This window comes from Schistocerca nitens, chromosome 4 (genome assembly GCF_023898315.1).
Source record: "Schistocerca nitens isolate TAMUIC-IGC-003100 chromosome 4, iqSchNite1.1, whole genome shotgun sequence".
NCBI lineage: Eukaryota > Metazoa > Arthropoda > Insecta > Orthoptera > Acrididae > Schistocerca > Schistocerca nitens.
Window position 1 is genome coordinate 957124339 of NC_064617.1, and position 288358 is coordinate 957412696.

At 43.8% G+C, this 288358-nt stretch overlaps 1 protein-coding gene and 1 pseudogene across 1 annotated transcript; both read right to left on the minus strand.

Moving 5' to 3' along the window:
- Positions 1-88841: 88841 nt before the first annotated feature.
- On the minus strand, positions 88842-193092 carry LOC126252718 (cytochrome P450 4V2-like). Its single transcript, XM_049953621.1, has 3 exons — positions 192670-193092; positions 149585-149785; positions 88842-89300 (listed from the first exon to the last, which is right to left on the minus strand). The coding sequence occupies exons 1-3, from the start codon at positions 193090-193092 to the stop codon at positions 88842-88844; spliced, it is 1083 nt and encodes a 360-aa protein (XP_049809578.1).
- An 18469-nt stretch (positions 193093-211561) lies between these two features.
- Positions 211562-211679, minus strand: LOC126253926 (5S ribosomal RNA; annotated as a pseudogene).
- Positions 211680-288358: the final 76679 nt, after the last annotated feature.

The window sequence follows — 288358 nt, forward strand, 5'->3', positions numbered from 1 at the left end:
TGATCGTCCACTCTTATTATTCCCTCTTGGTTGTTGTACATATTGTATATGACCCGTCTCTTCCTATAGCTTACCCCCACTTTTTTCAGAATCTCGAACAGCTTGCACCATTTTATATTGTCGAACGCTTTGTAAGTAGGCTGTTTAGGTTTTTTTATTGGTAACGCCACCTCTGTATGAAAATCACTGGCTGTGCTGTGTGCAGTCTGTGGCTGCTTTGCATTGTTGTAATACTCGCCATTGTAGTGTTAGGCAGCTGGCTGTGAACAGCGCGTAGTGTTGCGCAGTTGGAGGTGAGCCGCCAGCAGTGGTGGATGTGGGGAGAGAGATGGCGGAGTTTTGAAATTTGTCATGAACTGCTATATTTATATATGATGATATCAAGGTAAATACATTGTTTTTCTCTATTAATATCTTTCATTTGCTAACTATCCCTATCAGTAGTTAGTGCCTTCCATAGTTTGAATCTTTTATTTAGCTGGCAGTAGTGGCGCTTGCTGTATTGCAGTAGTGGGAGTAACGAAGATTTTTGTGATGTAAGTGATTTAGTGATTTGTGAAAGGTATAGTTTAATGTTAGTCAGGGCCATTCTTTTGTAGGGAATTCTGAAAGTCAGATTGCGTTGCGCTAACAAAATATTGTGTGTCAGGTTAAGCACAGTCCTGTATAATTGTTCAAATGGGACGTTTCATATGCCGACCCTTAGCCTAGGATACCTCACTGGAATCTTCTGATTTTTTCTTGTAGTTTGTGTAATTAGTGTAGATTTTGTTTATTGCTAGCGCATAATTGTAGATAGAATCTCCATTGTAGTTGCAGTCTTTCATTGTTGTACAGTAAAACAGGTGTGGCACGCATGTAGATTTGCACCAAGTATTTCTCAGCTGCAATTAACTAGATATTATTTTCAGTGTTATGTTAATGTATTCTCTTAATTTTGCTCTTCAAATTGTGCTTTTCTGTGTTGTCATGTGAAATATTGTGACAATAATAGCGTGTGAAAAACGTAATACTAGACTCCAAAGTAAACTGAGAAATGACAGTGAAGACGAAAGCAGTGTGTTAGCGCAGCAGAGTAATGAATTAACTAATGTTCAAAGTAGTAATTTGGTAATTGTGCATAGGGAAATGGAGCGGGCGGCAAACAATGGCGTGGACAGTGAAACAATTAGTGAAGAGGGAAGCATTATCGATCGATCGGTCGGCAACAGCTCGCCTCAGGAATCGGGAATGATAGAACACAATATTGCAAATACTGTAGACTCAGGTTTTGGGTTCTCACCGTTATCTCAAATGAGTCAAGACACATTTTCCACTTGTCAAAATGTGAATGTTGCCGGTGCAAATTCACTGCCGAAAAGCACTGAGGAACATGTTTCAGACACCAGTGCATTGTTATTACAATTAATGCAACAAATGGGACAAAAGCTTGAAAAATTAGACACAATGGAACAAAATCTGAGACAAACACAGCAACAGTTAGACACAATGGAAGAAAATCAGAGACAAACACAGCAACAGTTAGACACAATGGAACAAAATCAGAGACAAACACAGCAAAAGCTTCAAAAGTTAGACACAATGGAACTAAATCAGAGACAAACACAGCAACAGCTTCAAAAGTTAGACTCATTGGAGCAAACTCTTGAACAAACACGTGAGGATTTAACTACTGAGTTACATCACATTGAATCGAAATGTCAAAAAGTCTGTAATGACGTAAAAACACAAATTTGTGAGCATTTCCAAACTATTTTTTCGCGTCATGAAAATGCACTACAGAATCACGAAGCAGCCATAAAAGAACTGTAAACTATTGTTCATGAAAATCATGAGACCTTGCAAGCTAAATTTGACTCAGTTGCATCTACCGATTCGGTTACGCAACTTGCAAAAACTCAGGAAAACTTAAAGGACACAGTAGATACTCTGAAACTTGGTTCAGAAAAACACACTGAGGAAATAAGTACACTATCGGATAAAGTAGCCGAACTTTCAGATCAGTTCACTAACTTATCTACAAAGGTAGATGATGATCTGAATGACACAACACCTGTAGCCTTCACTGACACTGAAGAGTATGAAGAAATTAGAAAATTCAAACAAAATCAAAATCAAATCAATACACAGTACAAAAGAGAAATCCGCGAAGTACAAGATCAGCTGACACAGGTAATACAAGAATTACGTATTTCAGAGGACACTCGCGCCCCAATACGGGAAGAGGGACATAGAAATACGGAACAACCACAAAATAATAACACAGGACACTTCGGAAATTATGAAAGAAATTGGCAAGGCACACCGAATTTTGAGATGGAACCGCCGACACGACATAACAATGACCGATATGCTACTCGCCGACATGATGATTTTGACTATAAGCTGTTCATTACTACACGTAAATTCAAAACATTTAAGAATTCTGGCAACGACATTCATCCACAAGCATGGCTCCATCAATTCTCTCATTGTTTTCCTCCCAACTGGTCGTTAGAACACAGATTAGAATTTATGTGTGGCTACTTGCAGAATGAACCAGCTGTAAGAATGCGATCGGTCATTCACGATTGTCACAGTGAAGGAGAATTTTATCATGCATTCCTTTCAGCGTATTGGTCTCAAGCTACACAAGACCGAGTAAAACATAGCATCATAATGATGAAACGTTTCGAACAATCTGAATTTTCCAGCCTTGTGAAATATTTTGAAGACATGTTGCACAAGAATCAGTACCTGTCAAACCCATACAGCCCCTCAGAAATCATCCGCATTTGCTTAATCAAATTACCTGAACATTTACGACATATTATTTTGGCAGGACGTTGCAAAGACGACATTGAAGCTTTTCAGGGACTGTTACAAGAACTGGAAATTGACACTGACAATCGCGGAACTCGAGAACAGGAGCACAACAATTACAGGTCACATCTGTCACAATTCCGCGATGACAGAAATAATACACGACAAGGCTATTCTTATAACGTAAATCGTGACCAAAACAGACACCACCCGTATGACAACCGTTGGCAGAGTAGTAATAATTACAGGGAAAGATCACCTCTCCGCGGTAATGTCTATTACAGAGACAAACAGAGAAACAGACAATTTGGGAACCAAAACAATTATTATTACGGGAGACAGAATAACTTTAGATGCAACGGTCCAGCGCGCAGTTACGATTCAGGGAGAAATTCTCCACCACTTAACCGACAAGAAAGAAACCACAGGAACTACCGACATGACGATAGACGATATGATCGTTAACGACAGACCTGAATTGCATCAGAACTGGCGGGATTTAAACAGGGCAGGGCCCTCTCGACAGAGCGAATTTGTAGAAGTTCGGTCTCCTAATCCCAATAACGGCGTGCGCCAACAAAGAGACAGACAATGACTCGCACAGCAGGCAGCCGCGTGCGCCCGCTGGCTCCGAGAAAAATAACATAAGACGCTAACCTTGAGAAAAATTCCAGTATTCTTTACCGACGTATACCACATGATAATTGCGTTGAAGTTGAAACTCTGCGTACTAGTGAGAGCAAAGGTTTACACCACATTTCACATGTAAAACCGTTTATTGAAAGATAATCTGTTTTTAAACTTTGTCTTTGCCATAAAACTTTTCACTTCACATTTCTAGTATGCTTTGTCAGACTTAAGAAACTGTTAACAGGCAACAATGTTTGAAGTTAAACATCCAGTCTAGAACCTAGGGAACATTTTAAACAGAAATTACGAATGTATTGTTATAGTGAACAGACGACACAGTGTTGTATTAGTACATTCTTGCTTGTTAGCTGCACGATTACGTAACGACTATCAGGCTTACATACTTAGAACTTGTACTGCTAATGAGATTTTAATGCAACATTTTGGTTTACTTGAAAATACATTCTGGATTTAAAGTACTTTCAGTGAGATACCAGATGACACAGTGGTTAGTTATGTGACAGCTACACGATTTTATCACGACACTACTAATGAGTGACAATCTACAATGTTGCTTTTGCGGTGTATCTGTTTTATATCTGCACAGTTTTTCTGAATTCTTCTGGAAAGTAAAACAGGTTTTAGTAGTAACTTAGGTTTTAGTAGTAACTTTTGTGGTATAGCTACAATGAGACTGCCTTTTCCGTAGCACAACAATACGTTACAGCACAGTACTTTCCTCATCACGGCAATAAGCGTAATAACTAAGATATCTATACGCAAAGCATTTCACTTTTGTGTATCATGAGGTAAGTACATTGACTTCTGCAGAACTTAGCTTTCGGAGGACGATAACTACGACACTTCCACAGAATTATCTTACAGCAAGACGCACATTTAGCGCTACAGGACACGCATTTGAGAGATTAATTTTGTACTTAAGACATTTATTTTTCAAGATTTTTGAATTGCAAAGAATGTTTTCCGTGATACATTTCATTCCATTGCTGTAATCTGTAACACCTAAGGGTATAATTACATTAATCCTCAGGGGGGTACACGCTTACTTTGTGTACCATGTGTGTGGCAAGCACAAGGAGCCCTAGCTAATATGGTATTTGCTTATACAACTTTACACATCGGTACCATATTTCTCTAACACAGAATTACACAGCTATCTGATTATTTACCTGAGAGAGAAACATTTATTTTACTACATCAGTGACAGACGTTTACGTAATTACACCGTTGGATAACTTCACACTTACGAAATTGTATGTTGTCTGTACTTTGTGAACTGTTCATATTTTTTCAGAACCACTGTGATACTATGAGAGCTTTGAATGATGTATTTGGTATGGGATCATGATTTTTAAGTACGTTTGAGGTAGATGACACTATTAAAATGAGCAGAGAATTTTTTTTTAGGTTTTGAAATTATTGGTGGAAGCTACGACGATTTTGAGAATTGACTGAGATGTTATGATATTATTACGACGACGATGTGTACTATGCTTTTGAGATATGTTTATGATCAATAAGATGATGCTACCGTATATGAGGAATAAGAAGTATGTTGGAAACCAAGAATCGTACTTTAAGAGTTATGAAATGTGTGTAAATGCGTGACTGTATCACAATGCTGACGAATATTTTTTTTGGTCACTTATATTTATAGGATTTTGTTTCTACACATTTGCAACACAAATTCTCGACCTCTGCAATTTTTTATATGTGACTGCCACTGTAGCGGAAACTGCTGTCGTAAATATTTCCGTGCGAAAGTTAAGTGACCACCTGCACGTAATGCGTCACGGGCACCCAGCTGTGTCAGACGCCTGGAGAAAAAGTCATTAGCGTGTGCCCATTTCAGAGGCACAGGTAAAAAAAAAAGGGGGAGGCCATTATCCTCGCTATTGACATTCCTTTGTAGAAAGCATCGCAAATACGACACGCTAATAATAACTTGGAAACATTCTTACATCTGCACACCTGATTAGGACAAGTGTCTATCTACGAGAATTGAGAGAATTTCTACTAACTTATGAAATGCCTCATGACTACTGAATGATTATTTTATGCTTTACTTTGTACATAGTTGCTTATTTCATTTTATATCTGGTTTCTAGCTGCACTGCAGCACTGGTTAAAATAAAATTTAGTAGATGTACTAATATAAATATTTTATGCCTACAGATCCAGTAAATAATTTTATGATCTATTAAAAAAACGAAGGAGCATAAAAAGACATTTCCCTTCACAGGAATTGCATACGGAATTTTCTTTTCAACTACTTGGTAATTTTTTTGGTAGAATAACTTCTTGTGGTGCACCACTTTAATTACATAGACATTAAGATGTGAACAGACATTTCCCTTATCTGCATTGTTGTCTTTAGTGTACTATTTTTTTCTGCTTGAGCTTTGTCATGTTTAGATGCTGCTGCTGTTTGCCAGACATAGTGCTACTGAATTTTAATTTGTGTTACTCTTCTAAGTCAGTTTACTACTGATTTATTTTTCTTGTTTGCTGCACATTGCCTTATATTAGTTGTAATATTGCAATTGCTTTGCTAATTTCTATAATGTTGCTTGCTTCGCAAATCTGCATTTTTTTTTCATTGCTGTTTGCGTTAATTGTTTTGTGCTGCTGCATTGCCTCGTCCCTTAGTTTAGCATCTGAGCTCAGTAGATTTAAGTTAGCTTAAGAGGGGTAGACTATATAAGAAACTAACTATGATGAAAGGGAAAGAATACATTGAAAGTTATATGAAAACGATTTGGGCCAAAATGAGTATTGTACAATGAGCCATAATTATTTTGAAAGAAATATGAATAGAATACAGGAAGGAGGTATAGATAGGACTTTTTGGGAATAATGATGAATGAAGGGAGATCTCCAAGAAGTAAAGAAGTTTTGTTTGCAAAATACTGCAGTAAAACAAACCCTGTCCTTTCCCCCTGTGTTATTCTGGTATGTGTTTGTGTACTCTTGTATATTTGTGTTTTTCCTGTCTTTATGTGTTTAGCTAATAAGATTTATGTTGAAGAATTTTTCTAATAATATGTTATTTTCTTTGTAAAGATGTTTAAACATTATTTGTTCTGTTTTGTTTTAATGCTCATGTGTGAAGTTGATATTCCGAAAGTTATCCTGATCTTTTATCTATGTACTCGTGTCATAATTCCTGTAACACTGGCGTATATGTTTATTTCTATTCTTTTATAAAGCCCCTATTCCTACAAATGTTATCTGTATTATTATGTCTTTAATAATGTATTTTGTATCTTTGTAATTGTATTCTCATGTTATAAAATTGTAATTGAGACCAGTTCATCAAATTAAGTAACTTGTAAGTTCCATTTCACTGCACACGTTTCTGTTGGTCATAGTATATGGACAATATGTGAGAAGTAGGGACTGTTAGTGTTTGCACGTGTGTTAATAATTCAGCAAGGGACTGGATAACAGCATTGCTGCTTCTAAGGACAATTCCAAAAACTTTGTGAGTGCACAAGTGGTGGTTATGGACTTGCTATATTAGCCACAAGACTCTTCAATGGTGATTGTGCACCTGCACAGTCACAACAGATTCTCTACAAGGACTACAGTGGGTCTGCGTCTTTGCTGACTCACCAGTACCATTATTTCTGCAAGGACTGCAGTGGGTCTGCGCCTCTGGTGGCCCACCAATACCGTAATCTCTACCAGGACTGCAGTGGGTCTGCTCTGTGATGACCTACCAAAAGATATTCTTCAAAACTTCGACTGACTCCGCTGTGGGTTTGCTCAGTTGTGGCCCATTACCTGTCTGCATGTCAAGAGTCAGCATTGTCTTTTCGTTGGAAGGACAACACTACTTCTTCAAGACTGCATGGAAATCCACCACTTCCGTGTGCATTTTTTTTTTACTGCTCAGAATTTGAGAAAAACACATATTTTACCTTGATGAACGATTAGGACTGTCTTTATGGACTGTGAGAAAGTTTAGCTTTTGACCAACATTGTATCAATAAGTGTGTGCATTTGATTTCTTTGTTATTGTAATTATGAAAAATTTTTTCAAATCTGTATTGGCCACTTCCCCAAACCAATTTGTAAAATTTGTTGTGGGGAGCATGGGGGCTATGTAAGTAGGTTGTTTAGGTTTTTTTATTGGTAACGCCACCTCTGTATGAAAATCACTGGCTGTGCTGTGTGCAGTCTGTGGCTGCTTTGCATTGTTGTAATACTCGCCATTGTAGTGTTAGGCAGCTGGCTGTGAACAGCGCGTAGTGTTGCGCAGTTGTAGGTGAGCCGCCAGCAGTGATGGATGTGGGGAGAGAGATGGCGGAGTTTTGAAATTTGTCATGAACTGCTATATTTATATATGATGATATCAAGGTAAATACATTGTTTTTCTCTATTAATATCTTTCATTTGCTAACTATCCCTATCAGTAGTTAGTGCCTTCCATAGTTTGAATCTTTTATTTAGCTGGCAGTAGTGGCGCTTGCTGTATTGCAGTAGTGGGAGTAACGTAGATTTTTGTGATGTAAGTGATTTAGTGATTTGTGAAAGGTATAGTTTAATGTTAGTCAGGGCCATTCTTTTGTAGGGAATTCTGAAAGTCAGATTGCGTTGCGCTAACAAAATAATGTATGTCAGGTTAAGCACAGTCCTGTATAATTGTTCAAATGGGACGTTTCAGCTTTTTCCAGGTCGACAGATCCAATGAAAGTGTCTTGATTTTTCTTTAGCCTTGCTTCCATTATTAGCCGTAACGTCAGAATTGCCTCTCTCGTCCCTTTACTTTTCCTAAAGGCAAACTGATCCTCACCTAGCGCATTCTCAATTTTCTTTTCCATTCTTCTGTATATTATTCTTGTAAGCAGCTTCGATGCATGAGCTGTTAAGCTGATTGTGCGATAATTCTCGCACTTGTCAGCTCTCGCCGTCTTCGGAATTGTGTGGATGATGCTTTTCCGAAAGTCAGATGGTATATCGCCAGACTCATATATTCTACACACCAACTTGAATAGTCGTTTTGTTGCCACTTCCCCCAATGATTTTAGAAATTCTGATGGAATGTTATGTATCCCTTCTGCCTTATTTGACCGTAAGTCCTCCAAAGCTCTTTTAAATTCCGATTCTAATACTGGATCCCCTATCTCTTCTAAATCGACTCCTGTTTCTTCTTCTATCACGTCAAATCTTCACCCTCATAGAGGCTTTCAATGTATTCTTTCCACCTATCTGCTCTCTCCTCTGCATTTAACACTGGAATTCCCGTTGCACTCTTAATGTTACCACTGTTGCTTTTAATGTCACCAAAGGTTGTTTTGACTTTCCTGTATGCTGAGTCTGTCCTTCCGACAATCATATCTTTTTCGATGTCTTCACATTTTTCCTGCAGCCATTTCGTCTTAGCTTCCCTGCACTTCCTATTTATTTCATTCCTCAGCGACTTGTATTTCTTTATTCCTGATTTTCCCGGAACATCTTTGTACTTTCTCCTTTCATCAATCAACTGAAGTATTTCTTCTGTTACCCATGGTTTCTTCGCAGCTACCTTCTTTGTATCTATGTTTTCCTTCCCAACTTCTGTTGATGGCCCTTTTTAGAGATGTCCATTCCTCTTCAACTGTACTTCCTACTGCGCTATTCCTTATTGCTGTATCTATAGCGTTAGAGAACTTCAAACGTATCTCATCATTCCTTAGTAGCTCCGTATCCCACTTCCTTGCGTATTGATTCTTCCTGACTAATGTCTTGAACTTCAGCCTACTCTTCATCACTACTATATTGTGATCTGAGTCTATATCTGCTCCTGGGTACGCCTTACAATCCAGTATCTGATTGACTTATCGCGGGGAAATCGCCCATGATTGCCAGCGTCTCTGATGCCGCGCTCGTTCCAACTGCCCCCCCTCCCCCTCCCCCTCCCCCTCCCCCTCCCCCTTGTGGCATTCGAAGAAAGAAAGCGATCATTTATGTCGCCAAACGCACTCATCTGCCCAGGGGCCGCATATGAGGCGTTGTTCATCGTTGTCCAGAGTGAATCGCATGGAGTCTGGATGGGGTGACATTTTTACCACTAACTGCTAGGTATCACATTGCACGTGTCTCTGTATCTAAGGAAACGTGCTGTATCGATCGCCATACTACTTTCCAACTGATATGTGGATGCTTCCTTTTAATTGGATTGCTGTGTCGTCCGGTCGTTAGTATCCGATAGATGTCACGCGCGTTTGCAGGTCTGGTTTCCAGCATAGCTGTCTGAACGTAACTGTACTCTATTAAAAAAAAGTGCGTATGTGGTGGAGTGACTGGGAAATGGACTGGGTCTCAACTGGTGTCATTCGACAAACTGGTGCTAGTTCTTCTATTAAGATACGTGTCCGACAAGTCTGATGTCGTCTCCACAGTTTTAACATTGTACTACCGCTCGGTTATGAACATGCGCAACACCAAGTCCAACCCTGCTGAGAGGGAGGGTAAGGGCGTCGTGTCTTACTTCAATCAGTAGACCTGCACTCACGAAGGAACCGAACGAAATTGCCTCTGAGCACTATGGGACTTAACATCTATGGTCATCAGTCCCCTAAAACTTAGAACTACTTAATCCTAACTAACCTAAGGACATCACACAACACCCCGTCATCACGAGGCAAAGGAACCAAACGCAGACAGTATTTGTCGTGTTGTTATTGCCGGCATTGGGAGTACTTGAGGATACTGCGGAATTCGTGACGCTAGGTAGTTTTTAACATACGTGACCCGCTGATTCATGTCTAACGCCAGTGTGATGTTCCCTTTGACGCCAGTCCGGACTAACTGTAGTAGTCTCTTATAGTGTTACGATGCTGTGCGACATATGTCATGGGTGAAAACAATATCTAGGCGTTTCAAGATATCCACGAGCCGTAAGGGAGCTACACATTCTTCCGTTAGTCCAACACCAATATTCATCGCTACAGACTTGTCCACATTTATAGTGCTGTTTCATATTTGCGTATCCAATCTAAAGTCACATTCATATCGTTTTCATTCTGTACTATCAGCACCAGGTCATCCGCATATGACTTGCACGTCAAAGTGTATCATCGGAAAGTCAGTCCGGTCAAGCGGTGCTATAGGCTACAAAGTAATGGATCGAGAGCCAGTGCGTATAACGTCGTAGATAAGTGACATCCTTGTCGGACCGATCTCGCTACGACGAGAGATTTGGTCGTACGTCCATTGACGAGCACTTTGGAGGAGGCATTGCTGAGTAGCTGCATCACGACAGTGATAAATGGTCGTGGAAATCGCATGTGTGCAGGACGTCCGCAAGATAGGTACGACTTACTCTATCAAACGCTTGATCAAAATATATTGCTGCAAAAAAATATAGTGCTGCACAGAGTCGGCACGTCATTGCTAGGGCGATCAAGTCGCGATATTCAACAACAGCTGTCTGAATGTTGTTATTTCCGCCAAACGAAGTTTGATCGAGGCTTGCCGCTAATATTCTGGTGAATATTTTAAAGTCGCAGTTGAGGAGCGTCAGTGGTCGGTAGTCCCGTATCCGCGTACCACACTAGGGTTTGTGTTCAAATGTTCAAATGTGTGTGAAATCTTATGGGACTTAATTGCTAAGGTCATCAGTCCCTAAGCTTACACATTACTTAACCTAAATTATCCTAAGGACAAACGCACACACATCCATGCCCGAGGGAGGACTTGAACCTCCGCCGGGACCAGCCGCACAGTCCATGACTAGCGCCCAAGACCGCTCGGCTAATCCCGCGCGGCTAGTGCTTGTGTACCGGGATAATCAGCCCCTCCACAAAAGGCCGGCGGTAAGGGCACGTCAGAGCACATTAATTCGTGGCAGATCGTACTCCACCGTGGTGCTATCACGTAGCTAAGGGTACTGTAGAATTCCAGAGGGAGGCCATCTGTTACTATGCAGGTGCGTTAACCCCAGCGCCATCCGAGACGCAGCGTTATCGCAACTGCGCGGACTATCTTGGTACTTCTCACGGCCAACCTACATTCCCACCGAGCGCCACGAATTCGCAGTCCCTGTCAATTTACTCACTCTTCTCTGCACTGAAAGAACAGACACCACGCATTCATACGAAGTATAGCTATCTACGTGCGTATATCTGCATTGTTATTCGTACATCGTAGCGAGTTGTCACAAATGTGATTCACAATACAAGCAAATAACTAACAAAGTCCTTAAATGCGTAAAACTACACTCCTGGAAACTGAAATAAGAACACCGTGAATTCATTGTCCCAGGAAGGGGAAACTTTATTGACACATTCCTGGGGTCAGATACATCACATGATCACACTGACAGAACCACAGGCACATAGACACAGGCAACAGAGCATGCACAATGTCGGCACTAGTACAGTGTATATCCACCTTTCCCAGCAATGCAGGCTGCTATTCTCCCATGGAGACGATCGTAGAGATGCTGGATGTAGTCCTGTGGAACGGCTTGCCATGCCATTTCCACCTGGCGCCTCAGTTGGACCAGCGTTCGTGCTGGACGTGCAGACCGCGTGAGACGACGCTTCATCCAGTCCCAAACATGCTCAATGGGGGACAGATCCGGAGATCTTGCTGGCCAGGGTAGTTGACTTACACATTCTAGAGCACGTTGGGTGGCACGGGATACATGCGGACGTGCATTGTCATGTTGGAACAGCAAGTTCCCTTGCCGGTCTAGGAATGGTAGAACGATGGGTTCGATGACGGTTTGGATGTACCGTGCACTATTCAGTGTCCCCTCGACGATCACCAGTGGTGTACGGCCAGTGTAGGAGATCGCTCCCCACACCATGATGCCGGGTGTTGGCCCTGTGTGCCTCGGTCGTATGCAGTCCTGATTGTGGCGCTCACCTGCACGGCGCCAAACACGCATACGACCATCATTGGCACCAAGGCAGAAGCGACTCTCATCGCTGAAGACGACACGTCTCCATTCGTCCCTCCATTCACGCCTGTCGCGACACCACTGGAGGCGGGCTGCACGATGTTGGGGCGTGAGCGGAAGACGGCCTAACGGTGTGCGGGACCGTAGCCCAGCTTCATGGAGACGGTTGCGAATGGTCCTCGCCGATACCCCAGGAGCAACAGTGTCCCTAATTTGCTGGGAAGTGGCGGTGCGGTCCCCTACGGCACTGCGTAGGATCCTACGGTCTTGGCGTGCATCCGTGCGTCGCTGCGGTCCGGTCCCAGGTCGACGGGCACGTGCACCTTCCGCCGACCACTGGCGACAACATCGATGTACTGTGGAGACCTCACGCCCCACGTGTTGAGCAATTCGGCGGTACGTCCACCCGGCCTCCCGCATGGCCACTATACGCCCTCGCTCAAAGTCCGTCAACTGCACATACGGTTCACGTCCACGCTGTCGCGGCATGCTACCAGTGTTAAAGACTGCGATGGAGCTCCGTATGCCACGGCAAACAGGCTGACACTGACGGCGGCGGTGCACAAATGCTGCGCAGCTAGCGCCATTCGACGGCCAACACCGCGGTTCCTGGTGTGTCCGCTGTGCCGTGCGTGTGATCATTGCTTGTACAGCCCTCTCGCAGTGTCCGAAGCAAGTATGGTGGGTCTGACACACCGGTGTCAATGTGTTCTTTTTTCCATTTCCAGGAGTGTATTTACATGCGTGAAAAACACACAACACCTCATTCCAACGTATCCCTTTCATTGTTATTCGACGCGGATACTCTATTAAGTTACGACTAAGTTCATTTTTTAAGTTAATCCTGGAGATACCAATTGCCGTTTTGCTATATCAACCATTCAGCGCCAGTTCTTCGAAATAGATAAGGGTCCTTCTAAATACTCTCTTGGCGCAAAACGTTTGGTTGCACACTATTCAGACTGTCTGTGAACGACATGAGGATGAACGCGTTACCATCGCAGTCATAGTTGGAACTGCTTTCAACCCTCAGTAGCCTACCATGATATGGCGCATCTCCATCGCCATTCGACATCTTTATTAATGCCCAACTGTTTGTCACTATGCCCACCCACATCTTACCGCCGACAACGCAGTTTCCTGAAATGTTCATTCGATGTAAATGGACGCACAGTAGAAAATTAAGTGCAGAAGGAGGGGCGCGCAAGGCTGCTACGCCATGGTGTCGTAACTGAATGTCAGCGTGGGAGGCCTGAAGTACAAAGAAGCTGGGAGCTCGTTTCATCATAGTATGAGAGAGGGAAGCCAAGAACAACCGAATCAGCAATTTGACAACAGTGCAAAGCAGAACACAATGATCTACCGTAATGAGACTAAATGTAGTAACTTCACTCAGTATGTAACCGTTTTGAAACCCGGAAGTTAAACATTGGAGCATCCTGGAGCATCCGAGAGCGCTGACGCGTTCAGAAAACGAGAGTACATGCGGTTGCCAGTGTGATGGGGGAGGGGGAATTGCCATCATCATCTGCTACTAACGCTGCAACCTCTTCCAGCTCATTCTTAGAGTTAGACCATTCCATCTGCTTTACGGATACAAATAGAGGACCAGCTGTATAGAGTTGCTGGGTATTCTGGTTAATTCAACATCTGTCTACAAGCTACAGCCAAATTGCAGTCCACTGACGGAAACTTATAGCTGTCCAGCCGAGGAGGGGAGTTCTGATCTGCAAGCCACAGTCTCCTTCATCTTCTGAGGATGGGGCCCAAACCCATCTTTCGTGGCCAGCCGGTGTGGTCGAGCGGTTCTAGGCACTACTGTGTGGAACCGCGCGACTGCTACGGTCGCAGGTTCGAATCCTGCCTCGGGCATGAATGAGTCTGATGTCCTTAGGTTAGTTAGTTTAAGTAGTTCTAAATTCTAGGGGACTGATGACCTCAGAAGTTAAGTCCCATAGTGCTCAGAGCCATTTGCACCATTTTTTTCGATCTTTCGGGGATGAAGAACCGATCTGCCCTCCTTTTTGGGTGCATAGATCCTGAGAAATCAGTACCCATAACAACCACCACTGGCCGCAATAATGGCCTGGATAAGCCTGGGCATCGAGTCAAACAGAGCTTGGATGACGTGTACAGGTACACCTGGCCATGCAGTTTCAACACGATACCACAGTTCATGAAGAGTAGTGACTGGCGTATTGTGACGAGCCAGTTGCTTGGCCACCATTGACCCGGCGTTTTCAATTGATGAGAGATCTTGAGAATGTGCTGGCCAGGGCAGCAGTCGAACATTTTCTGTATCCAGAAAGGCCCGTACATGACCTGCAAAATGCAGTCGTGCATTATCCTGCTGAAATTTAGGGTTTCGCAGGGATCGAATGAAAGGTAGAGCCACGGGTCGTAACACATCTGAAATGTAACTTTCACTGTTTAAAGTGCCGTCAATGTGAACAAGAGGTGACCGAGACGTGTAACCAATGGCAAACCATACCATCACTCCGGGTGATACGCCAGTATGGCGATGACGAATACACGCTTCCAATATGCGTTCACCGCGATGTCGCCAAACACGGATGCGACCATCATGGTGCTGTAAGTAGAACCTGGATTCATCCGAAAAAAATGACTTTTGCCATTCGTGAACCCAGATTCGTCGTTGAGTACACCAACGCAGGCGCTCCTGTCTGTGATGCAGCGTCAAGGGTAACTTAAGCCATGGTCCCCGAGCTGATAGTCCATGCTGCTGCAAACGTCGTCGAACTGTTCGTGCAGTTGGTTGTTGTCTTGAAAACGTCCCCATCTGTTGACTCAGGGATTGAGACGTGGCTGCACGATCCGTTACAGCCGTGCGGATAAGATGTCTGTCATCTCGACTGCTAGTGATACGAGGCCGTTGGGATCCAGCACGGCGTTCCGTATTGCCCTCCTGAAGCCACCGATTCCATTTTCTGCTAACAGTCATTCGATCTCGACCAACGCGAGCAGCAATGTCACGATGCGATAAACCGCAATCGCGATAGGCTACAATCCGACCTCTATCAAAGTTGTAAACGTGATGGTACGCATTTCTCCTTCTTACACGAGGCATCACAACAACGTTTCACCAGGCAGCGCCGGTCAACTCCTGTTCGTGTATGAGAAATCGGTTGGAAACTTTCCTCATGTCTGCACGTTGTAGGTGTCGCCACCGGCGCCAACTTTGTGTGGATGCTCTGAAAAGCTAATCATTTGCATATCACAGCATCTTCTTCCTGTCGGTTAAATTTCGCGTCTGTAGCACGTCATCTTCGTGGTGTAGCAATTTTAATGGCCAGTAGTGTATGTGCTGGGGCTTCCACTCTCATTCGTGTTACTTCTGGCCGCTCCGCCTACCAACTACCGACAACAGGGGCATGCAGTTCGCTGGAGCCAATCCTAATTGCACCTTCATTCATTGAGAGCGCTGAGGCTACCTGACAGCGTCAACAGCCACGCCAGTCTGTGGGGACACGCGGCCGCCGCATCCCCCTGCGACGAGGTGGTAGCTGTGACCGCAGGCAACGCAGGACCTGTGCTCAGCAAGTTCCCTGCCTAGCATTACCGTGCCACCTCGCGTCGAGCAGCGCGGACTCCGCACTCTCGCTGCTAGGCAGCGCCGGCAAGAAGACGGAGTGATTGCGAAACTTCCCCGCGCGACCGCTACGGTCGCTGGTTCGAATCCTGCCTCGGGCATGAATGAGTGTGATGTCCTTAGGTTAGTTAGGTTTAAGTAGTTCTAAGTTCTAGGGGGCTGATGACCTCAGCTGTTAAGTACCATAGTGCTCAGAGCCATTTGAACCATTTTTTGCAACACTTCCGCCAGTAAATTTATTTTTGATGAATAATGTTTCATTAACTCCCCGAGGCCCCGGAGGATTTCTCATCCCCGTTCTTCGCTCGACCTCGTCATAACAACAGGATCCCAGCTGGAGGCGTAAGAGGCCTGTGGAAGAGCTAGTTTGTGTATGGTACATTCTTGAACTACGTACATATATTGAAAGGGTACAGTACCGCCCAACATTGAAAATAGGTACGAAATTCTTGTCAGAACAACACATTTTTGTGTAGAAGTAACTCAATTTCAATTAATACAGCGAAGCCGGATACCAGTGTGGGAAAGAATGACAATTTATTTATTTAATTGATCACATGTGCACTCCCTCAAAATAAATCCCTACATCCAGTTTGGTGAGATCTGTGAAATGAATGAATGTATGGTCGTCTGCTAACCACAGATAGTGAATCGGAATATATGATCATCTTTGAGTCGATCCTTTGGCTACCTTTGGTGAGACCAAAGAGATGGAAGTTACCAGAGCTTTGAGCGTCTGAAAGGTGGCTGACCAATAAGGTAGCAAGGTGCTTCTCCCACTTCGACAGAGGTGCGAGAGAACCGGAATACGGCCATGTTTCGGCTCTCTGGCGCTGAACCTTCTGCTGTAAAGACCTGTTTTTTTGTTGTGCTCCGTAATGAAAGTGTGGAGGCATGGTATGGATGTGGAATATTTAAGAGTAGTTAGAACTAATCATTTCTCTTTCCCAGGAACTTTTGTGGGGAAAATTACAAAGTGAGGCAGGTAATTTTAAGGGGATTGTAGTAAACCAACGGTCACAATGAGCCCACGTGTAGTTATAAGTTGAGATACTAGCGTGTGTACAATAAGCTGAAATATTTAAGAATTAATAGCGTGTGTACAATAAGCTGAAATATTTAAGAAATAGCGTGTGTATCATAAGTTGAAGTATTTAAGAAATATCATTCCGTGTGACGCTAAATTTAAACTCTGAGAGAGAATCAAGGTGAGTCGGCCGTTTTTCCAGCAACGCCACTTGGCTTGCATTGCACAGGAAGACGTGCGTTTATCTCCAGAGTTCACAGTAGGAAAGTAGAATTACAAAGTGGGGCAGTGTCGTGTGAAACTGGGATAGATATTGATTGAAGTGGGAAAGCGGAAAGTGATGATGTTGTAACAGTTCTTTGTGTTGTATTTCATATTGTTGTGTTGTATATGTCATGTAATTTGGGTATGTGTGTTTTGCATGGGGGTAGCAAGGTAGTTTCGAAAGATTTGTGGGTATGCCTGTTCCTTCTGTATCGCTCGATCTGGAGGAAAGTTTCGTGAGGATGATTGTGAGAGGCGGAGTGTGAGGTATAATAAAAGATCCACCATCCGATCCAGGGAGTGCACTGTTGCGGTAAATAGATTACGAGACCATAGTATAGAGATTCACTAACGTAAAGCCATGCCCACTGGGCGGAATTTCTCATGTGATTTTGTTGTAGGTTGTAGAATTTGTGTGTTTAGGAATAAATCAGATAGTGAATAGAAAGAGATTGGTGGCCTTTTTCATTAAATTGTATGTTGTCATAATGTCCCGAATTTATATAAAAGCCGTTAAATCAAAGACAAAAAGTAAATGTGGTATTGCCAGTGCGTAGTGTGCAGTCAGAGTTCTATAAATCACTGATAGTCAGATGCGTGTTTCCGTTGCGTATTATTCATGCAGGAGGATAATTTGTAACTAAATAGTAAGATACGAGAATTCATGTTGCTCGATAAATTAAGGAAGAATCCACTCGCTTGGCAAACCACTCATCTTGCAGGCCTGACTGCTTGATGCCACAGTATGAGAAAGGCAAGTGGGTGCCTCTCAATATGCAAATAGAAACATGCTTGTAGTAGAGTTTCTGTTTTGATGAGGAATAAAAATTTGCCATCCCAATGTGAAGGAAGAAGCCAGGTAGGTTAGAATTTAACTTCGTTTGGACATCAGATTATTAACCCATTAGCTAGTACTAGTTAAGGCGGGGACAGAAAATGGTCCGTAGTGTGATTTAACCACGGAGCCGCCGGCGGCCACGTTAGTGCCTTACGCCAGATGCCCTGTGCCTGCTGACGACTACAGCCATCACCACCTAGAAGGCTTTGGTACAGTAGCCTGACCTGGTTGTGGACCATACCACAGCATGCGTGCGGCGGTCAACGTGTCAGCGATTCCACCCGTCTGGTAAGAATAGCGTTTCACAGCCCGCCGCCGATGAGGTCATTGAGGACGGAGTAAAAACTCCGGCTGGCGAAGATTTGGAAATACATGTCCCTCAAAAGAACCACCGTAGCATTTGCCTTAACTGTTTTAGAGTAACCATGGAACTCCTAATTATTAATGGCTGTACGGGAATCTGAACCGTCGTCCTCTCGATTCTATCCCGGTTTGCGTCACCTCTCAGAATCAAGAGAAACCGATAACCACGAGTAGCCTATACGGGCATAACGGAATAGGATATGAATCACACTCCCCTCGAATACTATTCTTTTGTCCGTTACACTGTGTCACCTCGGACGATACTTTTTAATAAATACCTACCTTATGAAGTACATTTCTTTCTGTATTGAGGTCATTATATGGGTAAATTGTAATCGATACCGCCGGCCGTGATGGCCGAGCGGTTCTAGGCACTACAGTCTGGAACTGCGGGACCGCTACGGTCGCAGGTTCGAATCCTGCCTCGGGCATGGATGTGTGTGATGTCCTTAGTTTAGTTATGTTTAAGTAGTTCTAAGTCCAATAGTGCTCAGAGCCATTTTATTGTGATCGATACCAGTTTCCTTAGAACAAGATGTACTGAGATTAAACTAGTGTATCGCGACGACTAAGTAAGTCATAAGTCTGGGAGTTGACGCCGAAGCTCCACGGTGAACATGTAATAAAATGGAGAATGCTCTGCATTATTGTAACAGTTCTTTCAATTTTCAGGATGAGCACTACTGCAATGGGCATTTAATTCTAAAGCATTATGTCAGGATGCAAATACTAAATAAATTATTTTTTCTCTCTTAACAACAGGTGGGCAGGGTGGGGTCTTCCTTGGCTCGGGTATGAGGTAGAATGAAACAGCATTTTTACATAAGATAAGTTTTATTGAAGATTTGTACAACTGTTTCCTTACTCGATATTCTGACTCGGAGAGCGGCAGCTGTGTCGTTTGCGAAGCCTGCTGCTGCGGCAGCGGCGGCGTCTGATTACGCGTGGCAGTGTGTATCCCGTGTCGCCGTCTCGCCCAGTTGACTGGAGACGCACAGCGCGAGGTGGCCCGTTTAATTACTGCGAGCGAAGTCGTGCATCGGATGGTGATACCTTGGATGTGGCGTCCCAGTGTTTCTCTTCTCTAAGCAGCCGCGTGTGTTGTGCGTCGGACAGCTGAGTGGCGCGGCGCGGGAAGGCCAGTGTCCCTGACTCGAACAACGGACTCCCGCTTGCCAGTCTTCGGCTGTCAGATCTTCATCCCAGCTCACAGGTGACTGCTGATGTGAGGCCGTCTCCTTCCCGTCCTCACGAGTCACCCGGGTACGTAAAAATCAGACTTCAAATACCTTTTAACTTCTGTCTTCTGGCGCCGAGGCTGCTGCTCGCTATTCCATTACAGCGGCGGACTTGGTACGTCTGTGTATGATGCAGTCTCTTCTTGCATGACGGTCTTCAGCACCGAAACTGACTGAAAACTACTGCTACTCTCTTCTCTTTTCTTCGTCTCTCGGGCCCACTGCGTCTCGCGTATTTATTCACTTCAGTTTACTGGAGGTGAACGACTTCACGGTCATTACCTCTTCTGTCACGTTGAAAAGCTTCTCGAAGAATCTTATTAACGTCGGTCATTGGCTCTTGGAATGTAGGCGAGGGCCTTTGATCACATGTGACGACTGAGAAACACGTGAGCCGGTCATTGCATTTTTTGTCACGTTGAAAAGCTTCTCGAAGAATCTTCTTAACGTCGGTCATTGGCTCTTGGAATGAAGCGAGGGCCTTTGCTCACATGCGACAACTCAGAAACACGTGAGCCGGTCGGGCGATGCCCTGACGGCTGAATCGACAGCGTCCGCTTATGTGGAACTTGCTGGCTTCATGGTCATTGTCTCTTCTGCTCGCTGTTTGCCAGTGTGTAAATCTTCTAAACTAAACTTTTTCATTTATTTTCTAATTTCTACTTCACTTTGATTTCACTAATTTATTTACATAAGTACCACTCAACATTATCTACAACTGTATCTCACTGCGTGTAAGAAAATGTAGAAAAGTAATCGTTTTAGAAAATCTGTCTACAACAGATTACAGAGATCAAGGTGAAATTCTTTTTTAATCATATATGATATGAGATAAGGCACAGTGCACTGACTACAGCTCAAGATAAGAAAAACTCGATAGGAATAGGAGCCAACGGGTCTATCGTTTGACTTTGAAACGGCCGAACACGATACCACTGCATGTCAGAAGTAGTTTCATACTGTAAATAGATCTCAAAAAGTTTACAGTTCATCTTTAAAGTAGAGTCAGATATTGTTCATTTGATCTGCATTTACGATTAGTAACAGAGACTGCTATAGGCTCTTAGTGTGTGTTACATTCATTACTGATCAGAGCCGTTCAAAGCCGATCGTCCATAACGGAACAAGAAAAAAAAGATGAGCGTGTGGCATCGCTGGCCGGGAGGCCCCATCCGGGGAAGCTCGGCCGCCAAGTGGAAGTCGTATTTCAGTAGATGCCACATTGGGCGACTTGCGGGCAAGGGATGAGGAGGAAATGATCATGAGAACAAGAGGACAACACAACACCTAGACCGCGAGCGAGTAAATCTCCGACCCGGCCAGGAATCGACCCAGGGCCCGCTTCCATGGGAGACTAGCACGTTACCACCCGGCTAAACAGGCAGACAAGGTACGAGAAAGTTGTTGAAACCAGTAGTGTGCATATAATCTTAAGTGGACAGATGCAAACAACCAATTTTCTTTTGTTCTGAGAGCAATCACAATCCACTTCTGTCAGTTATTTACTCACAACCGTTGCGTGATCCAGTCGCTCGGTATCTTTCTTTTGCTTGCACTTCTTATTTCAGTCACAAAATGATATGCTTCCTTATCATTAATTTAATAACATTAGTATGATTAACATGTTATAATATGGCTCTCCAGCCTGTACGAGTTGTATAAACGATGTGTTCGTCTTATGACTGTGAGCGTTTTTATTCTGTTTTTGGAATTCCAGTTTTACACCACTCTGAAGCTTGCTTAGCTTATATCCGTACTGTGACATGGCATGGAATATTTATTTCCGATAATTACATAACGCAGAAATTGTAATAGCATAAGAAGCAACTTACAGCTACAAGCGGAAAATGACATGATTTATGTCATTACGATTGTTTCATTTCTGTTCTTGTACTACTATGCCACTTACTGCCATATACTACGTTCCTACATATGATAATGATTTTTAGTAATCAAAGTATGAAACAAAAATATGTTTCTCTACATAGCGGTTACTTTCGAAAGTTCTTCGAGTCTTCTGTCAAGCTATTTATCTTCTTCGAGGGAGGAATTTGGCATCCTTTCCTGTGAAAAGCTGGAGACAGATCTTTCTCCAGCAATTGTTAGTGACACGTTTTCTCTTTCTTTACGTACCTTAGATACTCGCTTTCTCGTGTGATACTTTAAAGAGTACCTTCCATAAGTGAATACCGCTTTCCATTGTGTTCATGGCATTAAAACATGTTGCAAAGCAACTTTCTCTTCTAGAAACGTTACACCTTCGTCGAGGACTTACTAAGTACGGAGAGACAGTTTTTTGTTGATTCCAAGTTAGTACATCGCTCATAACAATTTCGTTAGAGGGAAACATAAAGAAAAGTCGTGTAGCGATGTAGCTTTAAAGAAACCTAACCCTCATTGTCTTCACTGTGCAAGAAAGAATATTGGCCTCACTTCCATTTTTTCTGAGTCGATGACAACGACGAATAACAAAAGCAGTTACTCTTTGCGTTGGTATTGCAGATGAAATGGAAAGGAGGCAGTCAAATCCGACGATGTCTCGCAGCACAAATGATTTCCGTTCCATTGTCCAGGCGAGTACTGAGACGAGTCTTGGAAAGATGTTACATCTAAATTCCTTCATAATTATTCTCCAACTGAGCAATTGATCCACCTCAAATAAACATTTCATCGAGAGACTTGAGTGAAATCTCCGAATAACTGGGTGGAGACTGTAGTATTTGGAGATTCTATAAGAGGAACATATCTTCTTTAATGTCATGCCTTTTCGACACATAACATTCCCCAATGGTTTGGAGGTCTCTCTTTATTCGTTTCAGAGGTACACAAAAATGAACACATATACAGTATATACAAAGAGAACTATACAGTATTCACTCAGAATTGGGCAACTTTGATTGCATTGCGTGTTGCAGACATTAAATCCTTCATGCTACAGCTGGTTGAGCATGAGTTACATTTGAATAGATGCCGGGTTGTCTGCAATTCATCACATTCGCACAGTGTTGTGTTGGCATTTGGCAGTTGGAAGTTCCATTTAAGGAGATTGTCCCTCGATCTTGCGACTTCAGTCCATAGTCTGTTCAAGGACTTCCTGATGACCCGCTTCTCCGTGTGTTCAGGCGGCAGGGATTCTTGTGGTGTCATCCAGTTTGACAGGTGTTTTCATCCTTCTTTCCGCTTGGCGAGTCGGGTAGCCACAGCTGATCCTTCTAAGGGCTGTGAAGTTGTTAGGAAACTCTTCCTGGACTTCAGTCTTGGCTTGGCAGGTTGATGTCCAAAGAGTGGATGGGAGGTCATTGTATTTGATTTATGCCTCTCTTCTGATGTCACATGGAGAAATCCCTGCGAGACACTGAACTTTGTCCATGGGGGTTGGCCTTAGGCAGCCTGTAACAATCCTACAGCTGTCATTTAAGGCTACATCAACCTGCTTTTCATGTACTGAATTGTACCACACTAGGCTAGCAAACTCTCCTGCAGAATAGCATAAGGCAAGAGCTGTTGTTCTTAATGTTTGTGGATGTTTACCCCAGTTCGATCCCGCCAGTTTCCGGAGAAGGCAGTTTCTGGAGGATACTTTCTGCTTCAGCTTCAGACAATGCTCCTTGTAGGTCAGTGTACGGTCGAGAGTGAAACCCAAATATCTGGGGTGGGAACAAAATTCTAGTGCAACTCCATTCCAGAATATCTCAAGTTTCCTGTCAGCTTGTTTATGTATCAGATGGAATGAACACACTTGCGTTTTCTTAGTATTGAGCGCGAGTTGATTGTTTTCATAGTAAGTACCAAGCTGTTGTAGACCGTGTGCAAGCATTATCTCTAAATCTTCAAACCGGTTGCCCTGGGCAGCAAGAGCAAGTTCGTCAGCTTGTATGAAACCTTTGCATCCTTGAGACTGTGGTTGATCGTTAGTGTACACATTAAATAAAATAGGTGACAGTACACTTCCTTGAGGAGACCGTACTTTTGAGTTCTCCATCGGCTGTGTTTTCCTTGGAAGTCCACAAAAAAACGTCGACCCTGTAGGAGTGTTGAAATTATCCTCTTCAGCGCGTAGCCTTTAGTCAGGTTGTAGATTTTGTGCAGTAACACTCTGTGGTTTATGGTATCAAAGGTTTGGAGGTAAGCCCATGTTGTTTATGTATAGTTATCTGGTAGGTAATTTTACACAGCTAGATCAACTTCTCTTCTACAACCGACAAAAATCAGGATGATGGGCTTTCCATTTATCCACATGACTTCGAACTGTCTACCTTCGAGTCACCACACTTTAGCGACCACGACATTGCAGGCATGTTTGACAACAGGGACGTTTGGATAGGAGGCGTTTCGCGAGGCGGGCCAGTAGCAAGTTTTGTCAATAATAAGCATCGAACTAACCAGCTCGACAAGCCATTCACTAGAGACCGTCCACTGTGTTTTTCTCTTACATTGGCGTCATTTGGCTGCGGTATGGAGGTGTATGGGGTGGTCATCCTACTTTCTTTTGCTTTTGAGTAATCAGTCTTGTGTGTGATGCCGCCCGCCACGAGTTCCTCTCCGGTACCTTTTCATTTCAGATTAGGTCTTGCACCATACGTCCTGAATTATATGTTGAATATATTCCAATATTAGTCGAGCGCTACACTTTTAACTTCTACAATTCCCTATAGTACCATGGAGATTTTCCCTGATGCCTTTAACCTATCAACCTGTTCCTTCTCCTTCTCAGTCTTTTTCCGTAAGTCTCTTCTTCAACAACTCATCCCTTATCTTACCAGTCCACCTGTTGCCCAACATTCTTCAGTGGCACCATATCTCAAACTCTTCGATTCTCTTCCGTTTCTGTTTTCCCATGGTCCAAGCTTCACCACCATACAATTCTGTGTTCCTAACGTACATTCTCATAAATTTATTCGTCAAATTAAGGCCTATGTTTGATACCAGTAGACTTTTCTTGCCCACGATTTCCTTCTCTATTTGTGATATCCACTTTTACGCCCTCCTTCCTTCATCCGTCATGGGTTATTTTGCTTAAAAGGCAGCAAAATTTCATAACTTCGTGTACATCGTGATCAGAAACGACGTTAATTTTCCCGCTATTCCTACTTCCGCCACTTCTCATTACTTTGTCGTTATTCATGGTTCAAAACAGGCTCTGAGCACTATGGGACTTAACACCTGAGGTCATCAGTCCCCTAGAACTTAGAACTACATAAACCTAACTAACCTAAGGACATCACACACATCCATGCCCGAGGCAGGATTCGTACCTGCGACCGTAGCGGTCGCGCGGTTCCACACTGTAGTGCCTGGAATCGCTCGGCCACTCCGGCCGGCATTTCCTGTTTCCTTAAAGAACGTAACTATCCGGCGAACGGTCCGGATATTTGGATGATACCGTCCAGGATACCAAGCAGCGTACATAGCTAACTCCCATTGGGCATTTTGATCACAATAGCCATACATCAACACGATATCGACTTTTTCTACAATTGGTAAACGGTCTATTTTAACACGGGTAATGAATCACGAAGCAAATACCGTCCGCACTGGCGGAATGTTACGTTATACGACGTACTTATACCACGAACTTATACGCTATTACAGCGCCATTTGTCACAAAGCGAAAAAAGTGGTCCAACTAAAATATTCATATTTCTTTACGTACTTCACGAATATGTAATAAAAAATGGGGTTTCCTATTTAAAAAAACGGTCTTGATATCCGTTTGACCTATGGCAGCGCCGTCTAACGGGCCAACCATAGCGCCATCTGGTTTCCCCCTTCAAGCTAGACAAGTTTCGTTCTTTGTAGTTTTATCGTTTGATGGTTATTTCGTGAGATATTTGGCCCGGTCACTATCAATGGACCACCCTGTAGATTCCGATACAATGAAGACCCAATACTCACACCTCGCGAGGAAAGGGGCGCGCGCGGGAAAAGATATTCCTTTCCGATTAGGCTGCTGAACCTAGCTACTGGTCCCCCTCCCCCCCCCCCCCCCCTCCCCTGGGCTAACAGTCTCACACGATGCCTTCTTTCTTTGCATATTTACTTAATAAAACCCTTTTGTCCGTGAATAATAATAATGCTCCTGAAGCGGAACGAACAGTGTGATAGAAACATGAATTAATCAACAATCAACAAAATGTATACCCAGACCATATTTCTGCGTCCCCTTTCGGGTTGAAAGAGCAAAGTTACGCTACCGAGCTGTCTGACGCGTAGCTCGCGTAGACGTGCAATACTAAAAATAAATTCTTAAATTATCTGGTTGTCAACTCATATAAAGTCAGCTTTCACGATGTGTGAACTCTTCCACTCGTTTTATGTTCCAGAAGTAATTCGAGAGACCAGTCTTGCATATAACGAACACATTGGAGAACTACTGTGGTTGAAGGAGAGGTACCAGGACGCTCTGCATTTCTGTACGGACCGCCAGAAGAGATGAGTGGGTGGACCGCCTGCTGGCAGGGCCTCGGCCTCGTGGTGGGAGCTCTGCTGGCCGTCTTCAGCTGGCTCTGGATCACTCGGCCACGCACCAACGCGCCCGGGCCCACTCCGGTGCCGCTGCTGGGAAATCTTCCACATTTCTGGCGAAAGCTGCCCATTGTCGTGAACGAGTTCAGGAAGATGCAACGCCAATATGGCGACGTCTTCAGGTATTTAAGCTCTTAAGTGTCAGACTGCTACCGTGTAATACCTTGCCGGTGCTATAGGATTATTTGACTAACTGTACTCCGAATGTACTACAGAAACGAAAGTAATATCGGATGTGCCCCCGAGGAAGACCAATACGGTATGTAACGTTTTCAGTATACAGGAGTTGACCAAACATATGGAAACACCGCGAAAAATACCTGCTTCAACATAAATCCAGATTGTGTAAATTGGAAGACTGGAAGAAAGAAAAGGGAAGGAAATCAATTTGTGATATCAGCTACATCGGAAATTTATGCGAGTGAAAATGTGTGTCGGGGCGGAACTCGAACTCGGGATCTCTTGATTACCAGGCAGTTGAGTTAACCACTTTGCCATCCACACATGGTGTTTATCACAAACGCATAGTCTCACATAGCGCCACCTATTCGCATATCCCTTCCATGTCCTTCATGTTCACTAATTTTAGGTTCCCTGAGGACGACGAACGATTTTATGCACTGCACCATGCCCGAAAGACAGGACACCGGCCAATAATAAACTCCTGGAAATTGAAATAAGAACACCGTGAATTCATTGTCCCATGAAGGGGAAACTTTATTGACACATTCCTGGGGTCAGATACATCACATGATCACACTGACAGAACCACAGGCACATAGACACAGGCAACAGAGCATGCACAATGTCGGCACTAGCACAGTGTATATCCACCTTTCGCAGCAATGCAGGCTGCTATTCTCCCATGGAGACGATCGTAGAGATGCTGGATGTAGTCCTGTGGAACGGCTTACCATGCCATTTCCACCTGGCGCCTCAGTTGGACCAGCGTTCGTGCTGGACGTGCAGACCGCGTGAGACGACGCTTCATCCAGTCCCAAACATGCTCAATGGGGGACAGATCCGGAGATCTTGCTGGCCATGGTAGTTGACTTACACCTTCTAGAGCACGTTGGGTGCCACGGGATACATGCGGACGTGCATTGTCCTGTTGGAACAGCAAGTTCCCTTGCCAGTCTAGGAATGGTAGAACGATGGGTTCGATGACGGTTTGGATGTACCGTGCACTATTCAGTGTCCCCTCGACGATCACCAGTGGTGTACGGCCAGTGTAGGAGATCGCTCCCCACACCATGATGCCGGGTGTTGGCCCTGTGTGCCTCGGTCGTATGCAGTCCTGATTGTGGCGCTCACCTGCACGGCGCCAAAGCCGCATACGACCATCATTGGCACCAAGGCAGAAGCGACTCTCATCGCTGAAGACGACACGTCTCCATTCGTCCCTCCATTCACGCCTGTCGCGACACCACTGGAGGCGGGCTGCACGATGTTGGGGCGTGAGCGGAAGACGGCCTAACGGTGTGCGGGACCGTAGCCCAGCTTCATGGAGACGGTTGCGAATGGTCCTCGCCGATACCCCAGGAGCAACAGTGTCCCTAATTTGCTGGGAAGTGGCGGTGCGGTCCCCTACGGCACTGCGTAGGATCCTACGGTCTTGGCGTGCATCCGTGCGTCGCTGCGGTCCGGTCCCAGGTCGACGGGCACGTGCACCTTCCGCCGACCACTGGCGACAACATCGATGTACTGTGGAGACCTCACGCCCCACGTGTTGAGCAATTCGGCGGTACGTCCACCCGGCCTCCCGCATGCCCACTATACGCCCCCGCTCAAAGTCCGTCAACTGCACATACGGTTCACGTCCACGCTGTCGCGGCATGCTACCAGTGTTAAAGACTGCGATGGAGCTCCGTATGCCACGGCAAACTGGCTGACACTGACGGCGGCGGTGCACAAATGCTGTGCAGCTAGCGCCATTCGACGGCCAACACCGCGGTTCCTGGTGTGTCCGCTGTGCCGTGCGTGTGATCATTGCTTGTACAGCCCTCTCGCAGTGTCCGGAGCAAGTATGGTGGGTCTGACACACCGGTGTCAATGTGTTCTTTTTTCCATTTCCAGGAGTGTATAATTGATTCATCTCGATGGACAATGAATCCACAATCTTCAATGTTGATGAACAATATCGTTCGACCTCCTGCGTGAATCTACACTACTGGCCATTAACATTGCTACACCAAGAAGAAATGCAGATGACAAACGGGTATTCATTCGACAAATGTATTATACTAGAACTGACATGTGATTACATTTTCACGAAATTTGGGTGCATAGATCCTGAGAAATCAGTACACAGAACAACCACCTCTGGCTGTAATAACGGCCTTTATACGCCTGGGTATTGAGTCATACATAGCTTGGATGGCGTGTACAGATACAGCTGCCCATGCAGCTTCAACACGATACCGAGTTCATCAAGAGTAGTGACAGTCGTATTGTGACGCGCCAGTTGCTCAGCCACCATTGACCAGACGTTTTCAGTTGGTGAGACATCTGGAGAATGTGCTGGCCAGGGCAGCAGTCGAACATTTTCTGTATCCAGAAAGGCCCGTACAGGACCTGCAACATGCTGTCGTGCATTATCCTGTTGAAATGTTGGATTTCGCAGAGATCGAATGGAGGGTAGAGCCACGGATCGTAACACATCCGAAATGTAACGTCCACTGTTCAAAATGCCGTCAACGCGAACAAGAGGTGACCGAGACGGGTAACCAATGGCAAGCCATACCGTCACGCCGGGTGATACGCCAGTATGGCGATGACGAATACACGCTTCCAATGTGCGTTCACCGAGATGTCGCCAAACAAGGATGCAACCATCATGATGCTGTAAATAGAGCCTGGATTCTTCCGAAAAAATGACGTTTTGTCATTCGTGCACCCAGGTTCGTCGCTGAGTACACCATCGCAGTCGCTCCTGTCTGTGATGCAGCGTCAAGGGTAACCGCAGCCATGGTCTCCTAGCTGATAGCCCATGCTGCAGCAAACGTCGTCGAACTATTCGTGCAGATGGTTGTTGTCTTGCAAACGTCTCCATCTGTAGACTCAGGGATCCAGACGTGGCTGCACGATCTGTTACAGCCATGCGGATAAGATGCCTGTCATCTCGACTGCTAGTGATACGAGGCCGTTGGGATCCAGCACCGCGTTCCGTATTGCTCTCCCAAATCCACTGATTCCATATTCTGCTAACAGTCATTCGATCTCGACCAACGCGAGCAGCATTGTGCGATACGATAAACCGCAATCGCGATAGACTACAATCCGACTTTTATCAAAGTCGTAAACTTGATGGTACGCATTTCTGCTCCTTACACGAGTCATCACAACAACGTTTCGCCAGGCAACGCCGGTCAACTGCTGTTTGTGTATGAGAAATCGGTTGGAAACTTTCCTCATGTCTGCACGTTGTAGGTGTCACCACCGGCGCCAACCTTGTGTGAAAGCTCTGAAAAGCTAATCATTTGCATATCACAGCATCTTCTTCCTGTCGGTTAAATTTAGCTTCTGTAGCACGTCATCTTCGTGGTGTAACGATTTTAATGGCCAGTATTGTGAAATCAGCAAGCGTGAGGATACAGATGCGCATTGCGGATAGGTCGCGCTAGGTGGGAATGTGAGTTGGACGGGGAGGGAGCCGAGATGGTCCACTTGGCGATAAGCAGTGTATTCGAATGGCGCAATGGTTAGTGCAACCACCAAGTTAGCAGGTGATCCCAGATTCGAGCCCCAGTCCGATACACATTTTCACTCCTCGCCGCCAACTGCACATCGCCAATTCCTTCCTTTTCTTCCCCTTCAGTTTGCATAACATATATCACAGCAGCGGATTCCACGTGGTTTCTTTTGGGACACATCCGTGCAGACACAGAGCGATACGGCGCTGTGGTTAGCACACTGGACTCGCATTCGGGAGGTCGATCGTTCAAACTCGGGTTCGGCTATCCCGGTTTACGTTTGCCGCGATTTCCCTAATTTCTTCAGGTAAATGTCGGCGTGGTTCCTTTGCAAGGACATGGCCTGTTTCCTTCCCATTCTTCCCTACCCCGCACTTGTGCTCCGTCTATAGTGACCTCGTTGTCGACGTGACGTTAAACATTTATCTCCTGCCCCTCCTCTGAAGGGACAGACACCTCCCATTCATATACTAAATCCAGGTTCTAGAGAAGCGTGAAAGTTTTACTGTTGTATTTGACAACGAACGTGACCTGTGCAATGTCATCATTACCATGCAAGTGTCAGTCGTCGTCAGAGCAGTGTTCTGTGTGCTCGTGAATGCATCACGCCGCAGTTAAGTGAAGCCGAGTGTGGGCAAGTTGCTGGTGTTCAGACGGTGGGTGCTTCCGTAACCAAGGTAGCCAAATTGTATTGCAGAGGGTCAAAAATATCGTATCGAAGATTTATACCATATACAGAGCAAGCAGAAAAACATCATCCGCTAAAGTCATAACGTGTGTGTTGAGTGATCATGACGGACAATCAGTGAAGAGGACTGTGACGAGAAATGAGAGGACGGCAGCTGCGAAAGTCGCTGCAGAACACAACGCCGCACCCACGAACCATGTCAGCATCAAAACAATACGAAGGGAGCTCCATAAGCAGGGAATTACAGGGCGAGCTGAAATTCAAAAACCAAGCAGCAGTAATGCAAATTCCGGTAACAGTAGGGCGTGGTGCCGAAATTATAAAACCAGGACAATGGAGCAATTGAAGAATGTCATTGAAGAATGTCATTTGGTTGGACGTGTCTTGTTGCACACTGCAAGTTCTGGCAGAGTTTGCCTCCGAAGAGTGAAACATAGCAGGGGTTCGGCGATGATTTCGGCAGCCATATCGTGGTTACACTGTAGAGTCGCATCACTGACCACGACTATATGACTATTTTGGCTTATCACGTCCAACCCACGTTTCAACCTCTGTTCTGCAACGGGGGTGTGTTGCAAGGAGACAAGGCACCTGTTCACAAAGCTCGCATCGTGCAATTCCTATTTTGTGAGCGCGGTGATGAATTATTGAGTTTCCCCTAGCTACTACGACCAGATCTCAGTATTATTGAGCCATATCTGTATGGTGCGAAAATTGGCGAATGACCCTAAAGAACGAAAAGTGTGATGTCATCCACATGAGTGCTAAAAGTAATCCGTTGAACTTCGGTTATACCATGAATGAGTGAAATCTAAAGGCCGTAAATTCAACTAAACTCTCAGGAATTACAATTACGAACAACTTAAATTGGAAGAAACACACAGCAAATGATGTGCGGAATGCTAAGGCAAACCGAAGATTGCGTTTAATTGGCAGCACACTTAGAAAATGTAACAGATCTACTAAGGAGACTACCTACAGTACGCTTGTCCGTCCTGTTTTAGAATACTGCTGCACGGTGTGGGATCCCTATCGGATAGTATTGACAGAGTACATCGAGGAAGTTCAGAGAAGGGAGTACGTTTTGTATTATCGCGAAATAGAGAGTGTCACTAAAATGAAACAGGATTTGAGGTGGACATCATTAAAACAAAGACTTTTTCGTTGCGGCGGAATCTTCTTACGAAATTTCAATCTCCAACTTTCTCCTCCGTATGCGAAAATATTTAGTAGACGCCGACGTACATAGGGAGAAACGATCACCACAATAAAATAAGGGAAATCAGAGCTCGCACCGAAAGATATAGGTGTTTGTTTTTATCGCGCGCTGTAAGAGACTGGAATAATAGAGAATCATTGTGAAGATGGTTCGATGATTCCTGTGCCAGACACTTTAATGTGATTTGCAGAGTATCCATATAGATGTAGATGTAGAAAGAATATCACAAATATTCTACTTAGGCCAGCATATGAGAAATCTCACTTTAAAGATGGACGACGTTTCCATGCGAAAAAGTGAAACATGCAAATGTTGGAATGTCATTTTTGACAAAATACTTAATTTCTTAGCTAATATTACGGATATTAGTCAGCGAACAAAGATAGTGCAGAAGAATGTGGCACTACTTACAAACTGATACTGGCTACCAGTCTCTGCATTTAAAGCTTATCACGATGCATTTTGACAGCAGTGGCCACAACTGTATGACTCTCAAAATTTAAGTGAACATGTCGCAGCCAAGCTGTATCTCATCCAGAGAAGAGTATTTTCTCAGGCTGACGATCGCTTTTAGTACAACGCCTCTCGAAGCACTTAACATCTTGTCTGGAATTTGCTCCGTAGGCGTAGAAGTACAATATCTAGGAACTTGTCACCGATTGCGCGGAGGTAATCTAGCAAAAGTACAAGACTATACTGGCCGGAACAGCACTGATAGGAAACAGTTAAACAAATGGAAACGTGAGTGGGACACAAGCAGTAGAGCAGGACATGTGCATGGCTTTTTCGCAAGCATCCTTGAAATTATGTAATCTCCTCCAAAGGGATTATACATTTTTGAGAAGACATGGCTCTTGTCCTGTGTATTAACACAGAATTAACAAGATAAAGGAACAGAAGTACCGCTGTGGCCTGGAACTTGTACATGAAAATACATGCTTCAATAATGTAATGAATATATGAAACTGAGAAAGGGAGTGGACAGACAACCTGATCGTGTGTATGTCATAGTCCGTAATGAAGAAAAGTGACAGCTGTTTGTTGCTCTAGAAAATAAAATATGTAAAGCAAAACTAGAAGAATTTAAAGATACGAAGGGACTCGAGTAAGAAAGAGTAGTCAATAGCAGACGAAACAGCTCTTAAGGAATTACAGACCAACAAATTCTAAGGACCACATTACTGTGAGCTATGACAAGATCAAAACTTGCCCTATTCCTATGACGTTAGTATTCACTAACCTGCGGAAGATCAATGACCAAAGAACTATTACCAGAAAACTATTTTTGAGTGTATATCCGATGGCGAAGGGGTGGGGGGCTGCGGCGGACGCCCAGTGACTTGTTCTCCTGGGACACTGCAAGAGATGTGGCTATTGATGATTCCAATGGGATGCTGTGTTGGATGGCGGCACATTGAGGGTGCAGAGCCACCGATGTGATACCAGGAAAACTTTCTTGATGACACGGTGTCATCTCACGTTCAGAAAAAGGAAACAACGTCGCGTCGGAAAGACTTCCAGTGGACGTGATCTTGTAGCACTGGGCTGTATAATTAATTAGTACTATGATTGTAGTAATAAAATGTGCAGCTATACTTAGTTTTTCTTGAATTGTTAAGCACAGATTTTGGGTGCTGGAGAACCAGTTTCTCCAGTTTTCTTACCATGACCTGTGCCCGCAACGCCACCAGGCAACATTTAATCTCATAGAGGGCATTGGCGTTGCGGGCACAGAGTATGGTAAGGAAACTGGAGCAACTGGTGCTCCGGCACTCAGAATCTGCGCTGGTGTCAAAATGTAAGGGCCAAAGTACCTTTTGCATGCCGTCACTGCCAAATCAAACAGCTCGATGACACTTGGCCCATACATAGAAAGAAATGTTACAAAATACATGGTCCAGCTGTATTAACGTGATCACCGCTTATGTTCAACGTCAGCGTGAAATAACCACTGACATACTGTAGGTGGCAGTGGAGGGTACATAAAGCGTGTCGGAGGGTCGCGAAGAACACTGCAGCAGTTGTCGTAATGTGGAAACAGAGCTATGTATCTGACGTCCAAAAAGGCATGATCATTGGCTTTAGGAGCAAGGGTAGAAGCATTTCCGAAAAGAATAAGTTTGTAAACCGTTCGCATGCCACCGTGGATTAAGTATACCGTATATGGCGAAATGGCGGCATCCAAAACCGGCGCCGAGGCAACTGTGGTGCACCATGGGCCTTAGATGACAGTGTTGATCGGCAGCTACGAAGATGTGTGCTGTCGAATAAACCTTCAATAGTTGAGCAGCCATCCGCACAAATCAACCAAACTGCTACCAAGAGTGTCTCCTCAACGAACGTTGGTGTTTATGGGCTCCTGGAGCACACACCTAGTTCACGCACCCACGCTGAATGTTGTTCATCGGCAACGGGTGGTAGGGACAGAGCATCGAGTGACATTATACTGAGTGCACTATCCGAAAATTACCTCGAGCAATTAAACAGAGAACCGACTCGTGGAGATAACATCTTGGACCTACTGATAACAAACAGACCCGAACTTTTTGACTCTGTAAGTGCAGAACAGGGAATCAGTGATCACAAGGCCGTTGTAGCATCCCTGAATATGGAAGTTAATAGGAATATAAAAAAAGGGAGGAAGGTTTATCTGTTTAGCAAGAGTAATAGAAGGCAGATTTCAGACCACCTAACAGATCAAAACGAAAATTTCTGTTCCGACACTGACAATGTTGAGTGTTTATGGAAAAAGTTCAAGGCAATCGTAAAATGCGTTTTAGACAGGTACGTGCCGAGTAAAACTGTGAGGGATGGGAAAAACCCACCGTGGTACAACAACAAAGTTAGGAAACTACTACGAAAGCAAAGAGAGCTTCACTCCAAGTTTAAATGCAGCCAAAACCTCTCAGACAAACAGAAGCTAAGCGATGTCAAAGTTAGCGTAAGGAGGGCTATGCGAGAAGCGTTCAGTGAATTCGAAAGTAAAATTCTATGTACAGACTTGACAGAAAATCCTAGGAAGTTCTGGTCTTACGTTAAATCAGTAAGTGGCTCGAAACAGCATATCCAGACACTCCGGGATGATGATGGCATTGAAACAGAGGATGACACGCGTAAAGCTGAAATACTAAACACCTTTTTCCAAAGCTGTTTCACAGAGGAAGACCGCACTGCAGTTCCTTCTCTAAATCCTCGCACAAACGGAAAAATGGCTGACATCGAAATAAGTGTCCAAGGAATAGAAAAGCAACTGGAATCACTCAACAGAGGAAAGTCCACTGGACCTGACGGGATACCAGTTCGATTCTACACAGAGTACGCGAAAGAACTTGCCCCCCTTCTAACAGCCGTGTACCGCAAGTCTCTAGAGGAACAGAGGGTTCCAAATGATTGGAAAAGAGCACAGGTAGTCCCAGTCTTCAAGAAGGGTCGTCGAGCAGATGCGCAAAACTATAGACCTATATCTCTGACGTCGATCTGTTGTAGAATTTTAGAACATGTTTTTTGCTCGAGTATCATTTCGTTTTTGGAAACCCAGAATCTACTATGTAGGAATCAACATGGATTTCGGAAACAGCGATCGTGTGAGACCCAACTCGCGTTATTTGTTCATGAGACCCAGAAAATATTAGATACGGGCTCCCAGGTAGATGCTATTTTTCTTGACTTCCGGAAGGCGTTCGATACAGTTCCGCACTGTCGCCTGATAAACAAAGTAAGAGCCTACGGAATATCAGACCAGCTGTGTGGCTGGATTGAAGATTTTTTAGCAAACAGAACACAGCATGTTGTTATCAATGGAGAGACGTCTACAGACGTTAAAGTAACCTCTGGCGTGCCACAGGGGAGTGTTATGGGACCATTGCTTTTCACAATATATATAAATGACCTAGTAGATAGTGTCGGAAGTTCCATGCGGCTTTTCGCGGATGATGCTGTAGTATACAGAGAAGTTGCAGCATTAGAAAATTGTAGCGAAATGCAGGAAGATCTGCAGCGGATAGGCACTTGGTGCAGGGAGTGGCAACTGTCCCTTAACATAGACAAATGTAATGTATTGCGAATACATAGAAAGAAGGATCCTTTATTGTATGATTATATGATAGCGGAACAAACACTGGTAGCAGTTACTTCTGTAAAATATCTGGGAGTATGCGTGCGGAACGATTTGAAGTGGAATGATCATATAAAATTAATTGTTGGTAAGGCGGGTACCAGGTTGAGATTCATTGGGAGAGTGCTTAGAAAATGTAGTCCAGCAACAAAGGAGGTGGCTTACAAAACACTCGTTCGACCTATACTTGAGTATTGCTCATCAGTGTGGGATCCGTACCAGATCGGGTTGACGGAGGAGATAGAGAAGATCCAAAGAAGAGCGGCGCGTTTCGTCACAGGGTTATTTGGTAACCGTGATAGCGTTACGGAGATGTTTAATAAACTCAAGTGGCAGACTCTGCAAGAGAGGCGCTCTGCATCGCGGTGTAGCTTGCTCGCCAGGTTTCGAGAGGGTGCGTTTCTGGATGAGGTATCGAGTATATTGCTTCCCCCTACTTATACCTCCCGAGGAGATCACGAATGTAAAATTAGAGAGATTAGAGCGCGCACGGAGGCTTTCAGACAGTCGTTCTTCCCGCGAACCATACGCGACTGGAACAGGAAAGGGAGGTAATGACAGTGGCACGTAAAGTGCCCTCCGCCACACACCGTTGGGTGGCTTGCGGAGTATGAATGTAGATGTAGATGTAGAACGGTGGGTGAAATCTCACTTCAGCACTGCACTGGGTGTCCGACGGGCAACAGGTGGCCTCTTCTGATGATTCAGGTTTTACGCTCCATTGAGCAGAGAGTCGTTGGCGTGCACGGCCGTGCAACAATCGTCGGAAGCGTCCAGGGCGGAGGAGGCAGTGTTACAGTCTGCGTCATGTTTTCGTAGCGTTCCCTGGGTGATCTCGTCATTCTGTAAGGCGCAGTGTATCGAAACAAGTATGCATCTATTCTTGGGGACCGTGTCCACCCCTACGGGAAGTTCGTTTTTCTCTCAACACGATAGCATTTACCGGCAGAACAATGTAAAGTGTCATACAGCTCGCAGTGTGTATGCGTGGTTCAGAGAGCGCCAGGCTGAATTTACCCTACTCCTCTGACCACCCGATTTAAAGCCAGTCGAGAATCTGTCGGACTACCTTGATCGGACTGTTCAAACCATAGTTCCTTAACTGAGAAACCTCCTACTGCATGCCACGTTACTAGAAACGGCATTAATTCATGTCTATGTCGACATCTTCCAGAACCTCACTCTCATTTTACGCGTCTGCACTGCAGAAGGTGGTTATTCAGGTATTGGACACGTGGACACATTAATGTGAGTGGACTGTACAGTACAGAAAGTATCTGGAGGGATCACACCATGAGACGAACAGAAATGGCACTTTTATTCAAAGACAATAATCCAACTGAAGGCACAGCGATTCATTACGGTCTCCTGGATATTACGAAAGGCTGCACACGGTTAACAGGGTGCACGATCACCACGAATGGCAACACTTTCCCTGCAATTTGCTCCCAAGTCGGTCCCATGACTGGTATAGAGTTTGACTGCAAAGCAGTTCTTCGTTGTTCCGGATGCCAATGAACGACCGCATCGAGCAGCGTCGGTGGAGAAGCTCTCGGATGATGTTCGGCGAATGTACTGGACTGCTTGTTACTCAGACTTAAAACCTATCGAACACGTGCCGGACGAGTTGGAGAGGCGTATTATGGAACGTTCATATGCACAAATTATAGTCCAGCAGTTATCAATCACACTGACGGACGAACGGAACGCCCTATCACAAGAATTCCTTATCAACCTTCTGGCCATCATTGGTGCACACTGTGGTCCGCCATGACCACACTCCGTTTTAAGAACCTTGTCCCGCTTTATATAATGTCCAGCAGATCAGCATCTATCGCGGTGACTTCACTGTTATTATTGTATCATTGCGTGCTTCTTTCAGCTGCTTTATGTGCTATGCTGTAACAGTTCTTTCTATCTATGGTCCAGGTACCTGGCAGTGATACACAATACGAAAGTTACTTTCGTCTTTATCTTCTGCAAACCAGTGAACAAGCATAGTCGATTCTTTGTTTCCTCATTGATGTGTACAGCTCCTATGGCAATTGCTGCGCAGGTTCTACATAGGGCCTAAACTGATCTTCATAGCAACGCAACCCGACGATGCAAAGAGACTGCTGGTGGGCTGCAAGATGCGGGAACGTTACGACTACACCACACGTGCCCTCATTCCCTTCTCAGGATATGGGCTCGTCGTTAATAAGGGTGAACTCTGGAAAACACACAGAAAGCTAATAGAACCTACATTCCATGCAGAGGTATGTACATCATCCATAACACTTTCGTGTTAAGTGAAAAGCGGAGTGGAACACCTGAGAGAGGCTATTTGAATAACACGGCTGCTTTTGGTTTAACTCCACTAGACAAAAATATCTGGATATAAAGGAGCAGATAATGTAGGATTAATAATCTATGCATATTTGAACTAATAAAGAAAATATGACATGTTACAATATTACTGTAACTGAAGTTATTCTTTTTTTTATTTCAAATTAACGTATGATACGAAATAACTTTAGCGTAATTGAATCGTTGAAGTTACAAAAATTATGACAAACAGTAGCAGTAAAAAAGGGAACATCGATTTGTCCTTCAAATATATATCGATTTTAATGAAAATATGAGTCACCTAACTAGAGTACACAGAAAAAAATTCCTGCTCCAATTCGGAGGATTTCAGCGAAAAGCAGTCAGACGATAACCTACAGGGAACTAGTTTGTTGTACGGTATGACTCACCTTTCTTTAAGGCATGTGCTTCGTAACATATTTACTTTGTCTATTCTTCGCTGTTTCTTACCCTTTACCTAATCTTTGACACGTAAAAAATTTACAAATGAAGACATTAGTGATAGAGTGCCATTACGCCATTACGGAGCATAACAACAAGTCAGCCGGGAGTAGTCGAAATGTTACTGCCGTAACAATGGGTCCACAAAATCTTGTTAGTGTTGCTGCAACAGAAAGCGAAATAAGACAACGAAGTGTTTTGCGTATTGTTTCCATATCTCACTACACTGAGTCGAGAAGCGCTGGTTTCAAACAGTGTTTGTACTGTCAATAGATTCTCGAAAACGCTAATTACATTACCGGCCATTAAAATTACTACACCAAGAAGAAATGCAGATGATAAATGGGTATTCATTGGACAGATATATTATACTAGAACTGACATATGATTACATTTTCACAAAATTTGGGTGCATAGATCCTGAGAAATCAGTACCCAGAACAACAGCCTCTGGCCGTAATAATGGCCTTGATACATCTGGGCATTGCGTCAAACAGAGCTTGGATGGCGTGTACAGGTACAGCTGCCCATGCAGCTTCAAGACGATACCACATTTCATCAAGAGTAGTAACTGGCGTATTGTGACGAGCCAGTTGCTCGGCGACCATTGACCACACGTTTTCAGTTGGTGAGAGATCTGGAGGATATGCTGGCCAGGGCAGCAGTCGAACATTTTCTGTATCCAGAAAGGCCCGTACAGGACCTGCAACATGCAGTCGTGCATTATCCTGCTGAAATGTAGGGTTTCGCAGGGATCGAATGAAGGGTAGAGCCACTGATCGTAACACATCTGAAATGTAACGTCCACTGTGCAAAGTGCCGTCAATGCGAACAAGAGGTGACCGAGACGAGTAACCAATGGCACCCCATGCCATCACGCCGGGTGATACGCCAATATGACGATGACGAATACACGCTTCCAATGTGCGTTCACCGCGATGTCGCCAAACACGGATGAGACCATCATGATGCTGTAAACAGAACCTGGATTCATCCGAAAAAATGACGTTTAGCCATTCGTGCACCCAGGTTCGTCGTTGAGTACAGCATCGCAGGCGCACCTGTCTGTGATGCAGCGTCAAGGGTAACCGCAACCATGGTCTCCTAGCTGATAGTCCATGCTGCTGCAAACGTCGTCGAACTGTTCGTGCAGATGGTTGTTGTCTTACAAACGTCCCCATCTGTTGACTCAGGGATCCAGACGTGGCTGCACGGTCCGTTACAGCCATTCGGGTAAGATGTCGACTGCTAGTGATACGAGGCCGTTGGGATCCAGCACGGCGTTCCGTATTATGCTCCTGAACCCACCGATTCCATATTCTGCTAACAGTCATTCGATCTCGACCAACGCGAGCAGCAATGTCGCGATACGATAAACCGCAATCGCGATAGGCTACAATCCGACATTTATCAAAGTCGGAAACGTGATGGTACGCATTTCTCCTCCTTACACGAGGCATCACAACAACGTTTCGCCAGGCAATGCCGGTCTACTGCTGTTTCTGTATGAGAAATTGGTTGGAAACTTTCCTCGTGTCATTACGTTGTAGGTGTCACCACCAGCGCCAACCTTGTGTGAAAGCTCTGAAATGCTAATCATTTGCATACCACAGCATTTTCTTCCTGTCGGTTAAATTTCGTGTCTGTAGCACGTCATCTTCGTGGTGTAGCAATTTTAGTGGCCAGTAGTGTATTTTGTCGAGAAGATATCTAAATCCCAGAATAATAAGGACTAGAAAACTAGAAAAAAGGCGACTAATTAGGTAAGCAGAATTATAGTCAGAATTTATTTAAGAATGTGGAAATACAGAGAATAAAATAGAGTTACTTTTTCAACAATTAAGGAAAATAATATTATGCAGAGATATACTACAGGGACAATTATATCACAATTGTACTTACATCAGCAGCAAAGAGACAACGAGGCGCCAAAACTTGCCGGATACCTCTTAACGTGTGGGGCCTCCTTTTGCCCTGTGTAGTGCAGGTCCAACGTGGCATGAACTCAACAAGTCGTTGGAAGTCCTCTGAAGAAATAATGAACGCTGCCTATACATGCATCTATAATTGCGAAAGTGCTGCCTGTGTACAATTTTGTGGCCGAACTAACCACTCCATTCTGTCCCACATATTTTCGATGGGATTCATGTCGAGCGATCTGAGTGGCCAAAGCATTCGCTCGAATTGTCAAGAATTTTTATTTTGAAAAAAAAAAAGAATTAGCGAACCATTCTTGTGTGATGAGACGACATCGTTTTTTAGGAACATGACGTCCAGGAATGGCTGTAAATGGTCTCCAAGTAGCCGAATATACACTCCTGGAAATTGAAATAAGAACACCGTGAATTCATTGTCCCAGGAAGGGGAAACTTTATTGACACATTCCTGGGGTCAGATACATCACATGATCACACTGACAGAACCACAGGCACATAGACACAGGCAACAGAGCATGCACAATGTCGGCACTAGTACAGTGTATATCCACCTTTCGCAGCAATGCAGGCTGCTATTCTCCCATGGAGACGATCGTAGAGATGCTGGATGTAGTCCTGTGGAACGGCTTGCCATGCCATTTCCACCTGGCGCCTCAGTTGGACCAGCGTTCGTGCTGGACGTGCAGACCGCGTGAGACGACGCTTCATCCAGTCCCAAACATGCTCAATGGGGGACAGATCCGGAGATCTTGCTGGCCAGGGTAGTTGACTTACACCTTCTAGAGCACGTAGGGTGGCACGGGACACATGCGGACGTGCATTGTCCTGTTGGAACAGCAAGTTCCCTTGCCGGTCTAGGAATGGTAGAACGATGGGTTCGATGACGGTTTGGATGTACCGTGCACTATTCAGTGTCCCCTCGACGATCACCAGTGGTGTACGGCCAGTGTAGGAGATCGCTCCCCACACCATGATGCCGGGTGTTGGCCCTGTGTGCCTCGGTCGTATGCAGTCCTGATTGTGGCGCTCACCTGCACGGCGCCAAACACGCATACGACCATCATTGGCACCAAGGCAGAAGCGACTCTCATCGCTGAAGACGACACGTCTCCATTCGTCCCTCCATTCACGCCTGTCGCGACACCACTGGAGGCGGGCTGCACGATGTTGGGGCGTGAGCGGAAGACGGCCTAATGGTGTGCGGGACCGTAGCCCAGCTTCATGGAGACGGTTGCGAATGGTCCTCGCCGATACCCCAAGAGCAACAGTGTCCCTAATGTGCTGGGAAGTGGCGGTGCGGTCCCCTACGGCACTGCGTAGGATCCTACGGTCTTGGCGTGCATCCGTGCGTCGCTGCGGTCCGGTCACAGGTCGACGGGCACGTGCACCTTCCGCCGACCACTGGCGACAACATCGATGTACTGTGGAGACCTCACGCCCCACGTGTTGAGCAATTCGGCGGTACGTCCACCCAGCCTCCCGCATGCCCACTATACGCCCTCGCTCAAAGTCCGTCAACTGCACATACGGTTCACGTCCACGCTGTCGCGGCATGCTACCAGTGTTAAAGACTGCGATGGAGCTCCGTATGCCACGGCAAACTGGCTGACACTGACGGCGGCGGTGCACAAATGCTGCGCAGCTAGCGCCATTCGACGGCCAACACCGCGGTTCCTGGTGTGTCCGCTGTGCCGTGCGTGTGATCATTGCTTGTACAGCCCTCTCGCAGTGTCCGGAGCAAGTATGGTGGGTCTGACACACCGGTGTCAATGTGTTCTTTTTTCCATTTCCAGGAGTGTAAGTTTACCGTCAATGATCGGTTCAGTTGGACCAGATGACCCTGTCCATTTGATATAAACGCAGCCAACGCCATTACGGAGCCACCATCAGCCGCACAGTGCCATGTGACAACTTGGGTCCACGGCATCTTGGGGTCTGCACCACAATCCAACCCTACAGTCAGCTCTTAGAAACTTATATCTGGAATTATATGACCAGGCTACGGGTTTTCAGCGTCTAGGGTCCAACCAGTATACTCACGAGCCCAGGAGAGGCACTACAAGCCATGCCGTGCTGTTAGCACTGGCACTAGCGTCGACCGTCTGTTGCCGTAGCCCATTAACGCCACACTTCGTCTCATTGTCCTAATGGACACATTCGTCGTACGTCCCACATTCATTTCTGTCGCTTTTTCACGCGGTGTTACTTGTCTGTTAGCACTGACATCTCTACACAAACGCCGCTGCTTCTAGATCGTTAGCCGAAGGCCGTCGGCCACTGTGTTGTACGTGGTGAGAGATAACGGCTGAAATTTGGTATTCTCGGCACAGTCTTAATACTGTGAGTCTCGAAATATTGAATAACCTAACGATTTCTAAATGTCCCATACGTCTAGCTCCAACTACCGATCCGCGTTCAAAGTCTGGTAAATCCCGTTGCGCTGCGATAACCACGTCGGAAACTTTTTCATGTGTATCACCTGAGTACATTGTCACATCAGCGCAAATCTCAGATGGTGCAGTCATTAAAGTGCAGGCGAAGCAAAAGATAATAGGAATTAGGTACAGTATGCTACATTTCAAGACCATATAGGAAATATTCTAGCTTTTAGTTATTTAATGAGTTCCTTACATGTTCAATAGACCATTTGAATGATTCTTATGGTGATATGATGCGGAACGAGTAATTTTACAGATAATGTATACATGATTAGTGGTAACACTAATGAACACGTTATTATTTTATTCCTGCTCATGTAGATAAACTTAAAGACAAGTGTTTTTCTTTTCTGTGCACTAGTTTACAAGTAGAAATTCTTGAATGGACTGGAAGAAGTTGTCCAGGGTTGGATTTAAAACTTGCTTGGCTACCTGTCAGACATTTTACGTTGTTGGGAAAATGATAAAAAATGTTTAATGCTGCATGTTGGACTCCTCTCTGAGCCACCGAGGGTCTTAACGGATGGTAATAAATTCATATTTCCCTCTGGTGTTGTATATATGTTCTTGTCAAATTATGACAAAGCACATTACCGAAAATGTGTTTTGCGACGGTGCAGTTAAAATGCCTACCTCCTTGAAAAGATACCTACATGACGTACGTTTGTGAACACCGTATATTAATCTATATAGACAGAATAATGGCAAAATGCGAATAATGTTTGGAAAGTGATATAACTGAAAAAGCAAGATTGTAAAGAAAAGACTAACAACTTCACATTTCATCAGTTAAGAAGGTAGACGATTCTGTAATTAAAAGTAAAGAGAAAATTGTACAAATATTCGTAAATTTCTAGGTACAAAAGATACAGTGTGAATAGCGAAAATACTGATATTCGAGATGAAATGACAAATGGAGTGTATAAAGTCGTTTCACGTCTGAAGAAACTAAATGTCCTTCGAAATGACGTTTCAATTGATGTACTGAAAGGTGGCTACACTGAGCCACAGCGCCAGAGATCGCGCTAGAGAGTATTGTTCCGCCGCCTCCACTGGCAGTGATTGTTGAGATGTCGTAGTGGGCAGTGCCTGTCGAGGACTCGTAGTAGTCAGTGTGTTGAGATGTGCTAGTGGGCAGTGTTTGTCGAGATGTTGTTCCATGTTTTATGCAGTTGTTTGATGGGCTAGACAGCAGATGGTTCGAATGGAAATACTATAATGATCAGAGTGCTTTTCGTCAATATATATGAAGGTAAAATATTCCGTGTTTTTTTTTTTCATTATTTCAGTGTCTTAAATAATGCGTCATTACAGGTTCAGTCAACAAAGCATCTGGCTTGTGTTCTTGGATTAGAGTGTAATTCTGGTTCTCTTGAGTAATTATGGTATTTTTATTTTCTTTAATTAATTCAGTATAAATGACATTTAAAATTTCTTGTGTTATTGAAGAAGAACCGTGCCAGATGTGTACGTTGAGTCATACTTCCACACACAGAACAGTTACACTTGTGCTTTGGTTTCGTAGGTTTTATAGTTGCTGGGGACTTAATTAATTAATTGTGTTAATGAAAATTTTCATTTCAGTCTTTGTTGTTGTTCTAAGCAGTCAGATTGCGTAATAATACTAGTCAGGGCCAACCGTTTACGAGACTTCGTAATCGGACAGACAGCTACTAAAACAAAAAATTAAAATTATTTGCATTCATTATAATTAAGCCCCCATGCACGTGGCGACCGCTGCTTCGGATCGTCCCTTGGAATCTTCTGATTGTAAAAATAGTAGACAGTAGTATTGTTTTAGTAATTTGTAGTTAGTAATTGTAGTCTATATTGCATGTGTAGATTTGGTAATCGTCATTCTTCTAATGGTATTTTTTTTTTTTTTGCAGAATTTAATTTTGTTATCTTGTATACGGTTTGACAATTTTGTGCAGTTAGGAAGATATCAATTGTTCGTTAATCGTGTTTGAGGGAAACATTTCGTGTGAATGGTATTGTTGGAAATAAGGAGGCATTGTGTGTAATTTTCGTACAGTGACGAGTTTTGTATGTTTTGTAAATGATTACGCGGTCAATGAAACAGGCCAAAATTATGAATAGTCAGAATAACGAAATTGTTGACATGGCGAACTCGCCAACACAGGACAACAGTATGATGAATAATGGTGTTGAAAACAATTTAATAAGTCGGGAAAATAGTTCGGAAACAGTTCAAAATTTTTCACAATCGAAAAATTCTCAGATTGCGCGGTTAACGACAGAAGAAATGCAGCAGTTGATGAGTGCAATATTAAATTTGAGATCTGAAGTAAGAGCAATGATAACACGATTAGCCTCACGAATAGAGACAGGTTTCAAAAACATGGAAGATGAATCAAAGAAAGAAATTAGAGAAGAAGTACAACCGATTTTGAATGCTCACAATAATAGTTTAATTTCAACAGAAATCAGACAAGAGGAACAGGACAGAGAACAGGAAGAAAAAGATCGCGTGATAGTACAAAAATTTTCAGAATTAAATTTACAACGTGCACACGATAAGGAAGAAATAATTGAAAGAATCGAGGAATCCGTACCAAATGACAGAATAAATAACTTAACGCAGCAGTGTGAACAGTTAACTACTAAATGTGACAATACCGAAATCCGAGTCGCGACACTTACGGAAAACGTAAATAAACAGAAAGAACAATTAGGTGACTCATCGGAAAGAGTTGAGGAGATTTCAGATAAACTGACAAGTCTTAGTTTAAATGGGGACAGAGATTCGGATGATACAGTTCCATTACCATTTGCAGAAACCGAAGAGTACCAGAACATTAATAAGCATGTTGAAAATCAGGGAAAATTTAATGAACGCGTGAAAAGGGAATTTGAGGCATTACAAAAGCAAGACAAATATATTAAAAGCGAAATCGTAGGAAAAGACAGCAGACGAATTTTAGTATCACAGATAGCACAGGGCTTTGAAGAAAGTAATTTGTTTCATTTACGGGATGCAACAAGAGAGCGAAAGGCGCGTGAACTTGACAATAATCGACATTGTGACTGGGACAGACACGGTAGGTCTTTGTCGCCACGAGGCGAAAACTTTAACTATAAACACTTTTTGACTGTTCGGAAATTTAAGATATTTCGTAATTCTAAGAATGAGATACATCCATGTTCATGGTTAGATCAATTTACGTACGCACTTCCGCCAGATGTGCCACTAAGTCACAAACTGAATTTTATGTGCAGCTATTAAGTCCTCAGGGGATTCACTATACTAAGTGAATATGTGCCGTAGCGTTCACAGGGCCCCGAGCTGTAGTGGTGCTATTTCCCTTTTACACTCCTGGAAATTGAAATAAGAACACCGCGAATTCATTGTCCCAGGAAGGGGAAACTTTATTGACACATTCCTGGGGTCAGATACATAACATGATCACACTGACAGAACCACAGGCACATAGACACAGGCAACAGAGCATGCACAATGTCGGCACTAGTACAGTGTATATCCACCTTTCGCAGCAATGCAGGCTGCTATTCTCCCATGGAGACGATCGTAGAGATGCTGGATGTAGTCTTGTGGAACGGCCTGCCATGCCATTTCCACCTGGCGCCTCAGTTGGACCAGCGTTCGTGCTGGACGTGCAGACCGCGTGAGACGACGCTTCATCCAGTCCCAAACATGCTCAATGGGGGACAGATCCGGAGATCTTGCTGGCCAGGGTAGTTGACTTACACCTTCTAGAGCACGTTGGGTGGCACGGGATACATGCGGACGTGCATTGTCCTGTTGGAACAGCAAGTTCCCTTGCCGGTCTAGGAATGGTAGAACGATGGGTTCGATGACGGTTTGGATGTACCGTGCACTATTCAGTGTCCCCTCGACGATCACCAGTGGTGTACGGCCAGTGTAGGAGATCGCTCCCCACACCATGATGCCGGGTGTTGGCCCTGTGTGCCTCGGTCGTATGCAGTCCTGATTGTGGCGCTCACCTGCACGGCGCCAAACACGCATACGACCATCATTGGCACCAAGGCAGAAGCGACTCTCATCGCTGAAGACGACACGTCTCCATTCGTCCCTCCATTCACGCCTGTCGCGACACTACTGGAGGCGGGCTGCACGATGTTGGGTCGTGAGCGAAAGACGGCCTAACGGTGTGCGGGACTGTAGCCCAGCTTCATGGAGACGGTTGCGAATGGTCCTCGCCGATACCCCAGGAGCAACAGTGTCCCTAATTTGCTGGAAAGTGGCGGTGCGGTCCCCTACGGCACTGCGTAGGATCCTACGGTCTTGGCGTGCATCCGTGCGTCGCTGCGGTCCGGTCCCAGGTCGACGGGCACGTGCACCTTCCGCCGACCACTGGCGACAACATCGATGTACTGTGGAGACCTCACGCCCCACGTGTTGAGCAATTCGGCGGTACGTCCACCTGGCCTCCCGCATGCCCACTATACGCCCTCGCTCAAAGTCCGTCAACTGCACATACGGTTCACGTCCACGCTGTCGCGGCATGCTACCAGTTAAAGACTGCGATGGAGCTCCGTATGCCACGGCAAACTGGCTGACACTGACGGCGGCGGTGCACAAATGCTGCGCAGCTAGCGCCATTCGACGGCCAACACCGCGGTTCCTGGTGTGTCCGCTGTGCGGTGCGTGTGATCATTGCTTGTACAGCCCTCTCGCAGTGTCCGGAGCAAGTATGGTGGGTCTGACACACCGGTGTCAATGTGTTCTTTTATCCATTTCCAGGAGTGTAGTTTTCTGCACCGCTGCCTACTCTTTCACTATTCTTTGCATCTATAAAAAACAATTCTTCTACTATCCATCTATCTAGACAGTAGGTAAAGATTAACCGGATTTGACTGTTTTACCCAAAAGTGACTTTGGAAATTACCGTTTGGACTTACTATATCTTCAGCAGCATTCATTCATAGTTTAAACGAAATTTTACCTGTTTATCTTCGTGTCAATATTACTTCATATGTTGACGACATTCTTATTGCTAAACGTTCTTGGAGTGAGCACAACAAAATTTTGGATTCATTATTACGTATTTTTGCAAGAGTTGGCAGTACAGTGAACTTGGAAAAATCTGAATTTGGTCGTTCACAGGTGAAATTTCTCGGTCACATTATTTCTACAGAAGGTATTCTTCCTGATCCAGAGAAACTAGACGCTATTCGTAATTATGCTGTTCCTACCACAAAACGTGATGTTCATAGTTTCATTGGTGTCTGTAATTTTCTTAGACGCTTTGTTAGATTGGATGATTTGGCCACACCTCGTTTAAACATTTCAGTTATGCGCACTTTGGTCCTAGAAAATGCTTTCATAAATTACGAGAAAATTGTTACTTCAGTAATATGGAAAAATGTATTCGATCTGTTCTTGCCAAATGCAAATTATGTCAAAAGGCTAAGCCGCCAACTGTTTCTCACAGAGCACCGTTGTTTCCTATCAATCCAGCGAAATTAAAGGACATGGCTGCAGTCGATTTGTTCGGTCCAGTGGTTCGTTCTACTAATGGTTTTGCGTACATTTTCGTAGCAGTGGAATTGACATCAAAATATGTGTGTTTTACACCTTTACGCAAAGCAGCAGCTCGTTCAGTATCTAATGCTTTCATCAAACATTTTCTTAAAGAAGTTGGTCATGTTGATAAGGTTATATCAGATAATGGATCACAGTTTCGTTCTAAAATTTGGCTTCGTACTCTACGGCATCGTAAGATTAAAACCAATTTTCATTTCACTTTTTCACCCTCAATCTAATGCTTCAGAGAGATGGATGAAGGAAATCAATAAATTGTGCCGACTTTATTGTCATCAGAATCACAGAACTTGGGATCAGTATCTTCATATTTTTCAAAACATTCTGAATGAACTTCCTAATGACTCAACTTCTTTACCGCCTCTATTGATATTAAAAAATAAAGTACCAACAAATCGCATTTCTGAAATTGTTCCTTTTCCGCCTTCACGGAAACTGCGGCATTCTGAAGTTGTCAACCTGGCTCTACGAAATATTGCGTCTGCGGCTGCAAGAAGAGAGAAATCAGCTAAACGTCCTGGTCGTTTAAAAATCTTGTCAGTTGGTCAAAAGGTTTTAATTAAGTCTCATCGTTTGTCTCATAAAGGAAAAGGCTTATGTCGCAAATTTTTTCTGCTTTATAACGGTCCATATAGAATTCGCAAAATTATTCATGATAACACTGTTGAAGTAGAAACTCTTAAATCTCGACGCTCTAAGGGAATACATCACATATCGAACGTAAAAATTTTTGTGAAATGACATACTTTTGAGAAACCAACAGTTATACGTAAACATGCGGAGAGTACAAGGATACCGCGCCGTGTTCCGGCGGCGGCAGATACTCAAAGCAACAGTGAAGTCTGCGCGCCGCACAAGGCAGTCGTTGACCGCAAACAATCACTTCCTACGTCACGCGCCTACAGCTGATCGAGCGCTCAGTGCGAATGCACTGACAGACGTAAACAAATACACAGTCTAATTTCTCCGACTACATTCTGTATAAAGCTATGGTGACTTCATAAATTATGTTATTAACGTTCAGTATTTTTCAGGATACGGTTGTATAAAATATTTAAGAACTTCAGGTAAATTCTGTGCGTGTCCGACGTTAAGACGACTTGCTATGGAGAAAATTTCAGGAAGAATGTAATTTCGAAGAAAAAAGTAATAAACTAAATAGGGTAACTATTAATTGAGTTTATTTTTCAGGTAACATAATTCCACTTAGGTACGTATTTTAGATGTAATTTGCTGCTTGTGATTACGTGACTCATACTTTGTGCTAATTTCATGTTCTATGAATTTACTTGTGAAGCGACGTGCTTGTGTACATTTACTGATTTTGACAATGTTTTATTAATGAACAGTGTTACATAAACCTCAGCACCAATATCATTTCACTTCCATAACAAATCTTTCCTCCAGTCAGTCTCCTCGAACAAGTACAGACAAAATCCTAGTGCAAACTTCAATTCGGCATCCCATACAATCCGAAGACACAGTGTCCACACACAACCTCTGTGTAATCCATCTGACCCAAATTTTCTACTCATGACCTCTAACAGACTTTAGTTCGAATAACTCTCAGTAATTAAGTACGATTACTGAGTGTGAATGATCATAATATTTCACAGTGTGTACACCACTTCAAGAATCATGGCAGAAACAAACATGTGGAGTATTTTTTGTGTCGAGTGTCACTTCCTATTTCAATTGCTCACGAAGAATGCAGTGTAATAACTGTCAATGGTCTAACCTAGTGTTGGTATGTCATGTCGTTAGCTTCCTTCCTATTAGCATAAATTTATACAGCTTCCATAAAACCTCCAGCTCATGTGACTTCTTTGAAGTTTCTTGTACTAATGTCGTACGTAGAATTACAGCAGTTCATTTTCTTATCTTAAAAATATAAGGCACTGAGCGTAAGCAAAACATGCAATAGCGAGTAAATATACCAGTAGAGAACAGAATGTCAACAAGTGGATGCAACACAATTCCTACAACAAGGCTCTGCCAAGCGAACAATCTATAATTAATACCATAGTGTGACCTAAACTCCATGTTCGCACACAGTATATCAGCATTTCTATACACCAAATTAAAGAGTACTTATGACAACAAAAGGAAATGTGTTAATATGCAATCCATACGCAAAGCAGCAAATATGTATCTTACATAATAAACAGGCCATTATCATCATATCAGCATAAGCAAATAAATGTTCATATGTAACCTTAATAAGTAAACATGAAGGCGCAAGCAGATAAATCACAAAGTATAAGTTACATACATAACCACAGTCACCACAATTAATCAGTTGACAATTACAATTTAAATAAATAAGCACAGCAGGCACATAATAAAAAAATATGACATCAGTGAAAAAGTATACCAGCCAAGCGATGCATAATATACGCAAGTAATAACACTGTTCATTAATAAAACATTGTCAAAATCAGTAAATGTACACAAGCACGTCGCTTCACAAGTAAATTCATAGAACATGAAATTATCACAAAGTATGAGTCACGTAATCACAAGCAGCAAATTACATCTAAAATACGTACCTAAGTGGAATTATGTTACCTGAAAAATAAACTCAATTAATAGTTACCCTATTTAGTTTATTACTTTTTTCTTCGAAATTACATTCTTCCTGAAATTTTCTCCATAGCAAGTCGTCTTAACGTCGGACACGCACAGAATTTACCTGAAGTTCTTAAATATTTTATACAACCGTATCCTGAAAAATACTGAACGTTAATAACATAATTTATGAAGTCACCATAGCTTTATACAGAATGTAGTCGGAGAAATTAGACTGTGTATTTGTTTACGTCTGTCAGTGCATTCGCACTGAGCGCTCGATCAGCTGTAGGCGCGTGACGTAGGAAGTGATTGTTTGCGGTCAACGACTGCCTTGTGCGGCGCGCAGACTTCACTGTTGCTTTGAGTATCTGCCGCCGCCGGAACACGGCGCGGTATCCTTGTACTCTCCGCATGTTTACGTATAACTGTTGGTTTCTCAAAAGTATGTCATTTCACAAAAATTTTTACGTTCGATATGTGATGTATTCCCTTAGAGCGTCGAGATTTAAGAGTTTCTACTTCAACAGTGTTATCATGAATAATTTTGCGAATTCTATATGGACCGTTATAAAGCAGAAAAAATTTGCGACATAAGCCTTTTCCTTTATGAGACAAACGATGAGACTTAATTAACACCTTTTGACCAACTGACAAGATTTTTAAACGACCAGGACGTTTAGCTGATTTCTCTCTTCTTGCAGCCACAGACGCAATATTTCGTAGAGCCAGGTTGACAACTTCAGAATGCCGCAGTTTCCGTGAAGGCGGAAAAGGAACGATTTCAGAAATGCGATTTGTTGGTACTTTATTTTTTAATATCAATAGAGGCGGCAAAGAAGTTGAGTCATTAGGAAGTTCATTCAGAATGTTTTGAAAAATATGAAGATACTGATCCCAAGTTCTGTGATTCTGATGACAATAAAGTCGGCACAATTTATTGATTTCCTTCATCCATCTCTCTGAAGCATTAGATTGAGGGTGAAAAAGTGAAATGAAAATTGGTTTTAATCTTACGATGCCGTAGAGTACGAAGCCAAATTTTAGAGCGAAACTGTGATCCATTATCTGATATAACCTTATCAACATGACCAACTTCTTTAAGAAAATGTTTGATGAAAGCATTAGATACTGAACGAGCTGCTGCTTTGCGTAAAGGTGTAAAACACACATATTTTGATGTCAATTCCACTACTACGAAAATGTACGCAAAACCATTAGTAGAACGAACCACTGGACCGAACAAATCGACTGCAGCCATGTCCTTTAATTTCGCTGGAATGATAGGAAACAACGGTGCTCTGTGAGAAACAGTTGGCGGCTTAGCCTTTTGACATAATTTGCATTTGGCAAGAACAGATCGAATACATTTTTCCATATTACTGAAGTAACAATTTTCTCGTAATTTATGAAAGCATTTTCTAGGACCAAAGTGCGCATAACTGAAATGTTTAAACGAGGTGTGGCCAAATCATCCAATCTAACAAAGCGTCTAAGAAAATTACAGACACCAATGAAACTATGAACATCACGTTTTGTGGTAGGAACAGCATAATTACGAATAGCGTCTAGTTTCTCTGGATCAGGAAGAATACCTTCTGTAGAAATAATGTGACCGAGAAATTTCACCTGTGAACGACCAAATTCAGATTTTTCCAAGTTCACTGTACTGCCAACTCTTGCAAAAATACGTAATAATGAATCCAAAATTTTGTTGTGCTCACTCCAAGAACGTTTAGCAATAAGAATGTCGTCAACATATGAAGTAATATTGACACGAAGATAAACAGGTAAAATTTCGTTTAAACTACGAATGAATGCAGCTGAAGATATAGTAAGTCCAAACGGTAATTTCCAAAGTCACTTTTGGGTAAAACAGTCAAATCCGGTTAATCTTTACCTACTGTCTAGATAGATGGATAGTAGAAGAATTGTTTTTTATAGATGCAAAGAATAGTGAAAGAGTAGGCAGCGGTGCAGAAAACTACACTCCTGGAAATGGATAAAAGAACACATTGACACCGGTGTGTCAGACCCACCATACTTGCTCCGGACACTGCGAGAGGGCTGTACAAGCAATGATCACACGCACCGCACAGCGGACACACCAGGAACCGCGGTGTTGGCCGTCGAATGGCGCTAGCTGCGCAGCATTTGTGCACCGCCGCCGTCAGTGTCAGCCAGTTTGCCGTGGCATACGGAGCTCCATCGCAGTCTTTAACTGGTAGCATGCCGCGACAGCGTGGACGTGAACCGTATGTGCAGTTGACGGACTTTGAGCGAGGGCGTATAGTGGGCATGCGGGAGGCCGGGTGGACGTACCGCCGAATTGCTCAACACGTGGGGCGTGAGGTCTCCACAGTACATCGATGTTGTCGCCAGTGGTCGGCGGAAGGTGCACGTGCCCGTCGACCTGGGACCGGACCGCAGCGACGCACGGATGCACGCCAAGACCGTAGGATCCTACGCAGTGCCGTAGGGGACCGCACCGCCACTTTCCAGCAAATTAGGGACACTGTTGCTCCTGGGGTATCGGCGAGGACCATTCGCAACCGTCTCCATGAAGCTGGGCTACAGTCCCGCACACCGTTAGGCCGTCTTTCGCTCACGACCCAACATCGTGCAGCCCGCCTCCAGTAGTGTCGCGACAGGCGTGAATGGAGGGACGAATGGAGACGTGTCGTCTTCAGCGATGAGAGTCGCTTCTGCCTTGGTGCCAATGATGGTCGTATGCGTGTTTGGCGCCGTGCAGGTGAGCGCCACAATCAGGACTGCATACGACCGAGGCACACAGGGCCAACACCCGGCATCATGGTGTGGGGAGCGATCTCCTACACTGGCCGTACACCACTGGTGATCGTCGAGGGGACACTGAATAGTGCACGGTACATCCAAACCGTCATCGAACCCATCGTTCTACCATTCCTAGACCGGCAAGGGAACTTGCTGTTCCAACAGGACAATGCACGTCCGCATGTATCCCGTGCCACCCAACGTGCTCTAGAAGGTGTAAGTCAACTACCCTGGCCAGCAAGATCTCCGGATCTGTCCCCCATTGAGCATGTTTGGGACTGGATGAAGCGTCGTCTCACGCGGTCTGCACGTCCAGCACGAACGCTGGTCCAACTGAGGCGCCAGGTGGAAATGGCATGGCAGGCCGTTCCACAAGACTACATCCAGCATCTCTACGATCGTCTCCATGGGAGAATAGCAGCCTGCATTGCTGCGAAAGGTGGATATACACTGTACTAGTGCCGACATTGTGCATGCTCTGTTGCCTGTGTCTATGTGCCTGTGGTTCTGTCAGTGTGATCATGTTATGTATCTGACCCCAGGAATGTGTCAATAAAGTTTCCCCTTCCTGGGACAATGAATTCACGGTGTTCTTATTTCAATTTCCAGGAGTGTAAAAGGGAAATAGCACCACTACAGCTCGGGGCCCTGTGAACGCTACGGCACATATTCACTTAGTATAGTGAATCCCCTGAGGACTTAATAGCTGCACATAAAATTCAGTTTGTGACTTAGTGGCACATCTGGCGGAAGTGCGTACGTAAATTGATCTAACCATGAACATGGATGTATCTCATTCTTAGAATTACGAAATATCTTAAATTTCCGAACAGTCAAAAAGTGTTTATAGTTAAAGTTTTCGCCTCGTGGCGACAAAGACCTACCGTGTCTGTCCCAGTCACAATGTCGATTATTGTCAAGTTCACGCGCCTTTCGCTCTCTTGTTGCATCCCGTAAATGAAACAAATTACTTTCTTCAAAGCCCTGTGCTATCTGTGATACTAAAATTCGTCTGCTGTCTTTTCCTACGATTTCGCTTTTAATATATTTGTCTTGCTTTTGTAATGCCTCAAATTCCCTTTTCACGTGTTCATTAAATTTTCCCTGATTTTCAACATGCTTATTAATGTTCTGGTACTCTTCGGTTTCTGCAAATGGTAATGGAACTGTATCATCCGAATCTCTGTCCCCATTTAAACTAAGACTTGTCAGTTTATCTGAAATCTCCTCAACTCTTTCCGATGAGTCACCTAATTGTTCTTTCTGTTTATTTACGTTTTCCGTAAGTGTCGCGACTCGGATTTCGGTATTGTCACATTTAGTAGTTAACTGTTCACACTGTTGCGTTAAGTTATTTATTCTGTCATTTGGTACGGATTCCTCGATTCTTTCAATTATTTCTTCCTTATCGTGTGCACGTTGTAAATTTAATTCTGAAATGTTTACTGACCTCAGAAGTATAGGAATAGAGAAAATGGTGGTAACATTAATGCGCATGTTTGCCAAAAAAATTTAACATATCAAGTTGTAAATATAGGCCGTACTAACCGAATCGGAACTTAATGGAAAACTGTCATCTATTGTGTAATGGAAGCCATTGTGTCGCCATTACACTGAAGCCGACGAAACGCTGTCAATCAGCTTCTGTAAAGTGCAAAGTTAGAGCGACGAGCATATATTACAGGAATACATCGGTATGATGGGTGAAGGTGCCAGCACTGCTGTCTCTCGCCGAACCTTTCCTTATCCTTCATTAATACCATATTGTGTTCTTTATACCGCTCTGTGCCCTTCCCCCGACGAAAGGCGAAACACCCAACAAAACTTCTGCAAGCTACACACTTTATGTCGACTGCACTAACATCACAAATGTTGCCGATCTCAGCGATGTAGCAGATGTAGCACTGCTGTAGAGTGACGGACCTTTTGTTTTGTACTGAGTGTTAACCCAACTGAGAAAAAACATAATAAGTGAAGAAGCCACTCTTAGTCTCTTCAACGCACTTTCAATCTTGTCGTTCCCGTGTGCTGTTTATACCATATTTACAGCAGTTCATCAGTAAGCATGCAAACCTAAGGTAGCAGCATTGCATGGCAGACTAGTAAACATTTATCCTCTTGCATCCCTATTCCTTATGGTGAACTTCCTCTTCTTCTTCTTCTTCTTCTTCTTCTTCCTCTTCCTGCTTTCCCCGTGCTTCTAAGACGCTGAAGCTCAACGTAACATCGATAAGTAATATATTGGCCCATTTTTATGAGAATTATTTTTTGTATATATGAAAGTAATTTTTCACATAACAAGACGTTGAAAAAAGGAAATTTTTTGACAATATTGTGCAAAATTTCGGCCACAGTGTCAGGGTACTTTAACATAACATTTTTTTTCAGGTCATCAATCGAATGTTACTAGAATAAAATATTCGTGATAAGACAATAGTAATGGTTACAGACAACGCTGAATTTGTGGAAAAGCTTCCTAAATCTTAAGGGTTCGACGTTCATTCTGTTTTGCCTGCTTCATCAACTTGACAGTACAAGATTGTTTTAAAGGAGAAATATTTTCTGGAATTTTATTGAAAACAAAGGCTATTATGACTTTCTTTCATAACTCTACACTAGGCAGTGGTAAACTTCGCAATGTTAAAAAAGAGAAAACAAAAAAGAACTGAGACTGATTCAAGAAGTGCCGACTCGATGGAACAGCTCATGCCACACGCTCAAAAGTATTTTGGAAGTACGAAGTGAGCTTGAGATTGTGATCAATGAAAGTTCAAAAGCACTGCCTACGCTCACAGTAGAAAATTACTTAGCTTTACAAGAAATAATAAATCTTCTTGAACCTTTTGAAGTAGCAACAACAACAGTGTCAGGGGAATCATACCTTACTGCTTCCTTAATTATACCTCTAATGCGAGGTATTGTTGGAAAGTTTTCAGATTTGGAAGGCACCTTAACAACTAATGAAGGACGAAGTGTTCTGAATTCCTTGATTAAGTCAGTCAATGAAAGAGTGAAACCATTTAATACATTGCCTGTTAATATGCTTGTGACATTATTAGACGCTAGGTTTAAAAAAATTCTTTCAGGACATTTCAAGAGGCAAAGAAAGCCGCACGAGTGCTACAGAAAGAGTATGCTGCTATCATCGCATCTACTACAAGACTAATACCTGAAACAGAAGCATCTACGAGCAGTGCTAATGCGTCTATTTCTAGGCACTTCAGTCCGGAACCGCGTGACTGCTACGGTCGCAGGTTCGAATCCTGCCTCGGGCATGGATGTGTGTGATGTCCTTAGGTTAGTTAGGTTTAAGTAGTTCTAAGTTCTAGGGGACTGATGACCACAGTAGTTAAGTCCCATAGTGCTCAGAGCCATTTGAACCATTTGAATGCGTCTATTGATACGTCTAAGAGTTTCAAATCAGATGACCAAATTTTTTTTGTCCAATTAGCAACAGCGTCACGTCGATGTCGTTACACGAGTCAGTCATTCCATAAATAACCTTCATCAGTATTTTGAAAAACTTATAATAGACAAACAGGCTTGTGTGTTAGAATATTATTATAAATCTAATAGTATGTTGCGTATAATGGCTACAAAATGTTTGTGGTGTCCAGCGATTTCAGTATCTGCAGAGAGCGTTTTCTCCAAGGCTGGCTAAATAATTACTGAAAAACGCAGCGGACTAAAGGAGAAGAATTTAAACACTTTATTTATATCTTTTAATGTTGTATTTTAAACAACAGACTAAAAGACAAGGATTTAAATACCTTACTTTTTATAAAACAAACTCTGCATGTCCTGTATTAAACAATAAAAATTCTTAGAAAGCTATTTTTCATTTGATATAACTGCACAAAACAATCTATAGTTAATCGATACATCTATAGTTTTTAAAAATACTATCGGATGTATAAACTATCGATGTTTAAGTAACGCTATCGGCTCTCTGAGTAAAAACCGGCATGAAACACTGTCGGCATAAATTATTTGCACTTAATGCAATGCAGTACATTCGCATTGCTTATCTATTAGCCACCGCTGTTAGCATAGCGCGATGAACCGCAAATTTGCTCACATCAGTGAATCTGCTTGTCATTTCTGCCTTAATTAAGTATTTAAAAATGCAAAGTGGCGATTGATGTGGGCCTTTCACTTCCAGTTCACGGCCAATATAGGCTGCACCCTTGCAAAATGACTGATTATGTTTATTACTTTAGGGTAACCTTGTCAGTACCAGTTGTGGGACAGTTAGGTTTGGAAATGCAAAGGTCTGCATTTAACGCTATTGATATATTGATTCAAAGATCGACATGAACACAGTGAAAATGATTGAAAGTGAAAGAACATTAATTCTCGTAAAATGTACAGGAAAGTGTGGCACACTAGAAGCTCAAATGCATAGTGGATGTACCGCTAACACTTCGGAGAACATCCCATAACTAATGGGAAGGGTACTTGGAAAATGCTGTATGTTCTACTAATCTGTGCAACTCGCAGTTGCCAAGTAAACAGATTCAAGGTAAATGAAACAATACAATCAATGAGGTAATTCAAGTGATGTAGCCGATGACGCAAATATCGAGCTACTCAGAAATCGGATAGCGCAGATGCAAATAGTGAAACTTACTCGAAAATTCAGAAAGTGAAACTGGACAGAAACTGAACCCATCTGTCTTTCCCTGTCTGGGAATCTGCTCTCAAATCTTCAGTCCTCTACTCTCTCAAAAAGAGCACAGAGAATTTCGCTAAATTCGCATTAATACAGGGGAACTCTACCGAAATTTCCCATTCATAGCTTATACAACCTGTTGTAAAATGGAGAAAGTGACTTAAAATGCAAGAGGTTGGTTATAACTGGTAGCAATATCCCACTCATTTCTCGTGACCTTCGCATCATTGTCTGGAATGAAAAACACCTAATTCTCTAACTGTGCACGGGATAGCTGTGCCAGCACTTTCTTGCATGTGGCTACAGGAAGGGGCTTCATTCATGCTCAGTGATTCTCTAGGGACCCGCAGTGGCTTAGTACAGTCTATAAAAGCGAACGCAGACTGTGCTGACAAAAGCACGCAGCTGGCCTGGCCTCGCCGACTTCCGCAAACCGCAGTCCCTTGGGAAGCTAGTTCCCATACAAAGAGACTCTGCAACTATCCACCAAGAGCAGAAATGCATGCTTGCATTTGCTCTTCTCCATCAGTACTGTCTGGAGCTTTATTCCTGAGCTAATACGCCACAAACTCTCCTCCAGCATAATTAAGAAAAATAAGGAGACGGAAAATGATCAAACATCCCATAGCGATATGTGACTGTAACGTCGCAGCATCCCCCATTCGCTTTCTTTTTGAAAAGAATAAAGCAATCTTCAGCAGTTATTGAAAAAAAAACTTCAAACAAGAACTAGAAATAGAAGAACGAACTTTCTAACAGTCTTCCATCATACGAAACGGAAATAGCAAGGCGTCACAGACTGTAAGCTCTACTAATCTGTGCAGCTTGCAGTTGCCAAGTGAACAGATTCAAGGTCCATGAAACAATACGATCAATGAGGTAACTCAAGTGTTGTAGCCAACGACGCAAATTGCGAACTGCTCAGAAACCGGTTTGTCCAAATGCACGTAGTGAAACGCACTCGGAAATTCACAAAGTGAAACTGGACCAGATATCTGTCTTTCCTTGTATGGGAATCTACTATCAAATCTTCAGTCTTCTCCTCTCTCCCGAGAGAATCCTTGAGCATGACTAAAGTCTCTCCCTCGTAGCCAGATGTAAGAAAGTGCTGCCACAGCTATCCCGTACTCATAGAATTAGATGTCTTTCATTCCAGACTGTTTGATTTAAATGTTTGAGTAAAAAAAAAAAAAAAAAGGCCGACATCTACTAGCGTGTTTGTAATTTCTTTTTTTTTTTTTTTTTTTTTTTTTTTTTGGTCATCAGTCTACTGACTGGTTTGATGCGGCCCGCCACGAATTCCTTTCCTGTGCTAACATCTTCATCTCAGAGTAGCACTTGCAACCTACGTCCTCAATTATTTGCTTGACGTATTCCAATCTCTGTCTTCCTCTACAGTTTTTGCCCTCTACAGCTCCCTCTAGTACCATGGAAGTCATTCCCTCATGTCTTAGCAGATGTCCTATCAACCTGTCCCTTCTCCTTATCAGTGTTTTCCACATATTCCTTTCCTCTCCGATTCTGCGTAGAACCTCCTCATTCCTTACCTTATCAGTCCACCTAATTTTCAACATTCGTCTATAGCACCACATCTCAAATGCTTCGATTCTCTTCTGTTCCGGTTTTCCCACAGTCCATGTTTCACTACCATACAATGCTGTACTCCAGACGTACATCCTCAGAAATTTCTTCCTCAAATTAAGGCCGGTATTTGATATTAGTAGACTTCTCTTGGCCAGAAATGCCTTTTTTGCCATAGCGAGTCTGCTTTTGATGTCCTCCTTGCTCCGTCCATCATTGGTTATTTTACTGCCTAGGTAGCAGAATTCCTTAACTTCATTGACTTCGTGACCATCAATCCTGATGTTAAGTTTCTCGCTGTTCTCATTTCTACTACTTCTCATTACCTTCGTCTTTCTCCGATTTACTCTCAAACCATACTGTGTACTCATTAGACTGTTCATTCCGTTCAGCATATCATTTAATTCTTCTTCACTTTCACTCAGGATAGCAATGTCATCAGCGAATCGTATCATTAATATCCTTTCACCTTGTATTTTAATTCCACTTCTGAACCTTTCTTTTATTTCCATCATTGCTTCCTCGATGTACAGATTGAAGAGTAGGGGCGAAAGGCTACAGCCTTGTCTTACACCCTTCTTAATACGAGCACTTCGTTCTTGATCGTCCACTCTTATTATTCCCTCTTGGTTGTTGTACATATTGTATATGACCCGTCTCTCCCTATAGCTTACCCCTACTTTTTTCAGAACCTCGAACAGCTTGCACCATTTTATATTGTCGAACGCTTTTTCCAGGTCGACAAATCCTATGAAAGTGTCTTGATTTTTCTTTAGCCTTGCTTCCATTATTAGCCGTAACGTCAGAATTGCCTCTCTCGTCTCATTACTTTTCCTAAAGCCAAACTGATCGTCACCTAGCACATTCTCAATTTTTTTTCCATTCTTCTGTAATTATTCTTGTAAGCAGCTTCGACGCATGAGCTGTTAAGCTGATTGTGCGATAATTCTCGCACTTGTCCGCTCTTGCCGTCTTCGGAATTGTGTGGATGATGCTTTTCCGAAAGTCAGATGGTATATCGCCAGACTCATATATTCTACACACCAACGTGAATAGTCGTTTTGTTGCCACTTCCCCCAATGATTTTAGAAATTCTGATGGAATGTTATCAATCCCTTCTGCCTTATTTGACCGTAAGTCCTCCAAAGCTCTTTTAAATTCCGATTCTAATACTGGATCCCCTATCTCTTCTAAATCGACTCCTGTTTCTTCTTCTATCACATCAGACAAATCTTCGCCCTCATAGAGGCTCTGCTCTCTCCTCTGCATTTAACAGTGGAATTCCCGTTGCACTCTTAATGTTACCACCGTTGCTTTTAATGTCACCAAAGGTTGTTTTTACTTTCCTGTATGCTGAGTCTGTCCTTCCGACAATCATATCTTTTTCGATGTCTTCACATTTTTCCTGCAGCCATTTCGTCTTAGCTTCCCTGCACTTCCTATTTATTTCATTCCTCAGCGACTTGTATTTCTGTATTCCTGTTTTTCCCGGAACATGTTTGTACTTCCTCCTTTCATCAATCAACTAAAGTATTTCTTCTGTTGCCCATGGTTTCTTCGCAGCTACCTTCTTTGTACCTATGTTTTCCTTCGCAACTTCTGTGGTGGCCCTTTTTAGAGATGTCCATTCCTCTTCAACTGTACTGCCTACTGCGCTATTCCTTATTGCTGTATCTATAGCGTTAGAGAACTTCAAACGTATCTCGTCATTCCTTAGTACTTCGGTATCCCACTTCTTTGCGTATTGATTCTTCCTGACTAATGTCTTGAACTTCAGCCTACTCTTCATCACTACTATATTGTGATCTGAGTCTATATCGGCTCCTGGGTACGCCTTACAATCCAGTATCTGATTTCGGAATCTCTGTCTGACCATTATGTAATCTAATTGAAATCTTCCCGTATCTCCCGGCCTTTTCCAAGTATACCTCCTCCTCTTGTGATTCTTGAACAGGGTATTCGCTATTACTAGCTGAAACTTGTTACAGAACTCAATTAGTCTTTCTCCTCTTTCATTCCTAGTCCCAAGCCCATATTCTCCTGTAACCTTTTCTTCTACTCCTTCCCCTACAACTGCATTCCAGTCGCCCATGACTATTAGATTTTCGTCCCCCTTTACATACTGCATTACCCTTTCAATATCCTCATATACTTTCTCTATCTGTTCATCTTCAGCTTGCGACGTCGGCATGTATACCTGAACTATCGTTGTCGGTGTTGGTCTGCTGTCGATTCTGATTAGAACAACCCGGTCACTGAACTGTTCACAGTAACACACCCTCTGGCCTACCTTCCTATTCATAACGAATCCTACACCTGTTATACCATTTTCTGCTGCTGTTGATATTACCCGATACTCATCTGACCAGAAATCCTTGTCTTCCTTCCACTTCATTTCACTGACCCCTACTATATCTAGATTGAGCCTTTGCATTTCCCTTTTCAGATTTTCTAGTTTCCCTACCACGTTCAAGCTTCTGACGTTCCACGCCCCGACTCGTAGAACGTTATCCTTTCGTTGATTATTCAATCTTTTTCTCATGGTAACCTCCCCCTTGGCAGTCCCCTCCCGGAGATCCGAATGGGGGACTATTCCGGAATCTTTTGGCAATGGAGAGATCATCATGACACTTCTTTAATTGCAGGCCACATGTCCTGTGGATACACGTTACGTGTCTTTAATGCAGTGGTTTCCATTGCCTTCTGCATCCTCATGTCGTTGATCATTGCTGATTCTTCCGCCTTTAGGGGGCAATTTCCCACCCCTAGGACAAGAGAGTGCCCTGAACCTCTATCCGCTCCTCCGCCCTCTTTGACAAGGCCGTTGGCAGAATGAGGCTGACTTCTTATGCCGGAAGTCTTCGGCCACCAATGCTGATTATTTATCAAAATTTAGGCAGTGGCGGGGATCGAACCCGGGACCGAAGACGTTTTGATTATGAATCAAAGACGCTACCCCTAGACCACGGACCACCACCTAACACAACATAAAAAAAACTTATATAGTATTTTAACCAAACTGCAAGTGCGAAATGCAAAAAAATATTGACTTATAAACTGCCATTCTTTCATAAGAATAGAATATTGCAATTATTGTCCCTCACTGGATATTACATATGATGAAACATTTACAATAATGTGTCAGATGTCCCCAACGATAAGGGAGCATGCCTATTTCTCCACAAAATATTAATTAATACACCAGTGTCACTATGTCTTGATAGTGTGCAAAAAATGAAATAAAGTAATTTAACAGAAGAAATTACAAAACAATTACTATAAGCCAAAAAACGACGCAGAATGAAGGAATTATCCAAATGAGGTGGAAATCTGTAGATGAGGTCTACAGGTACAAACAACCAAATGATTACAGTGTCAAAAAAGTGGCTGATTTATTCAAGAGAAATAGCTTTACAAATTGAGCAAGTGAACAATGCGTTGTTATACTTCGGCCCGTATACTCGCAGTTATATGGCTTGGCATTGATTGATAGAGTTGTGGGAGATATCACGCCATTTATGTCCAAATCGCACGCTACGCCGTCAAAGTCCGAGCTCCACTGGGGAAAAATCCGACGTCAACGCTGGCCACCACGTGCTCTTCATGGCACGCAGAAGTACCCTTTCCACATCTGGAGTGACTCTTCCCGATATACAGACAAAGTGCACACTGGATTTCTTACCCTTCTTGGCAACCACATCCTTAAACGCTCCATTACGCGCATAACGTTGGAGCTACTAGCCCCCAGCAATCCCACCCTGTGCGAATGCCCAGACTTTGCTGGCCAAGGGGTTTCTTGTGGGACAGGACGAGTGGCTTCATCTGGCTCAGGGCCTTCCTCAGAGACAGATGGCGCCAGAAACCTGTTCGTCGAATGAACCCTGATGTCCCTGTGTTAGCCCCACTGGTAACCCTTTTGCTGCTTGCCTCTCCTCAGATGTGAGGGGTAAACTTCACTGTGGCAGTCCCTGGGGGGGGGGGGGGGGGCCTTCCTTGTGGCATCTCGTCCTTGAAATACCTCTTTTTCGGACTGTGTCAACGTTTTTTCGGATTTTGGCTCCGGCTGCTGTTACCACTTCCTGCTACATTTCCAATCGCACGTCCATGATTCAATGAGCTTCCGCATTGTTTTCCTTCGAACACGACACCACAACCTCCTCTTCTCACTTTAATCCAGATCGATTAAAATTAATGGGACTGCCTTTAAGTCATTAATCTCAAAATAAATGAGGAATCTCTTACTCTCTGTCACCATAGTATTGATGAACCACTGGAGGAGATCGCCTCTGTTAGGCTATATGGACAATCAAGGTGTTGACTGCGCTTCGGAATTTTATCGGAGCGCATCGCTTGTGATTGAAATGGTATTGCTGCAAGTGACGGAGCCTTTATCGTGCCCAGGTGCACTCTGTTTCGCACAGAAAGAGACCAATATAATTTCATGATATCGGATTTAAAGCTTACGCAGTTTCTCATTATTGACAATAGCTCTGCAATAACTTCACTTCTCATGTGGCTACTAATTAGTTCTAAATTTCTCCCGATTGTTTATGAATTCGGTAGGCTATCTCTGTATTGGGGTATCCATTTTTCACGTTTATAGCCCCACTTACCGTACAAGTCAGGAATTTTCTCAGAGAGAAAAATTGGTTATCTTCAAATGTTCTATCATTTCCGAACACAGACGCCAATGTTGCACTCGTTCTACTTTCGGATACTGGCAATAGCTGTTTGAGCGTGACGATCTCTTCAGTTTCTGCAGATTGTGCAGGTTCAGTCGTATCAGATACTGGTCGTTCCTGCAGATTCTGTAACCTTGGAAAGAGTGATAGATTAATACCTGCAACTGTTTTCACATTTTTTGAAGAACAGGTACTAATTTCCTCGACCTTCTCCCATCTAGATCCCGTCTGTATCATTCAGATTTTCACACAGTTTTCAGGACTTCCTCTACTTTCTCGTCAGCTGACTTAATTTTCGAGTAAATTTTGCTTTCTAGCTCTGTCATTTAATTCCAGACTAGCTATTTCTTTCCTCCCACTTCTTTTCTGCCTTCTGCTTTCGCATCTTTTTCCTGAAAGTCTCTCCCATCTTGTTCAACTTTTATTCTATCTGCTTCAGGTGTTTTGTCTCTTTCCTGTGCTTCCACAAACATTTGTTTGAGTCACAGTGGAACGCCCCTCATAAGTTGTAGACTTGAACAGCTCTGCGTGTCATTTATTTCTCTTTCGCAAGCAATGCCATTTCCTCTCTGCTCGGTTATCTGTGCATTTTCCTGTGTCTCAGGCAAAGTAACTGCCGCCTCTCCTTCGGAAACTTTGCAATGAACTTCTCTGAATCTACTGAATTATCGTCTCTAGGCGACCTTTCTAGCTTCTCTAGAATGCACTCAACTACCTCTCTCCATTTTAATCAATCCGAATCGAGAACCTACTGCTCAGCAAACATTTGCAAATACAAAATAAATTCATGCAAATAAATACCGTAAACTCACAAAAAATTACACGGTAAATAGTGACATAAAGACACTTGCGCTGGCATGGCTGCAGTTGCTGAACAATGCGCAAGCAAGCAATACTGGACCGCAAATGGTCGCTGCCACAGATTTTGCAACTTGTAGATCACGATGTCGTTATAACTGCGGAATGTCAGAGAAGTAACAATAAGTATCGTGGATAAGAGTGCCAGTGATATGTTTGTACTTTGTGTCATGCTGTGATTCGCCATTTATACGCTGTCTGCTTACTACACTAACGAAATCAACACTGTGATGCTATATGAGCAAGTGCAATGCTTGTTAGACACCAAATAAACAAATTAATAAGAACAACTACAGATAAATCTGTTAACGAACTCAACACTGAGGTGCTGCATGAGTGAGTGAAATGATCTTTAGACATTAATCAAACAAATTAATTTTAATCTCTGTTAGTAAATCTTAATGTTCCGAAGTGGGGACACCTGGTTTGCAATGGAAACACCCTAACTGTAAGGCAACAAATGAGGTGTGCAAATGACTGACTTTACAGGTATTTATTACTTAATGGTCACCTAATCAGAATGAGTCGTTAGACAATTAGGTATAAAAATTAAAAGAAACTCTATGTTAAAGAACATTACTTTATTGGTTAAAATATCGTCTTGAAGCATGATGAAGATGCCTGGTAACCAGTTATTATTGAAACGAACTGCGACTGCAATAAGGGCGTGTACCACGTTAGAGGACACAGTCAGTTCCTGGAGGAGGGTCTGGGGAAAACTACTGAACATCATTCGTCATTAAGTAGGCCTTCCAAAAATTTATTAACCAACAAGAATGTAAAACGAGAGTTTGAGTATCATATAAAATTTTCCACTTTTTCCGCTAAAGAGCAATATATACTACTAGATACAAGAACTCAGTCACTGCCATTGATTAAAAGGGGATCCTCTTTCTTAAGTACAACACAGACGCAAGATGAACCCTAAACTTAAAACTGAGCACAGGCTGCAAGGCCTCAAAATCAAAATCACAAGAAAACAACAGTTTGAACTTTTACTTAAATCGGGTGCACGAAATTTTTAAAACGAATATACTCTAAACAGATAACCCAATTTCCATATGGAGAGAGTTGAGCACATGCCAGCGGCTTCTTCAAATGATCACGAATTAAATCCAAAATACGGCAGGCAGCACAACTGAAGTTGAAAACCAGGGGGAGGCAAGTGCCAAGCTGCTACAATAAAAAAAAATAATAAAAATAAAAATAAAAAAAATAAAAAAAACTGCAGGCAACGTAGACAAGTTTCTGGCGAACATTAGAAATGACACTCACCCACAAGTAGGAGGAGGCAGGTCGTGGCTCTGCCCTAGAGCGGAAAACCCAAATATGTGTTGACCAGGTGTTCGGAAAAATTCCACGACGAAGGCGTTCAGAGGGACTAATGTAGCCCGGAGCATTTTCTGTAAGTTTTTCTAAATCGCACTGACTCCTGTAGAAGGAAGCTTGAAACCACGTGAAGTACCACAGCCAGGGCAGGGGCAGCCTCGCCAAACACTTCACATCAAAACTGCACCGTCCCTTGCAGTGAACACCAGCTCACGACGCAAGCACCAGAAAATACGTGCGCCAGCAATGCTGCTCCCCAAGAAGTACGACTGCTCCGTCGGACACCACTACCATCCACTACTTGCATCGACGACCTCCTCCGCACCTGCGCTTCCACTCTTTTCTTCCTATGACAGATAGAGAGAGAGACCAAAGACATTCGAACGGGAAGAGAAAGTGCTCAACCAGCCGGGAGCGAGCTATCGACTTCACAGCACGGCTCACGAACATGAATTCTCGTGCAATTTACAGCGAAGTTGACTGTCACAAGCTTTAGAACAGACCTAGATGGTCATAGAAACATCATTGTTGCCATCATTTACTTTGAGTCGCTAATACAAATACATATTACATCAAATGTTGCATTTTGTCTCAGTTCACCCCATCGTATCACTGCACCCCGGATTACGGCACTGTACATTGCTCTTTCTGCTGTTCCACATTTTCTACCACATAACTCAAAAAACGCAATGTTACACCACAACAAACTACGAATGAGGAGTGGCAGTGACATGCAACACCAATTTAAGAACACCTTTATGCAATTCTTTCTTCGTAACGAACAAACGCGCTGATTTCCGAGTGCGAGAGAGAAGCTATTCCCTTTGGGGGGCGCAAAGCTTCTCTCTGGATTTTGCTAATTAACAATTAACAAGCAATGTAAAGAACACTGGTGCAAGAACTTCGGTCGAGTTGACATATTACTGAATTATTGTCTGAGGTTAAATTGCCTCATTGCTACAGTCAGCCATATAGATAAGCCTTGATTTCAGGAAGTTTAATACAAGAAGAACATACGAAAATACAGCATTCCTTAGTTGTGAGTGGCTAAATTTGGTTTCCATTCTAAGTGGTACCGCATATAAGAATCACAAGGTGTTGCTTGATGGAATAGACTTTCGAAGCCGGCCGCTGAAGCCGAGCGGTTCTAGGGCCTAGGCGATTCAGCCTGGAACCGCGCTGTTGCTACGGTCGCAGGTTCGAATCCTGCCTCGGGCATGGAGTGTGTGATGTCCTTAGGTTAGTTAGGTTTAAGTAGTTGTAATTCTAGGGGACTGATGACCTCAGATGTTAAGTCCCATAGTGCTTAGAGCCATATGAACGAAGACTTTCGTAAGGGTGGTATTTGGTAGCAACCCAAGAGCATGCTTATAGTCATAACTTTTCCGGGAGAACTTCATTCACTGTGAAAGTGTTTTCCTCCTTTTTAAGTTTTTTCTAGGCCAGAAAGTCACTGCATGGACAAATTCTGTATGGTGTACCACGAGCTTTCTAATACTTCTAAGGTGCAGTCTACGATGAACTGACTAGCGAGACGTCGGGCAGCTGAAGACTATTTTTGCCGAGCTACAGGATTCTTGATAGCAACTTTGAACACCAGACAAGAGTGCCACTTCACAAGCGTTGTACATCATACAATAATTTAGCACAAATGCCTTTCTGATTGCTCAATGAGTAGTTAAAACATTATCAGAATAATTCACCAGATATCTGATTCTTTAATAATTCAGCACATCAGTCACATTCAGGTTTCACAATAAAAAGTAAAGAGTAAAGTACATTTCATTTTCAGTCAGAACTATTTACAATATACAGAGTCAGAGCTATTCACAATACACAGAGATTACCTATGATATTTCAAGATCAGCAGTTCATTTAACTTAGAAATCACGACAATTATTTTTGTACAAACTGTTCAACACGTCTACATGTCCTCCATTGAATCCGTCTGGAAAACTGAGTAAGCATCACCCCTGATGAGTGAGATGTTCAGCCCAGGAGAAGAACACATTACCGTGATGAACTGTAGATCTTAGCACTTTTACTTGTAAAAGAATTACATTGTGATCGTGTACTATGTGACAAGGTACTGCAGTTGTTCCACTTCGTTTTTAAAGCCTAAGCTGCCTTTAATTGTGTACTATGCATTACTTGTATGTTTCAGCTGCCTTTTCAAACACACACTCTTTCTTCTCCTTGGGCAATACGTTACACAATTTTTATTTTCTAATAGGAAATCTGTTTTGAATGTTTTGTTTGTTTTCGGTAAATGCAAGCTCAAACTGGCTCTTTCTTCTTGATTACATATGGAAGTATATATTCAAAATCCAAGGCATGTTCAGCAAAAAACTGATGGAAACATGCCAGGAATTAATAGAGAAGGTAAGAAAACAAACAAATGGATTTGCGAACAGAAAGGAGGGAAAGGAGTGACAATGTATTTAATAAATGTTGAAGTTCATTTTTAAGAAATAGGAGAATATTCATAAAACGAATTAATGCGAGGTGGACAGACGGGATTATAGATCTAGCAGAAGCGACATGGCTGCATATACCTACCTACAGACCAGTGGTTCCCAACCTGGGGGTAATTGCCACCTGAGGGGCAAAATGAAATTTTCTGATGGGTAAAAAATATGCTGTTCGATTATTAACTATTTTCAAAAGATCATTCTATTATTACAATTTTGTAATATTCTAATAATGATTACATAAGTTATTAATAAGTACTTTTTGTCAGCTAGTAGCGTCAATAGAATAGAGGTTGCAGGTTCCTCACATAGTCCAGCCACTACACACATATCTCGTGCTTTCTCCCGTTTGTCGTTCCTGATAAAAGTGAGACATATATGTATCAAATGCTAAATATCTGAAGAAAACGTCTTCTCCAAGTTGCAGATAGTACCTGCAGTAGTCAAGAAATTCCTTCATTGCTCGCTTCCAAACAGACAATGAATTAATCGAAACCACACCCCACCAGTAACTACATAAGGGCCACTATTTTGTTGTATATAGTATTATTGTTAGAGTGTTTGGACACAAACCATTAACAGCGTGAAGTCGTCCAATTTCTGCCAGTTCAGAACAGTGCACCAATCAAGTGATTTACAAACAGTCAGTATAGTGCACACAACTGAACTTGTTTGACTTTAAATGGGGTTACAGTGTGCACGTCAAGCAAGTGCCGACGTCAAGAGGAGTAGTAAAGGATAGGCATGTTTTGTAAAAAGTGTCTACCCTCATTGTGCAAAACTGACTTTCTTATCTGAGAGGCAATTGTGGGTAGCACTTGCAATGCACCGAGAATTCTTTCATTCTAACACACCCGCCCACCCCCACCCCCCCCCACCCCCCACCCCCACACACACACATATACACTCCTGGAAATTGAAATAAGAACACCGTGAATTCATTGTCCCAGGAAGGGGAAACTTTATTGACACATTCCTGGGGTCAGATACATCACATGATCACACTGACAGAACCACAGGCACATAGACACAGGCAACAGAGCATGCACAATGTCGGCACTAGTACAGTGTATATCCACCTTTCGCAGCAATGCAGGCTGCTATTCTCCCATGGAGACGATCGTAGAGATGCTGGATGTAGTCCTGTGGAACGGCTTACCATGCCATTTCCACCTGGCGCCTCAGTTGGACCAGCGTTCGTGCTGGACGTGCAGACCGCGTGAGACGACGCTTCATCCAGTCCCAAACATGCTACATGGGGGACAGATCCGGAGATCTTGCTGGCCAGGGTAGTTGACTTACACCTTCTAGAGCACGTTGGGTGGCACGGGATACATGCGGACGTGCATTGTCCTGTTGGAACAGCAAGTTCCCTTGCCGGTCTAGGAATGGTAGAACGATGGGTACGATGACGGTTTGGATGTACCGTGCACTATTCAGTGTCCCCTCGACGATCACCAGTGGTGTACGGCCAGTGTAGGAGATCGCTCCCCACACCATGATGCCGGGTGTTGGCCCTGTGTGCCTCGGTCGTATGCAGTCCTGATTGTGGCGCTCACCTGCACGGCGCCAAACACGCATACGACCATCATTGGCACCAAGGCAGAAGCGACTCTCATCGCTGAAGACGACACGTCTCCATTCGTCCCTCCATTCACGCCTGTCGCGACACCACTGGAGGCGGGCTGCACGATGTTGGGGCGTGAGCGGAAGACGGCCTAACGGTGTGCGGGACCGTAGCTCAGCTTCATGGAGACGGTTGCGAATGGTCCTCGCCGATACCCCAGGAGCAACAGTGTCCCTAATTTGCTGGGAAGTGGCGGTGCGGTCCCCTACGGCACTGCGTAGGATCCTACGGTCTTGGCGTGCATCCGTGCGTCGCTGCGGTCCGGTCCCAGGTCGACGGGCACGTGCACCTTCTGCCGACCACTGGCGACAACATCGATGTACTGTGGAGACCTCACGCCCCACGTGTTGAGCAATTCGGCGGTACGTCCACCCGGCCTCCCGCATGCCCACTATACGCCCTCGCTCAAAGTCCGTCAACTGCACATACGGTTCACGTCCACGCTGTCGCGGCGTGCTACCAGTGTTAAAGACTGCGATGGAGCTCCGTATGCCACGGCAAACTGGCTGACACTGACGGCGGCGGTGCACAAATGCTGCGCAGCTAGCGCCATTCGACGGCCAACACCGTGGTTCCTGGTGTGTCCGCTGTGCCGTGCGTGTGATCGTTGCTTGTACAGCCCTCTCGCAGTGTCCGGAGCAAGTATGGTGGGTCTGACACACCGGTGTCAATGTGTGGTTTTTTCCATTTCCAGGAGTGTATATATATACAACACAAACTAAATATCATTCTCCTCTCATCATTTAAAAACATAAGTGTTCCAATAAAAGTCTTTGATTCTGTAGTTAGGTGCTAAAGCTTCTAATAATGTGTAGAAGGTGTTGCAACAGACGGTTGAGGAAGGATGCATGGGGCTACTAGCACTCAGGGGTAATGGTGTAAGAAAAGTTGGGAACCACTGCTGCATAGTGTAATCCATAGAAAAATCTAGAACAATTATATCCAGACGTAAATGTTAAATGTGTGATGATGAGGATGTTATTGGTTATAGTGAACATATCACTTTACTGTACATGTGTAGGGGAGACTGCGGCAGGTTGGACCACTTGATTTTTGTAGTTTGTATTTTAAGTATTTCCATTGGTCATATTATGTGGAAACATTGGTGCACTGCTTCAGCCATTTACAACTAAGTAATTAAGGTTCGTCACTGTATGTCTTTTCACAAAAAAATATTTGCTACCGTAATTCCATGTGGACCAACATATCTCACACATGGGGCGAGTTGGCCCTGCAGTTTGGGACAGTTGGTCTGTATGATTTTATCATTTAATTTAGTTAGGACATGGGTATTTAATTGAAAATATATCGACTATAACATTCACAGTTTATTGCAATAGAAGTTCCTTTTACTTTATGAAAGAAACTACAATGTTCAATTTGATTATCATTATTGTAATAACAGTTTGACAGAAAAGCATGTTCAGGATTTCTATCAGTCTTCGTCTGAATGGCCGATAGTATCTTCACAATTCATCCATAAAAAGGTTCTTTCACGTCATTTTTAACACATAAGAGATTTGCCCACCGCGTACTTGTGTATTGAATCCATTCATCACCTGGTCACAGGAAATACCCAAACTTATCATCTCCACAGTGAAGAGTCTTCCTCCAAATGTCTACTTTTCTTCTGCGCGTTATCTGAGGAGTTTTATTGTGTAATTTAGCGTGACCACGGACACTTCTCTTTAGGAAAAAAAAAATTTTTATGCGGATCATTCATAGTTTTCTTTAAAATGTTTTTGTTCTCTGCCTGTGGAGGCTTCTTGTTTACATTATACCACTGCTGATCTCATAGTTGTTTCAGGAACGTTGCCTCATTCACTTTTCTTGTTATAATTTCGAACCATTTGCAAAAGATAAAAGGTAGAATGGTATGTGTATGTTGGTTTTCCCGGTGTATACTACTGATGAAATCTTCTCGGGCTTCCATCTGGGTAGCTGCGTAAAAAATCCGCGATGTTTCGATGAGTTTCATTCTCTTCATCTTCGCTAGAAAATGATGAGAATGACAATCATCGAAACGTCGCGGATTTTCGACGCAGCTGCCCGGATGGAAGCCCGAGAAGACTTCATCAGGTAGAATGGTGATTTGTAAAAATATGACTACATCCGAGGAGTTTAACGTCCCGCCATCAACGGGGTCGTTACAGTATTACATTCAAAGATTCCCGTATATTTTATAACTGAAAATGTATTTCCTTCAGTGCCCCGTCAGTAATGATTTCAAATCTATATTACAATCGTTTAAGTTGAATATGTGAACACAAGTTTCGGATTTTAGGAGAAAAAGGAAATAAAAATCACATAGATGTTACCGTTTTAAAATCTATGTAGGGCACAATTTTCCTGTGTAAAAATTGCGTTGGATATGATACAGACTTCAACTACATTCTACACATTAAAGTTAATGAGATTACATGATCACAAAAAGGCAGCGGAGCCGTTTGCCTATGTGGGCCAACGTTCCCCTATTTGTTTGGGTCATTATACCATACCGCCATATTGGAAATATTGTAGTTCTTATACGAAAACATTTCGAACATTCATCACCTTATGCAGTGTTAAAATATTCCGTAGTCTACGGACTTCAACATTTGAACTTACTTGTTTAGTAAGAGTCTTGGAGTACACAACAAAATATCTTCAACAAACAAAAAAAACATGAAATGCTTGTACTCTTCTGACGTCATCAGCGTGAGAGTGACAGGTATTGTATTGAGTACTGAATAAATGTTCAAATGCCAAGATCGCAAAAATCTTTTGTTCATATACACTCCTGGAAATGGAAAACAGAACACATTGACACCGGTGTGTCAGACCCACCATACTTGCTCCGGACACTGCGAGAGGGCTGTACAAGCAATGATCACACGCACGGCACAGCGGACACACCAGGAACCGCGGTGTTGGCCGTCGAATGGCGCTAGCTGCGCAGCATTTGTGCACCGCCGCCGTCAGTGTCAGCCAGTTTGCCGTGGCATACGGAGCTCCATCGCAGTCTTTAACACTGGTAGCATGCCGCGACAGCGTGGACGTGAACCGTATGTGCAGTTGACGGACTTTGAGCGAGGGCGTATAGTGGGCATGCGGGAGGCCGGGTGGACGTACCGCCGAATTGCTCAACACGTGGGGCGTGAGGTCTCCACAGTACATCGATGTTGTCGCCAGTGGTCGGCGGAAGGTGCACGTGCCCGTCGACCTGGGACCGGACCGCAGCGACGCACGGATGCACGCCAAGACCGTAGGATCCTACGCAGTGCCGTAGGGGACCGCACCGCCACTTCCCAGCAAATTAGGGACACTGTTGCTCCTGGGGTATCGGCGAGGACCATTCGCAACCGTCTCCATGAAGCTGGGCTACGGTCCCGCACACCGTTAGACCGTCTTCCGCTCACGCCCCAACATCGTGCAGAACCGCCTCCAGTGGTGTCGCGACAGGCGTGAATGGAGGGACGAATGGAGACGTGTCGTCTTCAGCGATGAGAGTCGCTTCTGCCTTGGTGCCAATGATGATCGTATGCGTGTTTGGCGCCGTGCAGGTGAGCGCCACAATCAGGACTGCATACGACCGAGGCACACAGGGCCAACACCCGGCATCATGGTGAGGGGAGCGATCTCCTACACTGGCCGTACACCACTGGTGATCGTCGAGGGTACACTGAATAGTGCACGGTACATCCAAACCGTCATCGAACCCATCGTTCTACCATTCCTAGACCGGCAAGGGAACTTGCTGTTCCAACAGGACAGTGCACGTCCGCATGTATCCCGTGCCACCCAACGTGCTCTAGAAGGTGTAAGTCAACTACCCTGGCCAGCAAGATCTCCGGATCTGTCCCCCATTGAGCATGTTTGGGACTGGATGAAGCGTCGTCTCACGCGGTCTGCACGTCCAGCACGAACGCTGGTCCAACTGAGGCGCCAGGTGGAAATGGCATAGCAAGCCGTTCCACAGGACTACATCCAGCATCTCTACGATCGTCTCCATGGGAGAATAGCAGCCTGCATTGCTGCGAAAGGTGGATATACACTGTACTAGTGCCGACATTGTGCATGCTCTGTTGCCTGTGTCTATGTGCCTGTGGTTCTGTCAGTGTGATCATGTGACGTATCTGACCCCAGGAATGTGTCAATAAAGTTTCCCCTTCCTGGGACAATGAATTCACGGTGTTCTTATTTCAATTTCCAGGAGTGTAGATGACCAGTTTCGGCAATTCTCTATGTTTACATTATTAAATAGATCCGCAGATGGCAACAAAGAATTGTCAAAACTGGTCGTCTGTATGAATAAATGATTTCAGTGATCTTGCCACTGAAAATTTATTCAGTATTCACAAACATACAATGCGCGTCCCTCGTTATTCGACAATATAGGTGCACTGAAGCGTTTGTGAAATGACGATATTGTTGCCACCAGCCTCCATGGTGAATGGTGTATTCTAATAGCAGTTTAACGAATTATTGATACCAGTCGGCCATCGTGGCCCTACGGCCATTGAGCCTCGGTTCCCCTAAATAACGCCACTGTATACGTATTAACCGATGATATGCTATCACGTTTCGTAAATTATGTAAACATCCTTCGAAACTATTCACGATATTCAAGTTAAATATGAGCAGAAAATGAGGAAAATGTCGTATTTCTTTTACTTCACTTGGTGACAGAAACGATAACGACGGAGACTGCAAAAATAAATATTTCGTCTCTTTAGAGATCCCATAGTTGTCGAGCTCGAGATTGACCTTACGTGGTTACGCTTGTATCAAACTGCACATGCTTGTGCTGGCATTAAAGGAACAAACCTATAAATGATCAGCGCTCAAACACAGTGTTTGTGTGTTGCTGCAGCCACGTCGGCCCACATGGGCAATCTGCCCCGCCGCATTTTTGCGACCAAGTAACCTAATTAACTTTAATAGGTGCAACATAGTTAAAGTCTGTATCATATCCAGCCACATCCGCTTCATTCTGGCGACAGCTAAGTAGCTCTCCTTCGTGCATCTTGTTGACCCTCACATCGTAAGCAAGAAGTTGTACTAGGACTTTTACGTAATAGTGGGAGACACTGCTCACTAGAGTTCTATAGCCGTTGGCGGCCTTGCCTCGTCTGTTACTTTCTCTGCTGCACTTGTTTCGAAACCCGCTAACAGTACGAGTCTGATTTTCCCACCTAACAAATCTACCTGGTACGACACAGACTCTCGACAGCTGCTGTAATGAGCATGTATTACTCATCCGGAATATGAAACTGCCCCCTTTCATTCTTAAGCTGCTACTGCACCGCACTACTCAGTCACTGTAGAAGTATGAACAATACTAACGTTTTTGGAAACTGCAGTACGAAAAAGGATACGTGCGGCTGAGGTAGGATCGATAAACAGAATATACGTAAAGGAGGCAGGCACGTTTTGTCAAGAGTTAGTGCAATATGTGCGGAAGCATCAGGAAGGTATTCATCGAATTCCAAAGATAGACGCTGTTAGTTTTCCGACAGTGCACGTTCCTAGAAGATAACAGTAACAAATTGCTACCTTTTACATACATATCGAAAAAACACCAAGGAGGTACAGAATCAGAGAAATTTGACCTCATACGGTGGCTTACCAACAGTCGTCTTCCAGCGCATCATTCCCATGGTCGTTAGAGTTGTACGCGAACCAAGCTCCGGTACACACCTTGAAGTGACTTGCCAAATGCAGATATAGTTGTAAACTATGATGTCAAACTGCCAGTTTTAGAAAGTACACTGGTATTTGGCTGGGTGGCGTCGTCCTATTGTTGCGATATTTCGGAAAACTGACCTGTTGCCATCTTCAGGGCGTCCTGATGGTTGTCTTTCTCTGAGCGTTGTATTATAAATCCCCGTCGTTGGCGCATGGAATTGTCTGAATGGGACGGAAATCAGTAGATATGACTTATGCGCACATACAAACAAACGATTACAATTTCAAAAAAAAGTTGGCGTTGCCTGAATGTGACCTCCTCAGTGCCAACCAGCACGGATTTCGAAAACATCGATCATGTGAAATCCAACTCGGATTTTTCCCACATGACATACTGCAAGCTTTGCATCAAGGCAACCAGGTAGATGCAGTGTTTCTTGATTTCTGTAAAGCATTTGACTCAGTACCGCACCTATTCTTACCGTTAAAAGTACTATCATATGAGGTATCAAGTAAAATATGACTGGATTGAGGACTTTTTGATGGGGAGGACACAGCATGTTATCTTGGATAGAGAGTCATAGTCTGATGTAGAAGTAATATCGGCTGTGCCCCATGGAAGTGTGTTTGGACCTTTGGTGTTCATATTGTATGTCAATGACCTTGCAGACAATATTAATAGCAAAATCAGGCTATTCGCAGGTGATGCAGTTATCTATTAAGAAGTTTTATCTGAGAGAAGCTGCATAAATATTCAGTAAGATCTTGATAAGATTTCAACGTGGTGCAGAGGTTGGTAACTTCCTGTAAATGTTCAGAAGTGTAAAATTATACACTTCACAAAACGAAAAAACGTAGTATCCTATGACTATAATATAAAACAGTCACTGTTGGAATCTGCCATTTCGTACAGGCACCTGAGTATGACGCTATGTGGGGATATGAAATGGAATGATCACATAGGTTCAGTCGTAAGTAAAGCAAGTGGCAGACTTGGGTTTATTGGTAGAATACTAGGGAAGTACAATCGGTCTACAAAAGAGATTATTTACAAATCACTCGTGCGACCCATCCTAAAATATTGCTCAAGTGTGTGGGACCTGTACCTCATAGGACTAACAGGGGATATTGAACGTATGCAGTGAAGCACGACACCAATGGTCACAGGTTTATTTAATCCGTGGGAGAGTGTCACAGAGATACAAAGGAACTGAACTGGAAGACTCTTGCAAGCCAGATGTAAACTACCCCGAGAAAGTCTATTAACAAAGTTTCAAGAACCAGCTTTAAATGATTACTCTAGGGATAAAATACAACAAAAAATCCCTTTCATGGGGGTCCAAAATTACACATTACAAGACAGTGATTAAGCCAGAAGCACTGTATGCAGCAGAAACACTTAACATGAATTTCAAAGGCCAAATGGAGAAACTTGAGGTAAATGAAAGAAAAATTTTAAGAAAAATCATTGGGCCAAAATTTCAAGACAATAAGATTGTATACATCAAAAATGAAACTCTCTACAAGAAAATTGAAAAAGTTTCACATTCTATGCGAAAAAGGAGAATAAATTTTTATGGTCATCTTCTCAGATTAAGTAAACAAATCTTTGACTTCTTCCGTAACCGAAAAACGAAGCCCAACTGGTTTAAAGAAACTGAGAAAGACCTAGTGGAATTAAATATTTCAGAAAATTCACTTATTGATCGAACTGCTAAATTAATTACTAAAGATGAAAACATAAGGTTCCAAGACAAATCCACACAAAAATCCAAATCCTTCATCTCAGAAGAAGAGAGGAGAAGAAGATCAGAAAGAATGAAGAAATACTGGGCCCTAAGAAAAGAACAACGCACAAAGAAATGATTGATCCAGCGTACCCCAAAGAGGGTGAAACGAGAGAAGAAGAGAAAATACAACCGCACGCGTATCGCTCACTTAGGGATCGAAAGGACAAGACTGAGCCGTGTGTGGCTAGCGTTCTTGCCATTTGTTCTTTGGTATTTTGTCACATCGTGTGGCGTCTTGTTTCTTCCTTACTTACTGACGTAACGAAGTTGCTGGCTTGCCTCCTTGAATTGCAGCATCAGTGCTTGTCGATACTAGTAGTGTCGTACTATCTTTGGTGTGACTGCTAGTTTTTCAGGGTGATGGTGGTGTGTTTGGTAGTCGGTTGGGACAGAGCAGCGAGGAACTCTCCGCGACTCGAGGCCAGGATAGGACCGCTGGTGGCGCTAGCTGCGAGAGCGACAGAGTTTGTTGCCCACCGAACCTCGACGCTCAAGGTGAGTGATCAGTTAACCTGTTACGAAGCCTCAACTACTGTGACATCACTTCGTTCATTTGTGGGTTGTTGCTCCCTGGGCCGTTCGGGCTAGCAGCAGCATATGATGTGTTGGGGTCGGCGAAATATTGCAGAAGTCATCCTGTATGGTCTTTAACTATTAAATTGGTTGTTACTTACCAGTGAAGTGCACCAGCAGTATTTTCTCCCTTGTGGCCGTTAACGCCCCAGTTACCTGCCCTGGTCGTTAGCGTACTTTTCCGGCAGTGTGCCTTTTCTCGTCGTGTTGATGCTGTCCAGCAAGGCGTGTAGTTAGACAGCCTTTTAAGTTGTTCGGTTCATATTTGCTTAGAGTGGTTATTTTTCCCTTGGCTGTTTTTAAACGCCAATTTCTGAAGACGTATTGCTGTTCGTATCCTCGTCCTCTGCCGATATTTTCCATCTTTGTGCCGTTAGTCGGACGGAGAGGGACTGGTTAAATTGTTGGTCGGTCCTTGGGCCATCCCTAGTTTGGGTTGCCATCCGATTATTTAACTTCAGCTCTTGGCTGCCGGTCTCACCTCACCTTACGTTTGAGCTACCTTCTCAGGTCGAACATTGGAACCCTTGAACACCACTTGTTATGTTTGTTTTAGATTGCGATTTTCATTTTAGTTTGACGTAGTGTGCGAGGCCTTTAGCCATGTATTAATTCAGTCCCTTTTAAATTTTACATAAAGGTCTTCAGCCGTGTTAAATTAAAATTTTGCACATTGATCTGCTCTACGGTTACATACTTAAATAGGAAAGAGTGGATACTGTCTCTTAAGAAGATGTCAACTTAATTTTCGTCGGCTGTTTTGAATAAATGTATTTTGCGTTTGTTTTTGGTGGGTTCGGATGTTACAGTATTCACTATCGCTACAACAACCTTGTGGTCACTAATCCCTGTATCCGTCATGATGCTCCTTATCTGATCAGGATTTATTTGTTGCTAAGAGATCAAGTATGTTTTCGCAACCATTTACACTTCCAGTCAGCTCCTGAACTAAATGCTCTAAGTATTTTTGTGGGAAAGCATTGAGCACTATTTCGGACGACGATTCATGCCTACTACATCTATTTTCACCACTATATCGAAGGCAGATTGAAATCGACACCAAGTATAGTTGCATAAGTGGCGTACCTATTTGAAATGAGACTCAAGTTTTCTTTAAACTATTCAGCCACCGTATCGTCTGAGTCCAGGTGTGGGTAAAAGGAACCAATTACTAATTTATTCTGGTTGTTAAGTATAATCTCTACTCATATTAATTCACAGTAACTATCTACTTCACTTTCACTACAAGGTAAACCACTTCTGACAACAATAAACGCTCCAACGCCAACTGTATGTAACCTATTTCTGAACACGGTTAGGTCCTTTGTAAACATTCCGGCCGAACTTATTTCCGACCTTAGCCAACTTCCCGTACCTACAGGATTCGAGATTCAGTGCTCTCTAAGAGGGTAATCCCAAAAGTAAGGTCTCCTATTTCTTTAAAAGTATAGAACTCTGTTTGTGTGGCAGTTGGTCACACTGTTATGAAGAGTGCTTCACGCGCTGAGGCGCTCAGTCTTGGCTTGGCCGCCGTTGAGTATGGAGCTCCCGTTGGACGTTACCGCCAAGTGCGAATTGCGCGCAGTTATTCGGTTTTTGAACGCAAAGGGCACTGCGCCGATTGAAATCCATCGCCAATTGAAGGAAGTGTATGGTGAGTCGTGCATGGATGTCAAAAATGTTCGTAAGTGGTGTAGAGAGTTTGCAGCTGGTCGGACCGAAATTCACGACGAATTAAGGAGCGGGAGACGGTCAAGTTCTGAAGAGATAGTATTGAAGGTTGAGCAAAGCATGTGTGAAGATCGGCGGATGACACTGGATGATCTCTGCACGTTGGTTCCTGAGGTTTCCCGAAGGACCGCTCACAGAATTTTAACGGAAACATTGAACTATCGGAAGGTGTGCGCAAGATGGGTGTCATCCATGCTGACTGAGGACCACATGTGGCTTCCCGCGCATTTCTTCACCGCCTCGCAGCCGAACAGGACAACTTTCTGGACGAAACCTGGGTATACCACTTTACACCTGAGACCAAGCAACAATCATGCCAGTGGCGGCATCCTTATTCGCCAAAGCAGCGGAAATTCAAACAAACATAGTCTGGCGATAAAGTCATGACAACAGTTTTTTTTATCGGAAAGGGGTATTGTTGGTCGACTTTATGTCCACTGGGACCACAATTAACGCTGACAGGTACTGCTGTGAGACTCTGAAAAAACTCAAATGGGCAATTCAGAACCGGAGAAGACGAATGCTGAGCAAGGGCGTACACATTCTCCATGACAACGCTCGCCCACGCACCGCTCGGCAAACCGTTGCTCTCCTGCAACAGTTTCAGTGGAACATAATCACCCACCCACCCTATAGTCCTGACTTGGCTCCCAGTGACTATCACCTGTTCCCTAGGTTAAAAGAACATTTGGCCGGAAAGCTATTCAGCTCCAATGACGAGGTGAAAGAAGAGGTTAATAACTTCTCTGCACAACATGGCGGTGAGCTAGTAAGACATGGGCATACAAAAACTGTCAGTGTCTACAAAAACTCATCGACAGAAATGGTGATTATGTTGAAAAATAGCTAAATGTTCAAGCTGTGAACTGATATAAACCATTGTAGAAATAAACAGGTCTATGTACTTATAAAAAAATGGGAGACCTTACTTTTGGGATTACCCTCGTATTAGCGCTTGAAGCTCTGGTTCTTTCCCAACACAGCTATGGCAGTTTACAGTTACAATACTGATTGTTGCTATGCCTACTCTCTGCCTTTGTTAGTCCTGCAGTCCTTGAAACTGAAGGCCTTTCTGCAGGTCCCCGAGACCTTGTAACTAAAAAACCACCCAGTCCCCTCTATGCAGTCCCCGTTACCCATGTAGCTGCTTTCTGTTTGTAGTTGACCCCTGACTTATTTAGTGGAACCTTGAAACCCATCACCCTTTGGCGTAAGTAAAGAAATCTGCAACCTATATTGTTGCAGAACCATCTGAGCCTTTGATTCAGATTCTGCACTCGACTCTTTCCCAAAGGATCACAGTCCGTTCCGTCGACGATGCTACAGTTGGGAACTCCACCTTCACCTTCCAAGGAAGACCTGTAGTTTCTATCACTTCAGCTGGCCGCCTGAAACCAGAGAGAATCTCTTCATATCCAAAGCAACACAGACTGATAATACCAACATGGGCCACCACCTGCAGCTGACTGTACCCTGTGCTCTTCAAGGCATCCAGAATCATCTGTTTGACACATGGAAATATTTCTTCCAGTACGCACGTAGAGTACACACTGTATTCGTTCCCATCCTTCACAGCTACAGCCATAAGGGGCCCCATTATGTGCCTGACATTCCAGCTCCAGACTACCTGTAATTCCACCTTCTGTGAATGCCCAGGCCTTGCAGGTCAAGAAGCTTCCTCTGGAACAAGGCGAGCAACATCATCTGGCTCAAGGCCTTGGTCAGCCATAGATCCTAAAACCCATACATCATACGAAGCACGGAGGCCATCCCATCAGCCCCCCAGAAAGTCTTTCGCTACCACCACAGGTGAGGAGACAACCTCAGTATGGGCACGACCCGGGGCAGCTACAATGGTGGACCGATCAGGGGACATGTGGATCGTACTGGAGATCTCTCTGAACGCCCTGACCAGCCTCTCACAGTGACGCCCTTTGGAAAAAGCCTTAAACTGCATGACTGAAGCCTACACCAACTGGAGCTGTGACTGAAGGGTCAGCATCTGAACACAGCAATCACAGTTCCTATCCATACTAAAGACAACGTGATAAATACACAGGCATGCACGAAATATAGGAGTTGAAGCTAAAGAATACTGAGGAGATTTAGGAGAAGTCTCTTCTTATGAGCAGCTGTGTCAACTCTGCTGTTATAACGAGAGACACTACTTGACTGATAGCATAATTGTTAGGGGAGAGATCAAGCATGAAAGAATACACGTGGTCAGCAGTAATGTTAACCTAGTGAAAGGCTGTCGTAGTGTTTTCGATTACTACTACAGGTTCCATGGGTGTACAGGTAAATGTCTCCCAAAGCATAATTTAGTCTCCACTGACCTATGTCCATGGCGCGATGCATCTTTCGTCCTGCCTTTCTCCTGGATGACGGCGTTTCAGGAGACGATCATCAAACTCGTGAAAAAAGGAAAGTGATTCATATGACCAGGTGACACGGTTACATTCATTTACTGTGCAGGCTCGATGGTCTTCTGCGCACTGCAGTCTTTAATTGACGAATCAACTGGTCAACATGGGAATAAATCAGGCTCGGTGATCTAGTGCCCACTGCAGTCGTTAATTGACGATGTAGTCGGATCAACATGGGAATAAGCGGGGTTCGTCTCCCACGGAGTGCCAGTTTCAACAATGTCCGCTGAACAGTGGACTCCGGAACACTTATGCCTGCACCAGCATTGTTCTCTATCGTCAAATCTGCCACAGATCACCACCTATCCCGCTTTACACAGTGGACAAGCCTCCAACATCCACGTCCTCTGAAGAGACTGACCGTCCAACTCGCTGTCGCATTCTCTGGTTTCACCGACCTTCAACCACTGTCGAGAGATACTCCTGGCATTAACACCCGAACAGTCCATTAGTTTCGTCGTTTCCGAGATGCTCGTTCCGAGCTGCCGAGCCATAACAATGAGTCCTTCGTCAAACACGTTTACGCTATCAGATGTTCCCTATTGTAACCCATATTGTCGTTAGATTGCTTCCTCACGTGTCTCTGCTTCACTTATAAACTTTCCTTACCGCGACACATGCCCGGAACGCCACCACACATCATTTAATCTTGCGTTAGGTAGTGGTCATAATGTTTTGGTTCGTAAGGTAAGTGGTAGGCTCGTGTTCCTATACTGCTCAGCCCTCAAATTGCTGTCTATAGGAATGAGAGGCATCTGAAATCTGTACTTGATACTGCCCCCAAAGTATGAGTGATCCACTTCCTTCGTGATGTGGACATCCTGGAATCTCGAATAACATAAGACTGTATGGATGACGAGCTAACCAAGAAATGTATACCCGTATAACACAATATCCAATACCGTCGGAGACGAAGGACTATGTTCTTCGGTCACATCCGTAAAATGTATGAAAGGAGATTGGCACGTCTGATACTGCAGTTTCTTCTGAGGAAAAAACCCATTAATGCGAGGCCAGTGACTAACAAATTGATTTGGAAGAAAGAATCTACAGCAGACACACCCTTAGAACACGGAAACCTTAACATTTAAAATCGAGGGTGTCCCAGGTTCCCAGAATAGCAATGCACAAATTACGAATGCGTCATGGACAAAGGACTGAAGAAGGCCGCAACGTTTGACAGTGAAAGGATAAACACCGAAAGGAAAAAATGAAATGAAATGTCGTGTGGCTAGGGCCTCCCGTCGGGTAGACCGTTCGCCTGGTGCAGGTCTTTCGAGTTGACGCCACTTAGGCGACCTGCGCGTCGATGTGGATGAAATGATGATGATCAGGACAACACAACACCCAGTCCCTGAGCGGAGAAAATCTCCGACCCAGCCGGGAATCGAACCCGGGACCTCAGGATTGACATTCCGTTACGCTGACCACTCAGCTACCGGGGCCGGACACACAAACGATGATCCGTACTAACTTTGTCCACAGATATCCAACGTGAATAGTCTTTAATAATGACCGTGGATGAACTTGATTTATTCATTGGTGGTTTGAAATATGCAATTGTCCACTAAAAATAAAGATATTAAACATCCCTATAAGTTATCGGTGGCGCATCATCGACATTAAAATACAAAATTTATATCTCATGCGCCGTAATGTTGTATGACCACTATTGCTGGAGCTAATTGCTTTGTTTACATGACAGTATGTGATTTTAACATTTCAGGCATTGCATAAACAAACTAGTTATAAAATCTGATGTAAAAATCACTTTGCTTAGAAAACTTTACGATTGTTTCGTTAAACAGCCTTAGCCTCTAAAAGCTATAAAACCTTACTCCTTTAGGATTGCGTGTGTGTAAGGGATGAAAAATTAAGTAATCCCAGTGAAGCGGTCTTGTTATCAGTATTTAATTCATCTTAAGAAGTAAAAAGAAAATATGAAAACAGATACATGTATTGAAGCAAGCTGTCTAACATGTACAATGAAACAAATGACAGGAAATCACGAGCGGTGATAATGTTTTGTTGGTTATTTTCAATTAAAGTATCATTAAGTGCTGTATAGTTTTCTCATTCACTTTACCGTCTTCCGGGGGTGACATTTGTAATTTATTAACTGAAGAAAATGAAGAGAGAATTACCTAAAACTAGCACCGTAAATATTGCGGAAATGGAAAGTCCTACTGACGTACATATTTCAGAGAATGGTTTGGGAGTAAGGGGCTTTCATTGTCACAAAATCAAGATATTGTAATAACACTTAGAAAGTCTATTTTTGTGCAAACATACACTTTTCTAAATTGAACAAACCATTTTGACGTTGATAACCTAAAAGTAGGATAAATGAGAATATCAGCGGTGTTTGTTGAAGAATTCTAGTGCCAATCGTTTACAAGATATCATATTTTCAACAGTTTCCACATCAACACTCAGCTGCGCTAGCCACCTGTGTAGTTCCTAGGTACGATGTTATATTTGCTTACAGTGTACTTGTGCATTGCAGCTTGCTAATCAGTTAGTGTGTGATAGTCCAAGTCGTGAGTGGACGTTGGGATTTACCAACGCAAAAAACTCGACATGCTTATAGCGCACGGAGAGCGTAAGAAGAATGCAGTTCGTTCTTGTAAGTTGTAGGTGGCAAGATATTCCACTAGAAGACACCCATCTCGGAATTATTTAGCAACTTCTTCAACCAGTTATGTGAAAGTGGCAGTGTAACACCTAGACTACGTAATAGAAGGAAACAAGTGACAACAGAAGAAGGAGAAATGAATGTTATTGCTGCTGCTGCAGTTGATTAAAAGCTGCATGGGAACAGTTATGATAATCGTGTTAACTTCCGTACATGGGCATTAAGAGAGAATACTTCAGATGTGCCACATATCTTGTTTAGTGATAAAGCCACATTTTCCAATCATGGCCATGTAAACGGCCGAAACATACATTATTGGTCTGTTGACAATACGCATTGCCTTCGTCAGATGGAACATCAGTGCCCACAGAGTGTAAATGCATGTTGGGGAATAGTGGCCCATTAGCTAATATGCCCATTTTTCACGGACGGAGCACAGAAAGCGCACAGCTATCGCAGCCTCCTAACAGGCCGTCTTCCACAGATGCTAGAAAATGGATATTTGTGGTAAGGTCTTATGGGACCAAACGGCTGAGGTCATCGGTCCCTAAGCTTACACACTACTTAATTTAACTTAAACTAACTTACGCTAATGACGGCACACACACCCATGATGCCCGAGGAAGGATTGGAACCTCCGACGGGGGAAGCAGTGCGGAACGTGACAAGACGCCTTAGACCGCTCGGCTACCCAGCACGGCCTCGGATACTAGAACATGTTCCTTTTCGGACTAGGAGCTACTTCCGGTACCAACATTATACCTGCCCATCCATTAGTGCACGTGGTACTATAGCATGTCTTCACGAATTACTTCCAAATCGTTGTATTAGACGCAGAGAGCTAGTGCCTTAGCCAGCCCGATCTCGGGATCTGTGAAGAAAACTGAAAGTTGCAATCTATAAGAATGTACCAACCACACCCGATGATATGCAACGACCTATTACTACAACCTGCTCGGACATCTCTGTTGAAATGCTCGTGCAGCAGTCGTTCCATACTAAAGGGGAATCGTGTGTTGACACTGCCGGTGCTCATTGGTCATGATCAATTGTCTCGTTACTGATCAGAATTTTAGTGTGTGCTACCACAGCTATTGAACCAGAGTCAATGTGGGAACCTTCCAAATACGACATCTCGCAAACGATCCTGCAACAGACACCACCGACAGTCTGATTTGCCCTACTTTTAGTTTGTTTACTTTAATAGGCATTGTTCCGTCTAAACAAATATACATAGTTATTATAAGTACTATTAAAATCTGTTGACTGCCTAAAAATAAGAGCCTCTAACTACCAATCCATTCTATGAAAACCGCACATCAATAATACTTTCAATTCCCGCAATATTTATGAAGCAAGTTCCTGAAAGTGACTTATGTATAGGAATTTTTCTTAACAAGACATATTATATGTGCCCTGAATGTCATTACAGACGTATATGCTGTGTACAATGTTCGAAGAAGAATGACTAATGAATCAAGTATGAACTTAAGTAAAATAACTAAACATTTTCGAAACGATTTAAGGGTATAGTAGATACTATAGCCTTATTTAAATTAGGTAGCATCTGAAGCTGGCGGCAGGAAGTTAGAGTGCTATCGCGACAATTACTATCTGCCTACTGTCATCAGTGTTCTCCACTCTTTGCGCTGATCGAAAACTACTTTAAAATCTACTACAAAAATCGCGTCAAAAATTTTAAAATTCACCTATGGTTCTCCATAGTGCGTCTAACCATGTCATAAATTTGTGTTTAGTGTCGATTAGGAAAAGGGTAAATCACTTTTTTCGAAACGAATGAAATTTTACCGACCGGGAGACAATTTGAAACTTTCCAGGACGTACATGTAAAACTATTGAACTCACTGACTTACTTTGTTTTGATTGATTACAAACCTACCTCGTTCACCAACAGATTTTACGAAGTTGCGTAGCGTTTTCCATTTGCTATTTATAACATTCGTGAAACAGTATTTATTTTTGCGCTTCTGTCAACTCATGTTAGGTAGGAAGTCAAAGCCTCGATGTCTTACAAAAATTACGTAAAAAGTTGCATATGGTATAGATCGTTATAGTGCCTCTAGGTATGTCAAAATCTGTTCTTAAGTTACTTATGGCCGGAGCTACATTTTAAAAAAATTAGATGTTATTTTCGTTTCCCAAAACGTTTCCTGCTTCAGTACTGGAAGACACAAGTCTTTGCGCATTTGAAGTGGCTGTGTAGTAGGACCCTACCGTACCAACCTCGTATCGGTGTATTACTGGCGGTAATAAAATGGCTCTGAGCACTATGGGACTTAGCTTCTGAGGTCATCAGTCCCCTAGAAATCTAACTAACCTAAGGACATCACACACATCCATACGCGAGGCAGGATTCGAACCTGCGACCGTAGTAGTCGCGCGGTTCCAGACTGTAGCGCCTAGAACCGCTCGACGACCCCGGCCGGCGCTGGCGGTAACAGTCCAGTCCACGAGCTGTCAGATGCCGACTACTTTAAATCGGATTCCATAATGCAGTGTGACAGAATTAGCTCATATCCCCACATCATAATCATTGTTATTATGAAATCTTCTCCGGTGATCAGTCGAGCGGTGGCGTCGCCTTCTCGCAACTTTTCGATGTGTTTCGTACCTATCATCTTCAAGCAAAGACGGTTACGAAACTTAGCGAAACGTTGCGATAAGACGACTCCACCACTAGGATGATCACCCGAGAAGATTTCGCTGTTAGATTATGCCGAGAAAGCCAGATATCACTTGTAATTATTGTTACTGTACACAGCATTCTGTATGACACAATGTCATGTATTTACAGCGTGTGGAACAGAATTCGCTGGTTGGTCGCTCCGGGGGATGCAGATGATACGGAACCCAGTGACTGGCGACCCACTTACGGAGAGCTCCACCTGTTCCAGCTCCTCCCTGCTGGAACCGGGAAATACCCGGAACCGACGGAGGACGGCCGCGAGCACTGTCTTCATTTCCAGGAAGGCATAGCGGCCGCCAACGCACTTGCGGGAGCCGTCGCCGAACGGCAGGTAGCTGCCGGGTGGTAGCGAGCGAGCGCTGCCCCCTTCGAGGAAGCGGCCCGGATCGAACTTGTCAGGATCGGGGAAGTTGTCCGGCCGGCGGTGGAGCAGGATGAGGGACACGAGCACGAGGCTGTCACGTGGTATCACGTACCCAGTTCCTTCCAGCTGGATGTCTTCCTCGGTGCTCACCGGCGGATTTGGTATTGCAGGATACAGACGCAGCGTCTCCTGGAGCAAATATCACATTCCTTACTTTATTAAAAACTATTTGGGCTTCCCGCAGCGTCAGGTGGTTAAAATCGTACGAGCTTTAGACCGACCTCCCCTTGGCCATTGTATAGTGGTAAACGATTTTCGCGTCGCCGTAGCCTCGCCGATATACACTTGTCAAAATATTATGACCAACTGCTTAATAGCTTGTTTGTACGTCTTTGGAACGAAAGTCATCACTGATTCTACGTGTAGGGATACGACAGTTTGTTGGTAGGTTTGTGGAGATATGTGGCATTAGATGTCTACTCACAGGTCATGCAATTCGCATAAATAAGGGGTCACTGATTTGTGTATGCTATGATCGCGCCTGATAGCGCCCCAGATGGGTTTCATAGTATTTACGTCAGGCGAGTTTGGTCACCAAAACAGCAACGGGAGTTCAGTTTAATGCTCCTCCATTTACCGTAGCACGTTTCTGAGACACGGTCAATTATGCTGCTGAAAGATAACATCGCCCTCGAGGCAGACATCAAGCATGGAAGGATGCAGATGGTTCGCAGCTGTCGGCATATCTTCGATTACTACTACAGGTCACAAGCATGCTCATGAGAATGTCTCGCACAGTATAATATTTCTCCCAACAGCCTGCGTCAGTGGCGCGCTGAACATTTCGGGTCGCCCCGATGACGGCGTTTGTGACGACGACCAGCTACCTAGTGTAGCGAAAATGCAGTTCACCCGAAGAGACAACAAGTTTCCACTGATCAACGGTCGAATTCCGATGATTCCGTAGGCAGCACAATCGTGACTGACAAATTCGTTGGGTCAACATGTGAATACGTGTGGGTGGTCGGCTGCAGCGCTACATGTAAAACAATGTACGATGGACGGTGTGCTCTGAAACACTCATGCGTGTACGAGCATTGTGCTCTTTCGGCAGAGATGCCTCACATCACCATTTATCTTACTTTACAGAGCAGACAAGCCTCCGATAACACTTTCTTGGAGACCGTGGATGTCCAGCAATTTAGCACCTAATAGTAGGTCCACTGTCCTTCTACATCTATCCGTAGATGCTCATGACAGTAGCACCTGAACATTCGACCCGTTTTCGAGATACTTGTTCACAGGATCTACGTAACAGTAATCTTCCCTTTGTCAAAGTCTCTTATCTCAATGAATTTCCATATTTTCAGCCCATATCTACGCTAGGCTGATCCCCCGATCGTGTCTGCTCCGCTTATATACCTTCGTTATCGCATCACGTGCCCGCAGCGCAACCAGGCGTTGCGGTGGGCAGTGGTCATAATGTTTTGGCTGATCGGTGTATTGCCACGTTCGCTCACTGTAACGTTACTGTTGATCGCTTCTTCGACAAATATGGTAATGTTTTAGTTCCGCTTTCATCGTTCCCGCAGCAGCAATGACCAAAGAGAGCTCGGTCTGAAGCTCGTGGAATTTTAATCGCTGGAAGTCCAAGGAGATTTTTTAATACACATCGTTGCTCACATTTTACTATACATCTCGCTTCTCTTAACTACCAGGCTGCTTACATCATCAGTGTTCAATTTTAAATGAAAAATGTGGTCTTCTTGCTAGTGAAGTCTTATTTGTACAGATCGTAATAAACAGAATTATAGACGATTAGTTTCAGCAATTTAAATTGGCATCTTCAGATCATCTACGTACATCAACCACTGTGCCACTCCGTATAGTGTACTATCATCCAGTCATGAACATATGAGGCAGCCATTCATCGAAGAGGACGCACCAGTGTAACGTCATATACAATAAAACCAAACATTTGGTGAACAATAACAAAAGTTTCTGATGAAATACATTTCGAAACTTCGTGGCAGATTAGACCTATGTGCCTGACCGAGACTAGAACTCGGGACCTTTTGCCGGCAAGCGCTCTACCAACTGAGTCACCCAAGCACGACTCACTACCCGTCCTTACAGCTTTAATTCTGCTAGTACGACGTCTCCTACCTTCCAAACTTCACCGAAGCTCTTCTGATAACCTTCCAGAACTAGCACTCCTGGAAAAAAAGGATATTGCAGGGACATGGCTTAGCGTAGTGAAAATATCATTCTGGCTAAAATACATTTCGTTCTCAGCGTATGGATCGGTATTTCTGCACTGACAGCTGATGGCACACTCGGTGTGTGCGTCTGCGGCCTGCTTCATGCTTCTGTGAGGAGAGAGGGGGTCCAGTCTAGCAGAGGAAAGGCGATGAGGCGCCAACGCTGCCATCCCCTGAGGGTAATTGAGTGTCACAAAAAATGGTTCAAATGGCTCTAAGCACTTTGGGACTTAGCATCTGAGGTCATCAGTCTCCTAGAACTTAGAACTACTTAAACCTAACTAACCTGAGGACATCACACACCTCCATGCCCGAGGCAGGATTCTAAACTGCTACCATAGCAGCGAAGCGGTTCCGGACTGAAGCGCCTACAACCGCTCGGTCACAGTGGCCGGCTGAGTGTCACATTTCTGCCTTTCATGAAGGAACACCAAAGATAAAGATTAGTTTCAGTGTGAGACAGGTGGTTGCTTTTGCTCATTTTGGTCATCCAATTTAAATGTATCACTATCCTCTGTGCTTGGTGTGAAGAGGCCGATCAATCGCGCACACACTGATTTAGCATTGCGGTTACTAATGGAAGAGGATAACTAGATCCCCTTGTCCCATACTGTGAAGCTTCTGCACGAAAATCGCCCACCAAAGTCTATATGATAGTAATGACTTGTCATTCTCCTGAGTTGTATTTCATTCGTCATGGCAGGAGAGGTCAGTTTCTCAGACGGACTGAGGGGAGGTCATGAAGATGAGCAAAGCGAGTAGTGGCATGTTTATTGCCCTAGAATTACACTCCTGGAAATGGAAAAAAGAACACATTGACACCGGTGTGTCAGACCCACCATACTTGCTCCGGACACTGCGAGAGGGCTGTACAAGCAATGATCACACGCACGGCACAGCGGACACACCAGGAACCGCGGTGTTGGCCGTCGAATGGCGCTAGCTGCGCAGCATTTGTGCACCGCCGCCGTCAGTGTCAGCCAGTTTGCCGTGGCATACGGAGCTCCATCGCAGTCTTTAACACTGGTAGCATGCCGCGACAGCGTGGACGTGAACCGTATGTGCAGTTGACGGACTTTGAGCGAGGGCGTATAGTGGGCATGCGGGAGGCCGGGTGGACGTACCGCCGAATTGCTCAACACGTGGGGCGTGAGGTCTCCACAGTACATCGATGTTGTCGCCAGTGGTCGGCGGAAGGTGCACGTGCCCGTCGACCTGGGACCGGACCGCAGCGACGCACAGATGCACGCCAAGACCGTAGGATCCTACGCAGTGCCGTAGGGGACCGCACCGCCACTTCCCAGCAAATTAGGGACACTGTTGCTCCTGGGGTATCGGCGAGGACCATTCGCAACCGTCTCCATGAAGCTGGGCTACGGTCCCGCACACCGTTAGGCCGTCTTCCGCTCACGCCCCAACATCGTGCAGCCCGCCTCCAGTGGTGTCGCGACAGGCGTGAATGGAGGGACGAATGGAGACGTGTCGTCTTCAGCGATGAGAGTCGCTTCTGCCTTGGTGCCAATGATGGTCGTATGCGTGTTTGGCGCCGTGCAGGTGAGCGCCACAATCAGGACTGCATACGACCGAGGCACACAGGGCCAACACCCGGCATCATGGTGTGGGGAGCGATCTCCTACACTGGCCGTACACCACTGGTGATCGTCGACGGGACACTGAATAGTGCACGGTACATCCAAACCGTCATCGAACCCATCGTTCTACCATTCCTAGACCGGCAAGGGAACTTGCTGTTCCAACAGGACAATGCACGTCCGCATGTATCCCGTGCCACCCAACGTGCTCTAGAAGGTGTAAGTCAACTACCCTGGCCAGCAAGATCTCCGGATCTGTCCCCCATTGAGCATGTTTGGGACTGGATGAAGCGTCGTCTCACGCGGTCTGCACGTCCAGCACGAACGCTGGTCCAACTGAGGCGCCAGGTGGAAATGGCATGGCAAGCCGTTCCACAGGACTACATCCAGCATCTCTACGATCGTCTCCATGGGAGAATAGCAGCCTGCATTGCTGCGAAAGGTGGATATACACTGTACTAGTGCCGACATTGTGCATGCTCTGTTGCCTGTGTCTGTGTGCCTGTGGTTCTGTCAGTGTGATCATGTGATGTATCTGACCCCAGGAATGTGTCAATAAAGTTTCCCCTTCCTGGGACAATGAATTCACGGTGTTCTTATTTCAATTTCCAGGAGTGTATAAACCACTCTCGAAGAGCTAACCTGGCAAGAAGTCTACAACATTGACGCCTTCAACGACAATACTAACGCATTTATTCAAATGTTTATACAGGAATCTATCCCGTGACATATAATACACGATTGACTCTACCTAATGTATTTGCTGGTACATCATTAGTGGCTGTTTCCCATTACAAAACACAAGTACATATGCAGTACTGCCCGCATCTCGAGGTCGTGCGGTAGCGTTCTCGCTTCCCACGCTCGGGTTCCCGGGTTCGATTCCCGGCGGGGTCAGGGATTTTCTCTGCCTCGTGATGGCTGGGTGTTGTGTGCTGTCCTTAGGTTAGTTAGGTTTAAGTAGTTCTATGTTCTAGGGGACTGATGACCATAGATGTTAAGTCCCATAGTGCTCAGAGCCATTTGAACCATTTATGCAGTACTATTAAGCATATGTTTTGTATGACTAATGGCATTAGAATACGATGTAGGAGGGAACAGAAGTTCCATGACAATATAAAGGACAGACAGAATTCTACTACAGATATTATTGTAAATAAAAGTAATGTGTCATCAGACATACTAAACCAATACATCACACTAAGAGAACAGAAATTTCTCATACTAAAATTAAAACCTTATTGTAAGTTGTGAAAGGACTATCAGAGCAGAAAATAAGTGCCCTACATATTACAGCTCCGTTTTGTGAGAATGGGACTGTTAGTGGTCCACTAGAATTGTGCAAAATATTTAAGTCTCAGTTCCTGTCAATTGCCGACATGTTAAATCTCCAGAATGCTCATGTTACAGGATATCTACATCACATGCTGCTACAGAGCCGCAAAGATGAAACTGAATCAAGTATTACATCATTAAAAAGTAAAGAATATCATGAAATTTCAAATATGAGTATAATTTCAGTGCACCATACATTGTCCACCTTTGCTGTGAGTCTTTCACGTGCGATCAGTTTCCTGACAGACTGGAATACTACCTGTCACCGAAACGACTTTTCGAAATGTGTGGTTCAAATGGCTCTGAGCACTATGGGACTCAACTTCTGAGGTCATTAGTCCCCTAGAACTTAGAACTAGTTAAACCTAACTAACCTAAGGACATCACACACATCCATGCCCGAGGATTCGAACCTGCGACCGTAGTGGTCTCGCGGTTCCAGACTGCAGCGCCTAGAACCGCACGGCCACTTCGGCCGGCTCGAAATGTGTGGAACACAGTGTCGACACACTGCAACAGACTGTGAGGTTGCAAAAACAATTTTTGGAAATGTAGGGGCCCTTTGCATATTTTCACCACCTGTATTCGAAAATAATACTGAAACACATTTTATGCAAATCGCATATCTGCATTCATTGCCTGGATATACTTATACCACAGCGTCCACAGACACTAAATGCAGACGACAGTGAAGACAGAGATTCTCTGCATTACACAGATGACACTGATTTTGAAGTATGCACAGATGAGAACCTTCTTCTGTTCACTCAGCCATACCTAAATGATTTAGTCTGTGATCCAGGGTTGGCGAAGAATAAAGGCGAGCTGCTAGTGTTAAGACTGAATGAAAGACATTTTTGAGCAGCTGGTACGTTCGATGGAAATTAACAGAAAAAGAGACTTGATATTCAGACAATATTTTGCTCGAAACTACTTGTTAGTATACTCCAATGACGTACAACGTTTGATACGTGAGTTAAACATTCCGTATGTGCCATATGACAGGAGATTGTTTATAGAATCATCTAAGAGAATCCTGAAGGAAGATCTGCTGCACAGTGGTGACATGTATGCCTCAATAACTGCACATGAAGAAAACGTATGCCCACATGAAGGTGCTTCTTACTGATGTTCATTATGAGGATTACAACTGGTTGGTGCACGGTAATTTGGAGATGCTGGGTCTGTTTCTGCGACGTCAGGATATACCAAATTTCCCTACTTCATCTGGGACAGTCGGTCTCGTAAGAAAGAGTGGGAATAAAATCAATGCTTCATGCAGTGTCGCGGAATAGTAAAGAGTTGGAAACGTGGAATATTGTCAAAGTTTCGTTGCCTATGCCGAGAGCCAGAGGCAGTAGGTTAGCCAAGAGGTAAGAGGGTATTACATGTATCGGAATGTGTCGTCACGCAGGGGCAATGGATTGGTTACGCACAACAGGAGAGAGAGAATTGCTTAGCACGTGGGTTTGTGTTAGACGGAGACTTTCGTAGAGTGTAAGACATAGGTATAGCGTCAGCTGTACTGCATTTCACAACTTTGCGTAAGTTTGCCGTAACAGTACGTAACTCTGTCACAAGAATACCTAAGGGGCGAGTACGACAGATAAATCAGCAGTATAAGTGGAACGAATGCGTTCATTACAAACGAGCATGACGTCAGGACGTCGCTCGTGCTCCCTTTAAATATGCCAGCTTTGATATCAACAAGGCACTCGCAGTTAGACTTGCAGTTAGATGTGTACTGGGTCGCTGCGTAGCGCTCAGCTCGGTGATCGACATGTTAATCTTTACTAAGGAGATGTTGCAGTAAGGGTGGCCCATCCAGCAGCAGACGTGAGGGGACAGTACCAGCTCTGGTCCTCTCTACTGCCGCTGTCAATCATCAACCCGGGATTAGCAGACATCGCGGCAGACTCGCTCGCCGCCAATGCTGACCACATCAGTGAGCCGTCGTCGTGATCGTGCGGGGCCTAGCCCTTGTGCATCCGCCGTCGCAACCGGGTGAGCCGACGACGCTGTGGGACTGCAGCCCGTTCCGCCCGTCCACCGCAGACGAGCCACCAGGAGGAGCAGGGAAGAAGACGGGGTGGGATAGAGTACACTCCGCACTACGAGAACGCCTTTCGTGCTGACAGCGCCGGGACTCCAACCCGGAGCCTCCAAGCGCAGCGGCTTGCTGTACGCAGCCGAGCCGGGCGGCCAGCCAGACGCCGCCAGCCACGCACGGCCGAAGTAAGGGCATTCCACCGCTACATCATAGCACGCGGCGCTGCGCTAGCAAGACTGGTGCGGCCCGGAGCTGGTGTCATCGCTACGAGTCAGCGAGGACTCGGGGAAGGTCGTTGATATCTCCAAACTAAGCCAGCCTGTGTTACATGGGCCACATTGTACTCGGCAGGAATAAAGGTGTCATGGATTAATAATGTTTCTTTGGCTTTTCTGACGCGTCCACAGTCATTTCCTAGCATCCTGACAACTGGAGAGGTCACCACTCGGCTTCCAATTCATCGTAGGCGACCGGGACCACCGGGGCGCCTACAGATTTGGTGTCAAAAGTCCTCGAGCCCACCGCCTACGGATTTGGTATCAGTAGTGTTCGAACCGCCCACTTCAGCACTGGCCTGCAGATCTGGTATCTGGAGTCGTCGACACCGCCACTGCAGGACTGACACCACAGAGTTGTTGGGAGTGCACTTTGTGAGACCTGCGGACACAGCAGATTTATCTGATTATAAGGGAAACAGTTGGGAAACGTACTTGGTACCAGTCGGATGTACTGTGTGTAATATAACGGGAGAAGGGGAGCCATGCACGAAGGTTCTACCAGTAGAATGTTCAATTTGGAGACGGTATGGTCACGCAGAGCACAATTGTTCACTGGGCAATAACAAGGTGGAAGGATTAATTTTGTTTAGTTGTTCATTGTGAGTCTTGTTTGTCTTCTTGTATATGGTGCTCAACTGTGACAAAAGGGTTGAGTAGCTAGTGTAGTTACTGTTCTGAAGAGTAAATTCAGTATAGAGTAAGTTGTTGGTAATTTGCACAAATCATGCCGAAAACAAGATCCGTTAGTACTGAAGTGAGTATAGCTGCTCTGACGGATCAACTCTCAAAATTGTTAGAAAAGAATGAGCAACATAAGTTACGTCATGTAGAATTAATGACGCAAATGGAGACCTTGCGTTCGGCGCAAGAGTCGCAAACGGGTTCAAGTGAGTGCAAGTCAGTAGCAATGTCCAACCTTGCAATATATCCTTCAGTAGCTAACCTGATCACGCCTTCCTCGGGTAAAACAACAGAGGGTGTCACAGCGTTCATTAACGATGTTTCGGCAACAGCTGCAATGAGCAATTGGTCGGACGTAACTACGTTACGTATGGCAAATTTGCGACTTGCAGGGGAAGCCAAGAAGTTCGTGATGTACTATGAGACGCTTAGTAAGGCGAGCCCGTTTGAAGAATTGGTAGATGGGTTACGACAAAGATATCGTAAGCAGAATAGTGCAAGATTTTTTAGGGAGATGTTAGCTGATTTGACACAGAAGCTCAATGAGACAGAGGAGACTTTTTCAGATAGGATACGGAAAATTAATTCGCAGACCTATGAATTATCGGGTAATCCTGGTGCGGATCGTGTATTACTACGAGAAGCAGAAAACAGAGCCCTCGATGTATTCCTCAGGGGAATTCCTACAGAATTTTCTCGTAGGGTTAGGATGGAGAATCCTGGGGATTTACATTTACATCTACATCTACATCTATACTCCATAAGCTACCTGACGGTGTGTGGCGGAGGGTACCTTGAGTACCTCTATCGGTTCTCCCTTCTATTCCAGTCTCGTATTGTTCGTGGAAAGAAGGATTGTCGGTATGCCTCTGTGTGGGCTCTAATCTCTCTGATTTTATCCTCATGGTCTCTTCGCGAGATATACGTAGGAGGGAGCAATATACTGCTTGACTCCTCGGTGAAGGTATGTTCTCGAAACTTCAACAAAAGCCCGTACCGAGCTACTGAGCGTCTCTCCTGCAGAGTCTTCCACTGGGGTTTATCTATCATCTCCGTAACGCTTTCGCGATTACTAAATGATCCTGTAACGAAGCGCGCTTCTCTCCGTTGGATGTTCTCTATCTCTTCTATCGACCCTATCTGGTACGGATCCCACACTGCTGAGCAGTATTCAAGCAGTGGGCGATCAAGCGTACTGTAACCTACTTCCTTTGTTTTCGGACTGCATTTCCTTAGGATTCTTCCAATGAATCTCAGTCTGGCATCTGCTTTACCGACGATCAACTTTATGTGATCATTCCATTTTAAATCACTCCTAATGCGTACTCCCAGATAATTTATGGAATTAACTGCTTCCAGTTGCTGACCTGCTACATTGTAGCTAAATGATAAGGGATCTTTCTTTCTATGTATTCGCAGCACATTACACTTGTCTACATTGAGATTCAATTGCCATTCCCTGTACCACGTGTCAATTCGCTGCAGATCCTCCTGCATTTCAGTACAATTTTCCATTGTTACAACCTCTCGATATACCACAGCATCATCCGCAAAAAGCCTCAGTGAATTTCCGATGTCATCCACAAGGTCATTTATGTATATTGTGAAGAGCAACGGTCCTACGACACTCCCCTGTGGCACACCTGAAACCACTCTTACTTCGGAAGACTGCTCTCCATTGAGAATGACATGCTGCGTTCTGTTATCTAGGAACTCTTCAATCCAATCACACAATTGGTCTCATATTCCATATGCTCTTACTTTGTTCACGAAACGACTGTGGCAAACTGTATCGAACGCCTTGTGAAAGTCAAGAAACACGGCATCTGCCTGGGAACCCGTGTCTATGGGCGGCCATCTGAGTCTCGTGGACGAATAGCGCGAGCTGGGTTTCACACGATCGTCTTTTTCGAAACCCATGCTGATTCCTACAGAGTAGATTTCTAGTCTCCAGAAAAGTCATTATACTCGAACATAATACGTGTTCCAAAATTCTACAACTTATCGACGTTAGAGATACAGGTCTATAGTTCTGCAAATCTGTTCGACGTCCCTTATTGAAAACGGGGATGTCCTGTGCCCTTTTTCAATCCTTTGGAATGCTACGCTCTTCTAGAGACCTACGGTACACCGCTGCAAGAAGGGGGGCAAGTTCCTTCGCGTGCTCTGTGTAAAATCGAACTGGTATCCCATCAGGTCCAGTGGCCTTTCCTCTTTTGAGCGATTTTAATTGTTTCTCTATCCCTCTGTCGTCTACTTCGATATCTACCATTTTGTAATCTGTGCGACAATCTAGAGAAGGAACTACAGTGCAGTCTTCTTCTGTGAAACAGCTTTGGAAAAAGACATTTAGTATTTCGGCCTTTAGTCTGTCATCCTCTGTTTCAGTACCATTTTGGTCACAGAGTGTCTGGACATTTTGTTTTCATCCACCTACCGCTTTGACATAAGACCAAAATTTCATAGGATTTTCTGCCAAGTCAGTACATAGAACTTTACTTTCGAATTCATTAAACACCTCTCGCATAGCCCTCCTCACACTACATTTCGCTTCGCGTAATTTTTGTTTGTCTGCAAGGCTTTGGCTATGTTTATGTTTGCTGCGAAGTTCCCTTTGCTTCCGCAGCAGTTTTCTAACTCGGTTGTTGTACCACGGTGGCTCTTTTCCATCTCTTACGACCTTTCTTGGCACATACTCTTTTAACACATATTGTACGATTGTTTTGAACTTTGTCCACTGATCCTCAACACTATCTGTACTTGAGACAAAACTTTTGTGTTGAGCCATCAGGTACTCTGAAATCTTCTTTTTGTCACTTTTGCTAAACAGAAAAATCTTCCTACCTTTTTTAATATTTCTATTTACGGCTGAAATCATTGATGCAGTAAACACTGCGTATTGCAACGCATCTGCAGGAGATAGACATTGCAACAATGGTTGGAAATCATAAACGCATCTTTGCGTTGGAGAGGAATTGTTACCATTGTGGGAGGAAAGGTCACGTGAAGGCTCAATGCAGACAGCCGCAGTGCTATGCTTGTAAACGCTACGGTCACAAGGCGAATGAGTGTCGTAGTAAGCAGAATGGTAACGGGAATAAACAGGAAAAAGCGTTAAACAGGAACGGGAGTGTTTCGTCCGTCGGAAGACATTCCCGGTAAGCAGAAGTACGGTGAAAACTAGTACGGAGACGGATTGTTGCTTGATGGGTGTTGTAAGGAATAACAGAAGTAAGTTTTTGATTGGTACAGGGGCAGATGTATCTGTTGCTTGTCTAGACCTCGTGGGTAGGAGAAGACTAGGTACTCCTAGGTATAGATTACGTGGAGTAGGGAATAATGAGTTGCAATCATTGGGTACAATGCAGCTCGTTTTTAAGATTGGTACTGTAGGGTTCGGAGAGCAAATGGAAGTGTTGCCAACTGTGGGACAAGGGTATTCTGTGATTAACGGACTGGACTTCCTCGATAAACACCATGCCAAAATTAGTCTTTCACAGCGTACAGTTGAACTTAGTGGAAATTGTTTTCAATGGGTACAACAGCTGTAAATGTTTCTACGTCGCAAGGTGCATCCGTTGCTACGATGTCACCAACTGAAGCGCGTACAAGGGCATTAAAGATGATTACGCATGTCAAAGTGCCTTCGGGTACAGGGAAGTTAGTTTGGTTGTCAGTAGGTACCGATGTACCACAGCAGAGACTATGTATGGTAGAGCCAGCGCAGAGCAATGAAGCATTGGATGAAATGCATTGTTTTATTAGGAGGAGCGTTGCGCGCGTAACGGATATAAATGGGGAACTGATGATTCCGGTCAGTGTAGATAATTTTGGGGCAGATGAGGTGGATCTCCCAAAGGGGTTAGTGGTAGCAAGTTTGGAAATACTCAACTATGAGTATATAGGTGAATCCCAATCTGATTATAACGTCAGGCAAACCGTCAAGGCATCTGTACTACGTGATAAGATTCGTCATTTGGAGAATGGTGATCGGAAAGCTATGGAAGCTTTGTTATTATAGTATTTAGATTCGTTTAGTTTAGAAGGTCCATTACCAGCAACTCCTATTACACAGCACCGTATACCGACTGGTGATAGTCCGCCGGTCTATAGAAAACCATACAGGATAGCGAAACACCTACAACCACTAGTGGAATAATTTATTAATCAACAGCTAAGGGACGGTATTATAGAGAACAGTGAAAGCCCGTGGTCTGCCAACATAGTGGTAGTTCCTAAAAAGTCATTCGACGGTACTAAAAAGTATTAGGTTTTGTTGTGGCTATCGTTTCATGAACGCAGGAACTGTAACAGATGCGTATCCAATACCGAACATCACGGAAACATTGGACAACCTAGGACGGTGTCAATATTTTTCGGCACTAGATCCAAAGAGTGGGTACCATCAGATAGAAGTAAGTCCCGAGGATAGATCGAAGACGCCCTTTACAACAAGCCTTGGTCACTTTCAGTATCACAGAATGCCATTTGGGTTGAAAAACGCTCCTGCTACTTTCCGGCGTCTGTTAGATGGTGTGCTTCGGGGACTGAAACCGAAGATTGCTATGGTATACCTCGATGATATTGTTACTTTTTGCCGGCCGAAGTGGCCGTGCGGTTAAAGGCGCTGCAGTCTGGAACCGCAAGACCGCTACGGTCGCAGGTTCGAATCCTGCCTCGGGCATGGATGTTTGTGATGTCCTTAGGTTAGTTAGGTTTAACTAGTTCTAAGTTCTAGGGGACTAATGACCTCAGCAGTTGAGTCCCATAGTGCTCAGAGCCATTTTGTTACTTTTTCGCGTAATATAGAAGAGCATGTGGAACGACTGAACGAACTATTTAGTAGGCTAAGAGCGGCAAATCTTACGCTTCATGTCGAGAAATGTCAGTTTGCTCAGACGCAAGTGACTTATCTTGGGCATATTATCAGTCAGGATGGGGTAAGAACGGATCCTCGTCTAACTTCGGCTGTGCGTGGTTTTCTATTACCACCGACCACTAAACAAATTCAGCAATATGTCGGTTTATGTAATTACTACAGACGATATGTAAAGGTTTTTGCAAAAGCAGACATAATGTCTTATGGGATAACAGCAATCAGTGATTTTATAATGTTACTTAAAATCCGTCTTGATTGCATTTTTTTTTTTTTTTTATTATTCATATGACCGGTTTCGGTTCATTCAGAACCATCTTCAGATCTGTAAAAATAATTATACTAATTTACTATTTCACGGAAGCAAATCTTTTTCATCCTATCTAATCAACATCAAATGTACCAGAACGTACCTGATATTTCAATTACAGGAGTAATCCGTCCAAATCCAGCAACTTTCACATGCTACGTCACATAAAATTGGTTGGCAGAGTGCACGTCATTTATATTAATTATAACACTATTACCGACAGGTGGCGTCTGGTACATTTGTTACATTCCATTTGCACATACTGTATTCAGTAGATCTTTTTTTATATTAAAAATATTTAATGAAAATATGTAGATGTCAAAGTTAAAATCTGTACTTGTCAGGATTAAAAAACAGTAAAATTATCATTTTTATACGATCTAAAAAGCATAGGGCGATTTATATATCTATGGTGCTGGTGTGAACTTGTTTTCCTCTACGGTCTGCTTCCGTGTTTCCCGCCATTTTGGTGTTGTGCTGCGGTCCGCTCAGTCGTCTGGTGTCCATCGCCGCGGGCAAGAGGGCCGCACAGGAGGGCCCCGTCAACGACGCCAGGCGTTGCACGCGTCTTCCGGCTTCTTCACCGCGCACCATCTCTCATCCCTCGGCCTGGATCTCCACACGCAACAGTTGTCATCTTAGTAGGTCGTCATAAATACTAAAATAGGCGTTACGATTGAATTCGCTTTGCTCGTTGAGGATTAAGTCCGGATCTTTATTTTTGTGGGTGTATATTTCGATCTCTTCCAAAATGTTAAGAAACCGTCCCTTATGAGCTCTATGCAGGATGTCTAAATTGTTTTCAATATTCGTGACTGAGTACTTTGTCGCAGCCATATGCGCCCCAAAAGCTGTTTTGTTTTGAGAGTAGGTGTGCTCCCTGAATCTAGTTTCAAAGTTCCTACCAGTCTGCCCTATATATTGTTTACAGCAGTCATTATATTTGATCTTATATACACCTGAATCCTGAAATTTATTTCTACTATTACATATTCTATGCCGGAGCTTCAATTTTAACGTGTTATTTGTTCGGAACCCTATTTTAACGTCGGATTTACGAAAGCATCTTTCAATTTTGTCTGCAATTCTTCCATTGTAAGTGAGAGCTACATATTTTTTCTCGTTGTTCCTCTTAACTGCTACTTGACTTCCTTCTGTTTGTTCCATTTGCCTCTTCTTTATCTTCCTATAAATGGCCGGCTGGAGTGGCCGTGCGGTTCTAGGCGCTACAGTCTGGAGCCGAGCGACCGCTACGGTCGCAGGTTCGAATCCTGCCTCGGGCATGGATGTGTGTGATGTCCTTAGGTTAGTTAGGTTTAATTAGTTCTAAGTTCTAGGCGACTGATGACCTCAGAAGTTAAGTCGCATAGTGCTCAGAGCCATTAGAACCATTCCTATAAATATTCATCACCTGCTTACACGTATATCCGTTCGCTACGGCCACTTGTTTTAAAATACTTAACTCCTTTTCTACTTCCTGTTGGCTTAGTGGCAATCTTAGTAGCCTGTATACCATCGAAGTAAAATATGCCCATTTGTATCGCGGTCGGTGACAAGAGCGCTCATTGATAATTAGATCTGTACACGTAGGTTTTCTGAATATGCTAAAAGCATGCTTCCCATCTTTCTTTATTAGTGTTAAATCTAAGTAATGTATACGGTTGTTTTCTTCAAATTCCATGGTGAATCTAATTTTCGAGTGTTGAGAGCTCATTTTTTGTGCTAAGTTTTCGATATCATTTTTATCTCCTTTGTATAATAAAATGGAGTCGTCAACATATCACCTGTAAAATACAATTTTCTCAGCGATATTAGGATTTTCATCAAAGAATTTGTTTTCTAAGTGATTTACAAAAATGTCAGCCAGCGTTCCAGCTAAACTGTTCCCCATTGCCAGCCCGTCTTTCTGTTGATAAATTTTACCATTGAAAGTAAAGTAATTGAACGGCAAGACTTGTTCCAACATTTCCACTAGTTCAATCACTTCCCCCAGTGCCAATTTACCATGAGTGAGGAGATTGTTCTTAATGATCTCAATCGTTTCTATGTAAAGGGGTTCGCGGAAATTGCACATCCATTAACGAGATTGTTAAAGAAAGGTGTTAACAGAATGAGATTTTCACTCTGCAGCGGAGTGTGCGCTGATATGAAACTTCCTGGCAGATTAAAACTGTGTGCCCGACTGAGACTCGAACTCGGGACCTTTGCCTTTCGCGGGCAAGTGCTCTACCAACTGAGCTGCCGAAGCACGACTCACACACGGTACTCACAGCTTTACTTCTGCCAGTACCTCGTCTCCTACCTTCCAAACTTTACAGAAGCTCTCCTGCGAACCTTGCAGAACTAGCACTCCTGAAAGAAAGGATATTGCGGAGACATGGCTTAGCCACAGCCTGGGGGATGTTTCCAGAATGAGATTTTCACTCTGCAGCGGAGTGTGCGCTGATATGAAACTTCTTGGCAGATTAAAACTGTGTGCCCGACTGAGACTCCGAGTTCCCGAGTTCCCGAGGTCCCGAGTTTGAGTCTCAGTCGGTCACACAGTTTTAATCTGCCAGGAAGTTTCATATCAGCGCACACTCCGCTGCAGAGTGAAAATCTCATTCTGGAAACATCCCCCAGGCTGTGGCTAAGCCATGTCTCCGCAATATCCTTTCTTTCAGGAGTGCTAGTTCTGCAAGGTTCGCAGGAGAGCTTCTGTAAAGTTTGGAAGGTAGGAGACGAGGTACTGGCAGAAGTAAAGCTGTGAGTACCGTGTGTGAGTCGTGCTTCGGTAGCTCAGTTGGTAGAGCACTTGCCCGCGAAAGGCAAAGGTCCCGAGTTCGAGTCTCAGTCGGGCACACAGTTTTAATCTGCCAGGAAGTTTCAAAGGTGTTAAGTTTGAATGGACAGCACAGTGTCAGGAGGCATTCGAGAAGCTCAAACAGATACTAACATCAGACCCAGTTTTGATACTTCCTGATTTCGAACAAGAGTTCATACTATCTTGTGATGCTGGTAATATTGCTGTGGGTTGTATTCTTTCTCAGAGGGTTAATGGACAGGAACATCCAGTGGTTTATGCTTCCAGGCAACTGAATGAGGCAGAGAAGAATTATTCAACTACAGAGAAAGAAATGTTAGCAGTGATTTACGGTATCTCGTATTTTCGCTGTTATTTATATAGTCGTAAGTTCAAGGTGATTACAGATCACGCAGCATTAAAGTGGTTGTTGGGGTTGAAAGATCCTTCGACTCGTTTAACGAGATGGGCACTGAAACTAAGTGAATTTGACTACGTGGTGATTCACAAACCAGGGGTAAAACATATGAATGCAGATGCGCTTAGTAGAAAAATAGCAGCTGTATAAGTTGTGGGCATAAGTGAGAAGGAGTGGATAAAGGCGCAAGCCACTGACAGAGAGTGTCAATTGTTCCGAACGCAACCGCAGTTTGAAATGCAGGATGGGTTGCTTTGCAGGAAGACGAAGTGCGGACTACGCGTCGTAGCACCGGAGTCGCTGAGGAAAGAAGTGTTGAAACAAGCGCACGGCCATGTATTGTCGGGTCATGGTGGTAAAAGAACGACTGATAGATGGGTAGCTGAAAGGTTTTGGTGGAAGACACGTCGCAATGATGTAGAGCAGTATGTGCAAAATTGTATACCGTGTGCGCAGAGAGCAGATTTAAGTCATCAGAAAATTCGGTTACAGAGACTACCTGAAGCGGATCGTCCGTTCGCAGTCATCGGATTAGACGTAATCAGAGCATTTAACAAGACCCAAGCGGGTAATCGCTACGTATTAACAATATTAGATCATTTTTCTCTATACCTGGTAATGGTAGCTGTTCCAGATCAGAAGGCAAGCGCTGTTGCGCAAGCCTTAGTAAATAAGTGGTTGCTGAAGCATGGTGTGCCTGATACTGTATGTACAGATCAGAGAAGTAACTTTATGTCTGAGCTGATGAAGCAGTTATGCCGTTTATTGAAACTTAAGAATTTTCGGAGAAGCCCATTTCATCTTCAGTCGAATGGACGAACAGAACGGGTTCATAGGACGTTAGTTAAGATGATTAGTCATTACGTAAATTCAGAACACACGGATTGGGAAGTGTATTTAAATCTGTTGACAAGCGCACATAACACGAAAGTTCATACAGGAACGGGGCTCTCTCCGTATGAGGTAATTTATGGTCGGAAAATGCCATCAGCATTTGATGTGCTCAAACCTCAGGCAGGTTCACAGGATGAGTCAGTGAAGAATTTCGCCAAGAAATTGAGAGAGGTTTGGCAAAGGGTACGGCGTGCTAATACTAAAGCTTTGGAGGAACAAGAGCGTATTGGGCAAAGAACAGGTAAACTGCCACAATACAGGATTGGTCAGTGGGTGTTGTTGGCTAATCCTAATGTTCTGAAGGGTAAAACGAAGAAGTTTTTGACGAAATATTCTGGACCGTATCAGGTAAATGAAATAGTGTTTGTCTCCAGTGAACGTAAAGTTGCAGTTACCAGCCAAGTCGTCAGTAGTTCATGTGAGTATGATTAAGCCGTTTAAGGGCGCAGTGGATGCGTTATCGCAGATTCCTCCAGCAGTAACAAAGGGTGTGAGGGTACCAAAGCTAAAACAACAGCAGAGGAACGTTCCGTACGCACTTAGGTCTAGGGATAAGTAGATTAAGTGTCCTCGGGGAGGAACATGTCGTATTTATTGTTATTAGGTAATAGGGTATGTGTAGTTTTTACTTGTCATTTGTGTGATTTAGACGTGGTAAGGAAGGGAGCGATTGACATGGCTTCCTTTTCCTTCAGGTGCCGTGCCAGGATGTGAGCCGGGAACCTTTTCGTCAGTCTGGTACCGCTACACTGTTGCAGAGGAGAGGTGATGCAGGTGCAACCACTAGATAAGGGAATATTGTTTCCAAGACAATTAGATGTGGTATTGTCAAGCCGCAGGTGGACAATTGTGTTCACGTATAATATATGGGGAGTGAGGAATGATGTACAGACACTACAGGATAGGTTTACGGCGCTACGGACAGCCACGGAGAAGGAGAAGTTGTTTCAAGACATACAGTACGAGTATCAGGAATTGAAGCTCTCATACGAAAAGCTGAGAAGGCAGCTGCAACAAGTAACGGAAGTGGTCCCGCAAACGCTCGTTCGCAGGAAACGAGGGTGGTTGGATGCAGGGGGAAAACTGCTGAAAACAGTGTTTGGAACCGCGGACGAGGAAGATATAAGGAGCTTAAATAGTACGGTGGGGGAGGTGCAGGAGTTGGCGGAGGAGACAAAGTCGAAAGTGGATTGGCAGACGACACGTATAGGTAACATGGAGCAAGGGATATTGAATGTCACTAGAACAGTGCGGGAGTTGACGTCAGACGTGGAACGGTATGCAGCAAATACCAGGAAAGTGTTGAATGGGGATATAGAGGCTATACAGGCGAGATTGAGTCGAATAGAATGGAAAATACAAGTAGCAGCTTTATTGAGGGCATTAGCAGACAGAGTGGATGATGCGCGTGTCGAATTGGAAGAGTTATATGAATCTATGCATCACGCAGTGCATGGGCAATTGAGTACCACTTTGTTTGGTCCAGATCAGATGCTGAAGGCGTTGCTGAAAGCGCAGAAAGAATTCTCGGAAGGAGTGCGTCATTTCGTGCCTCCGGCGAAGCGGAATTTACCGTTATTCAATCGCATGTCTAAAGTGAGAGTAATTACGGATCAGGCGAGTATACACGTAGAAGTGCAAATACCAGTGATGGGTATCAATTCGCGGTACCACTGTTATACAGTACACCCGTATCCAATTAGATGGGGTGCACGTGGGAAGTGGGTGCAAGTGCAAACTCGGGAAGTGTTGTTAGTGTCAAGGCGGAGGAGTGCTCATGTGGTAATGTCTACGGACGATTTGGCAGACTGTTTCAGGGGAAGTGTTTTTATTTGTCCAGCAAAGGAGGTGGCAACCCACAATCATTCGTGTGAGATGCAGTTGTTCTTGGGGAATATGGGAACCTTAGAATGAAAAAAGAAGGTGTTACTTCCGAGACCGAAATTTCAGAAAGTTGGGGAACATTGGATTTACTCTCTGTTCGAACTAGAGACTGTAGTAGCCACTTGTTACGGAAATGGTAGATCGACAGATAGATCAAAGCTTGAATTGCAGGGCAGTGGGTTATTGATTAATGGCACTGGATGTGAAATAGTGGGGAAGCATTTTCACCTACCAATACTTTCACGGGTTCAACAATGATTAACGTGACACAGCCTGTCTTGTATTATCCAGAGGAACCACCACACATATTGCCTCGCCAGAACCTAACGTTTGTTAACGAGTCCTTGGATCCCACATTGCTACAATCTTTAGATAGCCTGATTATCTCAGAAAAGGGTCAGATCTCAGTTGATCAACTACTGCAGCACGAGCAGCAATATCGGGAGAAACGTAAGCAAAACACAATTATATTTGGTGTGTCAACGACTAGCATAATCTTAGTTCTAGTGTTTATTTGTGCAACTTACTTTTGTATATGGAATAAAATATCCCGTTCAGAAATAACAACCGTTCATCAAATACCTATGGGATGCATCGGGAACGTAATATAAATAGATAGCCTATGATAAGATTGGAATCAGTATTAAGTGTAAACAGATTATTATCAGGTAAGTAAACTTTGACAGTGTTAAAGGAGTAGTTGTAAGATACCTGTAGAGTATAATGAAGTATGGCATGCACAACCAGTAAGTCCAGAATTGTAAAATTCGGGACGAATTTTCTTAAAGGAGGGGGATGCGTAGTGTCACGGAAAACTAAAGAGTTGGAAATGTGGAATATTGTCAAAGTTTCGTTGCCTATGCCGAGAGCCAGAGGCAGTAGGTTAGCCAAGAGGTAAGAGGGTTTTACATGTATCGGAATGTGTCGTCACGCAGGGGCAATGGATTGGTTACGCACAACAGGAGAGAGAGAATTGCTTAGCACGTGGGTTTGTGTTAGACGGAGACTTTCGTAGAGTGTAAGACATAGGTATAGCGTCAGCTGTACTGCATTTCATAACTTTGCGTAAGTCTGCCGTAACAGCACGTAACTCTGTCACAAGAATACCTAAGGGGAGAGTACGACAGATAAATCAGCAGTATAAGCGGAACGAATGCGTTCATTACAAACGAGCATGACGTCAGGACGTCGCTCGTGCTTCCTTTAAATATGCCTGCTTTGATATCAGCAAGGCACTAGCAGTTAGACTTGCAGTTAGATGAGTACTGGGTCGCTGCGTAGCGCTCACTTCGGTGATCGACATGTTAATCTTCATTAAGGAGATGTTGCAGTAAGGGCGGCCCATCCAGCAGCAGACGTGAGGGGACAGTACCAGCTCTGGCCCTCTCTGCTGCCGCTGTCAATCATCAACCCGGGATTAGCAGACATCGCGGCAGACTCGCTCGCCGCCAATGCTGACCACATCAGTGAGCCGTCGTCGTGATCGTGCGGGGCCTAGCCCTTGTGCACCCGCCATCACAACCGGGTGAGCCGACGACGCTGAGGGATTGCAGCCCGTTCCGCCCGTCCACCGCAGACGAGCCACCAGGAGGAGCAGGGAAGAAGACGGGGTGGGATAGAGTACACTCCGCACTACGAGAACGCCTTTCGTGCTGACAGCGCCGGGACTCCAACCCGGAGCCTCCAAGCGCAGCGGCTTGCTGTACGCAGCCGAGCCGGGCGGCCAGCCAGACGCCGCCAGCCACGCACGGCCGAAGTAAGGGCATTCCACCGCTACATCATAGCACGCGGCGCTGTGCTAGCAAGACTGGTGCGGCCCGGAGCTGTGAAACGTCCCCTTTTGAAAAATTATAAAAGACTGTGCTTATACTGACACACAATATTTTGTTAGCGCAACGCCATCTGACTTTCAAAATCCCTACAAAAGAATGGGCCCTGACTAACATTAACCTATACGTTTCACAAATCACTTACCTCACAAAAATCGTCGCTACTCAAGCTACTGCAATACAGCGAGCGCCACTACTGCCAGCTAAATAAAAGATTCAAACTATGGAAGGCACTAACTACTGATAGGAATAGTTAGCAAATGAAAGATATTAATAGAGAACAAACAATGTATTTACCTTGATATCATTATATATATATATATATATATATATATATATATATATATATATATATAGCAGTTCATAACAAATTTCAAAACTCCGCCATCTCTCTCCCCACATCCACCACTGTTGGCGGCTCACCTCCAACTGCCCAACGCTACGCGCTGTTCACAGCCAGCTGCCTAACACTACAATGGTTGAGTATTACAACAATGCAAAGCAGCCACAGACTGCACACAGCACAGCCAGTGATTTTTTTATACAGAGGTGGCGTTACCAATAAAAAAAACCTAAACAGCCTACTTACATAGCCCCCATGCTCCCCACAAAAAAATTTTACAAATTTTTTTGGGCACTGGCCAATACATATTTGTTAAAATTTTTCATAATCGTAATTACAATAACAAAGAAATCAAATGCACACACTTATTGATACAATGTTGGTCAAAAGCTAAAATTTTCTCACAGTCCATAAAGACAGTCCTGATCATTCATCACATTGCAGTGTTTTTTTCAAAGTCTGAGCAGTAAAAGAAAATGCACGCGGAAGTAGTGGATTTCCATGCAGTCTTGAAGAAGTAGCGTTGTCCTTCCAATGGAAAGACAGTGCTGACTCGTGACATGCTGACAGGTAATGTGCCACAACAGAGCAAACCCACAGCGGAGTCAATCGAAGCTGTGAAGAGTATTGGTGGGTAGGTCATCGGAGAGCAGACCCACTGTAGTCCTGGTAGAGATTACGGTATTGGTGGGCCACCATAGGTGCAGACCCACTGCATTCCTTGTAGAAATAATGGTATTGATGGATCATCAAAGATGCAGACCCACTTTAGTCCTTGTAGAGATGGCCAGCAGCCATCCGTTGTGACTGTGCAGGTGCACAATCACCATTGAAGAGTCTTGTGGATAATATAGCAAGTCCATAACCACCACTTGTGCACTCACAAAGTTTTTGGAATTGTCCTCAGAACCAGCAATGCTGTTATCCAGTCCCTTGCTAAATTATTAACACACGCGCAAACACTAACAGTCCCTACTTCTCACATATTGTCCATGTACTATGACCAACAGAAACGTGTGCAGTGAAATGTAACTTACAAGTTACTTAATTTGATGAACTGATGTCAATTGCAATTTTATAACATAAGAATACAATTACAAAGGTACAAAATACATCATTAAAGAACATAATACAGAGAACATTTGTAATACAGGCTTTACAAAAGAATCGAAATAACATATACGTCAGTGTTACAGGAATTATGACATGAGTACATACATAAAAGATCAGAATAACTTTCGAAACATCAACTTCACACATGAGCATTAACACAAAACAGAATAAATAATGTCTAAACATCTTTACAAAGTAAATAACATATTATTAATGCCAATTGTATTTGAGGATAACAGTATTCCTCATCATAGTGAATGTAACTTAGTATTAGAAGAGAAAAAAGTTCTATGAAACAGTACACAGAGACAGGAAGAAAACAAATACACAAGGGTACACAAACACATAGGGGGATAACACAAAAGGAAAGGATAGCGTTCGTTTTCAGTGTAACTTTTGGTACTGCAGTATTTTGCGAACAAAACCTTTTTTGTTCTTGGAGATCTCCCTTCGTTCATCATTATTCCCAAAAAGTCCTATCTGTACCTCTTTTCTGTATTCCAACCATATTTCTTTCAAAATAAATATGGCTCATTGTACAATACTCATTTAGGCCCAAATCGTTTTCATATAACTTTCAAAGCATTCTTTCCCTATTCTCCATAGTTAGGTTCTTATATAGTCTACCCCCTCTTAAGCTAACTTAAATCTACTGAGCTCAGATGCTAAACTAAGGAACGAGGCAATGCAGCAGCACAGAACAATTAACACAAACAGCAATAAAAAAATGGAAATTTGAAAAAGTAAGCTACAGTAAATCTAAATTACCAAACAATTCAACATTACAACTAATATGAGGCAATGCGCAGCAAACAAGAAAAATAAATCTGGCTTAGCAGAGTAACACAAATTAAAATTCAGTAGCACTATGCCTGGCAAACAGCAGCAGCAAAATAAAAAAAAACATATATCTAAACATGACATAGCTCAAGCAGAAAAAATATTACACTAAAAATGGCCATGTATGTCACATCTTAACACTAGAGTGATGCATCACGAGAACTTACACTAGCAGATAAGTTACGAAATCGTAAAGAAATTATTTATGCAATTCCTGTGAAGGGAAATGTCTTTCTGTGCTCCCTCATTTTTTTTAATTATTATTTACTCGATCTGTAGACAGAAAATATTTATATTAGTACATCTATAAAATTTTATTTTAACCAATGCTGCAGTGCAGCTAGAAACTAGATATTAAACAAAATGAGTTAATAAATACATAAAGCAAGCCATATGGCATTTCTCTCAACTAGCACGACAATAGCCGTGAAATGTTTCTCATCGTTTCATTAGGCATTTTAGTAAATATCATAAATTAAGAACTCTACAGTGTAATCATGTTTTCAAGTTTGCGCGTGTCGTATTTACGAGAATGTCAATAGCGAGGATAATGGCCTCCCTTTTTTTTTTCTACCTGTGCCGCTGGAAGGCACACGCTAATGGCTTTTTTTTTCTCGGGCGGCTGTCGCCCATCTGGGTGCCCACGACGCATTACATTCAGGTGGTCACTTAACTTTCTTACCGAAATATTTACGACACCAGTTTCCGCTACAGTGACAGTCTCATATAAAAATTCCACAGTTCGAGAATTTGCGTTGCAAATCTGTAGAAACAAAATCCTATAAATATAACAGCGTCCAAAAAGTTTTCGCCAGCATTGTGATACATTCACGCATATACACACATTTCATAACTCTTAAAGTACGATTCTTGGTTTCCAACAACCTTTTCCACAAGTCAGAGTCCCTAATCACTTTACATTACCCCTTACCTTATTACACATATACATATTCGTCGACACGTCAATCACTCAAATACGTGTACTGTAGCGCTAAACTGTGTGTCATGTTGTAAGATAATCTCTGTGGAAGTCTCGTATTTATCGTCCTCCGAAAGCTAAGTTCTGCAGAAGTCAATGTACTTACCTCATGATAAACAAAAGTGAAATGCTTTGTGTATAGATATCGTAGTTATTACGCTTATTGTTGTGATGAAGAAAGTACTGTACTGTAACGTATTGTTGTGCTACGGAAAACCCTGTCTCATTGTAGCTATACTACAAAAGTTACTACTAAAATATGTTTTACTTTCCAGAAGAATTCAGAAAACTGTGCAGATATAAAACAGAAACACTGCAAAAGCATCATTGTAAATTGTCACTCATTAGTAGCGTCGTGATAAAACCGTGTAGTTGTCACATAAACTAACCACTGTCATCTGGTATCTCACTGAAAGTACTTTAAATCCAGAATGTATTTTCAAGTAAACCAAAATGTTGCATTAAAATCTCATTAGCATTGCTGGTATATGTTCTAAGTATGTGATCCTTATAGTCGTTACGTGATGGTGGAACTAACAAGCAAGAATGTACAAATAACAACACTGTGTCGTCTGCTCACTGTAACAATGCATTCGTAATTTCTGTTTAAATAAGTTCTCTTGGTTCTTGACTGGATATTTAACTTCAAACATTGTTGCATATTAGCAGATTCTAATTCTGACAAAGCATACTAGAAATATGAAGTGAAAAGTTTTATACCGAAGACTAAATTAAAAAGCGGATTATCTTTCAATAAACGGTTTTACATGTGAAATGTGGTGTAAACCTTTACTCTTCCTAGTACGCAGAGTTTCAACTTCAACGCAATCATCGTGTGCTTTATGTCAGTAAAGAATATTGGAATTTTTCTCAAGGTTAGCGTCTATGTTATTTTTCTCGGAGCCAGCCGGCGCAGGTGTCTGCCTGTGGTGCGGGTCATTGTCTGTTTCTTTGTTGGCGCGCGTCGTTGGGGATTCGGAGACCTAGCTTCTACAAATTCACGTTGCCCAGAGGGCCCAGCCCTGTTTAAATCCCGCCAGTTCTGATGAAATTCAGGTCTGTCGTTATGATTATCTCGTCTGTCGTCATGTCGGTAGATTTCATAATTTCTTCCTTGTCCGTCACGTGGTGGAGAATTTCTCCCTGAATCGTAACTGTGCGCTGAACTGTTGCGTCTGAAGTTATTCTGCCTCCCTTTTTTTTTTTTTTTTAATGAACAGCTTATAGTCAAAATCATCGTGTCGGCGAGTAGCATATCTGTCATTGTTACGTCGTGTCGGCGGTTCCATCTCAAAATTCGGTGCACCTTGCCAATTTCTTTCATAATTTCCGAAATACGCTGTGTTATTATTTTGCGGCTTTTCCGTATTTCTATGTCCCTCTTCCCGTATTGGGGCGCGAGTGTCCTCTGAAATACGTAATTCTTGTATTACCTGTGTCAGCTGATCTTGTACTTAGCGGATTTCTCTTTTGTACTGTGTATTGATTTGATTTTGATTTTGTTTGAATTTTCTAATGTGTTCATACTCTTCAGTGTCAGTGAAGGCTACAGGTGTTGTGTCATTCAGATCATCATCTACCTTTGTAGATAAGTTAGTGAACTGATCTGAAACTTCGGCTACTTTATCCGATAGTGAAATTATTTCCTCTGTATGTTTCTCTGAACCAAGTTTCAGAGTGTCCATTTGTGTTGAAATGGTATCTACTGTGTCCTTTAAGTTTTCCTGAGTTTTTGCAAGTTGCATAACCGTATCGGTAGATGCAACTGAGTCAATTTTAGCTTGCAAGGTCTCATGATTTTCATGAACAATAATTTGCAGTTCTTTTATGGCTGCTTCGTGATTCTGTAATGCATTTTCATGCCGCGAAAAAATAGGCTGAAAATGCTCACATATTTGTGTTTTTACGTCATTACAAACTTTTTGACATTTCGATTCAATGTTATGTAACTCAGTAGTTAAATCTTCACGTGTTTGTTCAAGCGTGGTGTCTAACTTTTGAAGATTTTGTTCCATTGCGTCTAACTGTTGCTGTGTTTGTCTCTGGGGTTGTTCCATTGTGTCTAACTTTTGAAGATTTTGTTCCATTGTGTCTAATTTTTTAAGATTTTGTTCCACTGTGTCTAGCTTTCGAAGAGTTTGTTCCATTGTGTCTAACTTTTGAAGCTTTTGCTGTATTTGTCCCATTTGTTGTATTAATTGTAATAACAATGCACTGGTGTCTGGAACATGTTCCTCAGTGCTTTTCGGCAGTGAATTTGCACCAGCAACATTCACATTTTGACAAGTGGAAAATGTGTCTTGACTCATTTGAGAATACGGTGAGGACCCAAAACCTGAATCTACAATATTTGCGAGATCGTGTCGTGTCATTTCGGATTCCTGAGGCGAGCTATTGCCGACCGATCGATCGATAATGCTTCCCTGTCCACTACTTGTTACATTGTCTACGCCATTATTTGACGCCCGCTCCATTTTCCTATGTACAGTTACCAAATTACTACTTTGAACATCAGTTAATTCATTACTCGGTGGCGCTAACACACTGCTTTCGTTTTCACTGTCATTTCTCAGTTTACTTTGGAGCCTAGTATTACGTTTTTCACACGCCATTATTGTCACAGTATTTCACACGATAACACAGAAAAGCACAATTTGAAGAGCAAAAATAAGAGAACACATTAACATAGCACTGAAAATAATGTCTAGTTAATTTCAGCTGCGAAATACTTGGTGCAAATCTACATGCATGCCACAACTGTTTTACTGTACAACAATGAAAAACTACAACTACAAAGGAAATTCTCTCTATAATTACGCACTAGCAATAAACAAAGGCTGCACTAATTGCACAAACTACAAGAATAAATCAGAAGATTCCAGTGAGGTATCCTAGGCTAAGGGTCGACATATGAAACGTCCCCTTTGAACAATTTTACAGGACTGAGCTTATACTGACACACAATATTTTGTTAGCGCAACGCCATCTGACTTTCAAAATCCCTACAAAAGAATGGGCCCTGACTAACATTAACCTATACGTTTCACAAATCACTTACCTCACAAAAATCTTCGCTACTCAAGCTACTGCAATACAGCGAGCGCCACTACTGCCAGCTAAATAAAAGATTCAAACTATGGAAGGCACTAACTACTGATAGGAATAGTTAGCAAATGAAAGATATTAATAGAGAACAAACAATGTATTTACCTTGATATATATATATATATATATATATATATATATATATATATATATATAGCAGTTCATGACAAATTTCAAAACTCCGCCATCTCTCTCCCCACATCCACCACTGTTGGCGGCTCACCTCCAACTGCCCAACGCTACGCGCTGTTCACAGCCAGCTGCCTAACACTACAATGGTTGAGTATTTCAACAATGCAAAGCAGCCACAGACTGCACACAGCACAGCCAGTGATTTTTTTATACAGAGGTGGTGTTACCAATAAAAAAACCTAAACAGCCTACTTACAGCTGGTGTCATCGCTACAAGTCAGCGAGGACTCGGGGAAGGTCGTTGATATCTCCAAACTAAGCCAGCCTGTGTTACATGGGCCACATTGTACTCGGCAGGAATAAAGGTGTCATGAATTAATAATATTTCTTTGGCGTTGCTGACGTATCCACAGTCATTTCCTAGCATCCTGACAACTGGAGAGGTCACCACTCGGCTTGCAGTCCACCATAGGCGACCGGGACCGCCGGGGCGCCTACACTCCGAAGACGATTTGGTTCAAGAGAAAAAATTATTTAGTGTGATATTCTAGGAGAAGGAGAAAGAAAACTCTTGCCACTTCTGCACATCAATCTGAGCCCAATGAAGCATTGTGTAAACAGCTTACCTATGAGTGACAGCTGCTTCAAATATCTATATTTCACAACTTGTTAGATGCTAAGTTGAAAGAGTGCGTGTTCACTGCTATCGATATTCGGAAACTAATGCTGGATGAAGATTTCATTCATTCAGTGAGTGCCGTGGCTGGAGAAGACTGGACTGCCTTTAAGTGTGGTGATTCAAAACTTCATGGAAAACAATCCTAGCCTAGAGTGTATCGACATATTTGAGATCATGCAGACGAAATTCAAATTGCTGGGATGCTCATTGAGTTTGAAGTTACATTTTTTAAATTCGCACCTTGAGTTTTTTGTCCAAACTTGGGTGCTGCAATTGAGGGACAGTGTTAAAGATTCCACCAGGATATCTAGGATATGGGACGACGATACGAGGGAACTTGGGATGCTGATATGTTAGGCGACTATTGCTGGATGCTTCACTGTGAACGTGTGGAAACGCCCTATAAGAGGGAAAGGAAGGCCCACGTCATGACAACTAAGAAAGCACGGGATGAATGAGGTTAGTGCATCTTTCGACCACATTCTTTGTATGCATCTGTTCACTGTGTGCCTATTTCGATATTTTGTGGTTTTAAACTTGAATTCTACTTAAGCAAGATTCGTCTCCCATAGATATTTACTACTTCAATATCTGTATCAATATTGGCAAAGCATACGATTGGTGACAAAACAGTGGGTGATACGCTGTTTGTATATCATTCCTGAATTCAGGAAAAGAAATACATAAGGAACTTATACGTTTTTGAAAAAGGCTTTTTCACAGTTTCGCTGAGTTACCAGCCAATTTCATTGTTGCCAGAGTTTTCAAATGTGTCTGTAAACCCGATGTATCAGAGAAGAGTTGTAAATCTTAGTACACTTAACTTACTTTCAGACTCTGTTTCCAGGAGTGGAGTATGCGTGAAAATGCTATTTATTCTATTGTGTGGGGCACTAGCACGTCTTAAGGACAGGTTAAGGACAATAGGTGTTATATTTGTTTTTACAAAAACATCTGATTGGATGGATCATACAATATTTTTGCATAAGTTATGACATTATAGGATCAGGCGAAAAACCGAATTATGGTTTACTTGGTGTATGTTGGTTATCAGCGTGGTTCACTTCGTAACTGCAAAGTAGCAAGCTGAGAGTTGTCCACCAGTGTCCACCAACAGGGAAGTGTTTTGAATCTTACTGGGCTACTGTAAGAGAGTGGACAGGGGATTGGGGGGGTTACAACACGGTTTTGTCTTGGGTCCACTACTTTTCTTGATATACAGAAGAGGTGGCAAAAGTCGTGGGATACCTCCTAACACACACTGAGGTGACCAAAGTCATAGGGTACCTCCTAATACCGTGTCGTACCTCATTTTACCCAGCGCAGTGCAGCAACTCAACGTGGCATGGACTCATCAAGTTCCATTCCGGACTCAACAAGTCATTGAAAGTTCCCAGCAGAAATATTGAGCCATGCTGTTCACAGGGTTGTCAATAATTGCGGAAGTGTTTGCCCATACAGGGTTCTGTGCACGAACCGACCTCCCAATTATGTACCATAAATGTTCGATGGGTCTCATCTCTGACAAACTGGGTGGCCAAATCATTCGCCAAATTGTCTGGAATGTTCTTCAAACCAATCCCAAGCAACGCTAGTCCAGTGACAAAGAGTATTTTCATCCACAAAAATTCCACCATTGTTTGGGAACATGAAGTCCATGAGTGGCTGCAGATAGTCTCCAAGCAGCTGAACACAACCACCTCCAATCAATGATGGTTCAGGAGGTCTTGAGGACTCAATTAATTCCACGGGACACACATCCGACGCCATTATGGAGCCTGCAAAGTGAATCACTGAAAACTTGGGTACATGGCGTCGTGAGGTATGAACCACACTTGAACCCTAACATCAGCTCTTACCAAGTGAAGTCACAAGTCTTCTGACCAGCCCACGGTTTTCCAGTCATCTGGGGTCCAACCGATTCGTCAGGAGAGACGCTGCAGGCGATCTCGTGCTGTTAGCAAAGGCACTCTCGTCGGTCATCTGCTACCACAGCCCATTAACACCAAATTTCACCGCACTGTCCTTACCGATACGTTCGCCGTGTGCCCCCAATTGATTTCTGTGGTTATTACACGCAGGGTTTCCTGTCTGTTAGCACTGACAACTTTAAGCAAACGCAGCTGCTCTCCGTCGTTACGTGGAGACCTCTGCCACTGCTTTGTCTGCAGTGAAAGGTAATGCCTCAAATTTGTTATTCTCGGCCCACTCTTGACACTGTGGATCTCGGTATACTGAATTCTCTTACGATTTTCGAAAGGGAATGTCCCATGCTTCGAGCTCCGTCTACCATCCCGCGCTCAAAGTCTTTTAATTTCCGTCACATTGGAAAACTTTTCACGTGAATCTCCTATGCACAAAAGCCAGCTCCGTCAATACACTGCCCTTACATGCCTTGTGTACGCTATACTACCGCCATCTGCAAATCTACATATCACCTCAGTATATATTAATGATGTGCGAGTGAACATTATACACTTAAACGACAAAGAAACTGGTATAGGTATGCTTATCCAAATACAGAGATATGAAAACAGGCAGAATACGACGTTGCTGTCGGCGACGCTTACATAAGACAACAAGTGTCTGGCGCAGTTGTTAGATCGGTTACTGCTGCTACAATGGCACGTTATCAAGATTTAAGTGAGTTTGAACGTGGTGTTATAGTTGGCGCACGAGCGATGGGACACAGGGTCTCCGAGTTAGGGATGAAATGGGAATTCTTCCGTGCGACTATTTCAGGAGTGTATCGTGAATATCGGGAATTCAAGAAATATCAAATCTCCATCACAGCAGGCAGAAAAAGATCTTGCAGGAACGGGACCAACGACGACCGAAGAGAATCCTTCAGCGTGACAGAAATGCAAATTGCTGAAGATTTCAGTGCTGGGCCATCAACAAGTGTCAGCGTGCGAACCATTCAACGAAACAAAATCGCCATGGGCTATCGCAGCCGAATGCCCACTAGAGTACCCTTGATGACCACACAACACAAAGCTTTACGCCTCACCTGGGCCCGTCAACACCGACACTGGACTGATGATGACTGGAAACATGTTGCTGGTCGGACGAGTCTCGTTTCAAATTGTATCGAGTGGATGGACGTGTACGGGTATGGAACCTAACGAATACATGGACCGTGCATGTCAGCAGGGGACTGTTCAAGCTGGCGAAGGCTCTGTAATGGTGTAGGGCGTGTGCGGTTGGACTGATATGGGACCCCTGATATGTCTAGATACGACTCTGGGCAGGTGACACGTACGTAGGCATCCTGCCTGATCACCTGCATCCATTCAAGTTCATTGTGCTTAGCTGGACTTGGGCAATTCCAGCAGGACAATGGGACAACCCACACGTTCAGAATCGCTACAGAGTGGCTCCAGGAACACTCTTCTGAGCTTAAACACTTCCGCTGGCCACCAGTCTCCCGAGACATGAACATATTTGGCATGCCTTGCAACGTTCTGTCCGGAAGAGATCTCCACCCTCTCGTACTCTAAGGATTTACGGACAGCCCTGCAGGATTCATGGAGTCAGTTTCCTGCTGTACTACTTCAAACATTAGTCGAGCCCATGCCACATGGTGTTTCGGCACTGTTGAGTGGTACTTAAGTAAATAAATTAGTGAAATCAAAGTGAACTAGAAATTAGGATATAAATGAAAAACTTGGTTTAGTTTAGAGAGTTACATACTCGCAAGCAGCGGGCCGAACAGCAGAACAGAAGAGACAATGACCGCGAAGTCAGCAACTTCCACATAAGCGGGCGCTGTCGATTCAGCCGTCAGGGCATCGCCCGACCGGCTCACGTGTTTCTCAGTTGTCGTATGTGAGCAAAGGCCCTCGCCTACATCCCAAGAGCCAATGACCGACGTAAAGAAGATTCTTCGAGAAGCTTTTCAACGTGACAGAAGAGGCAACGACCGGCTCACGTGTTTCTCAGTTGTCGTATGTGATCAAAGGCCCTCACCTACATTCCAAGAGCCAACGACCGACGTTAAGAAGATTCTTCGAGAAGCTTTTCAACGTGACAGACGAGGCAATGACCGTGAAGTCGTTCACCTCCAGTAAACTGAAGTGAATAAATACGCGAGACGCAGTGGGCCAGACAGATGAAGTCGAAGTCGAAGACGAAGACGAAGACGAAGACGGAGACGGAGAGAAGAGACGAAGAAGACGAAGAAGTTTTCAGTCAGTTTCGGTGCTGAAGACCGTCATGCAAGAAGAGACTGCATCATGCACAGACGCACCAAGTCCGCCGCTGTAATGGAATAGCAAGCAGCAGCCGCGGCGTCAGAAGACAGAAGTTAAAAGGTATTTGAAGTCTGGTTTTTACATACCCGGATGACTCGTGAGGACGGGAAGGAGACGGCCTCACATCAGCAGTCACCTGTGAGCTGGGATGAAGACCTGACAGCCGAAGACTGGCAAGCGGGAGTCCGTGGTTCGAGTCCGCCACACTGGCCTTCCCCCGCCGCGCCGCTCCGCTGGCCGACGCACAACACACGCGGCCGCTTAGAGAAGAGAAACACTGGGACGCGACACCCAAGGTATCATCCGATGCACGATTTCGCTCGCAATAATTAAACGGGCCACCTCGCGCTGCGCGTCTCCAGTCAACTGGGCGAGACGGCGACACGAGATACACACCGCTACGCGTAATCAGACGCCGCCGCCGCCGCCGCCGCCGCCGCTGCCGCAGCAGAAGACTTCACAAACGACACAGCTGCCGCTCTCCGAATCAGAACATCCCGTAAGATACAGTTGTACAAATCTTCAATAAAAGTTATCTTATGTAAAAATGATGTTTCATTCGAACTCATACCCGAGCCAAGGAAGAACCCACCCTGCCCACATGTTGTTAAGAGAGAAAAGTTAATTTATTTAATATTTTCACCCTGACAGAATGCTTTAGAATGCTCATCCTGACAATTGACAGCATCAAAAGAGAAAACCCAGTTACATTTAGTGACAGAAGTGTCACATTTAGTAACACGACTGTTACATTTGGTATCAGAAGCCGTTTTAGTTGTTACATTTGGTGTCAGAGAAAAAACCCTTTGCTCAATATGAGGTGTGAATGACAGTCACTAAAGGTCCACAGTTAGTATTGTTTAATGTATGAAAGGATAGAGGTGCGCATAGCAGTCGTAATATTTTCTTTATTTAGAAGTGTATTTTCTCTCATGATTTTAAGGGTTTGTCGAAAATATTTAAACATCTTTTGAATTCAGTGTGGTAATATTGTGTAACTAATAGTTTGTAAAATGATGACACGAAATCGTACAAAGTCAGAGTCAGCACCACAAGCGGTTTCTACTGATGAAGCTATTCAGAGCTTAGTTAATCAGATAGCACAGCTTAAAAGTGATAATAATGCATTATTTAAACAGTTGAGTGAGGTTAGGCAAACCAGTTCAATCCCTCCCACCCTAGATTCCTCAGCAGCAGCCTTAGTAACTCCTTTTTCAGGTAAACCTGGAGAGGACATAACAGCCTTTTTTGATGATTTAGTAGCAGCTGCAAAGTTAGAATCATGGTCAGATGAACAGCTCTTACATATGACAAAGTTAAGATTGACAGGAGAGGCTAAAGCACATGTCTTATACCATGAAGAATTACGGAATGCTCCAACATTTGAGGAATTGAAGAAAGGATTGCTTAAACGTTTTCAAAAACAGAACAGCTGTAGATTTTATAGGGAACAGTTAAACGCTATCACTCAGAGGCAAAACGAGTCGTTAGAAAGTTTTGTAGATAGGATTAGAAAAGTTAATATTAACACCTATCAGTTGACAACTAGTGATGAAGCAAATAAAGTTATTTTACAAGAGGCAGAAAATAGAGCTTTGGATACATTTTTACGTGGGTTACCTCCTGAAACGTCCCGTCGTGTCAGGGCAGAGTTTCCTAAAAAATTAGCGGAAGCTGTATCTGTGGCGACGGCTTTTGAAGAAATTGACATTGCCACCAGATACAAGGAGAAGCGAAATGTATTTTCAGCAGGAGTACGATGTTTTAGGTGCGATCGACAGGGCCATATAGCAAAAAACTGCAGACAACCTCAGTGCACTAATTGTCAAAGAATACGTCACACATTCAAGGAATGTAGGTCTAAGAAAGTTTTTGGAAATAGGAATCAGTTAAACTCAAACGGGAATGTCGGAGCCGCCGCCAGGCGTTCCCAATAAAATTTCATGCCATTAAGGCGAATGTGAAGGCGGAATGCTGGTTATCTGCTACCATACAGGATAAAGAGGCAAGGATACTAGTGGATACAGGCATACAGGCGCAAACGTATCAATAGTAAGTAATGAATGTATTGGAGAAAAGAAATATGACCCTCCAAGGTATAGATTGAGTGGAGTAGGAGGAGGTACAGTCAAGTCATTAGGATGTACATCACTGATTTTCTATATTCACGGTGTACAATTTCAAGAAGATGTAGAAGTGGTAACAAAAGTAACTGACGGGTACGACGCGATCCTAGGACTGGATTTCCTGAATAAACATCACGCTAAAATCGACCTCAGACAGCAAACTGTAGAACTTAGCGGAATAGTGTTTCAGCTAGGTGACACCGCTGCAAAGGGCCCGCTGCCGCAAGATTTCCCTAACCGGAAGGCGAAATCAACTACACTGCGTGCAACGTCCTTGAAGGTTGATTCGCGGGATCAGATACCATCTGGCTCAGGAAAACTTTTCTGGATGACCGTTGACCCCGAGGTACCTACAGATACAGTGTGTCTAATAGAGCCTTTAGAGGAAAATGAGGAATTAGATGTATCACATTGTTTTGTACGTAGAAGTGTTGTACGGGTTCAAGACGTTGAGGGAGAAAGAAAAGTACCGGTACATATTGACAATTTCGGAGTGGAGGACAAAGAGTTGCATAAGGGAATATTAGTAGCTACAGTCAGTACTTTTGAAGAAGAAGATTTCATTTGGTCAGATATTAACGATGGTCAGAAACCAGACGCCTATAAAACCGCATTACGCCAGAAGATTGAGCATTTGAAAGGAAATGATAGAGACAAGATAGAAGCAGTTTTAGTTGAGTTTCAAGATTTATTTAATGCAGAAGATCCACTGCCAGCAACAAATATCACACAGCATAGGATCCCAACGGGAAATAGCCCCCCAGTTTATAGGAAGCCTTATAGAGTTGCGCATCACTTACAGCCAGTACTGGATGAATTTATAGAACAGCATCTAAAAGATGGAATTATAGAATATTCTTATTCGCCTTATAATTCAAATATCGTAATTATTCCAAAGAAGTCTCCCGACGGTACGAAACGATATAGGTTTTGTTGTGACTACAGACACCTTAACAAACAAACTATCTCAGATGTTTATCCTCTTCCAAACATTACAGACATCATTGACAGTTTGGGTAACAGTAAATACTTTTCAACAATCGATCTACGTAGCGGATATCATCAATTGGAAGTTGCACCTGAAGATAGGCATAAAACAGCATTTTCTACCCCTGGAGGCCACTGGCAATTTAAAAGAATGCCTTTCGGTTTGAAAAATGCACCAGCAACTTTTCAAAGACTACTCGATGGAGTATTGCGAGGACTCAAAACTCAGCAATGTTGTGTATATCTAGACGATATTATTGTATTCTCCAAAGACATTAATGAACATGCTGTGCGTCTGCGTAATGTTTTTCAGAGACTTAGAAAAGCTAAATTAACATTAAATATGGAAAAATGTACTTTTGCATTGACAGAGGTTACATACCTAGGGCATGTCATTAGTGAAAAAGGAATTAAAACAGATCCTCGATTAATTTCGGCAGTTAAGGACTTCCCAACACCACAACGCGTTAAGGAAGTACAAAGTTTCATTGGTCTCGCATCGTACTACCGGAAATATGTTCAAAATTTTGCTGAAATTGCCCGACCCTTAACCCAATTATTAAAAAAGGGTGCAAAATTTCATTGGTCTGAAGATTGTGAATCAGCATTTCAAACCCTTAAAGATAAGTTAACACACAGTCCAGTATTAGCCTACCCAGATTATAATAAAGAATTTATTTTATCCTGTGACGCAAGTGGTCATTCAGTAGGAGTTGTTTTGAGTCAGAATATTAATGGCGCGGAACACCCCATAGCCTACGCTTCGAGACAACTAACAACAGCAGAAAGAAATTATTCCACAACGGAGAAAGAATTGTTAAGTGTTATTTATGGTATCAAATACTTTAAATGCTACTTGTACGGTAGGAAATTCAAGGTCATTACAGACCACGCAGCTTTAAAATGGTTGCTTGGATTAAAGGATCCATCTAGTCGTCTCACGCGCTGGGCCCTATGTCTTTCCAAAATGGATTTCGAAGTTATCCATAAACCAGGCAAAAAACACACAAATGCAGATTGTCTAAGTCGGAAAATAGCACTTTTGGAAGCAACAGGCCGAGATACTGAGGACTGGAGAAAGGCACAAGATGAGGATACAGAATGCAAAAAATACGCAACTCAAAAACAATTTTGCTTTGAAGATGGTGTATTATGCCGTAAAACAAAACTTGGACCGCGAGTTGTTGTTCCCAAACACCTTAGACAAGAAATAATGGCAGAGGCCCACGATCATATCCTTGCAGGACACGGTGGACAGCGGACAACCGGAAGACGTGTAGCAGAGCGATTTTGGTGGCAAACCAGAAAGCAGTATGTTGCGCAGTACGTTCGTAATTGCATTGCCTGCGCACAACGAGCTGAACTTTCTCGTTCAAAAATACCCTTACAGAGGCTCCCCGAGGCTTCATGTCCATTTCAAATCTGCGGACTGGATCTCTACGGGCCATTTCATAAAACACCGGCTGGTAATAAGTACTTTCTTACAATTATAGATCACTTTTCACGCTATCTAGCTGTGGTGAGTCTCCCAGATCAGCAAGCAAATACAGTTGCCCAAGCTTTAGTTAACAACTGGATACTTAAATTTGGCGTACCTGAAGCTATTATCACAGATCAGGGATCTAATTTTATGTCGGAATTAATGAAACAGCTATGCCACTTACTAAAAATACGTAAATTACGCACAACTCCGTTACACCCTCAGTGCAACGGGCGTACAGAAAGAGTTCATCGGACAATTGGCAAGATGCTTAGTTATTATATTAACGAACAACATTCTAATTGGGATACGTATTTACCAATAATCGTGTCGGTATACAACGCCAAAACGCATGAAGCAACTGGCATGTCACCTTATGAAGTGGTCTATGGCAGAAAAATGCCGTCCCCTTTTGATGTAATCAGGCAGAAAAACGGAAAAGTCGGAGAAACAGTAAGAGATTTCAGTCGAATGATGAAGGATGTATGGAAAAAGGTTCAAAAATCTAATACAAAGGCTTTGGAACGACAGGAAAGATTAGGTAATGCCCAAGGTAAATATCCAAATTACAAAATCGGTCAGTGGGTTATGCTTTCAACTCCTTATATTGCGAGAGGAAAAACGAAGAAATTTGTAACAAACTACAGAGGTCCTTATCAAATTATTGAGATCATGTCACCAGTCAACGTTAAATTGCAACTGCCCACCCGAACTACCATTGTCCATGCAAGTCGTTTAAAACCTTTTAAGGGCGCTCCAGATGTAATTCCTTCCACAGTAGTGTCTGCTTTTCCGAAGGGTGGAGGAAGTTCCCGTAAAGAAAAAAGAGTGGCCACGCCAGCACAACATACAGACATGGCACCATACAATCTTCGACCAAGAGTGCGAATGTCCTAGTTGAATCTTAGTAGACTGTAGTATACATATGTAAATAATTAATAAATGATAATGGTTTATTTTTTAAGAAAGAAAAGTTGAACGTAGAGACATGTAGATCTTGTAGTTAACAATGTATTCCTTCTTTTCTTTGTTTTTGTTTTTACTAGGTTGGTAGGTTCATAACCATGTTGTTTCCTTTTTTCAGAAAACGCCATGCAAGCATTTCCTACATAAAACCTATCCTACGTCAATGACTCCCTTGACAGTTCCCTTCTGAAGTCATTAGATATGTTCATAAACTCACAGCAAGGCAAAATTGATGCCAATGTTATGATGCAACATGTTTTAAAATTAAAAGGTGAACACAAAACTAAAATTATAATGCTAGGAACGGGTATATCTGGAACCTTTGTGTTGGTGTTTCTACTTTGTACAGTTTTCTTTTATCTAAGACGAAAAAATAAGCCAAATAATAATATACCACTTCATCAAATCCCTGTTAACTGGATACCACACTCTTAACTGGTGTACTTCAGTGGTTACTTTTGAGCATTAGTGTATTAATTTTGTTTATTGTACTTCACTCTTTATTAAACAGTCTCATGTTAAAATAAACAATACTGTAGAATAAATATTCTTGCATTCATATAGGGTTGATTAAACAGGTGTTGCTATGTAAATTTCTAAGTGAATAATCTATTTTTTGTTTATTCATTGTCATCAAGATTTGTTACACTTATTATAACCATTTATGTGTGAACTATGTGATTTATGAGCGTACAGTGCTTTAGTAAAGTGATAAAGTACTTTCAACATACTTAATGTGAAGCGTGTGTAATCTTCTAAGTCGAGAATTTTCATTGCTTATGTTAGTGCTTTTGCCGTGTGAAGAGTGGAGGAATGTTGAGTGGTAAATTCGAGGGCGAATTTCTCCGAAGGGTGGAGGAATGTTGAGTGGTACTTAAGTAAATAAATTAGTGAAATCAAAGTGAACTAGAAATTAGGATATAAATGAAAAACTTGGTTTAGTTTAGAGAGTTACATACTCGCAAGCAGCGGGCCGAACAGCAGAACAGAAGAGACAATGACCGCGAAGTCAGCAACTTCCACATAAGCGGGCGCTGTCGATTCAGCCGTCAGGGCATCGCCCGACCGGCTCACGTGTTTCTCAGTTGTCGTATGTGAGCAAAGGCCCTCGCCTACATCCCAAGAGCCAATGACTGACGTAAAGAAGATTCTTCGAGAAGCTTTTCAACGTGACAGAAGAGGCAACGACCGGCTCACGTGTTTCTCAGTTGTCGTATGTGATCAAAGGCCCTCACCTACATTCCAAGAGCCAACGACCGACGTTAAGAAGATTCTTCGAGAAGCTTTTCAACGTGACAGACGAGGCAATGACCGTGAAGTCGTTCACCTCCAGTAAACTGAAGTGAATAAATACGCGAGACGCAGTGGGCCAGACAGATGAAGTCGAAGTCGAAGACGAAGACGAAGACGAAGACGGAGACGGAGAGAAGAGACGAAGAAGACGAAGAAGTTTTCAGTCAGTTTCGGTGCTGAAGACCGTCATGCAAGAAGAGACTGCATCATGCACAGACGCACCAAGTCCGCCGCTGTAATGGAATAGCAAGCAGCAGCCGCGGCGTCAGAAGACAGAAGTTAAAAGGTATTTGAAGTCTGGTTTTTACATACCCGGATGACTCGTGAGGACGGGAAGGAGACGGCCTCACATCAGCAGTCACCTGTGAGCTGGGATGAAGACCTGACAGCCGAAGACTGGCAAGCGGGAGTCCGTGGTTCGAGTCCGCCACACTGGCCTTCCCCCGCCGCGCCGCTCCGCTGGCCGACGCCAACACATGCGGCCGCTTAGAGAAGAGAAACACTGGGACGCGACACCCAAGGTATCATCCGATGCACGATTTCGCTCGCAATAATTAAACGGGCCACCTCGTGCTGCGCGTCTCCAGTCAACTGGGCGAGACGGCGACACGAGATACACACCGCTACGCGTAATCAGACGCCGCCGCCGCCGCCGCCGCTGCCGCAGCAGAAGACTTCACAAACGACACAGCTGCCGCTCTCCGAATCAGAACATCCCGTAAGATACAGTTGTACAAATCTTCAATAAAAGTTATCTTATGTAAAAATGATGTTTCATTCAACCTCATACCCGAGCCAAGGAAGAACCCACCCTGCCCACATGTTGTTAAGAGAGAAAAGTTAATTTATTTAATATTTTCACCCTGACAGAATGCTTTAGAATGCTCATCCTGACAATTGACAGCATCAAAAGAGAAAACCCAGTTACATTTAGTGACAGAAGTGTCACATTTAGTAACACGACTGTTACATTTGGTATCAGAAGCCGTTTAGTTGTTACAGCACTTATGCATGCACGCGTGGGCGCTACACGATATTAGGCAGGTGTACCAGTTTCTTTGGCTCTTCTACGTAGACGACACAAAAATGCTTGTCTTTGCAAATGATACAAATGCTACTGTGAAAGCCAGAGATCATAATATAAATTATGTAAGTAATAGGCTACACGGTAAAACCAGCAAGTATCATTCGCAAAACAGATTCACGCTTACCTCTCAGAAAACGCAATGCGTATACTTTGTGACATGGAGCACGTTCAAGATGTGAAGAAACTGAATGTTGCTGTCTTCACTAGAAGAATATTTTCCAATATCTCTAACACTGAAACACGAATATTTATTTTCTTAATACTGATCACACTCCATCATTGGCTGTCTAGGACAGCAACCGTTAATGATATGTTTTGAATAATGGCAGTATCGGTTGCAAAATTGTTCTCATTAATATCAGTTATGAGTTTCGCCCTTGTCAGGCAGTAAGAGATTATGCAAAAATGTACAACAAGAAACTCCACTCCTCAGTTGCCACAGCATAAAGTACGAAATAAAAACCATGTGGTTAAGGTATCCGCAAGTCAAAAGTCTTATCGGAACCCAAAAAAATACGTGTTAAGATCAGATAAGCTTGGTGTACATAGTGTAGAAACTAGCGTGCATGTATGATGCAAGGTTGAGAGCGTTCCGGTGAAACAGGTTCGACAAATACTGTAGCAAAAACTGGTGTTGTAATATAGCAGTTTTTGCTGCAGTGCTTAGCCGACCTGTTTCGCCGAAACGCTGTTCTATTTCTTTTATCTCTGATCACCGTTATTTGCGCCAATGTCGAGGATTAAATCCCAAGGCTCTCTGGAGTGTCTCATGAAGTGAGGGCTTGTGACACTATTGATGGTGATTCGTGAGTCGGATGGGGACGTCAGGCTCGGCGGCCTGCTTGAATTGCTTCGAGACAAATAGGAAATGTGTCGACACCGGGTCTCACCCTCTACCTTTCCTCATCATCTCCAACACGAACGTGACACTACACTACACGCTCACCCATTACAGTTGCCTACAGTAATAGATATACTTTGGCACACAGCCCTCATATACTGCTAAGGACAACTGCGAACGATACTGAAGTCTTTCAATTAGGCGGCAGATCCTGCCATTCAGTGTCTCCCAGCCGTTCATGCCATATGACTTTACTTTAGTGATCACTACACGAAAGAACGTTATACACTTGGATAGTACAACCTTAAGCATTGTACGGAAAGGTGTGCACTCTTCAGCATGCTTTATCTCAAGTATCTAAATTCAAGTTGAAAGATTTCTTTGTGGGGTACTCTTTTTATATCATACCAAAGCAAAAAATATTTCAACCAGAACGCAGTTTAAAATTATGAAAAATTTTTTCTTAATGAGGTACACAAATTACTTCATCATGTCAATAGTAGGTACTGTTAAGAAACTGTATAAGTTGTCACCCAAGGCCCATGTTATAAATGCTGCTAGAGAAGTTAAGGCGCCTACCTTTGCTAAACGTGTTGACAATTTAAGTACTACACTCCTGGAAATTGAAATAAGAACACCGTGAAATCATTGTCCCAGAAAGGGGAAACTTTATTGACACATTCCTGGGGTCAAATACATCACATGATCACACTGACAGAACCACAGGCACATAGACACAGGCAACAGAGCATGCACAATGTCGGCACTAGTACAGTGTATATCCACCTTTCGCAGCAATGCAGGCTGCTATTCTCCCATGGAGACGATCGTAGAGATGCTGGATGTAGTCCTGTGGAACGGCTTGCCATGCCATTTCCACCTGGCGCCTCAGTTGGACCAGCGTTCGTGCTGGACGTGCAGACCGCGTGAGACGACGCTTCATCCAGTCCCAAACATGCTCAATGGGGGACAGATCCGGAGATCTTGCTGGCCAGGGTAGTTGACTTACACCTTCTAGAGCACGTTGGGTGGCACGGGATACATGCGGACGTGCATTGTCCTGTTGGAACAGCAAGTTCCCTTGCCGGTCTAGGAATGGTAGAACGATGGGTTCGATGACGGTTTGGATGTACCGTGCAATATTCAGTGTCCCCTCGACGATCACCAGTGGTGTACGGCCAGTGTAGGAGATCGCTCCCCACACCATGATGCCGGGTGTTGGCCCTGTGTGCCTCGGTCGTATGCAGTCCTGATTGTGGCGCTCACCTGCACGGCGCCAAACACGCATACGACCATCATTGGCACCAAGGCAGAAGCGACTCTCATCGCTCAAGACGACACGTCTCCATTCGTCCCTCCATTCACGCCTGTCGCGACACCACTGGAGGCGGGCTGCACTATGTTGGGGCGTGAGCGGAAGACGGCCTAACGGTGTGCGGGACCGTAGCCCAGCTTCATGGAGACGGTTGCGAATGGTCCTCGCCGATACCCCAGGAGCAACAGTGTCCCTAATTTGCTGGGAAGTGGCGGTGCGGTCCCCTACGGCACTGCGTAGGATCCTACGGTCTTGGCGTGCATCCGTGCGTCGCTGCGGTCCGGTCCCATGTCGACGGGCACGTGCACCTTCCGCCGACCACTGGCGACAACATCGATGTACTGTGGAGACCTCACGCCCCACGTGTTGAGCAATTCGGCAGTACGTCCACCCGGCCTCCCGCATGCCCACTATACGCCCTCGCTCAAAGTCCGTCAACTGCACATACGGTTCACGTCCACGCTGTCGCGGCATGCTACCAGTGTTAAAGACTGCGATGGAGCTCCGTATGCCACGGCAAACTGGCTGACACTGACGGCGGCGGTGCACAAATGCTGCGCAGCTAGCGCCATTCGACGGCCAACACCGCGGTTCCTGGTGTGTCCGCTGTGCCGTGCGTGTGATCATTGCTTGTACAGCCCTCTCGCAGTGTCCGGAGCAAGTATGGTGGGTCTGACACACCGGTGTCAATGTGTTCTTTTTTCCATTTCCAGGAGTGTATCTGCTTCAACGATGCAGAAATTTATTTACTGGAAAATTATTTGCAATATAAAATGCCAAATATGTGTTGTAGACAGAGCGTAAAAGAAATAATTACAGAAAGTAAAATCGCATTAGACGCCTCAGAAATAAGTGAAAGTAAGTGTATTTTGTCAACAGCAGTTAATACCGATAACTTTATGGATAATGAACTTGGCGGGTCAAACCATGCAGATATGAATTTATAGTCTTGCCCTCTATGAATATTAAAATACGGTACGACAAGCGAACTACCGAAACCAAGGCCGATAAGGGTAACACTGTGGTAACAATACACGACAAGGCTTATATTTCGAAAACTGAGAAATTCTTTTTAGAAAATAATATTTATAGGGTTGATAATGACCAACTATAATTTTAAAACTGTTCTTAACAAGAAAATTAAACAGTGCAATTTCATTTTATGTGAAAAAGAAAATCGCAATTAAAAATGAATTTTAAGGTTTCTACTTTGTTCTCTCAAGTCAAGACACAGAGAAGATCAAAGGATAGGGCCGATTGTTGATGGAAAATTTGCGCCTAATTATAAATTGAATAAATTTTTAAATAAAAACTTACAAAAATACTGTATTTTCGAAAAGTCAGGAAATCACAATAATAGTCTAGAACTGGCATCATTTTTACTAAATACTGACATTCCTGTTAAGCACTGTATAGAGGTCATAACGAATAACTTACTAACTCATCAGAAATTAAGTGAGGCAGAATTTGTGGCACTGATGAAAGTCATGGAATTTTCATTATTCTATAATTACTTTTTATTCATTAACAAAATTTATCATCAAAAGGAGGGGATACCAATGGGTAATTGTCTCTCTGGCACAATGGCCGATATTTTTGTGAACAATCTCGAAAATAAATTTTTAATTCTAATAAACAACCTTAAAACCACAAACCAGTTTCGGTGTCGTAATAGGAGGAGAGGTGTACTCCTACCGGCGAGTCCCAGGTGGCGGACAGGGGGGTCCTGACAAGTGTGCTGGCGGACTTGAGCGAAATAAAATAGCTCTCGCGGACCAAACATACATCCCATCAATCTCATTTTTCACCATCCATAATTCACCCATCACCTTTCCAGATCACATCTGGATTTTTAAACCCTGCTCTTGGTCAGACACTTGATCATTGATCAGATAACCAAACAAATATGAGGAGTCTTCTATTGAAAGAATCCACCGGTTTGGACAGTCACGACGAAGACACCATTCGGATACGGTGGGGTGTCACATAGAGGACAAAGGCGAGCCGGAGCGCCTACTGATGCACTGAATGAACAAGCAAACATGCAACATATTCCACATAAGAAGGTCATAAATTTAAAAAACCAGGAAGATTTTCATATTTTCCTACAGTAAATATTAATTCTTTAAGGAAAGTTGGTAAATTGAAACATTTAACAGATGTCTTAGATCAACAGAGCATAGTTATCACAGCCCTTCAAGAGTTACGCAATACTGACCAGAACACGATCGAATCAGGAGGATATCGACTTTATAAGGGACCACCAGGAGAAAGTGTAATAGAAAATCTTCCTCAATTCGGTATGGGTTTCTTGGTACACAATACAATATTGGATTCCAATGAGGATTTTTCATCCAATTCCTCAAGAATGGCACTGTTAGCAGTTAAGGTGCAAAACAAAAGATACACACTGATAAATATTCATGTTCCAACTAATGTTAAAAATAGAACTGACAAGGATGGAACAGAAAAATTCTGCGATGAACTTGATCAACTAGTAAGGACCATGCCGGAAACTAACATTAAAATTCTGCTTGGAGACTGTAATGCGAAGATAGGACGAGAGAAGAAATTTCGAGGTGTGATGGGGCGATGGCCAGCGCATAAACTTACAAACAAGAATGGGGAACGATTAATTGAATTTTGTACTACAAATGGATTGGTTCTGAAGGCAACCAGGTTTAAGAGAAGACCACATACGTTAATGACATGGAAATGTCCTAACGTCAAGCTAGGAGAGTTCCAGGTAGATCATGTGGCCATGGATCAGAAATTCCATAAGGAAATCAATAATGTTAAAGTGCTGCGTGGCGTCGAAGTTGATTCAGACCACTAAATTTCAAAAATTAAAATCAAACTGACACCTAACAGAAAAAACAAACCTCAAAAGTTAGATAAAAAGAGAACATATGACCCTAGTTATATTATTAATAATCAGATATATTACGGGAGATCAAGAATACCTTTAAGTGAGAATCTAGAAGCCACTGTCAATCGATTAAAAGCCTTGGCTGAAGAAGTAGCTCCTGTACGGAAACGCAAGAAACATGCTTGGTGGAATGAGGAATGTGATGTAGCGATTCAACGTAGACATAAGGCCTGGTTAAATGACCAATAAAAGAAAACTGAAAGCTCCAGGGAGGAATAAATAAATACTAGACGATCAACCGCGAAAGAAATTAGAAGGGTCAAAAGGCAATTTCATAAGGACACGCTAAAATCTATCGACGATGCCTTCAATTGCCACAAGACAAGAGATTACTATCAGACATTCAAACAGTACCAGTCGAAATACAATCCACCTACTCTTATGATGAAGGATACAAACGGAAAGGTAGCACATAACAATTATGACAATTCAATGATACTAGCTAAATATTTCAAACAGTTTCTAAATAGCGCGGAACCTGAACATCATTTGGAATTTGACCCCTATCCCAGAAACAAAACGCATTTAGAAAATGTTATACCACCACAGCCAGATGAAGTACAAGCAGCGATTAACTCACTTCGGAATTATAAAGCAGCAGGTGAGAACTAACTAGTGGCAGAACTTTGGAAATATGCAAATGTGTAAATTATTCTGAACTTACACAAACATCTTACTGACATTTGGAATACTGAGAAGTTACCAGAGGAATGGAATGTAGCAATAATGCATCCACTACACAAAAAAGGACATAAATTAGATCCAAATAATTATAGCGATACAACCCTGCTGGATATAACTAAATTTTTTCCAAGGTTCTGTATTTCAGAATTCATGAACAGCTTGATGGTGAACTAGGCGAATATCAAGGAGGCTTTCGTCCAGGACGAAGCTGTCCTGATCAAATTATTAGTCTAAAATAGACTTGTGACAGCCAGAGCGAGAGCACCAGCAGCAGCGAGTACTGTTTGTATAAAGCGTTTATTTTGCATTTTGTTTACGACCTTCCACTAAGGAAGGGATTCTATTAGTGTTTATCTGCTCTGCATAGTAACTAACAGTTCTTGATAAAACTTTACGTAGTTTTCGTGTTAGATTTCTTAGTGTTTTCTTGATCGTTTAGAACAGAAAGCGCCCTAAAACCGTCTTTTGTTTGTTTCGCGGCCGTTAGCCACTAGTCACTTGAATCAGCAGTTGTCTTGTGACAGCCAGAGCGAGAGCACCAGCAGCAGCGAGTACTGTTTGTATAAAGCGTTTATTTTGCATTTTGTTTACGACCTTCCACTAAGGAAGGGATTCTATTTGTGTTTATCTGCTCTGCATAGAAACTAACAGTTCTTGATCGTCAGGAGAGAAATTTATTTTGTACTTATTTGCTGCGCTCAGCTTTTAAATAGTTTTTCTGGGAAAACCTAGCGTAGTTTTCGCGTCTCGTATTTCAGTGAGTGTTTGTTGATTATCAGAGTAGCTCATCAGAAGATTATCTTGGGAATTTGTCACCGTATAGAGTAGGGTAAACATAGTCATGTGTAGGGACTGTGGTTGTTGTGAGCGGACGCAAGGAGAATTGGCCACTCTTCGGGGGCAGGTGGAGGCTTTGTCTGTTAGGCTCATCGAGCTCGAGGCGCAGGCGTCGGCTCGCAGTGGCGTTGGGGCAACTGTGGTGAGACCTATGCCTACTTCGGTGGCCTTGGAATCACATGGAACCCCTGATGTCGCTGCGTCTTCCGGCAGTGAGCATCTTACCGGTCAGCCATCACTCCAGGGTGAATGGCGGACAGTGGTGGGCTCGCGCGTGCCTGGCCGAAAGGCGAAGGTGGGATCTGGCCGCGTGGCAGCTGCCTTACCCCTTTCCAACAGGTACGGGGTGCTTCCTAGTGGTGATGACATCGTTTCCGAGCCACCACAGGATGCCTCGCCTGTTGGGCCAGTGACCGATTCTCCGGCAAGGTCCCGACAGTCACAGAGGGCGGGCCTATTAGTTATAGGGAGCTCCAACGTTAGGCGGGTTATGGAGCCCCTCAGGGAAATAGCGGGTAGGTCGGGGAAGAATGCCAGTGTGCACTCGGTGTGCTTGCCGGGGGGTCTCGTCCGTAATGTGGAGGAGGCCCTTCCGGCAGCTATTGAACGCACTGGGTGTGACCGGCTGCAGATAGTAGCACATGTCGGAACGAATGACGCCTGCCGCTTGGGTTCTGAGGCCATCCTTGGTTCCTTCCGGCGGCTGGCTGATTTGGTGAAGACAACCAGCATCGCACGCGGAGTGCAAGCTGAGCTTAATATCTGCAGCATAGTGCCCAGAGTCGATCGCGGTCCTCTGGTTTGGAGCCGTGCGGAGGGTCTAAACCAGAGGCTCAGACGACTCTGTGACTATAATGGTTGCAAATTCATCGACCTCCGTTAATGGGTGGAGAACTGTAGGGCCCCCCTAGACAGGTCAGGCGTGCACTACACACCGGAAGCAGCTACTAGGGTAGCAGAGTACGTGTGGCGTGCACACGGGGGTTTTTTAGGTTAGAGGGACCCCCCCTTGGGCGAAACAATAAAATACCTGACGGCTTACCAGAGAGAACATCAGCATCGTTGATAAAGAACGTCCGTCCTCAGAGACCAAAAACAGGAAAAGTTAACGTAATATTGGTAAACTGCAGGAGTATCCAGGGCAAGGTTCCTGAATTAGTATCGCTTATTGAAGGAAATAGTGCGCATATAGTATTAGGAACGGAAAGTTGGTTAAAACCGGAAGTGAACAGTAACGAAATCCTAGACACAGAATGGAATATATACCGCAAGGATAGGATAAACGCCAATGGTGGAGGAGTATTTATAGCAGTAAAGAATTCAATAATATCCAGTGAAGTTATTAGCGAATGCGAATGTGAAATAATCTGGGTTACGTTAAGTATCAAAGGTGGGTCAGATATGATAGTCGGATGCTTCTATAGACCACCTGCATCAGCAACCGTAGTAGTTGAGCGCCTCAGAGAGAACCTGCAGAACGTCGTGAAGAAGTTTCGTGATCATACTATTGTAATAGGGGGAGACTTCAATCTACCAGGTATAGAATGGGATAGTCACACAATCAGAACTGGAGCCAGGGACAGACACTCTTGTGACATTATCCTGACTGCCTTGTCCGAGAATTACATCGAGCAGATAGTTAGGGAACCAACTCGTGAAGCTAACGTTTTAGACCTCATAGCAACAAATAGACCGGAACTTTTCGACTCCGTGAATGTAGAAGAGGGTATCAGTGATCATAAGTCAGTGGTTGCATCAATGACTACAAGTGTAATAAGAAATGCCAAGAAAGGAAGGAAAATATATTTGCTTAACAAGAGTGATAGGGCACAAATCGCAGAATATCTGAGTGACCACCATCAAACGTTCATTTCTGAGGAAGAGGATGTGGAACAAAAATGGAAAAAATTCAGAAACATCGTCCAGTACGCCTTAGATAAGTTCGTACCGACTAAGGTCCAAAGCGAGGGGAAAGATCCACCGTGGTATAACAATCATGTACGAAAGGTACTACGGAAACAAAGAAAGCTTCATCATAGGTTTAAGAGTAGTCGAATCATAGCTGATAAGGAAAAGCTGAACGAAGCGAAAAAGAGCGTAAAGAGAGCAATGAGAGAAGCATTCAACGAATTCGAACATAAAACATTGGCAAACAATCTAAACAAGAACCCTAAAAAGTTTTGGTCATATGTAAAATCGGTAAGCGGATCTAAATCCCCTATTCAGTCACTCGTTGACCACGATGGCACCGAAACAGAGGACGACCGAAGAAAGGCAGAAATACTGAATTCAGTGTTCCGAAACTGTTTCACTGCGGAAAATCGTAACACGGTCCCTGACTTCAGCCGTCGCACGGACGCCAAAATGGAAAATATTGAAATAAACGATATCGGAATTGAAAAACAACTGCTATCACTTAGTAGCGGAAAAGCATCCGGACCAGACGAGATACCCGTAAGATTCTACAGTGATTATGCTAAAGAACTTGCCCCCTTTCTATCAGCAATTTATCGTAGATCTCTGGAAGAACGTAAAGTACCTAGCGACTGGAAGAAAGCGCAGGTCGTTCCCATTTTCAAGAAGGGTCATAAATCAGATGCGAATAATTATAGGCCTATTTCGCTTACGTCAATCTGTTGTAGAATAATGGAACATGTTTTATGTTCTCGTATTATGACGTTCTTAGATAATACAAATCTCCTTCATCATAACCAACATGGATTCCGCAAACAGAGATCGTGTGAAACTCAGCTCGCCCTATTTGTCCAAGAAATTCACAGTGCCGTAGACACTGGCGAGCAGATTGATGCCGTATTCCTGGACTTCAGGAAGGTATTTGATACGGTTCCGCACTTACGTTTAGTGAAAAAAATACGAGCTTACGGAATATCGGACCAGGTTTGTGATTGGATTCAGGATTTCCTAGAAGAAAGAACACAACATGTCATTCTTAACGGTTCAAAATCTGCAGATGTAGAGGTAGTTTCGGGAGTACCGCAAGGAAGCGTGATAGGACCTTTATTGTTTACAATATACATAAATGACTTAGTTGACAACATCGGTAGCTCCGTGAGGCTATTTGCAGATGACACGGTTGTCTACAAGAAAGTAGCAACATCAGAAGACTCGTACGTACTCCAGGAAGACCTGCAGAGGATTAATGAATGGTGCGACAGCTGGCAGCTTTCCCTAAACGTAGATAAATGTGATATAATGCGCATACATAGGGGCAGAAATCCATTCCAGTACGATTATGCCATAGGTGGTAAATCATTGGAAGCGGTAACGACCGTAAAATACTTAGGAGTTACTATCCGGAGCGATCTGAAGTGGAATGATCACATAAAACAAATAGTGGGAGAAGCAGGCGCCAGGTTGAGATTCATAGGAAGAATTCTAAGAAAATGTGACTCATCGACGAAAGAAGTAGCTTACAAAACGCTTGTTCGTCCGATTCTTGAGTATTGCTCATCAGTATGGGACCCTTACCAGGTTGGATTAATAGAAGAGATAGACATGATCCAGCGAAAAGCAGCGCGATTCGTCATGGGGACATTTAGTCAGCGCGAGAGCGTTACGGAGATGCTGAACAAGCTCCAGTGGCGGACACTTCAAGAAAGGCGTTACGCAATACGGAGAGGTTTATTATCGAAATTACAGGAGAGCACATTCCGGGAAGAGATGGGCAACATATTACTACCGCCCACATATATCTCGCGTAATGATCACAACGAAAAGATCCGAGAAATTAGAGCAAATACGGAGACTTACAAGCAGTCGTTCTTCCCACGCACAATTCGTGAATGGAACAGGGAAGGGGGGATCAGATAGTGGTACAATAAGTACCCTCCGCCACACACCGTAAGGTGGCTCGCGGAGTATAGATGTAGATGTAGATGTAGATAATGAAACATCAAAGGGTCAGGGACAAGAAACTAGTGATCACGTTTGTCGAGCCTACGATAGTATCCATCGTGAATCTCTACTGTCAATTCTGAAAGAATTTGGATTACATAAGAAATTAGTCAACCTCGTTGCAGTCACCCTTCGAAATACTAAAGCTAGAGTACGGCTCAGAAATGAATACTCTGAACCTTTTGAGATTCATACTGGCCTTCGATAAGGCGATGGATTGTCTCAATTACTGTTCAATTGTGTGTTGGAAAAAATCATGTATGAATGAACAAGCTATGCCCACCATCTGTTAAGATTGGAAGAAAGATTCAACTTAACTGCCTTGCATTTGCAGATGATTTGGCACTGTTGGCAAACAATATTGATGAAGCAAAGGTTCAGATAGAACAATTAGAACGATTAGCGGAAAAAGTCGGATTGCAAATTTCGTTTGAGAAAACAGAAATGATGCCCAGCTTCTCAGTTGACACATCCCATATCATAATCCATAATGATCAAAAAATTAAGGTAGTAAAAAAGTTTAAATATCTTGGTGAGATTATTACCTGGAATGTTAATGAAAGAGCATCAATAGATAGCAGAACATTAAAACTTCAGAAGCGCAGAGAACCACATGGCCAACCCACAAAAAACGATCTCTCTCAATAAAAGCTAAATTTCGGCATTACTCCTCCGTCGATAAACCGGAAGCAATACATGCAAGTGAAACACTACTCAGAAGTAATAATCAAGCAACAACTGACAAATTGCAGAAAGTTGATAGAAGAATACTCCGAACAATTATCAGTAAGAAACACCAATTTAATGCGCAGTGGAGACTTTTGCCCAATTCAGAAGTGTATAAAGAAAGTGAATACATTATTGATACAATGCGGAAAAGATGGATTGCATTTTTCGGCCACTTATCTCGCCCACCAAATACTAGAATCCTGAATCAGCTCTTTGACAACTTCGGGAACAATAAAACCAAAAGCATTTGGTTTAAAGAAGTAGAAAGTTATCTGGATGAACTGAATATCACCACACACCAAATTTAACAAAGAGAAGAGAAACTGCTTCTGAAGAACAAATACACACGGCTGGCATTCAAACCATCAGAACAGAAGAAGTATGTCATATCTGCAGAAGAACGAGCAGCCAGATCACAGCGAATGAAGAAGTTTTGGGAAACGAATAAATTGCTGACTGCTAAGACTTAAACTTAATTACATTAGACTCTGTTGTATTATGTTTGATTTTAGTGCTCCAATGTGGGCGTAAACTATGTAAATAAATAAATAAAAAACCTTAATGCTAGAACTGAGTATTACTGATGATATGCAGATTTATCAGGAAAGATGAAAAGGATGTGTCAGGAGTACATAGAGGCTCTAAGTGGTTTACACAAGAATATTCTATTTACAGTCGAGTTACAGAAAGATGGAAGTTTCAATTATCTGGAGCTTACAATTTCAAAAAGTAATGGCAAACTCAAATTTAGTATTTTCTCAAACCTCCATATATAGATTCAATCACAAGAGCAGACTCTGTCACCTTCCACGTTATAAACATGTGGTTTTCAACACCATGGTTTATAGAATATGAAAATTGTCTCTGAATTCCGATAGTGTAGCAAGCGAATTATGGACATTGAAACAGGTCTCCATTAATAATGATTATAAAGTGCAAATAGTTCAGTCTTTATATAATAAATTAAAAAAGAAACCGATTAACGATAATAGTAACATAGTGCATAAGCCCAAGACTAAATATGTGCCCATGGTATATAGAGGAAAAGATTCTGATAAAACTGCAAGACAGTTTCAAAATTTCTCACAAAATTGAGGGACAGTTTCGTAAATCCGATATCTCTATAGCTTTCCAAAATAATGATATTTTAGTATTTAAATTACGGCATATTATCAGAAATAACGATGACAAATACCAAAAATCTCATGTATATAAATTCGAACGTGCGTAATGCAAAAGGTTTTATATAGGGCAAATTGGCCGGTTGTTTTTGATAAGATATAGAGAGCATACTAGTACAAATAACAAAACTGATTGTGGAGAACATCTTCGAGAATTGGAGCGTGACATTACTGGCCTTGCTCGCTATTTGAAGGTCTTACACAACGCCCCCTAAAGTCAAGAAACTTATTGTTTTAGGAAGTACGCAGATATGGTGTTACAGAAAATGATATAAAGAAAGTGTTCTTAACTATCAGTTACATTTTGCTGATAACAATTTCTTCATAATATTTCATTATGTTCTACAAATTAGTGACTGTTCTCAGCTGGATTTTGTTACTTGTCTTAGTTCCAAATACCTGTACCAACTAATCATCAGATATAAAATTCTTTTTGTACCTTGGAGCTTGAAGTTAGACCTCAGACTACATCTGTGCATTCAAATGTTTGTTTTCGGTAGGTTTGATGCTCTACCTAATTAATTGGAGTTCAGTTATATTGATCTATATTTTATCCCATTTTACTCAGTTTCCTCTTAATATTTTAAGTACTTTGACTCCCTGTGGTATAAGGTTCGAACATACACCTTGAGCTATGTAGCACTGTTTATGACTTATAAGTGTTGATATTCTTTACATGTAAATGTCATAAGAAGTTACGGGCTTCCACTTTGTTGTTAGTATCTTGTAAAATACAGATGCTAGGTGTCAGATTTTTTTTATATTTAATATGGTTGCGGCCTCTGTGCTTCTAACGTAATGTTGCCACATGTATACCTCGAGCTACGTTGCTGTATAAAATATATTTTAACGTAGTTTCTAAATATTGTAGTGGAAATTGCTCATACCTTAACCTTCGGTACTTACTGGATTATTCTTTGAACTTAGATCTCTGGCTATGCTGTTGTGTATATAAATATATTTTTGTATCATACGATTAGTGGACAGTAATATCCAGTTGTACACAGAAGCTAGGTTGTCACGTATTTCATGTTTAAAGCGTCTGTTTAGCATTTCCACTTGACGTTGTTGCATTTCAATATCGAGGTGCATTGCCGTATAAATGACAGATTACTGAATACCTCTGAATATCTGTTTACAGCTCATTTTGCAGATAGAGAAAGGTAATTTCCTAATGTCGGCTGTTTCTATGCAATCGGGTATCTCTTATTTAGTTATTACTTCTCCATTGTTTGTTGAACAATAATAATTATGTACGAGATATTTTGTACGAAGATATCTAGCAAAGTTTTGGCTGTCTACTCTTCAGACAGAGGATGTATTATCCTGTTGCATACAGGTGCTAGGCATCTAGTGTGGATTGAACGTAGACCTTGAGCTATTTAGTGGTGCATACGTAGTGTAAGTGTTGATATATTTCATACGTATATATCTATCAAGCCTTCGGCCGTCTGTTTCTCAGACAGAGGATGGTATTCAGTTGTTAAGAAGTGGAAATAATTCAGTTTATAACCTTTAATCTTTTAGGAATTGTTGGACAATGATCTGACATAGACTTCGAGCTACATTAGATTGTATATGGCGGGCTACTTTATACGTTTGTTTATGGTGGTCTACCTTATACCTTTCAGATAGAGTACTTTTACTTTGTTGTCCCTGTGTCTTAGATTTAATTTGTCTCTTCTGTAATAGTTCCAACTTTACAATGGGGGATATCGGCCTTGAATGCGCTGCTGTATAAACGTAAGATTGTTGAATTTCTCTTAATACCTTATTTTATCTCATTGTGTGGATGGAACATATGTTGTTGTTGAGGCAATTGGACATGTCATATTTTGCTGATACACTTCGAGGTTTTTTTTCCCCAGTAGTTTGAAAGTAGTTAACTACTTACTGGTGTATAAATGTTGCGTGATATATACCTAGCAATTTTATATCCTTTATATCACATTGACTATTTATTTGGTGCACTAAATATGATGCATGGCACTTTAATGGTTTATTTTCAGATTCGTTGCACTAGCTGCACATATTGGGTTGAACACCGCTTTATTTTGATTTTAATACTTTACTGAAAAACTTTTTAGCATATGGTCTAACTTTAAAAAAAAATAATTATTTTTCCTTTGTAACTATGTTTGATAGCTACTTAGCGATACTGTAAAAAAAAGGTACTGGCAGTTTCGGAAAGATATAAAGCCAGTTTCGTAAATATGGTGTATGGGGTTTCTTAACAGTATTCTATCATGAAGAAATCATCAAATAAATTTTATAAATATTTCAGAATTGTTTATATATGTATGTTTGGAATCATGATTGTTTTTAAATTACGTATTCGACTTTTACTGCTAGAATCCATGTACTAGAGGAGGTGGATGTTAAAATCTTCACATCACTATAATTCATGGAATGCCCTGTATCAATACAATGTTCGGCCACAGCTGACTTTTTTTTTTTTTTGGTCATCAGTCTACTAACTGGTTTGATGCGGCCCGCCACGAATTCCTTTCCTGTGCTAACCTCTTCATCTCGGAGTAGCACTTGCAACCTACGTCCTCAATTATTTGCTTTACGTATTTCAATCTCTGTCTTCCTCTACAGTTTTTGCCCTCTACAGCTCCCCCTAGTGCCATGGAAGTCATTCCCTCATGTCTTAGCAGATGACCTATCATCCTGTCCCTTCTCCTTATCAGTGTTTTCCACATATTCCTTTCCTCTCCGATTCTGCGTAGAAGCTCCTCATTCCTTACCTTATCAGTCCACCTAATTTTCAACATTCGTCTATAGCACCACATCTCAAATGCTTCGATTCTCTTCTGTTCCGGTTTTCCCACAGTCCATGTTTCACTACCATACAATGCTGTGCTCCAGACGTACATCCTCAGAAATTTCTTCCTCAAATTAAGGCCGGTATTTGATATTAGTAGACTTCTCTTGGCCGGAAATGCCTTTTTTGCCATAGCGAGTCTGCTTTTGATGTCCTCCTTGCTCTGTCCGTCATTGGTTATTTTACTGTCTAGGTAGCAGAATTCCTTAACTTCATTGACTTCGTGACCATCAATCCTGATGTTAAGTTTCTAGCTGTTCTCATTTCTACTACTTCTCATTACCTTCGTCTTCCTCCTATTTACTCTCAAACCATACTGTGTACTCATTAGACTGTTCATTCCGTTCAGCAGATCATTTAATTCTTCTTCACTTTCACTCAGGATAGCAATGTCATCAGCGAATCGTATCATTGATATCCTTTCACCTTTTATTTTAATTTCACTCCTGAACCTTCCTTTTATTTCCATCATTGCTTCCTCGATGTACAGACTGAAGAGTAGGGGCGAAAGGCTACAGCCTTGTATTACACCCTTCTTAATACGAGCACTTCGTTCTTGATCGTCCACTCTTATTATTCACTCTTGGTTGTTGTACATATTGTATATGACCCGTCTCTCCCTATAGCTTACCCCTACTTTTTTCAGAATCTCGAACAGCTTGCACCATTTTATATTGTCGAACGCTTTTTCCAGGTCGACAAATCCTATGAAAGTGTCTTGATTTTTCTTTAGCCTTGCTTCCATTATTAGCCGTAACGTCAGAATTGCCTCTCTCGTCTCTTTACTTTTCCTAAAGCCAAACTGATCGTCACGTAGCACATTCTCAATTTTTTTTCCATTCTTCTGTATATTATTCTTGTAAGCAGCTTCGATGCATGAGCTGTTAAGCTGATTGTGCGATAATTCTAGCGCTTGTCAGCTCTTGCCGTCTTCGGAATTGTGTGGATGATGCTTTTCTGAAAGTCAGGTGGTATATCGCCAGACTCATATATTCTACACACCAACGTGAATAGTCGTTTTGTTGCCAATTCCCCCAATGATTTTAGAAATTCTGATGGAATGTTATCAATCCCTTCTGCCTTATTTGACCGTAAGTCCTCCAAAGCTCTTTTAAATTCCGATTCTAATACTGGATCCTCTATCTCTTCTAAATCGACTCCTGTTTCTTCTTCTATCACATCAGACAAATCTTCACCCTCATAGAGGCTTTCAATGTATTCTTTCCACCTATCTGCTCTCTCCTCTGCATTTAACAGTGGAATTCCCGTTGCACTCTTAATGTTACCACCGTTGCTTTTAATGTCACCAAAGGTTGTTTTGACTTTCCTGTATGCTGAGTCTGTCCTTCCGACAATCATATCTTTTTCGATGTCTTCACATTTTTCCTGCAGCCATTTCGTCTTAGCTTCCCTGCACTTCCTAATTATTTCATTCCTCAGCGACTTGTGTTTCTGTATTCCTGATTTTCCCGGAACATGTTTGTACTTCCTCCTTTCATCAATCAACTGAAGTATTTCTTCTGTTACCCATGGTTTCTTCGCAGCTACCTTCTTCGTATCTATGTTTTCCTTCCCAACTTCTGTGATGGCCCCGTTTAGAGATGTCCATTCCTCTTCAACTGTACTGCCTACTGCGCTATTTCTTATTGCTGTATCCATAGCGTTAGAGAACTTCAAACGTATCTCGTCATTCCTTAGTACTTCCGTATCCCACTTCTTTGCGTATTGATTCTTCCTGACTAATGTCTTGAACTTCAGCCTACTACTATATTGTGATCTGAGTCTATATCTGCTCCTGGGTACGCCTTACAATCCAGTATCCGATTTCGAATCTCTGTCAGACCATGATGTAATCTAATTGAAATCTTCCCATATCTCCCGGCCTTTTCCAAGTATACCTCCTCCTCTTGTGATTCTTGAACAGGGTATTCGCTATTACTAGCTGAAACTTGTTACAGAACTCAATTAGTCTTTCTCCTCTTTCATTCCTTGTCCCAAGCCCATATTCTCCTGTAACCTTTTCTTCTACTCCTTCCCCTACAATTGCATTCCAGTCGCCCATGACTATTAGATTTTCGTCCCCCTTTACATACTGCATTACCCTTTCAATATCCTCATACACTTTCTCTATCTGTTCATCTTCAGCTTGCGACGTCGGCATGTATACCTGAACTATCGTTGTCGGTGTTGGTCTGCTGTCGATTCTGATTAGAACAACCCGGTCACTGAACTGTTCACAGTAACACACCCTCTGGCCTACCTTCCTATTCATAACGAATCCTACACCTGTTATACCATTTTCTGCTGCTGTTGATATTACCCGATACTCATCTGACCAGAAATCCTTGTCTTCCTTCCACTTCACTTCACTGACCCCTATTATATCTAGATTGAGCCTTTGCATTTCCCTGACAGCTGACTTGTCTGGCTGTAATAAGCGTGTGTATCTTCGATGCTCCACATACCTCTCACGAACGGTGTGTGTTGTTTGACCTATGTACGACTTCTCACAATTTCCGCAAGGAATCTGATACACACCCGCTTTAAGAAGCTGTAAATCGACTTTCACAGAGCCGAGTACAGCTGCAATCTTCGTGGGGGACCGGAAGATCACTTTGACACTGTGTTTCTCAAGAATATGGTCTATCTTCGAGGAAAGAGCACCCACATAGAGCAAAACCGCATAAGATCTGAAGGAATTACTATCTTCTTCCCCACCACATACCTGCATTTTAGGTTTTGCATCGAATGCTCTACGAATTTGTTGCGAAGAAAATCCATTCGATTTAATCAACACACACAAATCTGTATCTTAATGCCAGTAGCTGCCATGACCCTTCACAGATCATAGGTGTCCTTAAACCTTAGTGCATCGGGCGCACTGTATATCCGATAAAGACAATTTGCAAGAAGAGCTCACATACCACAAGAGCATTTTTAAATTGATGGCCGGACGACACGCGGCCGAAATATCAGTGGAGGAAATTTTATTTGCGCGGCTGCATACCCGAAATTTAATGAACAGTATAATTTCGTTTCTTTAAAGATCTTTAAACAAAATCGTTTCATACCTAGCTATCTCCAATTTACCCTGTACCTAATTCTCAGGATCATATTCAATGGGTTACGTCCAAGATCATTTGTAAACGATATACATCGACAACACGATTAACACGGCGACGGATATCTATTTTGTTCGTACATACCACCACTTGGGAGTGTTGCAGTAGCGTCTGCAAAAAACTTCAAGAGTTTTGGGACTGTTTCAGATAGATTTTCATTGGCAAATGAACGTCTAATTTCAGTTGTCTTATAAAGATGATATCGTGCGGACTTTTAATACTCTTGCAAGGCGTGAATTAATTCCAAGACTATGCACTGTTAAAAAATATTTACAGTACTGCTGGAAATACCGTCTGCTGACGACTGATGACATTAGGAATTGCGTCAATTCTAAGGGGGAGAAGTGTGTCAAACTGGATGCAAAAACGAGCACTGTTGACTTCCCATTCCACTTACATTCCGCCAAATGTCGCAAGAGAATGACGATAAGGAAATGAAATAGGGTTTCGATTCATGTAAATTAACCATTCAGCAGAGTAACATTTTGTTTTCTTGATGGATTAAGGAATATACACTAGGAAATACAGCTTCAGAAACTGGATCATCAACTAACACTGTTTGCGACTATTACGGTTTTACCGTGAGGTGTGGTATATAACTTTGACTAAAGATAGTGCTCCTGTAGGTGGCGAAAACAACACTGTGGAAATAGATGAATCTCTCATCCCATCTCGAAAATACTGGAAAGGACGATGTTTAAGAACGAAACAGAGCAACTATGGATGTCTGGAGGTATAGAAAGGGGAATCTCGAAAGTGTTTCCTCGTGAAAGTATATTATAGGAGTAAACTAACTTCAGTTCCTCTGATTAAGCACCCTATCTTGCTTGGAATAATAGTCATTACCGACGGCAGAAAATCGTGCATCACTTTGAATGAAGAAGGAATTGTCCATGAATTTATTATTTTTTAACTGTTTTGTGGAATTCGGAATTCGTGTCTACAGAAAATCTGTCGGTTCAGAGGCTGAACATCGAGTGCTTGTGGAAGTCCTTGAAACCGTTCATAAAAAGATACGCCTGCCAGAATACCTTGCCACACGTTGCTAACTCTGTTGACAGATGTAGCTAGCTAGAGTGTATCCCGGTTATGGAAAGAAACGATTGCTACTGGCTGACTTCGGCATCAGCGGAACTGCCCAGGTTGAAATATCGATGACGAGTAAGGTAGGTTAAATTACATTTAACGTTTTGTTATTGGAGGATACTGAAGGTTTGCCGTTGTGGTTGCCAACTACGTAAAAAAATGTATATCGTTCATCTTTGTCGTTGCAGTTACCAAAGCAGTAAACAAAATCGTTATAAGGCGCCACGACCGTCGCGATTTCGAAACATACCTCTTGCAAGCGACCCTGGAAATTACCGTCAAGTAGAATTGCTGGCACAATATTTCACAAAACCAACAGAATAACGAACTTATATTATTCAATCTTACATTCAAATGTTCACAAGCTATTCCTTTTAATCGTATCCTCACGTAGTATATAGCTGATACACAAGTGTGATGGGAGTAACACTCACCTTAAGAACGGCATCCATTATTCTGAACTTGGAAAGATCGTTCTCGGTGCTCGTCCTCAGATAGGCACCTCCCCGCCTGAAGACATCGTCCACCTCCTTCCGCACAGCCTCCTGCCACTCGGGGTGCAGACCCAGCAGGACGAGTGCGTCCGCCAGTGTGGTTGCTGCTGTCTCAGTGCCCGCAATGGCTAACGAACGTGCCTGGAGAAAATGAGGAGTGCTACCAGTATCCTGCAAGCTGTTTAAAAACTGTCAGTAATTCCTACCAGATACTGTAAAGTACATTGAAAGTAACGCTAATGTGGATAGAAAGGGGAGCCAGTCACTTAAATATATTATTTACGGTTAAATCCTATACTTTCAAACGATTGCAATATTGCAAACCTCAGAAAAGGAATAATGAAGAATGTAATCACCCAAACTGATATTGCGGAAATGGATAGGGTTAATGATGCGCGTTTTTCACATAATGGATTAAAGGCAGAAGCTTGTAATGTACTTTTTGTGCAAACACAATACCTACAGACTTTAACAAAGTAAAAGCAGGCTGAAATAGTGTGTCAGTGGCATTTGTTGCAGGATTATAGTGTCTGTAGTTTATGAGGCGTCGTTTCCTGAAAACTTTCCACATCGACACTTCTTTGTGCCCCTCAACCTGTGTAGTTGCTAGGTATAATAATGTTGTGTTTCTTTACAGTGTGCTTGTGTTTTCCTTGAGTGCAATGCGACTTGCTAGTTACTTAGCTTGTGACAGTCCAAGCAATAAGTGGAGAGTGGACGCTAGGAATTACCAATGCAGAAAAAGCCAACATGCTCATGGTGTATGGAGAGTGTAGGAAGAATGTAGTTCGTTCTTGTACGGTTCATGCGGCAAGATATGCGGATACAAGTCAACCAAGTCAAAAATTAATTATTCATCAGACTCCTCAACCACTTACCTGAAAGTGGTATTGTAACACCTAAACAAAGTAACAGAAGGAAACAAGTGATGAAAGAACAGGAGTAATTTATGTCCGTGCTGTTATTGCTGTTGTCCACATGTTATCTCCCCACAATCGTACTAGAAAGTGGAATGAGTCAGGTAAGTGTCCTACACATTGTCCATCGACATAGGTTCCATTCAAATGGTTCAAATGGCTCTAAGCACTATGGGACTTAACATCTGAGGTCATCAGTCCCCTAGACTTAGAACTTCGTAAACCTAAATAACCTAAGGACATCACACACATCCATGCCCGAGGCAGGATTCGAACCTGGGACCCTAGCAGCCGCTTGGTTCCGGACTGAAGCGCCTAGGTTCCATTCCTGTCACATCTTTCTCCATCACGAGCTGCATGGAAATGATTACGGCAATCGTGTTAACTTCTCTACTTGGGCATTAAGACCAGATAGTCCAGATATATATTGTTTAGTGATGAAGCCACATTTATCTGTTGTGACCAAGTAAACCGCCGAAAGACTCACTACTGTTCTGTTGACAATATCCGCTGGCTTCGTCAGGTAGGACTTCAGCGCCAATGTGTGGTGTGGGGTCTTGAACCATGAGTTCATACAGCCGTTTTCCATAGACAGAAGACTGAACGCGCACGATAATCGTAACATCCTAACAGACAATCCACCACGGATGCTTGAAGACGTTCCTCTGCAGACTAGGAAGAATCTGTGGTACCCATATGAAGGCTGACCACTCATAGTGCACGAAGTACTGCAGCATGTCTGCACGAACTGTTTCGAAATCGTTGGATTGGTCGCAGTGATCCTGTACCTTAACCGGCTGGTTTTCCTGATATGACGCATGTAGACTTTTACTGTGGGGAATACTGAAAGACGCTGTCTACAAAGACATATTTACTACGCCCGATAATATTCAAAGACATATTACTGCAGCCCGCTCAAACTCCGACGAAATGCTAGCTCGTGTGCAGTAGCAGTTCCATACAAAACTGGAAGCGTGTATGCCGCTGCGGGCAGTCTTTTTGAAGACAGTCTGCGATGGTTAATTACCTTGTTATTAGTCGTAACCCACATAAAAAATGTATGCACTTTTGTTGTTCGTTAGTTGTGCTGTACAAATGTCTATGTAGGAACTTATCAAAATATGGAATCTCGTGAATGATTAGAACTATAATCCTGCAACAAACACCACTGACATTCTAATTTATTCCACCTTTAGTTTGTTAATGTCAATAGGTATTGTTCCATTTAAGAAAGTGATTCTTTGCACAGAAAACACACTTTCTAAGAATTATTGCAAGCTGTTAGTTGGTTAACAATTCGAGCCCCTTATTACCAATCCATTCTGTGAAAACCGCACATCTAAAGCACTTTCAATGTCTGCAATATTTGGTGTGGAAATTTTAGGTGGTTCACGCTGTGTAAAGATCACATGAAAGAAAAGGCTAAAGAAAGATGACCACAATGTTTGTTTCTGTTTATTATTCACAGTAAACTGATTCATATTCGGAATAAAATAGTTGATTCGTCGTTTAGATCATTTCTTCCTTAATCTGTGTCTTATCTTACCGTTTTTGTAAATGTACTCTTACTTGATAAATTAAAATTATGTATTAAATGCTGGTAAGTGTTAATGTTCAACATCCACTCCTTGAAAAAAATCACTTTTTTAACATAATACATAGAGATAAATGACGTAAAGTGGTTACGTCTCTAAGTATTACATTGTATGAACGAAGCAGGCTCATAAACATATTGACTGCTTGATGCAGGTCTTGCAAATCTAGTGAAATTCAGAATATAGCTAAGGCTCTGAAAAGGAGAAAAACGATTCATGAGGTTGATAATATTTTAATATAAATCTTAGATGTGTTCATTTGAGATGCTGCTGTAGTGCAGTTACATATACAATGTCTTATGTCACTTATTAAGGAAACCTAAAATATGTTACTTTAAGGGTTATCCAGAAACAAGTATATATAATAACCAATTTTGCTGTGTTTTAATAGGGCTATGTTCTGTGAAATTAATATTATACAATTTTTCAGGACACATTCCTGAGTGAAGTAGCTAACTTTGGTATGAGAATATGAGAATCAATATAACGTTCTTGAATTTCACTGGAAAAATTAAAAAAGATAATTTGTAGACTAGCAGTACTGAATTACACTGTGAAATATTACTGTAATAGAACTGATGACATATCTGTTCATACATACTATACTACCACTATACATAATTAATAATAATTCCATAAGTATAACATACCAATTCCGTCCAGTGATCAGAATTTTACTTTTAGTTAATTATGTGAACTTTTCATGTGAAGTGTTTTTTATTACATCGCTTTTACAAAGTCATTTTGCAGAGGTTACACAAATTCGTATGCTGATATTAAAATGGAGTAGCTCTTGATCGGTAGTGGTACAGGCTACACTGCATCGCGCTATGATTACAAGGCATGATTAAGAAGTAGAGACACACATTTATGGTTAAATACAAACATCAGCAAAGCAGCGGTGAATACATACACCGATGAAACAGAATCTATCAGTCTTGACTGTTACATAATACTATAGTTCAATTCTTTTATCTTGGCGGCTGGCGCATGCCCGCCTGGACGCGGGAGATTGCTGCGTTGCCAGTTGCACACGACGCACGCGCCAAGAGAAGCAGCGCCATAGTATAGCATAGTTCGCAAGCTTACGTTTAGGGGGGAGCGCGCTGTTCATGAAGTAAAGTCACCACGGCCGCATTAACCCTTTCGCTGCTACAAAGACGAGCTCCCTGCATTCCGCGCTGTGCGCGATTTTGTCACTGCACTGCTCGCCTGTGCAGACACATGGTGTTCCGACTGCTTTGACACTCTTTATCATTGGATTCCACAAAAACAATTTGGCTCAAAAATTAGATTTTTACATATCTTCTTGACTGATACCTTCCCCCCATAAATGACTTAATTTTGTTTCGATGTTCAACGCAATTATTATGCAGCATTAAATATACACTCCTAGAAATTGAAATAAGAACACCGTGAATTCATTGTCCCAGGAAGGGGAAACTTTATTGACACATTCCTGGGGTCAGATACATCACATGATCACACTGACAGAACCACAGGCACATAGACACAGGCAACAGAGCATGCACAATGTCGGCACTAGTACAGTGTATATCCACCTTTCGCAGCAATGCAGGCTGCTATTCTCCCATGGAGACGATCGTAGAGATGCTGGATGTAGTCCTGTGGAACGGCTTGCCATGCCATTTCCACCTGGCGCCTCAGTTGGACCAGCGTTCGTGCTGGACGTGCAGACCGCGTGAGACGACGCTTCATCCAGTCCCAAACATGCTCAATGGGGGACAGATCCGGAGATCTTGCTGGCCAGGGTAGTTGACTTACACCTTCTAGAGCACGTTGGGTGGCACGGGATACATGCGGACGTGCATTGTCCTGTTGGAACAGCAAGTTCCCTTGCCGGTCTAGGAATGGTAGAACGATGGGTTCGATGACGGTTTGGATGTACCGTGCACTATTCAGTGTCCCCTCGACGATCACCAGTGGTGTACGGCCAGTGTAGGAGATCGCTCCCCACACCATGATGCCGGGTGTTGGCCCTGTGTGCCTCGGTCGTATGCAGTCCTGATTGTGGCGCTCACCTGCACGGCGCCAAACACGCATACGACCATAATTGGCACCAACGCAGAAGCGACTCTCATCGCTGAAGACGACACGTCTCCATTCGTCCCTCCATTCACGCCTGTCGCGACACCACTGGAGGCGGGCCGTACGATGTTGGGGCGTGAGCGGAAGACGGCCTAACGGTGTGCGGGACCGTGGCCCAGCTTCATGGAGACGGTTGCGAATGGTCCTCGCCGATACCCCAGGAGCAACAGTGTCCCTAATTTGCTGGGAAGTGGCGGTGCGGTCCCCTACGGCACTGCGTAGGATCCTACGGTCTTGGCGTGCATCCGTGCGTCGCTGCGGTCCGGTCCCAGGTCGACGGGCACGTGCACCTTCCGCCGACCACTGGCGACGACATCGATGTACTGTGGAGACCTCACGCCCCACGTGTTGAGCAATTCGGCGGTACGTCCACCCGGCCTCCCGCATGCCCACTATACGCCCTCGCTCAAAGTCCGTCAACTGCACATACGGTTCACGTCCACGCTGTCGCGGCATGCTACCAGTGTTAAAGACTGCGATGGAGCTCCGTATGCCACGGCAAACTGGCTGACACTGACGGCGGCGGTGCACAAATGCTGCGCAGCTAGCGCCATTCGACGGCCAACACCGCGGTTCCTGGTGAGTCCGCTGTGCCGTGCGTGTGATCATTGCTTGTACAGCCCTCTCGCAGTGTCCGGAGCAAGTATGGTGGGTCTGACACACCGGTGTCAATGTGTTCTTTTTTCCATTTCCAGGAGTGTACATAAAGACCTAAAATCAGTTACCTTGGTCCAATATTCAGGAATACACATTTTCAATAAATTACCAGCAACCATTAAAAACTTGATTTAAGATAAAGCACAGGTTGAAAAGCTTCTTGGTAGGTAATTCCTTTTGTACTCTATAGATGAATTTTTTTAACAGGGACTTTTAGAACAGCTGAAGTAAAAATGTCTGTTAGATTTAAGCTCTGACAGCACTTGGCCACAACAGTCAAGATTAGGTAATTTGTGTATGAGATATTTAGTAAAAGTGTATAATTATGTTTCGCTCTGACTGTGTACATTCTGTAGAAAATGATTCAAATGGCTCTGAGCACTATGGGACTTAACTTCTGAGGTCATCAGTCCCCTAGAACTTAGAACTATTTAAACCTAACTAACCTAAGGACATCACACACATCCATGCCTGAGGCAGTATTCGAACCTGCGGCCGTAGCATTCTGTAGATATTAGCAGTTTCAGTTTATTGTAAAGTATCTGGATATCTTGACAATCTACTGGCAAAATGATCAGGGAAGTGAGTATTATATTAAAGTGTCCTATGTTTTTATGTTATATCTTCTGACATGTCCCACACCCATGAGACTCATATCATCTTTGAGTCTACAGTACAAAAACTGGATCTAACCTTTAACCCACAAAGCAAAATCAGGGATTTTGTAAGTTTGACACCTTTGTCTGTCTCTCTCATCAAAACTCTCAAATATGTAACAGAATATTCTTGATAATGATAAGACATCATTGTAAATAGAATATAGGCCTAATTTTATGCACATTCATTTTAAGCAATGCAGCTACACACATCAAGTAGAGAAAAGTAGGAATTAGGAGAGAATGACAAATGTAAATGTTTGTTAACCTATCACAAAATTTATTCTAAACTACTTTACAGTTGACAGTTTTCTCTTTTTCATTTTACTGCCAATATGGCTGTCATTAATTTTTTTAACATAATTATTGAGAAATATATTACATGCTACTTTTACTACAGACTGAAGAATTTTGTCATCAGTGTGATCTACCTGACTACAAGAAAACTCCCTTAGGAAAAAGTCTTCCCTTTTAATTACATCAACAGCTAATCTTATAACTAGATTTCTCTGGGATGTACATCTCATGAAGGAGAGCTCATGTTCTCCAGACACCAGGTTTTTAACAATCAAATAAGTGAAAATAACAGCATTAATGACCTCATTATTAGGGCAATACAATCCACCTCTATCTACGTTTCTTAGAAGTCCATAGCTTTCATCACTTTCTATTACTGATAATGTTTTATATAGCACTAAGTATGTTTTACATGTTTCACACCTCAGGTTCTTAAGAACAGCTCTGGCACAGTATCCTGACAAGTATGTGAAAACAGGCAAGTATTCCTGAACAGACTGAACTTGTTATTCACTGAAATCCATTATGCTCTGAAAGTTTGATGGTGGTGGTAAGGTAATATCATCTACACAATCACTTTCAAAAGAATCTAAATCTATGCCAACTTCACCAAGAGCAGAGGGTGAAATTTTCAAGGAAAGCAGAGTCTGAATTCTTAGCTTGGATTCAATTTCAAATACCTGTCTCAAAGATACCAAATACTGAGATCCTGCCATTGTTCGATATTTTCCAAATCTTGCTTCTAGAGCATCTGTCTGAACCTTACCTGGCAAAACATATTTAAAATTCAGCTCCTCCATGCAATACTTGGTCAGTTCTAGAAGGCCATGAGTGGTATGTGATATGGCCAAATGTGTATCATTTGATAATCCAAATGTTCTATCAGAAATATGTTTCCATTTATCGAGCCATGATAGAAATCTTCCTAAATATCTGATATTTTCATTCCTTGTGCTCGAGAGTGGTTTCAGCATTGCATCCTTGAAACGGATATCTTTACCAGGTGAGCTAACATTAACAATGTTCCACCATGTACAAATTAATTTAATGAATTTAGCAGTGCTCTCAAAACTTTCAATATGATGATGTTCCCCCAAGGCTAGCAAACCTTGGACAGTCATCTCATTGAAAACATTAAGTACAAGTTTGACATTTTGTCGCTCCAGGTTACTTGGAAAAAGAGACTTTAAATTAAGCTTATTGGCAAATTTTACTATCTGTGTACACTCTATGTCATGAAGTTTTTTAACTGAAGAGAATCTGTCCATATACAGCTGTGTATTTTCTCAATCTGTTTCAAACTGGGGGTACATAATTGTCTGATCAGGATCTTTTTTATTAATCCAATTGTTTCTGACACATTTTAAAATGTGAACAGAATCTAAAACATAAAAAAGAGGATCAGTGTCTTCACAGGGGTGTTTGTACACAATTGACAGTTGAGGAGGGGAAGCAAAGAATGACATTGTCCTTCTGTTAACTGAATTGTTGTCACTAACAACACAGACTACCTTAAAACCTATTGCATGCAGTCCGGAAATAGTTTTCTTTATTACAGTGAAAAGTCCTTCACCACTTATATTTTTTACTGGAAGAATGTGGACTACATCTTTATATGAAGACAACAAACTCTGTATCATAAAAACCTGAGCACTAGTTGTCACATTTTTAGAATTGAATGCAGACCCAAAATGTTACCCCCTGTGAAGTCTAAATAAGGTTTCAAGTGTATTTCATCTAACATTAGTGAAACAACATGATCTGATTCACAAAGAAACTGGAATTTCTGTTTTATATACATCAGAAAATTGCCACCTAGCTACTCAGCTGCTGGGTTTGTTTGAAAATGTGAACAGATTTTATGCAGTGTATTAGGATGAGGTAGCACAAGGTACTGTGTACTTCTCATAAACTTATAAGCATGTGGTGATATTGAAAATAGAATACTACAAAATATAATACAGTCTCTTGAGTATCTGTAATGGCTCTTGTGGACTCCCATTAGATTCAATTGCTCACATAAAAAATTTATTTTGTTACTTTCACTCTCATCAAAATGTTTTGCCATATCTTTCAAATAATCAGTAATGAATAGCAGGTGGTCTTTTCCAGTGCTACCATTGTTTTTCCTAGTAAAGTTCTCCAAGTTATCAATAGTGTTAATTAAGTCACTTAAATGGTTTATAGTTAAAGGGAACTTTCTTGTACCAAGTTTTGAGATTACACTTTTACCCTCATATAAATACATGCTCAGGTCAGTAGTCACTACAACAGAACACAAAAGTGTAGGAATACCTTTGACGTCTATTAGAACAAAAGTTATGGAACTTTCTGACTTTATCAGATGCCAGTCATTAGGCAGCTTGATACCCTCTAAACACTTAACAAAACCATTAAAGTCCACAAAATGTCTTTCCTGTTCATACTGAGCATGAGTTGCCACACTCGCTGCAATAGCTATTTCTAAGTCTCTATTTTCTAGACGCTTTCGTCTCTCATCTCCACTTTCCCTCGAACAAGAAGCTGACGAAAGATACTTCGGACAGTTAGGCAGAATGGATGGTATGGCTTCTGTTTTAAGGCGAGGTTTTGGAAGTGGCACAGAATATTTCTTCCCTGTGGAACTGTCGAAATATTCACTGTGTTTCAGAATGAGGTCTTCAGTGAAGTGGAGCTCGCAGACCTTGAAATAATGAGAAAATCTTTTATCAGCTACATGTAATAATCCCGAGGGGAACTAAGGCTAACACATGGGATTAGTGTCAGTTATCTTCAGATCAAATCGATTATTGTTCACTTGGTATTTCAGGTTAAAAGGCTAAAGCTATTCTTGCATAAGTAAATCACAGTTTTCCAGTGACTCAGTAATGTATGTAATGCAGTTGATCTTCTAGAGAAGGGCATCAAGTCAATCGAATTCAGCTGTTAATGAACATCTAAAGAGCGTGCTACTTAAATATGTGATTAGTTGCTCCCGCTCTCTAAATTAAAGAACACACACCCTGAGACAATCTAACTGAATTGTAAAGAACCTGAGCTTACCTTCGAATTATGTGTAACCTGGAAATTTTCACGATGTATTGCAGATATCCATTTCTGCTGTAGTTCAGTGCTTTTAGGAAAAGAAAACACCGCTACTCGTGGCCCATTTTCGTAATTTCCTCTACAACGTGGAACACAACACTTGTACACCATTTCGAACGATTAAATCAAATCTCAGAGTTAAACAGAGATGTAATTTCGACGAATCAACCACTATACTTTGAAAATAAACAGAACACAAGTTTTGTTTCCCGGGTAGGTTAGCCAACATAAACACAGAATTTCGAATTGCTTATAAAGGTAAATCCATACAAATTAAGCACAGCATCTCATGGTGCAGATTTCTTATCGCATATTGCTTTGTAAACGGTGCTACTTTTTCTTGCAGTGCTTCATATACTCATTTTCAATTAAACGAACAATGTATTCTACCGGTGCCTTTTGTTGCATGGTTGGTATGGCTATTAGATCCAGTTTTGGCCACCAGCAGCGCTAGTTGTAGCAAAATCTGTCTTTCCACCACTGGCCTAGTGAAAGTGACGTCACATAGCCTACTCGTCTTGGCTGGGAGGCCTGTATGTTAGAAGGTGTTGGCACAGCGCGGAATGCGGGGAGCACGTGTCTGCAGCAGCGAAAGAGTTAATGAAGTGGCAAAGCACTAGAAATTTCATTCAAACGAATAAAATTCGTGAAGTAAGGCACTCCAATATTGTTTTTAAATAAAGAAAATATTAAGCACCACACAAGGTTTGAACTCACAACCTTTTACTAGGCAGCCCAACACCTTAACCGTTTCGCTACCGCAGCTCCTCGATCAGCGTAACTCCATTAGGACTCTAACACCTCACGCATATACTTATAAACACTGTTGGTATGACTATGAATTACTCACGCTTCGTCGAAGTACAATAGGAAATAAACAGTTACCGCTGTTCTTTATTGCGAAAAAGCAGTTCGTGAGATTGAAACAAACACCTTTCGTTGCTATCGCCTGAATTAGGACTCTTATTGCTTGTTTGGTTTAATTAATTAATAGAATATGAAGCAATTGGTATAAAGAATGCTTTTTCCAAACTTTCTATAAAAGAAAGTCTGCTATCAAGACATTGCTTTTGTTCTATTACTTTATTTATGACTGAACGTTTCTAAAACTGAAGATACTCGTCCGTGCTCTGCACTGCAGTCGAGATCTGGCAACGTCGTTCTCTGTTCATTGGCTGACTGTGTTTTGTGACGTCAGATGCGCAGAACGAACCTAAACTCGGCCGCCAACATAAATGACGCGCACTTTCGGAAATTCCCAAAGGAAAGAGTCAGCCAAGAAGATCCCATATCATGAAAAATATTCTGAGCAGTCCCAGAGAAACTTTTCAGATTCTTAAACTATGAAATTGAAGAAGGATATCGTATGTGAGGAACGTACCTTCACCAACATTTTTGGATATAATTCTGCTGTTTCCTTTCAGTGCAGATAAATTGTGAACAATCAATGGAAGCACTTAATAGAGCAAGCTTGAAAGTAGGCTCCAAATCAATTATTATTATATACAGTGTCTGTTCTCTCAGAAATGTCCAAAAGGGCAGATACTATTTTGATTCTACAGTCACTATAAATCAAGACACAAAAGAATTAAAGACATTAGCAGCCAGTGGCCATTGATTTACATCAGTGAGGCATGTTGAAAATTAGTGCCAGTATGAGATTTGAACACAGGCCTCCTGCTTACAAGGCACATGAGCTTACCACTACATCATCCACACTCAGTGGTCACAGCAACCACATGGACTACCCACTCATGCCTCCCATCAGACCCAAGTTCTCAACCTATACCATACACTACTGGTGCATTATCCTGCTTCTTAGCCCCATTATGTATGGCATCTGGCCAAGTCCCATAAGAGTTCGAGATTGGTTTCATCCACACTGAAAGCATCATTGGCTGTGTTCACCGAAAGTATGTGTATGTGGTGTCTTTTCTTTCAGACATATCCGAAGGCATCTGGGACATGTGCCATGGTAATCAGTGTGGTTGTGGTAACCACTCTGCGTGGATGGTATAGTGGTCAGCGCATCTGCCTAGCAAGCAGGAGACACGAATTCCAATCCCATTCCAGCACATATTTTCAACTTGACCTATTTATGTAAATCAGTGCCCACAGGCAGCTAATGTCTTTAATTCATTTGTGTCGTGATTGATAGTGGATGCAGGATCAAAATGATGTCTGTTTTTTCTCTTTTTCTTTCTTTCTTTTTTTTTGGAGGTGTTCGAAAGATGTAAAACGTATAAATAAGGTGAACACAACCAATCACTCATCGAGTGCAGGTGCACGCCAAGCTCTAACTCTTATGGGAATCAGAGAGATGGCATGAGTAATGATGCTAATGAATAAAGGCACTGCTTCAGTAAAGCGTGGTGTAAATTGAGAATTTGAGTATGATGGGAGCATGCTTGGGTAGTCAGTGCAATAGTGGTGACCACTGTGTTCGAATGGTGTCGTGGTTAGCATATCTGCCTAGTAAGCAGGAAACTTGGGGTCCAATCTCGATCCGGCACACATTTCCAATTTTCCAAATTGATACAAATAAATGGCCACTGGTAGCTAAGGTCTTTAATTCCTCTGTGTCTTGAAGGAGTGTTTATTGTCCTGCAAATAGTTTCCAGTTAGTTTCCAGTATTGACATATGGCATTAAAACGAGGACCCTGAATGCTATTAGAAACAATAAAGAATCAGAACGGAAACAAGCTGAAGTGGAGGACATGCTTAAGGTTAATGAAAGTGAAGTGAAAGTTATTTATTTATTTGCGCACGTAGGTATCAACTGAAACTGAATGGGACATGTCATCGTAATATTGTACAACGAAAAAAGATGTAAAACTTTTACCACTCCGTGACACTGGCTGGTAGAGCAATCATATCAACATTATTTTGAAGAAAAACAATGTTAGTAGCAGCAACTATTGTTCAATAATGCGTTTCCTCTTTTTAGGACATCAACAGATTTTTCACAAACAGAGAAGGAAGAAAAAATAAGTAGCCAAAGTTTTGGTCCTGTCACCTACAGTTCGAATAAAAATGTCAAGTCTTACGTTTGCTGTTATGCTGTATAATACCAGAACACTCCAAAATCGCGATAGACAGGGTGTATAGCTACACAAAGAATAGAAATTAATAGAAAAAAAAACGTTGATAGATGAGGGAGAATGAGATAGAGGAGTCAAAGTGAAAGTGCAAAACTTACCTTCGATACATACATATTGGCAGTCAGGCCAGTATAGTGATACGATCGCACTTATGAAAGTGCTAACATGCGGCTTCATTTAAACGTAGCATAGTAAAAATGGTACTAGTCGCTCTGTAGAGCAAAGTTCCGGAAACAACACAGGTGTGGACGAGTAAATTTGAAACAAAATTTTTAATTAAGTACATACAATAGAAATTTAAACTAGAGTACTGAATAATACATTCTAAAGGAAGAATATATTAAAATAATTAACAGACCTGATGTGACATACTACATAAAACGTTTAAGCAGAACACCAGTACTTCGCACGAGAAATAGTGCGTAATGGCAGTTGACCTGAGCCTTAATAATATTACACTAAAAAGTAGACAGCGCAAACTATGAGAATCTAAGCAAATAAACTAATGTAAAGACCGAGTAACTTCTAGGGCATCAGTAGCAGATGAAAGTCTACGAAAAGCTAAAGTATGTAAAAACATATAAGAGGGATACAGGCTTTAAAAGTAATCAAACGTACTTTTAAAAAGGAATATACTACCACTTCTTATATATTTTTGTTACTAGCTTTGGTTGATAGCACCATACCTCTGGTTACTTATTTTTTCCTTTCTTCTGTGTTTATGGTATATTTGATGATGCTCTAAAAATGCAAAATGCATGATTAAACCAAAGTATTTCAACTGAGTTTGCTGTTATTCAGAATGGAAATAAACAGTACAAATGTGCAGTGTCGCAGAACTTGTCTCAGGCAGACCACTGCAGCCTGCCATGCCGTACATAGGCGAGTCCCCTACACAGTTTTGGAGTCCGACACTACAGTAATACTGCCACTCTACTGAGCTAAATGCTATATCATAAAGCAACTTGTTAGTAGTGGGGTAAGGGGGCTATGAGCACAGTTCGTTAGTGTGGGTTGCTACATCAGGTACAAGCATTTATTCAGGGGCAAACCTATTGTTCTATGCCATGTTCTCGCTCTGGTTATCTTTTGATTGACAGGTCCCTAACCTATTGTTGTACAGCACATTATAACAAATTAATTAATCACACCCTTCCTCTGCACTCTCTCCTCCTCCACCCCAACCCCCCTGGGAACCTCCAAATCTCCCCCCCCACCTCCTCCCCTCGCTGATAAAAGTACACTTTCAGCCCCCCCCCCCCCTCTATCAATTTGATTGAACTCTCCTCCCCTGGGAAATCCACCAACTCTCTCCCTCTCCTCCCCCGACTAAAAATCGATGGGTATATGCTTGAGAGTAGGGATCTCTCGATAGGAAATTCCACTACATAGCAGAGGCTACATTGTTTATTTATAAAAAATTCAATTTTCGAGGGTTGGATCCCTCTGCTCATTGTTGTCTGCTGTTTGGGAAGATGCAGGTCTTGTAAAATACATTAGAAATAATCAACTAAATCGATTGCTGTTTTCGTTAAATTGCAATCATACAACGAACACTGTCGACACAAGTCACCACACATCATTACACTGTGAAAAATCTTTCCATCACAAAGCACATGACATCGACTGTCCACCGGGCCATGGCATGTGCCAGACGTCTCATGTGGTGCACAGACCGGATGTCACGCAAATCCCCCAGACAAAAACTTCAGGTGGATGGTAACCTTTGATATTGTTATCTGAGAAACCGCCAAGCCTTTCCCTGCAGGAAGGTAGCACACGCGACTAGAGATGGGCAAAACTGTTCTTTTCAGAGATTGGATCAGAACTGTTCACTCCCTGAAATGAATTAGCTGTTTTTCATGACTCACCACTCATTTACAAAAGAAAATAAATGAAAGGCACATTGCCCTTTAAACTTGGTTTATTCCAGTACTATACCTGTATTTTGATCTTATTTGATCCTATTTTGAAGTAACATAGATAATGAGTAAGAATTTTGTATTGTTTATTGAAATTTCCACGATATGACAAAGTTTTTGATTATTGATTTATTTTGCACTAGCGTGGTTTTTTGGGTGATCGGAAAATGTTGTAACTTGAGATTTACATTAACAATATATTTGGCTATAATGTATTAAAATTTCATTAACCTCATACAAATACATCGCAAGCCATATAATTTTCCTTTCGAAGACGCCTAAAATCGCAAAATCCGTACCAGAATAAGAAAAAAAAAATATAAATTTGACTGTAAAACGAAAGTGCTGCATATAGCCTTACGCAGAATAAAACAAGGAAAATATTGGTGTATCACATTTTGCGATACGTTTATCGGTTCGCTCGTAATTAAAGCGTAAATTCGAGTGTCCATAATAAAATCAGTTTAAACAAATAAAAATAAAATAAAAACAATTGATGTATACATAACATAATAATGTAATATACATAGCGGTATTACTATGAAGAACAATATCCAGTGGGGACAAACTCCGATGCAGAGGCGCTGAGTCGAGCAGGTCGAGCCGCGAGCTGTATTACTGCGTGAGCTGAGACCGCAGAGACCAGAGTGACACCAGAGTCGCTTTGCTCGACGCTCTGGCTAGAGTCGAGACGGTGGGGTGAGCGTTGAGCGGGCGAGTTCCGAGGATGGGGGGAGCTCACCCGCTCCGAGACAAATCGTCCGCTCCCTTGCGAGCAGGTTTTTGCAAGTAGTTCCTATGTTATCCGCTAGGTGGCTCTCTGTCCTGTTGCTCGCATCAACTGCCCAGAGGGCAGGACGTGCGACTGAAACGATCGCCGACGGAGTGCGATGCGAAGTTAAGCTGCGCCAGACACTGCACAGTGCACACGGCAGACGACGCACAGAGACGGCCTGGCATATGTGAAACACAAAATCCAATGGGGCACTGCACAATGCAGGCAGCCAAGGTAGAAGCAGGGCAGAGGCCGGCGCTGGCTGTGTTGTGTGGCGTGCACTGTGCTCTGACCAGCAGAGGCGCTGCTGATATGCTCCGTCTCTCTCTCTCTCTCTCTCTCTCTCTCTCTCTCTCTCTGCCTGGGAAACGTTTGGAGCTACCGTTCTTTTTTTCTGAATCACTGATTGTTCACTCCTTTGAAAGATTGAACTCTATGAATTAGTTCAAGAGCGGATCCCCCATCTCTACACGCGACAACTCCTTCGAAGGCAAATACCTGACTGGAAATCGATCCAGAAATACTGCTGATGTCAATGAATTGATTGTCAGTCTCTGGAAGAAGAAAAACCATGAAGCATCGCCAGCAGCATATGAGATCCTCGTCTGCCACTGGATCACAGAAGAAGTGTAAAAGTAAGTACTCATTACAAGTCGTTGCTGCATGGAGCGGTCCTTCCTTCTCATCTTCTTTTAAATTTCCCTATCTTTGTTCAACTACATATCAGTGCCAGTGGATTCCTTCTGTTTCTTTTCCTTCTTCTTAGTTCAGCGGCCTTTGGTGTTGAGTTCGTTGTGACGTGCAGCGAATTCTGGCCTGTCAGGACCAGCAGCGGTAGCAGCACCGCGGGATGCTGAAGCACACCCGAACAGCATTTTAGAGCAGGATGACGATCTGCTATTACCCATCCCACTCATTTATTTGAACACCCAGCGAGTCCCAAACTCTCACAAGATCTTTGCTGGGAGCCCTACTCCGAATAGTGTGGGTCAATACTGGTCTCTGACATGCGCATCATCCCAGAATATTCCAGTGTTACTGCAAGCACAGAGAGCTGATGTGGTCGATAAGAAGCTACCAGTTCCTTCCAGTACTCTATTGCTTTTCACATCAAGTTATAATTTAACAGCTAGCGGTTCAGATTGTTTAAATGTTGGTAAAGAAGTATCAGTGTACAGTGATTGGCGTGTTATATTAGAGACTGAAAATGCATCGATAAGTGTTAAAAGTGCGGTTTATGGAGCTGGAATGTGATGAACTGTCTTGTGCAGAACACTACATCAATTAACAGATGACATCGGAGTACTACCCTTCTCTGGACATTTACTGTGTTGGTCTGTCATTGTCTATAACATCACTGTACGTTGGCGTGACACTCATGGGGAGATCTGGAGGTTGATCCATTTATCTGCAACTCTCCACCAATTTCAGACTTGTTCAGTCTACGAATGGAGCTATTCCTTGTGGTGGAAAGGCTGAACCGTGGGCTCTCATGTGTTCAAACTGTGTATAAAGACGTTGTGGACTATCTCCCTATCTCCATACGTATAGCGTTCATACAGATGATTTAGAACAGTTTATCAGCAGGGTGTCAAAAGAAGAAGCTAAAGAAATATCCATCACATTGAGAAATATACACTCCTGGAAATTGAAATAAGAACACCGTGAATTCATTGTCCCAGGAAGAGGAAACTTTATTGACACACTCCTGGGGTCAGATACATCACATGATCACACTGACAGAACCACAGGCACATAGACACAGGCAACAGAGCATGCACAATGTCGGCACTAGTACAGTATATATCCACCTTTCGCAGCAATGCAGGCTGCTATTCTCCCATGGAGACGATCGTAGAGATGCTGGATGTAGTCCTGTGGAACGGCTTGCCATGCCATTTCCACCTGGCGCCTCAGTTGGACCAGCGTTCGTGCTGGACGTGCAGACCGCGTGAGACGACGCTTCATCCAGTCCCAAACATGCTCAATGGGGGACAGATCCGGAGATCTTGCTGGCCAGGGTAGTTGACTTACACCTTCTAGAGCACGTTGGGTGGCGCGGGATACATGCGGACGTGCATTGTCCTGTTGGAACAGCAAGTTCCCTTGCCGGTCTAGGAATGGTAGAACGATGGGTTCGATGACGGTTTGGATGTACCGTGCACTATTCAGTGTCCCCTCGACGATCACCAGTGGTGTACGGCCAGTGTAAGAGAACGCTCCCCACACCATGATGCCGGGTGTTGGCCCTGTGTGCCTCGGTCGTATGCAGTCCTGATTGTGGCGCTCACCTGCACGGCGCCAAACACGCATACGACCATCATTGGCACCAAGGCAGAAGCGACTCTCATCGCTGAAGACGACACGTCTCCATTCGTCCCTCCATTCACGCCTGTCGCGACACCACTGGAGGCGGGCTGCACGATGTTGGGGCGTCAGCGGAAGACGGCCTAACGGTGTGCGGGACCGTAGCCCAGCTTCATGGAGACGGTTGCGAATGGTCCTCGCCGATACCCCAGGAGCAACAGTGTCCCTAATTTGCTGGGAAGTGGCGGTGCGGTCCCCTACGGCACTGCGTAGGATCCTACGGTCTTGGCGTGCATCCGTGCGTCGCTGCGGTCCGGTCCCAGGTCGACGGGCACGTGCACCTTCCGCCGACCACTGGCGACAACATCGATGTACTGTGGAGACCTCACGCCCCACGTGTTGAGCAATTCGGCGGTACGTCCACCCGGCCTCCCGCATGCCCACTATACGCCCTCGCTCAAAGTCCGTCAACTGCACATACGGTTCACGTCCACGCTGTCGCGGCATGCTACCAGTGTTAAAGACTGCGATGGAGCTCCGTATGCCACGGCAAACTGGCTGACACTGACGGCGGCGGTGCACAAATGCTGCGCAGCTAGCGCCATTCGACGGCCAACACCGCGGTTTCTGGTGTGTCCGCTGTGCCATGCGTGTGATCATTGCTTGTACAGCCCTCTCGCAGTGTCCGGAGCAAGTATGGTGGGTCTGACACACCGGTGTCAATGTGTTCTTTTTTCCATTTCCAGGAGTGTACAACAGAATTCACTGCATACAAGAAACAGTTATTATTAGCGAAATACTGTAAAAATGAATCAGTTGCTTTTATCGTTGATGTGTCCGCCCCCGGTAGCTGAGTGGTCAGCGCAACAGACTGTCAATCCTAAGGGCCTGGTTCGATTCCCGGCTGGGTCGCAGATTTTCTCCGCTACGGGACTGGGTGTTGTGTTGTCCTCCTCCTCATCATTTCATCCCCATCGACGCGCAAGTCGCCGAAGTGGCGTCAAATCGAAAGACTTGCACCAGGCAAGCGGTCTACCCGACGGGAGGCCCTCGTCACACGCCATTATTATTATTATCGTTAATGTAATGCAGTCTATGTATCTTTGTTGAAATCTAAATAAAATATATAAAATCGCAAATCTTCGTTGTTTTTCTTATTTAATTAGCCTGTCATTATATATTGCAAGGCATAGCCATTGTAGCTCAGTCAGTAACATGATTGCACAACAGTGGCTTCATGTATTATTATTACAAGCGTTCATTTTTTCTATAAAAGCGCATTGCATACCAAAACCTGATGTACTCGGTATCATGGCCAGGTGGGTAAAGCATCAGAACTTTAAGTGGCTGGTCCTGTGATGGTGTGCAAGAACACTGGAAGAAGAGGAAGAAGAAGAAGAATGGGGTACTCCTACCGCATAACGTAAGAGCGATAATAGTAGGTCCATCCAACTGCGGAAAAACAAATGTTCTCATGTCACTGCTAACACATCCAGACAGAGTCCGTTTGGAACATGTATGTGTGTTTTCAAAAACGCTGTTTCAAACCAAGTACCAGCTACTGCGAAAGATACTGGACGGTGCTGCTGGTGTAACATACATGCCATTCAGCCAAAGAAGTCAAACTCCCTCCACCAGAAAAATTAAAGCTTAACACAGCTTTCGTATTTGACGACGTTGCTATGGAAAACCAAGATCAAATTCTACAATATTTCTGTTTTGGTCGTCATTTGGGTATTGACGTATTTTATTAGAGTCGGACATATTCTAGAATCCAAAAACAGTTGGTGAGGGATAACGCAAATCACATTATAGCTTTCATACAAGACAATTTGTATCTAAAACGCATTTACGTGACTCATGTAGGAACCGACTTGTCATTCAATGATTTTGTAAAGATATGCCCAGATTGCATTATTCTGAGAAAGAAAGACTTACCTGTAAAAGTTGATGGAATTGAAAAGAAAGTACACTATGTCACTGTATTGAGCGATATGTATACAGGGTGGTCCCGAATTCATGGTACAAACTTTAATGGTAGGTACAGGACATTGTAACAAGGATTTATTGTATAGGAATGTATAGTCGCAGGTGACGCGGTGAGGCGTAAACAGGGGAAAGAGAAATGGAGTGATCGGTTGGTGTCACTGCCGGTAGAGGGCAGTAGATGAACATGATGTATCGCAGTAGGGACAAGCGCCATTCACAATTGTGCTGCCGTAGACGATGGGTGACTTTACGTATGCAGAAAAAGCAGACATGCATTACATGTACGGCCGTGCAAATGGTAACGCCAGAGCTGCGTTACGAATGTATCGCGCGGAGTATCCTAATCGACGAATGCCGGATCATAGAATTTTTCAACGGTTACATCGTCAACTTTGTGAAACAGGTACGTTCGACGTCAACAGACATGACGCTGGTCGATTAAGAGCTGTACGCACTCCACGACTGGAAGAACGCATCTTGAACATAGTGGCTGATAGACCCGAGTCAAGCACAAGAACTGTTGCGCGTGACGTACATGTGAGTCATCAGACTGTATGCAGAGTGTTAAATGAAAATCGCTTACACCCCTTCCATTTTCAAAAAGTACAAGCATTGAATCCGGCAGATTATCCTCTTCGCGTGAACTTCTGCCAGTGGTTGTTGCAGCAATGTGCGTTGCAGCCGGATTTCGTAGGTCATGTGCTATTTACAGATGAAGCGACATTTTCACGCGAGGGTGTCTTTAATGCGCACAATTCCCATGTGTGGGCAACAGATAATCCACATGCAACGCGTCCACATGCGTATCAACAACGTTTCGGTATTAATGTGTGGGCTGGTATTGTGAACGACTTTTTGATTGGGCCATACTTACTACCCACGCGACTCTGTGGCGAAAGCTATCTTATTTTTCTGCAAGAAGTGTTACCAGAACTGCTGCAAGATGTTCCGCTCGCCATTCGTAACCGCATGTGGTTTCAGCACGATGGAGCGCCAGCACACTTCAGCACTGCTGTACGGAATTACCTGAATGCCACGTTTGGTGCTAGATGGATTGGGCGTGGTGGACCAGTCCCTTGGCCACCCCGATCTCCTGATTTCTCTTGCCTCGATTACTTTTTATGGGGACATCTTAAGAGCCTTGTTTATGAGACTCCAGTTGACTCAGATGAGGATCTCGTTGCTCGCATATCTGTAGCTGCTGCAGGTGTGCGTGAAATACCAGGCATCTTTGAACGTGTACGCCAATCGCTGCACCGACGCTGTCAAGCATGTATCGCTCATGGTGGACGCAATTTTGAACACTTACTGTAAACATGACACTTGTCAACAACGATTTCAATAACATCTTTCGTTTTCCTTTCGGCCGTTATTTCCCCTGTTTACGCCTCACCGCGTCACCTGGGACTATACATTCCTATACAATATATCCTTGTTACAATGTCCTGCACCTACCATTAAAGTTTGTACCATGAATTCGGGACCACCCTGTATAAGATGCAGCCTCTGAAGCAGCCCGCTTAATATATAACAAGATGTCGACTAAGCATAAGGTCATCGTGGTACGAAAGGGCGTTCAAGAGATGTTACGATTGCTGAGGTTATGACATATGAATCAAGAGCAGGCAATGTAAGAAACGTTTAAATCAGTTACTGAATCTCCCGATGAACTCTCAGCGAAGTTTCACAAACGTGATGAAGATGCTATTGCCGGTTTCATTAACCATCACAACGACACTAGAACTGATAAAACATTTGGTGTCAGTGGTGAAAAACCATACATGTTGGTCACGCAGCCTATAGCTTTAAATGAAAAAAAATACAGAGAGTGGATAGAGAATTTCAAAAAACACCAGGCCCACTGAACCTCATTTTCCTAAAACCATAAAAGATAGTAAAATTTTCACTTAAAGATCTGGAGATGTGTGGAGAAATACTACAATTAATCTGTGTACACAGGAAATCAGGCATCAACGCAGTGATAAATACAGAGACGTTATAAAACCATTATTACTAAACGGTAGGTAGAGCAGTGGAGACGGTATTGACATCCAGCATAAAAGAGCCGACAATCAGTCTCCTCAGTATATACACTACGACGATCCCAATGAGATAATAGATCGACCACGACTTCTTTTGGCATCAGCTGCTCATTTGAATGAGATTGCCTCAATAATTTCAGAGCATGAGAATGGAGAATGGAGTTGGAAACTGCACAAACCACCACGCAAAACATATCCTCATAGGCCGATATGATTCAAGATTAGATGACTTACGGAAAGCTGATCCAGTAGATACGAGGGAATATTCACATGAGAATAATAGATTCAAATATATTTGAATGGTTATTGATACATACTCCAAATTTACCTGGGCATTACACGTTAAAACAAAAATTGGGAGAAATGTTGTGTATGTGTTTGAGGGTTTGCTGCAGACAGGGATGAACTGACGCCCTGACACTCTCCAAACCAATTACAGTGACAAGTTTTATAACAGGTATTTCAAGACCGTGATGCAGCACTATGAAATACATCACTACTCAACATTCACCCACCTGAAGGCGAGTATTGTGAAATGTCTGAAGGCACAATAAAAGGTCAAATGTGGATGCATTTTATTCTTCGTGACTCATACAAATAGAGAGATATACTCCCAGAAATAATTGTACAGTGTAATCAAACAAAACATAGCATAATAAAAATGAGACCAGTCGATGTCTGCGATAATGGACCCATGGATACAGTGTACTATCGTACTAAAATGGTGGATCAAGGAAAACAGAAATTTAATTTGGGTGATTTGGTACATGTCTCAAAACACAGTACAGCATTTGAGAAGTCATACCTCCTGAATTGGCTGGGTGGGATATTCACAGTGTCTAAAGTGCAGAGAACAGACAGCAGAACTTACATCTTAAAGGATTTTTGGGTCCTTTGTCACCAAAGAAATCCAGAAGAACTCAGAACCACACGAATTTCTCACAAAGTGTGTCATAAGACGTCGAGACAAAAGAGTACTACTTAAATGACAGAAAACTGCTTGATTGACGATGGTGCCGGCCGCGGTGGTCTAGCGGTTCAGGCGCTCAGTCCGGAACCGCGGGACTGCTACGGTCGCAGGTTCGAATCCTGCCTCGGGCATGGATGTGTGTGATGTCCTTAGGTTAAGTTAGGTTTAAGTAGTTCTAAGTTCTAGGGGACTGATGACCACAGATGTTAAGTCCCATAGTGCTCAGAGCCATTTGAACCGTTTTTTTGACGCTGGTGATTTGCTGTATAATGGGATGCACAGGGCACAATCAAACAGTAGCATAACGTGCGTGATAGCAGTCACATAATAGGAGGCGGTGGTATTCTGGACAAACTTCCTGTCAAATTGCACATTCCTTGGTATAATTACTGTGAAAGTGGTAAAAAGCCTTAAAAACGTTAGTCTCGTGGTGATTAGAGGATGAAACTATTTGACGAGGCGTGTTTGGAACAGGACGTTGCGTACACAAAACACGAAGATCTCCCAGGACGTCACGTTGAAGATCGAATTTTAGCTGCAAAAGCCAAGGCAATACGTGCGAGAAAGGATGCTGGTACAGGACAGCGCACTGCGGCATTTGTAGTTGATAAAACGATTCGTGTTAAAATTAGGTTCGGCTTGTGGTAGATGAATTTCAGGCAAGTTATGAATGCTGCATGTCGTGTACTGAAAAAGAGGAAGAGCAAGAAGTCATAGATCAAGGAGAAGAAGGGGTGTTTAAATGGTTCAAATGGCTCTGAGCACTATGGGACTTAACATCTGTGGTCATCAGTCCCTTAGAACTTAGAACTATTTAAACCTAACTAACCTAAGGACATCACACACATCCATGCCCGGGGCAGGATTCGAACCTGCGACCGTAGCGGTCACACAGTTCCGAACTGAGCGCCTAGAACCGCTAGACCACCGCGGCCGGCAAGGGGTGTTTAAAAAAAACTGTTTCCTGACAGCGATGAATGCAGCTAAAAGCGCACTGAAGCATAAAGGACCGCTTAAAGCACCCAGAGTTCTGCCGATAAACAAGACATCACGTGGAAGTGTATGCTTCTTCTTTCCTGCCGTCACACGCCTCTCAGCGATGGGTTCATGAGCTAGCGGTGCTGCGTGTATTTCGAGAACAGTGAAGAACGCACAGAACTCCCAGGAGCAGCTACAGGAAACAAGAAGGCATAACCGCACGATGGAAGCAGCAGGAATCGGAATAGGACTGTACTTGAAACCATACAAGAAAAATTTAGGTCCCTTCATAATCAAACAAGCCCGTTACTTATCCTGCTGGACAGACGCCTTACAAATTCAGATCTACTCAAGCTTGTCTGGCAAAAACTCAGTATTCCCCATAGATTCCGTGATGTATTTATGCAGTATACATCACCGAAGACCATGTGGAAATCCGTAGAATGTGAAATTGTGAATTTAGACGTTCCTGGGGTATCGGGAACTCACTGAGTGCCATATGCTAACTAAAATACACTCCTGGAAATTGAAATAAGAACACCGTGAATTCATTGTCCCAGGAAGGGGAAACTTTATTGACACATTCCTGGGGTCAGATACATCACATGATCACACTGACAGAACCACAGGCACATAGACACAGGCAACAGAGCATGCACAATGTCGGCACTAGTACAGTGTATATTCACCTTTCGCAGCAATGCAGGCTGCTATTCTCCCATGGAGACGATCGTAGAGATGCTGGATGTAGTCCTGTGGAACGGCTTGCCATGCCATTTCCACCTGGCGCCTCAGTTGGACCAGCGTTCGTGCTGGACGTGCAGACCGCGTGAGACGACGCTTCATCCAGTCCCAAACATGCTCAATGGGGGACAGATCCGGAGATCTTGCTGGCCAGGGTAGTTGACTTACACCTTCTAGAGCACGTTGGGTGGCACGGGATACATGCGGACGTGCATTGTCCTGTTGGAACAGCAAGTTCCCTTGCCGGTCTAGGAATGGTAGAACGATGGGTTCGATGACGGTTTGGATGTACCGTGCACTATTCAGTGTCCCCTCGACGATCACCAGTGGTGTACGGCCAGTGTAGGAGATCGCTCCCCACACCATGATGCCGGGTGTTGGCCCTGTGTGCCTCGGTCGTATGCAGTCCTGATTGTGGCGCTCACCTGCACGGCGCCAAACACGCATACGACCATCATTGGCACCAAGGCAGAAGCGACTCTCATCGCTGAAGACGACACGTCTCCATTCGTCCCTCCATTCACGCCTGTCGCGACACCACTGGAGGCGGGCTGCACGATGTTGGGGCGTGAGCGGAAGACGGCCTAACGGTGTGCGGGACCGTAGCCCAGCTTCATGGAGACGGTTGCGAATGGTCCTCGCCGATACCCCAGGAGCAACAGTGTCCCTAATTTGCTGGGAAGTGGCGGTGCGGTCCCCTACGGCACTGCGTAGGATCCTACGGTCTTGGCGTGCATCCGTGCGTCGCTGCGGTCCGGTCCCAGGTCGACGGGCACGTGCACCTTCCGCCGACCACTGGCGACAACATCGATGTACTGTGGAGACCTCACGCCCCACGTGTTGAGCAATTCGGCGGTACGTCCAACTGGCCTCCCGCATGCCCACTATACGCCCTCGCTCAAAGTCCGTCAACTGCACATACGGTTCACGTCCACGCTGTCGCGGCATGCTACCAGTGTTAAAGACTGCGATGGAGCTCCGTATGCCACGGCAAACTGGCTGACACTGACGGCGGCGGTGCACAAATGCTGCGCAGCTAGCGCCATTCGACGGCCAACACCGCGGTTCCTGGTGTGTCCGCTGTGCGGTGCGTGTGATCATTGCTTGTACAGCCGTCTCGCAGTGTCCGGAGCAAGTATGGTGGGTCTGACACACCGGTGTCAATGTGTTCTTTTTTCCATTTCCAGGAGTGTACAAATAACGTCTACTATTTGGATCCATTTGGAGACTTTTACCCGCCAGTAGAGTTACAGCGATACTTACCGGCAGAAGACGTCCGTTCTGCAATTCTCATCGCAACCAACACTTTGGTACCTACTTATGTGGCCATCTGTGCACAATGTTCCTCATAACGTTTACAAAGCAGCATATATATAAAGACATGCATTAGGCATCATCCCGACAGTCGAGGTTCAAATGCAATGTCGTATGCTCCGACTCTAAAAGAATTATCATCAATATTACTTGCGAAATACTTCTCACAGACTGATTTAAGCAACAGGGAGCGGAGTACTGCCCTGATTGTATTGGAGACTTGCAACAGCAATCCGGATACCACAGTGGCTAACAGTGAACTTCATCTGGAAATTGTGCGTACGATATTGGCGATTTAAACGAAGTTTTAAAAAGCTCTGGAAAAGGAATTGCGCTGTGTGCAAACACCACTACACGTCAGTCTCAAATAAAGACAACAAGTGCAACGATTGACTTTAACCAGAAACTATCAGTTGTATGGTTACTGGATTTCACAAAAGGACAGGTTTTGAAGATGGATCCTAATAAATTTTACAGATCTGACCAGTCAGAGGATACACTCCCTGTCAGTACAATCCGTGTCGTGTGTAACATCGGAAGAAACTCTTATCTCAACGACAGATTGTTTCATGCAATTTACGAATTCTTCCCATCATTGGGAACAGAGCATAAGATGTTTAGATCCCTACCAACGCTATTCACCTTTCAGTAACAGTTCAGGCTCTGGACTATCTGCAGCTGCGTGTAGTGGACCAGGATAATCAACTTATCTATTTTCGAGGCTACGAAGTCGTTGCACGGGTACAGCTACAGCGGAACCAGAAGTGATCTTGAACGTAAGAGTTTCATGTATGTTGATGGATCATTTACGAAAGGGGATGGTACAGCTACAGTGGCATCGAGCCTTACACGTAATGCCTTAGCGTTCCTGTTTCATGAGATATTATAGCAACTAAATAGGCTCGAGATTGACCGAACACACAGTGTAGGCATAACATCAACTTTTAGAACGTTTGTCTCTGCTTCTCCCTCGGATTTTAACGATTTAGAAAATAGTGGATGGTTCATTGACGAGCCAGTTGATGGAACAGTGGAAGAGTGCAAGAGATTTACCACGTGTATTCCTTTAAAATTGCTTATGTTACATTTTGAGGGCATGCAACGAATTGTGCTAATTGCTAAACAGGAACTTATTCTGGTACACTGAAGGAGCTCAAGAGGAGAACGAGATAATCATCAACAAAAAAAGTATAGACAATGCGACACATCACAATATCGGATGAGCAGCGTTTGAAGCTTTTAAATGTTCTGGATGCTGATGAATTTCTACCGCTACCTTTCCACTCATGAGAGGTTTTCGAGTATCCAGTGCTACCGACCACAAACAGAATAACGTGGTCTATTGAAACCTCCTCTCAGCTAGAGATGCCCAGGTTCATCATACTTGCGTCTCAGATCAATAGAAGAGGGAATATAGAAAACAATTCCCCCAAATTCGATAATTTCAGGTCAGGCCAGAGTCTACCTGAAACCTGAATTCTACTTGTATGATAATATACGATATGTATGCGAGGTTCCGTGCTTCATACTGTCAAGAGAATGGATGCCTACTCAGTCCATGGGAATTTAAGGAGCTGGCGCGAATCATCGTAATAGTCTGATCAAAACGGAACGAGATAGTTAATTCTGGACCTATAGATGTACAATTTGAATTGCAATCTTCGGCAAATTTCGCAGAATACATTGGAGCGTATGCTAAGGTTGTACTCGACTGTGTAATTAACTACCGCCCGCTTACTGGTTTTGTGCAACGGGTTGTATAAACGAATAGGTCCTGTGAGATACCCAAAGTATTCCACAATGATGTTTCAAGGTATGAACATCACTGCAGATGGTCAAGGTTTTTTATGATGAAGAGCATAGACAGTTCATATTTGAAGACGTAGCATTCATAGTGTACACACAAGATGCCGATTAATAGAGACATTCTCAGGAAACATTGCATCACCGAGGTCTTTCAGGTATGTGAAGTGTGCTAAAACATGGAAGGGTGCTAGGTGGTTAACAAATTTCTACCACGGAATTCACTGGCATGATCCTGGCATACCCTAAAAAGTTATGGTGACATCGCTTCCGACCAAACGGACACCACCATCTACGTGAAGGGGAAGGAGAAAATCTCATGGATGCGTCGCAAGACCTGTAATTCTGCAGATGTCATGTTCTCCATCGGCTCAGGAAGAGGATGTGTGAAAATAGCGTTTCTGTGTCTGTTTACGAAGATGTAAATTACTTTTAAGTGGGATGACAAATAAATGAATTTTTACCTCATTATACTTATGTACTTCCCCCTCCCATCCCCCCACCCACTGTTCATCCTTTCATAATATACAGTGCTGTCCACATACAAATTCTGTTGTTTTCTTCAAGCACAGGAGATATAATTTTAGACACGTCTGCTATATGTCTTTGGAAGCCAATTAGTGCTGCACTATAGGCGTAATCCCGTGAATCCATTATATATCTTTCGTTATCTTCCATCTTAAATCTCACTTCCTTAACAGCACTCAACATCAGAAGAACTAACGTCGTTTGTGTCATGTGCATCCTTTATATACATAATGCAATAGGGGATAAGTTTTTTTGTAAATAACAACATCAAAGACATGTGGTAAAGATTTTCCCATTTATTCAATTCACATAGATACAATTTGATTTTTGAGATACATGTCAGTTCTTGAGATACAATTCAGTTTCTTGAGGTACATTTCAGTTCCTGAGATACAGTGTGACTCTGATATTTCATTGCACAGATACTTTTAACTTACACGCTACAGCAGTAATGCTGGTTGAGAATATTTTATACAATATTTTTCCTGCAGCACTGGATGAGAATGTTTTTACAATGTTTTCATGAGGCTACGATAAAAACTAATGCAGAGAAACTTTTTTTTTTACTAATCTATATTCCACAGTCCCAATAACACAAATTGAATAGTAATTCTGATGGATTGTGTACACTTAGAAACTAATCACTCTTGGACAGCTAGCGGCAGGTAAAACTTAAAAAAAACTATTCTATTTACATGACACACATGGTCCATATTTAATGTAGATTGCAATTTTTCATGCAACAAATGAAGGGATCTGTACCGATATAAAGTAATTCAGGACCTGCAATATGAGTTATCACAAACTCATAATGATATATGTAGGGTCTGGATAGCTCTAGTATGGACATCACCACATAAATAGGTTTTGTAAACTCCACTGCAGCCTTCACCATCTCCACAGCAACAAAGTTATTGAATACGGTGACCTATCAAAAATTTGGTCCTTACACTCCAATGGCCATCTCATTTGGTTCTAATTAAAATTTCGTTCCGTTCCCTCAAATTCTCCATTGCTTTGCCAAAACTTGAATTATTTGTTAATTTATAAAACTCTTGCTCAAAGCCACATGTCGCGGAAGCTCTCTGTCTAGTACTTAAATCAATATGCTCCTTCAACCTTGGGGACTGCTTGATGCAAATAGCCCAGATGATTCTAACCAGCTCAATACCCAAGTTGAGATACTGCTGGGGATTATGATAATGAATAACCTATGTCAGCTTATTCTCCAGCGTTGTTATCAGTTCTAGGGTGGAGCCTCTTTGGAGAACAAGTTGCTCTGGATACAGCGGCAAATCTGTGTGCGCATCATGCAAACTAACAGGGGATGTGAGTTCTGCATCCACCACATACCCCACGTCAGAATTAGTCGCCATATGCTCTTTGATATTCCCACCCAATCTCTTTCATTCGTCTTCCGTCATTTATGGAGTCATGCCTACACAAAACGTAGTGTGTCAAGGAAGCGGAGAGTAATTCTCGGCGTCATTCATTTGGACAATAAAATATATTTCTCAACACCCTCAGCTAGGACACTCACCTGATCTTTCTACACGCTGAAACCAGGCAAGTTCTCAACGAGAAAGTGAGCGTCATACTTGCTTATGTTATGGAAGAAAACGTTTATGTGACTAGATAACCGCTAATTCTAATTGCGCATATTGTGAGCTGCGCCACGGAACTTCCTCCTAAGATGACAGTAGTCCCTACGAGGAGTTTGCTTTTTCCAATCTAACGGGAACCCACAAATATAATATTCAACGGAGTTATTGTACAAATCTTCATTCTCCATCGATTTGGCCATGCGAACGTAGTTGCTGTAAGCCTTATCAATCTTCAATGAAAATTTTTCGAGCTCAATGAGCAAAACCGCAGAATTATCCGCGACATAAGACTTTTAGCGGTTAAGACTTGAATTATAGGACAATACAATTTGGTACACTGCCACATGTGGTACGTGTTTTTCTGTAAAGAATGGCTCTGAGCACTATGGGACTTAAGTTCTGAGGTCATCAGTCCCCTAGAACTTAGAACTACTTAAACGTAACTAACCTAAGGACATCACAAACATGCATGCCCGAGGCAGGATTCGAACCTGCGACCGTAGCGGTCGCGGGGTTCCAGACTGTAGCGCCTAGAACCGCTCGTCCACTCCGGCCGGCTTTTCTGTAAAGGTAGTATGTGAGGCCATAGAGGGTTATAGGAGCAAGGGGGCATTCAAAGTTGACATTCGCTATTAACGGTCTTCGCTCCTGATAGTTAACATTTTTAAAGTTTATGAATATTTTTCCTCAGTAGGCATAATATCACATACCACGTCCTTGGAAATGCAATCTACTAGATGCGCTGCTAATAACTATTCTAAGGAAAAGGCATTTAGGCACCTTATGAAATATCCTTTTTACACTTGTGGTTAATCAGTTTAGGGAATAGGAATCGGGATATGCTTTTGATCCAAACATAATGACAGTTGCCTTCCTCCTTATTTTTCTCACTGAAGAATAAGAGCATGTTTACATGTATCTTTCAATCACCGGCAAATTTTGAGAACTGGAGCGAGTTGACTGTTGCTTGCCCTGCTCATCTGGCCAGCTTTACTTCGCCGGGCCATAAACATGAACCCACATTCCGGTATTCTGCTCCTCAAATTTATATATGTCTTGGATCTTGACGGGGATCTCGATACCATCGAAGTTACACTACTTATGAGTATCAAGATATCTACCGTATTGTAGGTCTACGCTGTGGATTTTTCTCGTAATTTCTTTCACAAGCTGGGATTGACCACTCGAAACCTGGGTCTCATTTTGGACATTAACGCTTGCCTTCTTGGATGCTACATCTGTAGGAAGCTCTATATAGGTAGACCCACCATTTACCGGATCATAGTCATGTATATGGATGGATGTTCACGTGTAGTATCTGGCTGAGTACTTAGGCTGACCCTGTCGCAAAATCGGATCAGTATAGCTCTCAACGTGGATTGCGAAATCACTCGGTGATTGATGTGCTCCACTTTATCACGCAATTTTACCCCCAAAAGATAATGACGACTTGTCTCTTCCAATACCAGAGGCCACTTGGGGGGGGGGGGGGGGGATGCACAGCACTGCACTGCGCTTAATGATGGGATACCGCGGATCATTAACGACCTTGAGAAGCTCCGTCTTCACGACAGGAAAGCACACACTTATAAAGCCAACAGGCTCACGATACCCTCCTGCCAGATTCTCGATCCTTGTGAACAAGATTCGCTCCTCAAAGGCGTCTCCAGTCATTGGATATTCTAACTGCGGTATGGTGTCACTGATCTGATGTCCTTCACTGGAAGGACGGGAGAGGGAACTGCCGCTAGCCAGAGGTTCATTATATCAATAAAACTACGTCTACGAGAAGCTGACGACTGTGTCCACCCTATGGACGACGGCATTGAGGCGGAGATGCCTGCTGGGCTGAGGGGTATGCGCCAAGGCACACAAACCTTTCGTTGCCAGCGAGAGCAAACAGTGGGACCGGGAGTAAGAGGGGGTGGCGGCGGTGAGGTGCAGTGGAAGCACCCAGGTTCATGCTCCTGCTGCTGTTGCATGCTGGAGCCTTCACCACCACTAACGTGGTGGGTGGGAGATCGTTGCTCTTCTTCTTCTTCCTCCGAATGAACCACCCATGGACCCCAGAGGGTATTCAATGGTACAGCTAGTTCTGTTGCCATCCCCCGTGCAGCCTCAAGTGGTGCTTTGCATGGTGATGCATGTCCCTCAGGATCTTCAGTGTGTCGCTGCCTTCAAATAGCCTACTCTCATAATACGCAATTTAGAATAATTCTTTTGGCACGAATATGATGTTTCTCATTATTTTAATGGAACGAATCACACAAGTAACAACGAGTTTTCCAGTGATTCTCAATTTTCTGGTGCTCAGAAACGACATATATATGCATATAGGATTGAAATGAATGCCAATATGGCGCCTCACAACTCTGTGCTGAAGGGAGTCGGCGTGCGTGTGACGTAGGTGGCGTTTGGCCATCTCACTGGTCAACGCTCAGACGCACGCTCAGAATATCTGACACGCCCGATATTGCTCTGCACGTTCGGAAAGACTCCCGACCGAGCTATTCCACGCTATGACGTCAGAAACTCGGCGCGCTCAACGCTGAACGTCAGGATGCACGGTCCGTGTGCCGACGGCTTTAAACTTGGCACGCTCAACGTTAACGTTCGACAGCACGGTCCGTGTGCCGACGGCTTAAGCGCTGTCGGAGACCTTCAACCAGTCAGAGGATCGCAGCAGCGGCGTATTGTCAACGAAGACAGGATGGCCGTAAGGTATAAAACCAAAGTGCACAACATGCAGAGTGGCATTTCACAACAGAATAGCAAGGTGATAATGAGTGCAAACTACGAATTCCTTAAATCAGTGGCTCTGAATCCGCGCTATGACGTCGTTCGATATAACTAGAGCGGTGGAATACAACGATTGTATTATACGCCGGGAATACTTCTCGCATACACCTTATGCATCAACCACATTCAACAAGGACGGTGAAATTAGGATTGTTATCCAACACCAAGACGCTTTTGCCCTCCCATGCAAGAGTTTCATGTATGTTGATGGATCATTTACGAAAGGGGATGGTACAGCTACAGTGGCATCGAGCCTTACACGTAATGCCTTAGCGTTCCTGTTTCATGAGATATTATAGCAACTAAATAGGCTCGAGATTGACCGAACACACAGTGTAGGCATAACATTCCTGCTTCCACAACCATTGCTCTAGGCACTCTTGCCACAGCTAGCTTTTGTGGTGAATGTGGTGCTTGTATAACATACAAATGACGAAAAAATTAAATACAAGACTCAAGATTTTCTAAAAATATATGTTTTAAATAAATAACAAAATTTCAAAATAATAACAATAATAATAATAATGTGCTGTAATGACAACACATGCATCATAATCACCTTTTCCATTCTGGTCCAAGTATTGAGCAGTTTATTCGGGTTTGCCGATAGTTTTGCCACCCAATCCAGTATTTAATCCTCCTCATCCAAAAGGTCTAGATGGAACTGCCTTTCAGCTCCCTCAGCAACTGCCATCTCATGTATCCACTCCGGTATTTCACCTCCATCTTGAACCCGTCTATCTTGCTCACTGACGCTGTCTACAACAATAGGATATTGAACACATGTCCTTCTTGACAATATTAGATACATACACACAGAAAATTATGCTGACAATCGCATTCTTTAGTTCAGTGAAACATAAACCGAAACTCGTGTTCTTTAGTTGTCTGAAATATAAACGGAAGATCGTTGCCTCTGTTTCACCGAAATTAGTTCTGTATGAAAGACACACACTGAATTTGAAAATCTTATTCTACTACTTACAGGACTTAAATCGATGGCTCCTGGCTCTCAGCTTCGATACATACCCCTACGTCTCCTCCCTCGTCCATAGAAACGCCTGGAAAAACAAAGAATGTGTCTCAGACAACCGAATGCAACACGTCATGAAGAGTAAAAGTATATACATTCCCCATCCCTCATCATTAGAATCTCAGTACCTTACGTGAACACACACAAGAAGAATATTTTCTCTGAGAGCTACAGGCTAGAAAAAATAGCCGGCCGCGGTGGTCTCGCGGTTCTAGGCGCGCAGTCCGGAACCGTGCGGCTGCTACGGTCGCAGGTTCGAATCCTGCCTCGGGCATGGATGTGTGTGATGTCCTTAGGTTAGTTAGGTTTAAGTAGTTCTAAGTTCTAGGGGACTAATGACCACAGCAGTTGAGTCCCATAGTGCTCAGAGCCATTTGAGAGCCTAGAAAAAATATGCACTTACATTCTTGCTGATGTTCTGGATGGATTATTATTGCTGTACGCTGTTACTGCAATAGTCTCCTGGCCTACAGCTGCGTATCAAGATCAGCCAACACCTCAGGGATGACTGCTGCAGTAAGAAGAAACAAAACGAAGAACTCTAATACCCATTACGGAATAAAAATTGTCACATACCAAAATTACAGCAGCAAAACGTTCAAAAGCTCGGTAGTACTGACGTATGCCTCTATCGGCTACGACCTAAACAATTGCTATTAGGGATACTAAAATTACGGGGCACACAGGTACACTGAATGAATAGAACAATTATCTTACATGGCAGGCTGTCCAGGCGAAGGCGTTTGCTGCTTCTACTGCTGCAGATTCTGTTGATGGAAATTGTGCACTTAATTTCTTCCCCGAACAAAAATTGATGCAGGAACACACAAGCAACTACACAGGTGAACAGACGATGGCAGGATGAGAGCGACTACACCAGGATGCGGGTTTATATGGCCTCTACCCCATCGACCCGCTATTTCACCTATGGATTCAATAGAACTCTAGCACACCTCGTCACCTTCTGATGAATGCTGATCTGAGCGTGCAGCACAAGTTGACGCTGGTCTGCCAGCCACGGACTTCGCGCGCTTTCGTGTGCACGTTTAGGCACACTTTGGAAATTACCCCTTGTTCCACTGATCCGTCCTTTGTGATGGACGCGCACGTTGATCCGGCCGGAGTGCCCACTTCCGGTTTCTGGTTCACTCTGTGGAAAACTGCAGCCGCTGACAGACGCGTCGCTTTACGGGCCCCGGGTTATGACAGTGTCTCCTGTAACGAACTACTGTGTTAGTGTATTTAACAACATTTTTAAGTGATGCAAGAACGTCTTCATACAGGGTGTTTCAAAAATGACCGGTATATTTGAAACGGCAATAAAAACTAAACGAGCAGCGATAGAAATACACCGTTTGTTGCAATATGCTTGGGACAACAGTACATTTTCAGGCGGACAAACTTTCGAAATTACAGTAGTTACAATTTTCAACAACAGATGGCGCTGCAAGTGATGTGAAAGATATAGAAGACAACGCAGTCTGTGGGTGCGCCATTCTGTACGTCGTCTTTCTGCTGTAAGCGTGTGCTGTTCACAACGTGCAAGTGTGCTGTGGACAACATGCTTTATTCCTTAGAACAGAGGATTTTTCTGGTGTTGGAATTCCACCGCCTAGAACACAGTGTTGTTGCAACAAGACGAAGTTTTCAACGGAGGTTTAATGTAACCAAAGGACCGAAAAGCGATACAATAAAGGATCTGTTTGCAAAATGTCAACGGACTGGGAACGTGACGGATGAACGTGCTGGAAAGGTAGGGCGACCGCGTACGGCAACCACAGAGGGCAACGCGCAGCTAGTGCAGCAGGTGATCCGACAGCGGCCTCGGGTTTCCGTTCGCCGTGTTGCAGCTGCGGTCCAAATGACGCCAACGTCCACGTATCGTCTCATGCGCCAGAGTTTACACCTCTATCCATACAAAATTCAAACGCGGCAAACCCTCAGCGCCGCTACCATTGCTGCACGAGAGACATTCGCTAACGATATAGTGCACAGGATTGATGACGGCGATATGCATGTGGGCAGCATTTGGTTTACTGACGAAGCTTATTTTTACCTGGACGGCTTCGTCAATAAACAGAACTGGCGCATATGGGGAACCGAAAAGCCCCATGTTGCAGTCCCATCGTCCCTGCATCCTCAAAAAGTACTGGTCTGGGCCACCATTTCTTCCAAAGGAATCATTGGCCCATTTTTCAGACCCGAAATGATTACTGCATCACGCTATCTGGACATTCTTCGTGAATTTGTGGCGGTACAAACTGCCTTAGACGACACTGCGAACACCTCGTGGTTTATGCAAGATGGTGCCTGGCCACATCGCACGGCCGACGTCTTTAATTTCCTGAATGAATATTTCGATGATCGTGTGATTGCTTTGGGCTATGCGAAACATACAGGAGGCGGCGTGGATTGGCCTCCCTATTCGCCAGACATGAACCCCTGTGACTTCTTTCTGTGGGGACACTTGAAAGACCAGGTGTACCGCCAGAATCCAGAAACAATTGAACAGCTGAAGCAGTACATCTCATCTGCATGTGAAGCCATTCCGCCAGACACGTTGTCAAAGGTTTCGGGTAATTTCATTCAGAGACTACGCCATATTATTGCTACGCATGGTGGATATGTGGAAAATATCGTACTACAGAGTTTCCCAGACCGCAGCGCCATCTGTTGTTGACAATTGTAACTACTGCAATTTCGAACGTTTGTCTGCCTGAAAATGTACTGTTGTCCCAAGCATATTGCAACAAACGGTGTATTTCTATCGCTGCTCGTTTAGTTTGTATTGCCGTTTCAAATATACCGGTCATTTTTGAAACACCCTGTAGTTCTGACATGGTGTATATGCCCTCATTTATTTTAGTTTCAGTCTATCAACAATAATTCCGCGCGATGTACTTTCGAGTGTATTTGCATTCATTTCTTTTTATACGATGTATTTCCGTTCCACTAGTACCTGGGAGAACCGCTATGCTCCCGAGCGTCGACGGAGGTGGGCAGCAGAACTAAACACTTGAAAGGCCCGCCACGCCTTCCAAACTCCCTGCCTGCCTTCCAGCACTGGTTACAACACTTTCCAATTACTGTGCGGTGTTTTGCGTGCGAGTATTTGAATCAAATTGTTTAAAACAACATTCGTAAGTGTATCGATGCCTCTAACTCTTTACCTAATTTGTTTATGTGCGCAAATGGACGACTGGCTGTGCGGAAGTCAACAGCGGTCGCGGGAATACGCGAAACAGTCGGCCCAGCGAAGCGGATGGCACGTGCTTCATGATCGAAGGATTTTTTAACAGTGTCATTACGTGCGGTGAGTTATGTCGACGGTATTCCTTGCACGATTGGAATTAAAAAAGCAATCGATTTAATCAATTCTTTTCGGTGTATTTTACAATATCTGCATCTTCCCAGAAGGCAGAGAAGGATCAACAAGCAGCATCCAACCCACGCATATTGAATTTTCTTTTTACGTAAACAATGTAGCCTCTGCTACGTAATTGAATTTCCTTGGTGTCTAATTCCCTTGGGATCCGTGTTTGGGTAAATGAAAGCATCGATCGTAAATATTGAAATCCTTTATTTCACAGACCGATTCAAAAAAAGGGACTGTTTGCATAAAAACTATTCTTCTTAAGTATTATTACAATCAATCGGTTGGTTAAAAATACGAGCTCCTGACCACTAATCCGTTCTGTGAAAACTGCACATGAACAGCACTTTCCATTTACGCAATATTAGAGGTTCTAATTTTAGGTGATTCACCCTCTATGTGTCTCAAGTTCAGCCAGTAACTTCATTTAACTGGTGTCATTCAGTCGTCCGGTGCAGTCTCGGGGTCCGTCGTCAGTTGTACGTGTGTCTAAATAGCTACAGATCCATGGAGCAACACAATCATCTATGCATAACTGCCAGGTAGTCCTGATGGCTTCACGTCTCTAAATAGTACCAAGACGAGGCCCTTTCATTAGATTCCATTTGCAACTCTCTAGCCAGCCTTAGAGAGTCGTGAATTCGACGTCAGGGTCCGTACAACACTGCCATTTTCCTTGGGCCACCAGCAGCTTACACTAGCGCAGCCATGAGCAAAATGTGTTGCGGAGCTTACACGCACCTTGCATTTTTCTATGTTTTTAAACCAACCACTTTACCCTTTTTTTGTGGGAAACGGATTAGGTATTGGGGTGGCGGAGGCAAGGCGGGCAGGGGTCTCAACCCGAGGCATGGCCACGCTGTCTCCTCCCTCCCATGCTAGGGATGTGATACAAAGGATGCATTGGCTATATTATTGTGAATTTTTTCTTGTTATTTTATTTATTTATTTTTAATTTTTTATTTTTTATTTTTTTGACAGTAAGTCACTGAAACTAGTAGGTACACACGTTGCGTTGAGTTGGGGACGCACATAACTAAAAACATGCTTATAGTTGCAGCAAAGGACATAAGGAAAGAGAGGAAAGTGTGGGTCTAAGGAAGCCATGAAACAAAACCTAAGGGTGGAATCCATACCACCATTAACCGGTGCTACATCGTGCACCGGATGGGAAACAAAAACTGCAAAGACCTTTTCGCACCGGAGACAAAAAGAGGAAATGGGGCAAATACTGTTATAGAGTGCGATGCGAGGGATCGCGACGAAACTCTCCATCTGCTGTATCGTCCAGGTATGACTTCTCGTAATGACCAAGGTAGAGCCCACGTTGTACCGTGTAGTGTTCTATCATCTTCTTGTAATTTTAGCTTCTCTTAAACGTGATGTTCCAGCTACGTGGGGGGTCGTGGAACGCACTCCACAAATAATTGGAAAAATATTGTCGATACTTTGGGTTACGGAGGATCTTGCAATCGTTCCTGAAAATAGTTCCAAAAGTTTAAAGCGTCCTTAGTGCCGTCTTGAAACAAATAATGCACTGTATGTCCACGAAACCACGTCATGGCATTAGTTTCCGTGCGTGGGTAATACGTCTCATCCGGGAATAAAATAGTCTTGGGGTCGATATGATTCGGCGTCACTCGAAGGAAGTATGCTGACATTTGCTTCACTAAGTGCCACACTGCCGTAGACTCGCCACAGCTAAGACGGTGTTCATCGTTGTCTTGAACGCCACAGTTCGTGCACGTGGGTGAGTCTACCATGTGGATCGCATGTAGCCTTGATCTGGTCACCTGCTTACCGTTGCCAGTGATATACCTCATTGCGTGGCGTCAGCGTCCAGTGTTACGTGGTGAATTGTCCTCCACACTACTCGCCAGTTGACGTTTGGGTGCTTCACGACGTTATCGGGTCGTCCACGTTGCAGGACCCGATAAACCGTCTTTGCCGTCGCCACTTGAGTAGCTGGTAAGGAAAGTCGAACATAACTGAGTTCGAGGTAAAAGACACCGATGTAGAAGAGCGAGGGGTGGGTGGGGGGGGGGGGGAACGTGGTCTATCGGCATAGGTGGCAACAGGGAGGGCGGTGCTAGTTCTTCTATTAACAAACTCGTCAGACTGTCCGGACGGCGGTGCCATAGTTTGACTAATGTGCTCACAAATAGGGCGACTGTTCTGTTATGAACGTGATAAGGGTCAAGCGTCCCTGATCCGGTGGAAGGGTGAGATTCTCATATTTGATCTTGAAAAGCATTCCTGAACTCTCTACGGACCCAAAAGCCGCCAGTATATGGCGAGCTAACATCACCGGTATTGGTAATATCTGGGCGATGCGCGAAATGCGTGACGCTAAATGTGTGTTGACATACTGGGTCCGTTGGACGATCTGCAGGGCTCGTTGGCTATCCCAGTCCGAACATTTCGTAAAAATGTCGAAAGTTGTGAACAGCGGTTCGTCGTATATCGTCTGTAAAATCAATGCAGAGACATTTCAAAGTATCCCTGAGCTGTAAGGTGGTGACACTGTCCTCAGACGATCCGACCCCGATGTTCATCGCCACCGATTTTGCGACGCTGATGCAATTACCAGTGGCCATGCTATATGTCGCTATCCAATTCAGTGCGCTAGTGGTGTCGTAGCCGTTGAGGATGACAATCATCAGGTCGTCAGCGTACGCTTTACATCGGAAAGTGTGGCCTTGTAACGTCATACCCGTTAGTCGTTGGCGCAGGCCGCATAAGAGTGGTTCCATGGCCACAGCGTAAATTAAAGTGCACAGAGGGCAGCCTTGGCGTATCGATCGTGAAATGGTGAAGGGCTGCGTACGTCGGCCGTTGACGATCACCTTGGATGTCGCGTCACGGAGCAGTCGCATGCCGACAGTGAGCCGGCCGGCGTGGTCGAGCGGTTCTAGGCGCTACAGTCTGGAGCCGCGCGACCGCTGCGGCCGCAGATTCGAATCCTGGCTCGGGCATGGATGGGTGTGATGTCCTTAGGTTAGTTAGGTTTAGGTAGTTCTAAGTTCTAGGGGACTGATAACCTCAGAAGTTAAGTCCTATAGTGCTCAGAGCCATTTGAACCATTACTGTCGCCTCCTGGTGACGTTTGATAGGGTGACAAGACGTTTCGTAAGGTCTTGTGTATCCGTGCAGCCAACAGTAGAGAAAAGATCTTAAAGTCGCATTTCAATAGCGTCAACGGGCGGTAGTCCTGCAGCCGTGAACCACCGGACGGTTTGTGAATAGGAATAATCATCCCTTCCACAAGGGCCGCAGGGAACGGCACTTCCGGGGATAGTAGTTCGCGACAGATGTCCGTCCATCGGGTGGCTAATAAATATTGAGAAGTCCGGTAAAATTCCAAGGGAGGCCATTAGCACCCGGAGACTTGTTGACAGCTCCTTTTCTAATGGCGCCGACCACTTCTTCTTCCATAATTTCTTCCATCAAGGCCGCTCCCATTGCTGGGGTGAAGCTGCCGTAAATCGTCTGAGAGACATCCTCCAGTGCTGTCGGATCAGGGGTCTGAGTGGAATAGAGCTGGGAATAATGATCGTAGAACGCTGTGTTAATGTCTTGTTGCGTGGTGAGGCGACGACCGTCCTCCGTGTCGATGAAGAGTATCAGCGCTCGTTGGCGTCGTTTACGTTCACGAAGTACGTGGAACATCGACGGGCGTTCGCTCGGTATCCGATCCTGCGTCCTCGAGCGGATTACCACTCCCTCTAGGTGGCGTCGCCATATTGGCGATGATCTGAGCCTTAGCACGGTGGACCGCCGTTTGTCGTTCCGGAGACTGCGCAGTAGCATCGCAGTCGCGCAGTACCCTGAAGTAAAAATCGAGTGTATGTCTACGTCAAGCAGAGTGGTCGGGACCCTAGGTTATCAACGTTCACATCAGTGCCGGTTTGGCGCAGTCCAACCACCAGAAGATCGTTGTGGGATATGCACACGAATGCCAGATTTCCTCAATGTCTTGGCGGCAGTCCGGGTACGACAGTTGAGCGATGTTTAATTTCCACGGGCTGCGGCTTCTCCACACTTGTTGCCGCCGTAGGTTGACGGCACAAATGTGAGCTGAGTGGTCCGAGAAAGCTGCAGGCCCCAGTTCCGCATCCTGTGTTCCAGAGGCAAGAGAGCGTGAGACATACATCCGGTCGATGCGACTGGAAGAGTGACTCGTGAAGTGTGTGAATCCCGGTCGGTGGCCGTGAAGATTTTCCCAAGTGTCCACCATGTGCAGGTCTCGAGTTAACGTCTCGACTTCCGGGCACGAATTATGTCGTGGGAGTTGGTCTCTGGGCGCCATTACGCAGAGTCACCTCCAAACACCAGATGGTCGTGGCGGCCTTGGAAGAGCGGGGCTACGTCTTCCGCAAAGTATCGTGAACGTTCGCGGCGTCTGTCCGTCCCGGAAGGTGCGTAGATATTGATAAGGCGGACACCCAGTACTGTGAGTGCCATTCCTCTTGCCCCAGGCAGAAAGAGGATATCGTCCGCCACTATCCCTTCCCGAAGAAGTACAGCGACACCGCTGCCTGTGGGGGAAGCTGGAGAGACGCAAGCATCGTAACCGTACATGCCTGGGAAGTCGTCGACGTACACTTCCTGGAGAAGGGCTATATCGACGGAAGCAGAATTCAACATATCTTGAAGCAAGGATAGCTCAGCACGCGTCCGTATAGTGTTGATGTTTATAGTCGCAACGCGATAAGTTAAAGGTTTATCCATAGCACCCGTGTTGACCATCAGTACCCTTCAAAGGCTGTCTCGACGCTGCATCTGATGGCGGGAAAGGATCAACACTCGTGGGGTCGATTCCCCCGCGTGTCGTCCGACACGATGGGCAAGGAGTTTTCCTCACTGTCGTCCGCCCAGTCGCCATGAAATACCATCGGCTGTTGGTGGCTGTTTGTGGCTGCTGCGCCACTCGGCGCTGACTCCATCGGCCCTATAGTCTGTCTGTAAACTCAAGAGCGAGCAGCGCTTTTGGTGGGGGAAGTGGTCTTCCCCGGAAGAACCCTGCCACTGACCTACAGGGCAACCCAAAATCAGTTGCCCTTTACCTATCTAGCGGTGTAGTTCGGCGTGCAATGATATACGTCGTTTATGTTCGTTGGATCTTAGTTGCCAATCTCAGTCAGTTGACTTTGTGTAGTCACTGATATACTTCAGTATCCGGAAGTGATGGATAATCGCCCTGCATTGCAAGAACATGTGCAGAATACGAAGGATATATTTGGGCAGAACGAGCGTTCGATCGTCTCTAACGTTATTACATCTTGTGTTAAAGAGGCCACACAAAAAGAACTGTTGGCTGATATTACCAGTCCCAATCAAAGGTTCAAAATGGTTCAAATGGCTCTGAGCACTATGGGACTCAACTTCTGAGGTCATTAGTCCTCTAGAACTTAGAACTAGTTAAACCTAACTAACCTAAGGACATCACAAACATCCATGCCCGAGGCAGGATTCGAACCTGCGACCGTAGCGGTCTTGCGGTTACAGACTGCAGCGCCTTTAACCGCACGGCCACTTCGGCCGGCCCCAATCAAAGAGCTGCAGTTAATGCAAACGTCAGCCTCGCCAAAATAGGACGCATAAGGAAGGAACGCGAAAACAAGGCGCATGGTTTATTGGAATCGCCGCGAAGAAAAACTAATAATTTAGGGAGGAAACCCATCGTTATAGACAGTTTCCCAATATCGTTCATTCGACAAACGATGGAGGACTTTTACATAAACCAAAAAATAATGCCCACATTACGGAAATTACTCACTGGCGTGAAACAAAAAATACATTTTCGTTACAGAAAGATGTTTTACACAAGACATTACGTGAAATGGGATTTACCTGGAAATACTTTTCAGACATGTTTACGAAGGCAATGACAAAAAAAGCAGTGCGAATCGAACTAATACAACACACGTAATTATAAATTTCTGGTTACTTTTTAAACACTCTTCGTGTTGCAAGAATTGTTAAGTTTTAATGCAGCCCTTCAAAGAAGACTTTTACCTTTTAGTAGAAACACTAAAGAGAACAAGCCTTAAATTCTACAGACTGATTGCAATATATCTGGTTCGTCTTACGAATAGAGGAAGAGACATTCATACGAATAGGCATTCGGTTCTATGTTTTTAGTAGAATCCTGATTTCCGTTCTTATGTTAATATTATTTACTGTTTAATGTTTTGTTGCGAAGAAACTACCCACTTTTGTTTTCCTTATACTCTTGACGCATTTGTCTAAAAATAAACGCAGACGGGACGTATCTGTACACGGTGTCGTCATAGATTTAAAGCGCGCGCCGCGGCAGGGACTGTAACTACGTTGTGGAACAACCTGTAGAAGCGCCCTCTGACGTAGTAGGGTAGGCAGAGTGGGGACTCGCGCGCTCGCTCTTCAGTTTACCGACAGACTATACTGGCTTGGAATCGGCAGCGGCTGTCTGCTTGTGATCCTGCTGTTCTGTGGTATCTGACGGACTGAAGCCGTCACCACGGCGATCTGTTGGGTGGGATGTTACTGCGGCCTCTGTACTGCCGGTACCGTCGTCGGAGTGTCCACAGTCCATGTCAGACGATCGCTGCAAACACTCGTCCGACGGAGCACGTCGCCGTTTCTCGTGTTTCCGCGGGGAACGCTGTTTACGAACGTGTGTTTCAGTATACGAATGTGGGTGGATTTCTTCAGCTGCTCCAGTGTCTGGAAGAAAGGCCGCTGTCGGCACAACCCGTGGGTCAATGTCCATCCTGGCATCCATGCTTTCTTGCAACGTTGGTCGGTGATTATCTTCAGGTGGGGGCGCCGTTATAGAGGCCGGACCCAGTACTGCGGATGCCATCATGGTCCCGCTATCGGACGAATGTGGTTAGCATTGGAAAGGGGTGCTGCCCGTGTAACCTCAGCATAATTGAGAGGAAGGGTCGTCACCGTAGAAGGAGGCATAGATTCACCTGTCGGGATTTGAGTAAGCCGTCGTCGGAGACAATCCGAACGGACGTGCCATTCTTGGCCACAACCGGAGCAAGTGCGTGGCTGACCGTCATACATATTATCTCCCTACATCCGCCGATGAAAAGATAGGATGGTACATGTTTGGTCAGTTCAATTTTGATCTGTCGTACCCCGTTAAGAACCGGGTACGTTGTAAAGGTGGTCCATTTTTCCCATTTTTCGGCCATGTGGCTGACCACTCTGCCTGAAGCTGGAAAGCCGCGGTGACTACGTCCGGTGGTACTTCGAAAGGGAGTTCGAAGACGCGTATCGCACGGAGGCCAAGCCCCGCGTGATCGATAGAGACCGCACCAATATGACCATCAGAATGTTTGAATTTAAGATCGTTCGCATGTACGCGCACGACTCTGTTGCACACCTCAGTCACTTACTAACTTGTAGACAACACTGCTCGTGATAGAGAGATGGATACCAGTTATGTCCCGCGGATCAATTTTAACGTCGTCACGTAGAAAACGTTCCACTTCAAAAGCTCGCGGTCGTGCATGTTCGGATTGAAAACTGATCTTGATGGTGGTTTGTCTGTATGAATGTGCCATTTTGCGTCGGTAGTGATGGACTCTAAACTAGTGACGACGAAGTAGTAAACAACTACGGGAACACGCCGCAGCGCTGCGGAAAGCAGACTGAGCATTAGGAAAGCCGCCGTCGCTGCCAGACGCTGTTTTGCTGCCTCAGTATTCCACTGGCTCGGAGGACTTACTCACTGTCAGTATTTGGGCAGCAGCTGAAGACCTACTGCATGGGAACTAATCGCAGCTGTGATTACACATATCAACTGATGAAAACCGCATCAGCTGCATCAGAATGACTTATTAGTTTCATCTTTAAATAACAAACTGCTGACCTAAAGATGTTACAGCATCGCAATTAAATTAATTTGAAATAGAAATAGCTGCATTAATATAATATCGATTAGCAAGTGAGATGTACGGACCTTTCCATACATAATGTGCTTAAAATCTTCGTAAGGGTAAACAATAGACACCCCCTACCTTGCTCAACAAAAATGGTGTTGTTAAGTACGCAGCCATCACGAGTAAATAGAGAAAAACCTGACCCTACAAAAAAAAATTATTGAATAAGAACCGGCATCATAAAACGTGAACTAGAACGTCCATCGTAAACGAGCTTACCAGACATACGTGGTATGCCTTCTCAGGTACAGCAGCTAGCATGACCAGTGCAACACAGACTAAAGGAGCAGGCTCGACACTACACGTAGACCATGGCAGCGCATGCGCAGAACCATTGGTCGTGACATGGCGGGTTGCTTGGTTGATTGATTTGGGGGAGGGGACCAAACAGTGAGGCCATCGGTCCCATAGGATTAGGGAAGGTAGTCGGGGTGCCTTTTCAAACGAACCAACCTGGCATTTGCCAGGACCAGTTTAGGGATATCACGGAAAACTTCAATAGGGCGACCGGACGCAGGTTTGAACCGTCGTTCTCCAGAATGAGAGTCCAGTATGCTAACCACAACGCCACCTCGCTCGGCGACATAGCGGGCCGCAGGCCACAGACTAGTGTGAAAAGCAACTGCAAAGTGTCCAACTAAGATAATGTATAAATGCAGGTAACCCCACTGAAATATGATGGTCAAGTGGGGAGAAGCTTTCATGTTAAATTTAAAGAACGTTTTGAGAAGACGAACTCGAAAACCGCACTCATTGTCGACCTATGTTCTGGGGGAACACTGCGTTATTAATGTCTTCAAAACTCTAATACTTTTCCAAACAGAACCTAAGGGTCATTTTCTTAACATTTCAGAAGAGGTGAAAACAATGAGATGTCTTACAACTATCCCTGAATTTACTTCTAATGGGCAGATGGAATTACATCACCATTCCTTTTTGCAAAATTTTGGTTGGTTACAGAAAACACACGAGTGACAAGGGAGGAGAGCGGGACGTGACACATAACAAATAAGATATTCTTTTCCTATACTTTTCGTGGTATCGTTTCCAAGTTGTTGTGATAATGTATTACGTTATCGTAATATCTTCTTGTTAGTTGTAAACCTCTTAAGATCTGCTATTGTGTTTTCCCTATACTCCCATGCTTACCCGCACTTGTACATTGGTTTAGTTTGGAACTTTCCCGTTGCTTTTCTCATTTGTTTGTGGCCTATTGGCCTCTATTTCATTTACCCTGATTCTGCACAAATCCTGCTTACTCAGCCTGTGTTGTACTAGTGGTGCTGTCCACTGTACCTGAGGAGGCGTACCACATATGTCCGTTAAACTCGTTTAGGTTTTGCGTCCTTTCCAACGTTTTATGATGCCGGATTTTATTCAATAATTTTTGTTTGTAGGCTCACGTCTTTCTTTAGTTTCACTGGCTATTTTCTTCATGACGGTTGCTTACTTCATGAGGCCAACTTTGTGCAGAAATTAAGGGGGCATATCTTATATACCCTTATGCAGATTTTAAGGACTCATGATAATAGTCGTGATTAATAAATTATTATGATGCAGCTGTTCCAGTTCTCATCATTTGAAACGTATGGCAACCGCCGAATAACAAAGATTTTTTTAATGAGGCATCTTCCTTGACACCAGCTCGCGACGCTTCTAGAAGATCCCATCCCCACAGCAGAAATGGCCATCCTGCAACGCTGGGGTCAGCGTCGCGGTCAATACAAACACGACACCAATGCAACAGATGACGAAGAATGTAGCCCATGAATAGGTGTAGACGAGGAATTTCTCCAGCAATTGATGTCAAGTAGCTCATAATTGGATTATCAAGATGATAAGAGCAAATTTAAGACGGTGAAAATGTATCACTCTTTTTTTGTCTCCACTCTCTGAGGGAGTATTACATGGATTATATGTATCTTTGTTGCACAAATAAATCGTTGGACGATATGTAAAACTACCAACTGCAACAGAGAAATCAAGACAAATCATAGAAATTGAGGGCTGTGTATTGTCAGTCCTTTCTAAATAGCATTTGCACGTACATGTCGTATTCGGACTGACGCGTCGCTGGAAGAAGGTTTTGTACTGTGCTGCTAAATAAAACTAATTATATTCTTAATATGTAACAGCTAAATGCTAACACTATTTCAATCGATCAACGACTACAAACATTTCAATAAAAGTCTTGATGTCTTTAATTTTACACACAATAATTTAAGTAACCAAGGAAAAGAAATTCAGGTGTACAGCATTCGTTTGGCATTATACGTTCTGTTGTGTCGATTCCCTAAGGTCTCGACACAATGAGTGGCTAGGTGCACGCGAAACTAACGCAGACGGGCGTAAATTCTGAAACAGGAGACTGGATGAAAAACTATAAAGAAAAGAACGTATTGGGTAGATTACTTAACTTTTAATGATGTTCTTCTTGTTGAAATACATCTCTTGCCTAGTAGTAAGCAATTAGCAATGATACACATGGCGCCTTGCTAGGTAGTAGCGATGGACTAGCTGAAGGCTATTTAATCTGTCTCTCGGCAAATGAGAGGAAGACGTGATACGTGTGGTCGCAAGCTATGTCGTCCGTACAACTGGGGCGAGGTCAAGTCCGTGTCTTGTGACCTGCCCTGTGGTGGCGCTACGTTTGCGAATACACAGTGGCGACACGCGGGTCCGACATGTACTACAGGACCGCGGCCGATTTAAGTTACCACCTAGCAAGTGTGGTGTCTAGCGGTGACACCACATTCCTCCCCCGCAAATCGGCGAACGGTCGTGAGATAAGGCTTCCGCCCGCCGTGGGGAGGACCCCATGTTGACGTATGCGATGAGGTGGGGAGCCTAACAACAGGCGAGGCTGTGCCACCCGCACCCGGCCATTCGGTCCGAGGGGAGCTAGGAAACGCCTGCAAACCTAGTCCAGGGTGCACGTCAACATGAGGTGTATGCGCACGTAATGAGACAGAAGGGTCGACCTCCATGTGGTCGGAGCACCCGACGGGCGAAGACGACATCTGGTCCGGAGCGGGCAAGAGGTCCATGGCGGAGGACGGCTGGTCACGGGAAGCAAGCGGCGGCGCGTGACCCAGAGAGGCGCGTGGCGGCTGCAGCGAAGCGTCCGCTGCTGGCGGCGCCGGCGGCGGCTGCGGCGGCGCGACGCCATGAGGCAAAATGGAAGGCATCGTCGGTAACACCTGGGGATGAGGCGAGCCAGTAGATGGGTCCCCAAGGCGCTGACCTGACGGCTCCGTCGCTGAAAACAGACGGGGAGCGGCAGAACCCAGGCGACGACAGAGGCGCAGCTGATTGAGATGCCGACGCACCTCACCAGAGGCCCCCAAAACCAAATACATCGCGCGGCCGAGGCAGCGAAGAATGCGCCCTGCGAGCCAACGCTGTGAACCGCGATAGTTGCGATAATAGACAACGGCGCCAGGAGCAAAAGCAGGTCTCTGCCGCTGCACAGGAACCTGATGTGGCGGATGCAGCAAAGACATCAGAGTTCGATGAGGACGACCATGGAGCAACTCAGCCGGCGAGCGACCATCGCGGGGCTGAGAGCGATATGAGGACAAAAAGAGCAACAAAGCGTCCTCCCGAGAATGCGACTCTTTCAATTTCAACATCTGGGACTTGAAAGTCCGGACCAATCGTTCCGCGGCACCGTTTGACTGAGGCGAAAACGGCGCGGATGTCAGATGTTGAATACCATTGGCCTTGCAGAACGACTGAAATTCTGCGGACAGGAATTGCGGGCCATTGTCGGAAACAAGAGTCTGCGGAAGACCTTCAATGCAAAAGATAGCAGACAAGGCTTGGATGGTGGCAGAAGACGTCGTGGAAGACATCCGGACAACAAAAGGAAAATTACTGAAAGCATCGACCACAACCAACCATCGAGCATTCCAGAACGGCCCAGCAAAATCGATGTGCAAGCGTTGCCAAGGGGAAGTGGCTTTCGGCCATGCAAAGAATTTCCGCGGCGGTGCGGATTGTTGTTCGGCACACGCCACGCAAGAGGAGCACATATTCGTAATCGCAGCATCGAGTCCGAACCAAGTACAGTGCTGTCGAGCAAGTTGTTGCGTTCGCACTATACCCCAATGTCCTCGGTGAAGAAGCTTTAAGACAGAGGACTGTAACGAACGTGGGACTACGACTCTGGATTGATCATTATCGGAACGCAACAACAAAACACCACGTCGGACAAAAAGTCTCTCCTTGTGAGCAAAAAAACGGCGAACCAAAGGATCCTCGATCCGTGACTTTGACAAGGGCCATTGCGTAGCAACAAAACGCAAAACTGGAGCAAGGACAGGGTCAGCAGCTGTGGCTGTAGCTACACGACGAAAATCAATCGGAAACGATGCGACCACGTCATCGGCTTCCGAATCAATGAACATGCAAGCAAGTTCGGAAGAATCGAATGCTTTATCCTCAGCAACAGGCAAACGGGACAACGCATCAGCGTTGCCGTGCTTAGCAGTGGACCGATACAAGATATCGTAGCGGTACTGCGAGAGAAAAAGTGACCAGCGAATGAATTTCTGCGCTGTACGTGGAGGTACAGGCTTGTTCGGATGAAAAAGCGATGTCAAAGGCTTGTGGTCCGTGATGATGGTAAAGTGACGACCATACAAGAAATCGTGAAACTTTGTTACACCAAACACAAGAGCCAAAGCTTCCTTCTCTATTTGGGAATAATTTCTTTGCGCAGATGAGAGCAATTTTGACGCAAAGGCAATAGGGCGATCATGCGAACCATCTTTGTGCGCAAGCACAGCACCGATCCCGAAATCCGATGCATCGACCATCAACAAAAGGGGTTTTCGGGGATCGAATGGCGTAAGGCAAGTATTTGAAAGTAACGCCGATTTCAACTGGCGAAAGGCGCGTTCGCATTCCGTCGTCCAGACGAACGGAACACCTTTACGGCGTAAGCGATGAAGCGGAGCTGAAATGGAAGAAGCATTGCGCACAAATCGGTGATAATAATTTACCTTACCCAGCACACTCTGTAGCTGTTTTAAGTTCTGCGGTGACGGCAAGTCCTGAATGGCACGAAGGTGCTCTGGACTCGGATGCATTCCTTGGGCATTTATGACATGCCCCAGGTACGGTAAGTCACGAGCAAAAAACACACATTTGTCCTTCCTCAAGCGAAGACCATTCTGACGCAATACCTGAAATAATGTTCGGAGATTCTGCAAATGTTCGGCTTCTGGCTTTCCTGAGATCACAATATCGTCCAGATAGTTCGCAGCCGTAGGGACCGACGCACAAATAGTTTGTAAATATTGCTGAAACAAAGCAGGGGCGGATGCACACCCGAATGGCAGTCTTTTGAAGCGATACAAGCCAAGATGCGTGTTTACCACTAAGACGCGCTGGGATTCTTCGTCCACAGGTATCTGCAAGTACGCATCTGCTAGGTCCAATTTTGAAAAATATGTTCCCGGGCACAGTTTGTCAAAAAGATCTTCCGGGCGGGGCAAAGGAAAAGTAGCAGTCACAAGTTGTGGATTCACAGTTGCCTTGAAGTCCACACAAAGTCTCAATTGTCCGGAAGGTTTTGGCAAAATTACTAAGGGTGAGGCCCAGAGAGAAGCCTGCACACGTTCAATTACACCTTGAGATTCTAAATCGTGCAATGTTCTTGCGACCTCATCACGCAATGCGTGGGGAACATTGCGCGCTCTGAAAAATTTCGGTTGCGCGTTGTCTTTCAGTTCCAAATGCGCTGCATAGTTCTTAGCGCAACCAAGGCCCGGTGCAAAAATGTCTGCAAATTCTTCACAAAGACTAGAAACACTGGCAGAAGGCACAGTCTGATTCACTGATAGGACCTGATTTACTATAGACAAATTAAACAATTGAAACAAATCTAAGCCAAACAAGTTCACTGCACTAGAGGAACGAAGAACATAAAATGACACAAGTTTTGTCTGTCCCTTGTATGTTGCAATAAGGCTGCACTGTCCCAACACAGGTATATGCTGTCCTGAGTAACTAGTTAACGTAACATTTGCGGCACGCAATGGCGGTTGGCCCAGTTGTTTGTACGTGTCGTGATTGAGCAATGAAACAGCAGCTCCGGTATCGAGCTGGAATGGGATCACTTTTCCTGCAAAGTCTAAGTCCACAAAAAGTTTATTGTCTTGTTGACGACAAGAGCGACTGTCTCGTGCAATGTGAACTGAGACAGGTACAGAAGCACTTGCGACTTTACGGGATTTCCGGCGACGTCGACGCACACTGTGGGTGGGACGAACACAGTCACTGTTAGCTAAAGTGTCACTGGACGGGTGGGAATGAACTACATGAATGTCCATGGGCGAAGGTCCACGAGCCTGATTGTCCTGGGTTCGATTCCGGCGCGAAGCAAAAGGCCTGGAATTTGTGCGATTGTCTGATCTTAACTTTTTCCGGCAAACACTTTGTACATGTCCTTTCTTTTGACAGTAAAAGCAAATAGCTTGGCGTGACGGGCAATTTTCACGCGAATGTCTAGTTGCACACCGCGGGCAAGATTTCACTGCATGTGCTTGCTTACGCGGCGCACGTGGTTGCAAGCTAGGCGGCCGCAGCGAAGTCGGGCGCGAGGGCCGCTTAGCGTCCCGTGCAGCGGGCCCGGCGGGCCGATTAACGTGACACACTGCTGGCGAAGTTTCAAATGATTCCTGAGCAAAGTCAAGTGTGTCTTGCCTGTCCAATATGTCTATCACTTGTTGCAGGGAGGGATTAACGAGTTTCAAAATCTGTTCCCTTATGCGAACATCAGAAACGTTCTGTGCAATTGCATCACGCACCATAGTATCTGAATATGGGAGGCCACATTCACAGGCAAACGCGCAGTCTCTAGTAAGTCCTTGCAAAGTTGCAACCCACTCCCTATTAGTCTGACCGGCGGTACGTTTTGTACGAAAAAACGTATACCGTTTTGCAACAACATTAACTGTTTCTTTGAAATAGGCATCTAAAGCCGACAAAATTTCCTCGTAGGTCAGAGTTGCTACGTCGCGTCGGGGAAACAATTTCACTATCACACGGTAGGTAGACACACCGACACAAGAAAGCAAAAACGGCTGCCGCTCTTTACCTTGAATTCCATAAGCAGTGAGGTGGAAGTTGAACTGATCGGCCCACTCAGTCCAGCTTTCATTATGGGCCTCAAAGGGCCTAAATGGCGGTGCGACAGCGTTGTGTGGCTGCGGTAGCGAAGAAGCGGCTGCCGCCGCATCGGTTTGCAGCGCACGTTGACCCTGGACGAGCTGTCCAAGGGCTTCCAATAACGCCTGCGTCTGCTGATTCTGCAAGCGAAAAAATTCGGACAGTACATCTGGAGATTGCGGCGAAGCCATGACACAAGCAAATTAGAGCAAGTATAACACAAAGACTGCAACGTGGGCGCGGCACCACTCCTCGGCGCCAAAATATTGTTGTGTCGATTCCCTAAGGTCTCGACACAATGAGTGGCTAGGTGCACGCGAAACTAACGCAGACGGGCGTAAATTCTGAAACAGGAGACTGGATGAAAAACTATAAAGAAAAGAACGTATTGGGTAGATTACTTAACTTTTAATGATGTTCTTCTTGTTGAAATACATCTCTTGCCTAGTAGTAAGCAATTAGCAATGATACACATGGCGCCTTGCTAGGTAGTAGCGATGGACTAGCTGAAGGCTATTTAATCTGTCTCTCGGCAAATGAGAGGAAGACGTGATACGTGTGGTCGCAAGCTATGTCGTCCGTACAACTGGGGCGAGGTCAAGTCCGTGTCTTGTGACCTGCCCTGTGGTGGCGCTACGTTTGCGAATACACAGTGGCGACACGCGGGTCCGACATGTACTACAGGACCGCGGCCGATTTAAGTTACCACCTAGCAAGTGTGGTGTCTAGCGGTGACACCACACGTTCTATTTCCAATTATGAGTTGATGATACATCTGAACAATTAAAACTTCAGAAAAAGGCATTAAATTAAAAATTGTAATATAAAAATAGTGATAACCAGCAGAAGTGGTGGGGGTTTGGTTCTGGAAGTACTCACCTCGTCACTGACTTCCTTTTTAGGTAAGAGAAAATTTCCTTCTGAATCTGTCATAACATCTAAGAAACTCTTTCTCGCTCTACCTTGTGCAATATTTCTCTTCTTCAGGGCGTCAGTTGCTTTCTGTACTGTGCGCTTGACAATACTTGTCTGCCGTCTGAGTTCTTTTCCATCGGGCAGCATTGAAAGGATCCACTCATTATGGAGCCATGGTTGGTAGATCCTCTTCTATTGTAACAAAAAACTTAAAGTTTCTGTTCATGTTAGAGATAGTCATTTTATTAATTGTTTTCTGTAATGCAGATATCTCATATGATAAGGACAACAGTTGCACTATATTCAACACAAAACACTGTCTTAAAATATGTCAGATAACGTTATGTGTATAAAAATTAATAATATATAAATAAATTTCATGTATTATATTCTGAGAGGATGTTCGGAAATAATAAATACTGAAAAAATAGTCAGTGAGGAAAAATCTACATGATAGGAGTGTGAATCGTGAGGAATATCGCCAGAAATATAGTATCTTAAATGTGTGATCTGATGACCCCAAAATAAAAAGATAAATTAGAAACAACAGAAAACTGATATCGAAGAAAAATATTAATAACCAATATTGCTCACAAAGTAAGGAATAAAATATCATAATATATGGAATGGTAATAGTGAGTCTGGCGTGTCTGTAAAGAAGCAAGCTGTTGACTTTTGAACAGTCGTATTATGAAAAGAAAGTTCGAAAATTAGTGTAATTATCGGCATATTATCTTTTTAGTTGAAGCAACTACAAATATATCCACAGTAAGAGAAAGATACAAAACAGAACGTCTCTTAAAAACGTTTTCGTGTTGGAAACCAAATCATCGAGAAAGACACTATAGTCATTATAGGTACTTGCTGCAAATTATCTCCTGATCAAACGTATAATTTCGATTTTGTCCTTGACAGAATCATTCTGCTGGTTCAGCTTAAAGGCATCGAATGAAATAGTTGATGATTAGCGTTTTTCTATTCCAGTTAACACAATACAGCTTTCTGCATATTGTATGTTTGATATGTACAATGTTGACTTGAATACCCTCTTTCAAATTCTGAAGGTGGCAGGGGTAAAATACAGGGAGCGAAAGGCTATTTACAATTTGTACAGAAACAAGATTGCAGTTATAAGAGTGGAGGGGCATGAAAGGGAAGCAGTGGTTCAGAAAGGAGTGAGACAGGGTTGCAGCCTATCCCCGATGTTATTCAATCCGTATATTGAGCAAGCAGTAAAGGAAACAAAAGGAAAACTCGGGGTAGGTATTAAAACCCATGTAGAAGAAATAAAAACTTTGAGGTTCGCCGATGACATTGTATTTCTTTCAGAGACAGCAAAGTACTTGGAAGAGCAGTTCAACGAAATCGACAGTGTCTTGAAAACAGGATATAACATGAACATCAACAAAAGAAAAACGAGGATAATGGAATGAAGTCGAATTAAGTCGGGTGTTGCTGAGGGATTTAGATTAGGAAATGAGACACTTAAAGTACTAAATGAGTTTTGCTATTTGGGGAGCAAAATAACTGATGATGGTCGAAGTAGAGACGATATAAAATGTAGGCCGAAATGGCAAGGAAAGTATTTCTGAAGAAGAGAAATTTGTTAACATCGAGAATAGATTTAAGGGTCAGGAAGTTGTTTCTGAAAGTATTTGTATGGAATGTAGTCATGTATGGAAGTGAAACATGGACGATAAATAGTTTGGACAAGAAGAGAATAAAAGCTTTCGAAATGTGTTGCTACAGAAGGATGCTGAAGATTAGATGGGTAGATCACTTAGAATTGGGGAGAAGAGAAATTTGTGGCACAATTTGACTAGAAGAAGGGATCGGTTGGTTCAAATGGCTCTGAGGACTATGGTACTTAACATCTATGGTTATCAGTCCCCTAGAACTTAGAACTACTTAAACCTAACTAACCTAAGGACATCACACAACACCCAGTCATCACGAGGCAGAGAAAATCCCTGACCCCGCCGGGAATCGAACCCGGGAACCCGGGCGTGGGAAGCAAGAACGCTACAGCACGACCACTAGCTGCGGACTGGGATCGTTTGGTAGGACATGTTATGAGGCATCAAGGGATCACCAATTATATATCGGAGGGAAGCGTGGAGGGTAAAAATCGTAGATGGAGATCAAGAGAAGGATGTAGGTTGTAGTAGATACTGAGAGATGAAGCAGCATGCACAGGATAGAGTAGCATGGAGAGCTGCATTAAATCAGTCTCTGGACTGAAGACCACAACAACAACAACAACATGTACGTATTATACACGGTCAACCAGAACGCCCCGCGCCCGGGTTCCCGGGTACGATTCTCAGCGGGGTCAGGGATTTTCTCTGCCTCGTGATGAGTGGGTGTTGTGTGATGTCCTTAGGTTAGTTAGGTTTAAGTAGTTCTAAGTTCTAGGGGACTGATAACCATAGATGTTAAGTCCCATAGTGCTCAGAGCCATTTGAACCAACCAGAACGCCATCAATAATTTGTCAATGAGCCAAAATAAGGAAGTCGGGAGCAAGCGTCGTCCGCTCGCTATAAGGACTGGTAGCAACGGATATCGCATACAACCTGGTCGGCAAATTCCCAGTCTACTCTGCAAGCTTAAATTCTATGGTACCTCGAAGACCGCCTGTACGGACTGGAGACAATAACACCCGGTCTGGAATTCTGCAAGTCACGGCTCCTTCACATCTTAGTATAGCTAAGCGTTGTTTTCTTTTTAGGCACTTGCAAAGCCATGTCCTGTATTATGTGAAATTAGACCTGTTATATCAACACGCCTACAAGTGTTTGTGTGTATGATCATCAGTCAGTGTAAGTGACCGCAGTTTGTTTCCAGGCCATATTCCGTACAAGTGTAAGAGTATTCTCTGTTATAAATCGAATGACCGAAATTAAATTTGTAACATAATCTGTCGGAGGCAAAGCACCCTTCGTAGAAGAGTATGCCTGAATCATTACATCAGCAGAATCTGATATTTCGCTCCAAAGTAACAAGTAATTTTAAGGAGTATTAAGTTTCCATATGTAGTCGCTTTTATGATTAGTTGAGATTTTCTATGTCTTAGGCATTCTTGTCTGTAGCCTTATTTGCGCATATTACTGTTCCCTTTCGATGTGCGTCGGCAGGGATGCTTTGGCAGCAGACGACGCGTTCCTGTTCCCTGGGCTCGGAGCAGAGATGTCTTTGCTTTCTGCTTCTGGGTTGGCCGGCAGTCTGGTGCCTCTACCAGCCGCTTCGTGGTGGCTCAAGTTAAGTAAAATTTGTAGTCTGATGCGTGCCATGTCAGAGAGTCGCCGATTAATCGGGAACCTATTTTGAAACGTGCTCTGCAACACCGAAGTTTCTCCTCGCTATAACTGCTATTTAACTACTCGTTTAAACCTTGCACCCTTATTGCTACTTCTGAGCGCGTTAAGTTTAGGGCCTTTAACTAATCAATATAAACAGTTGAGCCTTTCCTTCATTCACAGTCATTGGCTAACCCCACTCATTGCGAAACTTGCCATCTTGTTCCTTGTTGGCTGTGATGGCCGTCTACTTTATTTCTCAGCTTACCTTGAGTTTTGGGCAACTCTATTTTCATTAAAGGTCCTTGTCAACGTTTCCGCTGTTTTTTAGCAGTTGGGAGTCACATTTGTATTGCATGTCCTCCCAGCTTATCTTGTATTTTGGGCAACTGCATTAATTTAAGGGTCATTGTCAACATTTCTGTTGGTGTGCACATGTTGAGAGTCAAATTTAAATTGTATCCCTTCCCAGCTTTGTCTGTGTTTTGGGGGATTGTGCATTTTATTGCTTAAGATTTTTTTTATTAAGGCTTATACATTGTTAAGAGCTCTCCAACGGCCACAACCAGTGGTGTGACTGGTTACCCTTTCTACACTGGAGCGCCGAAGAAACTGGTATGGACATGCGTATTCAAATACAGCGATATGTAAACAGGCAGAACACGGCGCTGCAGTCGGCAACGCCTATGGGATGGATCTGAGCACTATGGGACTTAACATCTATGGTCATCAGTCCCCTAGAACTTAGAAACCACTTAAATCTAACTAACCTAAGGACAGCACACAACACCCAGTCATCCCTGACCCCGCCGGGAATCGAACCCGGGAACTCGGGCGCGGGAAGCGAGAACGCTTCCGCACGACCACGAGCTGCGGACGGCAACGCCTATATAAGACAACAAGTGTCTGGTGCAGTTGTTAGATCGGTTACTGCTGCTACAATGGCAGGTTATCAAGATTTAAGTGAGTTTGAACATATTATTATAGTCGGTGCTCAAGCGATGGGACACAGCATCCCCGAGATAGTAATGAAGTGGGGATTTTCCCTTTCGACCATTTTACGAGTGTAGCGTGAATATCAGGAATACGGGAAAAAATAAAATCTCCGACATCGCTGCAGCCGGAAAAAGATCCTGCAAGAACGGGCCCAACGATGACTGAAGAGAATCTTTCAACGTGACAAAAGTGCAATCGTTCCGAAAATTTCTGCAGATTTCAACGATTACAAGTGTCAGCATGGGAAATTGGACTGTTGATGACTGGAAACCTATTGCGTGGTCGGACGAGTCTCGTTTCAAATTGCATCAGCGAATGTACGTGTACAGATACAGAGACAGCCTCATGACTCCATGGAACCTGCATGTCAGCAAGGGACTGTTCAAACTGCTGGAGCCTCTGTAATGGTGTGAGACGTGTGCAGTTCGAGTGATGTGGGACCCCTGATATGTCTAGAAACGACTCTGATCGGTTACAAGTACGACAGCATCCTCTCTGGTCACTTGCATCCATTCATGTCCATTGTGCATTCCGACGGACGTGGGAAATTCCAGCAGCAAAATACGACACCCCAAAGTCCAGAATTGCTACAGAGTGGCTCCAGGAACACTCTTCTGAGTTTAAACACTTCCGCTGGCCTCCAAATACATTAATGTTATTGAGCATATCTGGGATGGCTTGCAACGTGCTGTTTAGAAGGGATCTCCATCCGCTCGTAGTTTTACGGATTTATGGACAGTCTCGCACGATTCATGGTGCTTGTTTGCTGGGGTCCTACACGATATTAGGCAGGTGTACCAGCTTCTTTTGCTCTTCAGTGTATATTTCGGATGGGCGTTATCCATTTGTGTAACGTGTTACCCAAGCTTGGAAACTGTTAGTACTCGTACACTCAGTGGCTGTCACTGTAAATCATTTTGCTGATCAAATGGTTTGTTGAAGCTACTTCCAGCCGCGCCTAGTTGTTGTGACTTCTCTCTTGTTTTGGGAACTGTATACGTCCAGTTTCAATCCCTGCTCTTAATGGTATGAATTGTTAAAATTTGTTTTTAATGAATTGAGACTGGTGAAGTTTTTTTAAAGAATGTGATTCTTTTAAGAAGATTTTCTTTAAATTTTAGTTAGAATATTGTTTTTAAGCAACAAATTGTATCCCATGAAACAGCAAATGACGAAATATGTGGGTCCACCTTTCCTTAAAGTTGTCCCTACCCTAGTTGTGAGATATCAACAGTGGTGGTGGGAATTTGACTCCTTCTGCATTTAGGACTTTGTTTTGTTTAAATTTTCCAAACCAAGTGCCAGTGGAGGCGATAGTCCACCTTCCGTGTTGCTAGTAATTGCAACTGTAAGGGCGCTACCTTACATCAAGCTGTTATGACGTTTTATTGTCTCAGCTGGCACTCAGCTTCTTTGGTAAATTCATGTGGCTTCTGTAATGGTAAAAGAAAACTGGGGCGGAACTAGAGCCTTATTTTAAGTTATGTGTGCCTGTTTTTAGATGCAATTGTATGTTGTTAACGTTGCTGCTGTTCAGTTTTATAGCTTTAAAACCTAATTGTATTCTACCCATATGAAATTTGTGCTATAGACTCTAGCATTAAAATAATACATGATGCTGTTTCTTATTTGCCTCTCTGAACCACTATGCGTTACTGGAGTTTTTAAAATAACTTTTAATACATAGGCTGTCTCTTTTTCGGCTCATTTAAGAAATTCTTGGATATTGTTCCTTACTGGCGCCTCTGTAACATTTTGATTTCGGGTGCATTACTGTACAGTAATTGTATTATTTTATTAAACGGACTCCGGTTACAGGTTTGTTCTTGATGTAAGTTAATTGCACTCAAAGTTATTTCACTACCGAATCTGGCCTCAGTTGTTTGCCACCACCGGATCTCCGCATCCTACTCCATTTCAGTGACTCATACTCTCCTACCACTGAAACGGTATAGGATGCAACGGCCTGGGAGTGGTAAACGACTGAGCCCAGATTCTGCTCAAACATTAAACAGTTTTATTACAGTACAACAACTTTACATCAAGCACACACTGGTAACCTGAACACACTTATTACTGCATGGTAGTGTACACAAAATCAAAATATTACGAAGGTCCCAGTAAGGAACAATATTAGCCAGAAGAGGGAATTTTCGTCCCATGTGCAGGCTGTCACTAACATTACAATACAAATAGCTGCGTCTGGTATGGTTCTGTGGCAGAGAAGCAATGACAGCTGACGAATGGTGTCACATTGTTTTCAGTGATGAATTATGCTTTTGCACTACCTTTGATGACCATGATATTCATTGTCGGCAAGTATGGCGGATCCCTGTAGAGAGGTCTCATTCATCCAATGTTTGGAGAAGCAGAGCGGTCTTAACTACTGTTATCATCATTCTGGGATCGAACGCTTGTGACGTCTGGTACAATACATGATGATACAATGGTATGTGGCTGACATCCTATGTCCTTATAAGTGCTACCGCTCTCGCACCAATATTGTAGTGCCATTGTTCAACATGACAATGCACGTCCATCCACTGTTCATGTGTCTATGAACTTTGTGGATTATGTCGAAGTGCTGTCTGGTCAGCAAGATCCAGAGGTCCCTGTGACAATACTCAGGATATCAATGGTGAAGTACACTTGCAGGACAGCTTGCATCAGGAGAGGATACAACCGAATCAGTGCATACATCCAAAGAAAGAGCACAACGTCATACTGATAAGTGGGCTCATTCATCCTAGTTCTTTGTAAATTAGACTCGATATTGTAATCACTGAAATAACGTTATATCCCGTCCCAGTCCAAATAGTTTCATTTCCTTTCTTCCTCTTAAATGCTTCACTTCTTTTGTCGGGAAGAGTACATATACTCACTGAAAATACATAACAGAACATCCAGACATGCAACAGAAAAACTAAATTCACCAGAAAAGTTGTAGTAAGAAGGCGAGCTCATTGCAACGCGAAACATGATTCTAGACCGAATATTTTATAGGTTCTTATTTACATTAGATTACAAAAGTAACAACAGATCACTCACTTAATAATGTTGAGGTGTGCAAAGATGAATGCCTTCAAGTTCTCAAGCAACAAATGAAGTGTCTCTAAGGTCAGTCAAGAAACAGAAAACCTGAGAGACAAATTCAAACAGATCCTTTTCGAATAATTATATAAACTCTTTTACCATTGTATTTACTACTTTATTTCAGACAAAGAAACTACCAAATTTTTGTACTGCTGTGAACCACACTTGGCCGACCGGTGTGGCCGTGCGGTTCTAGGCGCTTCAGTCTGGAACCGCGTGACCGCTACGGTCGCAGGTTCGAATCCTGCCTCGGGCATGGATGTGTGTGACGTCCATAGGTTAGTTAGGTTTAAGTAGTTCTAAGTTGTAGGGGACTGATGACCACAGATGTCCCATAGTGCTCAGAGCCATTTTTTTTTTAACCACACTTGGATCTAAATTTTTAACGACCAATGAGGATGTTTCTTTTTAGGGGCAACCAAGTGGTGGAGGAGACTGGGTTGTCTGCGACAGAAGCAGGCAGAAGGTTGCCAGACATGGAGGCTCACCCCTCTTTGTGGTAGAGATACGTGATGGCAGTTGCCGCGGTCCGCTGGAGAAGGATGGAGTTCCTAATTTATCTCGATGCTGCTATCGCAGACCAACCGCTAAAGTTTTTGAGACGCCGTCCAGAATTATGGACTAATTCAGCTCGTAAATCCTAGCTGAAAAGATAGTTGAAACAGTGGTTTATTATTTCCGTAAGTCATTGTAAATTACTGATTCTGTCCCACTGTAAGGCTTCTTCCAGAAAATTTAGCATGGAATAATATCAGAGCAGGCAGGAAGGTACTTAGCAACATCTCACAAAAATCTGTGCATTCCCAAAGCATCGGCTGCACACCGACCAACGTAGTGCCGCGAAAAGGTCATGAAGAAGGCGCTGACCAGCTCGCCAATGGAAAGAGCGGCCAGCGACACGCCTGCGCCTCCAGGAAGACAGGAGTTCAGCGCCTCCTGTCAACTCTGATTTAACCAGCTGCCATCGCTGGTCGGCCTAGTTCGGTCACAGTCATCGACAGCATCAGTACTATCAGGAAGACGGCACTTAGGCTGCATTCTGCGAGTAGTAGTAGTGTACAGTAATTGCTTGTAGGATGCACAAGCAACACCTCAAATTAAGTTGTCTTTATTTTCTTTTTAGAAATAGACAGTTACATCAATCTTCAAGTGGTTTGTACCATGAATTGGATTCCTGCCACCGGCCATCGCAACTTCTGTCCTTCCTTGTTTGTGCCGGTTCTCACTCCCACGGGGTAGCCGACACAACAGAATCAGAGCCGTGGAGACATCGCAAGCAAGTGTATTTGCTGATCATGTACTTCCTGATTACACGGAACTGTGACCTGTCTAATACCAAACGATAGACAACAGACGAGAGTCGCCTCTCGGTGTTGTTGGTCAAAGCGCTTGAGCACAGGTTGGTGTGAAGCAGTTGCATGAGTGTAGCAAGTTTTTCATTGCAGTATGCCAGTTTCACCGAATGTGAAGAAGAGCAGGAGACACTGATGAAACTGAAAGTGTTGAGGTTGTACCCCGACATGTTGCCAGAGGCAATGAGTTTTCTTCTCAGCATATACGACCCCAGCACAGTGGGATCCAGGTTGCCGACTTTCAACAGGGAACGCTCTTTTCTGTCAGCAATAACTTTTGCTGTGATTACGTCACAATATGTATTGACTCAAAAGCGTAGCTAAAACGATTAACAAAAAACTAAACTCCTCCCGAACAGGCCCTGAAGACCCAACGGTACCGACCGGCCGCCGTGTCATCCTCAGACCATTGGCGTCATTGGATGCGGACATGGAGGGGCATGTGGTCGGCACACCGCTCTCCCAGCCGTATGTCAGTTTCCGAGACCGGAGATGCTACTTCCCAATCAAGTAGCTCCTCAGTTTGCCTCACAAGGGCTGAGTGCGCCCCACTTACCAACAGCGCTCGGCAGACCGGATGGTCACCCATCCAAGTGCTAGCCCAGCCCGACAGCGCTTAACTTCGGTGATCTGATGGGAACCGGTGTTACCTCTGCGGCAAGGCCGTTGGCCTATAACCGATACCCCAAAAAAAAATTGCGACGTGAAGGAAAAGACATTGCTTGTGACAACTAGTGCTTGGTACTTTGTAGGTGGCGATATAAATTTTCTAGGCATTTCATTATACTGAATCCACTGCCCATACGATCTGCTGATATAATGCAGCCATGTCCGTTATACAAATGATTCACCTTTCTTAAAGTCCAAAAGATGGCAATGAACAGCACGTGCACGTTTATGGCTAAGTTGTGTGGCGATCTTCGCCTGAAAAGTTGCACACTAGACACGTGCAATAGTCATCATGCGCTCACATTATTCTTCATCAGTACGACTAGTTTCCCTCTGGGCCAAAAATGAGCTTGCACCGGGATGGAGTAAACAGCATATTCCATGGGCACGAAAATAAGAGAGTATGAGTTTGCAGTATGTCAAGGTGTTCATGGAGTAAAATTTTCTCTTACCATCAGTACATATACATGGTGCACACACATTAGTGTGATGGTTGTTTTTTCTCTGCGCCGAACAGTCCACAAACACGTCACAAACTTTACGACCAGATGTTTTCTGCATAGGTCTACTTCGCCATGGAGTGAATGACGTCAGGCATTATATACTAACCGTTCGGCGTCCATATGTGGACACTTCGACAGCTGACCTGCTGCCCAGGGGAAATAAGCATTAACAGCTTCCTCTTGCCACACATTCCTTAAGGTACGAACGAGCCTAAAAACGTACTACTCCTAACGATATAATTATTATACCGCAAATGAAGTAAGTACTGATGTCCACTGTCATCTGTCGCCAACAGAAATATCTCACTTAAACACGTTACACCACGAATACACTGGCAGAAACTGAAAGTGTTCATTTTGAGCGGAATAATGTCAATAGTAAAGCTTGTAAACTCTTTTAGTTTGACAATAATTGACCAGTATTACATTTGTGTATTTATATCAAACGTTTTTTAACTTGGTACAAAGAGGAAAAATGAAGAATCAGTAAAAATGTGTGAAACACAACAAACTACACTCCTGGAAATGGAAAAAAGAAAACATTGACACCGGTGTGTCAGACCCACCATACTTGCTCCGGACACTGCGAGAGGGCTGTACAAGCAATGATCACACGCACGGCACAGCGGACACACCAGGAACCGCGGTGTTGGCCGTCGAATGGCGCTAGCTGCGCAGCATTTGTGCACCGCCGCCGTCAGTGTCAGCCAGTTTGCCGTGGCATACGGAGCTCCATCGCAGTCTTTAACACTGGTAGCATGCCGCGACAGCGTGGACGTGAACCGTATGTGCAGATGACGGATTTTGAGCGAGGGTGTATAGTGGGCATGCGGGAGGCCGGGTGGACGTACCGCCGAATTGCTCAACACGTGGGGCGTGAGGTCTCCACAGTACATCGATGTTGTCGCCAGTGGTCGGCAGAAGGTGCACGTGCCCGTCGACCTGGGACCGGACCGCAGCGACGCACGGATGCACGCCAAGACCGTAGGATCCTACGCAGTGCCGTAGGGGACCGCACCGCCACTTCCCAGCAAATTAGGGACACTGTTGCTCCTGGGGTATCGGCGAGGACCATTCGCAACCGTCTCCATGAAGCTGGGCTACGGTCCCGCACACCGTTAGGCCGTCTTCCGCTCACGCCCCAACATCGTGCAGCCCGCCTCCAGTGGTGTCGCGACAGGCGTGTATGGAGGGACGAATGAGAGTCGCTTCTGCCTTGGTGCCAATGATGGTCGTATGCGTGTTTGGCGCCGTGCAGGTGAGCGCCACAATCAGGACTGCATACGACCGAGGCACACAGGGCCAACACCCGGCATCATGGTGTGGGGAGCGATCTCCTACACTGGCCGTACACCACTGGTGATCGTCGAGGGGACACTGAATAGTGCACGGTACATCCAAACCGTCATCGAACCCATCGTTCTACCATTCCTAGACCGGCAAGGGAACTTGCTGTTCCAACAGGACAATGCACGTCCGCATGTATCCCGTGCCACCCAACGTGCTCTAGAAGGTGTAAGTCAACTACCCTGGCCAGCAAGATCTCCGGATCTGTCCCCCATTGAGCATGTTTGGGACTGGATGAAGCGTCGTCTCACGCGGTCTGCACGTCCAGTACGAACGCTGGTCCAACTGAGGCGCCAGGTGGAAATGGCATGGCAAGCCGTTCCACAGGACTACATCCAGCATCTCTCCGATCGTCTCCATGGGAGAATAGCAGCCTGCATTGCTGCGAAAGGGGGATATACACTGTACTAGTGCCGACATTGTGCATGCTCTGTTGCCTGTGTCTATGTGCCTGTGGTTCTGTCAGTGTGATCATGTGATGTATCTGACCCCAGGATTGTGTCAATAAAGTTTCCCCTTCCTGGGACAATGAATTCACGGTGTTCTTATTTCAATTTCCAGGAGTGTATTACAGTTGCCCTTATTTTCGTTTTCATAGGTTTCATGAGTTAATTTGCAAGTGCTTCGTCTTGTTTACTACAAGTATGATAGCTGATGTATTTTCAACTCCATGGTTTTTCAGCTCGTGTGTCTGTGTACATATTAGGCAAATATAGTACTTATTCATTTTACTGCTAATAATGGCGCATGATGTCACTTATGCACTGATTCTGGCACACATCTAATTAAGTGTATTGGTTGAAAACAGCCTTCATGGTCTAAATTGAGAAATCGCCTGATGTCATTAAACTTTCTAATTTTTGAAACAAGCTATTGGTGTATTCTGTGATCTTAAACACAATTTTTAAACAATAATAAAATCCTGGCGAATTAATGATTTTCATCTTTAACAAATTAATATTACCTTGGGAAGACAATGTAACAAAACTGATATTAAATCTTCCTGGCAGATTAAAACTGTGTGCCGAACTGAGACTTGAACTCGGGACCTTTTCCTTTCGAGGGCAAGTGCTATGCCAAGAAGCTTCAAATCAGCGCACACTCTGCTGCAAAGTGAAAATTTCATTCTGGAAACATTCCCCAGGCTGTGGCAAAGCCAAGTCTCCGCAATATCCTTTCTTCCAGGAGTGCTAGTTCTGCAAGGCTCGCAGGAGAGCTTCTGTGAAGTTTGGAAGATAAGAGACGAGGTGCTAGTGGAATTAAAGCTGTGAGAATGAGTCGTGAGTCGTGCTTGGGTAGCTCAGTTGGTAGCAGTCTGCCTTCGGCAGGGCAGCAGTGTGGTCCGCGATCGGCCGTCCACGTCGCGGCGAGTGCGGAGTGTTGTTTACTTTCCCGTCACCGTGCTTCTCAGTCGAACAAGCTAAAATTGCCAACTCTCACAGGCTAAAATGTCTCTAAGCACTATGAGACTTAAAATCTGAGGTAATCAGTCCCCTAGATTCAGAACTACGTAAACTTAACTAACCTAAGGACATCATTCGCATCCATGCCCGAGGCAGGATTCGAACCTGCGACCGTAGCAGTCGCGTGGTTCCGGACAGAGCGCCTAGAACAGCTCGACCACAGCTGCCGGCACTCACACAGGAAGAACGCTCTAAGTTCACCTTCTCAAATGAATACGCACGACCCAAAGCACTGGCCGTCGAATGCTTCCTACGCGAAAATGGGAAGATCCCCCGTGACGATCTCATTGGCATACACCTATCAATCATTAGCAGCGTCGTTTATGTTGACTTCCGGCGCTACCTGTAACGAGATTATTAAACGGGCGCGACATGGACTAAAATTTCGACACTCCGACGGCAACGTCGGGCCTGTGAATGTCGACCTTCGAAAGATCCGTGTATTCGCACTGCCTTTCGAGGTGAATGAAGATGAAGTCATCGTGACGAAAATACCGTACATAAAAAGTCCAGAGTCACGTAGCCGAGATATGGGCACAGTTTACGACGTAGCCGACGCTTAATGGTGTGAGACAAGTCCGAATCGATCTCAAACGGCACGTCCCGTCGTACATTTCTATCGGCGGCTGTCATACGGTAGTCATTTCCGACGGACAACCTCGAACATGTTCTGATTGTGGCAAAGATGGGTACGTCAGTAATGAAAACTTGCAACGCCGCATCACACAACTACGGCACAAGCGCCCTTCCAATCGCCTATGCGGCGACACTGCACGTCCAGCCCTCACAAGACGCGGTTCACGAGAGTCTCTCTGGACAGATATACCCGGAGGCGTCCCAGCACCTTGTCACTTGCAATGCCGCCCGCGAACGTGTCTTACAGCCGGACACACCCACGGCAGAAGATCACAAGGATACCAGTGAGAGTGTTATGGAGACTGAAGACCGCATCATAGCAGCCGCGGCTTTTGCACCGGAACGACGTGAATCTCTCCCTTCGTCAGACACCGAAACACATTGCCTGAAGCAAAAGTCGCCCAAACTAAGAAAAAAACGCCGCAAGACAACAGAATCGACCATTGAGGCCCCTCCGCAGGACCAAGAGATGGCACATAGCTCTAACGAAGTACACGATAACTCTTTCTCCTCTGCCACGGAGACGCGTCATCCACAAGACGGTGAGCCGCCCAACAAAGATACTGAGTAAGCCCCGCGCCCAGAAACCATGCAACATAGCACGCCCGTCGTCAGCGACGCAAATGCGCCGATTCAGCTAGCGCTGCCACTTGTCACCAATGTTAAAACTGACGGACATTTTTCATGGGTGGATGACATGGATCTCCCACCTGCACCTGAAGCGGAAATGAGATCTGTTCCTCGGTTAGACCAACTCTAAAATGGGGGATGTTTCTACGACGACTCCTGCGACTTCTATTGACTTCCAGAATTCCACCACGGCAATCTTCATCAGCTACGAAACTACACTCCTGGAAATTGTAATAAGAACACCGTGAATTCATTGTCCCAGGAAGGGGAAACTTTATTGACACATTCCTGGGGTCAGATACATCACATGATCACACTGAAAGAACCACAGGCACATAGACACAGGCAACAGAGCATGCACAATGTCGGCACTAGTACAGTGTGCAGGCTGCTAGTCTCCCATGGAGACGATCGTAGAGATGCTGGATGTAGTCCTGTGGAACGGCTTGCCATGCCATTTCCACCTGGCGCCTCAGTTGGACCAGCGTTCGTGCTGGACGTGCAGACCGCGTGAGACGACGCTTCATCCAGTCCCAAACATGCTCAATGGGGGACAGATCCGGAGATCTTGCTGGCCAGGGTAGTTGACTTACACCTTCTAGAGCACGTTGGGTGGCACGGGATACATGCGGACGTGCATTGTCCTGTTGGAACAGCAAGTTCCCTTGCCGGTCTAGGAATGGTAGAACGATGGGTTCGATGACGGTTTGGATGTACCGTGCACTATTCAGTGTCCCCTCGACGATCACCAGTGGTGTACAGCCAGTGTAGGAGATCGCTCCCCACACCATGATGCCGGGTGTTGGCCCTGTGTGCCTCGGTCGTATGCAGTCCTGATTGTGGCGCTCACCTGCACGGCGCCAAAGCCGCATACGACCATCATTGGAACCAAGGCAGAAGTGACTCTCATCGCTGAAGACGACACGTCTCCATTCGTCCCTCCATTCACGCCTGTCGCGACACCACTGGAGGCGGGCTGCACGATGTTGGGGCGTGAGCGGAAGACGGCCTAACGGTGTGCGGGACCGTAGCCCAGCTTCATGGAGACGGATGCGAATGGTCCTCGCCGATACCCCAGGAGCAACAGTGTCCCTAATTTGCTGGGAAGTGGCGGTGCGGTCCCCTACGGCACTGCATAGGATCCTACGGTCTTGGCGTGCATCCGTGCGTCGCTGCGGTCCGGTCCCAGGTCGACGGGCACGTGCACCTTCCGCCGACCACTGGCGACAACATCGATGTACTGTGGAGACCTCACGCCCCACGTGTTGAGCAATTCGGCGGTACGTCCACCCGGCCTCCCGCATGCCCACTATACGCCCTCGCTCAAAGTCCGTCAACTGCACATACGGTTCACGTCCACGCTGTCGCGGCATGCTACCAGTGTTAAAGACTGCGATGGAGCTCCGTATGCCACGGCAAACTGGCTGACACTGACTGCGGCGGTGCACAAATGCTGCGCAGCTAGCGCCATTCGACGGCCAACACCGCGGTTCCTGGTGTGTCCGCTGTGCCGTGCGTGTGATCATTGCTTGTACAGCCCTCTCGCAGTGTCCGGAGCAAGTATGGTGGGTCTGACACACCGGTGTCAATGTGTTCTTTTTTCCATTTCCAGGAGTGTATTTACAGCACTGATCTCCCATCAGGCATACCGAATAGCTACTACAAATACTAATAATATCGGCTCCCACGTTAAACTTCAACTGCCACGGACACGCTAAGAGCAGCGGACATCAACATCGCCCTGTTACAAGAACTGAGGACAGGAACTTGGTCCGGGTGATATGGATACGACACGCACGCCGCCGCCGCGGCTATGGAACACACAGGCACAGCCATCCTCCTCCGAGAAGGGATTGCAGTTTCCGATGTCGCATATCTCCCAACGGCGCGAGGGGTGGCCATAACAGTTGAAGGAATCAAAATCATAAATCTCCACGCCCCATCGGGCACCGAGAAACGGAGTGATCAAAAATGGTTCAAATGGCCCTGAGCACTATGGGACTTAACATCTACGGTCATCAGTCCCCTAGAACTTAGAACTATTTAAACCTAACTAACCTAAGGACAGCACACACCACACAGTCATCACGAGGCAGAGAAAATCCCTGACCCCGCCGGGAATCGAACCCGGGAACCCGGGCGTGGGAAGCGAGAACGCTACCGCACGACCACGAGCTGCGGACACGGAGGGATCGCTCCCAGTTCTACACAGAAGATATCACGCCTTTTTTACTCGGCAGATACGATCATCTCATTGTAAGTGGAGATTTCAACTGTGTTCTCAAGCGTACAGACCAATACCCTCGTTTCACCACATGTCCGAAACTTCGCTTCCTCGTCCGCCGCCTTCGTCTCCTCGACACTTGGAGAGTGGTACACGGCGACTGCCCGGGGCATATACACATCACGAGCCACTACGCCAGCCGACTCGATAGAATATAGGGGAAGGCGGGGCAAGATGGGGAAACTAACTTGAAACCCTTACAAAAGGGACAAAAATAAACAAATTCAAGTAGGTTTGATTATCATTTGTTCACTTAACCATTGAATTACAATAGCATGCAAAGAAACATGCAAACTTGCTACAACGGGTTTTCCACGCCTGTTAGATGGTTTCCTTTCGGTTTTTTATCCACCTTTGGAATAGCTAACACCATTTCAGGGCTGGTAACCTGAAAGTTAGACGAAACAGAGGCTTGATCGTCAGTTGTTAATTGTTCAGGTGTTTTACGTTTTGACAACATCTCAGGTATTTAGTCTTCCGTTTCTGTAACTTCAGATGTTTGAGCTTGTAGAATGTCTGTAGTTGAACAGGGAAGGTAATCACTTTCTTGAAACACATTTCTGTTTACAGACGAAATGCCTGTTTTCCGAAACCCGTTCACTGCTGTGGACATTGTAGCTGAATGAATTAAGGTTTTGCCGAATAAACTTGCGATCTGATGCAGCGTAACAACTTTTCCAGGATGGGTGCGAAGCCACGATCTTACTTAATCTTCGTAAAATTTACTGAGAGGTTTCATAAATGCCACGTCCAATGGTTGAAGACGGTGTGAGCAGTGTGGTGGCAAACACAGCAAGACAACCCCATTTTCGCGGGCCACATCTATCAGTTCTAAATTCTTGGTGTGCGTTTTGTGGCCGTCCAATATGATAAGTATTGGTCTTTCCTTTGACGCTCCAGTAAATGCAATAAACTTCTTAAACCAAGTCAAAAATAGCTCTTTCGTCATCCAACCAGTTTCTTGGACTTCTGCCCAGGCACCAGGGGTCAGGCCAATCTCAAACGCTTGTTGCATTCGTTTTCTAGGATAAATTAACATAGGTGGTACGTAGCACCCCGACGCTGAAACACAGATTTCTGTAGTCGCAGTCTGGCCTATTTCTGCTGAAGTAACTGCTCCCACCTGTCTGCGCCATTTCAAAGCAACCACCTTTGTGTGACCTTTTGGAATGACTGCAAAACCAGTCTCATCGCAATTGAATATTCTGTCTCCCGTAAACTTGAATGTGTCTAATTGACTTTCTAACAGATCGAAAAACCGATCTACAGCAACTCGATTACACCCTATTGCTCGTGCGATTGATGTGACCTCTGCTTTTCGTATTGTTAAGGTAGGATTTCGTGGAAGAAACCCATTTAACCAATCTCTTCCAGCACATTTGGCTGCAGTATTAAATGGATGTTTGATGTTTCGTTCAGCTAGCTGAAAAGCAAGTTCACAAAGTTCTTTAAGTGTTAGGCCAAAATACTGTCCTTCCATCTGTGTTAAGTAGTCTTTAAGTTCTGCCTCTTGGTGTGGGGTAAACACAGTAGTGATTGGTCCTAAACTTTTCACAACTGTGTAGCCAGGATTAGCACGTTTCTTGGCCACATGTCGTTCAGTCGTTGTCTATGGCACGTTGAACTGTCGAGCAGCCCTGAAGGAACCCATATGACCTTCTATAACAGCATTTACAGCGCCTTCCATTGACTCCAATGACCAATCTTGCATAGACCTTTGTCGCCGATAATACTTGCGAACCATTTGAAATAAAACACGTGGAACGTACTATTGAGTCAGATCATTCCCAGTAATCTATATTACATAGTAAATACCATATTTCCAATAGCCAGTCGTTAAAGCATAGCAAAAATACTGACTTTGCACGTTTTGTGTATTTGTATTCACCATATAGCCTAAGGTATACTTTGTAATTAATAAGGAAACGTTGGAATAACGAATACAATTCTATTTACAATTATATTCAACGTATAATGTACGTGTTCAAAACCTGCAGCGAGGTAAACACATGAGACGATAAGAACGTAATGGTTGGACAAATAGTAGGGGCAAGACGGGTAAGCTCCCCATCTTGCCCCACCCCGTCTTGCCTCCTACCATGCTGCCAGGTTATGTTACGCCTACATGAACACTATTTAATGAACATTGACTACTGACACAGCAGTTTACTGTTAATAAGACGTACTATTCAGTGCTATATATACAGTCTGGACAAATGTTCACGAAACACATGTTTTAGGACCTCGAAAGATGTAAAGCATTGTAAATCAGTTTAACACTTGTACCTACCTTGCAAAGCTCACAGAAACCGCCGCGAAACGAAGGTTCAGCAATGTCAACACACTGCGACCTGTGTATTGATGATGTTGACGTAGCTATCCACAGATGGCAGCACTCTAACTGTAGCTTATAGCCCTTCCCCGTCTTACCCCACCTCCCCGTCTTGCCCCGCCTTCCCCTACATCTCTAACGCTCTAAAATCCGTTCTCCTCGACCCGGAACGTTGGCCGTCTGCCTTTTCGCATCATGACATCTACATCTGTGCCATGAATCTACTTACGCAATCTATATGGCGCAGTGCAGGACCTTGGAAACTCAACGTCACGCTACTGCGAGACCCTTATGTCGACAACACGTCACCGACACGTGGCGCACTTGTGTTCAACGCACCATGCGTTACGAGACCACACTGCAGTGGCGGTTACTGTGCTCCAAACCGGCCATCCGACGCAGGTTGACACACTATGGCAGAGCCAAAGCCAGGTGGAATCGCCACACAACAGATTTCTACTATAGCGATCTATGAGAGCTCATGGATCATCCTCCACCCCGGATCGTCTAAAAGAAACTCAACCCTTCAAGGCAAAGATTTTAACCTTGACCAGGTGCCGTCTAGTGGGAGCCATTGTACGAGCACGCAGCCAGATAGTATGAACAGTGAAGAACCTTCTGTGCATCATATTGTTCAAAATGTTCGTCGACGCCGATGGGCCTTAATAACAACTTTTGACCTACCTACGGCTGACTTCGCAAGCTACCATTGCGGATGCCTTCACAACGCACTACCACACCCTTCGCCGACATCGACACTATCGGGCCACTTTCGCGAACTGTTTACAGAGTATTTTCGCCAACCCGCCTCGGAGGTCGAATCTCAACGTAACGTGGCAGCCAAGACTGGACGATCCCACGTTCGCCTTCTAATAGTCAACGACAGAATGGATGTTGTTCTGATGGGGCGCCAAAGTGGAGCAGGCCGCGGAAAGTATTCCTAATTTCTTTCACTTCTCCTTTTTCCTCCTCTTCTAAGTTTTTTTCCTTTGCACATGTTTATCCTTTTCACGCATTGTCTCTATCTGCAGCCTATTTGTTTTCTTTCTCCTGTGCTCCCCCATGAAAATAAAATTTAAAGAAGTCGGGTTGCTGCTGCTGGTGAGACTGTATACTTATTTCCCTTTACAAAAAAAATAAATAAATAAAATAAAAGTAGGATGTTGCGAAAATATACCTATTTATGTTTTCCGTTTTCAAGGAATACTGTGTTACCTTATGAAGAACGTCTTTTGTTTTCATACAGTAGAGGTTTTTATTTGTTTTTCTCATTACCTGCAACTTTTTGCTCCTGTTGTAGGTGTTTGATCCTTTTGTTATCAAAATAAAAAAATAAAAATAGAAACTAAAAACATAGAAGGCAAATAAAAAAGGTGGTAGAGCACTTGCCCACGGAAAAAAGGTGGTAGAGCACTTTCCACATACAAAAAGAAAACAAAGGTGGTAGAGTACTTGCCTGCGAAAGGCAAAGGTCCCGGGTTCGAGTCTCGGTCCAGCACACAGTTTTAATCTGCCAGGAAGTTTCATATCAGCGCACACTCTACTGCAGAGCGAAAATTTCGTTCCGAAAACTGATATTTCACTACATACATGTTTATTACACACACATGTTATTCTAAAGGTACATTTCTGTGTAAAGATGCGGTTTAGCAAGTTATTTACAGCTATTGCTGTTCTTACAACCCCCATCCTTTTTTTTTATTTAGAAGTTTAAGTACTCGTTTGTATATGCCTTTTACCAGTTATTTTTGCCTGATAACCACATACATTCAAGGATATTCCGCTCCTTAATATCTAATGTTGTGATGTCTGCTTTGATGTTGAAGTTTCCCTAGCTGCGAAAACAGACATTTATGTTAACATGTTCACGTTTATTCAGTTTTTGTGTTTTAATGCTCCTTATAACGTGTCGCAATAACAGGAGTCAGCCAAACATCATTCCAGGTAATACTGGATATGTAAATATGAAAGTGTGTTATTGAACCTTGAGATGCGTTTTTCAAAATTAATACCTTACACTGTTATTATAGTGTAGGACGGGTTGTTTTCGTACCATTAGCTATACTAGCATTTCTCACTCATAGCTCGCTGATTTCCTGGATATATCAATCATCTCAACTAGTAATTATTTTCGTAAGCAGGAAGTTTGAGCTTCTACAGATGAAATGAACAGTTAAGGAATGAAACAAAATTGTTGCAGTATGGTGTGGATGCTTGAAAATTCCCTCTAATGTTTGACTGAGGGAAACTTCATTTTTCCAAATAATTTATAGGCCGACAGCCGCAGGTCTGAGACAGCCACACACTATGTTTGGTGCAGCTAAGGGTTGGTGAGGGAGAATGGCTGCCTTGGATAGCTGGGAGTGCGACACCTGTGGCCAGGATTTTCTCAGTCGCTGTCTAAAAGCGATTTCCCCGGTTTCTGGTGAACTTACGAACGTACAAAGCTGTCAGAACAACCATTTGTTGGTAAGAGAAAAATCAGGTTACCCATTATCAAATAACTCTACAGAAATTCCAGATACACAGATCAAATCAATGAAGGGTATTCATTGCCGCCTGATTAATGTTTGCAAAATATATGTATGCAAATTAATGGAAAGAAAGAGTTAAATAACAGCTGACAGTGTCAATTATTACTATCGATTAATCTGCATCACAATCTCAGATACAGTCAATATTATCTCGTATTACAATAATGCTTGATTATGCAAATGTGCCATAAAATGGAACGCTTCACACACACATACACACACACACACACACACACACACACACACACACGTAATATGAATACATCATTGTGTTTCATTAGCCAATCCACTTCTCTCAATGCATCATATGTCTATATTTTATATGACTGCAGCAGCTGATTAAATACTTATTCATTTGACTGCTAATAATGAAGCGTGGTGCCATCTATGCAAATTCTAACTCGCCCCTCCCCCCTTTTGGAGAGCGTAAGTAAACTATGTAATAGTAGGTTACACATATGACCAGCCCACCTCATTTGATTCCTGGTTGCTCTCGTTTGCAAATGGTATCTCAGAGGCAAGCGTTGGATGAGGAAATTACGTACTAGAAATTCCAAGTGAAGATATTTGTCGGTTTAAATTAAATTGCATTTTTGAAATCATACAAGGTGAGTCACACTAAGAAGTAATGCCCCTTTCATTTCGTGAACGGCTTTAGGTGTCGAAACGAGGTTTTCTGCAAATGATGGTACGCTAAGGAGCACGTACTTTGGTACGCAGTAAAGAATGTTAACTTTTGTATTGATCAAGATAATGAAATAAGTATAATTTTTAAATACACTCCTGGAAATGGAAAAAAGAACACATTGACACCGGTGTGTCGGACCCACCATACTTGCTCCGGACACTGCGAGAGGGCTGTACAAGCAATGATCACACGCACGGCACAGCGGACACACCAGGAACCGCGGTGTTGGCCGTCGAATGGCGCTAGCTGCGCAGCATTTGTGCACCGCCGCCGTCAGTGTCAGCCAGTTTGCCGTCGCATACGGAGCTCCATCGCAGTCTTTAACACTGGTAGCATGCCGCGACTGCGTGAACGTGAACCGTATGTGCAGTTGACGGACTTTGAGCGAGGGCGTATAGTGGGCATGCGGGAGGCCGGGTGGACGTACCGCCGAATTGCTCAACACGTGGGGCGTGAGGTCTCCACAGTACATCGATGTTGTCGCCAGTGGTCGGCGGAAGGTGCACGTGCCCGTCGACCTGGGACCGGACCGCAGCGACGCACGGATGCACGCCAAGACCGTAGGATCCTACGCAGTGCCGTAGGGGACCGCACCGCCACTTCCCAGCAAATTAGGGACACTGTTGCTCCTGGGGTATCGGCGAGGACCATTCGCAACCGTCTCCATGAAGCTGGGCTACGGTCCCGCACACCGTTAGGCCGTCTTCCGCTCACGCCCCAACATCGTGCAGCCCGCCTCCAGTGGTGTCGCGACAGGCGTGAATGGAGGGACGAATGGAGACGTGTCGTCTTCAGCGATGAGAGTCGCTTCTGCGTTGGTGCCAATGATGGTCGTATGCGTGTTTGGCGCCGTGCAGGTGAGCGCCACAATCAGGACTGCATACGACCGAGGCACGCAGGGCCAACACCCGGCATCATGGTGTGGGGAGCGATCTCCTACACTGGCCGTACAACACTGGTGATCGTCGAGGGGACACTGAATAGTGCACGGTACATCCAAACCGTCATCGAACCCATCGTTCTACCATTCCTAGACCGGCAAGGGAACTTGCTGTTCCAACAGGACAATGCACGTCCGCATGTATCCCGTGCCACCCAACGTGCTCTAGAAGGTGTAAGTCAACTACCCTGGCCAGCAAGATCTCCGGATCTGTCCCCCATTGAGCATGTTTGGGACTGGATGAAGCGTCGTCTCACGCGGTCTGCACGTCCAGCACGAACGCTGGTCCAACTGAGGCGCCAGGTGGAAATGGCATGGCAAACCGTTCCACAGGACTACATCCAGCATCTCTACGATCGTCTCCATGGGAGAATAGCAGCCTGCATTGCTGCGAAAGGTGGATATACACTGTACTAGTGCCGACATTGTGCATGCTCTGTTGCCTGTGTCTATGTGCCTGTGGTTCTGTCAGTGTGATCATGTGATGTATCTGACCCCAGAAATGTGTCAATAAAGTTTCCCCTTCCTGGGACAATGAATTCACGGTGTTCTTATTTCAATTTCCAGGAGTGTAGAATTATATATTTTAACGGCATCCCAAAGCGTTTGAAAATACTCGTACAGTGATATAATCCTTGTTAATCTTGAGGTAGAAACTCTTCAAAAAGAATCCCAGAATTATTTTAAAATTGACAAACAAGTCGCTGAAATCGGTGTTTTGCGTTGTAAACACTCTCAGGCCAGGCTACATCGTTGTATCACGCCTTTCAACTGTTTAATTGTCTGACTATAAAACTAGTAGTAACTGTGTTGTCTATCCGTAGGTCTTTACTGCGGTGACATTCCTTTCATGCAGACATGCTCACCGATGATGAAAAGTTAGACATGCAAAATTTATACGTCGAATGTCAAACAAATACTATGGAAATGGTAATGAAAACCCACTGACCAAACGTAGTTGTTTCCAACATAATCTGGAAACGTATACACATTTCAAATAGTTTGCATGATCCCCGTCGGATGCGCCGGAAGACAGCATATGTCCCAGTTTCAAATACAAAAATCATAGTGACCCTTTATCTACGTTGTACAGAAAGTGAAGTTTTGTCTTACAAGGGGAGACCAAGACGTTCGTATCAGGAATTTACCCCAAATTTGGTACCCTTTTAGTAGGCCATTGAAATAACACTGAAGGGATATCTGTTGTTCCCCAGGGAAGTGTCCTGGGACCTCTGCTGTTCCTAATCTATATAAGTGACCTGGGTGACAATCTGAACAGTTCTCTTAGGTTGTTCGCAGATGATGCTGTAATTTACCGTCTAGTAAGGTCATCCGAAGACCATTATCAGTTGCAAAGCGATTTAGAAAAGATTGCTGTAAGGTGTGGCAGGTGGCAGTTGACGCTAAATAACGAAAAGTGTGAGGTGATCCACATGAGTTCCAAAACAAATCTGTTGGAATTCGATTACTCGATAAATAGTACAATTCTCAAGGCTGTCAATTCAACTAAGTACCTGGGTGTTAAAATTACGAACAACTTCAGTTGGAAAGACCACATAGATAATATTGTGGGGAAGGCGAGCCAAAGGTTGCGTTTCATTGGTAGGACACTTAGAAGATGCAACAAGTCCACTAAAGTGACAGCTTACACTACACTCGTTCGTCCTCTGTTAGAATATTGCTGCGCGGTGTGGGATCCTTACCAGGTGGGATTGACGGAGGACATCGAAAGGGTACAAAAAAGGGCAGCTAGTTTTGTATTATCACGTAATAGGAGAAAGAGTGTGGCAGATATGATTCGCGAATTGGGATGGAAGTCATTAAAGCAAAGACGTTTTTCGTCGCGGCGAGATCTATTTACGAAATTTCAGTTACCAACTTTCTCTTCCGAATGCGAAAATATTTTGTTGAGCCCAACCTACATAGGTAAGAATGATCATCAAAATAAAATAAGAGAAATCAGAGCTCGAACAGAAAGGTTTAGGTGTTAGTTTTTCCCGCGCGCTGTTCGGGAGTGGAATGATACAGAGATAGTATGATTGTGGTTCGATGAACCCTATGCCAAGTACTTAAATGCGAATTGCAGAGTAATCATGTAGATGTAGATGTAACATAATTCCCAAGTAGTAAAGTGCGCTATCCTGGCTATTCCGAGAAAATTGCAAGAGAAGTTTCACTCGTCTATTATGTAACTAATGTACCGACTGCGAGAAGTCGTTGTGAGCGGGTGGATATCGTTCCCGCTCTGCCAGAAGGTCATGGATGAGATGAGGGTTTCAGTACAGTTGGCACGGTAGCTCAGCGTGTTCGGTCCGAGGGGTGCGTGCTCTCTATAATAAAAAAGGTAGAGTCAAGGGATCAACGATCAACTTGAACGGATGTCTTGTGACGTCCGCCCAGACCAAACGCAACGAACTATATCGATCAAAAAATAAAAAATAGGACTGATTGCTATCTGTAATAAAAAAATGAGCAAAAGAATCAACAATCAACTTGAATCGATGTCATGTGACGTCCGGCTCGACCAAACTCAACGAACGATAGCGAACAAAGTGAAGGAAAAAACAAATCCCGCAAAAAATTATTTTTTACTCTGTATTTTAGTTTTTGATCACCCGTCACATTATTTAACTTTTATGTTCAAGATATAATATAATGAAAAAACCCTTCGCGAATTTTCGTGAAGTTGTGGTGAATTTCTTATGTTATTTACTATTTTTAATTAAATTTTCAAGGACGACGGACAGGCTTGGAAAGCCCAAGTCAAACCTCGATAAATAATGATGCGAATCACGTTATTCACAATCACTAATACAGCAAGTCACAATGTGCCCGACCACAAGATTAATGTACAATTACTCTCTGGATGTGCGCTCGACATCACACGTTGCGAGGTGGTATCTGTCATACACACATGGAAAATATAAACTGAATTGGCATCTACTTCATCGAATGAATGAAATTTTCCTGCATTTACAAGGAATATTTAGAGTTTCTGAGGGGAAATACGCCTCATTGAGATTCTGAAAATTAAATTAATACGGCAAGTGATGAAAAAATAGAATAATAATTAAGTTTGAGCGAGAGTCGAACCGTCGCCTTACACGCGTTCGTATGACAATGCTCGACTGCTAATCACTTGACCACCATGAACTCTAATGCCCAGTATCTACGCAAAGATGCGTAAGCTCCATAATAAAGGCTTAAAATATCTGTTGCGATTTTCTCGGAATTGCCAGGGTAGTGGCCTACTAAAAGAGTAAAAGTTTTAAAGTAAATCTGTGATACCATCGTCGTGGCCTTCCCTTGTTAGTAGCCAGACCTGCCTTTCTGCACATATCGAAGCAGTCTGCCACGTGAGTTCTGCGTGGCGGTATTTACACCGCAATAACCGACTTTGGCCACATTGTTTTCTAATTTTTGTGCGTTTGTCTGACTACTTTGCGAAAGGTCTTCAACGTCAATACTAACAAGCGCTATATCACTTAATTGCCTTTACAAGAGCTACTGAATGCAGTTATGAAATGTGTACGGTTCCATTAAAAAATCATACTTGTTGAAGTATCTCGGTTGAAACCAGAGTTCAGTGCATTATCGATACAAAACATTACGTGCTCCTGAGGTACTATCAAATGCAGTAAACCTCGTTTCGATGTCTGGAATCGTTAAAGACTCACCTTATATATGATCCTTGTGTCTACAAATATTTATAGGCTTTCTACTTCCCATAGTTATTTTATTGTTACATGATCACAGCGTCGAGAACACGGTGTACAAACAATTTCCTACTACAACAGAAGAAATGAAAGGCTTTCAGAGCGTAGTGGATATGAGTAGTCACGAAAACACTTACTACAATAATCAGTTAATTGCGAAATCTGTTACTTATAAAAATTTGTAATCAAAACTTATTATTTATATTTATTAGTCATGAATTTTAAACTAACAAAGCAGAAAAAATTTTAGTCGGCTAAAATTTGGAACTGAAGGAACTTGTTTTGCATTACTGCAACAAAACTATTTTTCGGGTTTTTCAGTTTCGGTCGAAAGTTAATTACTTTCCGTAACCACTGATCAGCTCAGAGATAAGGAAAGTTATGACAATATTATCGAATCGCGGTAATAAATCCAAAAACTTTTCAGACAGAAAAAGCAAATTTGGAACTTCGGTAAGTGATTGCGTTTCCTCCGATTGCAGCAATTATGATTTCATGCGTTGTGAAATTCACCTTGAAATTTATCTTTTAAAGTTTGCCTAGCCCACTATTCACCTTAAACAGTTCTGTCCCGCTATTTCCTACAGAAAAGTTGGTAAAGTAAATCTGATACACCCTGCATTCGTTTGTGTCTTCCCTTTCGGCTTTCTTCCGACAACATCTTTACACTGTACAACCGTACTTCTACGGATCTCTCTCCGTCTGCCGCCGCCGGCTGCCATAATGGCTGTGAAAAGCCTTAAGATGGACTGAGGAAAGGGTTCTAACAAATAAAAAATCTAAAAAATTCTGAAAACGAGAGAGATAATGTTTTTATTTGAATTTTGTAATTTAAACTGATCGCTGTGTTCCAGTCACAGAATGCTTTCTAAAATTTTAGTTTCCGTATTTAATGGATTGGGATAGGGACGTGGGTAGCAAAGTTCAACAAGAGAGAAAGGCATAATGCTGATTTTATTATTAGCAGCTGCTTGCACAATTGGTTGAACTTGAGCTCAGGAGGCACCGACGAGAAACTGAATCGTTAAAACGACGTGATCAGCATTTCCGGTGGCATCTGAGCAACGTGCTCCTGTATATTTGCTTTGCCTTGAGATCAGGTAAAGACCGAACGTGTCCCTAGTAAAAGCGTTTCCCTTTTATTTATTTATTTATTTATTTATTTATTTATTTTAGATGTTAAAGAGCGACGAAAAGTCAGGGCAGGTGACGTTACATTAAGCATACACCTTCATCCCTTCAAAGAGGAACGGGTCGAAAATGAAAATAAATCTAGTTGTGAAAACACCACAGACACATATGGAGAGATGAATGGCTATTCGTGCACAACACACAGTTTAACAGTATGCCAAATTTGGAAGATTTGTATATTCACTGCATTCTGTGGAGCAAAACGTGCCTCGTACATCTATAGAACTGCTTGGCCATGTCTCAACAATTTCGATCCGAGCTAGAAACGAAGAGCTAATTCGGGACCTTGGTGCAGATCATGAGGTTTCAGTTGCTGTGTCGTCTTGATCTTGTACGGGTACCAGTGTAAAATAGACCGCAAAACCTTCTGTACTATTGACCACGGGATGGACAATTCTAGTGACACTGCACGAGCGCTAGCACTACCCGGGGCACGAGCTGCCTGGTCAGTTCTAGCAACACCAGCTCCGTCAATAAGGACTCCTGCCTTTTACGGATGTCACACTAAGCTCACCCGTGTTTTCGACTGTCATTATGATCATTAAACCATTTAATGACATCAGACCTCTGGTCAAGCCTTTCAGTCTGAGATACTCTCTCAATGCAGCACTGTAATTGCTGCCGCTCACATAGAACCGTTTCACTAACAGTACTCGATCTCCTTTCTCGATAGACATATAGTTCACTCACGCAATAGCTCGTCAAATGGCATAGTGAATCTCATATCGTCATGTAAACAGTGTACAGCGCCAGATTTGCATCTGGTAGCCACAATTTGAACTAATTTTTTCCCAGCCTAAATGGGTTCCTCATTAACGGATTAAGATATTTAACAAGTTTCGCTGCTATACGATAATTACAGCGCACGCTGTACCTCTGCTGATAATCACTCGTTACATTGCAGAACAAGTCACGGAATCTCAGGAGAACTCAGTATCTTAGCTGTGAACGAGAGACATAATGAATATAAGAATAAATATTCAGACTTACTTCAATAATGTCTTGAAGGATAAACTGAAGATAGCCACTCACATCTGGAACTGTCATCCAGCGACGCCACGGAGAGTTCGAATTACATGGGTGAATTGTAAAGCTAACGTCTCTGCTCTCACTTCGCTTATGATCTCTGTAGTACTGCTGTGGCAGCGGTGGACGCCATAGACACCACCAGACGGCCTGAATACTGTCCGGTCCATTGTAACGGGTTGGAAATGCGGTCTGTCAGTTTGCTGCCCAAGAGCTGGCCTAGAGGCTGCCGTTTCCCCCATAACTTCGACGCTCTTTAGTGTCAATGGATGACGTTTAAAGATATACACTGAAACGCCTAAAAAACTGGTATAGGCATGGGTATTCAAATACTGAGGTATGTAAACAGGCAGAATACGGTGCTGCGGCCGGCAACGCCTTTATAAGACAAGTGGCTGGTTCAGTCGTTAGGTCGGTTACTGCTGCTACAATGGCAACTTATCAAGATTTAAGTGAGTTAGAATGTGGTGATATAGTCGTCGCACGAGCGATGGGACACAGCATCTCCAAGGTAGCGATGAAGTGGGGATTTTCCCTTATGACCATTTCAAGAATGTGCCGTGAATATCAGGAATCCGGCAAAACAACAATCTCCCACATCGCTGCAGTCGGAAAAAGATCGTGCAAGAACGGGACCAACGACGACTGAAGAGGATCGTGCAATGCGATAGAACGTTCCGAAAATTGCTGTAGATTTCAGTACTGGGCCATCAACAAGTGTTAGCGTGCGGACCATTCAACGAAACATTATCGATGTGGCCTTTCGGAGCCGAAGGCCCACTCGTGTAACCTTGATGACTGCACGACACAAAACTTTACACCTCGACTAGGTCCGTCAACACCGACACTGGACTGTTGATGACTGGTCGGACAATGACATGTTGCCTGGTCGGACGAGTCTCATTTCAAATTGTATCGAGCGGATGCACGTGGTTGGGTATGGAGACAACCTCATGAATCCATGGAGCCTGCATTTCACCTGGAGACTGTTAAAGCTGGTGGAGGCTGTGTAATGGTGTAGGACGTGTGTAGTTGGAGTGATGGGATCCCTGATACGTCTACAAGCGCCTTTGATAGGCGACACGTACGTAAGCATCCTGTCTGATCACCTGCATCCATTCATGTCCATTGTACATTCCGACGGAATTGGACAGTTACAGTAGGACAAAGTGACACCCCATAAGCCCAGAACTGCTACATAGTGGCTCCAGGAACACTTTTCTGAGTTTAGACACTTCCGCTGGCCACCAGCTCCCCAGACATGGACATTATTGAGCATATCTGTGATGCCTTGCAACGTGCTGTTGAGACAAGATCTCCACCCCCTGGTACTCATGGACTTATGGACAGCCGCGCAAGATTCATGGTGTCACTTCTCTACAGCACTACTTCAGACATTATTCGAGTCCATGCCACGTCCAGATGCGGCTCTTCTGCGAGGTTGAGGGGGCCCTACACGATATTAGGCAGGTGTACCAGTTTCTTTGGCTCTTCAGTGTATGTTCCTACCCTTAGTTTTTTCCTCATAACACCCTCAGCAATCTCTCGAAGTCTGTCGATATGTTTTTTTGCTGTTCCCTATACACCATTCTCATTAGAAGTACAACGAATCTTTTGAGGAAGATATAATCAAACTACAAATGGAACATTTCAAACGGGAATATATTGCAATAACAATAAAAATAATGTAGTAACGTATTACCTCCCATTCTTTGCTGTCACGGTGTGTCAAAATACTCTCTATACAACATAATACGCTATCTGATAAAAAAAGTCCCCTGACACCATGACGTAATGCGGCATTCACCACTAACTGTCACTATAGGCGTTCACGCCTGTATGAAAGGTGACGTGGAATAGTCATTGGATGTCATCTGAGCAACAAATCCGTCAGTAGTATTTCAATCCTCCTAATGCAGCCCAAATTGACTGCTGGTCAAGTGAGTGTGAAGCGTATATCGAAGGAACAGCCACAACTAAACCAAGATCAGGCAGGATCATGTACTCACGGACAGAGATTGTCGAGCATTCCGGAGGGTGGTTGTAACTAAACGCATGAAATCATGGTAAGGAATCATTCGTGATTTCCTAAGTGCTACCAGCAGTCCACCAACTAGAATGACTGTGCATATGGACTTAAAGACAATGAGATACAATGGTCGAGGCGCTCTTCATATGTTGCACTAAGTGACGATCGAGGTTGTGTAAAGGGAGACACCAGTTAACAAACGATGACTGAAAACGAATTATTTAAAGTGATGAATCACGTTATATCCGTCCGGGACTTTTCAGCCCTTCTATAGATGCCCATGTCGGCTGCTGGTGATGCGATTGTGAAGTGGATAAGCTGAGGAAGAACCACAGCTAAACAGAGCGCAGGCTGACGATGAAAGCGTTTTCGTTTAGCGAATGGCAGGAGAATGTTAAGTGTCATCATTTGTAGTGCCGACAGTGAACTATGGAGGAGGTGGAAAATGGAAATGAGCGTTTGGCGTCTTTGGCCGGGAGGCCCCATACGCGGCAGGTCCGGCCGCGTTGGTGCAGGTCTTATTACATTCGACGCCACATTGGGCGACCTGTGATGGTGATGAAATGATGATGAAGACAACACAACACCCAGTCCCTGAGCTGAGAAAATCCCTGACTCAGCTGGGAATCGAACCCGGGCCATTAGGACAGCACTCCTTCATGCTGACCATTCAGCTATCGGGGCGGACTATGAAGGAGGTAATGATGCAGTATTGGTTTGTTTTTCGTGGTAAGGATATGGCCCTCTGATTGTGCTCAAGAAAACAATAAATGCATAAGGCTGTGAACAAATTTTACCACAGTGTACTGCGTAGTACTAGAGGAACAATTCGGAGACGATGATTGTTTGTACCTGTATAGCAATGCACCCTCTCATAAAGCAGCATCTGCGAGGTAATGGTTGGTGCACAGTGACATTCCTGAAATGGGCAGGCTTTTGCAGAGTCCCGAACTGGACCCAACCGAAAATCCTGTGGATGAGCTGAAACATCGACTCCGCTCCAGATGCCAGCATCAAATATCACTACCTTCTCGGGTTTCAGCCCTTGGGGAAGAACATGCTCCCATTCCTCCACTGACATTTAGATACCTCACTGAAAATGTCACCACCAGAGTTCAAGCCGTTATAACAGCGAAGAGTGGAAACATCCCATATTAATGTTCATCAACAAGTGTCTGGCTTCATTTGATCAGATAGTATACGAATACTTATAGTAAGACATCATAATACTGTAGACGAAACAAATGTTTACAAATAGAAATACATTTAATAACAACAAAAGTAATGCAGTTCTGTAAACAGTACCAATGTTATACACCACTTTTCGTTGTCTCAGGGTATCAATGAAATAACGCTGCACGCAAAGCCATATTTTGCACCCTTACCTGCATCAGCTTTAAGGCTTCGATAAAGACATCAGCAACCTCAGCTTGCTTGTTCAGGCTCGATTTCATCCATCTTTTTGCAGAAAATGGAAGCGGTGACTACAGCCAGTGTAGCGTGGATGAGCATCCTCGTGATATCGTATTCAGTGCCTGCCGCTGCTGCCAGATTTTTGTACACGAACTCTGCACCCTCCTTGAACTGTTGCATGAAGTCTTTCATTAACTGGAAAATCGAAAAATGACTGACATCATGAGCCGTAAGCACTGGTTTTCATTATCTTTGAATCACGAGCCTATTTAAAGTGAGCAGCACTCATATAGTTACTAAAATTGAATCGGTAAGTTGGGGAAGAGGTCATGTTCCAGAAAGTAAATTTCTTCAGAAGATGCAAAAAACAGTTTTACTACGCAACGGTCTTAAACTTGGTGTCGTGGATTTGCCATGTAGCAACTGGCTCCACTGTGAAACAATATCCACGATTACAACATACTTTAGCCATCGACTGTGGTCACTAATAGAGTTTGAATGTACTTGAGATGACACCTTTTCGAGACTGACGATGTTGATGAGGTAATTAGCATTCTACCTGCAGCGGGATGACTGTGTTATACGCGTTTATAGCAACAAAGGACTTTGTTAGGAGCATACGGTTTTACACTCCTGGAAATGGAAAAAAGAAAACATTGACACCGGTGTGTCAGACCCACCATACTTGCTCCGGACACTGCGAGAGGGCTGTACAAGCAATGATCACACGCACGGCACAGCGGACACACCAGGAACCGCGGTGTTGGCCGTCGAATGGCGCTAGCTGCGCAGCATTTGTGCACCGCCGCCGTCAGTGTCAGCCAGTTTGCCGTGGCATACGGAGCTCCATCGCAGTCTTTAACACTGGTAGCATGCCGCGACAGCGTGGACGTGAACCGTATGTGCAGTTGACGGACTTTGAGCGAGGGCATATAGTGGGCATGCGGGAGGCCTGGTGGACGTACCGCCGAATTCCTCAACACGTGGGCCGTGAGGTCTCCACAGTACATCGATGTTGTCGCCAGTGGTCGGCGGAAGGTGCACGTGCCCGTCGACCTGGGACCGGACCGCAGCGACGCACGGATGCACGCCAAGACCGTAGGATCCTACGCAGTGCCGTAGGGGACCGCACCGCCACTTCCCAGCAAATTAGGGACACTGTTGCTCCTGGGGTATCGGCGAGGACCATTCGCAACCGTCTCCATGAAGCTGGGCTACGGTCCCGCACACCGTTAGGCCGTCTTCCGCTCACGCCCCAACATCGTGCAGCCCGCCTCCAGTGGTGTCGCGACAGGCGTGAATGGAGGGACGAATGGAGACGTGTCGTCTTCAGCGATGAGAGTCGCTTCTGCCTTGGTGCCAATGATGGTCGTATGCGTGTTTGGCGCCGTGCAGGTGAGCGCCACAATCAGGACTGCATATGACCGAGGCACACAGGGCCAACACCCGGCATCATGGTCTGGGGAGCGATCTCCTACACTGGCCGTACAACACTGGTGATCGTCGAGGGGACACTGAATAGTGCACGGTACATCCAAACCATCATCGAACCCATCGTTCTACCATTCCTAGACCGGCAAGGGAACTTGCTGTTCCAACAGGACAATGCACGTCAGCATGTATCCTGTGCCACCCAACGTGCTCTAGAAGGTGGAAGTCAACTACCCTGGCCAGCAAGATCTCCGGATCTGTCCCCCATTGAGCATGTTTGGGACTGGATGAAGCGTCGTCTCACGCGGTCTGCACGTCCAGCACGAACGCTGGTCCAACTGAGGCGCCAGGTGGAAATGGCATGGCAAGCCGTTCCACAGGACTACATCCAGCATCTCTACGATCGTCTCCATGGGAGAATAGCAGCCTGCATTGCTGCAAAAGGTGGATATACACTGTACTAGTGCCGACATTGTGCATGCTCTGTTGCCTGTGTCTATGTGCCTGTGGTTCTGTCAGGAATGTGTCAATAAAGTTTCCCCTTCCTGGGACAATGAATTCACGGTGTTCTTATTTCAATTTCCAGGAGTGTATTCATAATGTACCGAAAACACAACCAAAAGCAAAATACAGCAAAACAGGCAATGGTAAATATGCTTCATCTTGTAAGTAGGCTGTTTAGGTTTTTTTATTGGTAACGCCACCTCGGTATGAAAATCACTGGCTGTGCTGTGTGCAGTCTGTGGCTGCTTTGCATTGTTGTAATACTCGCCATTGTAGTGTTAGGCAGCTGGCTGTGAACAGCGCGTAGCGTTGCGCAGTTGGAGGCGAGCCGCCAGCAGTGATGGGTGTGGAGAGAGAGATGGCGGAGTTTTGAAATTTGTCATGAACTGCTATATATGTTATGACTATTGAGGTAAATACATTGTTTGTTCTCTATCAAAATCTTTCATTTGCTAACTATGCCTATCAGTAGTTAGTGCCTTCAGTACTTTGAATCTTTTATTTAGCTGGCAGTAGTGGCGCTCGCTGTATTGCAGTAGCTTGAGTAGCGAAGATTTTTGTGAGGTAAGTGATTTGTGAAAGGTATAGTTTAATGTTAGTCAGGGCCATTCTTTTGTAGGGAATTTTGAAAGTCAGATTGCGTTGCGCTAAAAAATATTGTGTGTCAGTTTAAGCACAGTCTCGTGTATGATTGTTCAAAAAGGGGACGTTTCATATGTCGACCCTTAGCCGAGGATACCTCACTGGAATCTTCTGATTTTTTTCCTTGTAGTTTGTGTAATTAGTGTAGCTATTGTTTATTGCTAGCGCGTAATTATAGAGAGTATTTCCTTTGTTGCTGTAGTTTTTCATTGTTGTACAGTAAAACAGTTGTGGCATGCATGTAGATTTGCAGCAAGTATTTCGCAGCTGCACTTGCAATTAACGAGATATTATTTTCAGTGTTATGTTAATGTGTTCTCTTATTTTTGCTCTTTAAATTGTGCTTTTCTGTGTTATCGTGAAATATTGTGACAGTAATGGCGTGTGAAAAACGTAACACTAGGCTACAAAGTAAACTGAGAAATAATAGTGACGACGAGCGTAGCTTACCAGCACCACTGTGTAATGAAGTAACAGACATTCAAAGTAGTAATTTGGTAATAGTGCATAGGGAAATGGAGCGGGCGGCAAATAATGGCGTAGACAGTGAAACAATTAGTGAAGAGGGAAGCATTATCGATCGATCGGTCGGCAACAGCTCGCCTCAGGAATCCGAAATGACAGAACGCAATCTTGCAAATACTGTAGACTTAGGTTTTGGGTCCTCACCGTTTTCTCAAATCAGTCAAGACACATTTTCTGCTTGTCAAAATGTGAATGTTGCAGGTGAAAATGCACTGCAAAAAAGCATAGAGAAACAGATTCCAAACACTAATACATTATTATTGCAATTAATGCAACAAATGGAACAAAATCAGAGACAAATGGGACAAAATCTTCAAAAGTTAGACACAATGGAACAACACCAGAGACAAACACAGCAACAGTTAGACACAATGGGACAAAATCTTCAAAAGTTAGACACAATGGAACAACACCAGAGACAAACACAGCAAAACTTTCAAACGTTAGACACAGTGGAACAAAATCTTAAAAAGTTAGACTCATTGGAACAAACTCTTGAACAAACACGTGAAGAATTAACTACTGAGTTACATCACATTGAATCGAAATGTCAAAAAGTCTGTAATGACGTAAAAACTCAAATTTGTGAGCATTTTCAACCTATTTTTTCGCGGCATGAAAATGCATTAGAGAATCACGAAGCAGCCATAAAAGAACTTCAAACTATTGTTCATGAAAATCATGAGACCTTGCAAGCTAAATTTGACTCAGTTGCATCTACCGATTCGGTTACGCAACTTGCAAAAACTCAGGAAAACTTAAAGGACACAGTAGATACTCTGAAAATTGGTTCAGAAAGACACATGGAGGAAATTAGTTCATTATCAGAGAAAGTAGTTGAACTTTCGTATCAGCTAAATAATTTATCTACGAAGGTAGATGATAATCTGAATGACACAAAACCGGTAGTCTTTAATGAGACAGAAGAGTGCGAACAAATTAGGAAACTGAAACAAAATCTGAATCAAATTAATACGCAACACCAAAGAGAAATCCGGGAAGTACAAGATCAGCTGACACAGGTAATACAAGAATTACGTATTTCAGAGGACACTCGCGCCCCAACACGAGAAGAGGGACTTAGAAATACGGAACACCCACAAGATAATAACACAGGACACTTCGGAAATTATGAAAGAAATCGGCAAGGTGCACCGAATTTTGAGATGGAACCGCCGACACGTCGTAACAATGACAGATATGCTACTCGCCGACACGATGATTTTGACTATAAGCTGTTTATTACTACACGTAAATTCAAAACATTTAAGAATCTGCCAACGATATTCATCCACAAGCGTGGCTCCATCAATTCTCTTACTGTTTTCCTCCCAACTGGTCATTGGAGCACAGGTTAGAATTTATGTGTGGCTATTTAGAGAATGAACCAGCTGAAAGAATGCGATCGGTCATTCACGATTGTCACAGTGAAGGAGAATTTTACCATGCCTTCCTCTCAGCATATTGGTCTCAAACTACACAAGACCGAGTAAAACATAGCATCATAATGATGAAACATTTCGAACAATCTGTATTTTCCAGTCTTGTGAAATATTTTGAAGACATGTTGCACAAGAATCAGTACCTGTCAAACCCATACAGCCCCTCAGAACTCATCCGCATTTGCTTAATCAAATTACCTGAACATTTACGGCATATTATTTTGGCAGGACGTTGCAAAGACGACATTGAAGCTTTTCATGGGCTCTTACAAGAACTGGAAATTGACACTGACAGTCGCGGAACGCGAAAACAGGAGCACAACAATTACAGGTCACATCCGTCACATTTCCGCGATGAAAGAAATAATAACTGGACGCGACAAGGCTATTCTCACAAAATAAATCGTGACCAAAACAGACACCACCCGTATAACAACCGTTGGCAGAGTAGTAATAATTACAGGGAAAGATCACCTCTCCGCGGTAATGACTATCACAGAGACAATCAGAGAAACAGACAATATGGGAACCAAAACAATTATTATTACGAGAGACAGAATAACTTTAGACGCAACGGTCCAGCGCGCAGTTACGATTCAGGGAGAAATTCTCCACCACTTAACCGACAAGAAAGAAACCACAGGATTTGCGACATGACGACAGACGATATGATCGTAACGACAGACCTGAATTGCATCAGAACTGGCGGGATTTAAACAGGGCAGGGCCCTCTCGTCACGGTGAATTTGTAGAAGTTAGGTCTCCAAATCCCAATAACGACGCGCGCCAACATAGAGACAATAGGCAATGACTCACACCGCTGGCAGCCACAAAACGTTCGTATGAGACTAACGACGCAGCTGCCGTAGCTAGTAACTACGTAAAAATGGAAGACATTAGGGACATCTTACTCCAAGTACACGACGTAAAACATAACAACATTGCATATCCTGTGATTCACATTACAGTAAATGACGTAAAATTTACAGCAGTACTTGACTCTGGCAGTCCCATTTCAGTAATTAGTGAAACAGCCTTTAGCAAATGAAACAAATCGAACGATTGCCCCACACTTCCGTTACGTAAGATTAAATTACAAGGTGCAATCTTTGGAAAAAGTGTAGATGTACGCCAACAAACCAACTTAGAATTCTTTTGTCAAAGCCACAGTTTCTCTATGAACTTTCTTATTGTTCCATTATTGTCGACGGAAATTATACTGGGAGTAGACTTTTTGACTGAATACAAAGCAATCTTAAACTTTCACGATGCTGAAATAAGTTTAGAAAAAGAAGGTAAGTCAGTAGCTTTGAAATTTGAAGATTGGCTCTCAAACCATGACGAAGAAATTAATCGGCTTTACCTTCTGTTAGACAACAGTTCGGAATTTTCTACGGAACTAGACACTAACAATCACTCTGCAAGTACTGACAGGGATGATATCGACGGCGCATTTGATACTAATGAGTTAATTCAGAATAAAATTCAAACAATTGAGAATTGTAATGACAATGATAGGCAAGACCTTTTTGAGATTTTACAAGCACATTCCACAGTTTTTACTCACAAAACAGGAACAATCAAGGGATTTCAATACCAATTTCGTGTTCGTGAGCATACTAAATTTTGTGTTAGACCATACGTAATTCCGGCGCATTATAGGGACCGTGTTAGAACAGAAATACAATCTATGCTTGACGAGGGCATTATTGAGCCTGCAGTAAGCTCATACAACAATCCATTACATGTTGTTGAGAAGAAAAATGGATCAATCAGGCTTGTCTTAGATTCGAGACAAATCAATACTATCATTATTCCTGAAACAGACAGGCCGCAAACGTTGGAAGAACTTCTTCAAAATTTTAATGGTGTAAACGTGTTGTCTTCCATTGATCTCAGATCCAGCTTTTATCAGATCTAACTTCATCCAGAATGTAGAAAATACACAGCTTTCCTTTGTTTCGGCGTTTGTTATCAGTTTCGGAAACTTCCTTTTGGTTTGAACATTTCTTCAGCAGCATTCATTCGCGGGCTAAATTCCATATTACCTGAGTTCTTAAAACGTCACATCACCTTATATGTGGACGATATTCTGATAGCAGAAGCTTCATGGGAACAACATAATCGCATCCTCAACAGTTTGTTACGTATTTTTGCAGAATCTGGAATTACAGTTAACTTGGAAAAGTCTGAATTCGGTAGGTCAAAGGTGAGGTTTTTGGGACATATTATTTCTTCTGAAGGCATTCAGCCGGATCCTGAAAAGTTAGAAGCAATCAGAGCCATTCCAGTTCCATCCACAAAAAGACAAGTCCGCAGTTTTCTAGGTCTCGTAAATTTTTATCGTCGTTTTCTGAACATGCAAATTCTTGTTACACCAAAACTTTGTTCTCTCACTGGAAAAAATACTATTTGGAACTGGGACGAACAAGCACAGTTGGAATTCAATTCTTTGAAAGAATCGCTACTTAACGCGCCAATACTAGCTCATCCAGATCTGTCACAAGATTTCTGCCTTAGCATGGATTCTTCTAAAGTCGGACTTGGTGCCCATTTATTTAAAGAAGCCATAGAAAATGACACTACTGTTCAGAAAACCATTGCTTTTGCTAGCCGAGTGCTAACGAAATCTGAAAAAAATTATTCCGTTACTGAATTAGAAGCTTTAGCTATCGTTTGGGCATTTAACAAATTCCGTTTCTTTCTTTCTGGTAAGCACGTAAAAGTATACAGTGATCATCGTGCATTACAATTTCTTATGTCTTCAAAATTAAATCATGACAGGTTAAAACGTTGGGCATTGTTTCTGCAAGAATTCCGCTTCACAATAGTCTACATTCCCGGCAAGGAGAACATTGTTGCGGACGCACTGTCACGCGCACCGGCTGGGCTTGAGAAAAGTAACACAGAAGGCAACCTCGAGAAATATTTCAGTATTCTTTACATTCAGAAAGTCGCCTTTGAAAACTTCATCACCACATCTTTAAAGGACATTGCTCATGAACAAGATAAAGATCCGATTTGGAAAGACATCAAGAGCAAATGGTATGAAAAGACACACACACAGATTCGGCATTATTACCTGGTTAGAAACAACATACTCTTCAAACGCTGCACTGTTGATGACAAGCTATGGGTACTTTGCATTCCAGACGATTTTGTTAATAAGCTCATTTGGTACATACATTTCAGCTACGCACATTTTGGTCCACGAAAATGTTATCATATTCTTCGAACGACTTGTTATTTTAACAATATGGAAAAGAGAATTCGAAGAGTCTTGTCTATTTGTAAACTTTGTCAAAAGGCGAAACCATCTACTGTCTCACATCGTGCTCCGTTGTTTCCTATTATTCCTTCTAAATTAAAAGAATTTGCTGCTGTTGATCTCTTGGGACCGCTTGTCAGAACATTTAATGGATTTTCGTACGTTCTAGTCGCTGTTGAACTTACTTCAAAATTTGTTTCTTTCACTCCGTTACGTAAAGCCACCTGACGGTCTGTATCCAACGCCTTTGTTAAAAATTTCTTACGTGAAGTTGGACACGTTAGTAAAGTCATTTCAGATAACGGACCGCAATTCAGATCTGCTGTTTGGTCACGCATGCTTCGCAACCATAAAATCAAACCTGTTTTTATTTCATTGTACTCACCACATTGTAGCTCCTCCGAACGGATTATGAAAGAAATCAATAAGCTTTGCAGACTTTATTGTCACAGAAAGCATCAGCATTGGGACAGATATTTACACTTATTTCAAAACGTGCTGAATGAAATGCCTCATGATTCCACTGCTTTACCACCTACTCTTGTACTGAAGAATGAAGAACCACCGAACAGAATCAGAGAGCTTGTACCTTTCCCGAATACACGTAAACTTCGACACAAAGACATAATTGATTTGGCTCTTAAAAATATAAAATCTGCAGCAGACAAAAGGAGAGAACTACACGGTAAAGCAAATGCAAAGAAATTGTATATTGGTCAGAAAGTTCTCATTAAAGCTCATTCATTGTCACATAAGAAGAAACACTTGAGTCACAAATTCTTTCTAGTTTACAATGGACCTTACAGAATCCGACGTATACCACATGATAATTGCGTTGAAGTTGAAACTCTGCGTACTAGGAAGAGTAAAGGTTTACACCACATTTCACATGTAAAACCGTTTATTGAAAGATAACCTGCTTTTTAACTTTGTCTTTGCCATAAAACTTTTCACTTCACATTACTAGTATGCTTTGTAAGAATTAGAATCTGTTAATATGCAACAATGTTTGAAGTTAAATATCCAATCAAGAACCAAGAGAACTTATTTAAACAGAAATGACGAATGCATTGTTATTGTGAACAGACGACACAGTGTTATTGTGTGTGTGCATTCTTGCTTGTTTGTTGCACGATTACGTAACGACTATAAGGCTCACATACTTAGAACATTTACTAGTACTGTTAATGAGATTTTAATGCAACATTTTGGTTTATTTGAAAATACATTCTGAAATTAAAGTGCTTTCTGAGAGATACCAGATGCCACAGAGGTTAGTTTATGTGACAGCTACACGATTTTATCACGACGCTACTAATGAGTGACAATTTACAATGTTGCTTTTGCGGTGTATCTGTTTTATATCTGCACAGTTTTCTGTTTTATTCTGGAAAGTAAAACATGTTTTAGTAGTAACTTTTGTGGTATAGCTACAATGAGACAGCCTTTTCCATAGCACAACAATACGTTACGGTACAGTACTTTCTTCATCACAACAATAAGCGCATAATAACTACGATATCTATACACAAAGCATTTCACTTTTGTTTATCATGAGGTAAGTACATTGGCTTCTGCAAAACTTAGCTTTCGGAGGACGATAACTACGAGACTTCCACAGAGATTATCTTACAACATGACGCACAGTTTAGCGCTACAGTACACGTATTTGAGTGATTAATTTCGCACTTAAAACATTTGTTTTTTTAAAGATATTTGAATTACAAAGAAAGTTTTCCGTGATACATTTCATTCTAGTGGTGTAATCTGTAACACCTGAGGGTATAATTACATTTATCCTCAGGGGGGTACACGCTTACTTTGTGTACCATGTGTGTGGCAACCACAAGGAACCCTAGCTAATATGGTATTTGCTTATACAACTTTACACATCGGTACCATATTTCTCTAACACACAAATTACACAGCTATCTGATCATGTAACTGAGAGATAAACATTTATTTTACTACATTAGTGACAGATGTTTACGTAATTACACAGTTGAATAACTTCACACGTATGAAATTCCATTTTGTCAGTACTTTGTGAACTGTTCATATTTTTTTGGAACCATTGTGATACTATGAGAGCTTTGAATGATGTATTTGGTATGGGATCATGATTTTTAAAGTACGTTTGAGGTAGATGACACTATTGAAATGAGCAGAGAATTTTTCTTAGGTTTTGAAATTATTGGAGGAAGCTACGACGATTTTGAGAATTGACTGAGATGTTATGATATTATTACGACGACGATGTGTATTATGCTGTTGAGGTATGTTTATGATGAACAATTTGATGCTATATGGGGAATTTGATTATGCTATGTATTTATTACGATGAAATAGTGAAGTGTCGTCACAAGATTGATGTGTCGACGAATATGTATATGTGTAATAAGGTAAGGGGTAATGTAAAGTGATTAGGGACTCTGACTTGTGGAAAAGGTTGTTGGAAACCAAGAATCGTACTTTAAGAGTTATGAAATGTGTGTATATGTGTGAATGTATCACAATGCTGGCGAAAATTTTTTGGACGCTGTTATATTTACAGGATTTTTTTTCTACACATTTGTTACGCAAATTTTCGACCTGTGAAATGTTTATATGAGACTGTCACTGTAGCGGAAACTGCTGTCATAAATATGTCGGTAAGAAAGGTAAGTGACCGTGACGTAATGCGTTGCGAGCGGCCAGGTGTGCCAGTTGCCTGGAGGAAAAGCCTTTATTGCGAGCCCTTTTCAGCGGCACAGGTAGAAAAAAAAAAGAGGCCATTATCCTCGCCATTGACATTCCTTTAGAGAAAGCATCGCAAATACGACACGCTCATTACTTGGAAAGATACATCTGCTTACCTGATTCTGACAAGCGTCTTTCTACGAGAATTGAGAGAATTTCTACTAACTTATGAAATGTCACATGACTATTGAATGATATTTTTATGCTTCGCTTTTCATAGTTGCTTATTTCATTTGATATCTAGTTTCCAGCTGTGTTGCAGCATTGCTTTTATAAAATAAAATGCATTTGCTAATGTGAACACTTTCTGTCAACAGATCTATTAAATAATAATTTTGTAATCCACATTCTTAGACAAAAGGAGCACTTGGAAAGGAAAGAAGAAGAAGAAGCGACTAGTAACAGTAACTGCACACATAATTTTCTTTTCAAGTACATGGTAATATTTTTTTTTACAATAAGTTGTTGTGGTGCACCACTTTAACTACATAGACATTAAGATGTGATTATACATTTCCCTTATCTGCATTGTTGTCTTCACTGTAATATTTTTCTGCTTGAGCTTTGTCATGTTTAGATATAAGCTGCTGTTTGCCAGGCATAGTGCTACTAAATTTCACTTTGTATTACTCTGTTACGCTAGTTTTACTACTGATTTATTTTTCTTGTTGCTGCACATTCGCTCATATTAGTTGTAATCTTGCATTGCTTGGTAATTTAGATTTACTGTAGCTTGCTATGCAATTTTCCATTTTTTTTTGTCATTGATGTTTGTGTTATTTGTTTTGTGCTGCTGCATTGCCTCGTTCCTTAGATTAGCATCTGAGCTCAGTAGATTTAAGTTATCTTAAGAGGGGGTAGACTATATAAGAACCTAACTATGGAGAATAGGGAAAGAATGCTTTGAAAGTTATATGAAAACGATTTGGGCCTAAATGACTATTGTACAATGAGCCACATTTATTTTGAAAGAAATATGGTTAGAATACAGAAAAGAGGTACAGATAGGACTTTTTGGGAATAATGATGAACGAAGGGAGATCTCCAAGAACAAAAAAGGTTTTGTTCGCAAAATACTGCAGTACCAAAAGTTACACTGAAAACGAACCCTGTCCTTTCCATTGTGTTATCCCCCTATGTGTTTGTGTACCCTCGTGTATTTGTTTTCTTCCTGTCTCTGTGTAGTTTCATAGAATTTTTTCCTCTTCTAATACTAAGCTACATTCACTATGATGAGGAATACTGTTATCCTCAAATACAATTGGCATTAATAATATGTTATTTACTTTGTAAAGATGTTTAGACATTATTTATTCTGTTTTGTGTTAATGCTCATGTGTGAAGTTGATGTTTCGAAAGTTATTCTGATCTTTTATGTATGTACTCATGTCATAATTCCTGTAACACTGATGTATATGTTTATTTATATTCTTTTGTAAAGCCCCTATTCCTACAAATGTTATCTGTATTATTATGTTTTTAATGATGTATTTTGTACCGTTGTTATTGTATTCTTATGTTATAAAATTGTAATTGACACCAGTTCATCATATTATTAACTTGTAAGTTACATTTCACTGCACACGTTTCTGTTGGTCATAGTATATGGACAATATGTGAGAAGTAGGGACTGTTAGTGTTTGCACGTGTGTTAATAATTCAGCAAGGGACTGGATAACAGCATTGCTGGTTCCAAGGACAATTCCAAAAACTTTGTGAGTGCACAGGTGGTGGTTATGGACTTGCTATATTATCCGCAAGACTCTTCAATGGTGATTGTGCACCTGTACAGTCACAACAGATGGTTGCTGGCCATCTCTACGAGGACTACAGTGGGTCTGCATCTTTGATGACCCACCAATACCACAATCTCTACCAGGACTACAGTGGGTCTGCATCTTTGATGGCCCACCAATTGCTACAAGGACTGCAGTGGGTCTGCACCTCTGGTGGCCCGCCAATACCGTAATCTCTACCAGGACTGCAGTGGGTCTGCTCTGTGATGACCTACCTACCAATGTTCTTCAAAACGTCGACTGACTCTGCTGTGGGTTTACTCTGTTGTGGCCCATTACCTGTCTGCATGTCGAGTCAGCACTGTCTTTCCGTTGGAAGGACAATAGTACTTCTTCAAGACTGCATGGAAATCCACTACGTCTGTGTGCATTGTCTTTTACTGCTCAGACTTTGAGAAAAACACGGCAATTTTAGTGTGATCAACGATCAGGACTGTCTTTATGGACTGTGAGAAAATTTTAGCTTTTGACCAACATTGTATCAATAAGTGTGTGCATTTGATTTCTTTGTTATTGTAATTGTGAAAAAATTTTTTTAACAAATATGTATTGGCCAGTGCCCAAAAAAATTTGTAAAATTTTTTGTGGGTAGCATGGGGGCTATGTAAGTAGGCTGTTTAGGTTTTTTTATTGGTAACGCCACCTCTGTATGAAAATCACTGGCTGTGCTGTGTGCAGTCTGTGGCTGCTTTGCATTGTTGTAATACTCGCCATTGTAGTGTTAGGCAGCTGGCTGTGAACAGCGCGTAGCGTTGCGCAGTTGGAGGCGAGCCGCCAGCAGTGATGGATGTGGGGAGAGAGATGGCGGAGTTTTGAAATTTGTCATGAACTGCTATATATATTATGACTATTGAGGTAAATACATTGTTTGTTCTCTATCAAAATCTTTCATTTGCTAACTATGCCTATCTGTAGTTAGTGCCTTCAGTACTTTGAATCTTTTATTTAGCTGGCAGTAGTGGCGCTCGCTGTATTGCAGTAGCTTGAGTAGCGAAGATTTTTGTGAGGTAAGCGATTTGTGAAAGGTATAGTTTAATGTTAGTCAGGGCCATTCTTTTGTAGGGAATTTTGAAAGTCAGATTGCGTTGCGCTAAAAAATATTGTGTGTCAGTTTAAGCACAGTCTCGTGTATAATTGTTCAAAAAGGGGACGTTTCAATCTTCATCTTGTTAATGTTTCGCGGGCAACTGGTAGATACTGTTATAAACTGGTTTTGGCTTGTTAATTACGTATTTTACAATATTCTGTAAATCGTCTAGTTTGTTCTTTTTTTTATTGGAATAGGTCCGCTATACGCTTGTTTATATGGACATGACCCCTTCTTTAACTTAATGTTTTTTTAACGAGTACTTCTGCTGGCGGGACATGCCCCCAGTTATATTAAACGAAGCATATAGATACAAAGATCAGCTATCTCCGGTAAACGTAATCTGAAAAAAAAGTGTACATGACCCCCTTCTCCAATCGAGCGCTTCCATTACAGTGATAGAGATGTCTTCAGTGTCACTTACAGCGGTTGCTCGGTTTTTGATTCACTTTCCTCTTTCTCGATTAAACGTATTGGCACTAATACAGTATTCACAGTTCGTAATAAGTCACTAGCAAAGGCGTGATTTTTCAGAGGCATATTTCAAAAATTTAACGCATTAACATTGGAGGGAACAGGGCAAATACTGTATTTCCTCCATAAGGAGGGTTGTGGGGCTGTAGAAATTTCTTTACAAGGGAAGGAGCTTACGAGACGTTCAAGTTGCCTATTCTAGAGTACTGATCATTCATATCAGTTTGAAGGACATCATCTTTACGCCAGTGACGGTTGTAAGTTTTTATTACACACTACTGCAATTTCAGCCTTAGGCCATTATCAAGTGATATTACGGCTTTAAGCCATGTCAACATAATGTAAGCTGACACATTTGTATGTCGTTGTCAGTCCTGTTAAATACATAAAAACTTATGTCACTGGCGTAAAGATGACGTCCTTCAAAAAGTGTTTTATAACTGTGAATCCCAGCTACAGAAGGTGTATTCAATATCAGTTCGCACTGCTGAAAGATACTGAGAAACGTGTAAGTACAAGATATAGAAGCGCATTTTATTTTTATTCTTTAAGCACACCGGTTCTCTAAATTTTTAGGGAAGTTCTTCACCTATTGCTTGGTGCTCTTCTTGCAAACACATCAGAGCTTTCTAGAGTACAGAAATCTAAATAAATGACTCAGTGACCGCGAGATACGAAATCAACTAAAATCGCTCAACAGAGGAGAGACGATCGAAATAGTTCCAATACGGTTGTCCATAGACAGAGAGAAATAGCTTCATTCTCTCCAAGTACCAGCCTACGTAGGTCGCTGCAGGAGTAAAGCATTTCTAGTGATTGAAAAAAATGCAAAGTTCATTCACGTTTTAAAGAATAGTAGTCGAACAGACGCAAACAACGACAGACCAAAATCACTGACGTCTGCCTGCCGAAGATTATTAGAACACCTTTTATCCTTTGTTGAGTATGACCTTTCTGGAGACCGAAAAACGCCACTGGAGGAATCAACATGTATTCCAAAAACTCACCTCGCTCTGTCGTCCTCGAGACCCAGAAGGATGCAGCTATCGGTAGCATGGCCGTTCTCTGGAGGGTTTTCGAGGTAGATCCGCAGTGTCATTTAACGAACTAAATGCGAGTGTAATGAATAATAGGCTATCTTCATCACTGGTTTGAGAGTTTCCAGCACATAATGTAACACAGAATGTCGTTTCCAAATGAGAGTAATCCCTAGTAGTAAAAGTTAATCCAGCCCACCCAAAGGCATGTTGTAGGGCAAAAACTGTTCATAATTTCTGGAAATTGTCTAGTATGTAACGTCGGGAAGTCTGAAGTTCTTCGTGGGTGACGTTGTTGAATCCAGAGAAGTTGCAACGCTAGAAAACTGTAAGGAATTGGAGGAAGACCTACAGCCGTATAGCACTTGACGTCAGAATTGACATTTGAGCCTCAACAGAAAACGGTGTAACGTATAGTCCGTAAGAAGGCGAGAAAACGCTTCATTGTACGAATACACGATCGCTGAACAGTCACGGAAAGCAGTCACATCTATTCAATGTCGGGCAGTTCTCGTACTGAGCGATTTAAAATTGAACGACTACATGAAAGGTGGCAGACTGAGATTCATTTGCAGAGTCCTAATGAAACATTGTTCACCTACGAAGCAGACAGCTTACAACGCCGTCGTTTGACCAATACTTGAGTATTGTTCGTCAGTCTGCGACCCTTACCAGATAAGATTGACAGAGGAAATAAATCGTATCCAAAGAAGAGAAGTCTCTTTCACCACGTAGATGTGTAGTAAGAGGCAACCGTAATGAGTTGCTCATGCAACTCCAGTAGCAGACGCTACGACAGAAGCGTTCTGCAACAGAGTGTTGTCTGCAGTTAACTATCTGAGGGGTTACGTTGGTAGAAGAACATTTCATATTTCGTCAAGACATTGTCATGCAAAAGTTAAAGAGTTTAGAGCTGCTACGGACACTCACCAAAAATCGTTTGTCCCGCGCACTACTAACTACTGGAACAGGAAATGGGAAGACACGCTCTATAATGAGAACTGTGGTGTGTCGAAAAAGATGTAGATGTACACTGCGCAACACATTTAACGGATGATATTTTCGAAGCCCTGTAATTGTATCCACTGCAACACAGAAGAGAGGAATTTGGCTCAAGTGTGCCTAAAATAATCTTCTGTAACAATGCTAAACCGTGGCGTCCTGCGGCGTCACACTCGGACTCGGCGTCGCCTCAAACAGCAAGGTGCTGGCACGTGCGGGAAAAGCTGAAAGCTCAGAAGAGCAAGCTGGGTTTATGATGTCACAGTGGCACTAAATTTCAGCACATTTCTGCCCGAGGCCACCGTGGACGCGTCACACTATGGGAAGGTCGTCACATCCCCTCTTACCCAAATCCCTCCCTTCTTCAGATGCCTCTCCGTTAGAGGTCAGAACCACGACGCACGTAGATGAAATCATGGCGTTTTCTTATGTGTGGCGGAGGGAAACGTTTCAGACAAACCGCTGCTCAGAATCGTCAAAAGAGTGGCACGGAAGGGTGTCATTAACACCACCCCGTCTTTTGGGGCGTTGATTCCCATACATTTTGCGAGCGAAAACGACAGTCCACAGTGTGACGAGCAACAGGACGACATTCTTGAAGACATTTGACACTGCTGACACCTCCCGGACGATTCAACCCTACTCTAAGGACATCGTGGGCCTGCAGCCCAGTTGAGCGTGATGGCATTCCTTTGGGGTGTACAGCCACAGCAACTTCTGTACCGGTGTACAGGGTAGAACCGCAACGGACCGTTCAGAAATATACGATAATATCTGAACGTGATCCGAAACAGCAAAGGGTATTTATGCTTTTTCAGCCTTCCTGTTTCGCACCCTTCTGCGGCGTAATGACGCGGGAAGGGGAGCGGTGGCCATACTACACTCCTGGAAATGGAAAAAAGAACACATTGACACCGGTGTGTCAGACCCACCATACTTGCTCCGGACACTGCGAGAGGGCTGTACAAGCAATGATCACACGCACGGCACAGCGGACACACCAGGAACCGCGGTGTTGGCCGTCGAATGGCGCTAGCTGCGCAGCATTTTTGCACCGCCGCCGTCAGTGTCAGCCAGTTTGCCGTGGCATACGGAGCTCCATCGCAGTCTTTAACACTGGTAGCATGCCGCGACAGCGTGGACGTGAACCGTATGTGCAGTTGACGGACTTTGAGCGAGGGCGTATAGTGGGCATGCGGGAGGCCGGGTGGACGTACCGCCGAATTGCTCAACACGTGGGGCGTGAGGTCTCCACAGTACATCGATGTTGTCGCCAGTGGTCGGCGGAAGGTGCACGTGCCCGTCGATCTGGGACCGGACCGCAGCGACGCACGGATGCACGCCAAGACCGTAGGATCCTACGCAGTGCCGTAGGGGACCGCACCGCCACTTCCCAGCAAATTAGGGACACTGTTGCTCCCGGGGTATCGGCGAGGACCATTCGCAACCGTCTCCATGAAGCTGGGCTACGGTCCCGCACACCGTTAGGCCGTCTTCCGCTCACGCCCCAACATCGTGCAGCCCGCCTCCAGTGGTGTCGCGACAGGCGTGAATGGAGGGACGAATGGAGACGTGTCGTCTTCAGCGATGAGAGTCGCTTCTGCCTTGGTGCCAATGATGGTCGTATGCGTGTTTGGCGCCGTGCAGGTGAGCGCCACAATCAGGACTGCATACGACCGAGGCACACAGGGCCAACACCCGGCATCATGGTGTGGGGAGCGATCTCCTACACTGGCTGTACACCACTGGTGATCGTCGAGGGGACACTGAATAGTCCACGGTACATCCAAACCGTCATCGAACCCATCGTTCTACCATTCCTAGACCGGCAAGGGAACTTGCTGTTCCAACAGGACAATGCACGTCCGCATGTATCCCGTGCCACCCAACGTGCTCTAGAAGGTGTAAGTCAACTACCCTGGCCAGCAAGATCTCCGGATCTGTCCCCCATTGAGCATGTTTGGGACTGGATGAAGCGTCGTCTCACGCGGTCTGCACGTCCAGCACGAACGCTGGTCCAACTGAGGCGCCAGGTGGAAATGGCATGGCAAGCCGTTCCACAGGACTACATCCAGCATCTCTACGATCGTCTCCATGGGAGAATAGCAGCCTGCATTGCAGCGAAAGGTGGATATACACTGTACTAGTGCCGACATTGTGCATGCTCTGTTGCCTGTGTCTATATGTGCCTGTGGTTCTGTCAGTGTGATCATGTGATGTATCTGACCCCAGGAATGTGTCAATAAAGTTTCCCCTTCCTGGGACAATGAATTCACGGTGTTCTTATTTCAATTTCCAGGAGTGTACATAGACACATACGTGAATAAAACGGCAAAACTCCGTCTAAGAGCCACTAGTGCGGCACCACCCTTGGGGCTTCCCACACACATTTGTTGCGCACTTTAAAAATGTCCGCCCCGGTAGCTGAGTGGTCAGCGCAACAGACTGTCAATCCTAAGGGCCCAGGTTCGATTTCCGGCTGGGTCGGAGATTTTCTCCGCTCAGGGACTGGGTGTTGTGTTTTCCTAATCATCATAATGTCATCCCCATCGACGCGCAAGTCGCCGATGTGGCGTCAAATCGAAAGACTTGCACCCAGCGAACGGTCTACCCGACGGGAGGCGCTAGTCACACGACACACCCTCACACTTTAAAAATATCCCTGTTTAGAGACAGCCATTCATTGATTCCTAGGCGCCGGTGTGACAAGCACCTCTTAAATTCCACATGCGACAGCTGCTAACTCATAGTGCCACTCACCTGAAGTGTGTCGAAATGGTTGCCTATCGCGCTGGCGCCTAGGAATCAGTGATTAGCTGTCTCTGTATAGAGACATTTTTGAAGTGCACAACAAAGCTGCGCAGGTAGCACCGGGGGTGTTGCCGAACTGGTAGACCTTAGAGGGAGTCTTTGCCGTTTCATTTTCGCAAATCTATGTAGCAATCCTACCCCCCTCCCCGCCCCGCGTGATCACTCCACAGGGGGGCGCGAAGCGGGCGGGCAGAAAAAGCATCGACACCCATTTTCTAACTCAGATGACGTTCAAATTTTGTCGAATATTTCTAAAGATCTCTTGTTTTCCCGCCCCCTACTTAAGGGTAAAGGCCAAACCCTCTAGCCCTTTCGTATCAATTCTGAGCAGTGGTATACTAGAAACGTTTCCCTCGGTTGGCCGCAAGAAAGCGACGCTGAGCGTCGTGGTTCTGAAATACACAGAGGGGTCAAAAGAGGGGGAGAAATGTGAATAAGAGGGGCCCTGTCGTGTGACACGTCCATCCTGGCCCTGGGCAGAACTGTGGTGAATTTCGTCTCAGTGTGACATCATTAAACAAACTTATACTACACATGTACTTCTGAGCTCTGGTCTTTTCTCGCTTGTGTCGACACCCTGCTGTCTGAAGCATCTCTGAGACCGAGAGGAAAATTTGAGGGCGCCACGCTTTCGCACCATTGCAGAGGAAGGTCGTAGACATATTTGTGCCAAATTTCAGATTTCTATATCGAAGTGGGCAACACTTACGGGGTTTCGAAAAGTGCCCCTTCAATTGTGTTACGAGTACAGTTTGTGTCATGTGCTAATTCGTGTTAAAATGTGTTGTACAAAAGAATTATTCCGATGGCACGTAATATCAGGAAGCGCTGGGAGAAATATAGGACCCGTCCAGTATCGTGCGTCTGGTGGCAGCCGGGCAACAATACTCCAGCTCCTATGCAGCGTCCAACGTCAATGTTGCTATGAAGTCCTGATAATAATGAAAAACTTCGTCAGTCTTTGTTCTGCGTAACTGAATAGCAGTCGTTATGCTATATGTTGGAACAGGTCAAGCGTCTTATTGTATTGAATCTTGAAGAAAAATGAATCATTTAAAAAAATGGCTCTGAGCACTATGGGACTTAACTGCTGAGGTCGTCAGTCCCCCAGAACTTAGAACTACTTAAACCTAACTAACCTAAGGGCATCACACACATCCATGCCCGAGGCAGGATACGAACCTGCGACCGTAGCGGTCACGCGGTTCCAGACTGTAGCGCCTAGAACAGCTCGGCCGGCGAATCATTTAAAACATTGGTAGGGAAATACGAGGGGCAGTAATATATTTGAAATAAAATGATACGTAAGTAACATTGTAGACTTGAACTGTCACGAATCAGTTAACTGATGGAAATGTAAGAAACAACCCACGAGTAGTGACAGCATCATGTTAGGCAAAATATAGAACCGCTATCGTCTGGTAACAAAACCATGAATAATGCACTGAAAATACTGAATTAACCAGCAGCTCAAGGTGGCAATATGACACTTTTCAAACATATAAGAGCTGTGTGGCATCACCTCTTGAAAATGTATCAAGTAACTTTTGTCTGAAAATGTGTTTAAAATCTGATACAGCAGTTTAGCTTCGTTTCTGCTAGTAGCTTCAAGACATCTGGATGATGGTATTGCATTGTGATTACTGAACTGAAGTTTAATATGCCAAACTGTTTTCCTTTAATGTGGAAAAGAATTACGAGAAGCGCTAAAATACTTATTCTTAGGAAAAGGCTTAATCTCCGAGAGAAAGCTGATCTTTACGTTAGCATAGTCAAGAAGCGCTTTTGAAACTAGTACAGATACAGAGCATATCAGTGAATATTTCAGCTTAATAATCTATTGTGCAAATTCCAGGTACTTAAATATTAGGCCCCTGATGCGGATAGTTTCACCTGAGTTGAAGAAATGAATAATTTTACAGCCAATCAGGATTTATATTGTGTGGGCAGATAGGTTTTTAAATATTCCTGCACACCTCTCGATATGAAAAAGGCCATGCTGGTGACCTTCCCGTCACGATTATACTGGCAGTCGACAGATTTTTTGGAGAATCTCGAGTCGTAGTAGGGAAGCTAGGGCGAAATGGCTGCATGAAAAATGTGAAGAAATCTAAAAAGAACTGACTGTCGGAAAGTCTGATGCAGCGTATAGAAAAGTAAAACCAACCTTCTATGATATCAGAAGCAAGGGAAGTAACACTAAGAGCGCAATGGGAATTCCACTGTTAAATGCACAAGAGTGAACTGACAGGTGAGAGGAATACATCGAAGGTCTCTATAAGAGGCAGGACTTGTCTGATGGCATGACAGAAGAAGAAACAGGAGTCACTACAGTACAGATGGGGGTCCTGTATTAGAATCAGAATTTTAATGAGCTTTGGAAGACTTAAGATCAAATAAGGCAGAAGGGATAGTAACATTCCATCAGAATTTCCAAAACCTTGGGGGAAGTAACAGCAAAATGGCTATTAGCGTTGGTGTGTAGAACATATGGTTCTGGTGATATACCATCTGACTTTCGGAAAAACATCATCGACGCAATCCTTAAGATTGTAAGAGCTGACAATTGCGGGAATTAATCACACATTCAGCTTAACAGCTCCTGCAACCAAGTCACGGACAAAAATAATATATAGAACAATGGAAAAGGAAACTGACGACTACGTAGATGACGATCGGTTTGGCTTTAGGAAAGATAAATACAGCAGCAGAGACGCAGTTCTGTCGTTACGGTAGATAATGGAAAAGGTGTTGGACATCGGTAAATGGAGCAAGGTGTTCGAAATTCTGTGAAAAATGTAGATAAGCTATAGAGAAAGACGGTAATACACAACCTGTAAAAGAGCAAAAAGGGAATAATAATAGTGAAAGGCAAAAACGATGTGATCCGACTAAAAAGGATGTAAGACAGGAATATAGTCTTTCGCCCCTACTCTTCAGACGATGAAGTAATGACGGAAATAAACGAAAGATTCAAGAAGTGGATTAAAATTCAAGATTAAAGAACATCAACGACAAGATTCACTGATTATATTCTTATCATCAGTGAAAGTGAAGAAGAGGTACATCTGTTGAAATGAATGAACAATCTAATGGATACAGAATATGGATTGACAGTAAACCGAAGGAGAGACGAAAGTAATAAGAAGTAGCAGCAACGACAACAGAGAGAAGCTTAACATCAGAACTAGTAATCAAGAAGTTGACAAAGTTAAGGAATTCTGACATCTAGACACAAAAATAACCCAGGCTGAAATGAACAAAGGGGATATAAAAAGTTGAACAGCAGTAGCAAAAATGGCATTTGTGGTCGGGACTAGTCTGCTAGTATGAAACATAGGTCTCAGTTTGAGGGAAAAAGTCTAAGAATGTTGTTTAGAGTACAGCACTATATGGTACTGAAACATGGACTGTGTGGAAACCGGAAAAGAAGAGATTGGTTCAGATGGCTCTGAGCACTATGGCACTTAACTTCTAAGGTCATCAGTCCCCTAGAACGTAGAACTACTTAAACCTAACTAACCTATGGACATCACACACATCTATGCCCGAGGCAGGATTCGAACCTGCGACCGTAGCTATCCCGCGGTTCCAGACTGTAGCGCCAAGAACCGCTCGGCCACCCCGGCTGACAAAAGAAGAGAATCGAAGCATTTCAGACGTGGTGCTGCAGAAGAATGATGAAAATCATTTGGTCTCATAAGACAAGGAATGAGGAGGTTGACCGCAGAATCGGCGAGGAAAGCAGTACATGGAAAATACTGACAAGCAGATGGGTCAGGATGGCAGGACATTTTTAAGACATCAGGGAGTAACTTATAATGTACTAGAGGGAGCAGTAGGGGTTGAACACTGTAGAGGAAGATAGAGATTGGAACACATCCAGCAAATAATTAAGGACGTAGGTTGCAAGTACTACTCTGAGATGTAGAGGGCGGCACAGGAGAGGAATTCGTGGCGGGCCGCATCAAACCAGTCAGAAGACTGATGACTGAGCCAAGTCTTTGTTGTGTTCTAAACCCCGTTCCCACCACCCTCCCTGGTAAGCACTTCTATGTGTGATAAATCTTTTTGTGATTTCTATTTGTGGTAATGAGAAAGAAATGGAGGCGAGTATATGATCGATGGCACAACGTTTCAGACTCTACGTGCTTCTCAACTCATCTCTGCGCGACTAACGCTGTGGCACTTGGCGATTTTGGGATGGGCGTCTCGATGCTGGGTGTTTAGACTGAGGTCTAAGGTTCGACAGCGCAGTCTTCATGGCCATTCAACTGCTATGCTCGCAAAGCGGGTGACGAGCAGATTAGCTCCCGCGCTTACTATGGCAGTATGAGCGAGTTCGTGCTATATCCAGAACTTATCAGGAGTGAGAGGGTCGCCGACACGCTTCAGTCACGGCGGCAGCGAGCAGCGGATCCCTCTTAACAAGGTGCTTTATGGTGGCCGCTGAAGCAGCCTGCACATAGCGGGTGTTTATCGGCAGCGGACAAGAGCGTTAGCAGCTCATCGGCACAGCAGCTTCTCTACAACGTAAACGTTTGCAGCCTACAACTTTACTATCTTCACTGTCTTCCTCTACAGTTTTACCCTCTACAGCTCCCTCTAGTACCACAGAAATTAATCCCTGATGTCTTAACAGACGTTATATAATCGGTGTCCCTTCTTCTTGGCACTGTTTTCTATATATTCCTTTCCTCACCGTTTCTCCGCACAACCTCCCCAATCCTTATCAGACCGCCGGATTTTCAATCTTCGTCTGTAGCACCACGTCTAAAATGCTTCGATTCTCTTCTTTTCCGGTATTCCCACTGTCCATGTTTCAGTATAATATAGTGCTGTGCTCCAAACGTACATTCTCAGATTTTTTATCCTCAGATTGAGACCTATGTTTGATACTAGCAGACTGCTCCCGACCACAAATGCCATTTTTGCTACTGCTATTCAGCTTTTTATATCCTCTTTGCTCAGTTCACTCTGGCTTATTTTGTCTCCTATATAGCATAATTCCTTAACTTTGTCAGCTTCTTGATTTCCACTTCTGATGTTAAGCTTCTTGTTGCTGTCAGTGCTGTTACTTCTCATTACTTTCGTCTTCCTTCAGTTTACTCTCAACCCATATTCTATATCCATTAGACTGTTCATTCCATTCAACAGATGTAATTCTTCTTTACCTTCACTGAGGATAACAATATCGTCAACGAATCTTCTCATTCATACCCTTTCAACTTGAATTTTAATCCCAATCTTGAAACTTTCTTTTATTTCCGTCATTGCTTCTTCGACTGAACAGAAGGGGTGAAAGACTATATCCCTTCCTTCACCCTTTTTAATCCGAGCACATCGTTCTTGCTCTTCCACTCTTATTGTACATATTGTATATTTCCCGTCTTTCTCTATATCTTACCCCCTTTTGCCTCTCTGCTGCCATTATCTTTCCTAAAGCCAAACCGATTGTCATCTAATATATCCTCAATGTTTATTCAGTTATTCTATATATTATTCTTGTCAGCTGTTAAGATAATATTGTATTAATTCACACATTTCTTGGCTCTTGCAGTCTTTAGAGTTGTGTGGATGATGTTTTTCCGGAATTTTGACGGTATAGCTCCAGTCACAGCAACGTGAATAGTCGTTCTGTTGTGCTACTTCCCCAAATGATTTTAGAACTTATGATGGAATGTTATCTACCCCTTCCACCGTATTTGATTATTCGATCCACTGTCTTTTCCCTTCGGCTGGTGTGGCCGAGCAGTTGTAGGCGCTTCAGTCTGGATCCGAGCGACCGCTACGGTCGCAGGTTCGAATACTGCCTCGGGCATGGTTGTGTGTGATATCCTTAGGTTAGTTAGGTGTAAGTAGTTCTGAGTTCTAGGGGAGTGGTGACCTCAGATGTTAAGTCCCATAGTGCTGAGAGCCATTTGTCTTTTCCCTATCGCCTCCTTTTTTTTTCTTCTATCGCGTCATCAGACAAGTCATTCAATGCACTCTTTGCACCTACCCGCTCTCCCCTCTGAATTTAACAGTGAAATTATCATTACGTACTTAAAGTTACTGTCCTTGCTTGTAATTTCACCGAAAGTTTTGACTTTTGTATGTGCTGATTCACTCCTTCTGACAATCATTTCTTTTTCTATTTCTTCACACTTTCATGCAACCATTTAGCTTTAGCTTCCCAGCACTTCTTATTTACACTACTGGCCATTAAAATTGCTACACCACGAAGATGATGTGCTACAGACGCGAAATTTAACCCACAGGAAGAAGATGCTGTGATATGCATATGATTAGCTTTTCAGAGCATTCACACAAGGTTGGCGCCGGTGGCGACACCTACAACGTGCTGACATGAGGAAAGTTTCCAACCGATTTCACATACACAAACAGCAGTTGACCGGCGTTTCCTGGTGAAACGTTGTTGTGATGCCTCGTGTAAGGAGGAGAAATGCTTACCATCTCGTTTCCGACTTTCATAAAGGTCGGATTGTAGCCCATCGCGATTGCGGTTTATCGTATCGCGACATTGCTACTCGCGTTGGTCGAGATCCGATGACTGTTATCAGAATATGGAATCGGTAGGTTCAGGAGGGTAATACGGAACGCCGTGCTGGATCCCAATGGCCTCGTATCACTAGCAGTCGAGATGACAGGCATCTTATCCGCATGGCTGTAACGGATCGTGCAGCCACGTCTCGATCCATGAGTCAACCAGCGGCACGAACAGTTCGACGACGTTTGCAGCTTCTTACAATGATGCGTAAACGTTGTTTTCGTCGTCGCTGGGGTAAGATAGATACTGCCTACAGGAAAATTAAAGAGACCTTTGGAGAGAAGAGAACCACTTGTATGAATATCAAGAGCTCAGATGGCAACCCAGTTCTAAGCAAAGAAGGGAAGGCAGAAAGGTGGAAGGAGTATATAGAGGGTTTATACAAGGGCGATGTACTTGAGGACAGTATTATGGAAATGGAAGAGGATGTAGATGAAGATGAAATGGGAGATAAGATACTGCGTGAAGAGTTTGACAGAGCACTGAAAGACCTGAGTCGAAACAAGGCCCCGGGAGTAGACAACATTCCATTAGAACTACTGATGGCCTTGGGAGAGCCAGTCATGACAAAACTCTACCATCTGGTGAGCAAGATGTATGAGACAGGCGAAATACCCACAGACTTCAAGAAGAATATAATAATTCCAATCCCAAAGAAAGCAGGTGTTGACAGATGTGAAAATTACCGAACTATCAGTTTAATAAGTCACAGCTGCAAAATACTAACGCGAATTCTTTACAGACGAATGGAAAAACTGGTAGAAGCCGACCTCGGGGAGGATCAGTTTGGATTCCGTAGAAATGTTGGAACACGTGAGGCAATACTAACCTTACGACTTATCTTAGAAGCTAGATTAAGAAAAGGCAAACCTACGTTTCTAGCATTTGTAGACTTAGAGAAAGCTTTTGACAATGTTAACTGGAATACTCTCTTTCAAATTCTGAAGGTGGCAGGGGTAAAATACAGGGAGCGGAAGGCTATTTACAATTTGTACAGAAACCAGATGACAGTTATAAGAGTCGAGGGGCATGAAAGGGAAGCAGTGGTTGGGAAAGGAGTGAGACAGGGTTGTAGCCTCTCCCCGATGTTATTCAATCTGTATATTGAGCAAGCAGTAAAGGAAACAAAAGAAAAATTCGGAGTAGGTATTAAAATTCATGGAGAAGAAGTAAAAACTTTGAGGTTCGCCGATGACATTGTAATTCTGTCAGAGACAGCAAAGGACTTGGAAGAGCAGTTGAACGGAATGGACAGTGTCTTGAAAGGAGGATATAAGATGAACATCAACAAAAACAAAACGAGGATAATGGAATGTAGTCAAATTAAATCGGGTGATGCTGAGGGGATTAGATTAGGAAATGAGACACTTAAAGTAGTAAAGGAGTTTTGCTATTTAGGGAGTAAAATAACTGATGATGGTCGAAGTAGAGAGGATATAAAATGTAGACTGGCAATGGCAAGGAAATCGTTTCTGAAGAAGAGAAATTTGTTAACATCGAGTATAGATTTAAGTGTCAGGAAGTCGTTTCTGAAAGTATTTGTATGGAGTGTAGCCATGTATGGAAGTGAAACATGGACGATAACCAGTTTGGACAAGAAGAGAATAGAAGCTTTCGAAATGTGGTGCTACAGAAGAATGCTGAAGATAAGGTGGGTAGATCACGTAACTAATGAGGAGGTATTGAATAGGATTGGGGAGAAGAGAAGTTTGTGGCACAACTTGAGTAGAAGAAGGGATCGGTTGGTAGGACATGTTTTGAGGCATCAAGGGATCACAAATTTAGCATTGGAGGGCAGCGTGGAGGGTAAAAATCGTAGAGGGAGACCAAGAGATCAATTCACTAAGCAGATTCAGAAGGATGTAGGTTGCAGTAGGTACTGGGAGATGAAGAAGCTTGCACAGGATAGAGTAGCATGGAGAGCTGCATCAAACCAGTCTCAGGACTGAAGACCACAACAACAACAACAACAACAACTGGCGAATGCTGGTTTACAAATCACTTGTCAATGTGGACGGCACTCTTGGTGCTCCGACATCTTCTGCGAAGGGTAAAAATAACGAAATAAGGGGAGTTGGTAAAACTACTCAATTTGTTCTTATTAATGGACCTACTTTATTTTGTGGTGCGAGGTTAAATTTTTCTTTAATGAAAGTTTCTTCTTCTTCCAGTTTGGGTAACGGATGGCTAACTGTAGCTTTCGTTGCTTGTAACAATGCAGGAAGAGCCGGTTTGGAATCCTTTGAAACTCGGGAAATCTTAGCTTATCGTACCATACCTGTTTCTGAGATTATTATTGCTAGTGAAGGTTCCTACCTTTTTCCGCACGGGAGTTTGTCTTTGTCTTGTCGTAGACGTTGCAAGATAAATTCTGATTCCAGCATTCACTTATGGGTGAAGGCTAGTGGTCCTTCTTCTTTGGAAGATTGTCGCATTGTGGGTGATTGTACTTTATATAATCATTGAAGGCAGTTCTAAATAAACGGCCCTTTTAAGGGCCACAAATACTACACATTGATCTTGCCAAAAGCCGAGAAGCGATTCTTCTTAGTGTTTTAGCTCCCGGTGGCACTCTGGGATGCTCTCTGGGGCACTCTGGGATGCTCTCTAGGCTGCTCAATAGATGTCGAGCACAGTCTCTGATTGGTTGTTTTGTTTTTGGCGCGCGATTCAAATTACGTTGCAGCAACACGCTCGGAGCAACAGCTCGGAGACCATGGCCGCGGTTACCCTTGACGCTGCATCACAGACAGGAGCGCCTGCGATTGAGTACTCAACGACGAACCTGGGTGCACGAATGGCAAAACGTCATTTTTTTCGGATGAATCCAGGTTCTTTTTACAGAATCATGATGGTCGCATCCGTGTTTGGCGACATCGCGGTGAACGCACATTGGAAACGTGTATTCGTCATCGCCATACTGGCGTATTACCCGGCGTAATGGTATGGGGGCGATTGGTTACACGTCTCGGTCACCTCTTGTTCGCATTGACGGCAATTTGAACAGTGGACGTTACATTTCAGATGTGTTACGACCCGTAGCTCTACCCTTCATTCGATCCCTGCGAAACCCTACATTTCAGCAGGATAATGCACGACCGCAAAACATTTTCTGTATCCAGAAAGGCCCGTGCAGAACTGTTGCAGGTCCTGCACGGGCCTTTCTGGATACAGAAAATGTTCGACTGCTGCCCTGGACAGCACATTCTCCAGATCTCTGACCAACTGAAAACGTCTGGTCAATGGTGGCCGAGCAACTGGCTCGTCACAATACGCCAGTCACTACTCTTGATGAACTGTGGTATCGTGTTGAAGATGCATGGGCAGCTGTACCTGTACACGCCATCCAAGTTCTGTTTGACCCAATGCCCAGACGTATCAATGCCGTTATTGCGGCCAGAGGTGGTTGTTCTGGGTACTGATTTCTCAGGATCTATGCACCCAAATTGCGTGAAAATGTAATCACATGTTAGTTATAGTATAATATAGTTGTCCAATGAATGCACGTTTATCATGTGCATTTCTTCTTGGTTTAGCAGTTTTAATGGTCAGTAGTGTATTTTATTCGTAAGTGACTTTTACTTCTGTACTCCCGTAATTCCCTGAACGTTTTCGTACTTCTTTCCTTCGTCGATAAACTCATCTATTTCTTCTGTTACCATGGTTTCTTCGTAGCTACCTTCTTTGTATTTGGGTCTTATTTTTTCAACTCACTTGATTGCTCTTTTCTGAGATGTCCATACTTCTTCAACTAAAATGGCTGCGGAACAGTAGCTATAGCCTCAGAGAACTTCTGGAGTATTCCTTCTTTTCTTACCATACCCATAACCCACTTCTTTGCGCATTGATTCTTCCTGGCTAGTCTCTTGAATTTCAGCCTACTCTGTTCCTAGGTATACGTTACAAAGCAGTATGTGATTTCGGAATCTCTACCTGTCGATGAAGTAACCAATTAAATCCTCCCGTATCTCCCAGCTTTTTCCAAGTACACCTCCTCCTCTTGCGATTCTTGAACGGAGTATTACAAGCTGAAATTATTTGCTGAACTCAACTAGTCTTTCGCCTTTTTCATTCCTGTCACCAATTCCATATCCTCCTGTAACCCTCTCTTCTGCTCCTTGCCATACAACCTCTTTCCAGTCCACCATTACTATTTGAGTTTCATCTCCCTTGAAGTACTGAACACCTGTTCAATAATCTCATATACTTTCTATGTCTGCTTTCGACCGACAAATATACCTGAACTATTGTCGCTGTTGGTTTGTTGTCGATTGAGATGAGAACAGCCCTATCACTGAACTGTTCACAGTACCTCAACCTCTGCCATATCTACCTATTAATAAGAATCCTTCTTCCGTTATACTCTTTTCCTCTGCTGACGACATTACCCTATATTCATCTAGAAATCCTTCCGTTCTTTCCATTTCTCTTTACTGACTCCCACTGTATCTAGACTGTGCCTTAGTATTTCCCTTTCCGGGATCTCTAAGCTACTCTACCACTTTCAATCTTCTGACATTCGACGCTCCGACTCATAGAACGTTATCCTTTCATTGGTTATTCAATCTTTTTGTCGTGTTAATAAGGAACTAAAATCTTAAATTCAAAAATTTAAGAGCTCATGTAGAAATGAATCTGTTAAATGTTGAGAGAAAACAGTCAAATAGTAAAGAAAATTCAGGATGCTAGGAGGCAACAGATGGCAAACAACTGTCAACGAAACCTTAAAGATTGGGCAACTGGAAGTGAAATAGTAGTACGTAAGCACCAGAATTTAGGTCACAAGTAAGAATCATTGTTTTTTACAATCGCAGAGCTTTAGAGGGTTAGTGGTGCACCACAGTCAGTAGAAGCAACACGTCTGAGGGATGCATCTGCTAGATATAAAAAAGTAAATGTTTCATGGATTGTTTTAAATTCTGAAACACTTTAAGAAGGAGACTATAGTTATGTTTCGATGACAACTGGTGCGTGTTCAACATTTCATTATACTAGATTACATAGGAGAACGTTGTCAATGATGTCAGTAAACGAATTAGGTCCTAAAGTATTTAAAAAAAGTTAGACCTGTGGTTAATAAAGGGGTAGTGAGAAACAGCGTCACGTAGATTGATCACCTACGATCCGGTTCAAATGGCTCTGAGCACTATGGGACTCAACTGCTGAGGTCATTAGTCCCCTAGAACTTAGAACTAGTTAAACCTAACTAACCTAAGGACATCACAAACATCCATGCCCGAGGCAGGATTCGAACCTGCGACCGTAGCGGTCTTGCGGTTCCAGACTGCAGCGCCTTTAACCGCACGGCCACTTCGGCCGGCGGCTACGATCCGGTGGGCAATACAAATCCAGGTGTATTTTCTAAATGGCTTGAGGGAATATTTTCTAAATTTTAAACACTTGTTAACAGAATTACAATCATTGTTGGTCATTTACGATATGAAGCTGCTGAATGGATCCCGTTGCCACTATCTCTTTTTCGCTTGTTGGCTGCTGTCTTTCTCTTCAACCATCATTGCCTCCTCGCCAATATGTCCTTGGGGATGGTTTGCTCGGCGTGTTTGACCCCTAGACCGGGAAACATTAACACGTAACATGTAAGTATTTTCATCTAAATGAAGGATACAGAAAGAAAAGACCCGAAAGGGAGCCACACGGTCGTCCTTCCTGTCATAAATATGTAATGCGATGTCTTCGGTTCTCTGAGTGTGCTTATACTAGTAGTTAATAAGGCATTCCTAGAATTTCCTTAACTTCTGATATCACATTTGTTTGTGGCGATAACTCACATACTTCATACGTTCAAAACTCATCGCATTTACAATTTTATAAACTTTTTCAGGCAGGGAGATTGAAAGATGCTCCATTTACACACTATCTGCTTAAAAGCATCTAGGCACCACACATTAGTATGGGATACATCCACCTTTCCCATTTATGATGGCTTGAAGTCTGCTAGGGATAATTTCATTGAGATGTGTATATGTCTTTGGAGGAATGGCAGCCCATTCTTCCTCAAGAGTCGAAGCCAGAGAAGGTAGTGATGTCTTCACGCTGCGGTTTGGAGCGAAGTCGATGTTCTGACTTACCTCAAAGGTGTTCCGTTGGGTGCAGGTATGGACTCTGGGCAGGCCAATCACTTCAGGGATTTTACTGTCCACAAGCCATTCCTTCACACTGATACAATAATCATCTCCGAACTGTACACAGTACACAGTGCTGAAAATAAGATCATGTCATTCCAAATTTAGCGTTTTCTTAGGCGTAGTAAAGCGGTCACACGCTAACCACGGAAAACACCACAATACTGTGACACTTACGCCACTGTATTCCACTGTTTCCACTACACATGATAGCAGGTAACGTTCTCCAGCCAATCGCCAAATCCAAACCTTTCCATCGGATTGCTACAGTGTATAGCGTGATTCATCAGTCCAAATCGTTCGTTTCCCGTCCTTCACTGTGCAGTAGCGTCGCTTATTCCACGATCTTAAACGTCGCTTAGCATAAAATACAGAAATTTGTGGCTTATGAGTACTCCACAGGGTTCAATTTTGGGTCCACTCAGGGCATAGCGGGTACAAGGAAAGGTGTTTCTATTGGTGACTGAGGACGCTGTACTGAAGAACATTACATCGTTATTTACGTCATTTGCCGACTAATAATTATAGCTATTACAAATCGTCTGGTTTTAGGTTGGTTGTAGAGCAAGCCACAAATGATAATCTCCCCCAGGTGTTTAAGTGTGGATACCTGGCCCCGAAACGGTTAATCTGTACTGACAGGCGTAGTGGTGCTGTACGACTATAGAGAAAACATCAGGTCACAAAATTGATGACGTGTTCGTGGGCAGACTGTTCGACACAGAGAAAAAAAAGCCCAACACAATGATGTGTGTACACATTGCGGTACCACATTTAATAACTATGCTTTTATCGTTACGTCCTGTAGGTGAATGGCGTTCCACTTAATAATCAACAAGCAAAACTGGTACTTTTTGCGGATCATCCTAACGTTACATTAAATCCCATTAGAGAAAAATCAGCAGAAGAGATTGTTATTCTCGTCTTTTCAAAAAATTATTAAGTGGTTCTCTGAAAATGGACTTTTCCTAAATTTTGAGAAAACATATTCTGTTCAGTTCTGTGCAACAAAGGGAGTCATACCAACAAACTATATAGCATACGAAATCGAGTCGGTAAATAGGGTAGAATGCTTCAAAGTTTTGGATGTTCATGTTGACGAATAGCTGAACTGGAAGTAATATATTACTGAGTTTCCAAAAAAATAATTAAGTTTAGATACTTCTGTTCTTCATATAATTGCTAGTCTTGGGAACAAAAGAATGCCCCTCCTGATATATTTTGCATATTTGCAGAGAATAATGTCTTAATGGAATAATTTTCTGGGGCAAGTCATCATGTACAAAGAAAGTAATGATTGTACAAAAGCGAGCAGTAAGAATAATATGTTTTGTTCACCTGCAGTTGTAAGCATGTATCGAGTAGCATTGATATCGATTACTATAACATCGCTATGGACGCTTCTTTGTTTTTTTTTTTTCGCGCCAGAATTAGGAGAGAGTCACGTGGAGGCGTTTAACCGCGTGCGTGGTGTGAAGATGTTAAGGAGTCAGGCTAAAAGAACAGGTAAATTTTGTGACAATAAAGGTGTCTGATGCTGTGGAAGTATTCGTGTACTTCACGAGACGTAATCCGCGGCTCGCAAAGTCGTGAACCACGAGAACAGTCGCGAGAACATGATTCGATGGCCGCGAGCATCTCATCCGCGCCGGTAAATGAAACTTGGATTACCTATATTGCCACGAACGCCGCATCTGAATTGCAATGTTGGATAATGTATTGTGGTGTAGTGTTACTGATGTGTCGGCAGCGGGGCCAACACCTTGTAGATCGAAGTGGCTGAAAGTGCACGCTAAACTAACGCAGACGGGCGTGAAGTACTGGAACATGAGACTTATTAATGAATAAGAAGAAAAGTACGTAGCTGGAATAATATACTTAACTTTATTCTCTTGTTGGAATACATCTCTAGAATAGTAGTAAGCTATAAGCACTTATACAAATGGCGCCTTGCTAGGTAGTAGCTATGGCATAAGCTGAAGGCTATTCTATCAGTCTCTCGGCAAATGAGAGGAAGACTTGGTAGGTCTGGTCGCAAGCTATGTCGTCCGTACAACTGGGGCGAGGTCCTGTCCGTGTCTTGTGACCTGCCATGTGGTGGCGCTAGGTTTGCGATTACACAGTGGCGACACGCGGGTCCGACATGTACTACAGGACCGCGGCCGATTTAAGTTACCACCTAGCAAGTGTGGTGTCTAGCGGTGACACCACATTCCTCCCCCGCAAATCGGCGAACGGTCGTGAGATAAGGCTTCCGCCCGCCGTGGGGAGGACCCCATGTTGACGTAGGCGATGAGGTGGGGAGCCGAACAACAGGCGAGGCTGTGCCACCCGCACCCGGCCATTCGGTCCGAGGGGAGCTAGGAAACGCCTGCAAACCTAGTCCAGGGTGCACGTCAACATGCGGTGTATGCGCACGTAATGAGAAAAAAGGGTCGACCTCCATGTGGTCGGAGCACCCGACGGGCGAAGACGACATCTGGTCCGGAGCGGGCAAGAGGTCCATGGCGGAGGACGGCTGGTCACGGGAAGCGAGCGGCGGCGCGTGACCCAGGGAGGCGCCAGGCGGTTGCAGCGACGCGTCCATTGCGGGCGGCGCCGGCGGCGGCTGCGGCGGCGGCGCGACGCCATTGGGCAAAATGGAAGGCAGCGTCGGTAACACCTGGGGATGAGGCGAGCCAGTAGATGGGTCCCCAGGGCGCTGACCTGACGGCTCCGTCGCTGAAAGCAGACGGGGAGCGGCAGAACCCAGGCGACGACAGAGGCGCAGCTGATTGAGATGCCGACGCACCTCACCAGAGGCCCCCAAAACCAAATACATCGCGCGGCCGAGGCAGCGAAGAATGCGCCCTGCGAGCCAACGCCGTGAACCGCGATAATTGCGATAATAGACAACGTCGCCAAGAGCAAAAGCAGGAGCCTGCCGCTGCACAGGAACCTGATGCGGCGGATGTAGCAAAGACATCAGGGTGCGATGAGATCGACCATGGAGCAATTCAGCCGGCGAGCGACCATCGCGGGGCTGAGAGCGATACGAAGACAAAAAGAGCAACAAAGCGTCCTCCCGAGAATGCGATTCTTTCAATTTCAACATCTGTGACTTGAAAGTCCGGACCAATCGTTCCGCGGCACCGTTGGACTGAGGCGAAAACGGCGCGGATGTCAGATGTTGAATACCATTGGCCTTGCAGAATGACTGAAATTCTGCGGACATGAATTGTGGGCCATTGTCGGAAACAATAGTCTGCGGAAGACCTTCAATGCAAAAGATAGCAGACAAGGCTTGGATTGTGGCAGAAGACGTCGTGGAAGACATCCGGACAACAAAAGGAAAATTACTGAAAGCATCGACCACAACCAACCATCGAGCATTCCAGAATGGACCAGCAAAATCGATGTGCAAGCGTTGCCAAGGGGAAGTGGCGTTCGGCCATGCAAAGAATTTACGCGGCGGTGCGGATTGGTGTTCGGCACACGCCACGCAAGAGGAGCACATAATCGTAATCGCAGCATCGATTCCGAACCAAGTACAGTGCTGACGAGCAAGTTGTTTCGTACGCACTATACCCCAATGTCCTTGGTGAAGAAGCTTTAAGACAGAGGACTGCAACGAACGTGGGACCACGACTCGGGATTGATCATTATCAGAACGCAACAACAAAACACCACGTCGTACAAAAAGTCTCTCCTTGTGAGCAAAAAAACGGCGAACCAAAGGATCCTCGATCCGTGACTTTGACAAGGGCCATTGCGTAGCAACAAAACGCAAAACAGTAGCAAGGACAGGGTCAGCAGCTGTGGCTGTAGCTACACGACGAAAATCAATCGGAAACGATGCGACCACGTCATCGGCTTCCGAATCAAGGAACATGCAAGCAAGTTCGGAAGAATCGAATGCTTTATCCTCAGCAACAGGCAAACGGGACAACGCATCAGCGTTTCCGTGCTTAGCAGTGGACCGATACAAAATATCGTAGCGGTACTGCGAGAAAAAAAGTGACCAGCGAATGAATTTCTGCGCTGTACGTGGAGGTACAGGCTTGTGCGGATGAAAAAGCGATGTCAACGGTTTGTGGTCCGTGACGATTGTAAAGTGACGACCATACAAGAAGTCATGGAACTTGGTAACACCAAACACGAGAGCTAAAGCTTCTTTCTCTATTTGTGAATAATTTCTTTGCGCAGATGAGAGCAATTTTGACGCAAAGGCAATAGGGCGATCATGCGAGCCATCTTTGTGCGCAAGCACAGCACCGATCCCGAAATCCGATGCATCAACCATCAACAAAAGGGGTTTTCGGGGATCGAATGGCGTAAGGCAAGTATTTGAAAGGAACGCCGATTTCAACTGGCGAAAGGCGCGTTCGCATTCCGTCGTCCAGACGAACGGAACACCTTTACGGCGTAAGCGATGAAGCGGAGCTGAAATGGAAGAAGCATTGCGCACAAACTTTGAATAATAAGTAATTTTACCCAGCACACTCTGTAGCTGTTTCAAATTCTGCGGAGCAGGTAAGTCCTGTATGGCACGGAGGTGCTCTGGACTCGGATGTATACCTTGGGCATTTATGACATGCCCCAGGTAGGGTAAGTCCCGAGCAAAGAACACACATTTGTCCTTTCTCAAGCGAAGACCATTCTGACGCAATACCTGAAATAATGTTCGGAGATTTTGCAAATGTTCTGCTTCTGTCTGTCCTGAGATCACAATATCGTCCAGATAGTTCGCAGCAGTAGGGACCGACGCACAAATAGTTTGTAAATATTGCTGAAACAAAGCAGGGGCGGATGCACACCCGAATGGCAGTCTTTTGAAGCGATACAAGCCAAGATGCGTGTTTACCACCAAGACGCGCTGGGAGTCTTCGTCCACAGGTATCTGCAAGTACGCATCTGCTAGGTCCAATTTTGAAAAATATTTTCCCGGGCACAGTTTGTCAAAAAGATCTTCCGGGCGGGGCAAAGGAAAAGTAGCAGTCACAAGTTGTGGATTCACAGTTGCCTTGAAGTCCACACAAAGTCTCAATTTTCCGGAAGGTTTTGGCAAAATTACTAAGGGTGAGGCCCAGAGAGAAGCCTGCACACGTTCAATTACACCTTGAGATTCTAAATCGGCCAATGTTCTTGCGACCTCATCACGCAATGCGTGGGGAACATTGCGCGCTCTGAAAAATTTCGGTTGCGCGTTGTCTTTCAATTCCAAATGTGCAGCATAGTTCTTAGCGCAACCAAGGCCCGGTGCAAAAATGTCTGCAAATTCTTCACAAAGACTAGAAACACTGGCGGAAGGCACAGTCTGATTCACGGATAGGACCTGATTTACTATAGACAAATTAAACAATTGAAACAAATCGAAGCCAAACAAGTTCACTGCACTAGAAGAACGAAGAACGTAAAACGATACAAGTTTTGTTTGTCCCTTGTATGTGGCAAGAAGGCTGCACTGTCCTAACACAGGTATATGCTGTCCTGAGTAACTATGTAACTTAACATTGGCGGCACGCAATGGCGGTTTGCCCAGTTGTTTGTACGTGTCGTGATTGAGCAATGAAACAGCAGCTCCGGTATCGAGCTGGAATGGGATCACTTTGCCTTCAAAGTCTAAGTCCACAAAAAGTTTATTGTCCTGCTGACGACAAGAGCGACTGTCACGTGCAAATTGAACTGATACAGGTACAGAAGCACTTGCGACTTTACGGGATTTCCCGCGACGTCGACACACACTTTGGGTGGGACGAACACAGTCACTGTTAGCTAAAGTGTCACTGGACGGGTGGGAATGAACTACATTAATGTCCATGGGCGAAGGTCCACGAGCCTGATTGTCCTGGGTTCGATTCCGGCGCGAAGCAAAAGGCCTGGAATTATTGCGATTGTCTGATCTAAGCTTTTTCTGGCAAACACTTTGTACATGTCCTTTCTTTTGACAGTAAAAGCAAATAGCTTGGCGTGACGGGCAATTTTCACGCGAATGTCGAGTTGCACACCGCGGGCATGATTTCACTGCAGTTGCTTGCTTACGCGGCGCACGTGTTTGCGAGCGAGGCTGCGACGGGCGCGAGGGCCGCTTAGCGTCCCGTGCAGCGGGCCCGGCGGGCTGATTAATGTGACACACTGCTGGCGAAGTTGCAAATGAGTCCTGAGCAAAGTCAAGTGTGTCTTGCCTATCTAATATGTCTATCACTTGTTGAAGGGAGGGATTTACGAGTTTCAAAATCTGTTCCCGTATGCGAACATCAGAAACGTTCTGTGCTATTGCATCACGCACCATTGTATCGGAATATGGGAGGCCACATTCACAGGCAAACGCGCAGTCTCTAGTAAGGCCTTGCAAAGTTGCAACCCACTCCCTATTAGTCTGACCGGCCGTACGTTTTGTACGAAAGAACGTATACCGTTTTGCAACTACATTTACTGTTTCTTTGAAATAGGCATCTAAAGCAGACAAAATTTCCTCGTAGGTCAGAGTTGCTACGTCGCGTCGGGGAAACAATTTCACTATCACACGGTAGGTAGACACACCGACACAAGAAAGCAAAAACGGCTGCCGCTCTTTACCTTGTATTCTGTACGCGGCGAGATGAAACTGGAACTGGCTGGCCCACTCAGTCCAGGTTTCGCACTCGGCCTCAAAGGGCCTAAATGGCGGTGCGACAGCGTTGTGTGGCTGCGGTAGCGATGAAGCGGCGGCTGCCGCATCGGTTTGCAGCGCACGTTGACCCTGGACGAGCTGTCCAAGGGCTTCCAATAACGCCTGCGTCTGCTGATTCTGCAAGCGAAAAAATTCGGACAGTACATCTGGAGATTGTGGCGAAGCCATGACACAAGCAAATCAGAGCACAAAAAGGGAAAAAGAACAAATCAGTCCAAAGCAGAAAAAACACTTTCTCTCGTCGCCATGTGATGTGTCGGCAGCGGGGCCAACACCTTGTAGAATGAAGTGGCTGAAAGTGCACGCTAAACTAACGCAGACGGGCGTGAAGTACTGGAACATGAGACTTATTAATGAATAAGAAGAAAAGTACGTAGCTGGAATAATATACTTAACTTTATTCTCTTGTTGGAATACATCTCTAGAATAGTAGTAAGCTATAAGCACTTATACAAATGGCGCCTTGCTAGGTAGTAGCTATGGCATAAGCTGAAGGCTATTCTATCAGTCTCTCGGCAAATGAGAGGAAGACTTGGTAGGTCTGGTCGCAAGCTATGTCGTCCGCACAACTGGGGCGAGGTCCTGTCCGTGTCTTGTGACCTGCCATGTGGTGGCGCTAGGTTTGCGATTACACAGTGGCGACACGCGGGTCCGACATGTACTACAGGACCGCGGCCGATTTAAGTTACCACCTAGCAAGTGTGGTGTCTAGCGGTGACACCACAGTTACTGTATGTATCAGTGTATCAACATAATTGTTATTTTGTGAAGAGTGTAACAGTGCAGCCCTGTGTAGCGCAAGTGTTGAAAGAATACATCAGTGGATTATACTAGGCTAAAACTTGAATTTTGGTGATTGGCACTCCTTTGTTCCCCTTGTTAGTTATCGTTTATTACAGCAGTACTGAAGCTGCTGTTCCTAGACTGCAAGGGAAGAAGCGAATTACGATTGGATTTCGAGGTGAGTGGGTACAATTAGCAAACTAAGACGGAACTATAACCTCACCCTCCCCCATTCGCTCACGCAGTCACCATGTAGTTAGCTCTTCAAGGAGTTATGCATTTTACCTGCACCATTACAGTACATTTATTTGCTAATGAAATTCGTTATAAATAGTCCATCACAATTTGAAAAGAATAGAGATGTCTGTATCTACGTCACTAGAGGAAAATAATGACTCTATTATCCGTTACTAAAACTGTCAGTGGCTCAGAAAGGAGTTCAGTACGCAGCAATAAGAATTTCCGACCATCTGCCCAGTAACAGAAACAATATTTCTATCAGGTAGCAAAGCAAGTTTTAAATTTAACCTAAAGTGATTTCTCCTGGACAGCCTTTTCTATACCATAGGCAGGCTTTTATTTAAAAACTGGTACCTGAAAAAATATATGTAAATAATAGGTTGTAAGTGTAGTTACTTGAGTAGGACTGAATAATTATATGCTCATTAATATTAACACGAAGTGAGAATTTACTTTTGATCAGGTCTCAAAACCATACAAAACGTGATTGCGAGATATCATGATACCCTGGCTCCTTCAAATGACTACGCTTAACTGAGGGATTTCGGGTGACAGTTAATATACGACTGCAGCTCTGTACGAACACTTACCTTTGGTAAAATTATCTCGGGCGCATACCATTACCATCATTAAGACCAGTGGGCCACGGCCAGAGGCGACTGTTTCACCACTTCGATGATCTACCCATCGATAAATGAATGATCACTTCATTACAATTCCTTATTATGTCTTGATTATACCGCATACCCATACCACAGTTACTATTACTATCGTTATTGGTTTGAAGAGATATCCTGGAGACTGTATGCCAATTTTTTTATGGCTGGCTGGCCTTGTTTTCCTTTTTAACGACAGTAATGACTCATACAACATTATCACAATCCTGAGATAGAGCGCTGATGACCCTGCTGTTTAGCGCACAACAATTTTAAATTTATCCATCCATTATTATTATTATCATTATTATTATTATTAGGGATGGGAAAAAGAAGAAAATGACAACTCGAGTGTAGTACAGACGGAGTTATCGTCTGCCGTCTTATCTGATAGTGAGATTTGGAATACAACAATGCGCGATAATATCAAATAGCGTAATATTGTACCATGGATGGTATGAAGCACATAATCATCAGAGAGAGGGATGGTATTGTCGATAGATTGCCAATAGAGTTCCATTTCCCAAGTTATAACTTCCGTGAACCTGGAACTAACCCGGCAAAGCGTTCCGCTTTTGGTGACAAAGGTGTCAGTTCACTAGACGAAGCATGCAAGGAACATGACATAGCATATTCTGACCCCAAGTGTTTGATGGAACGACACGCTTTTAATAGAATTTTAGGTGGTAAGGGGTGATATTGGTATAGGCCAACATATTGCTGTATTCGCATTCGTGTGCCAAACTTAAACTGGATGCTGGAATAAAACTTCATATTATGGCCGCAACTCATTGCGCACTAAAGAAGAAACCTGGAAAAAATAGTAGTCGCGCAGCAGTGTCCATAGCTAAAAACATAATGAAGCAGCAAAATGGTGTAAGAAGAAGTAGAAGAATTCTACTGATACCCAAGTTATTTGGTGGAATTACCCCTTTCCTATTTTAGTTCTTACAGAACTGTCTGCGATCCGCTCGTTGGCGGGTGGAGCTGCAGCCATAGTTCGCACGGTGAAAATGCAAAAAGGACGGAAGAGCAGCGGAAGGAACTGAAGAGACATAATAAAGGTATGGACTCTATCGCATTCGGAAAGAACTCTATTTAAAGCCGTACAGGAAATTGGACTATTTGTTTAAAAAAAGGTCCTAGTAACATTACCGGACACACTGCCAACTAACACAGATCCGCTTCAATCCGCCAAAAAACTCAACATTCCGAGATTTCGTGGTGTGTTTCTGCAGAATAAAATGCTGAGTATGCTGGTAATTTACAGCATCCATAAGAATTACAGCGCTACTTCACAAGGAACCAAGTGTTCTACTATTTTCAGCGATACCAATACTTCGATTCATATCTCTGGAATCATCTGTTTCTCATGTTTATGCTGACAAACGCAGAGAAACGAATGACAGACACATCACTGCATCAGTCGCGATTCAGATGCGGTGTCATAAACCTTGATTGTGAAAAGACATTCGTCAGTATTGAATGCGGATTACTTTCCGCTAAACAGCTGCCGTACCACCTTGATCGACGTCCAGTTGAACCACACTACGCGGTTAATAACTGGGACAATCCGACCTATTTATTGGCTGCCTCTGTTGAGCAATATCTATCCACCCGCCGTCCGCAGGAAAAAATGGTTCAAATGGCTCTGAGCACTATGGGACTTAACTTCTGAGGTCATCAGTCCCCTAGAACTTAGAACTACTTAAACCTAACTAACCTAAGGACATCACACACATCCATGCCCGAGGCAGGATTCGAACCTGCGACCGTTGCGGTCGCGCGGCTCCAGACTGTAGCGCCTAGAACCGCTCGGCCACACCTGCCGGCCCGTCCGCGGAAGCAAAGCCTTGCTTAGAGAATACCGCAACCTACAGGAAGACATATCAAGCCTAGCACGAAACAGACTCCGCTCAACAAACCCACCATTACGGCAAGCGGAATAGCTAGATGCCAGTAATATCGAGATGAGACACCTTTGGATCAGAACTGTCCATTTACTGAAAAACCTGAAGAGCGTGAGTGGTTTAGAAAGTATAACTGTGACACTGCTGGCACAGAAATCGATTGAAAACTATGGATCGAACTGAACAGAGCTTGCAGTAGCCATGGTCGATGCGCAGACTCACTTTACACATGGGGTGCTACAGAGTCCTCGGTTTGTGACTATGGAGCTCCGAACCAGAGAGTCAAGCACATTAGAGATGAATGCCCCTTGCGCTCCTATCAGGAGAGTTAGAGCGACCTTATGAAAGGCGACAATACAGCTCTTATATGTACCAGGAACTTAGATATCGACGTTTAGTCAGTTTTATATGTTGATTTGTCTTTCTGTAATCTTGTTATATACATATAATAATGTTATATACCTGCATTTTTACAATCTATGTGAGCCATACGAATAAATAATTTAAAAAATCTTTCCAGCAATACATCTAAGCAGTGGTGAATGGAGTGTTGCACTGATTGGACTGGAAATACATATCAGCATTCCTAAAAAGACCAAGGCAAACAATAACATACATTTGGGAGATAGTAAAGTTGTGGCAGTACCATCAAGCACACACGCTATTGCAGCTCCAAATACAGTTTGCAAGACCCCTTCGAATGTTTGTTCATTCATTTTTTTTCAAATTTTGTATGTATGTATGTATGTATGTGTGTGTGTGTGTGTGTGTGTGTGTGTGTGTGTGTGTGTGTGTGTGTGTGTGTTGGGAATCTTAAGATATGAGTAATCTCTTTCTTCAAACTTAATGAAAAATTATGCATCTGACCAAAATACTTGTGTGAAATTCGATCAACGGCTCTTTCACGCTTAAGAATCGTATACAGATACAAACGATGACTAGCACTAGTAAGTTGAAAGAAAGGTGCTATGTTTAACAATTAAAATCGCTCAAAAGAGGAAAGGCCGCTCGATCTGATGGGATACCAGTTCGATTTTACACAGAGTACGCGAAGGAACTTGCCCCCCTTCTTGCAGCGGTGTACCGTAGATCTCTAGAAGAGCGTAGCGTTCCAAAGGATTGGAAAAGGGCACAGGTCATCCCCGTTTTCAAGAAGGGACGTCGAACAGATGTGCAAAACTATAGACCTATATCCCTAACGTCTATCAGTTGTAGAATTTTGGAACACGTATTATGTTCGAGTATAGGCCCGCATCTCGTGGTCGTTCGGTAGCGTTCTCGCTTCCCACGCACGGGTTCCCGGGTTCGATTCCCGGCGGGGTCAGGGATTTTCTCTGCCTCGTGATGGCTGGGTGTTGTGTGATGTCCTTAGGTTAGTTAGGTTTAAGTAGTTCTAAGTTCTAGGGGACTTATAACCACAGCAGTTGAGTTCCATAGTGCTCAGAGCCATTTGAACCATTTTTTTTTTATGTTCGAGTATAATGACTTTTCTGGAGACTATAAACCTACTCTGCACGAATCAGCATGGGTTTAGAAAAAGACGATAGTGTGAAACCCAGCTCGCGCTATTCGTCCACGAGACTCAGAGAGCCATAGACACGGTTTCCCAGGTAGATGCCGTGTTTCTTGACTTCCGCAAGGCGTTCGATACAGTTCCCCGCAGTCGTTTAATGAACAAAGTAAGAGCATATGGACTATCAGACCAATTGTGTGATTGGATTGAAGAGTTCCTAGAAAACCGAACGCAGCATGTCATTCGCAATGGAGAGAAGTTTTCCGAAGCAAGAGTGATTTCAGGTGTGCCGCAGGGGAGTGTCGTAGGACCATTGCTATTCACAATATACGTACATAAATGACCTTGTGGATGACATCAGAAGTTCACTGAGGCTTTTTGCAGATGATGCTGTGGTGTATCGAGAGGTTGTAACAATGGAAAATTGTACTGAAATGCAGAAGGATCTGCAGCGAATTGACGCATGGTGCAGGGAATGACAATTGAATCTCAATGTTGACAAGTGTAATGTGCTGCGAATACATAGAAAGAAAGATCACTTATCATTTAGCTACAATATAGCAGGTCAGCAACTGGAAGTAGTTAATTCCATAAATTATCTGGGAGTTCGCATTAGGAGTGATTTAAAATGGAATGATCATATAAAGTTGATCGTCGGTAAAGCAGATGCCAGACTGAGATTCATTGGAAGAATCCTAAGGAAATGCTTTCCGAAAACAGAGGAAGTAGGTTACAGTACGCTTGTTCACCCACTGCTTGAATACTGCTCAGCAGTGGGGGATCCGTACCAGATAGGTTTGATAGAAGAGATAGAGAAGATCCAAAGGAGAGCAGCGCGCTTCGTAACAGGATCATTTAGTAATCGCGAAAGCGTTACGGAGATGATAGATAAACTCCAGTGGAAGACTCTGCTAGAGAGACGCTCAGTAGCTCGGTACGGGCTTTTGTTGAAGTTTCGAGAACATACCTTCACCGAGGAGTCAAGCAGTATATTGCTCCCTCCTACGTATATCTCGCGAAGAGACCATGAGGATAAAATCAGAGAGATTAGAGCCCACACAGAGGCATACCGCCAATCCTTCTTTCCACGAACAATACGAGACTGGAATAGAAGGGAGAACCCGGGACTGCTACGGTCGCAGGTTCGAATCCTGCCTCGGGCATGGGTGTGTGTGATGTCCTTAGGTTAGTTAGGTTTAAGTAGTTCTAAGTTCTAGTGGACTTATGACCTAAGATGTTGAGTCCCATAGTGCTCAGAGCCATTTGAACCATTTTGAAGGGAGAACCGATAGAGGTGCTGAAGGTACCCTCCGCCACACACCGTCAGGTGGCTTGCGGAGTATCGATGTAAATGTAGATGTAGAATGAATTTCACTTTTTTTTTGAAGAAACAGAAAAAGCACATTGAACGTGTTTCAGGAATACAGTTGATTGATTGGTGAATATAAGCAAAAGTTATTAAAAGTTAATTTAATTAAGTAGTTAGCAAGTGTCTTTAAAGCAAGGGAAAAGCAATGGACAGTTTTCCTACTGTTCATTCACGAAGAAATATGCCCATCCTAATCAACAATGAATGTGCATTGTGAAATTGAAGTTGGCATTCAAGTTTAAAGGTCAGTTGAATCGTGACCAGAGCTGAGCAAGAAGTCGAAATCTAGATTTCCTAAACTGCCGGAGCTGAGCTGGACTTCACCATATCGAGCATGTGTGCTGCGTCGTCGTGGTTGCGACTGCCGTTGTGTCGGCAATAGTCATGTGCTGCATGATGGATCTGTGCGTACACACACGTCCGGTGGTTGATGGCTGTGATCTTATTTTGTTAGTATAAAATGCGATATATTACAATACAGTACAATATACAGTAACAAGACTAACACACAACGTCAAAAATCAGTTATTACTCGCGTATTCACTCAGTGAAGTAATCAAAATCTTTATCAAAGATCGCCTGGTAGCGTTCACGCGGGAGTCCCATACATTTCCTGTAGATCTGTTGCGGTTTCGAGTTGAAGAAACCTGTTAGCCAGTTGCAAAGAGAAGCTTCATCATGGAACTCTTGTCAAAAATGTTCAAATGTGTGTGAAATCTTATGGGACTTAACTGCTAAGGTCATCACACTACTTAACCTAAATTATCCTAGGGCAAACACACACACCCATGCCCGAGGGAGGACTCGAACCTCCGCCGGGACCAAGGAACTCTTGTCCCTGAATGTTGTTGGAGAGAGACCGGTAAAGATGATAATCTGGACTGTAGTCTGGTGAATGCAGAAGGGTGGTTCCCAACCTGCTGGTAATTATTCTCTGAGGGGAAAATGAAATTTTCTAAGGGGTAAAAACTAAACGATTCGAATCTGTTTCAGTGACGAAACTAAATTGCTTTCGAAAATCATTACTATTATCATAGTTTCGTAAGACTCTAATACTGATTGTGTAAGTTATCAATAATTGCTTTTTTACAATTAGCAGCATTAATGCCGTGTAGGTTCCTCACATAGATCACCCCCTGCACACATATGTTATGCTTTGTCCCGAATATTGTTGATCATAAAAGTGAGACATATGCGTAACAAATGCTAAGTATCTCAAGAAAATGTCTCCTCCAGGTTGTAGATAGTAACTGTAGTAGTCCAGAAACTGCTTTATCACTCGCTTCGAGACTGGCGAATGAATTGACAGCACTACACAGCAGCAACTACACAAGGGCTAGTATAATGCCGTACGCAGTCTTATTATTATTATTATTATTATTGACACCCAGGTAACAGGTTCAGGATAGGAAAGGATCAAATATCAACACGTGGAAGGGAGACCCATCAGATAGTTCGACGTTTTCACCAAATTAACAATTATTTAACAAAAACATACTGATCAATTAAATTCAAGATTAATAATATTCATGAAAACCATCAGAATTATAGTGACATATAAAGTGACAAACTACTGAAATTTACCAACATAAACAAAAGAAAACAGTGTTCAATAAACTCAAAGCATCTGGGTTTATAACAGTAAGAATGAAATTTGAGTCGTAATTTACAAAATTCTATGAGTTAATCCCGCCAAACTCCACAGCCTACAACCCTGGCTGAAGTCGCTCAACCCAGGTATAGCTCCAAGGAACAAAACAACTACTCAACTTTTGCTGGGTATGACAGACGACGCGGCAAAGCGCTCCCGCGACTGTAACTTAGACCTCGGGCCTTGGGCAGGATGCCGCCGAGGTAGCGACCCTGGAATCACGGCTGCAAACACCCAGGTAGACCCGCGTGTTTTTCAATCAATCAACTGTGACCACAGATCACACGCGAGGCAGCACTCTCAAACAGTAACAGAATATACAATCACAAATGATGAGACTCACTTCAGATATACCTTCACAAGGCTTTTAATCAAATCAGGGGAAACTCTCTAAGATTGACACAGATAAAAGGATACTGTCGTACAAAAATACATACACTTCTGACTAGGTATGATGATAAGCGAGTGCATGTAACTGGCAAGGTTCAGGTACAAACAGAACAGTTGCAGTTAAACCCTTAAGCAAGGCAGAAAATTTCTCTCAGTAATTCAATGATGACTATAACACATCAACGTAGGTTAGAATGAATACAATTCACTAAATCACAATTAGATTTCAAATTCATACCCAGTACCTGATACAGTACCACGACATTGCCACTTGGTACAGTGCCCCTCACCGGTGTTACCACTTCAGTTCATAATATCGCACCCCAAGCGGGTGCACACAAGCGGTTTACCAAATAACAGAATCACGTGGCTTCAAAGATGACGCATTAACAACCATTGGCCACTCTCAAGCCAAGACACGCTGCATAACAAACAAATACATATTATTCACTGAACACGACGCATTAATATTCCGCCAATTTTCCCTTAAACAATAAAAGCATAGGACCAGAATGTCCATAGGCAGTATGTTATGGCGCAGTCTCCCCACCGTGAATCATCCTTTTAACTCCAAATACACTCCTGGAAATTGAAATAAGAACACCGTGAATTCATTGTCCCAGGAAGGGGAAACTTTATTGACACATTCCTGGGGTCAGATACATCACATGATCACACTGACAGAACCACAGGCACATAGACACAGGCAACAGAGCATGCACAATGTCGGCACTAGTACAGTGTATATCCACCTTTCGCAGCAATGCAGGCTGCTATTCTCCCATGGAGACGATCGTAGAGATGCTGGATGTAGTCCTGTGGAACGGCTTGCCATGCCATTTCCACCTGGCGCCTCAGTTGGACCAGCGTTCGTGCTGGACGTGCAGACCGCGTGAGACGACGCTTCATCCAGTCCCAAACATGCTCAATGGGGGACAGATCCGGAGATCTTGCTGGCCAGGGTAGTTGACTTACACCTTCTAGAGCACGTTGGGTGGCACGGGATACATGCGGACGTGCATTGTCCTGTTGGAACAGCAAGTTCCCTTGCCGGTCTAGGAAGGGTAGAACGATGGGTTCGATGACGGTTTGGATGTACCGTGCACTATTCAGTGTCCCCTCGACGATCACCAGTGGTGTACGGCCAGTGTAGGAGATCGCTCCCCACACCATGATGCCGGGTGTTGGCCCTGTGTGCCTCGGTCGTATGCAGTCCTGATTGTGGCGCTCACCTGCACGGCGCCAAACACGCATACGACCATCATTGGCACCAAGGCAGAAGCGACTCTCATCGCTGAAGATGACACGTCTCCATTCGTCCCTCCATTCACGCCTGTCGCGACACCACTGGAGGCGGGCTGCACGATGTTGGGGCGTGAGCGGAAGACGGCCTAACGGTGTGCGGGACCGTAGCCCAGCTTCATGGAGACGGTTGCGAATGGTCCTCGCCGATACCCCAGGAGCAACGGTGTCCCTAATTTGCTGGGAAGTGGCGGTGCGGTCCCCTACGGCACTGCGTAGGATCCTACGGTCTTGGCGTGCATCCGTGCGTCGCTGCGGTCCGGTCCCAGGTCGACGGGCACGTGCACCTTCCGCCGACCACTGGCGACAACATCGATGTACTGTGGAGACCTCACGCCCCACGTGTTGAGCAATTCGGCGGTACGTCCACCCGGCCTCCCGCATGCCCACTATACGCCCTCGCTCAAAGTCCGTCAACTGCACATACGGTTCACGTCCACGCTGTCGCGGCATGCTACCAGTGTTAAAGACTGCGATGGAGCTCCGTATGCCACGGCAAACTGGCTGACACTGACGGCGGCGGTGCACAAATGCTGCGCAGCTAGCGCCATTCGACGGCCAACACCGCGGTTCCTGGTGTGTCCGCTGTGCCGTGCGTGTGATCATTGCTTGTACAGCCCTCTCGCAGTGTCCGGAGCAAGTATGGTGGGTCTGACACACCGGTGACAATGTGTTCTTTTTTTCCATTTCCAGGAGTGTAACAGAAGGAGGCCCCCTTCACCTGAGATCCAGAGCACGGCCTTCGTCACCTTCTTTAGCGGCTGCCCAACTTTCGTCAAGTCAACAGTCAATAAAATTCTTCTGGGTTTGAGGCCGCATTGTCAACTATAAAATTCCGACGTTTCGGCGACTATTGTAAGACGCCTTCCTCCAGGTGTATTACATTTGACAAGTCGCTCGGCGATACGGTTCCGCACATGCGTTGTCCACCCCAAATCTGCCCAACCAAACACCGCCGCCAGACACTGCTGCTCCAGCCCTCCTGCTTCAGTCATGTGCCGTTCACAACTCACCCCGCCGCACCGGGCCTCCATACCTGAACCAGCAAAACCAAAGACAAGTCACAAGGGATGTGACTATCGATACCGGTGCCAGAGGTAGTTAGGCCAGCAAACCGAGCCGCCACGGCTCAGTTAAGGAGACCGCCTATAAAACACTAATACGACCTATTCTTGAGTACTGCTCGAGCGTTTGGGATCCCTATCAGGTCGGATTGAGGGAGGACATAGAAGCAATTCAGAGGCGGGCTGCTCGATTTGTTACTGGTAGGTTTGATCATCACGCGAGTGTTACGGAAATGCTTCAGGAACACGGGTGGGAGTCTCTAGAGGAAAGGAGGCGTTCTTTTCGTGAATCGCTACTGAGGAAATTTAGAGAACCAGCATTTGAGGCTGACTGCAGTACAGTTTTACTGCCGCCAACTTACATTTCGAGGAAAGACCAAAAAGGTAAGAGAGATTAGGGCTCGTATAGAGGCATATAGGCAGTCATTTTTCCCTCGTTCTGTTTGGGAGTGGAACAGGGAGAGAAGATGCTAGTTGTGGTACGAGGTACCCTCCGCCACGCACCGTATGGTGGATTGCGGAGTATGTATGTAGATGCAGATGTAGAATTATTATTATTATTACTGGATTGGTTAGACACAAAGCATTAACTTCCTGAACTCGTCCAACATCTGCTAGTTCAGAGGTAAGGAGTGCAGCAATCAAGTGATTCACGAACAGTAAGTATAGCGCACACACCTGAATCTGATTTTAAATGGGGCTGCAGTGTGCAGGTCTAGCAAGTGCCGCAATGGAAAGGAGTAGTGCAGGGGAAGCATGTTTTGTAGCAAGTGTCTACCCTCAATGAGGATAGTTAGCTTTCTTATCTGTGAAGGAGTTGTGGGTAGCACTTGGAATGCACAGCGAGGTCTTTCGCCATTCATTGTAACACACACAGACAAACTAAATGTAATTAATCTTTCATCATTTTAAAAACAAAGGTGTTCCAAGAAAGGTATTTCATTCTACAGCTTAGTTAAGTGCTAAAGTTGGTGATAATGTGGAGGAGGAGCGGGGTATAAAGCAGGCGTACTAGCTAATGTCTGATTGCACTCAGGGGTAATGGTGTAAGAAAGGTTGGGGGCCAATGATAAAGAAGGCGAGGAAGTGATTCCCAAGTTGGGTAGTCACATCTGTGGTGATTGTTGCCGTATGCGGGCGCTCATGGTCGTGGAAAAACAGCACGAGTTTACCGCATGTTTTGTTTTCAACAGCAACGGCGAGTCGTCCAAGCTGTTCAGCAGAAGCTGCAGCTTTTATCGTTTCATTTCTTGGTAGCTATTTGTCATGATGAATGCTAGTTGGTTCATCCAAAGGCACAACACGATTTTTTTCAGGGAGTGCACCACCCTTCCCATAGAATATTGCTTTTTTCGATGGGCAGAGTCATTGTTTCTAGAATGAAGTTTTCACTCTACAGCGGAGTGTGCGCTGATATGAAACATACCGGTCGATCAATACTGTGTGCCGGACCGAGACTCGAACTCGGGACGTTTTCCTTTCGCGGGGAAGTGCTCTACCAACTGAGCTACCCAAGCACGACTCACGCCCCGTCCTCACAGCTTTAATTCCGCCAGTACCTCGCCTCCTACCTTCCGAACTTCACAGAAGCTCTCCTGCGAACCTTGCATTTGTTTCCTCTTCTTTAAGTTCACGTAGCGTCAGGTGCAAAATTTAGTAGTGTTACGGTGAAGTGTTTGCCTGCAAACATTGAGGTGACAGGATCGATTGTCGGACATTTTTCACCGTACCTTTAACCTAGCCTTCACTTCTCAGCGACGTAAAGATTCGCAAGGAAAGGCACGGGGTTCGAATTCCAAGTTTGTAACACTACGCTATTGCGCACGCTACTTATTAAAGCCTGTACTATGGTAAGTTGACGGGCTTCTCCTCATAAGAAAGGATTTTGGTGTAGATATTGACCGCGTGTACCTGAATGGAGGCAAAATCAGACTTTCACCCACTCAGTAACAACAATGATACGTCAAGCAAGTCTGAAGTGCTACTACACGTTAGGACGGACAAGAAACAACACAGCAGATGCTACCAAATTGTTAATAATACTGTCGCCAGCCTAATTAGGCATTAACTGAGTTTCTTCCCAGTACAAGTTGAAGTACGTTCAACAAAACAACACGTAATAATACTGCATAATATGGTAAATTTTAGAACCAGAAAATCTACTGAACTAATAATTTCACTTTCTGTACTAATATGGACAAGCCAAAAATACACAACAATACACTATAATGTTTACTACCAAATTCGTACTGTTTATTAATCTGAGTAAAATCGGGCATAGGTTATCCTAGAAATAGCACTTTCGAAACACACATACAATGTCAATTTTGAAAAGGGTAAAACACTAATAAATTTTGGTTTTATATTGACTTAAACTTTGCTGGTCAAATCGGTTCAGTACACTTCAGAATTTAAATGAATAGAAAGGAAAAGGAGGGGGGGGGGGAACCCTGAAACTATTATGATGACTGTACTGAAAATTTTGATTATTAAAATTTTTTTAGCACTCAAGATTTCCAATATATGAGTTACTACTCTTTTTGTCTTATTTCTTGCTCATTTAACTACCATTAATTTTGTCTCAAATTAACTAAACTCCATTACTAAGCCAATTCCAAAATTATCTTCCAACTTTATCAGACCTTAGTTCTTTACTTATAGATTCCTTAACAACAAAGTTCTTTAAACATCATTCTAACATAGATAGGTCTGCAGGTAATTATTATTAACATAAACTTTAAATCTTCATCTCGGGACACTCTGATTGCACAACATGTGGAAAGGACCCTGTCTAGGTTAGTGATGAGGATAATTAAATGATAGGACAGTTCTGGTAAAAGTTAAGTTATTATTGAGCAGTTAGAAACAAAAGTAACACTGGTCCACACGAATACAGTACTATAAGTTTCAACCTGTTCGTATCGATGCGGCGGTTGGCGGGCGGCGAGATGGCGAGGCGCAGAGCACACATACAAGCACAGCTATGGCTCTTGATGTATCGGCACTTTACTTCTTCATAGCGTCGCAATATTTTTCCATTTAGTGCCTCTTGAATGTTGCCATGCTGTATAGGCGTCGGAAACGGCACCTCCGAGGCTCAACGAAATCACGTTTTCCAGGAGAGCCTCCTCGATCCAGAACGTGTTTCTCAGACCGATGCCTAATTCCGACTACTACTGCTGAGCCCGTTATGCCGTGCCGCGCCCGTGTGCATTTTCCCGCGCTCGCCTGCCATCCACCTTTTACCGCTCCCCTACAGACAGGGTATTCACCAAAGGTTTTGCACTCCACATATCCTAATACATTGCCTACGTATGGACCAGGCGCACAATTACAACTTTAACATCTTACAACAGTTTCAACATTTCTTACATTTCCATTTTGTTATAATATTGCTTGCAATTTGACATAAACATTAATCTTCACATCGAAAATTGTTTACAGTTTCTTTAACATAATGACATGAAAAGAAAAGAAAAGAAATCAGAACATCGATTACACTAATTTATCGAAAAACAGAAGCAAAAATTTTTATATGTACAATAGTATAGCGTTGGTGTTGTTACAAGTTGAACTGTAGGTTCACTTTCCACTGTTGTTTGGTTTACCGAAGTGAAAGATTGAAAGTCGTTGGGCCACACGAAACTATTATCAGAGTTTACGTACAAGCACCATCTCTCGTCACCTGTAACAATGTCCTCAAGGAATGGTTTGCACCTACGAAGAAAGGTACCAGGTCAGCAAATGAGAACATGGTCATTCAGCGATTTCTGTTGATATGGCGTAACGCCGTTTTACACCTTATCCCATGAATGGTGCATAATGGTAGGGCTGCCAGATGTCCCAGTTTTCCGGGACAGTCCCGCTTTCAGATTCAGGAAATCGATGTCTCGAAAAGTATGTTAAGGACGACAGTTCGTCCCTGATTTCGGATGTCAGAGAAATGTTCTCATAATATCTATATTTTTCTCCAAATTCTTGCATGGATCTATATTTCAACAGCAGCGTTTAAGCTACATTACGGAAGCTTTTACTATCGTAGCTGATTGAGTCCCACTATTACACAATAGCGCTGGTGGTTCTCCATTATTGTCCCTTACCTCAATTAAGTTTAAGTTTTGCATCAGCGCGGATCTCTGCTTCTCCATCTGTGCCGTATCACTTTTAATTTCCTTTAATTTATTATTAAAGTATTTGAGTGTTTCACGTAAACTCGGAAAGGCAAAGAGGGAGTGTTCATTTCAAGAAAGGTAGTCAGAGGAATGGTTCTTCGTAAAACGATGGAGAAGTGACTATGAAGTAGACTGTGCAATTTGTGTTATGTTTCCATTACACATGGGCCAAGAGCATATGATAGGATAAATCATGCATGTACCCTGCACACAAAGGTACAAAAAAGGGCTTGAAATGTACTGTGATGTGGTCGGTGCCTGTGAGGGTACTAGTTTTGGTACAGCCGTGCTGCCTCCCGACTGTTTCCATCTGTTTGGACGTACTCAGACGCCATCTCGACTTGTTCCCGTCATGAACACCGGACCATTCTGCTTCTTATAGTACGCTGCGTCCATCACGAAGCCTGCAACATGCAAGGAACACATGGCACATGGTCAGATGAACTTTCATTCGTCAGCGCCGTCTACCTTAGCAACGATGCATGCCCGGACACATGTTCACAAGATATTTTTTTCCTCCGTTCCTAGTCAGGAATTCAACCCTGTAGTTTGTCGGTTTTATTGATGCTCATCCTGTATAACTACATCTACATCTACATCCATACTCCGCAAGCCACCCGACGATGTGTGGCGGACGGCACACTTTGAGTACCTCTATCGGTTCTCCCTTCTATCCCAGTCTCGTATTGTTCGTGGAAAGAAAGATTGTCGGTATGCCTCTGTGTGGGCTCTAATCTCTCTCATATTATCCTCATGGTCTCTTCGCGAGATATAAGTAGGAGGGAGCAATATACTG

Coding starts and splice junctions, on each gene's coding strand:
- LOC126252718 (XM_049953621.1), bottom strand. CDS start 193,092: ATGATGGCATCCGCAGTACTGGGTCCGGCCTCTATAACGGCGCCCCCA. Junction 149,786..192,669: donor CCGCTGCCGATTCCAAGCCA/GTATAGTCTGTC, acceptor CATTTTCTCCAG/GCACGTTCGTTAGCCATTGC. Junction 89,301..149,584: donor TAATGGATGCCGTTCTTAAG/GTGAGTGTTACT, acceptor TATTTGCTCCAG/GAGACGCTGCGTCTGTATCC.